The sequence below is a fragment of the Paramisgurnus dabryanus genome, chromosome 4 (assembly GCF_030506205.2).
Source record: "Paramisgurnus dabryanus chromosome 4, PD_genome_1.1, whole genome shotgun sequence".
NCBI classification, from domain to species: Eukaryota; Metazoa; Chordata; class Actinopteri; order Cypriniformes; family Cobitidae; genus Paramisgurnus; species Paramisgurnus dabryanus.
In genome coordinates, this window is record NC_133340.1 from 8397355 (window position 1) to 8685712 (window position 288358).

The window sequence follows — 288358 nt, forward strand, 5'->3', positions numbered from 1 at the left end:
CCGAAGTCATCTTTACTTTCTGCTGTGCCTTTTTGGCTTGACCCCGGTGATTGCTGCTTGCAGCTATATTTAGGGGTCAAGCCCCGAAGGGGCGAAGACCCCTATTGTATCCGTTAGTTTTCTTTTTATTATAATAATTAGGGGTCAAGCCCCGAAGGGGCGAAGACCCCTATTGTATCCGTTAGTTTTCTTTTTATTATTATTAGTTATTCTTCTTCCGCCATTGCGGTCTATGGCAGCCCATAGAACCGTACGTAGGAAAGTTATGAAATTTGGCACACTGATAAAGGACAGTCCAATGTGTCCCCACAGCAAATTTGGAGTCTCTATGTCTAACCCGCTAGCGCCACCAACAGTCCAAAGTTGCACTTATGTTTTTGCTTATAACTTCTGATCCGTAAGTCCTAGAAACAAAATTCTTGTTTCCTCTGATTCCTTGGCTCAAGACGATTCGACTGGACCCTTGACGTCATTTTCCGTCATGAAAATTTTCCCGCCAATTTGAATTATTCAAAAAACCTACTTTTTCGAACTCGTCCTAGAGCTTTTGTCCGATTGCCACGAAAATTGGTATGTATCATCTAGAGACACTCATGGCAAAAAGTTATCAAAAGAATTTTGATACACCAATCAGTTGTCGTATACCGCCTTGACAAATGTTACGTAGAGCGCAAAAAAACAGATTTTAGGCTGTATCTTCGTCAAACTTAGGCCTATTGAAACGACACTTGGTACTTGTGATGCCAGTCAGGAACTGAGGGTGCATGCACAGTTTCGTTGCAGCGCCACCTAGTGGCCAGACAAATGATTTATACACCTATCACTTTGGCTGCGATAAACGTATTTTGACGGGACTTGATTTTTAGGAGTCCTGAGTAGTCGCCGAGTCCAACGATACCAAACATGCCAGATTTTGCCTTACGGTTAGCCCTGAGCAGCAAAACAGCACTTAAAAAAAACGTGTGAATATCTTCGCGAGCGTTATTCTGATCGACTTGAAAACACCATAGGAAGAACATTGCATTACCTTCTGAACAAAAAGTTCTATTGGCGTTATATTAAAATTTTCATCAGAAATGGCCGAAAATTGCAAAAAACGAAAAATTACCTTTGAATTTTGTGTTTTTTACACATAAATGGTTATAACTTCGCAACGAAAAGAGATTTTTTCACCAGATTTGATACGCTGATGTACGAGCAGAGTCTGAGGCCACACGAAAAAATTGGTATGCCTTCACCACTAGTTGGCCTTATAATTGGACAAAAGCTTTCATATCAAGCAAGCCCTATGGTCATACAACTATTTCTTTGCTGAACTAAAGTGTATAGTCAGGAAACTAGCTAAATGTAACGCAGTCATGCCCTGAGGTTGCATGCACACTTTTGTCATAGCGCCACCTAGTGGCTTGGAGATAGAAAATAGCAATTTTTGCCTAAAACTACTGCAACAACACAACTAAAATCATAAGTCATCATGGATTCTTCATTTCATGGCTTGGACTATAATCACTGGTGGATGTGAATCTACTCTCTAGCAACCAATGAGAATACCTAATCAACTGTTTTTGAAAGAGCTTTTTCTCTGCATCAGAACATCGTAGAGACATGGGGATGGTCTCTTTTGACTGATTTAACTTGTTGTAACATGTTGTGACCCATGTTAAGCCACTGCAAACATCACTCACATGTCCTTAAGTGCTCTAATGTTCCATGATTGTCAATAACAGAAGGACGATTGCAGGAGACAAGAACATAGATTATTTTTGTTGATTACTTTTGCGTTTTTTTCTTTTGAAATCATGAGGTTTACCTAGGTTCTTCAGTATTCTTATCCAAACCCAATTTTACACCCTTCTGTGCCCTTTTCGGCTTGACCCCGGCATTGCTGCTTGCAGCTATATTTATTATTATTATTAGTTATTCTTCTTCCGCCATTGCGGTCTATGGCAGCCCATAGAACCGTACGTAGGAAAGTTATGAAATTTGGCACACTGATACAGGACAGTCCAATGTGTCCCCACAGCAAATTTGGAGTCTCTATCTCGAACCCGCTAGCGCCACCAACTGTCCAAAGTTGAACTTATGTTTTTGCTTATAACTTCTGATCCGTAAGTACTAGAAACGAAATTCTTGTTTCCTCTGATTCCTTGGCTCAAGACGATTCGATTGGACCCTATGACGTCATTTTCCGTCATGAAAATTTTTCCGCCATTTTGAATTATTCGTAAAACCTACTTTTGCGAACTCGTCCTAGAGTTTTTACCCGATTGCAGCGAAAATTGGTATGTAGCATCTAGAGACCCTCACGGCAAAAAGTTATCAAAAGAATTTCGATAAACCAATCCGTTGTCGTATAGCGCGTCAACAAATTTTACGTAGAGCACAAAAAAACAGATTTTAGGCTGTATCTTCGTCAAACGTAGGCCTATTGACACGACACTTGGTACTTGTGATGCCAGTCAGGAACTGAGTGTGCATGCACAGTTTCGTCGCAGCGCCTCCTAGTGGCCAGACAGATGTTTTTTACACCTATAACTTTGGCTGTGATCAACGTATTTTGACGGGACTTGATTTTTAGGAGTCCTGAATAGTCACCGAGTCCAACGATACCAAACATGCCAGATTTCGCCTTACGGTTAGCCCTGCGCAGCAAAACAGCACTTAAAAAACATGCCCGAATATCTCCGCGAGCGTTATTCCGATCGACTCGAAAACACCATAGGAAGAACATTGCATTACCTTCTGAACAAAAAGTTCTATTGACGTTATATTAAAATTTTCATCAGAAATGGCCGAAAATTGCAAAAAACGAAAAATTACCTTTTACAATTTGTGTTTTTATACATATATGGTTATAACTTCGCAACGAAAAGAATTTTTTTCACCAGATTTGATACGCTGATGTATGAGCAGAGTCTGAGGCCACACAAAAAAATTGGTATGCCTGAACCACTAGGTGGCCCTATAATTGAACAAAATATTACATATCAATCAAGCCCTATGGTCATACAACTATTTCTTCAATAACCTAAGGTGTATAGTTATAAAACAAGCTAGATGTAACACAGTTATGAACTGAGGTTGCATGCACAACTTTGTCATTGCGCCACCTAGTGGTTTTGAGATAGAAATATGGTATTTTTGCCTAAAACTACTCCAACAGTACATCTAAATGTATTATTCCTTTCATGGCTTGGAGATCATGGGTGCATGCCAATTAACTCCTTAGCAACCAATTAGGATACCTTATCAATCCTTTTTACAAGAGCTATATCTCTGCATCAGAACATCGTAGAGACATGGGGGTGGTCTCTTTTGACTCATTAACACCACTGTAACATTTTGTGAGCTGAGAATTGCCACTGCAAGCACCACTCACATTTTCTTCAGTGTTCTAGTTGTCAATGCTCCTCGAGAAGAGAGGGAGAGATTACACTGAATGAAAACACAGCTTTTTGCTGATAACTGTTATTTTACTTAGTCTGAAATCAAGAGATTTTCTTAGGTTCTTTAAACTGATCATCCGAATTCAACTTTACTTTCTTCTGTGCCCTTTTTGGCTTGACCCCGGCATTGCTGCTTGCAGCTATATTTATTATAATTAGGGGTCAAGCCCCGAAGGGGCGAAGACCCCTATTGTATCCGTTAGTTTTCTTATAATTATTATTATTATTATTATTATTAGTTATTCTTCTTCTTCCGCCATTGCGGTCTATGGCAGCCCATAGAACCGTACGTAGGAAAGTTATGAAATTTGGCACACTGATAAAGGACAGTCCAATGTGTCCCCACAGCAAATTTGGAGTCTCTATCTCCAACCCTCTAGCGCCACCAACAGTCCAAAGATGCACTTACGTTTTTGCTTATAACTTCTGATCCGTAAGTCCTAGAAACAAATTTCTTGTTTCCTCTGATTCCTTGGCTCAAGACGATTCGATTTGACCCTATGACGTCATTTTCCGTCATTGAAATTTTTCCGCCATTTTGAATTATTCGTAAAACCTACTTTTGCGAACTCGTCCTAGAGCTTTTGCCCAATTTTCACGAAAATCGGTATGTAGCATCTAGAGACCCTCACGGCAAAAAGTTATCAAAAGAATTTCGATAAACCAATCCGTTGTCGTATAGCGCGTCAACAAAATTTTCGTTGAGCGCAAAAAAACTGATTTTAGGCTGTATCTTCGTCAAACTTAGGCCTATTGACACGACACTAGGTACTTGTGATGCCAGTCAGGAACTGAGTGTGCATGCACAGTTTCGTCGCAGCGCCACCTAGTGGCCAGACAGATGTTTTTTACACCTATAACTTTGGCTGTGATCAACATATTTTGACGGGACTTGATTTTTAGGAGTCCTGAATAGTCGCCGAGTCCAACGATACCAAACATGCCAGATTTCGCCTCAAGGTTAGCCCTGCGCAGCAAAACAGCACTTAAAAAACACGCGCGAATATCTCCGCGAGCGTAATTCTGATCGACTCGAAAACATCATAGGAAGAATATTGCATTACCTTCTGAACAAAAAGTTCTATTGGCACTATATTAAAATTTTCATCAGAAATGGCCGAAATTTGCAAAAAACGAAAAATTACCTTTAAATTTTGACTTTTTACACATAAATGTTATAACTTCGTAACGCAAAGAGATTTTTTCACCATATTTGATACGCTGATGTACGACCACAGTCTGAGGCTACACAAAAAAAATTGTATGGTTGCACCACTAGTTGGCCTTATAATTGAACAAAACCTTTGAAATCAAGCCACCCTATGGTCATACAACTGTTTCTTCACTAAACTAAAGTGTATAGTCATAAAACTAGCTAAATGTAACACATTTATGACCTGAGGTTGCATGCACGAATTTTGTCATTGCGCCACCTACTGGTTTTGAGATAGAATATGGCATTTTTTGCCTAAAACTACTGCAACAACACATCTAAAACCATGAGTCATCATGGATTATTCCTTTCATGGCTTTGACTATAATCACTAGAGGATGTCCATTTACTCTCTAGCAACCAATGAGAATACGTTATCAACTGTTTTTGCAAGAGCTTTTTCTCTGTATCAGAACATCACAGAGACATGGGGATGGTCTCTTTTGACTCTTTTAACTTGTTGTAACATGTTGTGACCCATGTTTGCCCACTGTAAGCATCACATACATGTCCTTCAGTGCTCTAATGTTCCATGATTGTCAATAACCGAAGGACAGTTGCAGTAGACAAGAATATAGATTATTTTTGTTGATTACCTTTGCATTTTTTCATCTGAAATCATTAGGTTTACCTAGGTTCTTCAGTCTGCTTATCCAAACGCAACTTTACATCCTTCTGTGCCCTTTTCGGCTTGACCCCGGTATTGCTGCTTGCAGCTATATTTAGGGGTCAAGCCCAGAATGGGCGAAGACCCCTATTGTATCCGTTAGTTTTCTTATTATTATTCTTCCCTTTTCTTTTTCTTTTTCTTTTTCTTTTTCTTCCGCCATTGCGTCTATGGCAGCCTATAGCAGCTTACATAGGAAAGTTATGAAATTTTGCACACTGATAGAGGACTGTCCAAAAAGTCTCCACAACAAATTTGGAGTCTTAATCTCTAACCCGCTAGCGCCACCAACAGTCCAAAGTTGCACTTATGTTTTTGCTTATAACTTCTGATCCATAAGTCCTATAAACAAAATTCTTGCTTCCTCTGATTCCTTGGCTCAAGACGATTCGATTGGACCCTATGACGTAATTTTCCGTCATGAAAAATTTTCCGCCATTTTGATTTATTCATTAAACCTACTTTTGCGAACTTGTCCTAGAGCTTTTGCCCAATTTCCACGAAAAACGGTATGTAGCATCTGGAGACACTCAGGGCAAAAAGTTATTAAAAGAATTTTGATAAACCATTCCGTTTTCGTATAGCGCGTCAACAAATTTTACGTAGAGAGCAAAAAAACAGGTTTTAGTGTGTATCTTCGCCAATCTTATGTCTATTGATGCCACACTTGGTAGATGTGATGCCAGTGAGGATCTGAGGGGGCATGCAGAGTTTCGTCACAGCGCCACCTGGTGGTCATACGAATGTTGTACATGCTTATAACTTTGGCTCTGATCTGTGTTTTTTCACGGGACTTGTTTCGCTGAAGTCCAGAATAGTTGCCGAGTCCAACGTTACCAAACATGCCAGATTTTGCTTTACGGTTAGCCCTGCGCAGCAAAACAGCACTTAAAAAACACGTGCGAATATCTCCGCGAGCGTAATTCTGATCGACTTGAAAACATCATAGGAAGAATATTGCATTACCTTCTGAACAAAAAGTTCTATTGGCATTGTATTAAAATTTTCATCAGAAATGGCTGAAAATTGCAAAAAACAAAAAATTACCTTTAAATTTTGTGTTTTTACACATAAATGGTTATAACTTCGTAACGCAAAGAGATTTTTTCACCATAATTGATACGCTGATGTACGACCACAGTCTGAGGCTACACAAAAAAAATTGTATGGTTGCACCACTAGTTGGCCTTATAATTTAACAAAACCTTTGAAATCAAGCCACTCTATGGTCATACAACTGTTTCTTCACTAAACTAAAGTGTATAGTCATAAAACTAGCTAGATGTAACATAGTTATGACCTGAGGTTGCATGCACAATTTTGTCATTGCGCCACCTACTGGTTTTGAGATAGAAATATGGCATTTTTTTGCTTAAAACTACTGCAACAACACATCTAAAACCATGAGTCATCATGGATTATTCCTTTCATGGCTTTGACTATAATCACTAGTGGATGTCCATTTACTCTCTAGCAACCAATGAGAATACGTTATCAACTGTTTTTGCAAGAGCTTTTTCTCTGCATCAGAACATCGCAGAGACATGGGGGTGGGCTCTTTTGACTCATTAACACCACTGTAACATTTTGTGAGCTGAGTATTGCCACTAGAAGCACCACTCATTTTTACGTCAGTGTTCTAGTTATCAATGCTCGTCGAAAGAGAGGGAGAGATTTCACTAAATGAGAACACAGCTTTTTTGCTGATAACTGTTATATTGTTTTGTCTGAAATCAAGAGATTTTCTTAGGTACTTTAAACTGCTCATCCGAAGTCAACTTTACTTTCTGCTGTGCCCTTTTTGGCTTGACCCCGGTGATTGCTGCTTGCAGCTATATTTATTAGTTATTCTTCTTCTTCTTCCGCCATTGCGGTCTATGGCAGCCTATAGAACCGTACGTAGGAAAGTTATGAAATTTGGCACACTGATAAAGGACAGTCCAATGTGTCCCCATAGCAAATTTGGAGTCTCTATGTCTAACCCGCTAGCGCCACCAACAGTCCAAAGTTGAACTTATGTTTTTGCTTATAACTTCTGATCCGTAAGTCCTAGAAACGAAATTCTTGTTTCCTCTGATTCCTTGGCTCAAGACGATTCGATTTGACCCTATGACGTCATTTTCCGTCATGGAAATTTTTCCGCCATTTTGAATTATTTGTAAAACCTACTTTTGCGAACTCGTCCTAGAGCTTTTGCCCAATTTTCACGAAAATCGGTATGTAGCATCTACAGACCCTCACGGCAAAAAGTTATCAAAAGAATTTCGATAAACCAATCCGTTGTCGTATAGCGCGTCAACAAATTTTACGTAGAGCGCAAAAAAACAGATTTTAGGCTGTATCTTCGTCAAACTTAGGCCTATTGACACGACACTTGGTACTTGTGATGCCAGTCAGGAACTGAGTGAGCATGCAAAGTTTCGTCACAGCGCCACCTAGTGGCCAGACAGATGTTTTTTACACCTATAACTTTGGCTGTGATCAACGTATTTTGACGGGACTTGATTTTTAGGAGTCTTGAAAAGTCGCCGAGTCCAACGATACCAAACATGCCAGATTTCGCCTTACGGTTAGCCCTGAGCAGCAAAACAGCACTTAAAAAACATGCGCGAATATCTCCGCGAGCGTTATTCCGATCGACTCGAAAACACCATAGGAAGAACATTGCATTACCTTCTGAACAAAAAGTTCTATTGGCGTTATATTAAAATTTTCATCAGAAATGGCCGAAAATTGCAAAAAACGAAAAATTACCTTTTACAATTTGTGTTTTTATACATAAATGGTTATAACTTCGCAACGAAAATACATTTTTTCACCAGATTTGATACGCTGATGTATGAGCAGAGTCTGAGGCCACACAGAAAAATTGGTATGCCTGAACCACTAGGTGGCCCTATAATTGAACAAAATCTTTCATATCAAGCAAGCCCTATGGTCATACAACTATTTCTTCACTAAACTAAAGTGTATAGTCATAAAACTAGCTAGATGTAACACAGTTATGAACTGAGGTTGCATGCACAACTTTGTCATTGCGCCACCTATTGGTTTTGAGATAGAAATATGGTATTTTTGCCTAAAACTACTCCAACAGTACATCTAAAATCTTGGGTCATCATGTATTATTCCTTTCATGGCTTGGAGAACATTGGTGCATGCCAATTAACTCCTTAGCAACCAATTAGGATACCTTATCATTCCTTTTTACAAGAGCTATATCTCTGCATCAGAACATCGTAGAGACATGGGGGTGGTCTCTTTTGACTCATTAACACCACTGTAACATTTTGTGAGCTGAGAATTGCCACTGCAAGCACCACTCACATTTTCTTCAGTGTTCTAGTTGTCAATGCTCCTCGAGAAGAGAGGGAGAGATGACACTGAATGAAAACACAGCTTTTTTGCTGATAACTGTTATATTATTTAGTCTGAAATCAAGAGATTTTCCCAGGTTCTTTAAACTGCTCATCCGAATTCAACTTTACATCCTTCTGTGCCCTTATTGGCTTGACCCCGGCATTGCTGCTTGCAGCTATATTTAGGGGTCAAGCCCAGAATGGGCGAAGACCCCTATTGTATCCGTTAGTTTTCTTATTATTATAATTATTAGTTATTCTTCTTCTTCTTCCGCCATTGCGGTCTATGGCAGCCCATAGAACCGTACGTAGGAAAGTTATGAAATTTGGCACACTGATAAAGGACAGTCCAAATATTATCCACAGCAAATTTGGCGTCTCTATCTTAAACCCGCTAGCGCCACCAACAGTCCAAAGTTGCACTTATGTTTTTGCTTATAACTTTTGATCCGTAAGTCCTAGAAACGAAATTCTTGTTTCCTCTGATTACTTGGCTCAAGACGATTCGATTGGACCCTATGACGTCATTTTCCGTCATGAAAATTTTTCCGCCATTTTGAATTATTCGTAAAACCTACTTTTGCGAACTCGTCCTAGAGTTTTTACCCGATTGCCGCAAAAATTGGTATGTAGCATCTAGAGACCCTCACGGCAAAAAGTTATTAAAAGAATTTTGATAAATCAATCCGTTGTTGTATAGCGCGTCAACAAATTTTACGTAGAGCGCAAAAAAACAGATTTTAGGCTGTATCTTCGTCAAACTTAGGCCTATTGACACGACACTTGGTACTTGTGATGCCAGTCAGGAACTGAGTGTGCATGCACAGTTTCGTCGCTGCGCCACCTAGTGGCCAGACAGATGTTTTATACACCTATAACTTTGGCTGCGATCAACGTATTTTGACGGGACTTAATTTTTAAGAGTCCTGAATAGTCGCCGAGTCCAACGATACCAAACATGCCAGATTTCGTCTTACGGTTAGCCCTGTGCATTAAAATAGCGCTGAAAAAACACGTGCGAATAACTCCGCCAGCGTTATTCCGATCGACTCGAAAACACCATAGGAAGAACATTGCATTACCTTCTGAACAAAAAGTTCTATTGGCGTTATATTAAAATTTTCATCAGAAATGGCCGAAAATTGCAAAAAACGAAAAATTACCTTTAAAATTTGTGGTTTTTACACATAAATGGTTATAACTTCGCAACGAAAAGAGATTTTTTCACCAGATTTGATACGCTGATGTATGAGCAGAGTCTGAGGCCACACAAAAAAAATGGTATGCCTGAACCACTAGGTGGCCCTATAATTGAACAAAATATTTCATATCAAGCAAGCCCTATGGTCATACAACTATTTCTTTGCCGAACTAAAGTGTATAGTCATGAAACTAGCTAGATGTAACGCAGTCATGACCTGAGGTTGCATTCACGATTCTGTCATAGCGCCACCTAGTGGCTTGGAGATAGAAAATAGCAATTTTTGCCTAAAACTACTGCAACAACACATCTAAAATCATAAGTCATCATGGATTCTTCATTTCATGGCTTGGACTATTATCACTGGTGGATGTGAATTTACTCTCTAGCAACCAATTAGAATACCTAATCAACTGTTTTTGAAAGAGCTTTTTCTCTGCATCAGAACATCGTAGAGACATGGGGATGGTCTCTTTTGACTGATTTAACTTGTTGTAACATGTTGTGACCCATGTTATGCCACTGCATACATCACTCACATGTCCTTCAGTGCTCTAATGTTCCATGATTGTCAATAACAGAAGGACGATTGCAGTAGACAAGAATATAGATTATTTTTGTTGATTACCTTTGCATTTTTTCATCTGAAATCATTAGGTTTACCTAGGTTCTTCAGTCTGCTTATCCAAACTCAACTTTACACCCTTCTGTGCCCTTTTCGGCTTGACCCCGGTATTGCTGCTTGCAGCTATATTTATTATTAGTTATTCTTCTTCCGCCATTGCGGTCTATGGCAGCCCATAGAACCGTACGTAGGAAAGTTATGAAATTTGGCACACTGATAAAGGACAGTCCAATGTGTCCCCACAGCAAATTTGGAGTCTCTATCTCTAACCCTCTAGCGCCACCAACAGTCCAAATTTGCACTTATGTTTTTGCTTATAACTTCTGATCCGTAGGTCCTCGAAACGAAAGTCTTGTTTCCTCTAATTCCTTGGCTCAAGCCGATTCGACTGGACCCTATGACTTCCTTTTCCGTCATGAAAATTTACCGCCATTTTGAATTATTCGTAAAACCTACTTTTTCGAACTCGTCCTAGAGCTTTTGTCCCAGGGGCGTCGCTAGACCCCTTTTACTGGGGCACGTGCCCCAGTGTAAATCTTATGTGCCCCTGTGTAAATCTCAAGTTTACATTTTAGCAATTAACTAGTTTATTCCCTTACAAAGACAATCGCGGCAAAACGGATCCATATGCAATGTAGTTACACAATTCACGTTTGAAAAAGCGACGCAGAAGTCGCACTGACGCGTGCACGCCCCAATTCATGTCCGCGTCCGCGCACGGACATGAATGGGTGCGCGGACGCGGACATGAATTGAGGCGTGCACGCGACTGTTTTGCCGCGCGCAGCCGCATACAAAGTACACGCAATTGAGTTGGTTTATGAAAACATGACGAGACTAAAGTAAGTTTCTAAATAATAATGAAAATCTTATTTTCACCCGATCATTGACGCATGTGATGGACATCAGAAATGTTTTGTGCAAAGCAGGAAAGGGGAAGCAAAAATGAGAGATAATGAATTTAAGGGAGTAAAAACACATAACATCTTACCCTGTCAGGGCTTAAACATTAGAGGGAAAATCTCAGGAAAACCTCTTTCAATAGTCTATAAAATTGCATTGTTCACATACAAAAACTGTGTTATACTGTTCTGTATTTTCAGATATGAAATTAATATTTAGTTCACTAGCTCTAGGTCATTACATAAACAGTTAGCAGTAACTAAGATAGATTTTTTAGTAGCAGTCATAAAATGAAAATTTTCTTAAAAATAAAAAAGAAGTTATTACTCATTGTTATGTAAAATGCAAATGTGCATAAATTTTTTTCTCTCCGGCAAATTATTTCCAAACATTTTATGCCTTTAAACATGTTAATAATGTTGTTTATATGTATATATGAAGATGATACCTAAATATTTTTAAATAAATGTTTGTCTTTCCCAGTACTTGTTGCAATGTTGGAATAGTGGGTTAAGCAAAGGAAATTGTATCTTGCACACCGCAGGCTTTCAAGAAAAAGTAAAAAAAATGGGGGGCCCGTGCCCCAGTAGAGCTTTATGTCTAGCAACGCCCCTGTTTTGTCCGATTGCCACGAAAATTGGTATGTATCATCTAGAGACCCTCCCGGCAAAAAGTTATCAAAAGAATTTCGATAAACCAATCCGTTGTCGTATAGCGCGTCAACAAATTTTACGTAGAGCGCAAAAAACTGATTTTAGGCTGTATCTTCGTCAAACTTAGGCCTATTGACACGACACTTGGTACTTGTGATGCCAGTCAGGAACTGAGTGTGCATGCACAGTTTCGTCGCAGCGCCACCTAGTGGCCAGACAGATGTTTTTTACACCTATAACTTTGGCTGTGATCAATGTATTTTGACGGGACTTGACTTTTAGGAGTCCTGAATAGTCGCCGAGTCCAACGATACCAAACATGCCAGATTTCGCCTTACGGTTAGCCCTGCGCACCAAAACAGCACTTAAAAAACATGCGCGAATATCTCCGCGAGCGTTATTCCGATCGACTCGAAAACACCATAGGAAGAATATTGCATTACCTTCTGAACAAAAAGTTCTATTGGCGTTATATTAAAATTTTCATCAGAAATGGCCGAAAATTGCAAAAAACGAAAAATTACCTTTTACAATTTGTGTTTTTATACATAAATGGTTATAACTTCGCAACGAAAAGAAATTTTTTCACCAGATTTGATACGCTGATGTATGAGCAGAGTCTGAGGCCACACAAAAAAATTGGTATGCCTGAACCACTAGGTGGCCCTATAATTGAACAAAATCTTTCATATCAAGCAAGCCCTATGGTCATACAACTATTTCTTCACTAAACTAAAGTGTATAGTCATAAAACTAGCTAGATGTAACGCAGTTATGAACTGAGGTTGCATGCACAACTTTGTCATTGCGCCACCTAGTGGTTTTGAGATAGAAATATTGTATTTTTGACTAAAACTACTCCAACAGTACATCTAAAATCTTGGGTCATCATGTATTATTCCTTTCATGGCTTGGAGATCATTGGTGCATGCCAATTAATTCCTTAGCAACCAATTAGGATACCTTATCAATCCTTTTTACAAGAGCTATATCTCTGCATCAGAACATCGTAGAGACATGGGGGTGGTCTCTTTTGACTCATTAACACCACTGTAACATTTTGTGAGCTGAGAATTGCCACTTCAAGCACCACTCACATTTTCTTCAGTGTTCTAGTTGTCAATGCTCCTCGAGAAGAGAGGGAGAGATGACACTGAATGAAAACACAGCTTTTTTCTGATAACTGTTATATTATTTAGTCTGAAATCAAGAGATTTTCCCAGGTTCTTTAAACTGCTCATCCGAATTCAACTTTACTTTCTTATGTGCCCTTTTTGGCTTGACCCCGGCATTGCTGCTTGCAGCTATATTTAGGGGTCAAGCCCCGAAGGGGCGAAGACCCCTATTGTATCCGTTAGTTTTCTTTTTATTATTATTAGTTATTCTTCTTCCGCCATTGCGGTCTATGGCAGCCCATAGAACCGTACGTAGGAAAGTTATGAAATTTGGCACACTGATAAAGGACAGTCCAATGTGTCCCCACAGCAAATTTGGAGTCTCTATGTCTAACCCGCTAGCGCCACCAACAGTCCAAAGTTGCACTTATGTTTTTGCTTATAACTTCTGATCCGTAAGTCCTAGAAACAAAATTCTTGTTTCCTCTGATTCCTTGGCTCAAGACGATTCGACTGGACCCTTGACGTCATTTTCCGTCATGAAAATTTTCCCGCCAATTTGAATTATTCAAAAAACCTACTTTTTCGAACTCGTCCTAGAGCTTTTGTCCGATTGCCACGAAAATTGGTATGTATCATCTAGAGACACTCATGGCAAAAAGTTATCAAAAGAATTTTGATACACCAATCAGTTGTCGTATACCGCCTTGACAAATGTTACGTAGAGCGCAAAAAAACAGATTTTAGGCTGTATCTTCGTCAAACTTAGGCCTATTGAAACGACACTTGGTACTTGTGATGCCAGTCAGGAACTGAGGGTGCATGCACAGTTTCGTTGCAGCGCCACCTAGTGGCCAGACAAATTATTTATACACCTATAACTTTGGCTGCGATAAACGTATTTTGACGGGACTTGATTTTTAGGAGTCCTGAGTAGTCGCCGAGTCCAACGATACCAAACATGCCAGATTTTGCCTTACGGTTAGCCCTGAGCAGCAAAACAGCACTTAAAAAACACGTGTGAATATCTTCGCGAGCGTTATTCTGATCGACTTGAAAACACCATAGGAAGAACATTGCATTACCTTCTGAACAAAAAGTTCTATTGGCGTTATATTAAAATTTTCATCAGAAATGGCCGAAAATTGCAAAAAACGAAAAATTACCTTTGAATTTTGTGTTTTTTACACATAAATGGTTATAACTTCGCAACGAAAAGAGATTTTTTCACCAGATTTGATACGCTGATGTACGAGCAGAGTCTGAGGCCACACGAAAAAATTGGTATGCCTTCACCACTAGTTGGCCTTATAATTGGACAAAAGCTTTCATATCAAGCAAGCCCTATGGTCATACAACTATTTCTTTGCTGAACTAAAGTGTATAGTCAGGAAACTAGCTAAATGTAACGCAGTCATGCCCTGAGGTTGCATGCACACTTTTGTCATAGCGCCACCTAGTGGCTTGGAGATAGAAAATAGCAATTTTTGCCTAAAACTACTGCAACAACACAACTAAAATCATAAGTCATCATGGATTCTTCATTTCATGGCTTGGACTATAATCACTGGTGGATGTGAATCTACTCTCTAGCAACCAATGAGAATACCTAATCAACTGTTTTTGAAAGAGCTTTTTCTCTGCATCAGAACATCGTAGAGACATGGGGATGGTCTCTTTTGACTGATTTAACTTGTTGTAACATGTTGTGACCCATGTTAAGCCACTGCAAACATCACTCACATGTCCTTAAGTGCTCTAATGTTCCATGATTGTCAATAACAGAAGGACGATTGCAGGAGACAAGAACATAGATTATTTTTGTTGATTACTTTTGCGTTTTTTTCTTTTGAAATCATGAGGTTTACCTAGGTTCTTCAGTATTCTTATCCAAACCCAATTTTACACCCTTCTGTGCCCTTTTCGGCTTGACCCCGGCATTGCTGCTTGCAGCTATATTTCTTTTTCTTTTTCTTCCGCCATTGCGTCTATGGCAGCCCATAGCAGCTTACATAGGAAAGTTATGAATTTTTGCACACTGATAGAGGACTGTCCAAAAAGTCTCCACAACAAATTTGGAGTCTTAATCTCTAACCCGCTAGCGCCACCAACAGTCCAAAGTTGCACTTATGTTTTTGCTTATAACTTCTGAACCATAAGTCCTATAAACAAAATTCTTGCTTCCTCTTGATTCCTTGGCTCAAGACGATTCGATTGGACCCTATGACGTCATTTTCCGTCATGAAAAATTTTCCGCCATTTTGATTTATTCATTAAACCTACTTTTGCGAACTTGTCCTAGAGCTTTTGCCCAATTTCCACGAAAAACGGTATGTAGCATCTGGAGACACTTAGGGCAAAAAGTTATTAAAAGAATTTTGATAAACCATTCCGTTTTCATATAGCGCGTCAACAAATTTTACGTAGAGGGCAAAAAAACAGGTTTTAGTGTGTATCTTCGCCAATCTTATGTCTATTGATGCCACACTTGGTAGATGTGATGCCAGTGAGGATCTGAGGGGGCATGCAGAGTTTCGTCACAGCGCCACCTAGTGGTCATACGAATGTTGTACATGCTTATAACTTTGGCTCTGATCTGTGTTTTTTCACGGGACTTGTTTCGCTGAAGTCCAGAATAGTTGCCGAGTCCAACGTTACCAAACATGCCAGATTTCGCTTTACGGTTAGCCCTGCGCAGCAAAACAGCACTTAAAAAACACGCACGAATATCTCCGCGAGCGTAATTCTGATCGACTCGAAAACATCATAGGAAGAATATTGCATTACCTTCTGAACAAAAAGTTCTATTGGCATTGTATTAAAATTTTCATCAGAAATGGCTGAAAATTGCAAGAAACGAAAAATTACCTTTAAATTTTGTGTTTTTACACATAAATGGTTATAACTTCGTAACGCAAAGAGATGTTTTCACCATATTTGATACGCTGATGTACGACCACAGTCTGAGGCTACACAAAAAAAAATTGTATGGTTGCACCACTAGTTGGCCTTATAATTTAACAAAACCTTTGAAATCAAGCCACCCTATGGTCATACAACTGTTTCTTCACTAAACTAAAGTGTATAGTCATAAAACTAGCTAGATGTAACACAGTTATGACCTGAGGTTGCATGCACAATTTTGTCATTGCGCCACCTACTGGTTTTGAGATAGAATATGGCATTTTTTTGCCTAAAACTACTGCAACAACACATCTAAAACCATGAGTCATAATGGATTATTCCTTTCATGGCTTTGACTATAATCACTGGTGGTTGCCAATTCACTCCCTAGCAACCAATGAGAATACGTTATCAACTGTTTTTGCAAGAGCTTTTTCTCTGCATCAGAACATCGCAGAGACATGGGGGTGGGCTCTTTTGACTCTTTTAACTTGTTGTAACATGTTGTGACCCATGTTTGCCCACTGTAAGCATCACATACATGTCCTTCAGTGCTCTAATGTTCCATGATTGTCAATAACCGAAGGACAGTTGCAGTAGACAAGAATATAGATTATTTTTGTTGATTACCTTTGCATTTTTTCATCTGAAATCATTAGGTTTACCTAGGTTCTTCAGTCTGCTTATCCAAACGCAACTTTACATCCTTCTGTGCCCTTTTCGGCTTGAACCCGGTATTGCTGCTTGCACCTATATTTAGGGGTCAAGCCCCGAAGGGGCGTAGAACCCTATTGTTATTGTTAGTTTTCTTCTTATTATTATTATTCATCTTCTTGTTCTTCCGCCATTGAAGTCAATGGCAGCCCATAGAACCGTACGTAGGAAAGTTATGAAATTTGGCACACATGTAGAGGACAGTCTCAGAAGTTACTATAGCAACATTGGTGTGTCTGACTCAAACCCTCTAGCGCCACCAACAGTCCAAAAATCCACTTATGTTCATGCTCATAACTTCTGACCCATGAGTCCTAGAAACTAAATTCTTGTTTCCTCTGAATCCTTTGCTCATGATGATTCAATTGCACACTTCGATGTCATTTGTGTCATGCAAATCTTTCCGCCATTTTGAATTTTCTGTAAAACCTACTTTTTCGAACTCCTCCTAGAGCGTTTGTCTGATTTCCATGTCCTTTGGTATGTAGCATCTAGAGACACCCCAGACAAAAAGTAATCAAAAGCTTTTTGATAGACCAATGTGTTCTCGTATAAATTGACAACATATATGGCAGCGAGCACGCCAAACGGACGTGAGGCTGTATCTTCGCAAAACTTTATTGTATCGACATGAAACTTGGTTTATGTCATTACAGTAATGACCTGAGGGTGCCTGCAACGTTTCTTCACAGCGCCACCTAGTGGTCACGAGATTCGAAAAATGCCTATTTTCTCTTATAACTACTTCAAATTTGAGTCTAAAATCATGAAGGTGGTCTTGTTAGATTCCTTGAGGCATGCCGAGTCAAACGATACAGACGGTTTTCGGTCGGCCATTTTGGGTGTCGGCCATTTTGGGTGTCGGCCATTTTGAATTTTCTCATTAATATCAGTATTTCACAAACAGAATGGCGTATCGCTATGAAATTTAGCATGGTTCATCAGTGACATGTTCTGAGCGCACCTATAAATCTTTGGGACAGCGCCACCTAGTGGTCAGGATATGTAAATAAATTGTTTAAAATCTTTATATCATTTAATTAAATTGCCACTATGACATAAGACTTCACTCTATTGATTCCTTGGCTCATGCTGAGTCCGACTGTACCAAATATGTCTGAGTCAAACCTACTTCCTGTTGGCCATTTTGAATTATATTGAACAGCTACTTTTTCGAACTCCTCCTAGAGCGCTCGTGTGATTGGCTTGATTTTTGGTATGCATCATCTAGAGACACTCTAGACAAAAGTTATCAAAAGCTTTTCGGTAGACCTATCCGTTGTCGTATAACGCATCAAAGAATGCGAGGGCGAGCACGCCAAAATGTGTTTGAGCCTGTATCTTCGCAAAACTTTTGCGTATTAATATGAGACTTGGTATATGTCATAACAGTGATGACCTGAGGGTGCATGCACCATTTCGTCACACTGCCCCCTACTGGTCACGAGATATAAAAAATGTCTATTTTTGCTTATAACTACTGCAGATTTGAATGTAAAATTATGAGACTGGCCTTGTTAGATTTCATGAGGCATGCCGAGTCAAACGATACCAAATGGTTTTTGGTCGGCCATTTTGTGTGTCGGCCATTTTGAATTTTTCTTTATGTTCAAGTATTTCAGAAACGCAATTGCGTATTGTTATGAAACTTGGTATGGTTCATCAGCAACATGTTCTGGAAGGACTTGTAAACTTTTTGGCGCCCCCTAGTGGTCAAGAGATTTGAAGCTATATCTCTGCATCTCTTTATCGTATTTACACCAAATTTGGTGGGTGTCATCACAATCAAGACCTGAGTCACAATTTATTTTTTGGTCAGTGCCCCCTAGTGGTCAAGTCATTTAAGGCTATATCTCTGCTTCTCTTTATTGTATTTACACTAAATTTGGTATGTGTCATCACAGTCATGACCTGAGGCACCATCTATTCTTTCGGCACAGTGCCACCTAGTGGTCTCAAGATACGAAACAATTGCTTTTTTCCATAAAACTAATGCAAACTTATATCTTAAATCATGACAGTCATCACGTATGAATCATTTTTTGCCATGTTTGGCTTGACCCCGGTATCGCTGCTTGCAGCTATATTTAGGGGTCAAGCCACGAAGTGGCGTAGACACCTATTGTTATTGTTAGTTTTCTTATTATTAGGGGTTAAGCCCAGAATGGGCGAAGACCCCTATTGTATCCGTTAGTTTTCTTATTATTATTCTTCCCTTTTCTTTTTCTTTTTCTTTTTCTTCCGCCATTGCGTCTATGGCAGCCCATAGCAGCTTACATAGGAAAGTTATGAATTTTGCACACTGATAGAGGACTGTCCAAAAAGTCTCCACAACAAATTTGGAGTCTTAATCTCTAACCCGCTAGCGCCACCAACAGTCCAAAGTTGCACTTATGTTTTTGCTTATAACTTCTGATCCATAAGTCCTATAAACAAAATTCTTGCTTCCTCTGATTCATTGGCTCAAGACGATTCGATTGGACCCTATGACGTCATTTTCCGTCATGAAAAATTTTCCGCCATTTTGATTTATTCATTAAACCTACTTTTGCGAACTTGTCCTAGAGCTTTTCCCCAATTTCCACGAAAAACGGTATGTAAAGAGATAATTGATACGCTGATGTACGACCACAGTCTGAGGCTACACAAAAAAAATTGTATGGTTGCACCACTAGTTGGCCTTATAATTTAACAAAACCTTTGAAATCAAGCCACTCTATGGTCATACAACTGTTTCTTCACTAAAATTATGTGTATAGTCATAAAACTAGCTAGATGTAACACAGTTATGACCTGAGGTTGCATGCACAATTTTGTCATTGCGCCACCTACTGGTTTTGAGATAGAATATGGCATTTTTTTGCCTAAAACTACTGCAACAACACATCTAAAACCATGAGTCATCATGGATTATTCCTTTCATGGCTTTGACTATAATCACTAGTGGATGTCCATTTACTCTCTAGCAACCAATGAGAATACGTTATCAACTGTTTTTGCAAGAGCTTTTTCTCTGCATCAGAACATCGCAGAGACATGGGGGTGGGCTCTTTTGACTCATTAACACCACTGTAACATTTTGTGAGCTGAGTATTGCCACTAGAAGCACCACTCATTTTTACGTCAGTGTTCTAGTTATCAATGCTCGACGAAAGAGAGGGAGAGATTTCACTAAATGAGAACAGCTTTCTTGCTGATAACTGTTATATTGTTTTGTCTGAAATCAAGAGATTTTCCTAGGTACTTTAAACTGCTCATCCGAAGTCAACTTTACTTTCTGCTGTGCCCTTTTTGGCTTGACCCCGGTGATTGCTGCTTGCAGCTATATTTCTTTTTCTTTTTCTTTTTTTTCTTTTTCTTCCTCTGCCATTGCGGTCTATGGCAGCCTATAGAACCGTACGTAGGAAAGTTATGAAATTTGGCACACTGATAGAGAACTGTCCAAAAAGTCTCCACAGCAAATTTGAAGTCTGTATCTCTAACCCGCTAGCGCCCCCAACAGTCCAAATTTGCACTTATGTATTTGCTTATAACTTCTGACCCGTAATTCCTAAACACTAAATTCTTGTTTCCTCTGATTCCATGGCTCAAGACGATTCGATTGGACCCTATGACGTCATTTTCCATCATGAAAAAATTTCCGCCATTTTGATTTATTCATAAAACCTACTTTTGCGAACTTGTCCTAGAGCTTTTGCCCAATTGCCACGAAAAACGGTATGCAGCATCTAGAGACACTCAGGGCAAAAAGTTATTAAAAGAATTTTGATAAACCATTCCGTTTTCGTATAGCGCGTCAACAAATTTTACATAGAGCGCAAAAAAACAGGTATTAGTTTGTATCTTCGCCAATCTTATGTCTATTGACGCCACACTTGGTAGTTGGGATGCCAGTGAGGATCTGAGGGGGCATGCAGAGTTTCGTCACAGCGCCACCTAGTGGTCATATGAATGTTGTACATGCTTATAACTTTGGCTCTGATCTGTGTTTTTTCACGGGACTTGTTTCGCTGAAGTCCAGAATAGTTGCCGAGTCCAACGTTACCAAACATGCCATATTTCGCCTTACGGTTAGCCCTGTGCAGCAAAACAGCACTTTAAAAACACGCGCGAATATCTCCGTAAGTGTAATTCTGATCGACTCGAAAACATAATAGGAAGAATATTGCATTACCTTCTGAACAAAAAGTTCTATTGGCATTATATTAAAATTTTCATCAGAAATGGCCGAAAATTGCAAAAAACGAAAAATTACCTTTACATTTTGTGTTTTTACACATAAATGGTTATAACTTCGTAAAGCAAAGAGATTTTTTCACCATATTTGATACGCTGATGTATGACCACAGTCTGAGGCTACACAAAAAAAATTGTGTGCTTGCACCACTAGTTGGCCTTATAATTGAACAAAACCTTTGAAATCAAGCCACCCTATGGTCATACAACTGTTTCTTCACTAAACTAAAGTGTATAGTCATAAAACTAGCTAGATGTAACACAGTTATGACCTGAGGTTGCATGCACAACTTTGTCATTGCACCACCTAGTGGTTTTGAGATAGAAATATGGTATTTTTGCCTAAAACTACTCCAACAGTACATCTAAAACCTTGAGTCATCATGGATTATTCCTTTCATGGCTTGGAGTTTAATCATTGGTGGTTGCCAATTAACTCCCTAGCAACTAGTGATGCAACAATACACTTAGTTCACGGTTCAATACATATTTCGGTTCTTGTTCACGGTTTACGGTTCGGTTTCGGTTCTGATGCCTTGGCCCATTAAAGTGTTTTTAATTATTCTATGCTTAGGTAACAGGAACATTGAGATGTTAAGAAGAAAAAAATACTGGTTTTAATTGCAGTCCTCTTTATTTTATGTAAATGAAAAAATCATCTTACATCTAGTGTATTGATACAATAATATAAGATATAATTAAATAAAGACATATAAAAATGATATCCTGTTCAAACTGGGGAACATGTGAATTCATTACATTACATAAATTGGCCATTTTATATACCTGACCTTAGTAAATTAAACATTGTAAATGAAGGCTATACCTTACTGCACTACTGTTAAGTCCAACATCATGCTGTCTGTGTAGAAACCAAAAATGCGTTCCTCAAACAACATTACTGGTGGGATTTATTTTAGCATCATGCGCATTCTCTTCTTGAGTTAAACTTTTTCAACTTGCGCAGAAGACGTGTTTGAGGCAAATAACACGCGTTTGCATCAATAACAAGCCCAATTTGCGTCATTCGCATTGCCCCACGCGAATTTGCATCTTTACATTGATGTTGTATGTAATCTACACGCGCAAATAATTAATCCACACCTCAGATTTAAAAGTCAGTCGTTCTGCTGCTTTTTGTTGTCGTATTTCTGTTGGGTGTGTGTGCACGCGAATGAAATCTGACAACAGCATTGCAAGCAGAGTTCAAGCAGAGTTAACGCAGGTAGCGCACAGTGACTGGATATCAACTCGCTGTGGCGTTTATAAGAGTGCAGATCATGCGCATGCGCACATTAACAAAAGTGCAGGGAATATAAAACTGACAGATTTGGATGGATAAACCGAAAAACCGCAATTCACCTGCGCGTATTGGACCGTGGGGGTCGAACCGAACGGTTCAATAATGTATTGAGAATTGTGGCATCCCTACTAGCAACCTATTAGAATACCTAATCAACCGTTTTTGCAAGAACTATATCTCTGCATCAGAACATCGTAGAGACATGGGGGTGGTCTCTTTTGACTCATTAACACCACTGTAACATTTTGTCAGCTGAGAATTGCCACTGCAAGTACCACTCACATTTTCTTCAGGGTTCTAGTTGTCAATGCTCCTCGAAAAGAGAGGAAGAGATTACACTGAATGAAAACACAGCTTCTTTGCTTATAACTGTTATATTATTTAGTCTGAAATCAAGAGATTTTCCTAGGTTCTTTAAACTGCTCATCCGAATTCAACTTTACTTTCTTCTGTGCCCTTTTTGGCTTGACCCCGGCATTGCTGCTTGCAGCTATATTTAGGGTTCAAGCCCAGAATGGGCGAAGACCCCTATTGTATCTGTTAGTTTTCTTTTTCTTTTTTTTCTTTTTCTTTTTCTTCCTCCGCCATTGCGGTCTATGGCAGCCTATAGCAGCGTACATAGGAAAGTTATGAAATTTGGCACACTGATAGCAGCCTGGTAGAACCATCCTCTGCTATTTTGCTTCGCTTCATAGACAGAGTCTGGCTGGGCATAATTGACAATCGTTTTCCTTCTCGTGGGAGGGGCTTGTCTGAAGTTTAAAATCATTGGTCTAAACGTAAGCCAATCACATAACGTTTGGATATGATGTGCGTTATGCGCCAGCTCAGCCGCATCAAATTTCTGCTGTAAAACACACGCATGATGTGAAAACAAACCCATCGAGCGAAATACTGAAGTTAACATGGCTATGAACGACTTCTGCAGATTATGTAAAGTAAATCGGGCCAGAGCTAGTTGAACACTATCCTTACGGTGTCTTTCCACTCACGTCTAAGTGGAGGAACGCCCCTCTCTCCTCTCAAACTCTTCCACCAGACGGCCATAACCATATGTAAATTAAATCTTCCTACCTTTTTTTTCTGGTTAATCAGGAACGTCACCAAAGAATGTTTGCCCACGCGTCCTCCACCATTAACTGTGAACAATGAAATTTCCTTCCATGATATCTCGATTGTTGTGCACGTCAAGCTGTGCTGCACACAGTTTCTTGCTGACGATCGATAATAGTTGATAAATTAAACTTTTCCCAAAACCTGTCGGGAGTAGGGCAACAACATAATCTCCATTCAAAATGTTTAACAAACACTTTTCTTGTTCGGGATTAAGTTGGCAAGTGCCGGTTCTCCACAACAGAGCAAATAGCTTTCTGTGCCTCCATGTCCACTACAAACTACAACCGTACATTCGGCGCTTAGCGTCTACGTCACGGCTCTCAGCCCGCCCTCTGTTCATTGATTCGCCGGTTGTTTTGAGACCTGAGGAAAACGGTTTGAATGGGAGGTATCTCAGACTGAGTACAGAAGCGTAATGAAATTTAGCGGAAGTACAAAGTCTGACGTAGTCAGGCTACACTGATAGAGGACTGTCCAAAAAGTCTCCACAGCAAATTTGAAGTCTGTATCTCTAACCCGCTAGCGCCACCAACAGTCCAAATTTGGGCAAAAAGTTATTAAAAGAATTTTGATAAACCATTCCGTTTTCGTATAACACGTCAACAAATTTTACGTAGAGCCCAAAAAACAGGTTTTAGTGTGTATCTTCGCCAATCTTATGTCTATTGACGCCAAACTTGGTAGTTGTGATGCCAGTGAGGATCTGAGGGGGCATGCAGACTTTCGTCACAGCACCACCTAGTGGTCATACGAATGTTGTACATGCTTATAACTTTGGCTCTGATCTGTGTTTTTTCACGGGACTTGTTTCGCTGAAGTCCAGAAAAGTTGCCGAGTCCAACGTTACCAAACATGCCAGATTTCGCCTTACGGTTAGCCCTGCGCAGCAAAACAGCACTTAAAAAACACGCGCGAATATCTCCGCGAGCGTAATTCTGATCGACTCGAAAACACCATAGGAAGAATATTGCATTACCTTCTGAACAAAAAGTTCTATTGGCGTTATATTAAAATTTTCATCAGAAATGGCCGAAAAATGCAATAAACGAAAAATTACCTTTAAATTTTCAGTTTTTACACATAAATGGTTATAACTTCGTAACGCAAAGAGATTTTTTCACCATATTTGATACGCTGATGTACGACCACAGTCTGAGGCTACACAAAAAAAATTGTATGCTTGCACCACTAGTTGGCCTTATAATTGAACAAAACCTTTGAAATCAAGCCACCCTATGGTCATACAACTGTTTCTTCACTAAACTAAAGTGTATAGTCATAAAACTAGCTAGATGTAACACAGTTATGAACTGAGGTTGCATGCACAACTTTGTCATTGCGCCACCTAGTGGTTTTGAGATAGAAATATGGTATTTTTGCCTAAAACTACTCCAACAGTACATCTAAAATCTTAGGTCATCATGAATTATTCCTTTCATGGCTTGGAGATCATTGGTGCATGCCAATTAATTCCTTAGCAACCAATAAGGATACCTTATCAATCCTTTTTAAAAGAGCTATATCTCTGCATCAGAACATCGTAGAGACATGGGGGTGGTCTCTTTTGACTCATTAACACCACTGTAACATTTTGTGAGCTGAGAATTGCCACTGCAAGCACCACTCACATTTTCTTCAGTGTTCTAGTTGTCAATGCTCCTCGAGAAGAGAGGGAGAGATTACACTGAATGAAAACAAAGCTTTTTGCTGATAATTGTTATATTACTTAGTCTGAAATCAAGAGATTTTCTTAGGTTCTTTAAACTGATCATCCGAATTCATCCGAAATTTTGCACACTGATAGAGGACTGTCCAAAAAGTCTCCACAGCAAATTTGGAGTCTTAATCTCTAACCCGCTAGCGCCACCAACAGTCCAAAGTTGCACTTATGTTTTTGGTTATAACTTCTGATCTATAAGTCATATAAACAAAATTCGTGTTTCCTCTGATTCCTTGGCTCAAGACGATTCGATTGGACCCTATGACATCATTTTCCGTCATGAAAAATTTTCCGCCATTTTGATTTATTCATAAAACCTACTTTTGCGAACTTGTCCTAGAGCTTTTGCCCAATTGCCACGAAAAACGGTATGCAGCATCTAGAGACACTCAGGGCAAAAAGTTATTAAAAGAATTTTGATAAACCATTCCGTTTTCGTATAGCGCGTCAATAAATTTTACGTAGAGCGCAAAAAAACAGGTTTTAGTGTGTATCTTCGCCAATCTTATGTCTATTGACGCCACACTTGGAAGTTGTGATGCCAGTGAGGATCTGAGGGGGCATGCAGAGTTTCGTCACAGCGCCACCTAGTGGTCATACGAATGTTGTACATGCTTATAACTTTGGCTCTGATCTGTGTTTTTTCACGGGACTTGTTTCGCTGAAGTCCAGAATAGTTGCCGAGTCCAACATTACCAAACATGCCAGATTTCGCCTTACGGTTAGCCCTGCATAGCAAAACAGAACTTAAAAAACACACGCGAATATCTCCGCGAGCGTTATTCCGATCGACTCGAAAACACCATAGGAAGAACATTGCATTACCTTCTGAACAAAAAGTTCTATTGGCGTTATATTAAAATTTTCATCAGAAATGGCAGAAAATTGCAAACAACGAAAAATTACCTTTACATTTTGTGTTTTTTACACATAAATGGTTATAACTTCGTATTATAACTCACATTTTCTTCAGTGTTCTAGTTGTCAATGCTCCTCGAGAAGAGAGGGAGAGATTACACTGAATGAAAACACAGCTTTTTTGCTGAAAACTGTTATATTATTTAGTCTGAAATCAAGAGATTTTCCTAGGTTCTTTAAACTGCTCATACAAATTCAACTTTACTTTCTTCGGTGCCCTTTTTGGCTTGACCCCGGCATTGCTGCTTGCAGCTATATTTAGGGGTCAAGCCCAGAATGGGCGAAGACCCCTATTGTATCTGTTAGTTTTCTTCTTTTTCTTTTTCTTCCTCCGCCATTGCGGTCTATGGCAGCCTATAGAACCGTACGTAGGAAAGTTATGAAATTTGGCACACTGATAGAGGACTGTCCAAAAAGTCTCAACAGCAAATTTGAAGTCTGTATCTCTAACCCGCTAGCGCCACCAACAGTCCAAATTTGCACTTATGTATTTGCTTATTCAATTCAATTTTATTTATATAGCGCTTTTCACAAAAGTCAATTGTTTCAAAGCAGCTTTACATAAATAGAAGCAGTGAAAAGCACAGAAAAACGACAGATAGCACAACAAAATACATGATAGCATGAGCAGTTAAATTTGCTGCGGCTATGACTCAATATTATAAGTGCACGTATTACTAAAGCAACGTATAGAAGAGGAAGCTAGGTAAAGCCCAAAAAGGCTGCCTCCCCGGGGTGAAAAACCCCCTAGGAGAAAAAAAACCCGGGCTTTTATCCGAGGAAAAATAAGTCCTAGGAGGGAAAAACCCTTGGGAGAACGGATAAGGAGATTTAGCGGAGATTAAGCGGTTCTGCCGGTGATCGTTGGTCAGGCATCAGCTGGGCATCACGTTGAAGGACGGCCAGTAGATCAGAGGTGTGCCGACTTTCACATCTACCGGGACTGGGTCTGTTTGTCTCGTTGTCCTCGGGTCGAGGACGAGACAGGGAGAGAAAAACAAAATCGTATTAGCGTAGCGGCCGTTCATATGTATTGAAGTGTCACACAGTGATGTGGTTTAACTCAGCTTAGTTCCAGACAGACTAACTATTGCGGCATAATTATATTATCCACAGTTGAGGATTTAGCAAATTGGGGGCCCAATGCGAGGGTATATATGGTAAATAAGGGTCACCTTCCGATCTTTAAGAGAAGATGAAACCTGACGACCCGTTTGACTAAGGCCTAAAGCCCCACTGTCGTCGTTAATGCAGGTTCAGTGGCAAACGGGTCTATATTGTATACCATTTACAGGACCAGGAGAAAACGCCAAAAACATCGCAACCCGACCATACATACCAACCCGTTTGACTAAGGCTGGAGGCCCCACTGTCGTCGTTAATGCAGGTTCAGTGGCAAACGGGTCTGTATGGCATACTATTCACAAGACACACGAAAGCGCAAAAAACGCAACCCGACCATACATACCAACCCGTTTGACTAAGGCTGGAGGCCCCACTGTCGTCGTTAATGCAGGTTCAGTGGCAAACGGGTCTGTATGGCATACTATTCACAAGACACACGAAAGCGCGAAAAACGCAACCCGACCATACATACCAACCCGTTTGACTAAGGCTGGAGGCCCCACTGTCGTCGTTAATGCAGGTTCAGTGGCAAACGGGTCGGTATGGCATACTATTCACAAGACACACGAAAGCACCAAAATCGCAACCCAACCATACGTACCAAACCGTTTGACTAAGGCCGGAAGCCCCACTGTCGTCGTTAATGCAGGTTCAGTGGCAAACGGTGGCGAACTATTTAATGCAATTCATTTTAAGTGTTCATGCAGACAAGGTTTTATTTATTTATTTGGTTGGTCTGTGTTATGACCGTGAGTGCTTTGTTCCGTTAAAATAACTATTGCGAGTTAAGAACCTTTACTAGACAAATTACGCGAATGCTTTGTTGAAGAAAAAAGTTTTAAGTCTAGATTTAAAATGATCGACTGTGTCTGATTCTCGTACATCGGTTGGTAAATCATTCCAGAGCTTAGGGGCTAAGTAGGAAAAGGATCTTCCACTTTTAGAAACTTTTGATAGTCTAGGGATAATCAATAGACCAAAATTTTGCGACCGTAGTGTGCGTGATGGATTGTATTCTGATAGTAATTCTCTAAGATATGAGGGTGCTAAGCCATTTAAAGCTTTGTAGGTGATTAGTGATATTTTAAATTGGATGCGATATTTAACTGGTAGCCAGTGTAAAGAAGCCAGAGTTGGGCTTATGTGGTCATACTTTTTAGATCGAGTAAGTACCCTTGCAGAAGCGTTTTGAACTAGCTGAAGCTTGTTGACCTGATTTGAATGGCATCCCCCGAGTAGCGAGTTACAATAGTCTATTCTAGAGGTCATAAAAGCATGAATAAGCTTCTCTGCGTCAGATGTAGACAGTATATGGCGTATTTTTGAGATATTTCTAAGATGGAAGAATGCTGTGCAGCAGACGTTGGCGATATGACTATCAAAGGATAAGTTGCTGTCGAACATCACACCTAAGTTCCTAACCGTGGAAGATGGCACCACAGTACAGCCATCTATGTGCAATTTGTAATCTGACATATTATGTTTGTAGCGATTTGGTTCAATAATAAGTATCTCTGTCTTATTGGAGTTGAGCTTAAAGGTGCCCTTCCACACAAAACCGTTTTTACTTGTATTTTTTGATATGTGTTAGGTCTATATGTGTCTGTGTTGTGTCGGGAATGTGAAAATGAACTTCTACCTCCTATGTCAGCTTTAGCCACTGAAAAGAAATAAGGGGAGAAATTAGGTCAGTTGAAAAAGCTGATCAGTGTGACGTGGAACTGATCGAGCTCATTATTATTCATGAGCTCTCCCACTTGAGACCGCGCCCACAGATTTCGTTCAGCTCTGTGAGTTTTCTATACCGCAAGGATGGCTGAACGTCAACGTGCTTGTGCCCTATGCAGGAATAGAGGTTCAACTATGCACATGTTGCCCAAGAACCCAGAATTAAGAATGAAATGGCTTCAGTTCATTTTTGGAACAATGCCAAACCATGATCATTCCAATGTATTTATATGTTCATCACATTTTGAAGAGAGTGACTTCATAAACTTCGGGGAGTACAGCAAAGGCTTCACGACACGGTTGCGGTTGAAGCCTGGAGCAGTACCATCGCGGCAGTCTACGGCCAGTGTCCAGCCTGTAAGTAAAACAATTATCTCAAGGAAATGCTATATTATACAGGTTTAATGCACTCGCTTGCCTAGCAGGTTTTATGTTGATTTGGACTATTCTAGCACTCGCTAGCCAAGCTAAGTTCATCCGATAAAGCTAAAAATGAGTTGATAACAGCTGTTGCCAAGCTGTAATGTTATTGATGACGCAAAGCATATTTTTGCGAATGATATTATGAATTAAAAAAAGTTCAGCGCAATAATAAATCCTCAGTTGGCTAAGCACTGACGTGATTTACGAGACGCTGTTGCAAGTCATGATTACCTCAATGTAAAAACATAGCTATTCAGCGATTTTGTCGTTATTACCAAACACAATTAAGTTGGTTAATCAAGAGTAAACCCTAATTTGAATAAGGATCTCATGCATGGTTAGACTTTGTTTTTATTGCATTTAGAGTTACATCCATGTAATTTTTTTGTCAGATTGTTTTCCAACACTTTTAGTTTTCAGGACACGATTTGATTTGCTTTATTAGTTGTTCTCTGCTAACATCGTCGTGTCGTTTCTTATGCCACAGAGCACATCGGGGACATCTTTCAGCCATGCATTTTCACAAACAGACTCACCTAATCTGTCATCTCGGGGGACTCAGCTATCAATGGGTACTCTACGACATCATGTCAAAAGCAGAGGTTAGTGATTTTTTTTGTATTTTTAAATTGTTCATGTGTGTAATAACTGCAGTTATGCAGTGTTGTAGTTGTGGCTGAAAAGATAATGGTTACTTGGTTCATAAATCTGTCAGACTTCAGAAATAGTGTTTGTTAATTATAGTTAAATAGTTAATTTGTATGATACTACATGCAGTCATCCTCCTGATCACTCATGTTTCACAGACCACCCATAGTTTACACTCCTGAGGCAGTACCTTATGTAACCTGTCTGTTATTGTTATTTAAAGTGTGTTACAAACCAGTAATATACAGCAATGTGCTTTAGGAACACAAACTACTGGCTGTTCTGAAAGTGTGAACATTGGCACAACTACAGCAGATGCACCTTGGGGACCTCTGACCTCCACGCCAATCAAGGTAGCACATCCAAGGCCAGCTAAAAGAATACGGTTAGGATAAGAGGAGGAATATGACACCAGTCATTCTACAATCATCCCAGAACCACATGACTCAACATATGACCCAGCTAACTCTATGACAGATGTCACTGATGTGACAGACATGACAGATTCATCACAGCTATTGTAAGTGTAATTGGCTTATTTTCTTCTTAAAAAGACAGACACTGTCAATGTCATATGAATGATTAAACTAACATAATGTTTTCATTGTTTATGTTACTCACAGTGACACAACTAGATCTGGCTACAAGGACTCCAAGTTCATTGTTTTTGAGAAGTGCCTGCTGGAGCTTTTTGAAACCTGTCCCATATGTAAACGGGTATCTGATGTGAGGCCACGCAGACGCGGCACCTTCTTGGCAGTTGACCAGATTTGTCATAACTGCAATTTTTTTTGACAGTGGAAAAGCCAACCTGTGATTGGGAGCTGCCCCACTGGAAACCTTCAACTGTCGGCAGCCATATATTTCACTGGCACTTCATTTTTCCAGTTACAAAAGGTATTGTTGTAGTACACTTTCAGCTGCATACCCTACAACACACACATCACGTGGACCCATTCGATTTTCTATATGTCTTCAGCTCTTAACTTGTTACATCCGTTAATACTTCGAACTTGGAAGTTTTTAAAAAGCTTGATGCCACGCCACACCAATCAGAGTTTGTGTTGTACAATGCCCTTTATCTCTGGACAAACAAAAGATGTGTTTTACTGATAATACCAGTACTTTTGTAGGTATTCAAAGCCATGCATCTGAAAAGCATTGGACACTCCACATTCAGACGGCATGCTAGAAGTTACTTGGAGCCTGCCGTGATTCACAAATGGCATGCGTTCCAGGAATCTGAATTTGAGCACCTGAGGCAGAGACCAGTCAAAATTGGTGGTGACATGAGGGCAGACTCACCAGGTAAAGTTCTGTATGAGATTTGATTACATGTCATATGTCACCCTGGCATGTTTAAAAACATTGCAAACAAATAGTGCTCATAACATCATGTTGATATTTGTAGGCCACTCAGAAAAAAATACGGTAGCTACAGTCTGATGAACCTGGAAAACAACAACATCATTGACATTCAACTTGTGCAGGTTAGTGGTGTTGTCATAGATGTTTTATAAATGGGTATTTATGTCACAACACACATCAGTCTTGTAAATCAGTTTTTGTGGCACTCTCTTTAAAGGTGCAGTGTGTACATTTTTGCAATTTTCTAGTGGTAAAATTGCGCATTGCAACTCAACGGCTCAGTCCACTGCTTATCCCTCGCTTTTAAAAATCATAGAGAAGCTACGTTAGCTACCACTAGACAAACATGTCATCGTCGGAGACAACTAAGTAAAAAAGTTTGTCCTATAAGGGTTTCTGTAAAAATATGGCGCCACAAAATGCCGACTTCCATGTAAGAGGACCCTCTGTGTATGTAGATAAAAACATCATATTCTAAGGCAGTGGTTTTCAATTCCAGTCCTCGGGCCCCCCCTCCCCGAATGTTTTAGATGTCTCCTTATATGAAACACCTGATTTCACTCATCTGCTCATTAATTAACACACTAACGAGCTGATGATCGGAATCAGGTGTTTTTATATATGGAGACATCTAAAATGTTCTGTGAGGGGGGGCCCGAGGACTGGAATTGAAAACCACTGTTCTAAGGTAATAAAAATCTAACGGTTCATTATGAAAGGTTTTTATACACCCCTGATAATATAGTTTTGTATAATATGTTGCATTTCTGTCAAGAGATCCTTCTAAAAAATTACACACTGCACCTTTAACTTTCTCTCTCAAACAGACACACACACACACACACACACAGACACACACGCACGCACGCACGCACGCACGCACACACACACACACACACACACACACACACACACTCACTCACACCTCCACTACAAACCACCTACAATAACACATTCCGTCCAAAACTTTCCCTTGCCTGGGCTAAAACACACAGGCAAAGAAAAACAAGCATGGCATCCTTTTGTACAGACACTGATTCGTTGAAACATTATCTTTTATTAGCCCCATTTGTGTACTATATGTCTCTCTTCGTGTTTTGTGTCAAAGTACTGCAGCAAAGATGTTTATGGCATATACTTTTTGTCTTTCTTTGTAACAAGAGCAATGAGGTTGGCGGGAGTCACAATATGGAAAAAGAGGGGCTAAAAAGAAGTCTCGAGCTTCTTGAATCCAAAGGTGTGGCTATTGAGTACATCGTCACAGATCGGCATCCTCAAATACAAAAATTTCTTAGAGAGCGCAGCACACAGCACTTCTATGACGTCTGGCACTTTGAAAAGGGTAAACCTTGTCTGTGTTATTTTCTATTCAAAATATAATGTGATTATCAACTGTATAATTAAAAAACATTGTCAAAACTCCAATAGGTTTAGATTATAGTGTTTAGAAGTAAACAAATTATTTTGTTTATCAGATTAATTTTGATACCATCTATGTTGTTCATCAGGTCTGTCTAAGAAACTGGACAAAATTTCCAAAGACAAGGACTGTGCAGTTGTGAAGAAGTGGCAGCGTGGCATCAGAAACCATGTTTATTGGTGTGCAACCTCATCATCCACAGGGACAGAGAAGGTTGCAAAATGGACATCGGTTGTGAACCACATCCAAAACAAACACACCCACGACAATCCTGCTTTTCCAAAGTGTCTGCATCCAGTTCGCCAGACAACAGATCATAAGAAATGGTTTCAACCAGGTGTGTACTCCTCCATTGTACATATTGTTGTATAATTATTTTTGTTGTTATTCAGTTATTAATTGACGATATGTATTTAGGTTCCAAAGCCCTCTTCAAAGTTGAGAAGCTGTTGTCAAATAAGAGGGTCCTTACTGATGTGGAGAAGTTGAGCTCCAAGTACCAGACCTCAACATTGGAGGCCTTCCACAATATTGTTATACGCTTCACTCCAAAAATTTTTTATATTTCCATACATTGGCATGTTGTGCAGGTATGTTTTGTCGTATTAACACTCTATTACTATTATTGTAAAAGGGAAAAATATAGTAAACACGTGAATGGATATTAGAGCTTTCATTACCTATGTAACAATTTGAAAATTGACATAAAGGACCTGATTAAACCTTTGCTATGTCATGCCTGAGTTATGTACACAACGACACCCTATACTTTCAGGTTGTACCTGGCAGCCATGCATTTTAACGAAAATGCAGGGCGTACCCAGGCCAGAACAACATCAGGGAAACTAAGATACAAGGTGCTATTTCCTAAGGCCAAAAAGGGAGCACACACCGTGAAGGCAATGAAAACACAGGCCACATACTGTAGGTTGTTCAACTAATAATAATTATTACAAATGGTCTGTACACAGTTATTTACATCATGTACATTTATTTTTCTAGGTTACATCTTCAACATGATGGCATTGCTTTTCGAGGACATAGTGCCCAACAACCAGCCATATGTGGAGGAGTTGCAGAAAGTTCCAGTCCCTGATACTCTGGCATCACAATATGAGCATCCTCCACTTGAAGAAGCCATTGCTGCCTACGTATCTCGGTTCAGACAAGGGGAGGTCTAAATCCAACATACTGGCCTGCAGCATCTGGGAACTCCCTACGGATACGCTGGACCACACAGGACGGAATGACCACACAAACCTTTCTCCCCAAATAGCCCCAGCACCAGCTGACAAAAGTTCGGTATGCTAGGTGCCTGCAACGCCTGCCAAAAAGCAGAGGACAGTGTCTTTGTAAATATGTTCATTGGAGAGAATCACTCACTGACCATGGTTTTGAACTGTCTTATTTGTTTTTGTATAAAATAATAAATATATCTTTGTTCTAAATGTTGTGCAGCTTTGTATGTGTAATATTACCATGGTCTACATTATATTATATATATATATATATATATATATATATATATATATATATATATATATATATATATATATATATATTGCACTTACTTTTCATAACCCCTGACTCGCAAAGGGCCATAGTCTGCTCTGTATACGTTCATGGCATTTTGGAGAGAATAAATGTTTAGACAAACAGGTTCCAGCACTGGGTGGAGAGTCATACATTGTATGGGGGTAATAGTTTGTCCAAGTCGTCTTGCTACCTGTAGAGTCAGATGTTGGAGTAATGACAATCGACTTGAAATATATATAAAAAGTAGCCTTATCACCTAAAGCAGCACTTTTGTCTATATTACCGGTGGTGTTTCCCTGCAGCACACATTTTCTACTTCTGTGGGCATTCTGACACAATTCCCGCACGTGCACCTGATAAAGCAAAAGGTAGGTCAGATTTTTTGCGAGCCAGAACTTATTAGGCTAATACATTTGTATAAATTCGGCTGCTTACGTAAGGGATCATTTTAAATTTGATATGAGTCTTTTCCGACGGTGCGAGTTAACGTCTGGGCTGACTTTCACCTTCAGTGGAATTCCATCGCGATAATTGATCTCTCGCAAAATAATATGAATTAAAAGTAAAAAATCCGTTGCCATTAGCAGCGGTTATATATAGATTTAACAGACCCATACATGTGAATGGAACTTAATGCAGCATTATGAAGAAAATGCATGCATCGTATTTTTTTTTTCATCTAAACACATTTGGCCACTAACCAATGGTGTAATGGGTTAAAATTGAAAGTCAGAAGACAATTGCCACGAATACATTTTATTACGTTTCAAAGTGCTTGATGGTTTACTATTACCATTCAGATACATCCATGGCCAAACGAGCTGGTTGTGGTTCTTCTGGTGCTTCTGTCTCCTCTTCAGATTCAGGGTCATAAATATATGGCAATATACCTGAAGAAGCCATTCTGCCGCAATTCCAGACAACTGTAAAAAAAGTTCCTCTAGCCTAGACTACCTATTACGCTGGGTGAATGAATAACCATGCTCTCGAATCCTTGCGGTTAGCCAATCGGAGTCAAGCAGCTTAGCTCATTGAATATTAATGAGAACTGGCTCAAATCGAGCTGAGTCTTCCTGCAGGACTTCTATACCACGCTAGAATGGCTTGAAACAAGGTAAACGAGGCATTTTTTTCACAAAAACGGTTACAGCGTCCATGGTACACTTCAGACTTTACTACAATAGCAATAAAATACGTGTGGCAGGGCATCTTTAAGAAAGTTATGTGCCATCCAGTCACTAACATCGCTAATGCAGTCTTTTAGCTTAGAAAACGTGTGTGTTTCGCTGGGATGCGAGGAGATGTAAAGCTGGGTATCATCCGCATAGCAGTGAAAACTTATGTTATGTTTCCTGATAATGTCTCCTAGGGGTAACATGTATAACGAGAACAGGATAGGACCTAAAACTGATCCCTGCGGTACACCGTATTTAACCAGGGAGTGATATGACTCTTCCTCATTTACATAAACAAAGTGATAGCGATTGGTTAGATATGACCTAAACCAGGCTAGCGCCTGACCACTGATACCAACATAGTTTTCTAGTCTATTGAGTAAGATTGTGTGATCTATTGTGTCAAAGGCTGCACTAAGGTCTAGTAATATAAGAATTGAGATTTCACCACGATCGGATGTTAATAGGAGGTCATTTGTAACTCTAAGCAGCGCTGTCTCTGTGCTATGGTGGGGCCTGAATCCTGATTGGAACTTTTCATATGTACTATTATTTGTCAAGAATGTGCGTAACTGGCTTGCCACTACCTTTTCTAATATTTTCGAAAGAAAAGGGAGATTTGAGATTGGTCTAAAGTTATTAAGTTCTCCTTGGTCAAGCTGTGGTTTTTAAATCAGCGGTTTAATAACTGCTAGTTTGAAAGCTGTTGGAACGTATCCTATTTCTAGCGATGAGTTAAAGATATTTAGAACCGGGGTTGACACTACAGGGAATACCTCTTTAAGTAGTTTTGTGGGAACAGGGTCTAATATACAGGACGATGATTTGGATGATGTGACTAGTTTAGAGAGCTCATCTATTGTAGTAGGTTTAAATGAATCAAGATGTTCGTATGGTAGTCTAGTGTTAAGTGAACTAATGGGTAGAGTGGTGGCTGCCTGGGTAGCTACGATGTTTTCCCTAATAGCCGAAATTTTGTTAGAAAAGAAGTTCATGAAGTCGTTACTATTGTGTTGAAGTTTACTATTGGTTTCTGTTTGTTCTTTGTTTTTAGTCAGTTTCGCAACTGTGCTAAAGAGGAAACGAGGGTTATTATGATTCTCATGTATAAGCTTGCTAAGATATGTAGATCTGGCGGTTTTAATAGCCTGTCTGTAGTGTTTAACACTTTGTTTCCATGCTGCACACCATACTTCTAACTTTGTGCTTCTATAATTTCTTTCCATTTTTCTAGCTGCCTTTTTAAGGGCTGCGGTGTGATGGTCATACCATGGAGCTGGCGGTTTTTCTTTGAATCTCTTTTTTCGAATGGGAGCAACGGCATCCAATGTGTTAGAACAGACATTGTTTAGGTTTTCTATTACAATATCTAGATCGTCACAGTTATCTGCTACATGTTTCATCTGGGACAGGTCTGGAAGAGTGCTAATAAAGCTATCTTTAGTGGTGGAAATTATTGTTCTGGCTAGTCGGTAGCATGTTGTGGATTGAGTGATCCTATCTAGAAGTACAGTGTATGACACAAGGTAATGGTCAGAAACTGCATCACTCTGAGGTAATATTTCGACGTCATTAATATTGAGTCCGAGTGACAGAATTAAGTCTAATGTGTGCTTACGAGTATGCGTAGGCCCTGTCACGTTTTGTCTAATATTGAGAGAATTTAGAACATCTATAAACGCACGTCCTAATGCGTCTTTTGGGTTATCCACATGGACATTAAAATCACCAACAATAAGAGCTTTATCTACAGTGACTACAAGCTCAGACAGGAAATCTGCTATTTCTTTAAGGAAATCTGCATGGTGGCCCGGTGGTCTATAGATTGTCGCTAAGGCAAAAGAAAGCTGTTTGTGGTTACGATCAGTTATTTCCATATTTAACAACATTAGTTCAAATGATTTAAATTTTAGCTCAGATTTTTGGTTTGCTTTAAAAATTTTGTTGTATATTGTAGCTACACCACCCCCTCTCCCCTTTAATCGAGGTTTGTGTTTATAGTAATAGTCTTGTGGGGTGGATTCATTTAAACTAATGTAGTCGTCTGCTTTAAGCCAGGTTTCTGTTAAACAGAGTGCATCTAAGTTTTGGTCTGTAATTATTTCATTGACAATAGGTTCTTTATTGGTAAGCGATCTAATGTTAAGAAGGCCGAATTTTAACATTCGAGATTCATCTGTTAATGTATTGTTTTCTAATTTTATATTAATCAGATTTGTACCTGATGTAACAAGCGGTGCCCTGTATTTATTTGTTCGGGGAACAGATACAGTTGAAATGTGCTGATATTTCGGTAAGATTGACTCGAAGTGCTGGGATATAAGTGGTCTTGACATATCACGGCAGCTAACAGATGGACGGTTAAGCCGATCCGTCTGTTTCCTGACCTGGGCCCTGGATAGTCAGACTATATCAGAATTAAGACTATTGATCAGATTTCTAGTGAGTATAGCACTCACTTCTGATAACTTCTGATCCGTAAGTCCTAAACACTAAATTCTTGTTTCCTCTGATTCCTTGGCTCAAGACGATTCGATTGGACCCTATGACGTCATTTTCCGTCATGAAAAATGTTCCGCCATTTTGATTTATTCATAAAACCTGCTTTTGTGAACTTGTTCTAGAGCTCTTGCCAGATTGCCACGAAAAACAGTATGTAGCATCTTGAGACACTCATGGCAAAAAGTTATTAAAAGAATTTTGATACACGAATTCATTGTGCAAAAAACAGGTTTTAGTGTGTATCTTCGCCAATCTTATGTCTATTGATGCAACACTTGGTAGTTGTGATGCCAGTCAGGATCTGAGGGGACATGCAGAGTTTCGTCACAGCGCCACCTAGTGGTCATACGAATGTTGTACATGCTTATAACTTTGGCTGTGATCAACATATTTTCACAGGACTTGATTTTTTGGAGTCCTGAATAGTTGCCAAGTCCAACGATACCAAACATGCCAGAATTCGCCTAATGGTTAACCCTGCACAGCAAAAAAAGTACTTAACAAACACGCGCGAATATCTCCGCGAGCGTTATTCTGATCGACTCAAAAACACCATAGGAAGAACATTACATTACCTTCTGAACAAAAAACTCTATTGCCGTTATATTAAAATTTTCATCTGAAATGGACAAAAATTGCAAAAAAAACAAAAAATTACCTTTAAATTTTGTGTTTATTACACATAAATGGTTATAACTTCGTAACGAAAAGAGATTTTTACACCAGATTTAATACGCTGATGTATGAACTGATATGAAAAAATATGATATCCCTGCACCACTAGTTGGCCTTATAATTGAACAAAACCTTTCATATCAAGCAATCTCTATGTTCATACAACTGTTTCTTCACTAAACTAAAGTGTATAGTCATAAAACTAGCTAGATGTAACACAGTAATGACCCAAGGTTGAATGCATGATTTTGTTATTGCGCCACCTAGTGGTTTTGAGATAGGAAAACGTATTTTTTTGCCTAAAACTACTACAATAGTATGTCTAAAACCATGAGTCATTATGCATTAATCCTTTCATGGATTGGAGTATAATTAATGGTGGATGCCAATTCACTCCCTAGCAACCAATGAGAATACCTTATCGACCGTAGAGACATCGGGGTGGGCTCTTTTGACTCTTTTGACATTTTTGGGCGTGAGTTTTGCCACTGCAAGCACCACTCACATATTTACTTAAAGGGGCAATAAGTAGGATTTTAAGTGTTTTATTAATCAAAATCAATGTCTTTATTCATAAATATGTCCTCGTTAGTGTCAAATGACCTCTGCCAGTGATCTGACTTTTTTTTGTAAGCTTAGAATTTCTTCTCTTTACTTACATTGAACGGGTAAGTCCAAGGAGGCATCCATATCATTCCGCCGTATTGATAAACTATAATAGCAGAGAGAGACAAAAAGCACTTGCACACCAACGCGTTTCCACAAGGCGTTTTCATTCAGAACACGTGAACCAGCTGCAACGGACAAGGAGATCAGCGATTACATAACGGCTACCGTAGTTGCAACACGCATTTGGAAAGGGGAGGAGCTAGTAAGCACTGTTCGTTTGAATGCAAAATACAATTCCACCACTAGATAGGGGTAGATCCTACTGATTGCCCCTTTAACTTTACTTCATTCTGTGCCCTTATTGCCTTGACCCCGGTGATTGCTGCTTGCAGCTATATTTACCAATGTACTTCTAGTACACTTCATATAGTTACATTAAAAATATTCTTAAGTTTAGCATATTTCTTTAAAATGTAATAAAGCATATATTTATTACCAATGTACTTCTAGTACACTTAATATAAATACATTAAAAATATTCTTAAGTTTAGCATATTTCTTTAAAATGTAATAAAGCATATATTTATTACCAATGTACTTCTAGTACACTTAATATAAATACATCAAAAATATTCTTAAGTTAGCATATTTCTTAAAAATGTAATTAAGTATATATTTATTAACAGTGTACTTCTAGTATACTTTTAAAAATTTAAATGCAATTTAACATATTTTTAATACACTTCAAATAAGTATGTTGGAAATAAAAGTGTATTATAAACATACTATTTGTATTTTAAGTATATTTTTAATACATTAAATACTACGTCTTTTTGACCTGGGCTAAGACAGATAGGGTGGCTGGAGCCCCCCTAAAAAGGGTCTAGAACCGCCTATGGGTATTGTAGAACTGGAAGTGCACATTAAATAGCGCAAGCTTAGTCAGATAGTGTCTACTTCAAAATGCAAAATATACGTTAGCAGCCAATGTTAATCGTTAATGATTTGTGACAAATATGATGTTATTTAATGTTAAACTATGTAAGTGGCGCGACAGGGTTTTGAGCAACTTCCTGAGTCGTAGCTGGGCGCCGCGGACAGGCACCACCCGTTGGCGCCAGTGTGCGTACACTCATAGAAAACAATGTGTTAATTTTTTTTAATGCTGCAGCGCTGAGCTGCACATCCGGTGTGCGACCCCCTTTGGTTGTTTCCTCCTTTGAAATGTAAACCATTCTATTTTGCTGTTTTGTGCCTGTGAATTTCATCTACGGGTCAACTTGTATGATCTAAATATATTACTCGCTGCTCAGATCCATGCAAAAAGTGTAGATTCCCGAGAGAGATGCGCATTTCACTGGTACAGCAAGACTCGACATTTCTGGAGCAGTACAAGCGACACAGTAGCCTATCTGTACAGATGTGAAGCTAAGATTCATCCAAACAGTTGTTAGGTTTGTCTAAATGGGTCTAAAAGTCACTTAATGTAGCAATAAAGTCCCAAAGTTCTCCATTTTGAGTAAGTAAATCACACTCACTGATTAACATAGAATTTGCATACAAGTTGAAAATGAAAACCAATAAATAAATAAAAGAGAACATAAAAAAAAACATAAAATAAAACTGAACTTTAAATTTTAATTTTGTCACTATTATTGCTTGGGCATGAATAAAAAGCCTTTTTTTTTTAATGTATTTACAGATTCGTTTTCAAGTTTGCCTTTTAATTTTAATATTGGCAGTCTTGCACCGAGATTGTTTTGAAAATGAAATGTCAAATCATCAACTGCATTTAATTTTTCAATTTGGCAGGAAAGATGCATTATCATCTTGAAAAATAAATAATTAAATGTTTAAATTTTATTTTAGCATTTAATTTTCAAATTTGCGACATATTTTGCCGGGCCGGTAGGTGTTAAGAAGTTAAATGAAATGCATACGGAACGCATATAAAAATTGGTGTGGGTACTCACATATCTTGCCATATGGTTCTGATCATTTCTGACAATTCCCAAAAACTTCAACGTACATTGCAACGTAAGGGTCCACTCTTCAAAAAGCATCCCACGTTTTAATCTAAAACAACGAAAAATAGTGATAAATCTAGCAATATCCTCCTTTGTTTACATCCGCGCGTCCGCTAAGTATGCTCGATCATGTTTATTTTCTATCAAATATCGAGTTTTATCAGTGAAAATCCATCTCTTCCTGCTTCGTTAGACTCTTCCGATAAATATCCCGCCCTACTTTTCTGTTTTGTTCAATCAGATAAGGTTTGACAACTCAAAATGTGACGCGAACACCGATTTGCCCAGAGATATGTCCTTCATCTCACCATAGGCTTTTGACTGGATTACGCCAAAACAAAGCCAGCCAATGCTAAGCCAGCAAAGTTTTGATGGGCAGGGGTAGTAACCAATCATGAAACGATTACAAGGATTCAACTTACGTCAGTAAAGTGTACTTCTGCGCAAATCTACAGAAGCGCACGGAGAGAAATGCCCACGCCCCCTCCGTGCGCCTTTGTTTGTTTGGGTAGCATAGCAGCCGGCTAGGCTCTCCGGAGCCGCTGAGAAACCTCTCAAAGGTTAGATATTACATCTCCATTGTGGATTGTCGACTGCAGAGGACTTGTTTGTGTTGAGAGTGTTTTGAAGAAGTTGATAAAGAGCATGATCGCGGAGCAAAAATACAAAACTGGATATAAACAAACCGCGTCGTCGACGAAAGATGGACCGGACTATGAGCTCAGCTGCGCTCGCTTGGATAAAGTAAGTGGATTCTTTTGTTCATTAGTTATTTTACGTTACATTTCTTGTTTCTTGTTAGCTGTTTTGATTATAAAGTAACATTGGAGATGACTAAAATACGAGTTTTACATGGTTTCATTTTCTATGACATGTTATATAAATGAATCATTTTTATAGCTATATGAATCAAATGCACAGAATATACAAACTAAAAACTAGAAAATAAGATATGTGGTGGAAAATATGAGTATAACCAGCTGAGAAATATAGGTTATTTGGCAAACATAAGACATTTGTAATTATAAATATATTCATGTAATGTGTGTATGTGTGTATGTATTATGTTCATGTATATTACATCATAGTTTCTCATACAAATAGTTGTATGTCTCTAACTTTTGACTCAAACTAAAATCCTCTCTTGCTTTGTGTGTGTCTGTGTTGTGTTGTGTTGTGTTGTGATGTGATGTGATGTGATGTAACAGGTCTTCAGCTGACATCCAGAGGAGGACTGGAATCTGGAGTGCATTCATGAGCGACCACATTCAAAATAGCAAGTATTTTGTTATAATGTGCAAATGTTTTTTTCTGAAATAGTTTTTTCTATGTGCTTTGGTGGGCAGAGAAGTTCTGAATTGATATACATCATGTAATATGTAGTCCTGACTCATTTTCTTTTGATAATCATGTCATTTTGTTATCATGTGTATATTTGGAGTTTCCAAGTGCACTTTTTCTGAAAGGACGCCTGGACTTTTTTGAAATAAAAGCTCACAGAAACAACATTTTTTTGGAGTATCATTCTCAAATTTGAATCACAGCATGGTCAGACATTCAGTTTACCTATATGGTGTCCCCAGGTGTCTCAGATGACCATTTCATACCTTTTTTGCTAAGTGAATGTTATTTAAAGAAAAACGGAAGTCATTTAATGTATATTTTACCTTGTTTTACTCTGTTTCTTTACTACTCTGAGTTGTTATGACTATTAGGCAACAATATGTCAAGTGTCTAGTTTCAAACAAGACCAGAATTATGAATATAGACCATAGGGTTTAAGAGCTGCAGACGTTTTAGTTTGGAGTTGTCGTTTTTCAGAAAATGCTCAAAAATAGAAGTGCTGGCTAACAGGTTAATTAATACATTTTAAATAGGCTAAAACATCCTTCCATGAGCATTGGGCAGCATTTGTCAAATCAATGCCACTTCAAGGTAATTGTATCCATGCATGAGAGTAGAAGTTCTCTAAACCTCTTTGAATTGCAAGTCCATCTGTCCCACCATTTCGTACAATAAATTCAGTTGTGGATTTGAAGTAATATTGACCTATAACATTTGAGAAACGCGCCTTTTCCCTTGATGTCTGCCATTTTGAGGTGCCTGTTATTTCGGCACAGAGTGTCTCATTCAGAATAGGGCAGGATGCAGTTCTACTGTTGTGTTACAGTAGACATATGAAAGTCTAATCAGTCTTGACATTTCTAGTTCTTTATCTCTCCTGATTCCCTTCTATCTTTCTTTGGGTGGCATAGAGGTAAATGAGTCCTCGTTAAATCAGTTGTGTGTGTGGTGTGTGTGTGTGTGTGTGTGTGTGTGTGTGTGTGTGTGTGTGTGTGTGTGTGTGTGTGTGTGTGTGTGTGTGTGTACCTGGTAATTATCACGTTAAGATAGGAATACCAGTGTTTTTGTGACCTTGTGGGGACATTTTGATGTCCCCATGAGGAAACAAGCTTATAAATCAAACAAGATGATGTTTATTGAAAATCTAAGGTACAAGAAAGGTTTTTGTGATGGTTGGGGTTAGGGAATGGGGCAGGTAAGGGGAATAGAATATACAGTTTGTACAGTATAAAATGCATTACGTCTATGGAATGTCCCCATAAAACATGGAAACCAGAATGTGTGTGTGTGTGTGTGTGTGTGTGTGTGTGTGTGTGTGTGTGTGTGTGTGTGTGTGTGTGTGTGTGTCTGCGTGTGTGTGTGTGTGTGTGTGTGTGTGTGTGTGTGTGTGTGTGTGTGTGTGTGTGTGTGTGTGTGTTTGTTGGTTGACCAAAGTTATTTGTTTTGAAGCTTTGTTAGTAATATTCTCAGTTTTTCTAAGCATTAGGCTAAATGTGGTCTACATTTTATATTTTGGTGCCTATATGCGACACAATGCCATTTAGTGCATTGTTGTTTGTTGAGATCACAACGTATTTTAATTGTTCAGAACATTGTTTGATATATATCTTCATAAATAATTAATCAGTACATTTTGATCTCAAACACTAGCACTCAATATTAAAAAAAATGTCTACATCATAAAAAAAAACTGTTTCAGTAATACAAACTTCCAACCTGCAAAATATCCGAATTTCAAACAAAATGCATTTACTGTACTAAAACCAAAGCATTCTTAACTAAATAATTGAATTATAATTTAATTAAATTATAATTTAAACTTGAAAATAAGAAAACTGTATCTTGAATTATAATGAAACCATACAGTAGTTCACATACAGACTTTATACTTCTGTGCTCCAGTATAGCATTGTGCTAGAGCATTGTGTTAGCAATGCAAAATGTCATTGGTTTGAAGCCAGGAAACTCATAGGCTACTGATAAAAAAATGTGTACCTTTCAATGCAATGCAAGTCACTTTGGACAAAATTAGTTGTGACAAATTGTAAATGACATAAAATGTATTCTCTTTAATTATTTCTATGGGACTATTGGTTGTTTTCTTGCAGTACATGATAGGTGGTATTTCCATACCTTCACTTAACTTTCTTTCACTGTGAGGTTTAGTCACACAACATTAGCTTCCAACATTCTCCTGAGCGTCTTGGCATTTAAGAGCCTGTAAAAAAAGACATGAAATGGTGATTAAAACATCAACACAGAAACCCGCAGAATAACTTTACATTTCCTTCAATGCCAAACCTTGCCCTGAATAACTGATTATGTAAGAGTTTAAATTAGGCCTTTTGATAGGCAATATAGTTGCACAGTTTCAGGCTTAATCTATAAACAACTCTTAACATTTTCAAGCCTTCCCAGTTAGACTGGTGACCATGCATGTTGAAAGTAAATTAAACTTGTTTTACTGAGCTATATTTGAAATATTCTGTTTTGACTGAAGGACTTTTGCTCTTTCTGGATAATTTACAGTAAATATAAAGGCAGCTTTAAAAGTATTTTTATCTAATTGGCCACACTACTATTTATCTACATACACACATAATCGTTTCAGTTTTTCCATGTAATCTTTAAATCTGTTTAACTTTTAACATGTTTGAACCTTCTTCTCTCTTCGCTTCATCCATCTTTTCCCATGCCCACTAATTGTCTTTCGACGAGTCTTAATGGTTAGGCTGTTCACCTTCTCTCAGGGTTACATCTGTACTGTTTCTCTTTTCAATCTGTGCTAATGGATCTGCTGGCTTGTGCACAGCTCAGTAAAAACCTCTACACACATACACACACACCAAGATCTTTGCTCTGTCCTGGGAACGTGGCGTGGATGCCAATATAGTGAAATAGCCTTTAGGATATTTTGTCTTAAATGATGTACCTTGATGCATTGTTTCCAATGCTCTTTCATATAGGCTTGAAGATTTTTAATGTTGAATTTGGATTTATAGTAGCATTTTTTATATCAGGATTACCTCTGTGACAAACATATAAGTTGATTTGGATAAATGTGTGTGCCAAATGCATGCATGAAAATATTCCTAAGCAGTACTTAATGTTGGTGTGCATACATAGGCTTTATGAGCTACGTTCATGAGGAAGATTTAACTGTTATCAAGCTTCATTAGAGTAGTTAACCACCTTAAGTTGCTATGCTGGTCCAAACCAGCATAGAGTATCATTGTTATACAGTATAGACTCCTATCTGGATTATTAAAAATATCAAATCACTGGTAGGAGCTGTTGGTGAGACTTGAACCTTTAACACAGAATGTTCTGTAGTGGTTGGAATTTGTATACAGACAGCATAAAAAGCATGCTGGTTACATAATTTGCTCTTTTGACTGATATGCTACATTGTGTTGAATAGCATCACATGGTCACTGCTTGTTGCCTTTAGGGGCTTTCTTTTGTGATCTGTCAAGTGGAAGGTAAGAGTGTACTACTGAATTAAGATATGTATGTGTGTGTGTGTGTGTGTGTGTGTGTGTGTGTGTGTGTGTGAGTAAGAGATAGTAAAAACCTTGCAGGACTCACTGTGAAAGATCATTTCGATCCTACACCTTTAACTCCTTTTAAAGTTAGCAGATAGGAAAACCATAACAGACAAATGTTTTGTAGTGTGATCCAAAGAAAATGATGCTGTGGCAGAAAAGAATTAATCTAATGCAGCAATATTTTCAACAATCCAAAGATTACATAACCGACTATTAAAGTACATAGCTTATCCAGTTTAGTTATGTAATGGGCATATGTATAGTGATTGGCTGGTGTCTAATTGAACATGCCACTTTAGTCTCTATATAGAGTTTAACAGGTATTAAGTGATAGTTCAGTAAAACATAAAAATTACCCTAAGGGTGTTTTCACGTATGTTGGTTTGCACCGTGGTGCGGCCTAGGAGTGCACCAAAATACATTGTATCATTTTTCAGTTAGTGCGGTTCGTGTTCACATATTTTTTTTAACTGTACTCGAAATGCCACACTGTACACCATGTGACAACGGTCAGCGCTGTCATTGGTCTCTTACCGTCTCATGACCACCCCCACGTTTCCACGACAACCAGCCTGACAGGGAGAACGCAGCTACCAAGATGTGGAGATAAATGATGGCCGTCTTTGCTTTAACAAATGGGCGAAGTTTCTTTGCTTTAACGCGAAATTGCGTAGCTGTTCTATTAAAGCCTTTCTCGCGGAGCCGTTTGCTAAAAAGCCCATAATGTCACTGTTTGTCTGTGGAGGACAGCTATGCATTTATAAAATCATCAGCTCAAAGGAGACAGCGAATCTCTGCAACAGACCAGGATTGGCTTGTTTGTTGGTAACCCACAATATAACATCCGGCTCACGTCACAACGGAAGCCCAGTTGCTTAAACATGTGGAGAACTTCTTGTATTTGGTTCGGCCCGAGGTCCAGCAGTGTTCACACCACAGGTGGGTCGCCCCAGAGTTTGGCGACAGCCGCTCCGAGACCACCTGTTTAGAGCGGTCTCGGAGCGGCCGTTTAGTGCGCACCCGAGTGCGGCTGTTGTGTTCACACTGACCCAAACGAACCGTACTCGGAGCGTCACGTCATTTGGGCCGACCTAAACAGTGTATATGTGAAAGCACTCTAATATTTACTTTCCCTTCAGCCTTCCAAGATACATTTGTCCATTATCTTTCAGGCGAAAACAATTTCCGTTATTTTAGTACATATACCTGTACTAGCTCTTCCAAGCTTAATGGTTGAAAACGGGGTCTACGACTTTCAAGCCCAGCAAAAGTGCATCCATCATTCACAAAAATAATCCACACTGCTACATAGTGGCAAATAAATGCCTTCTGGAGGTAATTGATGCGATTTTGTAAGAAAAATATCCATAATTAAAACTTTAAAAACTATAATAACTAGCCTCTTTTAAAAACTATGATAACTAGCTTCCATTAGAGGCCAATACGCATTATGTGTACCATACAATGCTGAAGATCCATTTACAACAGACTCTAGTGAGAACCATGCATTCTGAGTGTTTTAGCTACAGAAAGGGATAACTCAATATCATCTTGTCTTATATCGAAGTTCAAGATGGCATTGTTATCAGTATTTCCCGTGCTAGTTTTTTTGTTTGTAAAGTTTTAAATATGGATATTTTTTTCTTACAAAATCAATTGATTACCCCCAGAAGGCCTTTATTAACCCCCTGGAGCCTTGTGGATTACTGTGGTGGATGGATTAACTTTTTAGCCGGTGCTCAGTGTTTCACCGGTTTGAGGAGAAAACACAAAAGGAAACCGGCTCAACACGAACACTATAGAATCTAGTTAACGTGTTAGGTGTCTCCCAGCCAGCAGCTCTGCAGATATCTGTCAGCGAGGAACCACAAGCTAATGCCCAAGACAATGCAACACTTCTCGTAGAGTAAGCTCTCAACTTAAATGGGCATGGGATGCTCTGCATTTGGTAAGCAAGGGTGATGGTGTCTACTATCCAGTGAGACATCCTCTGCTTGGTCACAGCTTTCCCTTTCTGCTGACCACCGTAACAGACAAAGAGCTGGTCTGAGGTCCTGAAGCTTTGAATTCTGTCAACGTACAACCACAGTGCGCATACAGGACATAGCAAAGCTAGGGCTGGGTCTGCCTCCTTCAGGGGCAGCGCTTTCAGGCTCACCACCTAATCTCTGAAAGGAGTGGTGGGAACCTTGGGCACATTGCCGGGCCTGGGTCTTAGTGACAGCAGGCACAAACTGAAGGCACAAATTGTTAACCAAAAATCAATGGAGGACCTCTTCCCTCTTAACGGAGGGCAAAAGGCTTGAAGGGAGCGTCCTAAAGGGCTTTCAGCACCATGGACAGGTCCCAAGGAGGAATAGAGGGAGGGCGAGAGGGATTCCACTCCTAATGACCAGGTTGTGTTGTACCACTGACCTTCATTTATCAGGGAATGGTGATCGCTAGGTGTCTACTTTAATAGCGGATGGCTACAACCTCCTCACCAACTGCTGCTGAAGGAAAGAAAGCACAAAAGTGACTGGGCGTTCTAAGGGGTTCTCTCACTGAGAGGAACACCACTCGATGAACAGGTTCCATTTTAGCATGTAAACATGTCTCGTAGATGACGCTTGGGCTAAAGCAACAGTGTTAGATACCGCTTGAGGTCAATCACTTAGAACCTCCACGTCACGTTCAGAGAGGTTCCACAGGTCAGGATGCGGGTGCCATATTGTGCCCCCTCCCTGGAAAGAAGGTCCTTCCTCAGGGGAATCCGCAAGGGTTTTTATTTTTTTGCAAGGAGCATGAGTTCTGGGAACCATGTCCTGGTGGGCCAGTAAGGAGCCACCAGTAAAATGTGTTCCTCGTCCTCCCTGACTTTGCACAGTGTCTGTGCGAGTAGGCTCAGCTGTGTGGCAGTGTATCCCCACCGAGTGGTCCCTCAGTTAATGAATAGAACAGGAGACAATGGGTCATCTCTGGAAAGGCAAAGATCAATCTGCACGTCTCCTGAACCGACTGGGGGTGGAGTCACCATTCGCTGTGGCGTGCTGCTAATGAGAGCACGTCAGCCGCTACATTGAGCGACCCCGGGATGTGAACAGCACGAAAGGACCACAGATGCTTCTGACTCCATAGGAGGAGGTGACGGGTGATGCAATAGGTGATGAGAGCATAACCCTCCTTGGCAGTTGATATACCCAACAGTTGCAATGTTATCAGTGCAGACTAATACATTCTTTCCTCAAAGCTTGTTGACAAGGTGAACAAGTGCAACATATACAGCCCACAACTCGAGGCAGTTGATGTGCCAGTGCAGCTGGGGTGCCGTGCAGACAGACTGCACGCCTGTTGTATGTGGTCTCCTTCCTGTGGTGGAGGCATCTGTGCATACTGTGGCATGCCTGGAGACCCGTTTCAGGGGTACACCAGCCCGTAAAACTGGTTGGTCTGACAAAGGAAGTGAAAATGCGACGGCACATTAGTGTAATGGTTACACAGTGCAGGCCGCTGTGCCATGCCCTCCTTGGGACTCAGTTGTGAAGCCAACACTTAAGCAGTCTCATATGAAGTGGCCTGAGCGGTGTCACAGCCGGCACTGGACCCTCTGAGATAGTTTTTCAGAGACAACAAACTTTTTATTAAGTCGCGAGGAGAGCGAGAGACAGCCCAAACGGTAAGACTTTGTACTGATATGCCCGCCCCTCCTGGCAAAGTGGAAAAGCGGCCTGTGTTGAGGAGAAATCTAGACATGAAAGTACTCGTCCTTCAGGTCTATGGCTGCAAACCAATCTGGGACTGATGGGTGGGTGAGCAGGTGAGACTCCGTTGTCGAGTACCCAAGCTGCTCGACACATCTGCTGGCTATAGAGAAAGGGGAGGACGGGCGGTTTGTGACATTTGTAGCTCCCGAGTTCCTCGGGGGACCTGGAGAAGGAAAGGGAATTCTCTATTTTTGTGGATTTGTGGTTGAAAAGATTCTCCACCCAGCCCTCCTCTGTGGGTGGGAGTTTTGCCATCACCATCTCTCGAAGAGCAATCCGCTCCATCTTCAGGTCACCTGTCTCAGGGCCGCTTGCTCTTACATCATGAGTAGCGGGCTGAGCGGGCAGGACAGCCACTGCAGGATGCCCTCGGCAAGCAGCAGACTGATGCACTGACATAGATGGACTAGAACTGGCAGCTTTCTTCCAACGCGGCATGATATGAACAATGGCCTCAGTCTGCTTTACGGCAGCCGAGAATTTTTGGGCAAAGTTCCTGACCGAATCGCTAAAGAGGCCGGTCTGGGAGAACGAAGCATTCAGGAGTCTGTTCTTATTGACGTCCTTCATGTCCGCCAGGCACAGCCAGAGATGGCATTCCTGGACAACAAGAGTGGACATTGCACGACCAACAGCCTGTGCAGTGACCTTGGTTGCGCGGAGCACCAGGTCAGTAGCCGCACGAGATCTTAAAAGACAGCTAAGACTTGTCCTCCCTCGTCCAGATCCTTCAGAGCCTTAGCCTGATGGACCTGCAAAAACACCATGGTGTGTAGTGCAGAGACCGCCTTCTTGCAGGACCAATACGCAGACACAATTAGTTGGGACAACTGCTTACAAGCAAATGAGGGAAGGGTTGGCTTGTCCCTTCAAGAGGCAGTGGTGGCTGGATACCATTGTATCGCAACCTTCCATTTAACTGTCGGGACTTCAGTGTAACCCTAAGAGTTATCAAGAGAGGTGAGGGGTAACGGCTGAAAGGTTGATTACGGGAAGAGAACAGGGTTCTCAAGGGCCTTGTCAGCTCGTCATGCACCTTGTGGAAAAACGGTACTGGAGGTGAGTGTTGAGATGCACAAGCAGCTCCAAAATACAAGCATCAAGGTGGGAGATTGGTTTGGTGGGGGAGGTTGAGTTCACTCCAAGCTGACTGCCGCCACCCAAAAGAGCATAGCCATCATCTCAAAAATACCTTGGCATTGTGTTAGATTCTACACTGTCTTCATCTGGAGGACCAATCAGAGGCGTCGTAGAACACAAGCCAGCCGTCTCCATCAGAACCTCTACTTTGGGTGCTGAGAGCTGGAGGGGAACCAGCCAGTCGATTCAGCACAGTGATGCGTAAATCATCCTTACGGAGCTTTGCAGCCACGGTCTTAGTGGTGCAGGGCAACGGAAGGGGGTTGACGCTCCTGGAGGAATGAAACTCGTCTCTGCAGATCCGTGAGGATCATGTTCTCGCAGTGAGAACATGAAGCCTCCACAAATGCTGCCTTAGCGTGCTGAATGCCCAAGCATGAGAGACAATGATCATGACCATCCTTAGGACCCATATATTTACAACATCCAGAAAGCTCAATCTAGAAAGCTCAAGTTCAAACTCAAAAGAAAGAGGTGGAAATCCACAAGCATCTGCTGTGGTCAGGGACGTGCACAGGAATTTTTAGGGGCAGTTGCTCTGACCTAAATAAAGGGCACCCCCCCACCCCTAAATTTTTTTTTTAACTCACAGCCTATATGAAGGACTGAGAATAACAGGGTCTTTATTAAAGTCAGCAAACATGTTTGCCTAATGCCTACCAAAAAAAGTGTAGCCTAGGCTGCTTGTCTGCAAGCTATGATAGCTAGCTGCTATCTGTCTGATTATTTAGGCTTAAACGTGGCAAACTCAGCCTAGATTCATGAAGATTTTAACAGAGGTGGAAAGAGTAGCCAAAAACTTTACTCAAGTAAAAGTACAAGTAACTAAATAAATAATTACTCAAGTAGAAGTAAAAAGTAGTATGCAATGAAAATAATACTCAAGTAGCGGGTTTCTAGTTACTCATGAAAAAATAAATCTAGATATACATGCGCAAACACACACACACACACACAAACACACACGCACGCACGCACGCACGCACGCACGCACACACACACACACACACACACACACACACACACACACACACACACACAATACAGTGCCCTCCATAAGTGTCAGAACTGTAAAGACAAGATTTTTCTGTTTGCTGTGGAGACCAGAAATTGGTAAGATAAATATCAGTATGTCAGAAGTTTAGAATGTCACATTTTATTAACCTTTGTTTATGTTTCAACACATACATGCTTTAACAACCAAGAACAACAGCATTAAATGCTGACGTATGTGTGTTGTACACAAATGCACATAAGTGAATCAAACTGATCCTACACATTTTATGCTTTTCATGTGTAAACAATCAGGACACAGCTCAGTGACCATTAAAAAAAATAATGTGACAGATTCTGTACTTTTGTCTCATGTTCATCTTTTTATGTTTATACATTTTTTGACTCCACAACAAACAGAAGAATACTTATGAAGGGCACTTCTACAGTATGTGTAAAACTGCAACATACACAAACAGTACAGAAAAAAGAATACAAACACAGAATAAACAAGCATCTCAAATTAACAAATTAACTCTAGTCTCAATGTTGATGTAGCTTATAGCTGAAATATCAGACAAGTAAACTGACAACAGTTTTGCATATACAAAGCTAGAAATCTCCTAAGATGGTCTGAGGACATTGACAGTTTACACTTACTTAAAAATGATTTTAGACAAAACTCATGTTTTCTTACGTTGTCATGTCACGTGTGTTTTGTGAGAATCACTTACATCATACAGTACAGTATACAGCGAATCAGACGTCAATCATCGATGGATTTTCTTCAATCTGTGCTACAATGCTTCTGGAGGTTGCACGCGTTTAACTGTGTTTGACGACGAACAGGTCGCGTGTATGTAATGGCGGGTACATGTGTGAAGTTTTGCTTTTAGTTAAAAGATTGGTAAATTCATTTCCAAGTCACCCAACAACACTGGTAATATTCTGCGTTTTCTACATAGGTTACGAGTAAAACAGCTTCGGACGATTCCGTTTTTGCAGCGATCTGAACAATTCATTCAAACTGATTCGCGAACCAATTTAAATCGTTTGGCCCTTTCGCTTTGTAAAGAATCGACTCAAAAGACTCATTTATTTGCAACACTTTGTAAGGAATCGACTCAAACGAGTCCTAAATTCGCGAATGCGCCAGAAACACAAGATAGCGATTTAAAAATAAAATACAAATTTCGTAATTAATTAAAATACAGTAACGAAGGAACGCTGCATAATGTAAACGAAGTAAAAGTACAATTTATTTTTTTCCACCTCGGAAGGGCAACTTGAGTCGAGAAGGGCATATGGGCAGTTGCCCGGGCAACCTGAGCAACCCCCCTGTGCACGTCCCTGGCTGTGGTACTCTCCCTCCAACCAACTTCAGCAAGCGGGATACTTCCGAGTAGATAGAGAGATTCTCAATGCCAGTTGCCTGTGTAACCATTACACTAACGTGCCGTCGCACTTTCACTTCATAGTCAGATCAAGCGTTTCTCCGGGCTGGTGTACCCCTGAAACTGGGCTTTTTTCGAAGCAAAAAAGCTGATTTGTTATCAGACCTCTCGATTTACACTCACACTGCGCCAGAAGGGCAGGTTTTTCAGCTATGTGTTGTGGAATTGTTCCTGTCTCATTCATCTACCATGCTCTACTGGGGCTCTGTTGTGCTGTGTCTCATACACCACAATTATTGGCTTTGCTACTGAGTCAGAGAGTCAGTGGAGCTGTGAGTGTTTGTCTTTTTTGTCTCTTTAACTTTCTCTTTCTATTTTTCTGTAATAGTCTCTCATATTTCTTTCTTTCTTTATTTTTATTTCCCCCCTTTATCTTCTCCTTACATTTATTAATCCCTATTTGTTTAACCTCCCCCCACACGCTTCTTGTTCTTTGGCTGCCTCCATTTATCAATTAGATGTGCAGCAATTACATTATAGAGGCCATCACTTAAGGAACACATAAATAGTCGTGAGTCGCCCTGCTGGCTGAGAGTAAAATTAAGAGATGAGATAATACTTTTACGTTAGAGAGAGAGAGAGAGAGAGAAAGAGAGTGGGAGGGATGGAGAGAGTCTGCTATATCTTAAAAATAAGTGTCATTGACATTCTGTGCACAATAGATGAATTAAATTACTTTAGAGTATGCACAGTTGTGTATTTAAATAGATACCGTATTAAGATTATACAGGGGTCTAGCCTCTGACTGTGGTCCAGAACACAGACTCCCTATAATTTTTATTTACCACTTTGGTTTTAAACACTTTATGTATTTTTATTTGTTAGTCATTTTGGTTAAAAGTAACTGCCAAATGAATGAATCCTTTAAACTGCAGCTGACAGTGTACATAAAGTGTTTTTAAAGAACATTTAAAAAACAATAAAGAACATTTCTTCAAGTTTTTTTTTAAAGATAGTCTGTGTCTTTAATTCTTGTTTTTTTATATAACAATGTTTTATTTAACAGTCCTGTATAACAATCCCATGTGGTCTTGAGCTGGGAGAACTGCAGAGAACAGCTCAGGACTGATAGAGGAAGTGTAAGTCAATAAAGTGATCCCTAAGGGGTAATAGACATAAATGTCTGTATTCCTCCTCTGGGTACTTTAAATTCATAGCCATTCTTTCAGATATTGATCCTTTGAAACAATAACACAAATGCTTCTGCCATGTGGACATCAACCTGTTTGCAACCTGCAATGTTTTAACCATGATGTACAGTATATGGCAGATAGGACACAGAACAGATGCCTCTCTTCTGCTGACAGACAGCCATGTCGGATACTGATATGCCTTTGGGGTAGGTTGCCAGTCACCACAGTGTTAAAAACAGAGTTTCCCATCACCAAAGATGACTGTGCTATCGGAAATGAGAACAAGAGTTACGGCATTTGGTCTGAAATAGTATGCACTTAATAGGCTAAAAGTACATTTACTCTAAAATATATAAAGCATTTCTTCAAGCTTGCCTAAAATTAAAAACTGTCATAATTTACTCCCTCTAATGTTTTTCCGAACCCATATGTGACACTGTCTGTAAAAACCAGGTTAAAGTCTCAAAATCAAATTCTGAGATAGGGAGCATCAAAGTTTGATTTCAACCATTAATTTCACTTTGATTTCAATCTTTAACATGACCTTATTCAGTGAATATTAAATATATCAATGTTATTTTTTTATAAAATGTTTTTTTACATTGTGTAGAAACTATACATCTTTACAAACCATTTTATGTAGAAAACGAACAATCTCAAAAAATGACTTTAGCTGGGTTTTCACAGACAGGGTCACATATTGCCTCTGTGGACAAAGACAGAGTTTTATATCTAGTTAGTTTCTTGTGTTCAGTGGAAGAAAAAAAGTAATATGGTTTGGTATGGTAAGTAAATTAAGTTATCCATTTACAGTACATACAAAATCCCACATTTTCTTTTAGTTTTTTTTTTGTTTTGCAATTGGCTAATATTCCACCACATCTGTAGTTTCTTATCTTTTTCATTGCATTAAACCTGCGTTCTTCTGGTCAGACCTTAAACTATATTTCCCAGCATGGCCGATTCTCCACCCAGGTTTAATGAGAGACAATGTAATTACACCTGCCTCCTCCTATTGAGAGACAATTTCTTGACGGATACATGAAGACTCTGCTATAAGAAAGAGGTACAGCTAAGGCTGCAGAGATAGCATGACGAAAGATCATCTTCTACAGCACACTGGGGACTATACTTTATATGGCCACTTAACTAAAAAGACAAATGAAACAAAATTCTCTAGGAATGGAAAATTTCATTATTATGGAAGATGTGTGTAAATTCTATTCATTCTATTACATGCAATTGCCAATTATCAAGTAGAATAACAATAATGAAAGACCTTAGGTGACATTTGTATCTTTGGGTGACTTACAATAAAGGAGGAAATAATGATAAGTGTGGAAACAAACGTTTGACTCATACAATAAACTGTTGTTGTGAGAGATTTGATCAATTGATTCATGAGAAGACAAATGTCCCTCACTTGGGCTGATTCAGTTAGATGAAACAATATTTCAGCTGAGATTCCTGAACCTCAAGCATTTCTTTACTGATTTGTGAGTGGAGATGTGATCTCCAAGCAAACCCAGAGACCACCCACATATGAAGTCAGCTCGATTATAAAACATGTTTAAAATGTATAAAATTATATATATATATATATATATATATATATATATATATATATATATATATATATATATATATATATATATAAACTCAGCTTAATTATAAAAATTAGTATTATTGACATAATAGCGATAGTCTATGAAACGCTTGTAAATTTAGGTATCCATATACCTGCATTACCTAATTATATAATTACAATGCAACATTGTTCTAATTCTATCTTTGGGGAGTAAGTTGTCTTTGAGTTGTGTCCAGACACTACCATTGATTGCCTGCAAACACCTTTTTGTTTGGAAGAATATAAATGTATGACTTTTGGCAAGCACTAGAGTCCCACCCCCTTCTGCAGTGATTATTAATCACTACAAGTGCTCTTTGCTGTTCTTTTGTGAATGGGATCATTGGCATTACCAGCCTCAGAGATGTAATGGGATTAAATTTTGGACAGCAAGGACAAGATGGAGGACAAGCTTGGGACATAACTGGGTGGGACGCACACAGGACACTGACGCAGTGGACAAAAAACGCTTTAAAGATCCAGCCAAACCCTCCCACCACACTTCCCTCCTCTTTATTCACCTAACTTACTACTGCCATGCCCCACCCAGTAAGACTAGCATAGCACTTAGCCTAATGTAAATGACTTACTGGCTATTTTTAGCATACTGTCTTTTAACATTGACATCGGAGGTTGAAAAAGAGTTAACGTCATAAGTTGTCACGTTTTTAAACTCGTGTAATTTTTCATAACTGCAGACCCAACAGACGTTCGTAGACCTGAGTGAATCTGCTTTGCGCTATGATATAGGGGAGAGAACGTTTCAAGAAAATTGTTGCAAAGAAAGGTTTTAAACCATGTTAAACCATGGTACACTAGCTTAGTATAGTAGATTTTGCTTGTTGATCATATCTTATAGCAAAAATACACAACTATGAAACTTTTAAACCATAAAATTTATTATCTTCGAATAGTTCTATGTGTAATGTGTTTTAAGTCACAATGAATAAAATAAATACTTTTGTTGCTGGTTCCAACCAAGCCAAATAAATGTATATATACATACAAATGTGACACTTCACATTTAATTGGAATACGGGACAGTTATATCCATTAGAACATAAATACACACATTACACAAAATCCAGTTTCACTAAAGCTAACAAAATAACACAGCATCTGGTTCATCCTGGAACCAGGTACAATGACGTCTGTACACACATGTATGAGTTTGCAAATCACAAAAAAGCACAGCACACACCCCGGATGTTCAAACGTTGTAAATCGGTTGCAGCAACATTCAATTTCAAGTACAACAAAGTGAAAAACTTTGTTTGCATAATTATGTCTGGTCACTCAATGTAGCTAGTTAAGGCGATTACAAGATTAAATATTTTCTCCACTATTTCCTGCTCATGATAATATTGCACTACAAATATGAAAAATACATTTTCCAGGTATGTCACAGTTAAAGGTATTTTGTAGATGGGAAGCACATCACTTGTTATATTGACATATTTATGGAACAGCTTATAACTGTTGAGCTTCATTAGATCTTTACGACAGCACTAGGATTATCTGCACTAATACCTATAATTGGATTTTGACACATGTAATGGCCTGACACATAAACCTACAACTATGGTTTGTTCAATATCTATATCGGCTCAATATCGGATATACTGTAATCATTTAGTTACATTTTTTTAAATCTGGACCAGACTGTATCCAGGTTCAGAGAAATTAATAATAATAGTTCTCTGGCTCTTATCACAGTATATGGACATTTTAAGAATGGAGAATAACACAGGTTTTGTACATACCAACAGGAGTTGAAGAGCTTCTCAGGTCACACCAACAAGATTTTGGAACATAAGCATCTGCTAAATGCCTAAATGTAAATGTTATCCTATTTTTACCCAAACCACCAGAATCACTGCTGTTGTCGTCTCTGTTCCAACTTAATTTTCCTCCCCCCTGAAAGCATGAAATAAATAGATAATGTTGTGTCTGTTAAGTCATTAAAACATAAGATTTCTTATTGGGTAAAACACTGTCCTTCACATTATGGAAGAGAGATGACCTCCACGGATTGTTTTCAGAATTGGCCTTTATTCATTTTCGTGACTGGGCGACTCTGGGCTGGAGTCTTCGTCTTCTTCGGTCAAGGTTTCTTTCCTGGTGAAGGTAGCAGCTAAAGTGACACTTAGCCTTGGTTTGACAGGGGCCATTTCATGTAGCCCAAAGATGTTCCTGTTCACCAGTGTGGTCTTGTCCATTATCTCGGCACTGTGCTTGGCCACCACTGCATCCAAGAAATCATATTTAGCTGATAAAGTGCCACTCTCAAACAGGTACTTAAAGAGGTATGAGAAGGCCACGTTGCTCAGGAATGAGGCCAGCATTGAAATAGTCTTAAAGGGAAACCTCTGCATCACTAGGTATTCCACTTCATGGGTCACATGGTGGACCTTCTCCTCAATGGTCCATCCAGGGTAGTAGATGAATGGAGGCAGTTTTAGATAAGGCTCTCCTCCACCAACACGCAGGATCAATCCAAAAATATATCCAGCAACTGAGCCGTATGTGTTCGTCCCACGTATAAATAGAACACTGAGAAGTTGAGGGAAGATGATGACATAGACCAGGTCAGAGCTCAGGTACCATAAACCATAAACGCTACCAGTCAGGAGAGCCATGGCTGTCGCAAGAGCTCCAAACACAAAAATAGTGATCCGCATGACCCACACAATCTCACGGTCAGAAGCCTGAAGTGAATCAAAAGGAGATTTTGTGAAAAAACTAAATGTGAGAAAATAACTGGAACTTGGAAAATTTGGAGTCTGCTTTTATTGTAAATTTGGGTTTATAGTTGATTCTTATGCAGTTTCTTTCATTGACTGTTTTACACAATTTTTGGTCTTATTAAACTGGACTGGCTCTTACCGTCTGGCGAAAAGCAAGCTGGTAGATGTTTCTGGCAAACATGGAGCTGGCCGACAGGATGGATGAGTCAGCAGATGACATCACTGCAGCAGAAACTGCCCCCAGACCAAAAAAGGAGATGTAGGTGGGGCACAGGTGCTGTAACACAATTGGTAAGATCATGTCAGCCTGGTCCTTTTCCATGGGAGGCTTAGGTCCATAGGATGTCTGGTTCCAGTCTGTGGAGTTAAACACACTTTCTTTACACTGTAGAATTTAAAACACTATAAGATTTTGTATTCTGTCATAAATGAAAACACAGAAGAAACACATAATTTTGAATAGCATTCAATTTCAAATTCTTTTTACTTGCAATCTAAAAGCAACAAGTCAGTGCTTGATTGGAGAGATATTCCCAATATATTAGGTAATAAGTCACTGACTATGTCTTTGATGCTGAGAATCGGTTGATTAAATCTAGTTGCTGTGTGCCTCCCTCAGATGTAATATTTACAAGGTTCACATCGTTAAATAGATAATCTGTGAATAATGTATGAGGGAGACCAGCTGTTATTATTTACTCGTTTCTTTAGTGATGTGAAAATATGATTTTCACCAGGGCTGATACAGCAGGCGGAACAAAACAAAACAGTTGCTCCAATTAAAAGAAAGGGTAACTTGATCATTAAAATTACTGTTAGTATTCAAATGCTCTATGGGAATGTTGGTTTTAGGGTTTAGGACAGATCAAGAGTTCTCATCATAAGTGCATATTTATGATTTGGTTGAGGAGTTAATCATTTTTGTACCGAGTGTTCAGTATGGTAAATGTTAAAATGCATGCTACATGTACACTATTGGCAACTTAAAGGTTAAACGTGAACCCGATGAACCAGTGATGTCCAGCTTTATTTAAAGTTAAACTGAGAAATGATTATTAATTTTACTTTAATTTAAATTAAGGATTCAAAATTACGGAAGAAAAATTAATAGAATACATTCATTCAACTAATACATTTACATACACAACTTTTGATATATTTATAGAAAAAAAGTATTTATTCAAAAATCATTGATTAAAGGCTATCTAAATGTAATTTCTATTATGTATCTATATTTCATACTGGACCAGGGCAGAAGATCACTTAATTTCCCTGTATGTTGTTAGATGTGTTAACTGAACATGAATTGTGATCTACAGTACTGTACCTGAATAAAAATCAGGTTTCTGTACTGCTTGAGGCTTTTCACTGTACCTGTGGATGCCCCGATGGCTCCGATCAGAACAGAGGGAACAGCCATAATGATGCAGCCAAAGGCAGCCAGGAAGGATAGGACTTGAGCATAGGTAGCTGAAGAGGCAGAAAGAACCCGTTGAAAATAAACCTGCCAGGGAATCCCCCCCAACATCTAGAAACAGAAATGCCAATGTGAATACAGACACCAGGCAGAATAATATTGACAGATAACATCAAGAATGCATTAAATTAAATCAAGAAAAAAATCACTAATGCAAACATCATAAGTCTAGGTGACATGATTGTACATCCAGTTTCTTTCTTATTTAGCTTTAACGCCTATATGATTGCATTGTTAGGTGAAAGACAATCTTCTTTTCCCCAACTCTTCATCCTGTCCACTCACCAGAAGACAAAAGTTGTCAGCCCACATCCATTTGTCTGCGCTCTCTATCTTCCCAAGCCACCCAGTCTGATTAGCATAGAGTTGCTTCACTGCTGTCACTCCGATGTCAGACACCGCAGGGTTTGAGAGAGCAAAAGGGACGCTCAGCCACTGAAGAGAGAACAAATTTTCATAGTAGGCAATCTATAACATTTTCAAACTCTGCTATTTAATTATTATGTGATGAGTGTAAAGCAGTCTTTTTTGTGAACTATGTTTTTTGATCTAGACAAAGTAAATATTTTACTTAATATTTAATATAAATGTTTAATATTTTTATTAAAACAAAAATAGCAGTAAACTTCTTAATTACTTATAAAAACCTAATACAGTATAAAAGGGGATTTGTTTAATTTATTTTCTATTGTTATTGCATTGTATCTGTAAAGGGCATCTGATAAGCTTTCAAAACTTTAAAGAACACAGCCACGATTTCATCAAAGGCTTTTACAGTGTGTGCTGCTAAAGAAATGCAAGTATGAATGTATTATGTGGGAAATCACGTCACTGCATCAATGACTTCATCATGTGGCTCTGTGAAACCTTACCAGTCCTAAAAAGATGCAGAAGAGCTGCACAACATCAGTGTAGGCCACTGAGTAGAGACCTCCCACCAGCGTGTAGAAAATGGCAATAAGAGCCGAAATGATCACAGACATATTGATGTCAATGTCAATGATTACACTCAGCGTAGCCCCTGTTATACAGAGAAACTATACTTTATTATACTTCTTATTTTATTGCAGTATTCAAAAGTGTTACTTTATAAATGTAATTTTACAGTAAATTTAACATAGCCTATATGTCACAGTCTACACACTATCTATCTGTTTTGCTCTTCTTACCAAGGGCAGATAAGATGGCGGCTGACCAGAATATTTCCCCCATTAGTGCAGGGATGAACAACAGTCCTCCCATTCTTTTGCCATACAGTTGCTGAAAGGGGTCAATCATGGTGACGTAACCCCGGGAGCGCATGGGTTTGGCAAAGAAAAGGCCACCTTGATAAATAAATTGTTAAATGGAATCTTCTATGTTACTAGTCTTTTTTATTTTATTTTTGTAAGCCACTTTTTAAAGTTAAATACATAAACAACATACCCAAAACCAGGCTGAGTGCATATCCAAAAGGAGCCTGAGCCCATGCCAAGCCGTACCCGGGTAGATAGACATATTCTGCTGTGCCGTTGATATAACCCCCTCCGACCCAAGTTGCTAGAATTACAGAAAATAGCAACTGAAGAACTTTAGAAGGAGTTTGGATTTTGATAATGGCCGTCATGAAAATGATTGATTTATATTACAAAAAGCATAATACACTGTAAAATCAGTTGTTGTTTCAACCCATGGATGGGTAAAATATGAACAAACACAACCGCTGGGCAAATGAACCTTCAAAATCTCCATATTTGACCCAACCATTACAACAAAAAATAAGAAATAGCTTAGTGTAATTATAAGGTATGTGGAAAAATGTGGAGCTAGTCAGACAAATTCTGAAAGTGAATTTATGGCATTAAATTAAGCATTTTAAATAATACACTCAAAAAAAAAATGCTGTGTTATTTTCAGCTCAGCCGTTAAGTTAAATTAACCCCAAAAAATGTATACCCAACAATGGGTTTAAGCCACCCAACAATGGGTTTAAGCCACCCAATTATTTAAGTTGAAAGAACCCAGCATTACAACCCAATGCGTTCGTCCCTTTTTGATCCAAATGTTTTAGTGTATTATTTAAAATGCTTAATTTATTGACACAAATTCACCTTTAGAATTTGTCTAGACAAACTCCACATCTTTCCACGTAAGGCTAAATTTAGAAGATTATTGTTTAATTTTTAAGGTCTAGTTGTCTCACAATTATTTACTTTGTAGCCTATGTCCATGTAGCCTCATATTCTCAATAACACCTCGCAATGTCTAAACTTTAAAATGCAGACATTATATTTTGTTTTAAGCTGAATCCAATAGTTTCACAAAACGAAAACAACGATGTTGTATCATACGTACAAAAAAACACACATTTCCTATTCAGTTCCTTATAGTTTAACTCACCGGTCATGGTAAATGCGCCAACAAATAATCCAATATCCCTTCCGCCGACCATAATGGTCTCGCTTCGATCGGTTCCCTCGACCACGCCGGAATTCTTGTTTTTCCATGCTGCCCAAATTCCCACAAAAAGGATCAGCAGGTAGAAAATGACAATTGCCACCAACCCTTCCACATGAATATTCATCTTTTTCTGCTAAAGTTGTTGTATCTCTAAAGAAACATAAAATAGGCGTATATGAAAATAAATTTAGGATTAGCTGTCAAATAGCGACAGTTCAAATAATTTCTAAGCTTATAAAAACACAATGATGCTGAATTTACACTGAACTCAATGTATCCCTGAGTCGGTGGGCTATTTTTTCCAAGCATTTTTTAAAACCATGCTCAGGTCAGAGAGTTCGGTTTTAATTACTTAGGTTGTCTAATGAAATAAACAATTTATAATTTTACATAATTAGAAAAGTGAATTACCTTCGTGAATCAACCGGACGCAGAACTGCCACTAATGGAACACAGAGCCTCAGGAGAGAAACGGCAGAGCATTTCAGGGTGAGCCAAAGTTACTGTGAATCTTATAACAGCAGGTTTCGTCAGAGGGTTGATGAACGTCAGAGAAATGTGAATGGGGGACTATTTATGAATAAAGATGTCAGGTCGTGCAATGAGCCACGCGGCACTATCAAGTCAACTGAAAATAGCGAGACGGGGGAATACAGCTATCAATCAAGAGCAGTCAAATATGCCGTTTTACGCGAGTGCCATTTTATGACTGTCACAGTCAATTGGAGCACAAGCAAAATCACTAAATCAGTTTATGTCTCGGGCTTCAGGAGCAGAGAAACAGATTGAAGGCGCTGTCCATGGTGCTGAGGACCAATCCAGCACTTAGTCAAAAAGTGTTTTCCTAGACCCCACCCAAACGGACTATTTAATTTAAGTAGCCTATACTATGAGAGCACACAATAAAGCGATTACTAGTGAAGGTCAACAGTAATAAGAAACCTAAATTTAGTGCAAGAAACACTGTTGTAATAAAAATAGTACGTTAAAAAACGTGTTGTGAACTACATTCTTTAGGGAATCTTATTTAAAAATCAAAAGAGTAGGAATGTGTCTGCGTTTGGGGTGCACTGCGATTGGATGACCATCTGCTGGGTGTACACTTCCTGGGGCCCAAGATGCTGAGATAGACCGCATCCATCCGAGACCCTATGGACGAGGGGAGTTGCAGAGAACGGATCCAATTTTTGCGGTGCGAAATACATTTGGAGAGCATTGAGAGCTTCATTATAGGGACTAACCCAGATTTTACATACATATTTCAGAACGTTTTGTACGGTAATTAAACTTCTGCAAGTTTGACACTTGAGTAAATGTGGTGATGTCAGATGTAAAAAGCACAAATATTATGTATTTCTTTAGTTAATAAAAGCCAGGTGCATTGTTTTAAAGATAGAATGCAACTCCTAAAATATTTATGGAAAATAAGACCAATCTCGTATTCATATGCTTCACCAAGACTAATTTAACTGGTAACATTTTGCCAAGTGAGTCCCAATTACAAGCAGATTGAACAGTGCATATGTACAGATATGCAAGAAATGTACAAGCATATGTACAAGAAATTCTATGTAGTTTAGAAAAAAACATCTTACCCAATGTTTTTAAATAGCAAAGCCCTTTTCTCACACATGGTACTGAAAGAAATTGCTCAATATTTAGTGACTACACATTTAAGGTACCTTTATAGATTTTTTTTTAAAGTATATTATTGTTTTTTTTTTTTTTTTTTTTTAAACCTTAGTGATTGGTACATGGTAACAGTCATGGTGTGAGGTTTTGCTCAGCTAATGAGCTTCCACATCTGTTTCGTGTTCTTTAAAGTGTGTCACCACGTGAGATCCAGTTTTTCAGATAAACCGAGAGCACATTTTACATGGCAAATAGTAACAATTAAATGGATGTAATCAAACAAAATATATAGGTCTATGGATAACAAACATCAAGTATATATCCAATACATGCAACAATTGTATGCAACACGATTTGTTTGTAGAGGAAACACAGAATAAACTTGTGTCTAACTATTTTTATTTAGTCAAGTAAGCAAATAAATATTGTTTAACCTCTCTTATCATTATTTCATATGGGTACTGTTCAACTGTTTAAACCTGTGGCTTTCAAATGCGGATTGAAAAGTACAGAGTAGACTGCTGCTTCCATCTAGTGGTAGAAGGTGGAAATGAAACTGTTGCTATCCTTCGGTACACAGCAGCTTCGGAGATATATATGTTATGATGAAAATATACTTCTAGGCAGGAAGAAAAAAAATTCACTTTTATTTACAGTGAAATAGGCCTATGACAATTGGTAAACAACATTACTTAAGCTACACAGGGTCACGTCTGTTACGCATGGCTACGCAGCAACCTTCAGACTCTCCGCTGTCACCTTATCTCAGGAATCTGGCCACAGAGGAGATTCTGTTTCTTAGCAGTGGGGGGCCGCGACCTTAGTGAGGATGTGAAGAGAGCATTGTGATGTCTTTTTTGTAAATCGGCAACAGTTAAGAATTTACATATTTTACTATACCATACAGTTCCAAACATACAGTTTTGCTTGATCTTCAGTCAAAAAAATAAAACAATAACACAATTGTAGTAGTGGTGACTGTTGACCAAAACAGCTATAAACTAAAGGTATTAAAGTTATCTGTGTGACATAATTTACTGTAGAAATACTAACAATTTGTATGAAAACAAACTGTTATTTTATTATACATTATATGTAATTACATTAGGCTATTTACTTTCTAACACAGCATGCATTCGAACACCCAATTCATAAACTAACATCAATCTGCACTGAATTTAAATATGGCTGACTAAAAGGGCCTAGAACTGCCCCTGCTGGTCAGTTTCACATTTGTGTCGTTAAGGTCACATTTGTCTGTTGTACACTGTCAGAAATAAAGGTACAAAACTGTACCTTTTCTGTCACTGGGGCTGTACCCTAAGTTTCTGTTTGGTACCTTTACATGAATACAAAACAGAATACATTTTTGGGTAGATTACCAGACCTTAAGGACCTACGTTGTTAGAAAAAAGTCAAAATATGTAACCTAGCTGTCAGTGGGGCAGCACACTTTAAGAAGGTAATTGTATGGACCATTAGGTACAGATGTGTAAACATTTAGTACCAATATGTACCTTTGAGATACTTATATGTGTTTTTGAGGTACTAATAAGCTCTCTTTGGTCCCATAATGTACTTCCGGGCAGTGGTGTAGTGGTGTCTGGAGAAGTGGGTATACCCTTAATTTATGCCCCAGTAGAAGTGGGTATACCCCCTGCCATCAAATAAAGAGGTGGGTATACTTCGTATACCTGCGTATACCCTGCACTACACCACTGCCCACATGGAAAAAATATATATAAACATATATGTTTCAATATAGGTTTTGATATAAGTTTTACATATATGTGACATATATAAAATTGGCCGTTTTCCTATATTATATGTACATATATGTACATATATGCACATATATGTTAACCTATATATTGGAAAAATTATTAAAATCTGTAGCTGCTAATAAATTAAACATAAATAAAGGTCCAACCAATGACAGTCTGCACCTGCAGGAGCAAGGTTCAAACCTCCAACCTTCCGATTACAAAAAAAATGCAATCCCACACGCCACTGCTGGGATTCGAACACCCAACCTTCCGATCATTAGACAACTCGCTTTCCCATCTGCGCTACTGTCTCTGTTAAATATCAATGAACAGTAGCTGTTAAATTAAACCATTTTGTTATACATGTCGTAGACAGATCTTGTAAATGTTTTAAATGTGCAGACATCATAACTTTATTTAATAATTCACATAATTTATGGCCTGTATATGCACATATATGCACCTCAATTTTGCATATATGCAGCATATATATTATCATATATGGGCATATATGCTGTATATGTGCAGCATATATGGGCATATATGCTGTATATGTGCAGCATACATGGGCGTCGGAACCATTATACGTGGGTGGGACAGGACCCACCCACTTTTTAAGACCAATGATAATGGACCCACCCACTTTTTTTCTAATTTAGCGCATTTGTCTGTTCACTTATCAAAGCGCTGTTAGTCCAAATCCATTCCACTAGAGCAGGGATCCCTAACCTTTGCTTTTTTTACACCGCGGACCCGTTTCAGCTTTTAAACATAATTCGCGGGGGTAAGTGGACGCTGAGTTGCTGTTCGAACATAGTGCTGAAAACCTCATTTTCCAAATGTATAACGTTTTAAACAGAAGTAAATGTCAAACAACCATGCATTAGGAAAATTAATAACTGCTTTATTTATAGTATATTTTCTATAGACGTGTAAAACCATATTAAAGCGGATTATTTTACTTTCATTGTTTCACGAGTTTGCCTGCCCATTTAGTCTTAATAATTAACGGTAAAGGAACTTAGCTTGGTGTTCTTAAAGGCAGCTCGAACCTTAGGTCGGACTCGAGCCCCAAGTTCAAGACACAGAAGAAAAAAAGAGGAGATGATGAGGAGAGATGCCAGAAGATTTGCGTCTGTCGCGGAGGCACAGAGACTCCCGTTTTGCTTTTAATGATAATTAACACAGCACTAAATGGGGTTCCTTTCAAACGTTAAAAGTGTAGGCTACTCGTTAAAATATTTTTACTGCTGTAAAATAGTTTATTTTGATTATGGCACGATCGCTGGATAATTTTCAAGTTTTTTTACAGAAGCCAATTACTTTTCATTTGCGATATGAACGTCTTCACATATTTTTATTATTTGCGAGGTGCAGATAATTCATAAAGTCATACCTCTGTTTAATCGATTGTGTTTTAGAAGTACACATGCTCAAACTCTTATGACAGCATTGTTTCCCGACGGATACCATAAAATAAAGTGATCTCATTTCCAGAATCTCACATTTATATTTCTCTAAGAGAGAGAAAGAGAGATTGTGTATAACAAATAAAAAAGGTAAGTTGTATCAGTTTACCTTCATTCGTTTTTCCTTTTATTTCCTCAAAATAAAAAATAAACATTGTAGCCTACTGTCAGCAGAGTAGAGAAAAAAATGACACAGAGAAAGATAAATGAAACATGACATCTGTCATTATTTGCAAAATATTTAAAGGGCTATTACCAGAATTTCGACCGCAATAGGCTACTGTCTTTAATTTAATAAACGCAAATTTTCAGGCTAATTAAAAGGAAACATGAAAATGTCAAATATTGCAGTAAATGTATTTTTCGGGGGTGGGGGGGATATGTGGGGACCCACCCACTTTTCATTTGCTTCCGACGCCCATGGCAGCATATATGTGCATAGTAGCTGCATATAGGTTTCATATATGTGCATATATATTATTATATATGTGCATATATGCTGTATATGTGCTGCATATATGTGCATATTAGCTGCATATATGTTTCATATATGCGCATATATGCTGTATATATGCAGCATATATGTGCATATAAGCTGCATATAGGTTTCATATATGCACATATATCCACATATAGGTTCTTTCCATGTGGGTGCTTCCGGGGTACTAATGATATCCTTAGGTGCAAAGCTGTACTTTTTGACGGTACAGCCCCAGTGACAGAAAAGGTACAGTTTTGTACCTTTATTTCTGAGAGTGTATAAACAACTAAATTTACTTATACTATTAAACAAAATAATTACAAATCATCATTACATGCATAATTAAACCTATAATTAGTGTTGGAAGCATCAAATTTATTAAATACCTTAAATAAATCAATGTGCAAGCTGGATGTAATCCATCAAAAATAGAGGTCTGTGATTAGAAGAGGCAATGCCATACTTCAACCTTCACAACAGTAGCTTATATAAATGACTGTGCTGATGTTCAGATCTTAATAAAAAAGGACATTTCATTTTCCACGTCATCACAGCCATAGTTAAGCCTCTCCACAGCAGCTGTCCTTGACACTGAAAGAGCTCTGACCAGACTAGCTACTTTATATATTTATATAAAAATAAACTTTTAAGTGCACCACACAATTTAGGTCAACAATCTATAATAGTGCAGTAGTATAATAATACAGTGATCTGTTTTCTATTAATGTGATTCTATTCATTGCATGGTTCTATTGTAATACAGGTGTAAATGAGAAACAAAGCACTCCTTCATACAGAGAATAAACAATTATTTTCCGTTTATTCTGTAAACATTCTACTACAATATCCCTTAACAATCAATAAAAATAAGAAAAAACATTTGCAAAATACTTTTTAAAAGTAAATAAAAAGGAATAATTTCCTTCTAAATGACTTAGGTGTCTTTTTCTGCAGCAAGAAACACTTTGACTATAAACATTAGTAATATGGCTACTGATAATATGCTTTGACTAGATTTACATTTTTAGAGCAATAAAAACATTCTATCTGTAGTTATATATTAAATAGTCACTGTGCCTTTTCTACTGGAAATCTTTCATATTATAAAGTGTCCGATGAAGTTAAAAATATGAACTGTGAAAGATGCCAAGGAAAATTAGTGTTTTAGAATAAAAAAAAACACTTTTATGTACCTGTAGGTCCCATTGAGACCTAGTATAACAGCTCAGGTGATTACAAATTATCAGCACAAAATACAGGTGTAATTGGAGTACAAAACAATAGTTTTGCCTTAATCCTGTTTTGTCGGGCTCCTCCAATGCAGCTGGTAACCATTTTCTGTTTTTAGGAGGGTCTTAAGTTTTCATTGCTCTGATTTGATCTGTTAAATGGGATAATCAAAGGGTTGTTTATGAGAAGATAAACATAAAAACATGAAATAAAGGTTTAACTATGAAAATAAATAAATAAAATTTGAGATAAAGGTTAAGGTTTAGGTAGAGGAGAATAGATGTTTGTGAACTCTAATGCATTCTTAGAAAGGATGTGTTAATTTTTTACATATCTTTTTGTGTTAAGATTTTAACACATTATGGGTGGGTGGCACCAATAAGGATTAGGCCTAAATCTGGCTTAAATCAAAGCTTATTTATTAATTCTGTTGCACCAAACTTTAAACCTGTAAAAAAAATCATGGTTACATTTAAACTTTAATTTTGACACACGCCAGCGCTTCATGACAAATGTGTCGACACATCTTTTATATTATATAAAAATATCTAAGCTTCGCAATATTTCCTGCCACATTGTCCGTTAATCAATACAATACAATACACTGTTTTAATAGATTGTCAAATTATTATTTTTTTAATCACCCCTTTAGATTACCAATGTATGTAGGTAGTGATTTATAATACAAAAATTACATTACCTTTACCTGCATAACTTGTTTATTCACTTTTTGAATGACGACGTCAGCATTGTTGCTGTTTAATTACACCGGCAAATTCATCATGGGGGACAAAATGAACCACAGATTTTAGGGATAGTTCACTTAAAAATTAAAATTCTGTCATACTTTACTCATCCTCATTCTTCTTTTGTGTTCATCAGAAAAAAGAAATTCATACAGGTTTAGAAGAACAACATGAGGACGAGTAAATTATGACAGAATTTTAAAGTGAACTATCCTTTAATGGTTTAAATACAGGTTAAAGTTTTAATCTAAGATTTGTTAATCTGTGTTTAAATTTAAGTGGTACAACACAACTCGAATGAAAATTAAACTGAGATCAACAAACCCTAGATTAGCTCTAAACTTTGCTTAATTAAATCCTTGTTGGTGCAACCCAGTGAATGTGTAATTTTTTTTACACATTATATGTCATTCTGTGTTGATTTTGTGTTAAAGAAATACAAGTTGTGTTAAAAGTAACACAAATGTGTTGCTTCTATAATAACACAGAGATGGGTGGATTCTGGGACAACACACTAAATGCGTGTTTTTAACACATCCGTTCTAAGAGTGTGGGCGTTTTACACGGTACACAGTACTTGCTAGTTCTTTTTTAATAGGAGATGTGTACAACGTGGGCGATTACAAACAGTCGGTCCACACGCCTTGCTCATGCACCCAAAATTCTACCCCTTCTACACGGCTTTTTAAGACAGGCGCTGTTGAAAATAAACGTATTTGCACTAAATGCTGCACAAAACGATTCAACTACACGAAAAAAGGCTGTAACCGTATGCTTATTCCAGCACTTGCCGAGTACCATGTTAAACGCCCATAATTGTTAGACTTTACAGTATTTCAAACACATTACAATAAACAGGAAGGAGAATAGGGCTGGAGCAACAGTTAACGTTTGACATAACCTTACAATAACTAAGATTCAAAACACATCTGGGAATTCAATACTTACAGTGAAATTTGTTCTATGGATAAAATAAAACACAAGAGATAACATGGCTTTCAAAGTTTTAAACTACATACTTATTTTGATCTCCCACTTAATTCTTTCCCAGTCATTGAGGAGTTATCTCGTCAATTAAATGCGAAAACGCTTCCCTGCCAATGCAGAGTTTTTACGGCAATCCATATTTCTGCTATTATCCGCTAGGTGGTGCTTTTACTCAACTTATAAAACACGAAAGCATCAACTAAGGCCAGAAACGGTTAAAACTCAGTGTATGTTTTTACTACAGCTTTGAATCTGATCTCTAACAAAAGTCCTTTGCAAAAATGCAATTATCTCAGCTTTTTGCTTGAAATGTTTCTATTTTTTAAAGAAACTTACCACATTTGAGAGATGATAAAGAGAGAACAAATGAAGATAGGATGATGCTTTTTTGGTATATTGTATGTTTACATATTTAAAGAAGAACATTTTCTGGAAGGCATTAAACTTTCGTGAAAATCATAAAAATGCTGGCGCTGGCGACAATGATTTAGAAATAGAAAAAAAAGAGAGAAAACAATACATAAAATGACACGAAAAAGAAAAACTATTCATAGAAATTTGTGTGGGTGACATGACAAAGACATTCGTGCTCAAGGCACGGAAAAAGCTGAACTTTGTGCCATGGACACGAATAAATGTATCAAATTTTTCGGGACTATAACAAGATTTTCAGTGAGATCATGTTGGAGAAATCACACAAGGATTCCTTTCAAATAGCTCTTGCTGTACTTTAATGTCATCCGCCTGTAGGTTCTTGCGGTGTCGCGTGTAGTCGAACACACCTAGTTGGTAGGTGTGTCCAAATGGAACTACGCTGCCACTTTAAAATAAATAAATGTACAAAGAAATATATAAAACAAATTATAATAAATATAAAAACAAATATGCAGAGAAATATGAAAGACAAAAATAAATAAGTATTGCTACTTTAATTTCTTTATTTGTGTATTATATTTTTTCCACACATTTATGTATGTATTAATTTTCAATTTTTTTTATTTCCACATTTATTTATTTTTTACATTAATTTATTTCCACATGTATATAATTATACCTTTTTGTGTCTGATATGTTAAATGAGGAGGGGGCGTGTTTTTATTCAGGTTGATGGATCCTACCTTAGATCCTCACATGCAGAATGTTTTTATTTTTGTGTTTTTTAGTTTATTTTTTAATCATTTATTCACATAATCATTTTATAATCATTAGTTATCCATATAATTGTTTATTTGATTATTCAATATTATTTGTATTATTATCAATTTATTATTATAACTGTTTATCATTATATTATTGTTTATTAATTTATAATATATATTAATTTATTCATTCATTCATTTATTATATTTTTAAAACATTTGCTGTAATTATGCAGCTGGTTGCCAGTAACTTACTGTAGAAAATAAAGACTGAAAATGTTTTATGTTCATTTAACTTTGAACAAACTGTTGCCAGTAAATAACATAAATGTAAATCTACAGTAAGTTACTGGCAGCTAGTTGCCAGTAATACCCAGTAATACTGTAATTTCTACAGAAATCTTTTACAGTGTATGTCTCTATAATTTCATGGTTGTTCAGTCTCAAATTTGTAAAGTCTCATGAGCTGTCTGTCCATGTAAACGGAGAAAGATAGAGAGAATATTTATGGAAGCGCTGTTGAATTCATGCTGGTTAGACGAAGTTTGAACATTGAGACATATTATCCATCAATAAAAACTTTTTCTTTTTGTTTTTTATTTTATCATCATAAACTTTGTCTTGTGTTCTGCTTGTGTTCTTCTCTAGCTATGATCGATCAACCTATAACCTGACAGAAGCCTGTTAAACAAGTGAATTTATATTTTCTGACGTGATCTGGCATCTGGGGCTGGATCGTAAATATTTTGTCTGGTGTGGAGACCTGATATAACAAGGTATAAAAATGGAACACAGAGTGACAGTGGTAGTGTAGACACATGTTCTGAGGCCACAACAGTCACATCTTGTGCTCTTACAAAATGGCATGCAAGGAAATGAGAAGTTATCACAGCAATCCATATTTCTAGTATTATCCACTAGGTGGCGTTTTTTACCCAACATATTAAACACTAAGGGCTAAACAGGGCAAATTCCAAAAAATAGTAAATGGGAGTGGTAATATCTGCCGGTTATTTACTAAAAATGCACAAATTAAATAACAAAAGCGCAACAGCTGATTTCCATATTGACAAACGCAATCTACTTAGAGCTGCGCAGAATGCTTCTGCAGGTGCGGGTAATCAACTAACGTCTAATGCGCTTGAGTTTAGCACCATGGACATTGCCGCTAAACATTTGGGGTGTAAAATCTAAACTAACGAAGCATTATTACACTAAAAAGAACTGGAGGGCAATTTTTTTTAAACAAGTTTATAAGAAGTTTTGAAACACTTGGTATTGTGTAACTTCTAGTGACTACTCTTTAAAGGGACACTTCACCCATTGGCATTAAGTTTGTATAGTTAGAACCCCAGTCATGTTTTTGAATGGTCATGCATAATTTCCTCAGTTGCAGCTGAGACAGGAGAAATACAGATTTCAGTGTTGCACTTCCTTCTTTCAATGATGTAAAAATCATCATTTTGCATCATTGAAAGAAGGAAATCCAATATCTTTGTTGAGGAAGTGAGACCACAAACACCCCTTTTCGCAGTCAAATAGGCACCAAATTTGAAATGTATGTTACATTTCGACTACAAATCTGACACACTTTCAATGAAGATTAATGTTTCTAAGGGTGAAATGCCCCTTTAATTCCTCTGGCATTCCAAATAAACGGTTACGTGTTAAAAAATCTTTTGCCTTGTAGCGCACACACACTCTTATCTCTGCAATGCCTCCTCTTATCAGCAACGAAAGCAGACATTTCAAGCACAAAATGATTTAAGACATGCTTTTTTGGGGTTGATGTAACTACCAGTAATATAACACATGCAAACATTAGTAAATGGTAGAGCCCGACCGATATATCGGCAGGCCAATATTATCGGCCGATATTAGGCATTTTCCAAACTATCGGTATCGGCATTAATAAGGGCCGATAAATGAATATTTAAAAAAAACAGAGCCTTCAACCATGTCATGAGTGTTGTCGTTGTATAGTTTGTCCACCAGAAGGCACTCTACAACCTCCCTGTTGGCAACACTCGTTTATAACGCGTCACACATCCTGCAACCTGCTGATCCAGCCAGAGTCGGGTAGAGAGAACGATTAAGTGAGTTCATGTTGAGTTGGTCACGAGACATACATTGCTTGAATAACAATTAAAAGAACATCCCAATCAGTTCCCTTTACTCAAATATGCATGACAAAATTTGTGACTCATGTCCAGCTTTGCTGCTGTTAAATAAGCCAAGAGTGAAGCGGAATAACCTAGTAAATATCATATTATTTTAGCTAAAACTCATAAATAACTACAAATAACTAATGTTAGGGAAATCTGTTAATGTTTTGTTGTGCGTTTCTGAAATAAATAAAGAAAAATCGGCCAATCTATTGGAATATCGGAAATCCTTTATCGGTCAGGGCTCTAAAATCGTGATGCATGAACCATCTCGCGTCCCCCAGTTCAGTTTGAAAACCACTGGTTTATAGCACTGGCGCAAGTATTAGTAAATCTGGCCTTCGGATCCAAAAGCAGTAAATGCTGTGTGTTTTTATCGCTCTGAATCTGATCTTTAATAAATGCCCTTTACAAAAATGCAATTACCTCAGCTTTTTGTTCAATTTTCATATATTCATTATAGAAACCTATCTTTGAAAGGTGATAAAAAGAGAAACAAATAATTTTTGTTCTTTCAATTGATATTTTGTATGTTTATATATTTAAAGAAGACCATTTAACTTTGTGAAATTTATAAAAAAAATGCTGGCAACCTTTTTAAAAAATGCTGGCAGGGAAAGAGTTAATATCACTGTTTCTGTATGTATAAATAGTATGATCATGCATATTCTTTATCCCAGACATGGCGTAATAAACATCCATTATGGATCTTGTACACCATACAGAAACCGCATCTTTGTCAGGTCTGATAACAGACAATGTGACATGAAAGGATGTGTACATGAAATATACTATCTAATACACTGATTATATTTAAAGAGGACATTCCACAAGACTTTTTTAAGATGTAAAATAAATATTTTGTGTCCCCAGAGTACCCAAGTTTTAGCTCAAAATACCATATAGATAATTTATTGTAGCATGTCAAAATAGGCACTTTATGGGTGTGAACAAAAATACAGTTTTTTGTGTAAATCCAAATGAGCTGGTGCTTGCAGCTCAGGTGGGGAGAGACTCAAGAGCCCCAGTGCTGCAGACAGTTTCACAGACACCCGCAACAAAGCAGGAGATTCTCACAAAACAAGTAATTAGCGGTGTTGTTCAGCTTTATATACAGTAAGAAAAATAAGTATTTGGACACTCTTCTATTTTGCAAGTTTTCCCACTTAGAAATCATGGAGGGGTCTGAAATTGTCATCGTAGGTGCATGTCCACTGTGAGAGACATAATCTAAAAAAATCCAGAAATCACAATGTATGATTTTTTAACTATTAATTTGTATGATACAGCTGGAAATAAGTATTTAAACACGTGTCTATAAGCTAGAATTCTTACCCTCAAAGACCTGTTAGTCTGCCTGGAAAATGTCCACCTCCACTCCATGTATTATCTTTTATTTATTTATTTATTTTATTTTGGACATGTAAATGCAATTACAAAATAGAAAGAAAAAAAGAGAAAACAAAACACATGGTAACAAAAATAAAAACTTATAGATATAAAACAACTCAATTCACATGTACAAAAGGGAGTAGGAAGAAGTAAAACTTATGTACTCCTACCGCTTTAAATCCCTACTTTTGTTGTATAATCTGTAAATCTTCATGTTCACATACAAATATTTCACATACACAATATTATTTATACACATATAAGTTATTACAAATACACTCAAATTATTATTAACACCCTATGTCTTTATACCTCTGAAATATAATTTCTTTACACATCTTTTTAAAATGTATTATGTTTGTACATAGTTTTAATTCATTATTTAATTTATTCCACAATTTGACCACTGACAGATAAACAAAAACTTTTCGTTGTAGTTCGGAAACTGGGAGTCTTAAAATGTGGCATTCCCCTTAACCCATAACCCCCCTCTTTTTCAAAAAACCTTATCTGTATATTGCCCAGCAATAACTTTTTTCTAGCCTTGAACATAAATACAGCTGTTTGAAATTCAACCAGATCAATTAGTTTTAATGCTTTAGACTGTAAAAATAATGAGTTGGTATGCTCCAAATATCCTGTGTTATGAATTATTCTTATTGCTCTTTTTTGTAGTATAAATATTTATGCAATGAATTTTGATATGTGTTTCCCCAAACCTCTACACAATACATTAAATACGATAACACCAGTGAACAATACAAAATGAGGCGTGATCTGTAATTTAGAATGTACTTAGCTTTAGCCAAGATTGAAATACTTCAAGACAGTTTAGTTTGGATATATTTATGTGAGATTTCCAGCAGACCTTGTCATCAATAATCACTCCATGAAATTTTTTTCATGGACCCTTTCGATGTTCACATTATCGATCTTTAGCTGACATTGCTTGAATGAATTACTATTTCCAAATATCATAAATTTAGTTTTAACTATCTAACTATCTCAAGTTTAGTGATAACTTATTTATATCAAACCACTGTTTTATCTTAAATTAGATGCACCTGTTTGAGGTCATTAGCTGCATAAAGACACCTGTCCACCCCATACAATCAGTAAGAATCCAACTACTAACAAGGCCAAGACCAAAGAGCTGTCCAAAGTCCAAATTATACACCTCCACAAGGCTGGAAAGGGCTACAGGGACAATTTCAGACCCCTCCATGATGTCTAAGTGGGAGAACTTGCAAAATAGCAGGGTGTTCAAATACTTATTTCCCTCACTGTATTTGAACCAGTTAAAAAAGATCATTGAAAGAGCTTGATTTCGACGAGGCTTGTGAACGATGGAGACAAACCCTACACACTTTAACTGATGCCCATGAGCATATTTAAAGCTGTAGTCTACGATGTTGAAAATCAGTCGAGAAAGCCTGAGACGGTTAGTAAGTTTTAAAAAACTCATCCCGCCCCTCTGTGCTACCTGATCCCTCCCACTGGTAAACGACCTGAACAACGTCATTCATTCAAGCTGTGATCACTGGTAGTAAACATCAGAACAGAGATTTACCGAGCAGTAAACACATAAAGCCTTGAAGGAATGAACAATTACAATTAAGATTGTAATTGACGTTATTTACTTTCACAACAACGTTTGGCATACGTTTCCCCTCCTGAGCTTCAAGAAATGACTTTATAAATATAATTACTTTGACCCGTGATACGCAATGCTAAACAGCTAACATTCCGATGCCGACCGGCAGCATGAGCATGTTGTCAGATTGATAATACTATATTTATGTAACACCTCACACAATCTTTGTAAATATAATTACTTTGACCCGTGATACGCGATGCTAAACGGCTAACATTCCAATGCCGACCGGCAGCATGAGCATGTTGTCAGATTGATAACACTATATTTATGTAACACCTCACACAATCTTTGTAAATATAATTATTTTGACCCGTGATACGCGATGCTGAACGGCTAACATTCCAATGCCAACCGGCAGCATGAGCATGTTGTCAGATTGATAATACTATATTTATGTAACACCTCACACAATCTTTGTAAATATAATTACTTTGACCCGTGATACGCGATGCTAAACGGCTAACATTCCAATGCCGACCGGCAGCATGAGCATGTTGTCAGATTGATAATACTATATTTATGTAACACCTCACACAATCTTTGTAAATATAATTACTTTGACCCGTGATACGCGATGCTAAACGGCTAACATTCCGATGCCGACCGGCAGCATGTTGTCAGACTCATAAAAAGATATTTATGTAACACCTCATACAATAAAAGTATAAATAAATGCGTACCTGTTCAACAAAAAGTCTACCGTGTCGGCGTCGGTTTTCAGCCCCAAATCTTCCTGAAGCTTCCTCCAACGGTCAGTGGCGGACCCTATATTGATTCTACTAAGAGTCTGGCGTTTTTCAAATTTTTTTAACCTCTGCTCTTTCTTCAGCAGACTTCCTTTTTCTTCCAACCTTTACTGTAGGGACAAGCAGGGGCTGCTTGCTGCTGTCGTTTAGTTTTTTTTCCATTAGTGAGATGTTGCTGCTTCGCTAGCTACCACACACTGACACAAATTTCATGTCGCAGGCAGGAGAGGGGCGGGGTGGTGTGCGATGGGGTGGAGACGCGAGCACGAGGTGGATTTTCAAATGTAGCAGGGATTGGATGAGAGCAGTTAACCAATGTAAGCTGTCCGGCCGGACAGTTTACATTGGTCAACTTATCTGCTACCATACACCCAATAGACTGAATGGATTTTTTAAATTCTTTTTTCTCTTCATATTGTTAGGATTTTACTGTAGAACCATAACCAGCATCTAAACGAGGTTATTAATAATGAACAATCTTTGAAATCGTAGACCATAGCTTTAATATTGCATTTAAAACACGACTGAAAATCACATTTCCTAATTTTGTATGAACAACATGTGATGTGATAATTCATATGCCTGAAATACTCTGACGTCATGGGCTTTAGTCTCTTCTTCCCCTTTCTTCCAACAAGTCCAGCTCTTGACCCTCTCAAACACCAGTGTACACCTCATCCTTCGCAAAAAAGCCATTAATTTGACCCATAGACTTTTGGATTATCGCAAAAAATAAGCTGTGTGTTTATAAAAACGTTTATGACACTTGCGCATTTTGTCCAACAAGTTAGTCTTTACAGATGAACACAATTGTGGTGCCATCAGATCTGGAACAAAAAACTGCAAAAATAAGTTGAACGTAAATTTTTTGTCAAAATTGGGCATTCATTAAATTACATCTTGACTATCTCTGAAAATATCTAGGCCAAATTCACTTGTTAAGTGCAGAAAAATAGCGATTTATACACTGCGTTACAAATTATGATATTCTTTTTTATATTATTATATAAACCAAATTATTATATTATATTCTTATTATATTCCTTTTTTATATTCCAATACTAAGAAAAATAGTCAGTGATGCTTTTTGCAGCATGGGGTGGTGTATTATTCTCCATGAAAGTAAATTTATTTCAGAAGATTTCACTCTTCAAATGTTCTAGATGCCCTTTTAATTTCATTTGAATAGAATAACATCCACACTGTCATATAAGTGTTGAGGGTAAAATAAAATTTCTAAACTTACTGACTGTATTGGAAAAATAAACGGCATAAAAATTGGAACGCGATGTAGTGACGAGCTGAAAAGACGGTGTCTAAGAACACACCTGGCGCAGCACAGTCAACTATAGCTTTTCCTCTCTTAAAACTAAAAAGACAGTATACCCATCAAAATAAACCACATAACATGTGGATTGAAGGTGTTTCAAAGCACACCTCCAACCAGTCCTGTGTAGACTATGGTACACAACGTTACTTTTAAATACAAATTTATCATACGATTGCAAAGCATATGAGAAAAAGTTTAAATAAGTAGCTGCTCACTTTACTAATAAACATGATCACCTCAATCTGATCAATCCTGGTAATGTCAGTGCCCTTAATTATGTTATAATGGACTATTTCACATCCAGAGATGAAGAATTAAATGATAGAGATGTTACTGAAGAGGATGAGTCCCGGTAAAGGCTAAGGTTTGGCGTGCTAAGGGGAGGGCTCCGAGCTCGGAATATTAGCCCAAACCCAGAGTATTCCCACCTCTTCATTCAGAATAAATGTACAAGCAGTCAGAGAGTGGGATGAATGAGGAATCATGCAATAAACAAGAATGAATAAATTTATATGAATTAAAAACTCTAATTCAAGATGCATGATCTAAAAGCACATTTATGTTTGAATATCGCAGCAGCATTTACATCACGTCAGATATACTGAATGTTCATTCAGATGCAGTAACATTGAGAGGGGGATCGCAAACAGCAAGTCCACAGCACGTTAAATGTATTAAACATATACTTAAAATTCAAGTAATATGTTTTTAATAAATTTTTATTCCCAACGTGCTTATTAAAAGTGCATTAAAATATGTTAAGTGGCATTTTAATGTATTTCTAAAAAGTGTAGAGGTACGCTGGTAATAAATATATGCTTAATTACACTTTTAAAAAATACACTAAACACAAGCGTACTTTTAGTGATGTTTTTTAGAAATTTAGAGAAAACATATTTTTTCAAAACATGTACATTGTTACAATTACAAAAGTTTATTTTGAAAAAAAAATTGACAAGGAACCGACGCAGACCTGTCAATTATTTAAAAGCTGGACCCGAACCTGTCCAGGCGGACACAGACTCGACTGGACCCGAGCTGCAAATTTTCTTCAGCTAAATGCTATTAATAAGTCAATAAACAAGTAGCGAAAATTAAAGGGACATTTCATCGATTTGCTTTGTATCGTTAGAAACCCAGTCATGTTTTTGAATGGTCGTGCATCAATACCTCAGTTTCCCCTGAGATGGGAGAAATACAGATTTCAGTGTTGCACTTCCTTCTTTCAATGATGTAAAAATTGACATTTTGCGTCATTGAAAGAAGGAAGTGCTATATCTTTGTCGAGGGTGTAAGACTACAAACACTCATTCCTCATTTTTCACGCTACAGACCTATTACAGATCAGTGGGTGGGACTTACAAAAATACACCAACATACCCGAAAATAAACGATTGCCGCCATCTTTATGCCAAGCTAAGCTAACAGACGATGTGGAGGGAGTCAGACTTCATGTTACAATAAAGCAGAAGGTAATTAATATGATATGGAAGAGGGTGATTTCGCAAGCGTGATGCTCTAATCTGCTGTTCGGCCTAGTCATCCTGGCATCCACCAATTGATTGATTCTTTATTTGTCAGTTTCATGTTGTCAGTGTTGGGCAAGCTACTTGGAAAATGTAATGAGCTAAGCTACCAGTTACTTCACATTAAATGAAGCTTCACTACACTGAAGCTACCCCCCTGGGAAATGTAGCAAGCTAAGCGACATCAATAGCTACTTTTTTATTTTTAACCAGTTTTATTATGTAATTATTTATTTTGTTTCAATTTAGCATTTTGGTAATTATAGGCAATACAAGCATAATGTAGGACTAGGTACTTTACATTATGGGGCGGTTTGCTGGACAGGTCTTATCCTACTCCCAGAATAAAATGCATGTTCACAGGAGTCTCCAAACGTGGTGCCCGCGGGCAGCAGGTAGCCTGCACAGTCTGTGAGGTGCCCGCCAAAGCACATTCTATTAATAGTTTCAATTGTAATATTTATTAAACGTTTTTATATTAGCTTGGCTTGATGACATAACCCAGTCAGAGGTAGAGCACGAGTCTTCACAGAATGCGAGTGGTAATGTTTTGTATGAATGAAGGAAGGCTGCAACTCGAAAATACAGGACAAACAACGTCCTGTGTCGATTCAAAATGACGCGCTTATTCTTAAATTCAGGACGACTTCAGAAATGTTTGGAAAATTGTAGCTTGTGTGGAAGCTACCTCACTACTTAGTCAAAAAAAGAGCTTAGCTACTGAAAAGCTATTGGATTTAGAAAGCAGCTAAGCTACCGCCAAGCTACTGAAAAATGTAGTTAAACTACTAGCTTACTTGTGGTGAAGCTACTGCCCAACACTGCATGTTTTACATAAAAACGAAATTGTGTTTCACACATCCACTGTTCAGTAATAATTTAGTGCATTATTAACTAATAAAAAAAGAGCACACTTTAAATATAAATATCCTAAAATACACTAAAAGAAGACTAAAATAAATAAATAAATAATCAATTTCCAGTTCAAATCACATTCTCTGGTTAAGCAGTCTAATGGCTGTGGGAAAAAGTAGCCTGCTGGTTGTTGCTCTGATACTGCTGTAACTTTTACCAGACTGAAGGGTGTATGAACATGTCATGTGAGAAGTGGGTGAAGTCTTTAAAGGGGACATTCCATGAAAATCAGACTTTTTCCATGTTTAAGTGCTATAATCGGGTCCCCAGTGCTTCTACCAACCCAGAAAACATGAAAAATAGCAACCCTGTTACTTTGTTTTGGTAAGGCTCTCTCTGCAAGCATGTGAATAAATAGGTCATGCGGATTTCGCTCCCCCCATGACGTAGGTAAGGGATCTGATTATAATGATACCGCCCCTTTAACTGCGCTATCCAACCATGAACGGCCTCACGAGTGCGATAGACAGAGAGAAAGAATGACTGACAGCACGACGCATTTGTATTCCCTCAAACACAAACAGGAGCCTACAATCTTATAACTTGTAGTTTTAATAATCTTTCTAAAGACTGAGTTAACGTTCTAAAGGATTAACCTTACCTTAGTGCAAGAGGTATATAATATACAGTTCGCTTTCAAGTATATTGTTTAATATGTTTCTCTGAAGTTTATATGAATGAACACGAGGATTAATGCACTGCACGAGACAGAGTGAGAGAACAACGCGTATTCACTATCATACACAATAAGTAAATATGTTGTTTCATGTTTCTCTGAAGTTTCAAATGAATACGAGGAGTTACAAGATAGATGAGAGACTGACAGAAACGTGAATGTGTTCAATATGTGTACACAAACTTAAACATGTCATTTGATCTGTTTCTCTAAAGTTTAAGCATTAAAAGTGTTGTTTTATTACAGATCATTTAAATGTGCTCATGTGGTTTGGTCAAAAAGTAATTCTGAGTGTTTGTGGAAGTGTATTTTATTTGTAACATGCTGAAAATCATTGTGCCTGTTTAAAACACTGGCAGCAGCATGAGAGCTAAAAGTCTTCATTTTTATTCCACAATGTTCTGCATCTGCTGATAAACATGTATTTAGTATGCATAAAACAGATGATTGACTTTTAAAAATTGTTCAAATATATAATGCTGAACATCGCTCACTAACTTCTTTCGTGAGAGAATCTTCCTCGATGCTCTGTCATGTCTACAGCGCGAGCGCTTGAGACTCCGCCCACCTGAGCAGCTCGTTTGGAATTAAAGGGATACACACAAAAACGGTGCATTTTTGCTCAGACCCATAAAGTGCCTATTTTAACATGTCACAATAAATTACCTACATGGTATTTTGAACTAAAACTTCACATATGTACTCTGGGGACATCAAAGATTTATTTAATATCTTAAAAACATCTTGTGGAATGTCCCCTTTAATAATGCTATTTGCTCTCATTGTACAGCGTTCTGTGTAGATACCTTGGATACGTGGCAGTGAAGCACCAATTATTTTTTCAGCAGTTCTCACAATCCTGTTCAGTTTATGTCTTTCTTCTGCCGTACTGTTTCCGAACCAGCAAGAGATGCAATATGTGAGAATGCTCTCTATAGTGCCTCTATAGAACATGGTCAAGGCTGGAATAGGGAGATCCACCTTCTTCAGTCTACGAAGAGAATGAAGACGCTGTTGTGCCCTCTTGACTATAGCTGTTGTATTTTCACTGGAGGTTAACTCATCAGTCAGATGGAAGCCCAGGAACTTGACACTGTGTACTATGTCCACCTCAGAACCACTGATGGTCAGTGGGAGATGGTGCCGATGACTAGTCCTCCTAAAGTCAACAACCATCTCCTTTGTTTTTTTAGTATTCAGGATGAGGTTGTGTGTTTTACACCATACTGTCAACTGCTCCACCTCCTCTCTGTAAGCCGACTCATCATTGTCAGTGATGAGGCCAACAACTGTGGTGTCGTCAGCGATTTTTAAAATGTGATTGGTGTTAAAACTAGCAGAACAGTCATGTGTCAACAACCTAAACAGTAAAGGGCTAAGTACACACCCTTGTGGTGATTCTGTGCTCACTGTGGTTGTCTTAGATATTTTCTTACCTATTCTGACTGTCTGCCGTCTCTCCGTCAAAAAGTCCAAAATCCATCTGCACATGCCAAGATCCACTCCCAGCAATAGCAACTTTTCAATAAGTTGTTGTGGCAAAATTGTATTAAAAGCAGAGCTAAAATCAATAAATAAAATTCTTGCATAAGTGTTCCTGTTTTCCAGATGTCTCAGACTGAGGTGAAGCAGTGTAGATAGAGCATCCTCCGTTGATTGGTTTGCTCTATATGTGAACTGCAATGGGTCAAAACTGGTTAGGAGACATGATTTGATGTGGTTCATAACAAGCTGCTCAAAGCATTTCATAGCTATTGGGGACAGGGCTACAGGACGGTAATCATTCATGGTGGCTGGCGTTGGCGTTTTGGGCAAAGGTATTATAGTTGAGCTTTTAAAATAGATGGGCACTCTGGCTTGGCTGAGGGAGATGTTAAATATATCTGTGAAGACATCCTTCAGCTGTTCTGCACATTTCTTCAGCACACAACCTGGGATGAGATCTGGACCAGCCGCCTTTCTAGGGTTAATTTTTGAGAAGACCCTCTTTACGCTGTCTGATGTCAGCTGGAGTGCCTGGTTGATGGGAGGCAGCATTTGCCTTTGTGCTAATTTGTCATTTGTGATCTCAAACCAGGAAAAAAAGGACAAGTTCGGTATTTTACACTTAACACTCTGGGGTCGGCTGCGGCGCGGGCGCCGCAAACTCTTTATTTTTCAATCCCTCCACAAAGAGACTTAGATAGCTCTGCTGATTTTGGACATACAGATATGATTTATACATCATTTAAAACGTTAAAGTGTCTAGTTTTTTTTCTGTCCACTCCCAATAAAAACAGCATGTTGTGCTTTTCGCAAAATTAAGAAAATAAACATGATGCGCGTTTTGTTCTCTCTCCCTCAGTGAAGTCCTTTCAGAAACACGTCAGAAAAATGAACTGTAACTTAACGAATATTTGTCATATAAACAAAAGATAAATGTCTACATAATGCTTGGAATGTCTGCTTTTGGAAGATGTAAGTGAAATCGAAAACAAATATTGTAATTCGTTGTTAACTGTATTAGAAGAGAGAGATGTACCGTCTTTCTTCTGTTGCTTCATTATCTATAATGTGCCACGCCCCGCTCCATTGAAGAAAAGAGCACAGATCATCCATATTCATTAGTCAACCCCACAGTCAATGGACATTCCATTCCGTCTCTGCAGCCATTCACTGCTGTTTTGAGTTTTAATCCGAGTGCTGGAAACATGACATCTACTTGTTTACTCGTGACTGTAACTAAAGTTATCTCCAGACGCGAGTGTGACTCGATCGACGTCAAACGCACACACAAACACACAATGTCTCATATTTGAAGCGCTTTGTGGTATCATTATAAAAGATGCGATTGCACACATCACATAACTGTTTACTCGCGCCTAAATCTCCAGACAGACGCGAGTGTGTGTGCTTCGTCAGTGTGATGGGATCGATGTCCAAACTCACACACAAACACACGATGCCTCATATTTGACGCGCTTTGTGGTATTCTTATAAAAGATGCAAGTGTGTGTGTGCTTCGTCTGTGTGACGCGATGTCCAAATGCACACACAAACACACGATGCCTCATATTTGACGCGCTTTGTGGTGTTCTTATAAAAGATGCAAGTGTGTGTGCTTCGTCTGTGTGACGCGATGTCCAAATGCACACACAAAGACACGATGCCACATTTGAAGCGCTTTTTGGTATTCGTATAAAAGACGATTGCAAACATCACATCTACTTGGTTACTATCGCCTACAGTAGTAAATAAAAGTTATCTCCATGCGCTTATGTTTTCTTTGTGCTTCCGTCAGACGCGATCAACGGCCAAACGCATACACAAACACACAATGCCTCATATTTGACGCACTTTGTATTAAGACGCATCTAAACACATCTAAAACCCAGTTTATTCGCGTATATCTCTGCACAGTACGTTTATTTAACGCAGGATCATGCATGTGAAGGCATTTCTTTTGTGTTGCTTTCACAAACAAACACTTAACAATAATGGCATCTTCACATTCCTGCCTAAAGGCTCATCATGCAGCTCATTATGCAAGTGTATTGTTCTTCAGCCATCAATCACAGATTATTCAAGAACTTCCAGCCTCCTTGCATATTGCCTTCCTAACCAAAAAGTGACTTTGAAATTGTAAATCAATATATTGTGTTATGTGAAGGAGTAAGCAGAATGATTTTCACATCATTTTAAAGAAAAAACTCTAGACTACTAGATCCTGTTTTGAAAAGTTTTAGGAAAACATGTTTAGAATGAGTTTTGTGGACTTATATCAGTCACTTAAATTTTTTTCTTTTTCAAAAACCACACATAAACATTTTTCTCTCAAAAATACAAACATGTACATACATGTTAATCATATAATATAGTAGCCCAGTTTGTGCTGAATGCAGTGTTATAAGACTTTTGCCATTATTATGTTTTTAAGCAACTGAAAAAAGCACAAATGTCAGTGCAGGTCAAAACTTCTCCAGGGCCCTAAAAACCCCTTAGACCCCAGAGGGTTAAAGCCCTGTTTTCAGATTGTTTATGATGAAATAGAACGGTTTTGACTGAAATTTGGACATATGCGGCTGCCCCGAGAATTTTGTGGTGTTTGTGTTTCACCTCCCACCTTTACAATGGGTTTAATGGTGCACTGGAACAATCCTTCCTAAAATGCATTAAACTTTCGTTTACAAAGACGTGAAACTCACCGAGTGGTCAGGGGTGTTCACTGATATGCTCACACAAAAATCGCTGCAAAATACGCATTCCAACAGGTTTTATCGTAGTTTTTGCCAACTCCATTGACTAGTATTAGATGTCCTGTGAGGGACGGTATTACTCCGCGCCGGGAACTTTGTTTCTATTCTTGCAATTGGCAAAGGGCGGATTAGCGCCACCACCTGGGCTGGAGTGTCTATTATTCAAGCTCTAAGCGGAAGAATATACGTGTGTGAGTCGTTTGGAAAAATAGGTCCACAAGTTAACAACGAATGCTAAAACAGCTGTTGGAAAGCATCTTTTGCAGCGATTTTTGTGTGAGCATTTCAGTGAACACCCCTAACCACTCGGTGAGTTTCACGTCTTTGTAAACAAAAGTTTAATGCATTTTAAGAAGGATTGTTCCAGTGCCCATTGTAGAGGTGTGAGGTGAAACACAAAACACAAACACGTGAAAATTCTCAGGGCAGCCGCATATGTCGACATTTCAGTCAAAACCATTCTATTTCACCATAAACAATCTGAAAACAGGGCTTTAAGTGTAAAATACCGAACTTGTCCTTTAAGATTGTCTGGTAGAGAGGGATCATTTTCTGTTATCCGGACAGTAGGCTTGTAGCCTATAGCTGTCTGAAATCCCTGCCATAACCCAACACAGTCTCACACCCATGGCGTCAATATTTGACGACACTTGACCATGCGTCAATATGTTGACGCGGAGGGTATACCCTCCGCGTCACTTTTTGACGAACTGGGGACTTCAATACTATTAGGTACGCGAAATTAAACAGTTGTCGCCTGACATTGGGGTTAGGGATAGGTTTGGGTAGGGATGTCATTATGTAAATCTAACCCTAAACCGACGCGAAAATGGTAGAAAATGGTAAGAAAATAGGAAAGAGAATTTCGCGTACCTGATAGCATTGAAGTCCCCAGTTCGTCAAAAAGTGACGCGGAGGGTATACCCTCCGCGTCAACATATTGACGCATGGTCAAGTGTCGTCAAATATTGACGCCATGGGGTGAGACTGGGTTGCATAACCGCCTTGTATCCCTGGTGTTGTTAAAATCACTTGACAGCTTTAGATCATTTCTTGCTAAATTGTACGCTTCAGTGTCACCAGATCTAAATGCAGCATCCCGAATCCTTAGCAATGATCGAACCTTTGATGTAAACCAAGACTTGAATGCTACACGGGAGAAAAAAGAGCTTTTATATGGCAATTCAAAAATTATGATCTTCCGTGACATGTCAACGGCCCTCTACAAGAAGAAACAGGAATTTACTCCTCTCAGAAGACGGCTCCGGGACCATAATATTTCATACAGTATGCAATGCTCGGCCACTTTGAGAGTGGTTCTACCAGAGGGTGCACGATCTTTCAGCTCAAAAGACGCTGCTGAGGCTTATTTGAAAAGTCATCACCCAACACTTCTGTCGTCTGTGAGCTCGTGAGACTGTAGGTACATTGAAAACAGTTACTGGATCTGTGGACATGTGAGCTGCGTATAGCTGCAGAAATGGACAATAAGGAGTCCATCTAACTGTTACATGTTGTTCTCTGTAATTGTTCCGGGCTGTTTGTCTTATAACCCTTGACTGCCTAGCAGATGGTGTAGTCAGCATTATTTACTCTTTGTGGGAAGCTTTAGCTTGAAGTTGTACATGTTCAATATGCAACGTTACGCGTGTTTTCTTTTTCTGGGGGTGGGGGGATGGGTGTGCCACTTTTCCTTTTTTTCTCTCTCTCGATCTTTTGTGGTGTTTTTATTTTATTTTGATCTATAATTGAAAGAGATAAGTATAACTAGTTGTCCTGGAATGTTAATGGGATAAATAACAATTTAAAGAGAAAGACAATACTGTTATTTTTAAAGAAAAATAAGATAGACATTGCTCTCTTACAAGACACCCATATGACTGAGGATGATCATTGTGAGTTGTCACGTCAGTGGCCTGGACATTTTTTTTTGCTTCATATAGTTCTCATTCAAGAGGGGTTGCTATTTTGATAAACCGCAGAGTGCCTTTTGTTTTGGAAAATGTGGTCAAAGATATATTGTTCTTAAAGGATATATTGCATCTGAAAGTATCACAATAACAAATGTCTATGCCCCTAATCAAGATGAACCTCAATTTTTCCATAATTTACATTTAAAACTTTTTTTGCCTTGTACAATCATTGGAGGTGACTTTAACTTGGTCCTAGATCCAACAGATAGATCGCCTGTTAAATGTTCTACCTTGACATCATCAGCAAGAGCTGTAAAACACATGATGGCTGAATTAGGGCTGGTAGATATTTGGAAGGTTTTACATAAGACCCAACAAGATTTTTCCTTTTACTCTCGGCCTCATAAAAGTTTTTACAGAATTGACTTTATTCTTTTGCACAAAACACAGGAATACTTAGTTGACTCATGTGAATACATTCCACGAACCCTATCTGACCACTCCCCATTAGTTCTTACAGTCAATGCTCCTACTACCAGAACACATCTTAGAAGATGGCGGTTCAGTAATTATCTCCTCAATGACCTTAATTTTATAGCTTTTTTGAATGACAATATAGAAAGTTTTTTTAACTTTAATGTGGGCTCTGCTTCTCCAGGGGTGGTTTGGGAGTCATTAACTCTTTCACCGCCAGCGTTTTTAAAAAAAGTTGCCAGCCAGCGCCAGCGTTTTTCATGATTTTCACCAAAGTTTAATGCCTTCCAGAAAATGTTCTTCTTTAAATATATAAACATACAATATACCAAATGAAAGAACAGACCCTCTGCTTTCAAACAAAAAAAAACGTTTCATCCTAGCTTTAGTGGTTCTTTTGCAATCAGCTTTTGAATATGGGTAGTTTTTTGCAAAAACACCATATTTTGAGCAAAAAGCAGAGATAATTCCATTTTTGTGACGGACTTTTCATACAGATCATATTCAGAGCGATCTTTAAAACAGACACGGACATGCAGCAGCTTGCCATAGGGCAATACTTCTGGGTTTAAAAAGTTGCGGAAGGGCGCCACCTGGTGGATAATAGCGGTATTGCGGAAAGACGGAAAATCTCGTCATTGGCGGGGAAGCGTTTTCTCTTAATTGACGAGATATCTCGTCAATGGCGGGGAAAGAGTTAAAGGCCTATTTAAAGGGAATAATTATTTCATACTCATCTAGTAAAAAGAAAAAACATCAGTGTCAACTGAATTTACTTTCTAAAGACATAAAAAACTGGAACATGACTGTTCTGTCTATGGAGATGAAAATATGTTTCAGAAACTAAAAACATTGCGGCTCGAATATGATATGCTGTCCACTAAAGAAGCAGAGTGTACCCTCCTTAGATCCAAACAGCGATATTATGAGCAAGGGGATAAAATTGGCAAACTGTTGGCATGGCAAATACGGAGAGAAGATGCAGTGAGGTCTATTAATGCAATACGTCAAGTTGATAATGCTGTTATCAGAGATCCTATTCTTTATGCAATTCTATAAGTTGCTATATACCTCCCAAGGTACGGATACCGTAACAATACACCCTTTCCTGGATAATTTAGATATACCATGTCTTACTGAAGTTTCCAGGGACTGTTTAGAGGGGGAAATCACGGAGGTCGAAATACAAGAAGCCATATCATGCCTAACTGCTGGCAAGTCGCTTGGTATGGATGGTTTCTCTATAGATTTTTTTAAAGCATTTATACCCAAATTAATTAGGCCACTGAAGGAAATGTTTATGCAGGCTATAGAGTCTCAACGTCTACCAGATTCTCTCGAACAAGCTATGATAACTCTTCTGCTTAAACCTGGTAAAGACCCCTATTTGTGTGGCTCATATAGGCCAATTTCACTACTCAACTCAGACTACAAGGTATTTGCCAAAATCATTGCCTTAAGACTGGAAAAAGTAATTTCACAGTTAGTACATATGGATCAGACAGGATTTATTCAGAATCAATGCCTATTTGACAACGTTCGCAGGCTTCTAAATGTCATCTTCTCCGCCTCTCAGGTGGCCTATCCTGTTATTGCCGTCTCTTTAGACGCCAAAAAGGCCTTTGACCGAGTTGAGTGGCTATATCTGCTTTCAGTCCTCCAAAAAATGAATTTTGGTCCTAAATGTATTAATATGGTTAAGATGCTTTATAACCACCCAACAGCAGTCATTCAATTCAATTCAATTCAATTTTATTTATATAGCGCTTTTCACAAAAGTCAATTGTTTCAAAGCAGCTTTACATAAATAGAAGCAGTGAAAAGCACAGAAAAACGACAGATAGCACAACAAATTACATGGTAGCATGAGCAGTTAAATTTGCTGCGGCTATGACTCAATATTATAATTGCATGTATTACTAAAGCAACGTATAGAAGAGGAAGCTAGGTAAAGCCCAAAAAGGCTGCCTCCCCGGGGTGAAAAACCCCCTAAGAGAAAAAAACCCCCGGGCTTTTATCCGAGGAAAAATAAGTCCTAGGAGGGAAAAACCCTTGGGAGAACGGAAATGGAGATTTAGCGGAGATTAAGCGGTTCTGCCGGTGATCGTTGGTCAGGCATCAGCTGGGCATAACGTTGAAGGACAGCCAGTAGATCAGAGGTGTGCCGACTTTCACATCTACCGGGACTGGGTCTGTTTGTCTCGTTGTCCTCGGGTCGAGGACGAGACAGGGAGAGAAAAACAAAATCGTATTAGCGTAGCGGCCGTTCATATGTATTGAAGTGTCACACAGTGATGTGGTTTAACTCAGCTTAGTTCCAGACAGACTAAATATTGCGGCATAATTATGTTATCCACAGTTGAGGATTTAGCAAATTGGGGGCCCAATGCGAGGGTATATATGGTAAATAAGGGTCACCTTCCGATCTTTAAGAGAAAATGAAACCTGACGACCCGTTTGACTAAGGCCTAAAGCCCCACTGTCGTCGTTAATGCAGGTTCAGTGGCAAACTGGTCTATATTGTATACCGTTTACAAGACCAGGAGAAAACGCCAAAAACATCGCAACCCGACCATACGTGTTAACCCGTTTGACTAAGGCCGGAAGCCCCACTGTCGTCGTTAATGCAGGTTCAGTGGCAAACGGGTCTGTATGGCATACTGTTCACAAGACACACGAAAGCGCGAGAAACGCAACCCGACCATACATACCAACCCGTTTGACTAAGGCTGGAGGCCCCACTGTCGTCGTTAATGCAGGTTCAGTGGCAAACGGGTCTGTATGGCATACTATTCATAAGACTTACGATAGCGCCAAAATCGCAACCCGACCATACGTGCCAACCCGTTTGACTAAGGCTGGAGGCCCCACTGTCGTCGTTAATGCAGGTTCAGTGGCAAACGGGTCTGTATGGCATACTATTCATAAGACTTACGATAGCGCCAAAATCGCAACCCGACCATACGTGCCAACCCGTTTGACTAAGGCTGGAGGCCCCACTGTCATCGTTAATGCAGGTTCAGTGGCAAACGGGTATGTATGGCATACTATTCACAAGACACACGAAAGCGCGACAAACGCAACCCGACCATACGTGCCAAACCGTTTGACTAAGGCCGGAAGCCCCACTGTCGTCGTTAATGCAGGTTCAGTGGCAAACGGTGGCAAACTATTTAATGCAATTCATTTTAAGTGTTCATGCAGAAAAGGTTTTTATTTATTTATTTGGTTGGTCTGTGTTATGACCGTGAGTGCTTTGTTCCGTGAAAATAACTATTGCGAGTTAAGAACCTTTACTAGACAAATTATGCGAATGCTTTGTTGAAGAGAAAAGTTTTAAGTCTAGATTTAAAATGATCGACTGTGTCTGATTCTCGGACATCGGTTGGTAAATCATTCCAGAGCTTAGGGGCTAAGTAGGAAAAGGATCTTCCACTTTTAGACACTTTTGATAGGGATAATCAATAGGCCAGAATTTTGCGACCGTAGTGTGCGTGATGGATTGTATTCTGATAGTAATTCTCTAAGATATGAGGGTGCTAAGCCATTTAAAGCTTTGTAGGTGATTAGTGATATTTTAAATTGGATGCGATATTTAACTGGTAGCCAGTGTAAAGATGCCAGAATTGGGCTTATGTGGTCATACTTCTTAGATCGAGTAAGTACCCTTGCAGAAGCGTTTTGAACTAGCTGAAGCTTGTTGACCTGATTTGAATGGCATCCCCCGAGTAGCGAGTTACAATAGTCTATTCTAGAGGTCATAAAAGCATGAATAAGCTTCTCTGCGTCAGATGTAGACAGTATATGGCGTATTTTTGAGATATTTCTAAGATGGAAGAATGCTGTGCGGCAGACGTTGGCGATATCACTATCAAAGGATAAATTGCTGTCGAACATCACACCTAAGTTCCTAACCGTGGAAGATGGCACCACAGTACAGCCATCTATGTGCAATTTGTAATCTGACATATTATGTTTGTAGCGATTTGGTTCAATAATAAGTACCTCTGTCTTATTGGAGTTGAGCTTAAGAAAGTTATGTGCCATCCAGTCACTAACATCGCTAATGCAGTCTTTTAGCTTAGAAAACGTGTGTGTTTCGCTGGGATGCGAGGAGATGTAAAGCTGGGTATCATCCGCATAGCAGTGAAAACTTATGTTATGTTTCCTGATAATGTCTCCTAGGGGTAACATGTATAACGAGAACAGGATAGGACCTAAAACTGATCCCTGCGGTACACCGTATTTAACCAGGGAGTGATATTCAGACCAATAGTGAGATCTCGACCCTATTTTCCTTGGAGCGGGGCACGAGACAGGGTTGCCCACTGTCTCTCCTTTTATTTGCCCTAGCAATAGAGCCTTTAGCTATTGCAGTCCGCTCGCATAAAGTCATTAGGGGTTTTACAACCCTTCAATCTCGGCATGTAATTTCTTTATACGCAGACGATATCATGTTATATTTGATCAATGTAAACTCCTCTATACCAGCTGTTAACGTTTATAATATATGTGCCCTCATAGTGTTCATGTCACGTGTATATAACCTGTCTTCCATATAAGGGAATATGCAAATAAATGTGGTTCCGGTTCTAGCAGAGAGGAACATGCGTATGTTTTCCTCCGTATTGTTAAATAAATTACTGTTTATCAATTATGCAAAATGGCTGCATCAACAGGTTATGGGCCCAGGAAAGATGCAGGTAACCGATGGAGTAGATTAGTTTTTGACGGAGATGAAAAGAGCTATGAACTTTGGGAGACGAAATTTCTAGGCCACCTGCGTTTGCAAGGCCTAAAGGACACAATTTTATCCGAGCCTCCCGCACGTGGTGATGAAGATGAAGAGGTGATTGATAAGAACGAGGAAGCATATGCTTAACTAATTCAGTATTGGATGATAAGAGTTTGTCTCTTGTAATGAGAGATGCAGCGGACGACGGTAGGAAAGCTCTACAAATTTTGAGAAGTTATTATGCTGGTAAAAGTAAACCACGAATAATCAGCCTGTATACGGAGTTAACGTCGCTGCAGAAAGAGGCAAATGAGAGCGTCACGGATTATATTATACGGGCAGAAAATGCAATCACGGCACTGAGAAATGCAGAAGAGAGCCTCAGTGATGGACTGTTAATTGCGATGGTTTTAAAAGGTTTGCCGGACTCATTTAAACCGTTCGCCGTTCATGTCACACAAAGTGATCAGCGGAGTGGCGTTAAAGAGAGGTGACGTGGAAGTGTGTCTGATCAACAGCGAGGGACGACAGGTGAATGGGACACTGAAAAGCGCGTTGTACATTCCATCGTACCCCCAGGACATCTTTTCTGTTAAAGCAGCAACGACAAATGGAACTTCGATCAACTTTCAACAAGGACACGACGAACTCATTCACAGCAACGGTACGAAGATTCACATACAAGAGTACAATAGACTGTACTATTTGAACACTGTTAACACGGACAATGACAGTTGTAACGGTTGTTATGACATACAAACTTGGCATGAAATCCTTGGACACTGCAACTATGATGATGTCTCTAAATTGCAGGATGTTGTTGAGGGAATGAAAATTAAGGGAAAGATTGATAAATCTAAGCTAAACTGTGAAATCTGCACACAGGGTAAATTTGTACAGTTTAGAAATAGGAAGCCTGATACACGGGCCAAAGCTGCTCTTGAACTTGTGCACACAGATCTTGCTGGTCCTATTGACCCAGAAGCTAAAGATGGTTTCAAATACGCTCTAGCATTTACTGATGATTACTCGGGTGCAGTATTTGTGTATTTTTTAAAGGCTAAGAGTGATACTGTGAAAGCTACTGAGAAGTTCTTAACCGATGTAGCCCCTTATGGGACTATAAAGTGTGTGAGATCAGATGGCACAGAGTTCATGGCAAAAGAGTTTCCATCACTATTGAGCAAGAACTGCATCCGACATGAGACCTCGCCACCTATTCACCCCATCAAAATGGGACCCCTGAGAGGAATTGGAGAACGCTGTTTGAGATGGCAAGATGTTTACTTCTCGAGAGCAAACTACCCAAGATGTTGTGGACCTATGCTGTAATGACTGCTGCAGTAATTCGCAACAGGGGCTTTAATGATTGGATACAGCAAACCCCATACCATGCTCTAACAGGAAGAAAACCTGATCTTTCAAAAATGAAGGTGTTTGGTTCAGCATGTTATGCGTACAAGCAAGACAAAAAGAAACTGGATGAACGATGTGAAAAGGAGTCTTTGTAGGGTATGATAAAAACAGCCCTGCATACCTCGTCTATTATCCAGAAACTGGAAAAGTCCTCAAACACAGGCTTGTGAAATTTGTGACAAAGAGTGTTACTGAACACCAAACGCAGACTGGTATCTCAATATCAGATGAGGATTTCCATAGGGAAAGATATGTATCCTCCCAGCCAAAGGAGAAGGTGACTGAGTACACCCCAAAAGAGACTGAACCTCAAGTTGATACCAAAGATCAAGCCAGATATGTAGCTAAAGGCTACAGTCAAGTGATGGGTGTAGATTACAAGGAGACTTTTTCCCCAACTGCAAATATCACTTCGGTACGAGCTTTGATGCAAATGGCAGCGCAATACGATCTAGATCTCCACCAGATGGATGTAAAGACTGCATATTTGCATGCGCCAATTGATTTTGAGATCTATTTGGAACAGCCAGAAGGGTTTGAAATTGAGTCAGACATAGGTGAAAAACTAGTCTGTAAATTGAACAAGTCATTGTATGGTTTAAAACAGTCCGGAAGGAACTGGAACAAAATGCTACATGACTGTCTGATTGAGAATGACTTTGTGCAGAATTCAGCTGATCACTGCGTGTACAGTAAACAAAATGATAAAGAGAGAGTGATTGTAATAATCTGGGTTGATGATCTGATTATTGCTGCAAGTAACAATGATTTACTGAATTGGGTGAAAAAGATGCTGACAGCAAAATTTAAAATGAAAGATCTGGGAAAACTCAAACATTTCCTAGGAATTGATTTTCATCAAAATGAAGGAGTCATAAAAGTGAATCAGAAGAAGTACATTTTAAAGATACTAGAGAGATTCAATATGTCAGATTGCAAACCCAGATTAACACCATGTGAGCAAAAGCTTGACTACAACAATGATGGTGATCCTGATGATTCTAAAAGGTACCATGAGGCAGTTGGTAGTTTGATCTATCTAATGACATGTACAAGACCTGATTTAAGCTGGATTGTTAGCAAACTGTCTCAGTATCTGTCTGATCCAAAGGAACAACACTGGTCTTCTGTTAAGCATGTGATGAGGTACTTAAAAAGTACAATTGATCATGAACTATGTTACAGGAAAAGTGAAGAAAAACTTAAACTTGTAGCATATAGTGATGCTGATTGGGCATCAGATCTAAATAACAGGAGGAGTACCACAGGATACTGTTTTAGTCTTACTCCAAATGGTCCTTTGATTTCCTGGAAGTCAAAGAAACATTCAACAGTCGCTTTATCGACATTTGAAGCAGAGTATATGGCTCTGGCTGCAACCACACAGGAAAGCATGTATCTTGTACTGTTGTTGAATGGCTTGGAAAATGACTGTATGTATGAGCCAGTACACATTTTTGAAGATAACCAAGATGCAATTGCTCTGTCAAAGAACCCTGTATGTCGTCAAAGATGTAAACATGTTGATATAAGATATCATTTCATCCGATCAGCACTCAGTGACGGCAAAGTGACAATTGAGTATTCCCCCACAGGAGAAATGGTGGCTGATGTTTTGACTAAACCAGTGACAAAATTTAAATTAGAAAAGTTCAAGAGTTTCATGTTTGGCATGTAAATGCAATGAAAGAGAAACACAAGATTGTTCATGTGTTACCGATATATTGTTGTTGTGATATACAGTATTGTACATTATGAGAGCAAGTGGGGGTGTTAACGTTTATAATATATGTGCCCTCATAGTGTTCATGTCACGTGTATATAACCTGTCTTCCATATAAGGTAATATGCAAATAAATGTGGTTCCGGTTCTAGCAGAGAGCAGAGTGGTACATGCGTATGTTTTCCTCCATATTGTTTAATAAATTACCGGTTATCAATTACGCAAAATGGCTGCATCAACACCAGCACTGACGACTCTGCTACAAGATTATGGAATTATATCTGGTTATAAAATTCATGTAAATAAGAGTGTCTCCATGCCCCTTAATATAGCTGCTACTCAATTACCTCTTAGAAATTTTCCCTTCCCCTGGAATATGGATAAATTCACATATCTAGGACTACAAATATCCAGAGATCTCTCTCAGTTATATAACTTAAACTATGTTCCTTTGCTCGAAAGAGTAGAAGGGGATTTAGATAGGTGGAAGTCTCTCCCTATTTCATTAATTGGCCGGGTAAATTCTATCAAAATGACTATACTACCAAAGTTTTTATATTTGTTTCAGGCACTTCCCCCTGTTTTGCCAAAGTTTTTTTAAAGGAGTCAAATTGCCAGATTGCATGTTTTCCTTTGTTTTAAGAGTGTTTAATGATGTCTGTGCACATAAAAGATCTGTAAAGTTGCAAAAATTAAAGTTTCAAATCCAAATAGATATTCTTTTTAAACGTGAAGCCTCATCCACGCCCACCTAAAACGGCTTGTTTAACACGCCCATGCAGTTTGACGTCATACACCTCAAATAATGACTTTTTTACTTAGTATTTTTTGTCTTGTTTTCAAGTAGAAATTAGGGATGCACCGAATCCAGATTTTTTAGGTTCGGCCGAATCCCGAATCCACCGTTTAAGATTCGGCCGAATCCGAAACCGAATACCGAATCCTCGTCCTAAAACACATTAATGAATTGTACAACGTCCACAGCATGTATTTTTCATTTTATTTAATTTTAACTGTACATTATGCCAGGATGACAAGTTGGAAAACTATTTTGACAATTACCATAAGCCTATGCATAATGAAAGCAATGCGTTGCGACACGCTCGTTTTTCCAATAAGCAAGCAGCTCCGCGCTGAAAACAATATTTAACTTTGAGTGAGAAGCTCCGCTCGTCAATGTCAGTTTTCACACGGCCGTCCAATTACAATGGAGGAGGGGCGGGACATTACCACAGCAACCAACCGGCTCACAGCTGAAGCATCACAGCTACCAAGCGCTCGGCTGAAAAACAGCTGGCATTTGGTGTCCTCAAGGCGTTTTCAGCCGTGTTTAAAAGTTTTGGTGTGTCCAGCCCCTAAAGCTCACCGAAAGAAAAAGCTCATCTCCACGTCAGCACCCGATGTGTGTAATCAACAGCCGCGTGACGTCGAGCAGCGTAGCGCAAGCCTAGGATTCGGTTCGGTGGAAAAAAATTCTAGGATTCGGCCGAACCCGAACCCCGTCAAAAAGCCCAGTATTCGGCCGAATCCGAATCCTGGATTCGGTGCATCCCTAGTAGAAATATCTAAAAATTCTTAAATTAAGATGCTTTTTCTTGATGAGCAAAATGACCCAAGTAAATAAGTCTAGTTTTAAGACAAATAATATACTATTTAAATGAAATTGTTATTAAAACAAGTAAAATTATCTGCCAATGGGGTGAGAAAAAAAATTGTGAAATAAGATTTCTATTTTCTAACACTTAACTCAAGTAAAATTTTCTCACCCCATTGGCAGATATTTTTACTTGTTTTAAGCACAAATTCACTTAAATTGTATATTTTTGTCTAAAAAGTAGTATTATTTTCTTAGGTCATTTTGCTCATCAAGAAAATACATCTTGATTTAAGAATTTTTAGTATTTTTGTCTTGTTTTCAGTAGAAATATCTAAGTAAGAAAGTCATTTTTTGCAGTGTACTGGTTTTTGCATTGTACACCTATGTTTTAATGCATTTCCTAATGATGATCCAAACGCGAGATTTGAGAAGTGCAGATTAGTGCTTGTTTGTTGTTTCTACATTCACAAATGCAAACATGGTTTGTGTTTTAGTATCCTTACCTTACCATCTGTTACGTTCTGCTCACATCGCGCTGGTAAAGTTGATTGATTAGCTTAGCCATCCGTGTTTTCTGGGTCAGATTCAGGCTCATGTTGATAAGGTAGTAGTAAATATGATAGTATCTCGTGGCTTTTATTATTGTTTTGGGAGCTCATCTTCCAAAACTTGGCAAGGAGCGTCATATATCCGATTACGTTACTGAGGTATTCAGCCAATCACAACGCACTGGATAGCTGGCCAATTAGTTCACACTCGTTGACACCGCGCTTTCTTACAACGATGAGCTTTGTACCAAACGACCTGTTTCAGATGGGCGGGACTTAGAGGTGCTAAAAAAATTTATGGTATGTGGAAAATAATGATTTTTTTAACCATAAACCACACAAACACATTGTATTACACCAAATACACAAAGTAATGTGCTTTTTAGCCCTATAATATGACTCCTTTAAGGACCTTAATAGAATTATCTTGAGGTTCCTATGGAAAGGAAAAGTCCCACGTGTCAAGCTAAATTCATTATTTATGACATTTCGGAGTGGAGGACTAAAGTTGCCGAATTTTTATTTGTATTACTGTGCAGCTCAGCTGCGCTCAGTTTGGATTTGGAGATCAGAATGCGCCTCTCCTCCGGCTTGGCGACAATTAGAGGAAGCACAAGTACAGGGTATAACTTGGCATAGAGGGGTTTACATGCACTAAGTGTATTGAAGTAGTAAGGTTGACTGAGAAGGTTGCTGAACTAGAATCGCGCATCCGAACCAGGGCTTGCAAAATTTCAAAATCCCTGGCAGCCCTTCGGGCAGGCACTCTTCAGTTTTTGGTAGCCCGAAATGCATGCAAGTAGCCCGAATAAAAAAACTACATTACTTTTAATGTAGAATATTGAGATTTCCATGTAAACCAACTGTTCCTGCTCATCCCCACACCAGATATACTCACCATTTAAAAGTGGTTCAGTGGGTCACAAAACTCACAGTTTGGATCATCCAGTTACAGATTGGATCATTTTTTTGATTAGAAAAACTGGGGCTACTGTCACTCTCACTGCCCGTACAATCTACATCACTTTAAAGCTTGCTGCGAGAGATTTAATTTTTTAAGTGAGGATAGTAATGACTGACAGGACGAAGTTGGAGGATTTGAACAAACAAATCCATGACAAATCAGTATGGAATGCTTCCTGTACTGCGGCTCCGTGCGAAAGTGAAAGTAAAACTCGAGCGCGCGCAATTTAAATACCCAATGCCTGAATTTCATACACCATTTTTTACCCATCCATATCTGTGAGAGAATGCATAAGCATTTAAATATATTTTTCCTCCCTATAAGTCAAGATAACCCGACGGGCAGGGCGGGGATGCATTTTGATAGCCCGACTGCAAAGCACAATAGCCCCGGAACGTCGGGCTAGCGATTTTGCGAGCCCTGCGAATGCTAGTTGAGGATAGCAAAAACGCTAATGTTACTGTTGTAAATACTGTATCGAGCTAAAAGACTAATGGCTCGGTTCCGACATCAGATGCTAATGTAAATATTACAAATACTGTATCGAGCGCGCATAGTGTTTATCAAAATACACATGGCTCGATTCCGACATCAGAGTCAAGTCGACGGACTAACTGGGTGACTGTCAGGTGGCATAGTCATATTCGGCATACCCATACGGTAATTACTAACAGATTTGATCCCCTAAGCAGTACACCAGCTGAAACACCTGTTAAAAGTGCCCTGGTTATTGGAGATTCTATACTCAGGAACACTAACATTGAGGCACCAAACACCATAATCGACTGTATACCGGGAGCCATAACGTCTGACATTAGATCCAAACTTAAAGTGCTGGCTAATGCTAAGCGGAAGTTTTCTAAGATTGTTATTCATGCTGGCACGAATGACACCAGGCTCCGCCAGTCGAAAATCACCAAAGATACTATTAAGGAGATGTGTGAAATTGCAAAAACAATGTCAGACAATGTAATATGCTCTGGTCCCCTCCCCGCCTACTGGGGAGATGAAACACATAGTAGATTAGTGTCTCTCAATGGCTGGATGTCAAAGTGGTGCCCTCAGCATAATGGAGGGTTTATAGACAATTGGAAGCATTTCTGGGGGAGACCATTCCTCCTAACCCGAGATGGCCTTCATCCGTCATTGGAAGGAAGTGCTATACTCACTAGAAATCTTATTAATAGTCTTAATTCTGATATAATCTGACTATCCAGGGCCCAGGTCAGGAAACAAACGGATCGGCTTAACCGTCCGTCTGTTAGCTGCTGTGATATGTCAAGATCACTCATATCCCAGCACTTCGAGTCGATCTTACCAGAATATCAACACATTTCAACTGTATCTGTTCCCTGAACAAACAAATACAGAGCACCGCTTGCCACATCTCGTACAAATCTGATTAACATAAAATTAGAAAACAATACATTAACAGATGAACCTCGAATGTTAAAATTCGGCATTCTTAACATTAGATCGCTTACCAATAAAGAACCTATTGTTAATAAAATAATTAATGACCAAAACTTAGATGCACTCTGTTTAACAGAAACCTGGCTTCAAGCAGACAACTACATTAGTTTAAATGAATCCACCCCACAAGACTATTATTATAAACACGAACCTCGATTAAAGGGGAGAGGGGGTGGTGTAGCTACAATATACAACAAAATTTTTAAAGTAAACCAAAAATCTGAACTAAAATTTAAATCATTTGAACTAATGTTAAATATGGAAATAACTGATCGTAACAACAAACAGCTTTCTTTTGTCTTAGCTACAATCTATAGACCTCCGGGCCACCACGCATATTTCCTTAAAGAAATAGCAGATTTCCTGTCGGAGCTTGTAGTCAATGTAGATAAAGCTCTTATCGTTGGTGATGTTAATATCCATGTGGATAACCCAAAAGATGCATTAGGACATGCGTTTATGGATGTTCTGAATTCTCTCAATATTAGACAAAACGTGACAGGGCCAACGCATACTCATAAACACACATTAGACTTAATTCTGTCACTCGGACTCAATGTTAATGACATCTAAATATCACCTCATGCTACCGACTAGCCAGAACAATAATTTCCACCACTAAAGATAGCTTTATTAGCACTCTTCCAGACCTGTCCCAAATGAAACATGTAGCAGATAACTGTAACAATCTAGATATTGTAATAGAAAACCTGAACAATGTCTGTTCTAACACATTGGATGCCGTTGCTCCCATTCGAAAAAAGAGAATCAAAGAAAAACCGCCAGCTCCATGGTATGACCATCACACCGCAGCCCTTAAAAAGGCAGCTAGAAAAATGGAAAGAAATTATAGAAGCACAAAGTTAGAGGTATGGCGTGCAGCATGGAAAGAGAGTGTTAAACACTACAGACAGGCTATTAAAACTGCCAGATCTACCCATCTCAGTACGCTTATTAAAGAAAATCATAACAACCCTCGTTTCCTCTTTAGCACAGTTGCGAAACTGACCAGAAACAAAGAACAAACAGAAACCAATAGTAAACTTCAACACAATAGTAACGATTTCATGAACTTCTTTTCTAACAAAATTACGGCTATTAGGAAAAACATCGTAGCTACCCAAGCAGCCACCACTCTACCCATTAGTTCACTAAACACTAGATTACCATACGAACATCTTGATTCATTTAAACCTACTACAATAGATGAGCTCTCTAAACTAGTCACATCATCCAAATCATCGTCCTGTATATTAGACCCCGTTCCCACAAAACTACTTAAAGAGGTATTCCCTGTAGTGTCAACCCCGGTACTACATATCTTTAACTCATTGCTAGAAATAGGATATGTTCCAACAGCTTTCAAACTAGCTGTTATTAAACCGCTGATTAAAAAAACTGCTCGATCAGGGAGAGCTTAATAACTTTAGACCAATCTCAAATCTCCATTTTCTTTCGAATATTATAAAAGGTAGTGGCAAGCCAGTTATGCACATTCTTGACAAATAATAGTACGTATGAAAAGTTCCAATCAGGATTCAGGCCCCACCATAGCACAGAGACAGCGCTGCTTAGAGTTACAAATGACCTCCTATTAACATCCGATCGTGGGGAAATCTCAATCCTTATATTACTAGACCTTAGTGCAGCCTTTGACACAATAGATCACACAATCTTACTCAATAGACTAGAAAAATATGTTGGTATCAGTGGTCAGGCACTAGCCTGGTTTAGGTCGTATCTAACCAATCGCTATCACTTTGTTTATGTAATTGAGGAAGAGTCATATCACTCCCTGGTTAAATACGGTGTACCGACCGGAGGGATCAGTTTTAGGTCCTATCCTGTTCTCGTTATATATGTTACCCCTAGGAGACATTATCAGGAAACATAACATAAGTTTTCACTGCTATGCGGATGATACCCAGCTTTACATCTCCTCACATCCCAGCGAAACACACATGTTTTCTAAGCTAACAGACTGCATTAGCGATGTTAGTGACTAGATGGTAGTGGTGGGCGATACTGCAAATATTGGTATTGATCCGATACCAAATACATTTAGGGTCAGTATTGCCGATTCCGATACCAATCCGATACTTTTTACTTAAAAAAATACTTCTGTGTAGGGGAGAGCAGTATGTCATTATTTCTGAGGTGAATGAATTATCCATTCTTTAGGCTTTTTATTATTAAAGTATTGAAGTCCACAAAATTATTAGTTATTAGGAACTGTAGAATTAATTTGTTACAACCTTTTTAAGGAAAAAATAAAGAATAACAAAAATCTCTCAATTTTTTCTGGTTTTAAAAGCAAATGAAATAAAGTGCACACAATTATTACTTTTAACACGTATCAAGTTACAGTATTATTATTTAGAGCCGTTAAATATGTCCACACAACGCTTCTCTTCTCTCACTCAGTTCGCTGCTCCTCGGCGCGTTGTGTCAGTGAGTCACGTGACGACACAACAACGAATCACAGCAGAGCAGCAGGAGGGGGAGGAGTAGCAAAGTGGGCCAGGACGTGAAAGCAGCATTTCCTCAGGATTGTAGAGGAAGAAGACACAAGCAAAGTATAATGAACGTAGAGGAGAGATATTTAAATTGAAGTATCGATTAAATTACAATTGTATCGATCTGATACCAATACCAGTGTTGGCATCGATACTATCGATATTTAGATCGATCCGCTCACCCCTACTGGCATAAAACTTTCTTAAGCTCAACTCCAATAAGACAGAGATACTTATTATTGAACCGAATCGCTACAAACATAATATGTCAGATTTCAAGTTGCACATAGATGGCTGCACTGTGGTGCCATCTTCCTCTGTTAGGAACTTAGGTGTGATGTTCGACAGCAACTTATCCTTCGATAGTCATATCGGCAACGTCTGCCGCACAGCATTCTTCCATCTTAGAAATATCTAAAAAATACGCCATTTACTGTCTACATCTGATGCAGAGAAGCTTATCCATGCTTTTATGACCTATAGAATAGACTGTTTTATTACACGGCTCTCTGGAATGCTTGACTCTGATTGGTCAGTTGAGACATTTGCAGGTTCGTTCTTTTCAAATAATAACCGCTCCAAAGTAATAACACATAGCTGGACTACTTGTACGAGTAAAATCGCTCCGCGCCAATAAAGATCAATAAAGATTACTGTTTGGCGCCATCTTGTGACAAACACTGGACAACCACGACAAGACACAGACAGCTTACTGAGACTGAACTTGACAAAATAGAGCATGACAGCTACGAAGCCAACACACAAAAAAATACAGAATGGGCATTAAAACTTCTCAAAGACTGGCTAAAAGAGAAAAAAATGGAGACAGACAAGTATGAAGCAGAGGATCTTAAGGTATTACGATCATTTTATGCATCTGTGCAAAGTTTCGCGGAAGGATAAAAATGTTAATTTAAAACAAATATGCCAATAAAATGTTTCAAATTCATATTCATGTCTGTTTTTTTTCTTATGTGACAAGTAGCCTTGTAATAAGCGGGATAATGTAGAGGCAGCCGGTAGTTATCGGGAAATAAGCCCCGACAGTGTGATCAGGACCCGACGCGAAGCAGAGGGTCTTGTATCACACTGAAGGGGCTTATTTCCTGATTTAACTCGCAGGGCTTATTTCCTGATTTAACTCACTTATTTCCTTACGTAACTCGCTACTAGGGTGATGCCATGCAAATCAGGTAAACAAGCTTCAGCTAGTTCAAAACGCTTCTGCAAGAGTGCTTACTCGATCTAAGAAGTATGACCACATAAGTCCGATTCAGGCATCTTTACACTGGCTACCAGTTAAATATCGCACACAATTAAGAAAAAACACTAATCACCTACAAAGCCTTAAATGGCCTAGCACCCTCATATCTTAGAGAATTACTATCAGAATACAATCCATCACGTGCACTGGGTTCTTAAAATTCTGGTCTCTTAATTCCGCTACGTCAGCAGTAGCAATCATAAATATTTTAAGAACAAGCGGGTGCCCGATGTCCCTTTAGTTTTCCCCATCTCTGTCCTGACATGTGATAGAAAGACGAAGGCCCTCTCCAACCGCAAAGCAATTCTATCTAATCTACTTCCTATTTTACGTCATTCTGGGATTGATACAGTGCCAAAACCAGTTACTGTTAAGTTAGCACTTCTGAACATCCGTTCACTAAAGAACAAATCCTTTTTAGTTAATGATCTTATCACCACTAACAACCTGGACTTTATGTTTCTAAATGAAACCTGGTTAGATGACAGCTGCAGTGCTACAGTCCTCAATGAATCAGCCCCACCCAACTTTACTTTTATAAGTGTCTGTAGAGCTGTTAGAAGAGGTGGAGGAATAGCTGCTTTATTCAAAGATGCCTTTCAATGCAAGCAAGCAAGGGCGTAGGTTTGATTCTGGCATTGGTGGGGACATAAATAAAATGGTTGCATTGCAAAAACTGTTTATCACCGTTTACTTGACACAAACAACAGACAACTCAGTATGCACTTTACTCAGTAACATCTGACTCGCCACCCCCGGCCATCCCAAATTTATAATAAACAATTCGTTATGTCCTAGAGCCTAATAAACAGTAACTGTTTAAGTCTTTGTCAAAAAAAAAGAAAATCACATTGTAAGATATAACCATATTTGCTTTATAACAATGAAGAATATGCAATTAATATTTAAATCTTATTTTAATTTTGCCAAAAAAATCCCAGTGTTGAAGTAGGTATGTATATCATGCTGTTTCCTGAACAACGTTTATTAACGTTTCTGTAGTTCACATTAAATCTTCTTTTCATTAACAGACAGTTAATCAGTGTGAAAAAAATAATTTTAAGTTTAAAATGCAACCTTACATCATGTCTACATCTGTGCAAGTAATGACCACAGTGCAGTAATGTAAAATATTCAGCAATCATGACATGAATTCATGTTTTTACCATGTTGGGGTAATTTTCTTTCATGGATTAGGGACCCCCTAAATAACCTTGCTACCCCATTTATAAAAGGTTGACACAAGTTTGCAACTCCTCAGGTTAACATGGGATTGTCGTGTATTGGTTAAAACACTGTCCTTGAATCATTATGTGACACAACTTGTTCCGTATTTTGTGCATGAAACAGTTACAGTGGGTGTAATAATACTTTCTTCCTTGCTTACCTGTAGCCCGAATAATCACGCGCGTCTTGTTGAGTGAACTTTGGCGCGTTGTACAAAGTGAAACCATCCTATCACACGTAGCGAGTAAGCCCATCATAAAGTGATGTGAAATAGAGAGGCGGGACTCAAGAAATGCTAATCCAATCATATTAGCAATAATATTAGAGAGGCGGGACTAAAGAAATGCAAAGCCAATCATATTAGCGATGTGAGTTACGGAGGCGGGCATTGCAGAGAACGAAAGCTGTTAACCGTTTGTGTACCACATAGAGCGTCATTTTTACAGAACAGGATTGCAAAAGATTTCTAGTCTCATTTAAATGATTCCTGAAAAAAATATATAATAAGTAAAAAATAGAAAACACAAGAATAAGAAGGACATTAGTGGTTATATATAAATACAGATTAATTGTTTGGTCGAAATTATTGCTAGGGACAATTCAGTCTTCCCTGAATATTGCTAGGGACATGTCCCTAGCGTCCCACCCTAAATCTACGCCCATGCAAGCAAGTGTTACTTGGTGATTACCAGTCTTTTGAATATTTGTGTATTGTTCTAAAAGGTACACCACGCATTCTATTTACAATTATTTCTAGACCTCCCAAATACACCTCAGCATTTGTTGATGAATTCACAGAACTTTTATCAACAATCTCCTCTGAATTTGATTATTTTGTTATTGCTGGAGATTTTAATATTCATATAGACAATGCAGAAAACAATACTGCAATTGAACTGTTAAATGTTTTAAACACTTTTGATCTGACCCAGCACGTGCAAGGTCCTACACACAATCGGGGACACACTCTTGATCTGCTCATTAGCAAGGGTCTAAACATTTCATCCACTGTAATCAAGGATGAAGCGCTATCTGACCATTTCTGTGTTTACTTTGATTTATTGATCTGTCCTGCCACTGATGCTAGATCTGTCCATGTCAAAAAAAGGCTCATTAATGAGAACACCAGTGAGGTATTTATGAATGCTATATCAAAGTTGCCAAACATATCAGCAGACTCTGTTGATGTTCTCCTTGAAAACTTTAACATAAAAGTTAAAGATGCCATTGATGATATAGCTCCAGTAAAGGTCAGGGTGATCACTGGCAGACGTAAAGCACCCTGGAGAAACACAACAGCAGTACAGCACATGAAAAGACCATGCAGAAAAGCTGAACGTATGTGGCGGAAAACAAAACTTGAAGTACATTATAGCATCTATAAGGACAGTCTTTGTGCTTTCAATGTAGAACTAGGCACAGCTAGACAGACCTTCTTTTCAATCATTATAAACATCAACATCAACAACACTTGCACTCTCTTTGCTACTGTAGAGAGACTAACAAACCCCCCAAATCAAGTTCCTAGTGAAATGCTCTCTGACAACAAATGCAATGAGTTTGCTAAGTTTTTCTCTGAGAAGATCAGTAATATCAGAATGGCGATCAATACGGCCTCAAATTGTACTGTGGTCAGTCAGATATCATTGCAACAACCTCAGAAATTAGTCATTCTCTCAGAATTTGACATAATTGATATAAAAACCTTGAAAGAAACAGTACAACTTCTTAAAGCGTCAACTTGCAGCCTTGACACGCTCCCCACATCTTTTCTCAAAAAGGTACTTAACTGTTTAGAAACTGACCTCTTAAAAATAGTAAATACCTCTTTGATCACAGGCACTTTTCCAGAGTCATTAAAAACAGCAGTTGTTAACCCTCTCCTAAAAAAGAGTAACCTAGACAAAACCATACTTAGCAACTACAGACCAATCTCAAATCTTCCGTTTATAAGCAAGATCATTGAAAAGGTTGTTTTCAACCAGCTGAACAAATTCTTAAACTCAAATGGCTATCTGGACAATTTTCCATCTGGTTTCCGTCAGCATCACAGCACAGAGACAGTGCTCATAAAGATAATAAATGATATTCGCTTAAACTCTGATTCAGGGAAAATATCAGTGCTGGTGCTACTAGATCTTAGTGCTGCCTTTGACACAGTAGATCAAACCATACTCATACATAGACTGGAAAACTGGGTAGGGCTCTCTGGGATGGTCCTCAAAATCATACCTAAAAGGGAGAGGTTACTATGTGAACATGGGTAACCATAAATCTGAGTGGACATCCATGACATGTGGAGTCCCACAGGGTTCAATTCTTGCACCGCTTCTGTTTAATTTGTATATGCTCCCACTTGGTCATATAATGAAAAAGAACCAAATTGTTTACCACAGCTATGCAGATGACACCCAGATATACTTAGCCCTGTCACCCAATGACTACAGCCCCATTGACTCTCTATGTAAATGCATTGATGAAATTAACTGTTGGATGCGTCAAAACTTCCTCCAGTTAAACAAAGACAAAACTGAAGTCATTGTATTAGGAAATAAAGATGAAACTCTCAAGGTTAATACTAACCTTGACTCTAGGGGTCTAAAGACACAAAATAAAGTCAGAAATCTTGGTGTAATTTTAGAGTCTGACCTCAATTTCAGTAGTCACGTGAAAGCGATAAGCAAATCAGCTTACTATCATCTCAGAAATATTGCCAGAATTAGTTGTTTTGTCTCAAGACAGGACTCAGAGAAACTTGTTCATGCTTTCATCACAAGCAGGGTGGATTACTGCAATGGACTCCTTACTGGGATCCCCAAAAAGAGCATTAGACAGCTGCAGCTCATACAGAACGCTGCTGCCAGAATTCTGACTAGAACCAAAAAATCTAAGCACATCACTCCAGTCCTCAGGTCCTTACACTGACTTCCTGTCACATTTAGAATAGATTTTAAAGTATTGTTACTCGTTTATAAATCACTTCATGGTTTAGGACCCAAATACATGACAGATATGCTAACTGAATATAAACCTAAAAGATTACTCAGATCATTAGGATCCAGTCAGTTAGAAATACCAAGGGTTCACTCAAAACAAGGTGCGTCAGCATTTAGTTATTATGCCACCTCTAGCTGGAATCAGCTTCCAGAAGAGATCAGATGTGCTTCAACAGTAAACACTTTTAAATCTAGATTAAAAACACATCTGTTTAACTCTGCATTTACTGAATGAGCACTGTGCTGCTTCACACTGACTGCACTTTGGAATGGGGGCTCTGTCATCGTTTTCTCATCCTCGTGTTGTTCTGGACCTGTGTGGGTTTCTTTTTTTTCTGGTGGGCATGGGGGAGGATATTTTGGGAGGTGGTGTTGGGCGCGCAGTGGTGGGTGGCCGTGGGCTTCCATGGTAGGAATAAAAAAATATGGTATTCTTACCATCATTTAACAAAATGTTTTCTTAGTCATTTATCCAAATACTTAGAAAATATTTTTTTTCCTACTATGGAGGTCTATGATTGCTTGCTGCTGTGTGTTTGCCATCATTTATCGGGGTATCTTTGTGTTCGTCGGAGGGGGGATGTGTGCGGGTTTGGAGCAGCGGGGGGATGGGTGGATGGTGGCAGGGTTTTTCATTTTGAAGTGAATTATCTTAACTCAAGTCACTTTTACTCCTGTTTTATTCTTTTTAACATTTTAAACTGTTTTTATTAAAATCACATTTATCTTCTTTAATTGTTATTTTAAATTCTCATATATCTTTGTTTTTATTGTGATTAAAATCATTATCTCTTATTTTTACATTTTCTTTTTTATATATTGTTTTCTCATTTCTGTGTAAAGCACTTTGAATGACCTCTGTGTATGAAATGTGCTATACAAATAAACTTGCCTTGCCTTGCCTTAATTATCCCTAAAATATCAAAAGTGTCTAAAGGTGGAAGATCCTTTTCCTACTTAGCCCCTAAGCTTTGGAATGATTTACCAACCTTTGTCCGAGAATCAGACACAGTAGATACCTTTAAATCTAGACTTCAAACTTTTCTCTTTAACAAGGCATTCACATAATTTGTTTTAGTAATGGTACTCATCTCACAATAGATAGTTTGTACAACCTAATAAATAAATAAACGAAATCCTCATTTTCGTCAACACTTCAAAGCATGGTAAATGTTATTAATATTCTTAAGAAATATGTTTAATCTCTCCTCACTCGTTTACATATGTGCAGCAAACCATGAGTCGGGCATAAACTTTCAAAAACAAATGTCACATATAAAATAGAAAAGGCTACATATAAGGAAAAGAAGGAAAAGAAATGCTACTCTGTGCACATACAAACCACAATTCAAAGGCAAAACTTCAAAACTAGACCAATAAAACCCCAAATCAGGCCATTAATTGCCAAGCGCAGAGAAGTGATTGAAAGCTATGTATGGCATAATGTTATCACTTGCTCTGCCCTCCTCCTGAGGTTTCTGAGAAGGAGGGAGTCGAGTAAGGGAGTACTGTGAAGCCCAGACAGGCATCAGGGAGATGGCTGGCGCAGTCTCGTCCCCGTCTCCCCTTTACTCCCTTGCTCGACCGGATTTCAATGAAGTTCGGTGGGTATAAATTTGTGGTGTTAAGCCCACTGGTCGGGGGCAGGACTTTAGTCCTTAAAAGGGTGTCAGTGCAACGATCTCCAAAAACATTCCCCGGCCCGTGCATTTTCCTCGTTCTCCCTAAACCAAACTGTGCAGAGTCTGTCACGGTAGTGACGTTGTCTCTTCAATACCTATATATATGTGTGTGTGTATATGTACATGTGTATACATATGAATGGCCCCTACGCTAATAGGATTTTGTTTTCTTTCTTCATGTCTCGTTTTATCTATGGCAAGCTATCCCATTTGATGGCTGGTGATCTTTGCAATGTTAAATCTAAATGGGAAAAAGACTTGGAGTGCTCATTCAATGATAATGAATGGGAAATCATATGTGAGAAAGCTCAGACTTTATCTATCAATAGCCGGCATAAACTCATTCAATTTAATGTAATACACAGAGTCTATTATACCCCAGTAAGACTACACACCTTTAAAAGCACCTTATTCGGAGCTATGTCCCAGATGCAAAGTGCAGAGAGGGACACTTTTACACATGTTGTGGTCTTGCCCTGCCTAGAGGTATACTGGGAAGGAGTCTTAGAGATCATTGGCACAGTTGTCGGCACTAATATGCCCAGGGAGCCCAGGCTTACCCTATTGGGGGACACTTCATTACTGGATGAGCACAAGGGGTTAAATCTGAGGTTTGTTAGATTAGCTCTTTTAGCAGCAATAAAATGCATAACATTGAGGTGGAAGGACTCTAAACCACCTACTACTTTTATGTGGACTACAGAAGTATCATCATATGTACCTCTTGAAAAAATAAAATTTTGTTTGAAGAAACATCCAGAACTGTTTGTAAAATACTGGGGCAGTTTTCTTTCATATATGGGTATAACAATAGCAGGACAAAATACTTAAACCTCACGTTACTTTAAATTCCTTTTTCATGTTTAATTTGTTTATGGTTTCTCAGTGGCACTGTGGGAGGGAGGTCTGGGGTGTTATATTGGGTTGTGATATGGAAAGAATTATTCATTTTGTACTTTGTATTATTTTATTTTTTTGAGGAAAAACCCAATAAATACAATGTTCAAAAAAAAGAAGACACGGAACCTTGGCTTACTGCAGAAGGCCGGTCACCAGGGCCTGAAGTTAACTTTTTTGACCACCAGCCACTGTGGCAGGTGGATTTAGAAATCCTTTTTACCAGCCAGTTTTTTGCCTGAATAGTGAATGATAACACGGTCTTAATTGTATGAATTAAATATATATATTTTTTCAGAGCTACAAACGTGAATTTCTCTTTGTCTTAGGTTGTTTGATTAACATTAATGACACAGACTTAAGTAGGTTAATTGAGGTTCCTGTCTCTTTAAGACCAGCACAGACTGGTTTTTGACTTTCTATACATACACTTAAGACATAAAAAATGTTTTATAAGAAAATGAATACTGTTGAGATCATTTTGTTTATATATGCCCTGTCAAGAGCAGAAAGATTTTATGTACGCATGCTTTTAGGAACGCGTCTCTCCGATCTGCCCTATTGAGTCCCCTTAAACCCACGCAGGCACACGGATACAGAGGGGGCACAAACTGCGCACATAAACGCCGCACATACGTTGTTTTTCATTACTATATTCGCAAAATGTATGTTAATGTACTACAGTATAAGGCAGAGTAGCGCAACTCTCTCTAAAGTTTACACATCAAGAGTTCTGATCCGTCACAGGAGCACTACACATCTGTGCAACTGTGATTATACTGTAGTCTATGTCAGCATTGCATTCTCATCCTATCTCACCAACAGTTTAATACTTACTCGCACATCCAAACGTAGTCAGAGAAGTGCCTCATCTTCTTTCCAATCGCATGAACATTGCGAAACAGCAGTCGCATCCTCTCAATGAATCACTCAATTTGCATCAGTGATATGCGCAGGTTAATAAGAAATGAGCGGGTGCCGGTTACGAGTCATCCAAAAATATTTTAATGATATTCAGGCCACGGTCAGTCGGTCGAGTTTAAAAACTACTTTGAACAATTGCAGGCGGGTTCGTTGAAAATGTCGGTCGGGAGTGGGTTGTTTCTACAATGACCCGCACATCACTGATTCGCATTGGTTACCCGCCAATGTGGCTGGTAGATTGACAGTGTTACCTGCCAATTGCAAAATCCACCCGCATTTGGCGCGTGGTCGGGTGATAATTTCATGCCCTGCCGGTCACTAATTGTTCCTTAACCCACAGTAGTGATCTAGGCAAACCGGGAAGCGAACCCTGTCTAATGCTGCGTTTAAACCAACCGCGTTTCAGGCGTCAAAATCGCGCCTACCATGCCTAGTTTGCCGCTTGAACAGTTTGAATGCATCCGCACGTGTAGAGCGAAGTAGACGCGCGTCAGAGGCAAACTCCACTTCTTGTGGGAGGGGCAAGTGCAATGCGGTGGTCTGTTTGCAAGATGACTGATGTTGATTGTGCATTTATCGAGAGAGTTACCAGTTTGTATTTGGTAACCTTACTATAGGGGGAAAATAAACGCTGTGGGTCGATAAACATCACGTGACACAGTGAAAAGTGTATTACAACTTACCAGGTTGCCCAAGGTCCTCACTGACACTCTTCCAAGCGAGGTCTTTTTATTCATGTCTTCTCTATAGAAATAAGGAATTGTGTCGTATAGCTCCTGGTGACTGCTTACGGACAATGTCAAGAGTTGGTTGAATGAGTGACCCCGTACAGGGCTGCCACCACAGCAGCAAGCAGGCTCCTGATTGGTTAACGCGGTGCAAAATTCCATCAAAGTTCAAATTTTTCAACTCGGGTGTCAGCCGCAAATTCGCTTGAACCGCAAAATGCACATAAAGCACCATTCGCGTGTACCGCGCTTAATTCACAACTTTCGCGTGAACTAGACGTGCGTCTTCACATTGACTTAACATTGAAATCACTCGCGCTTCACGCCTCTACCGCGGTTGGTCTAAACGCAGCATAAAAGCGCTGTGAAAACCACCCCCTAAGAAGGTTAAATGGATAGTATATATAATATGGGGCCGAGGTTCCCCATATCAAACACTGTGAGTAGTCAACATGAACTGGACAGAGACGGGGTCTGCTAAGGGAAAATGTGGGCTAGTACGATTACCCCCACGGAAAATACTTACAACAGAACCAACTATTTTTGGGCAGTGTGTACTGTGTAATATCACTACGCCTGCTGCATCCATGTTACATCAGCAAACTCACTGATTATTACGCCAGAATGAGAGTATAGTTCCTAGCCATATCTGCCTAGAAAATCGCAACTTTTAATTTTCTGTCGGTCTTAGTACACGATGTAACTACAGATGAGTCAAGTTTTAAATAGGAAAAATATCAAAACTCTTTGGTTATCTTTTAGCAGAATGCTAATGGTCTAATCAGATTCAATGGATTGTGTTAAACTATGCTAAAAGTGCTAACGCCAGACCCGGAGATCAGCTGAATGGATTCCAAAATGGTAAATATTAAATGTTTAAACTCTAGGGGAGCTGGAAAATGAGCAATTTTCAAAAAAGTGAAGTGTCCCTTTAAGAGGTTTTCGGATATAAGCAAAGAAAACACACTTTTCGAAACACAATAAAATAGCATTGTGCCTTATGTAATGTTATGAAAGACACTGTAGAATGTACAACATGTGAGCCCATTACCTTAATAATGTGTGTTGCTGTTTCCCTTTCCTGTAATACGTAAATAACAGGGTGAATATAATGGCCCTTTTCGATTGCATAGTACCCCACGGGTTGGGTTAGCTTACATTTGGGAGCTACTCCACTGGGTACAGATACTAGATACTTTTTTGGTACCACCTTGGTTGGGGTTCCAAACGAGCTGAGCTGATACTAAAATGTGACGTGAAAACACTGTAGATCACTGATTGGTCTTAGAGAATCTTCACTACCAGTGTCATTGCTAACGCAAGATTAGCTTTACCTTTGTGTTTGTTGTTTTTGTTTGATGTCACAGCAGTAGGCAAATATAAAGACACGCCTATAATCCCTCCCTCTCTGAAGTGTTACTTAACTCAATGGACAAGCTAACCAAGTCTGTGACAGCCGCACAGCGAGTGGTGGTCGCACGAGAGCAGTAATGTGGATGCATTAACACATACATACATACATACATACATACAAACATACATACATACTTGCATACATTAACACAAAACATATTTACTTAAGTATAATCTTTATTTAAAGTTATTTTGTTATTCACATGCAGAATTGATGCTTATTGAATAATATTACTAAGCGAAACTTCTATTTATTACTAGACACCCAGTGTTAGTGTATAGCCTGTTAGCATCACCAAACGGTGCCAAGTAAAGTTAGCATTTGCTTACAGTCTGTTTACTGTGCATCTGCCTTCCCTGTCGATCTTATGGCGGATTTATCCAATGTATGCTTTTCAGACCTGTCCTCACCAGAGAGGGATACTGTGGATGAGTTGCTGCCCAGCTTTCGTAGATCCAACGCGAGGTACAGCACCCACTTTACCTTGGCTCCAGATGCCCGCAAGCAAACGAGGCATGCAGCGAGCAAGTCCCCCAAGCGATGCAGCTTCACGGACTGCGTTCGGGTGAACGAAGACGCCATCGCCCAGCATGAAAGCGGTAAGACTCCACTTTTTATTGTAACCTGCATTTCATGCCAAAAAGAGGGTTTTACGTGCACTAAGTGTAAAGAAGTAGTAAGGTTGACGGAGAAGGTTGCAGAACTAGACGCGCGCATTCGAACGCTAGTTGAAGATAGTAAGTCTGTTACTTTTAATGTTATTTTCAATTAGCCTAGTGCTAATGGTAATACACATGGCTCGGCTCCGACACCAGAGTCAAGGCAGCTGACTAACTGGGTGACTGTCAGGCGGCATAGTCATATTCGGCACCCAAAAAAACGCTCCTGTGATTCTATCGAACAGATTCTCCCCCCTCAGCAGCATACCAGCTGAGACATCTGTTAAAAGTGCCCTGGTTATTGGTGATTCTATTCTCAGGAACGTGAACATTGAGGCACCAGCCACCATAGTCGAATGTATACCGGGAGCCAGAGCGTCTGACATTAGATCCAAACTTAAAGTGCTGGCTAATGCTAAGCGGAAGTTTTCTAAGATTGTTATTCACGCCGGCACGAATGAAACCAGACTCCCCAGTTGGAGACCACCAAAGATTAGCGATGTTCATATCAGTTAATTTTCCCGACCGACAACCGCAGCTTATGAACCGAACATTAACCGTTAACTTATAAGATTTTTATATTAAGTTGTCATTGAGTAAAAACACAGTTGACAGTTGTCTGTGACCTAGTTAAAACAAAACATTTCATTTGAACGTGCAAACAGCAGCGACAGATCAACAACAGAACCAGGATTCATACATTATCATACATTTCACGCAACATTTACCTTATCAAAAAGCACGCGATCAGTCAAGATGATTTACCTCGAGGAGAGAGAGACGAGGAGAGGAGTCGCAAACCAGAAGCTCCGTTGAGCTTATCAGCTAAATCCTATTTTTTCACTATCTTATTCCTATCTATATAATATAACTTATTAGTTTATCTTAGGAATACTTTACCTTGACGATTACTGAATTGTATTACTAAGCGAAACGATTTTATCACTAGTAACACCCAGTGTTAGCATATAGCCCGCTAGCATCACCAGTCGGTGCCGGCTAAAGCTAGCATTTCTTACCATCTGTTTACTTAAACCTGCCTTCGTTGGTGATCTAATGGCGGATTCATCCGATGTATGCTTTTCTGACTTGTCCTCACCAGATCGGGAAGCTGTGGAGGAGGTGCTGCCTTGCCTTCGCAGAGTCAGCGTGCCTCACATCACCCTGACCACAGACGCTCATAGGCGGCCGAGGCGTGCTGCGAGCGAGCACCCGTCTCGATGCAGCTTCACGGACCGCATTCGGGCGAACGGAGACGCCATCGCCCAGCATGAAAACGGTAAGACCCCGCTTGTCATTGTAACCTGCACTACTTGCCACATGTACAGTTTAGCTTCTTCCGTCAGCATAGAGGGGTTTACATGTGCTAAGTGTATTGAAGTAGTAAGGCTGACGGAGAAGGTTGCAGAACTAGAAGCGCGCATCCGAATGCTAGTTGAGGACAGTAAGACCGCTAATGTTAATGTTACAAACACTGTTTCGGGTGCGCCTAGTGTTAAGCGTAATACACATGGCTTGGTTCCGACTTCAGAGTCAATGCGGCTGACTAACTGGGTGACTGTCAGGCAGCATAGTCACATTCGGCACCCAAATCACGCTCCTGTTTTAATATCAAACAGATTTTCTCCACTCAACAATACACTCGCTGAGACGTCTGTTAAAAGTGCCCTGGTTATTGGAGATTCTATACTCAGGAACGTTGACATTGAGGCACCAGCCACCATAGTCGATTGTATACCGGGAGCCAGAGCGTCTGACATTAGATCAAAACTTAAAGTGCTGGCTTATGCTAAACGTAAGTTTTCTAAGATTGTTATTCACGCCGGCACGAATGACACCAGACTCCGCCAGTCGGAGATACTATTAAAGAGGTGTGTGAAATTGCAAAAACGATGTCAGACAATGTAATTTGCTCTGGTCCCCTCCCCGCCTACCGGGGGGATGAAACTTACAGTAGATACGGCCCCTACGCTAATAGAATTCTGTTTTTGTCTCCCTGTCTCGTCGAGGACAATGAGACAAACAGACCCAGTTCCTGTAGCTGTGAAGGTCATCCCACCACTGATCTACTGGCTGTCCTTCAACGTGATGCGAAGCCAATGCGCGACCAACGACCACCGGCTGAACCAGTGTAATCCGCATACCCGCTTCCTATCCCTACCGTCTATATATATATATATATATATATATATATATATATATATATATATATATATATATATATATATATATATATATATATATATATATATATATATATTAATTTCTCCCTAGGGTTTTTGTTCTTCTAGGAGTTTTTCCCACTGGGTTTTCTAATAAGGGGGTTTTTAGTCCCAGGGAGAGTCAGCCAACTTTGACTTAACTTAGGACTATACTGTATACGTTACATTATTAATACGCTCGCTTGTACGGTTTATCCTTAGCCGCTATATTCTACTTCTTATACTATCTATTGATTTTCAGTGTTCTCCTCTACATCTACTCATGTAAAGCTGCTTTGCAACAATTAACAATTGTGAAAAGCGCTATATAAATAAAATTGAATTGAATTGAACCTCTTAAGCGTCGTCCTATACTTTAGAGTGGGGGGGGTGAAAAATTGAAGTGCATCTTCAAATGAATATAACTCTGGCATTTTTTGGTCTAGAAGCCTAATCTTTATCTTGTTTTAAAGAAGACAATTCAAGGCTTTTTTTAAGGTGAAAATATTTAACAGAAAAAAATGTTATAGCAGTTTAAATTTATTTTAATAAATAAAAATAATCCAATAAAATATTACTTTTATTAAAAAAATTATAAAAAGGTAAATTTCTCAAAAAAAGTAATAATGTAAACATGAAGCCATATGTCTCAAGCAGTTGTGATTCAAATTTCAAGTTAAAATCACAAAAAATTAGGTTTGTGTCACAGTTTTAGTGGTTTTATCAACAACGGCCAGTAGGTGTCAACGGTTTGCTGCATACTCTTGTCATAAATGAATCAATTACTGTCACTGCATTATTATTACTGCTAAAACATTTTGAAATATGAAAACAACATTCTAATGCTGAGTTTACATCAAACGCGTTTTGGGCGTCAAAATCGCGTCTACCGCGCGTGGTTTGCCGCTTGAACAATTTGGATGCATTCACGCGTGTAGAGCGGAGTAGACGCGCGGAAAAAGCAAGCATTTGACGCGCGTCAGAGGCAAACTCCGCTTCTTGTGGGAGGGGCAAGTGCTATGCGGTTGTCTGTTTGTAGGATGACTTATGTTGACTGTGCATTTATTGAGAGAGTTACCAGTTTGTATTTGGTAACCTTACTATAGGGGGAAAATAAACGGCGCGGGTCGATAAACGTCACGTGACTCAAAAGTGAAGTGTGTATTACAACTTAACAGGTTGCCCAAAGTCCTTACTGACACTCTTCCAAGCGAGGTCCTTTTTATTCCTGTCTCCTCTATAGAAATAAGAACTTGTCGTATAGCTCTGGGTGACCGCGCATGGACAATATCAAGCCTTGGTTGAGTGAGCCACCACGGCAGCACGCAGGCTCCTGATTGGTTAACGCAGCGCGAAATTCCGCCAAAGTTCAAATTTTTCAACTCGGGCGTCAGCTGCAAATTCGCGTGAACCGCAAAATGCACAAAAGCACAATTCGCGCGTACCGCGCACAACGCTCAATTCGCGCGAGGAAACGCGTCTTCCGTGCCGAACGCCTCTTCCGCGCCGTGGGACCTCCTGACGCGCGTCAACGCGTCTTCACATTGACTTAACATTGAAATCACTCGCGCTTCACGCCTCTACCGCGTTTGGTGTAAATGCAGCATAAGAGCTTTCCAATGATATATAGTTTGTCAACATTTTTGAGGATTTGTACTAGGATATAGTGTTATGAATAAAGAAAATTAATATGCATTCCTATGGGGGGGTGGCATGTAACAAACAACTGTCACTAAATTACTTCTATCATCAGATGACTTTGACATATGAAAACTACATTCTGAGAGCTTTCCAGTGATATATAGTTTATCAAGATTTTTGGGGTTTAGGGTGGGGGTTTAGTGTTAGAAAAACGTAAAAACATATTGGGCCTACATGTGGGCCGGTGACCTTTTTGAAACTGACTCTCACTACCTCATTTTTTTCTCAAAATGGTAAAGAAATATGACAACTACACTCTTAGAGCTTTCCAATGATATATAGTTTGTCAAAATTGTTTAGGTTTGGAATAGGGTATTAGTGCTATACATATGTAAAAACAAACTGGGTTCACCTGTGGCCCGGTGACATTTTAGAAACTGACTCCCACTCTCTCATAATTTCTCCAAAATGGTGATAAAATATGAAAACTACACTCTCAGAGCTTTCCAATGATATATAGTTTGTCAAGATATTTTAGGTTAAGATATATATTGGTAACACGAATACCCTAATAACAACATGGGCCCACCTGTGGACCTGTGGCATTTTAGAAAATGGCTCTCACTATGTCATTTCTTTCCCAAAATTCTGATGATAAACTACACCCTTAGAGCTTTCAAATGATATATAGTTTGTCAGGATTGGATAAGAATTCACATGGAAAACACTGAAGTAAACGTAGGCGCCCCGCTGGCGAGACAGTGACATTTAGCAGGATATAAATGTTTTGAGGCGCACTCTCTTCATAAATGAATCAATTACTCTCCCCACATAATTTATTTTATAAAACACTGTTATGATGTCTATTCTAGAGGCTTAGACCTATACGGGACGGTGACGCTATCCAAAGAGGGCAGATTGTCTATTTTTCATCTACCACAGTGGTCATTTCGAAAGCAGGACGCTTTTCAAAAAGTTTTGCTTTTGTGTTGTCTTTCTCCGTTTGTGCAAAAAGAGAGATGTTCATGGTCAGGGTCAGAGGCCATCAGCGAACGTCTGTCCGGATGTGCACGAGACGGAGACGGACCGCGTCATCTTGCGCGGACACACGCGCGTCTCTGATCAGCTTCCAAACACGCACACAAATGATTTCTCATAGAAATGATTACTTTATCAGACTGTCAGGGCAGCAATAATTTGTGTCATTTACAGGACATTCACAAATTAAAGTGGCGAAATGTCTATCGGCTCATGAGGACACGCACCGTGCGTTCTTTTAACTGATAATGTTAATCGGTCATAAATTCTTACCTTCGGTTAATGGTTAAACATCAATGTGAACATCCCTACCAAAGATACTATTAAAGAGGTGTGTAAAATTGCAATAACAATATCAGACAATGTAACATGCTCTGGTCCCCTCCCCGCCTACCGGGGGGATGAAACTTACAGTAGATTAGTGTTATTTCATGGCTGGATGTCAAAGTGGAGCTCACAACATAACATAGGGTTTGTAGACAATTTTCCGGGGGAGACCTAAAAAGAGATGGCCTCCATCCGTCCCCGGAAGGAAGTGCTATACTCTCTAGAAATCTGACCAATAGTCTTACTTGTGATATTGTCTGACTATCCAGGGCCCAGGTCAGGAAACAGATAGATCGGCTTACCCGTCCATCTGTTAGCTGCTTTGACATGTCAAGATCACATATATCCCAGCACATAGAGTTTATTTTATCAGAGTATCAACACATTTCGACTGTGTCTGTTCCAAACAAATACAGAGCACCGTTTACCTCCTCTCGTACAAATCTTATTAATACAACATTAGAAAACAATACATTAACAGATGAAACTCAAATGTTAAAAATTCGGCCTTCTTAATTAGGGCTGTCACTTTTTATTCGATATTCGAATATGCATTCGAACATGACGTGAAATATCCGTATTCGAACTATAAATAAACCATCCGGTTTTTAAAATGCCATGTGTGGCGCATTTTTTACAGTAACACCTCGTAATATGAAGGAGGCTGAGAGTGAGACCGACGACGGCAACTGTGCGCACGAGAGGGAATCAAATGGGACCAGAATGAACCTCATGTGCATGTCAAGATAGAATTATAGTTTGTATATAAAATGGCATATTGTTTATAGTGTTAAATATTATAGCAGAATAAAAATACGTGTTAATACGTTCGCATTATGAAATTAGCATGTATGAAGATAATTTCATCATTTTAACAATGCAATGTAAACTTTATATTAAACAACAACAGCATTCGTCTTGTAAACGGATTTGAAATGATGATGTGTTGACTGTCGCGCGTCACATAGACGACAAGTGAGATCGGCTTAACTCAGAGGTAAGTTTAATTTCATCTCAAGTATCAAAGGGTTTGTGCTCTCTATCATTAAAAACGGTCAAGCAAACAGCACGCGCAGAGATAATGCACTTGTCAATGACGGCTCACAAACGCGCGGGTTATAGGCTGTATGTGTGCTTGTTGTCAATGAGATCACTTCTCACAAACACGCTCAAGCGCGGGATATGTGTGCTTGTCAATGACGGGCATTGCCGAAATCTGCGGGCGCGAATTCCGTTTGGGTCTGCCTATATACTCCTGCTGCTATTTAAGTTGTCACGTTATTGTTTGTAACTGTTCTGAATCGTTTTTTCTATATATATATAAGTTTGTTATTCATAAGTTGATAACCTGCTGTTTCAAACATTAAGTAAAAAGTAATCCAGACAACCCAATAATTTTGTGATTGAATCTCCATTACGGTGGGTTTTTTTATGCGCACGGGGGGGGGGGGGGGTGCTAGATATTCGAATATATTCGGATACATTGCATGATATTCGAAATCCGTTCGAATTTGATTTTTCTCAAAAGTGACAGCCCTATTCTTAATATTAGATCGTTTACCAAAAATTAAAACTGTTATCAATGAAATAATTACATACCAAAACTTGGATGTGCTCTGCTTAACATAAACCTGGCTTAAAGCAGCTGATTACATTTGTTTAAATGAATCCACCCCACAAGACTATTATTTTAAGCACGAACCTCGCTTAAAGGGGAGAGAGGGTGGTGTAGCTACAATCTACAATAAATTATTCAAAGTAAACCATAAATCTGAACTAAAATTTTATTAATTTGAAATAATGTTGTTAAATATGGAAATAACCGATCGCATAACAAACAGCTTTCATTCTTCTTAGCCGCTATCTACAGACCTCCAGGTCACCACACAGACTTTCTTAAAGAAATTGCGGATTTCCTGTCTGAGTTCGTAGTCACTGTAGATAAAGCTCTTATCGTTGGGGACTTTAATATCCACGTTGATAACCCAAAAGATGCATTAGGACTAGCTTTATAGATGTTCTAAATTCTCTCAGTATTAAACAAAATGTGTCAGAGCCCACGCATTCCCGTAAACATACATTAAACTTAATTCTGTCACTTGGGCTCAATATTGATGACATCAAAATATCACCTCAGAGCGATGCTGTTTCAGACCACAGCCTTGTCTCAGACCACAGCCTTGTCTCGTACACCATACTCTTAAATAAGATCACACAGTCCACAACATGCTACCGATTAGCCAGAACAATAATTTCCACCACTAAAAATAGCTTTATTAGCACTCTTCCGGACCTGTAACAGATTAAACATGTATCAGATAACCGTGAAGATCTGGATATTGTAATAGAAAACCTGAACAACATTTGTTCTAGCACACTGGAAGCCGTTGCTCCCATTCAGAAAAAGAGAATTAAAGAAAAACGCCAGCTCCATGGTATGACCATTGTAGCATGTAGTGTGCAACGTGACTGATGCGTTACACCTAGTAATAATATTCAGTATGGGCCAATGTATATCAGAAGTAAGCAACGTCTACTGGAGAGTGGAGGCAGAACAGCAGGTGAGTAAGTGTCTGACAAAGTTTTGTTCTGATTCAGTGAATTGTATTATTATAGAAAATGTTTCTTTTGTTATTTGTCTTAATGAATAAATCACAGATTTAAAATCAGTTGTTAACAGTGAAGATCAACAATTAACAAAAATCTTCTTTCATTTCTCATAGGACCCAGAATTCAACAGTTTGACAGATTCAATTCAATTTGAAGTTTCACACTCTTCACAAAATGTAAAAGTAAATAAAACTCTCAAAATAAAACAGTAGTGTGTGTTTCTTTCACTTCAGGCAAAGTATTTTACAAATAATATAACCTTCAACAAAATATTACATTCAATAACCCCCAAAAAAGTATTGTTGGACATTCAATTTAACTCAGAACACTGAATGTGATTCAAATTACTCAGAACAGATCACTTTCCTTTTCAAACTCAACAGAATACTCAACAATATTACTTGAAAATGCACAAATCCATCAAATTGATACAATTCAGTTCGAATAAAGATCAAACGACTCGATTGAACACAGTTCGTGAATCAAATGATTCAATTCAGTAACAAGAGTTATTAAACTCTTTCAATAAGCTCAAGTTCAAAAGACAATCTCTTCTTTTTGGTAGCAAAAATATCAAGAGTTCCAGGAACGAAAGTCTTTTGTGTCCAAAAGCAAGAAAAATTTGGATTTTTCCTATCAGCTGGTGAATTTTAGCACAGTTCAAAGTGGAAACAGGTCCGTTGGTGGCTCGCCATTGTGCATATTTAATCATGTCAGATACACAGATTCCTCTCCAAAAGGATTAAATATGGCACAAAACAGGAATCTCTCGCAGGAAATCACGTAGAATAAAACAGACAAAAAACAGCCTTGAAGAAATACAAGGCAGAAAGACAATCAATATCCAATTCAACTTTTTAACAGGAAAAATATTAACAGCAAAAATCATGTATACACTTCGATTAAGATATTAAACCATGTTTCAACACTTATTGAACTTATTAACATTTAAATTTCACAATCACATTTCATCAGCATCTTTGCACGTGAAGTTAGCTTTAGCCCTCGTGCTGATACTACAGCTCACGTTGGACTCACGTGGCCCATGTAAATACTTCTCATATCGATAGCTTATTTATTTAGTGACTCTTTTCTCAAATAATGTATTACATAAAATGTGACTCACCAAGGCAATAACTTCACATATTCAAATAAGCTCATTTGCATCCAATTCTCTGTTGGATTTCATCCACTTCATTCACTCTCTCGCTCCGTCTCTCAAACTGACAGTCTAGCAGCGCCGCTGCAGGTTGTCGGCGGGGCTTATGAAAGTGCTGCTAACATTGGCTCTTTGGAGAGTCAGTCACTGAAATAAGGGCTGTGATTGGACAAAACAGTTTTCCTTCTAGAACTTTTCTCCTTTCTTACTTTTCTTAACTTTTTTCACTTAATTATTTAAATAATTCTTAATCTTAACTAGTAACTTGATTACCCGGGTTACACTTTCCCCGTCTGGAAGATATGCAGGTCCCGCTGCATCCTTTAGACTGCGAAACAATCGCATAGGGAATTCTGCCATACGTTTCCACAGACGTACCCTTAAGGGAATCAGGCTCTTCCAATGACACAGTGAAGGCTGTACTGAGCCCTTGCAGTAATGACTGTACGACTAATGAAAGGGGATTACCCACCTTAGGGTACTGCAGCCTCCTTGGTGGCTCACAGTGTCTCTGAGAGCGCCAGGGGACATCAGCTACCCTCTGGCCAGTGTCCATTAGGCTGTCTTGAGTAATCAAATTCACAGATTCATCCTGTATCAGGCCATCACCCCTTTCATCCTCCTCATTGAGGGTCCCAGATGGGGGCTCAACAGACTCCTGTTCCTGTAGTTTATTCTGCACAGGTAAGTTATTTAAGACATCAGTTCCTACAGGGTCTTTCAACTGCAATGTCTCCCTTTCAGGTTCATCATGCAATGTTCTGTCTTCTTCATCAGGTAAGTTCCTTTGTGATTCCACTGAGAAAGGATGCATGATTTCTGTATTAGTTGTAGTTCTCATTTCAGGAGAAACTTCTGTTGTCACTCCAGGTTTTGACTGTTTCTCAGGCCTATGTTTGGAGACGATTCTGCTCTCAATGGTTGGTAAGTATTCAGGCATGTAACTTGTAAAGTCATCTTCGGTCTCAGAACTCTGGATTTCACTCTCAGACTCTCTTGAAACAGGATTTGCTCGAGTCCTAGGCCTGCAGGGTTTGTGTGGGCCTACTGTTTCATCAGGTTCATCTTTCTTTTGCAGAAGCCCACAGGGTAATAGCAGGTCACGGTGCAATGTGCAGAGGGGCCCATATTTGCCTTCAAGTTGAACAGTATAAACTGGCAAGTCGCCAGCTTTCGTGACCACGACAAAAACTTCCTTCTCCCACTTATCAGCCAATTTATTCTTTCCTCTTAGTCTAACATTCCTCACCACGACACAAACACCAACCTCAAGGAACGATGGGACCACTCGCTCATCAAACCTCCGCTTATTGCGTACCGCTACTTTTGCAGCGTTCTCTTTCGCTATCTTGTAGCTCTCTTCCAGTCGATCCTTCAGATTCCTCACGTAACTCAAGTGAGACTGGGATGACTCATCAGCGGGCAAACCAAAAGCCAGATCGATTGGTAGTCGGGGCTGTCTCCCGAACATTAACTCGTTTGGTGAGAATCCAGTCGAATCATTACGAGTACAATTGTACGCGTGGACTAATGGCTTCACAAAACTCTTCCAGCAGGTCTTTTCTTTATTCTCCAAGGTCCCCAACATCTGAAGCAACGTCCTGTTGAAGTGCTCCACGGGGTTGCCACGAGGATGATAAGGCGTCGTTCTCGTCTAATGAATTCCTGCTATTGTGCAGAGCTCTTTAATCAGTCTTGACTTGAAGTCGGGCCCCTAATCACTGTGGAGTTTCTCCAGGAATCTGTAGTGAACTAGAAAGTTATCCCACAGGCATTTGGCCACGGTCTCAGCCTTCTGATTTCTGGTGGGTATCGCTACAGCATACCTGGTGAAATGATCAGTGATCACTAAAATATCTTTTGTGTTACTCCGGTAGGGTTTGAGCGACAGAAAGTCCATACAGACTAGCTCGAGAGGTCTGTTTGTAACTATATTCACTAGGGGTGCAGTTCGCTCGGGGGGGGCCTTTCGTCTCACACAGCGCTCGCAGGTCTTTATTTTGTCCTCCACAGCCGTCGCCATCTTTGGCCAGTAGAAACGGGACCTAATGAGGTCCAGCATCCTCTCAATCCCTAGATGGCCCATGTCATTGTTCAGGCTCGTTAATGCTGTCTCCCGAAGGTCCACAAGTAATGCCAACTGATTCAACACACCTCCTAGATCTTGTTTCTTTCTGAACAATATCCCATTTTTGAACTCAAATCTGTCCCACTCTCTCAGCCATTAGAATACTTCTACAGGCTCGACTTTCCCAACTGGTTTCTTACCAGACTCCAAGCATTTAATAACAACTTTAAGTTCTGGATCCGCTCTCTGACGTTTCTTTAGCTCTTCTTCAGACATTCGAGGAAGTACTGGAAGGCCATGGGCATCCTCTCGCTGGAACTCTTGGGGTATCGCACCAACTCCTAGGGACGAAGTAGGTTGGAAGTATGAGATGCTAGGGTCATCATAGCTTTGATACACTTGATGTCTCTCACAGAGCGCTTTCACCGCTGCTGGCAGAATTGTTGGTTGATCTGATTCTCTCAAATGGTGAAGGGTGAATTGTCTGATTCTTTCACACTCTTTTTGAAAAACAAAGTCATCCAGAGGTCTGTCATGCGGACGTCTTGAGAGTGCATCTGCGTCCAGGTTCCGCTTACCTGCACGATATTGGATCTTGAAATTAAATGTTGACAGGCTGGACAACCACCGATAACTGGTTGCATCGAGCTTTGCAGATGTCAGAATGTAAGTGAGTGGGTTGCTGTCTGTAATTACAGTGAACTCTCCTCCATACAAATATTCACTGAATTTGGTCGTAACTGCCCACTTGAGCGCGAGGAACTCTAGTTTGTGCGCTTGATACCTCATTTCGCTTTTGGTTAAGCCTCTGCTGGCAAAGGCAATTGCTCTCATTCGGCCCTCTTGTTCTTGGTAAAGCGCAGCTCCAAGTCCAATGGTGCTGGCATCTGCAGTTAGCACATAGGGAAGGCTTGGATCTGCGAATCCAAGAACTGGGGCTGAAGTCAGCTTCTTAATCAAAGTGTTGAAAAAGTTTTGGCAATCCTGAGTCCATTGGTCCCCAAATTGCTCTTTAGGATCTCTGTATTGCGTACTTGTCTTAGGGTCTTGTCTCTGGTTTTTCTGCAGAGGGGGTAACCAACAGTAAGGTCATTGAGAGGTCTTGTTATCTTAGAAAAATCTTGTACGAACCTCCTGTAGTATCCAGCGAATCCAAGTAAAGACTTAGACTCTTTAAGGTTTCTGGGCCTCAGCCAGGTCTTGAGGGCTTCAACTTTGGATGGATCTGTTTCGACAGCGTTTTCAGACACGATATGGCCCAGATATCGGACTGACGTTTGAAAGAATTTACACTTTTTAGGGGAAAGCTTCAGTCCGTAGTGTCTTAACCGCTTCAGGACTTGCAAAGGTCTGGCTTCATGTTCCTCTAAGGTCTTAGAGAAGACAATGAGATCGTCAATGAATACTAGTACTTCTCTCCTGTTAAGGTCGCCCATGCACTGCTCCATGAGTCTTTGAAATGTACTTGGGGCATCAGTAATCCTTTGTACACAAATGCCGTCTTTTGTTTATCTGCCTATTCCATCTCAATTTGATAGAAACCGGGTTTTAAATCCAGGACAGAAAGCCACTTGGAGCCAGTTAGGACTGAGAAGGCCTCCTCCAAATTTGACAGCGCGTATGCGTCCTTTATGGTTTGGGAATTTAGCTTTCTAAAATCAACACAAGCACACAAGCGTACATCATTGTTCTTTTTCCTCACGACTACAATTGGAGAGGCAAAGGGATCGAAGGAGCTCTTTGAGGTGCCTTCTTACTGCATCCTTGTTCTGCGGATGGATAGGCCTAGCACGTTGTTTGAAGGGTGTGTTGTCATTAAGATTGATATGGTGTTTCACCTTATCCATGTGGCCGTAATCTAGCTCATGCAGTGCAAAAACATCTGGCATGGAGTTTACTAGTTCCGTTATCTTCTCCTTCCATTCACTTGACAAGGAAGAGTCACCAAAATCAGGAACGACTTTAACTTGTGAAGGATTGTGACAGTTTTGCATTATTAAATCAGTCTGCGTCTCATTCCTCAATACAACTGGTATTTGGACATTGCGTTTTGAAGGTAAGGAGTGCAGACTACTAGCCCCTAGCAGTCCGCCAGGCAAGGAAGACGATGTTGATGGTTCTACAGTCACACAGGTTTCTGTCAGTGGCCCAATGATGTTGACACAGCCATCAAAACTACAGTACTTCCAGCCATGACAACTTCACGTAAGCTTCCTTTCCAGTGTTGTGTGTAACGCGTTACAAAGTAAAATTTGGTAACATAACGTAGTTCATTTTCCAATTCAGCGCAACGTTACTTTTGATTAGATTTGACAGCGACACTGCCATCTGTGCGCTTGCGCAATAGTCACAAGGTCCACACACGACAGAGGCTCGTATCAGTCTGCAAAGAAATCATGGCAAGCAAGAAGCAGCTGACGCTAACTTTTGAGGGATGGAGGCATCTTAATTTTAATCAATGTTTTATTAACCAATTGCCTGATTTTAATAAATAAGAAATAAATTAAAGAAAACGATTCGGCTTCATATTTATGTTTAAATGAAATAATTTTTTTAAACATAAATATAAAACTAAATCGTTTTCTTTTATTTATTTCTTATTTATTAAATTCAAGCAATTGGTTGATAAAACATTGATTGAAATTAAGATACAATTAATACAAAACGAAATTCACTTTAGAGAAAGGTTTCTATGAAAACAAACTTAATAAAGTGGTCAAAATCATGTCTACCCACTCCGTTTGAAGTGAATTTAGTTTGGTATTAATTGTATCTTAGCATAGTATCTCGGAAGATCGTGCTTGTTAAATAGCTCTGTGGCTATACTGCACTGAAGCGGCAGTTTAAAATATAAACCCAGAATTCAGCGAACGTCAATAACAAGAAAACGGAAACAACAATCAGACAGAGACGCGGTATTTACATAATGTTACACAGACCATGTTTAAATTTCAATGTTTCTGCACAGAAATACGAACTTGTTCACTTTGTTTGGTATTAATAAGCTGCGCATTGGAGTGCTGGCCGCGGTGCTGAAGACGCGCTCGGACGGAGTACTGGTGGCAGCACAGATATTTACGTGCAACCTATTGGAAACTATTATTCGTTATTATATAATTATTCGTTATTTTACTTTATTACTTCCACTTAAGAAGAGTTCTGCACTTTTTATTTCAATATTTCTCTTTATATAAATACTATTTTGTACTTAAATCTATAATTTCATTATTTTACTAACCCAACTAACTCATCTGGGCTTTTTGATAGGTTGCACGTAAGGGGAAAAGTATAGCTTTCTTCCCCTTGAGAAGAGTTCTGCACTTTTTATTTCAATATTTCTCTTTATATAAATACTATTTTGTACTTAAATCTATAATTTCATTATTTTACTTACCCAACTAACTCATCTGGGCTTTCCGATAGGTTGCACATAAGGGGAAAAATATAGCTTTCTTCCCCTTGAGAAGAGTTCTGCACTTTTAAACGTAAAAAATATATCTCTTTACAAAAAAAACTTTTTTTCTTCCATTTAAAAGCTGTAATTTCGTTATTTTACTAACCCAACTAATGACTCCTCCACTTTCCAATAGATTGCACGTAGATATCTGTGTATATGTGCCATCACGCGTCTTCAGCACCGCGGGGAGCAGCCAGCACTCCAATGTGCAGCTTATTAATACCAGACAAAATTGGTATTTCTGTCCAGAAACATTGAAATTTATACATGGTCCGTGTAACGTAATTTAAATCCCGCATCTTGGCCTTATTGTTTTTTTCTTGTTCTTGACGTTCGCTGAATTCTGGGTTTATATTTTAAACTGCCACTCCAGTGCAGTATAGCCACAAAGCTATTTAACAATGAGCACAATCTCCCGAGACACTACAACATGCTACTAATAATTCATTAATAAGAGCTGTTTTCTTGTACACAATTAAATATTTTAAGTTAAATGTACAGTGTTAAAACATGTAAAAAAGACAAGATTTTAACAATGTCAAGATCAAATGCCTGAGTAACAGGGTATTGTGTGTACGTGTTCGTGTGTTTGTGTGTGTTTCCAAAATATTTTCAAAATAAAGAAAAACAAGACAAAGCTGTGCAGTTTGTTTCTGTGTAAGTTATGAACAAAATGATTGGAACACAATTGTGATTCTGTTATTCTAAAGGGCACCAGGTGAAATCTTGCCTAGGGCAGCAAATTGGCCAGGGCCGGCCCTGCACCATCCAGTGCACTAGTGGAAAGGCTGTTCAGCCTGGTAGGTCTTGTGCTTACCCCCAGAAGAAACAGACTTTCAGATAAATATATTTTGAGACATATGACTCATTTTGAGGTTACCATGTTGTTCCTAAGGAACTTATTGATACTTTTTTATAATAAAGATAATAAAGAGCACAAAAGAAATACCTGTTATGTCCTCCATAGTATAACTTTATTTAGGCCTACACATTTAGAAACAGATATTGCGTTCTGCCCAATGTCAGGCAACATAAAAGTAACGTAAAAGTAACAAGTAACGTAAAAAGTTACTTTACAAAGGTGGTAACTAAGTAAAGTAATGGATTACTTTTTTAAAAAGTAACGAGAAACGAGCAAACACTACTTTTTTAAAGTAACTTCCCCAACACTGTTCCTTTCACTCTAACTTTGCCCAATATACTCTCACCAGCTCGTCAATGTCTTGCCTCAAGCACTCTTATTACAGCTTGATACCCATGGTGATACGACATAACTTTTGGCATGATTGCTTGCGCATGATTGGCATACAGGACATCCAAAGTGTTGGTGCCAATAAGGATTTGGGGTGTATATGTCAGATCTGTAACCACAGACCTGCCAACCTTGGAAAAATTTTTTGAGTACAGTAGCATCGGCCGAAAGGACAGAACACGGGTTTTTAACATATAATTTAACACATGCACGTGCACACGCACACACACACACACCTCTTGGTAACTTTCAAGGTAACATGCTGCACATTGCACTCACTTTTTTCCCATCCTGCCATAATCTGCTTTAAAAATAATTATAAATGTTGGATGTCAGGTGGATTCCCTTCACTGAGAGTGAACTTTCCGTTTTTATTGACTCAAACTGGATGATCTCCTCCATGGTAAAATCATGGTACTTATTCGTAATGGCTCAATTATAAATGATGCTAATGTACAAATCAGAAGTAATGTTAGCGCATCTTGCAGTCAAGTGCACATTATAAAACGGATCCCGCGAGACCATCGACTTCATAAGATTAAGCTAAATCATTATTTCAACTTTGCACATCCACCCTAACCAGTTTACCTTAGGGGGTCAGACGTCTCGACTCTCAGTTGAAAAAGATTGTCAGAAACTGTGGGTGGGAAACTGCGGGTGGATGAAGGAGATCACGCAGGCTTTTGTGATTCCGTCGATAGCAGAATCTTGTTACTGATTGGCCATATGACTTGTCAATCATCCCGACTTTCTATTTTGTGGATGAGCCCAGTGCTATGATTGGACATATTTTTATTTTTTCTGTTGCTTGTTTTGAGTACTTCGCGCGGCATAGGCGTCACCAGGTTTTTGCATGGTTTATAGTGACAAAGCGTACCACCGTACTTTGAGGTCAAAATGAATACCTGCTACGCAAAATGCGTACAGGTTGGCAGGTCTGGAACCACTAAGGCCAACGTCGGAACTTCAGCTTCAATCCCGAGGAATTCCTGAGGAAACTTCAGAATTCATTTGACGTATCCCAGATAGGGAACAGCTTGCCCATTCGCTCCTTCAGCTTCCAAAATATGGTTTAACGGCTGCATGATATGATGTGACAAATGGGTGTTGTAGAAAGACAAGGGAATTGTTGTTACCTGAGATCCTGTGTCCAACAAGCAGTTCACTCTCTTCCCTTCAACTTTAATTTGTGCAGTGCATTTCATTCCTACTAGACCGGCTGGTAACTTCAAGGAGTTCCTGGTGTTAAACACTTGTCGATGCTTAGGGCATTGTTTGTTTTTCTCAGTCCCCGTCAGCCCTGCGACAGAGACCGTCTTTAATTAAAAGGCTCTGTGGCGAATCCATGCTGGAGATCCCACTCAGCCTGTCTTTCTCTCAGCTTCCTTCGCTTTTCTTCAACTCTAGATGGATTTGGCGGATTTTCACAGTTAATGTCTAGGTGGCCGTCTTCTCCACAGTGGAAACAATACCATGGCCGGGGCCGATTGGTTCTAATCTCTGTGTGTTTTGGTCTCTCATTTTTGTCTCTGCCAATTTCACTGGCTCCAGGTCTACTCAAATTATCTCTTTGACTGAAGGTTCTCTCAGAACAATATCTGTGCACTCCAGAAGAAACAACTTGGACTTAAAGTTCTATTATCTTTTCTCTTAGTTCCTGAAGATCATTTGTCATTCCTTGCTCTCTCACCTTTGAGAATCATTGTTCTTTTTCCTCACTACAATTGGAGAGGCAAATTGTAATCTGTAATCTTCTTTACAGTTAGTAGCTGTTTTAATGGCCGCAATTTATTTGGCTTTGGAGAGCTACAATTTCTATCTTCAGAATGCTTATTTCAGACATCTCAGGGTGTTGAGTTGCTTTCTGCTTAGGAGTGTCAGGGGCTAGAGAGTTGTTAAAATCCTCCTCTGTTGCGTCACAACAATAAGCAGATTGTTGGTGGGCTGCAGTTCGCAGTTTGAGGGGAGCTGGTTGGTGTTTACTCACACCAAGATGCTTTCTCATCCTCTCCTCCTTTGATGTTTGCTTTTCTTTAGCCGTTCGGATAAGTATAGCTAACTCGGCAAGACATCGGTCTCGTTAATTTTCTGCAACTCCACCCCGTCTGATGGTAGCACTCAAGACGACGTGTAGTCTGTGAAGGTAGACGGATGACTTCTCGCCAGGATTCTGAAGAGTGCTTATGAATTTGGCAAACAGTTCGTCTCCGTCTTCCACTGAACCGTCTCAAGCAGCTTAAGGCACTCTGTCGAAGGGGCAAGTGGGCTCACATGTTTGATAATGTCAGAAGCTGGTGGTAACAGACTATCTATAATCCTGCGTGGTTTGTGTGACTCTGGAAGGGATGGGTCGTTTAGCAGGTAATCAACACTTGCCCGCCAGGTATCGAAGTCAGGCTCATTGCTTGGGTGGGGGCTCCGTCCAGAGAAAGCTTTAAGGCGGAATGAGGTGTTGTGCGGGGACACAGGATCACTCGTCTTTACAATATGCTCCATTACTACTCTCTGGACACCTGGGGGGTGTAAAGCAGACGTGGGAAATTTTACTGATATGGTCTCAACAGAGTCAGCATCAGTCTCATTCAAACAGTGGGGCAACGTTGCGCCTTTGGTTGCTTTGGCTGGGTTTTCGGGTTCCAATCTCAAGCCAGAGGGTGACTTGAATCCTTCCAACCACGAGGGGGTGCTAGTAGTGCTTGTCAAGGGGTTTGTCTCTGGTGGCACATCAACTGTAGTTTTCGCCCCACCAACCTTCATCAACTCTCGTTGGAGGACATCTTGTAAAGATTCTCCGTTGGCGCTTGCTATTTCTTGTAGTTTCTCCAAGCACTCAACAGTGGCAGTACTAATGGTGGGGGCGTGAAACGTACCCAGGGCGCGCACACGGAACACAATGTCTGTATCAGTGGGGCTCACTAAGGTTAGAGGCAGCTGGGGCTCGAGATTGCTCATGGCTGACCTGTGTGTGAACTCTACTATTGCATTGCGATGAAACTCTGACTGCGGATCATCAATTAGCAGATTGCATCGTACAGAGCCAAATCTTGAAAGATATGTTTCTAGAACTTGGTCCACTTCAGTCAGTATTACTCCACTAACAATGACTGCATTTTGACATTGACATTATCTCTTCCTACAACATCCATTTTTGTCTGTTTGTCTGATTCACTGTACGTCTATCTCAGTGGTTATTCACCTCAATTTCTGCTGCGTCCTCTCTCCTGGTTGGCTCGCCAAAGTTGTAGCATGTAGCGTGCAACGTGACTGATGCGCTACACCTAGTATTAATATTCAGTATGGGCCAATGTATATCAGAAGCAAGGAACGTCTACTGGAGAGTGGAGGCAGTACAGCAGTTAAGTAAGTGACTGACAAAGTTTTGTTCTGATTCAGTGAATTGTATTATTATACAGATGTGGCCTTTAAACTCATCTGGGTTTACACAACATTCGCCAAATCGTCTCGCGGAGTCACACAGAATTTTGCAAGTGTTTTCGGGGGGGCTACTTTTTCTTTTCCCTTAATGTGTTTCGCTTCACAAAAAATCCAGCAGGTGGCGCATAAAAAACTCAATTTTTATATGCGTTGTCATTGCGGTTGTTTCCAGAAGTTAATAAGGGCATTGCTGAATATTTAACATTTCTATTAAAACAGCAAAGTGACGTCAACCCCTTCTTGCCAGCATAACAGCGCATACATATTTTAAGTTGACTGTACGTGCAATGGGCATTTATACTAAGAGCAACAAAGAATTTAGTGTGAGCCTAATACACTTAACTCTATTTACAATGAATATCTTAATTATTTGTGTTGTCGAATTTTGACACCGTTTCATTGTTTGTTCATAATATTAATAATTATGTCAGTTTTTCTAAAAGTATTAATATTTTAAAGAGATTCATGTGGTATAAAAATACATGTTTTAAAGTTATAAATGTTGTAAAAATATATTAGTATTATTGTTCTTAATATATTAAGAACAATAATATGACATGTATATTGCGCTAAATTGCTTTACATATGGAAAGAGGAATTCTTCTCAACCACCACCAATAAAGTTTAAAAAATATTCTTTAGAAAAACGGCGTTTAAACCCACCCAGAGCGAACAAGAAAACATGGGCCTATGCTTACATACTGTACAGTGGGCATATGATATCTTTATTTAGTTTTACATATTTAAAACTTTAATTATACCTTTCTTGCGCATATAGGCAGTCAGGGGTATGATTTTTTTAAATCCTTTCAGCCGTTATTCATAACAGTAAAAATATTCAGTGGCTTTGTAAATATATTACTAAAATAATGGATTAAAGTAACTTTATAAAATCTCTTAATGTCACTTATGTATTTTTTAGTTGGTCAAAACAAAATAAATGGCTAGAAATAGAACAGACATTTTAATTTAAAATGTACATATATTATAGGCGTATATTATAGGTCCTTCCAGATATCTTATCTCAGACATTCGCAGTCAACACTTTTAAAACTTATTTATATAAAATCTAATTTATAAATTAAAAAACAAAGTTTTAAGTTAAGACAATAATAATTTTTTTTTTTATTGAAAGAAAAACGTAGAAAATGTTATTATGGGTATAGTTGATGCAAATAAAGTGTGCAGTATACAAAAAATGCAAACAAATTATTTCTAAAAGTGGCAAGATTTTAAAAAGATAAAGGTGGTATAAAGAAAGACATGAGAAAAGTAGAGGTATGCAAAAGAGCACAGTTTAGTTATTGTTAATTAAAGCGGTTTATACACCTTTGTTTGAATTGACAAGCATTTTATTCGCCACTTTCAACACATTTTGTGGTTGATTTATTACAGAAAATTGTTGTCAGAAGCAAAGCTATTATACAAAGCATCTTTATATGTATGTTTTAAAGTTAAAAATGTTGTTAAAAATATATTAGTATTCTTTTATATTAAGAATAACAATATGATACATTTATATTGCGCTAAAATGCAATATACATTATTCTGCAATATAAATTATTCTCAACCACCACCAATAAAGTTTAAACATTATTCTTTAGAAAAAAAACGGCGTTTAAACCCGTGTTGCGTGGAGCGAACAAGAAAACATATGCTTACATGCTCATTCGGCATATGATATCTTTTTTATTTAGTTTTACAGTTTTAAAAGTGGCAAAAAAGTTCTTAAAATCTAATGAATACTGGTTTTGTAAAATGTATATAACTGCAGATGCGTGCGTGGGATCCGGGCAGGTATTCTTTTCCTCCAGACCTTGACGCATGGTCGCAGGAAGGCGAGAAATATATTTTTTTTAAGTAAAAATATTTTGCACAATTTATATATTACTCATGAATATTTTAGGAAATTTTTTTGACACACGTAGGTTATTACGTGTATTTTGGATTTTAATTTCATTACTGTCTGTGCCTATCTGTGGCCTTATCCGAGTGCACTTTCTTTGCCTTGCGTCTTTTGAAGACATTGGTACGCAGCACCATGACCAAGAAAAGACTCACACACCTTTTCCTGATGCATGCCCACACAGAAATACTGAACTCCCTGGACATTCGTCCCCTAGCTCATGAGAGACTTTGGAATCACTATTATACAACCGGCGCAATGCGCCACGCGAGTTTTTTCTGCTCGAGTAAAGAGCGCGTTGATAATATGCGTATTAACGGAATGACAACGCGGGTTTGTTTATTACATACATGGATGCGCAGCAGCACAAAAACGGTTTTTAATATGAAAAATTAAAGGATTAAAATGTAACAGATTATTATTGAGTCTCTTGGACATAAATGATGACCAATTATGAGACTTTAGAAGGCTTAAAGAGCTGCTTCATCTGTAGCTAAGTAAATAAATGCTTTGCTTTAAACAAATGCATCTACTTTTAAATGTTTTTTTTTTAAATGCTACCCAACGGATTTATTGTATATAATGACTCTGCACCTGTAGATATGGTGAGATGAGAAAACATTTTAAGTAATGCTTTTAAAAAAAAACATTTCGCTGTCCAAGTGCTGAAATGGCTCTCCACACGTTTGTAAATTCTTTATCTTTTGTTTGTAACAAATAAAGTATTTTTACAGTACAAACCTTATATAAAGCCTATTCTAAAAATGTAATTATACACCATGTATTTCTTTATAAAAGTATACAATATCAGAACTAAACCCATCATTATTTTTGTTCAAATTATGAATTATTTATAAGTTTAAAAAAGACAGTAATAGTACTATTTAGTAAAAAAAAAAAGATCTATATAAAAATATACTAGGTATGTTAATGTGAGAATATTTTACATCTGTTAATCGACGTGTGATCCTAACTTAAAAACGAAAGTAAAATATGTTCGTCCGCATGGACATTGAAAATTGTGAAGTTTAATTAATATTATATGTTGTTATAATATTATATGTTGTATGTAAATTGTAACGAAAGTAATTCCCCCTGGGATAAGTATTTTTGCTTCTGATTAATAGCGCATATTCATCTGAGAACTGATGATGTCTGTGTGTTTCAGACCCTCGCTGTGTGCCCTGAAGTGTATATGACAATAAAGTAGTAAATCTCAATGTATTTATTTTTAAAATGTATTTTAAATAGGCCTATAGGCTAGGTTTTTTGGTTAAAAAAAATTCACAGCACCCCCTGTTCAAAATGACTTCCAGCAGCCCTGCCTTGACGCTTTGTGTGTTCGACTTTAAATGGTGCGGCGCTGACTGGCCGGCGTATGACATCAGAGTACCGCGAGAGCAAAGGTAAAGTCGGACCATTTGTAACATTTCGACTTGCTCTCGCGGTACTTTGATGCCTTCGTTGCCGAACTGTCTGCGCAGCGCCACATAGAAACGCCCTTTGACTCTTTAAGGCAAAGTACCAGCAACATGAGAAGTGGTGGCACGCAAAAGAAAGTGAAGGTACACAGTACGCTAAAATATAAAGTGTCTGTACTGCGAGCACTGGTATAGTTATTTACATCGTGTGTTGCTCTTTCACCATTGTGCACCCGCGCACTCGCTCTGTAGTTTGTAGCTCGCGCTCCGGCTTCGATAAACAATGCCCGTTTCAATACCAAGTAGGGGAGAGTGGGGCAAAGTGAGCCAGTGGGTAAGTTGACCCACCCCCTAGGCAACCATACAGATTTGTAGCCGTGTGACCACAAATACAGGTAGCAACCATAATTTATATTTGGCTATGTTAAAGAGAAGAACAAATAAAAAGAGTTATGATTAAAGTATGATTTTTTTTTAACAAAAAAACAGTTTTTATCCTATCAAAGTAAAATTTATACATACCAGGTATAAAGGCTGTTATGTTAAAGTAGATTTATCCAGGTCTAAATATTCATACCATAAATATTGGTGATAGGCTAATGTATAAAACCATGTGAATGATTTAGCTAAAGATTAGCCTGAATTACTAAGCTAGGCAGTTTCCCAGAACGGTGTCTGTGTTGGGCAAAGTGAACCAGATGGGGTAAACTGAACCAGGGTTCAACCCCACCATGAGGCACTGTAACCATTGAATATGTTTCATAAAAAAAAAATTCTGTGTAGTTTTGCACAACTGATTTGTTCATTTTTAAACATTTTAGAAAACATATCATGCTAAGACATTACAATATAATTAATTTTATGCATTTGGCGTTTTGCAGGTCCACACTGAAAAAACAAACATACCACTCAGAAACGTCCATTGACAATCTCCAAACAATAAGTTGTTCCTCAAAATCTGTATTTTCATCTGATACAGACTCAAACATGAGTGGATGACATCAGAGTACCGCGAAAGCGATTTAAAACCAACCTCTTCCGCTTTATTTCTCGCGGTACTCTGATGTCATCTGCTTGTCGGTTCTTGTGGCGCTGCGTAAAGTTGACCACACCTAAAAAATGTACTGCTAAACTCGACAGAAATGCTCTGTATACCAGCACCTCCTTTATTAATTGTATAGCAGGAAAAGTTCTATTTTACTTCTCAGCGTGATAAATAGCTTACAAGGTTTGGTGTGTGAGCGTGTGAACTGACAGAAATGCATGTGTCTCATGGTGGGACTTGAGAGCCTAGGTTATATCAACATATGTCAAATTAAGTTACCTGATATCCACTTAATTTTATAAGTTATAAACATTCATTTAAAATAACATGCAGCGTATGTATTAGGCCTATTTGCTTAAATTGCATTTTAACAAAGAAACTGCAAGGGTTGGAATTAAAACCCAACACGCTGGTGAAAACTGGATTAACCGGTTTTCTTTTGATTCCCTGATGATGAGGTGATCGATTAGCATTGGGGGTTGGCAAAGAATTGGCAGACCAAGGGGTGGGTGGTTTTTAATTTCTTGACTCTGTGTCACTGGTAGCTGCTAAAACAAGCAGCTAAACCATGTACAATTAATTACATTTTGGAATTAACTTCCTTCATGTCTTTTTATTTATACACTGTAAAAAATATTTTCTGAATTTTTAAGTAAAGTTAGCATTAAATATGTTTTACAAACAATTGGTTTACAAACTCTGGGATGTTTGTGATTATCATCATTCAGAAAAGTGGTGCTTGTGTTTAGACTTGTGTTTTACGTGATTAAATCAGGAAGATTACATTAGTTTCTTTTCAGTGTAGAACAGTTTGTAATCAAAATGCAAAAATATAGTATATTATAAACATCGCTGAAACAAAGAGTGAATTAAAATAAAAAAAGTAATAAAGTTAAAGCTGCTGATAATTTTGTTTATATTTACTAGCATTTTCTGAGTGAAATTTTTTTAGATTTTGTTAAGTAGCCTAAATCCTACTCCAATTTATTTCAGTGTAGGTTTCTCATTTTTATCAGCTTTCTTTTGCTTTTCAAAGGGCCGTCTACCTTTGCTACCGCCAGTGCTTTAATGTGGGCCGGTAGGCGCCAGTTCTCAGTACCGCCACTTCCAAATATAGCTCTTGAGCGTACCACCACCTCTCCCTGCGCCCAGAACGTACTTCTAGCGTACCAGAACGCTCATTTGCACATCTGTTTAAATCAGAGGCTTAATTTAATCCTTTGGCTGCGCTGCCGCTGTTCAAAGCGCCCTTCACAATGCAAGCTACCTAATTCGTCCCACCGAGAGCAGAGACTACATTACCCATACACTTTTGAGTTTTACAAGTTAAAAGCGCATGCGTAGCTTTTGCTGCTGTCAATAGGCTAGTTCGACTTCATGCGGCGCCCCGAGAATCGACAGCCGGAAGACGTCACAGTATCGCGAGAGCGAGGCGAAATATGATTTCTTGAATTATTCTCGCGGTACTCTGACGTCATCCGGCTGTCGGTTCTTGCGGCGCCGCATGAAGTCGAACAAGCATAGTGTTAACAACGTGGTTTGGAGAGGTGTGTGAAACGCGCAATCATAGCTGCTCTGTTAAAATGAAAATACAATTAATACTTAATATGCCCTCCTGGTTTTAGACTCTGAGGAGTAAAAGAACAAGGTCAGAATCAGAGGACTCTCGCTGGCTGACATCCCACCAAGCCAGAATGATATCGCTGCAGGTCAGATGCAAGCTTTTGCCCTTTTGTAGGTACGTGACAATCTCTGCTGTCGCGGCTGTCAGCTTGGTTCCCCTCGAAGTAACATCAGATTTCCTCAGATGATGTGCAGTGTAAAAACATTATTGAAATTGTATTATACATACTTGCTAAACTACAAGTGAACGAAATTTCAATGAATTTGAACGACGCGCACAGGAGTTTTATCACCCACAAAATGGAAAACAATGGGACAAAATAAAGTGATGACTTTCGAGTTTCAAATGGCCAATATTTTGTTATTCTTGAACCCATAGACATGGTCTTGGTGTCCAGAGAGTATCTTTGCCCGACAGCGACAATATGTTATTAAAAAATAAATTACGTCATTATGGATGAATGAGTGCTTGCAGAATATATATATTTGAGAATGCTTATCAGTACTTTTTTGTTTCTTAAACATTAAAGATGAATATTCTCCTTTAGAGATGGGCAATTTTCAGCAATAGCACATTATATTCAAAATTTTGAGCTCATAAAAAAGATTTTTCGCTTATTTAAATGACTTTTTTATGTTTTTATGCACGTTTAGTTTTGGTGCAATTTCATCAAAAGCTTGTAATTAGGAAATACACACAACATGCTTAACGTATATTTTCTATGTGTTAAAAATGTTGTAAAAATTGCGTATTCTTATATAATAAGAATAACAATATGATATATTTATATTGCGCTCAAAATTATTTAGAAATGGAAAAAGGACTTCTTCTCAACTACCACCAATAAAGTTTTTAAATTCTTCTTTAGAAAAACGGCATTTAAACCCACGTGCACCGAACAAGAAAACGTATGCTTACATACAGTCCATGTATGATATCTTTTTTATTTAGTTTTACATATTTTTATTTATATGCATTTAATAATAGTCTACCGTAAGGTCATAATGTACACACTGTTAAAAATGATTCAGTGGCTTTGTAAATATCTCTAAAATAAATGATTAAAGTAACTTAATAAAATCTCTTAATGCAGTTATGCGATATTTTCAGTTGGAAAATAAATTACTAAAAATAAAACAGATATTTTGTGTAAAATGTACATATATTATTTGATGTATACGCCTTAATAATATAAGTATTACATTTACAGATTATTTTAGTCAATATATTTAAAAAGGTCAGAGTAATATATTTAAGTTTTTAAAACTGTAATAATTGCATATTTCAAATTATTATTATTTCTATTTGACATCAAAAATGTGTAAGTTTTACCCCTAACTTGAAGTATGATTTACTTATATTTTCACATAGATATTATTTGAGTAAATGTAGGCAAAAAATAAATTAATAATAAGTAGAAAAAATGTCAATTTTAAACAATCACATAGCCAACGGTTTTTAATCAGCAACAAAGAAACTGCGCATTTTGCCGATGACAAACACCTCAGAAACTCCTCGAATTTATGAATATTTACACTCACAATATGATTTTATTTCCTAAGTACAAAAGTATAACATATTATACAAACTCTCAGTGAAATGTATTAAACACCATTGCATACTTTTTATCGTGTTTCATACCATGTAAAGGGAAACATGATAATATAAAAAGTAGCCTACTGTTCAGTAATGCAGAAAAGCGCAACACAACCATGTTAAAGCTATTAAAACGTTCAGATGCAAAAATGAACTAAATGTAAAATTAGCAGTGATGGGAATAACGCCGTTAGTAATTGGCGTTAGTAACTGCGTTGTTTTTTCAGTAACGAGTAATCAAATAAATTACTGTTTCCCCCGTTATAACGCCGTTATCGTTACTGACATTAAAATGCTGCGCGTTACTAAAATTGATCTTACTGTAGTGATTTTCAGCCGCGTATGCTCACTCTCTCAGCTAAACACTGTTTTTCTCTTGTGTGTGTTGTGAGAAACATAACGGATGATGATTGGCTTAATTTCCATCGGTAGCCAACCAGAGGCAGAGTTCACAAAAAGGCCCGCCCACACGCGCAGTCCAAGTCCGAGGAGCGAGCAGCAGTGTTAAAAAGTCTGAGCAACTTGGTCGCTTTGTTGCTAGATTTAGCAACTTTCTATCACTTTAGCGACTTTATAGGACAAATCTAGCTATCTTTTCTGGCGTGGTTGGAGACTTTTGTAGACTGACATGAAAATACGCGTCGTTTTCTCTTCTCAATGAGCAGCGGTGCTGCTGCTGACTGTGCCCCATCTCAAAGCACTGACATGCAGCCCGGTCATCGTCATCAATCACTCCGAAAACACCGGCGACAGGGCGATGGCAAGTACAACAAGCTCAAAGGTAGCGGTCGCAAACACGTGTGCTTTTAACAAGTATAAAGCACTACTTTTCCATTGTTGAGGTGAAAGGCAAGAATGTTTGTGTAATGTGCAACTTATGCCCATTAAGAAAAGGTCTCTTCACGTCTGTGGCAAGTAATTCTGATCTAATAAAGCACATCACATCGTCACATGCTGCCACAAAATTAGTGATTTCTCTTTAGTATCCATTTTAGTCATTTAACATATTTAATTTTGTAAGGGGCATTCCATTAATTTGAAATATAATTTTTTTTTTTTAAGTAACGCAGTAATTACTTTTCCTGGTAATTAATTACTTTTATAATAATGTAACGCAGTTACTAACTCAGTTACTATTTGTGATAAGTAATTAGTAACTATAACTAATTACTATTTTAAAGTAATGTTCCCAACACTGAAAATTAGATAAACTAGTTAATGATATTGCGTAAATGCGCTGGGTCTCTTAAAAGGTCTTCGCGAATTATTTTGTTATAAGACTCGATTATCATACATCACGTCTCTTCTACTGTAAGTACACGGAAAAAATAAGACAAATGATGCGCGTTTGAGTCGGATTTTTATGAAGAATATGTGACTGTTTATGTAACTGGCAAAAGAAAACTTCGCCAACAAAATGTTTGCCAAAAAGCATGCATTTGTATGACATCAAAGTCTATCGCCTAAACATCGATAATCCGTGTCATGTTACTTCAATATCATACAGTATACCCTCAGCATGAAGTCGAGCACACACATTGTCGTCAGTATGGCCTACATGAAACACGCCTGCCCTTTACAGGTTTTTATATTTCCTGCGTCCCCCACCGAACCCCCCTTCTGCGGGATCTCGCAGAATTTCGGAAGTCTCCGCGGCATTCTGCTCTCAGAGACGCGCATTTTTAACTCATTCCCCGCCATTGACAAGTTATCTCGTCAATTATGAGTTAATATTTAACTAATAAATATGCTTTTCTGGACGAATTTCAAAGTGAAAGTGTAATACCACTTTTATCCACTGGATGGCGCCAAAACCGAATTTATCAAAAACGGAAGTTAAAAAGAAGTAATGGTTTATAAACTGCCTTTATGTTTGATTGTCATTCTGAGTCTGATATCTAACATAAATTCTTTTACAAAAACGCAATTTTTTAAGCTTTTTCCTCAAAATGTTGTATTTTTGAAGAGAAATATCCATATTTCAGTGGTTAAATTAAGTGGAAAAAGTAAATATATAATGAAACGTTTTTTCCCCATTTTGTTTGTTTGTTTGTTTATTTATTGTTTGTTTGAAAGCAAAGGGTGTGTTCTTTAATTTGATATAATTTGTATGTTTATATATTTATAGAAGATAATTTTTCCTGCAAGGAATTTTGTGAAACTTTTGTTAAAATCACAAAAATGCAGGTGGGCAACTTTTCTCAAAAAGGCTGGCGGTGAATGAGTTAAAGGCCACATCTGTAGAAAATGTATCTTTTTTATTTGTCTTAATGAATAAATCACAGATATAAAATCAGTTGTTAACACTGATCTATATAAATGACTGGATTGCGCATGACGTCATACTTGTGAAGCCACCGCGCCGCCGTGTTGGTATACCCAAACGTTCTATTAAATCAATGGACATTATCAGATTTTAATGATAAAACATCACTTTACTCGTCTTCGTTTTTATATGTGAAGTTACCCTGTACATTATTACAACATAAACATCCAAAGCATGTAAATAGTTATTTACTGAAAGTTGTACATTTTGCGTTTTAATCAGTTATTATACATTCATCTTTATTACAGTATCAGATCAGCAGACAGACCGCAGCATATTAAGTATTAATGACAATAAACGTGCTCATTCTGAAATCTAAATAAATGATAATGCTTTGTACCGTATGTGCATGCAATAATTTGCTACAGACACACTCACCTTAACGGTTTTTTATAAATCCATTATCCTGCCCGATTAAAACATTAACATTGCAAATAACACCAGAATTAACAAATAATTAACCTACACATATCCTAAAAATTAACCTTGTGTAACTGATACGCTGTAAAGGGGGTAAATTTTGATCATGATTTTGAATGGAAGTCAATGACGCTCTCTGCCGGTTGGGTATACCAAGATGGCGGCTCGAACTCTGCGCTGGCTTCACCTCACGCAGTTACGTCAAGCGTTCTATGCGCAATCCAGTCATTTATATAGATCAGTGGTTATTAACAGTGAAGATCAACAATTAACAAAAATCTTTTCATTTCTCATAGGAGCCAGAATTTAACCGTTTGACAGATTCAATTCAATTTGGAGTTTCACACTCTTCACAAAATGAAAAACTAAATAAAACTCTCAAAATAAAACAGTAGTGTGTGTGTTTCTTTCACTTCAAGCAAAGTATTTTACAAATAATATAACCTTCAACAAAATATTACATTCAATAACCCCAAAAAAGTATTGTTGGACATTCAATTTAACTCAAAACACTGAATGTGATTCAAATTTCTCAGAACAGATCGCTTTCCTTTTAAAACTCAACAGAATACTCAACAATATGAGTTGAAAATGCACAAATCCATAAAATTGATTCAATTCAGTTCAAATAAAAATCATACGGCGCAGTTGAACACAGTTCGTGAATCAAATGATTCAGTTCAGTAACAAGAGTTATTAAACTCTTTCAATAAGCTCAAGTTCAAAAGACAATCTCTCCTTTTTGGTAGCAAAAATATCAAGAGTTCCACGAACGAAAGTCTTTTGTGTTCAAAAGCAAGAAAAAAATTGGAATTTTCCTACCAGGTGAATTTTAGCACAGTTCAAAGTGGAAACGGGTCTGTTGGTGGCTCGCCATTGTGCATATTTAATCACGTCAGATACACAGATTCCTCTCCAAAAGGATTAAATATGGCACAAAACAGGAATCTCTTGCAGGAAATCATGTAGAATATAACAAACAAACAAAAACCAGCCTTGAAGAAATACAAGGCAGATAGACAATCAATATCCAATTCAACTTTTTAACAGCAAAAATCTTAACAGCAAAAATCATGTATACACTTCGATTAAAATATTAAATCATGTTTCAACACTTATTGAACTTATTAACATTTAAATTTCACAATCACATTTCATCAGCATCTTTGCACGTGAAGTTAGCTTTAGCCCTCGTGCTAACGCCGCATTCAGACAGCCAGCGATGTCGCTGTGTGTTGCTCGTCTCTTTCAATGAGGCGTTTCTAAATCTGCTTGTCATAAACAAATGAGTACGATCCACTCCAGTAACTGACGAGAGAAGGATGACGTGAACTTCACTGCTTCGTTCTCATTGGTAGTTGCTCCCGAAAGTCGCTCAACATTTGCATAAAGTTAAACTTTTCTTAACTTTCTCGCGTCGCTGGACACGCCCATACGGTCGCCAACGGTCACTTAAGCTCGTGTCGCCGGAAGTCGCCAGGTTTGCATTGAAATGAATGAGATTGCGTCGCTCTGCTACTGCTTGTCGTTGGCTGTCTGAATGGGGCGTAATACTACAGCTCACGCTGCACTCACGTGGCCCATGTAAACACTTCTCATATCGATAGCTTATTTAGTTAGTGACGCTTTTCTCAAAAAAATTTATTACGTAAAATGTGACTCACCAAGGCAATAACTTCACATATATTCAAATAAGCTCAGTTGCAACACTCCAATTCTCCGTTGGATTTCATCCACTTTCGGTTCATAAATCTTCACTTTGTTGTCCTCTCACTCTGATGACAACTTCACATACTCGAATCCGTTCAGAAATATGACAATTTACTGCATTCAAATTATTTGCGATCTATTTAAAAATTATTACAGAGGATCTCTGAATATCGCTCTGTGTAGCTGCTCCGTTTCATTCTCTCGCTCTGTCTCTAACGCCTGTTTCACACATACTCCGTATGCAGTGCGTTTGCGGTGCGTAATTTTTTACGTAGCCATGTTAACAGGTTAGAGCTTTCACACAGCATATGTATGCGGTCCGTCCGGTCCGTTGCAGATGCGGTGCGGTGCAGCAGTGCTGCCATCGTTTCGGCAGCAAGTCTATTTTTGCTGTACAGCACGCAGCTGCACGCGCTGATTTAAAGTGTTAGCGCATGTTTTGTGGTCAGAATGAACACCGATTTAGACAAAAATGCAGTAATTTCACTCTAAATGGATGTAAATAAAGTTTTTCAGTAGTTTTTTCTGTAATCTTATTTGTTTAATCCCAGTATGAAGCAATTAAAGCAAAACACCACGAGTTGAAAAATTATATATATATAACATCTTGTTAAATATTCTACCGTGTTTATATACATGCATATACATAAAGTATGCTATTAATTTTACTATTGTTTAATTATACTAGTCTTTTAGTTTTTATTTGTAGTAAAACAACAGTAACCAAATTTATATTGTCTCATCACAATATCCATAACCATGGAATTTTTTGTTAAACTAAGGTAATACAAATCATAATCAATCTGACAAAAAACGTTTTGTCAACCTTTAAATTTATGGTTAATTTTTCTAAGGAAAACTATACAAAATGATCTGTTTGAAAGTCGGGGAAGCGCACCTGTCAATCAGCGCTATTATAACAGAGCGAGGCGAGAGACGAATGTGCTCAGTAATGAAAGTAATATGGAATAATGTGTGGATCTTGAATGATTGTAAGAATACATTTGCTTTAAATATGTGACCCGCTCTGGCGAAATGAGTCGGAAGTCGCAACGTTCTATTTTAAGATATGAGCCAATAATGTGGAAAAACAAGGAAATTATCAAAAAAAATATTTTTAGCTAATTTCAAAGAACAGACATTAAAAAATAATCTCCCAAAGTTTCGTAGTCCAAATAATTGAGTAAAGGTGTTTAAATGACTATTAAAGTTGAAGCAGCTTTACTAAATTTGCTGGAAATTGCTTTTCTCAAATCCTCGTCACCTCCGAGCATTCCGGGTATCCCCTGAAACGTCACTATCTCTCCAAATATGGTGTTACACGTTGTTTTAGAGCCAATCAGAAATCTGCATAAACGCTGATCATTTGTCAATGGGAATCCCCGGGGCACGTGATTGGTCCAGCCATCCTCCTGTCAGTCTCGCAGCACTTTCCTCTCCTATTTAACTCTTTTTTGAATTGTTTACACTGTTATTGTCAACTAGCCTACACAAAGATATGATTGCATAGGCAAGCATTATTTGTTTTCGTTTTGCTTTCTGTCTCTCTCAATTTCTCTCACACGCGCACGCGCGCATACACGCGAACACGCACTAGCGCGATCACACACACACACACACACACACACACGCACAAACACACACGCACAAACACACACACGCACACACACACGCACACGCACACGCGCACGCACACGCGCACGCACACGCGCACGCACACGCGCACGCACACGCGCACGCACACGCGCACGCACACGCACACACACACACAAACACACATTCTGGTTTCCATGTTCTATTCCCTTCCCCTAACTCAAACCCCAGCCATCACAGAAACCTTTCTGTTACTTCACATTTTCAATAAACATCATTCTGTTTGATTTATAAGCTTGTTTCTTGGTTTACTGTAATAGCATTTATATTAATGTCTTTGGTCAAATTAAGCTGTAAAATAAATTGTTTATCCCTTTAAAAATGCAATGGATTTTGAAAGATATCTACAAAAAACGGGCAAAAAACTTTAAAGGCGTTTTTCTCAGGTTTTCAGTTGGAAAAAGAGGACAGACAACCTTAATTCAAATGTCTATATCTTTAAAACCATTCAAGGTATGACTTTGACTAGGATATCATTTGAAAGCTTAGGATCTCCTCTTTCCATTGATACCAAAATCTCAATTTTGAAATTTGGGTCACTGTGACTCATTTTGCTGGATCAGGTCACATATAATGTTTGTCATATAACGTTTTGGGAGATAATAATGTTTTTTTTCCAATTGTTATTGAGCTAGACTTGTTGCAGTTATAACAGCGTGTTTGGCGTATTTACCTCAGAGTTTATTTCAGTAATATTGCTGTTTTTCCGGTAATAATAATACAATTTGCATGTCACTATTGCTTCCTTGTCTGTTTATTCATGTCATTATGCTGTTATTTTAATTATGTGAGAATATTTCTTGCCATATGAGACGTTCATTGCCGTTATATAAATACTCTCGTCTATGCAAATATATAAATAGTATGTAGCCTATAATGTAACCATGCCTGTCACCCAGTGTTCGAATTGAAGGGGGTCTGGGGGGTCCCTGACCTCCTATAAGCCTTAAGGGACCCCCCATAAAGCACAAAAATATAAATTAGGGGGGTCCCCTGGTTTTTATTAAAATTAAAATACCACATGAATTTAAAATTCTCATGTTGCGTGTCACAAAGCGAAACTGTCTTTATTTGTCCCAATTTCGCAATAAACTAATTCAAATGACTTCTGTCTGAAATAAATAAACTCGCAAGTGCGCCTCATGCTGTTTTCTGGAGGAATTGACAGACAAACAGTGGCAAATCTATCCTCTCAGTCTGATGGCTGGTCCACCCAGTCACACAAAATATTTTATTGGGGAAGCAGAAGAAATCACGCTTAAATGATAATAAATGATAGTCCCTTTAATACTTAACACCAGGGCACATAAATTCCACTTGAGCGTGTTTGGGACCAACCCTCATTGACGACAAGCACACATACGCGCGTTTGTGAGCGGCATTGACCAGTACATAAACCCTGTGCGTGTTTGCTGTGATTGTTTTTAATGATAGAGAACACGAACCATTTGTTATTTCAGATGAAATAAAACTTATCACTAAGTTAAGCAGATCTTACTTGTAATTGTCATCTATGTGACGCGACAGTCGGCACTCAGCAGCACATCATCATTTCAAATCCGTTTACAAGATGAATTCTCTTGTTATGTTAAATATGAAGTTTACATTGCGTTGTAAAAATGATGAAATTATCTTCATACGTGCTTAATTCATAATGAGAACGTATTAATACAAGCTTTTTATGCTGCTATATTATATAACAAAATAAACAATACATGTCATTTTATATACAAACTATAATTCTATCTTGACAAGCACATTATCTGCTTCATGTTGGTCCGGTTTAATTCAGAGGACTCATTGCTTTGGTGTATTCATTTTCATTTTAAGCCTTTAAAAAGTAATTATTTTAGATGCAATTTTGTAATATTTATAGCTTAAATTATCTAATAAAATTTTTAAAACATTTAAAATCATTTTGCAGAATTCCGCAGATTTTTCCAAAACATTTCCAGAGATAAAGCAAAAAAAGTCAGCATATTTCGTCTGGCCCTGTTTATCGCTCAAATACGCATCATTCAGAAATAAATAACTATATTTATAGAAAGTATCTTTTGCATGTGTTTTTTTTTAACCTTGCAAATGTTAACATGCAAGCGATTTTAAACAATTTGAGCGGAAGATGTTAAAGTGGGCTGTTTTATGTGCGCAAAGACAAGGACGCGTCGCGCACACATAATTAAATGGACGCAACACTCAGAAGCGGACGCACGGAGACGCGCGATTCCTAAAGCACGCAAACACAAAATTATTTGGAAATACCACAGTCTTGGCACCTATTCTCATAAAAACATTCAGTTATGTTTTAAAGTAAGTGCAATCAGTTCAGAAAGAAATCAGATGTTTGTGTTGGTCTGAACGTAGCAGTTCTTATCTGCTTGTGTTTCTGTCATTTATATTAATTAAACAACAGAAAACAAAGGAAAATCACTTCTGTATCTAAAAACTGATTAATTATTCGATGAAGAAGACAGTGTTATTATTCATTTGATTCTATTTATGTACTTAAATATATCTTAGTTTATTTGTAACTTTGTTCTTTTCTATTTTTTATGCTCATAATTTCTTAATTTGTTCTTATGTTATTTTCCCACCCCCAGTTTTGCTGATCTGAAAAGTATTCGATCTATGACTCAAAAAATGCAATGTAATCCATTTAACCACTACTATACTGTATAGTAAAATTATGTAATTTAAAAATGAGGTCCACCCTATTTCACCCCTATTCTGTGTAAAATTTCTGCCCTTGCCAGTGTTTCACACTAATTTGAGGTGTAAAAAATGTTTTAGAGTTTGAGTTAAAGGGATAGTTCGGCCAAAAACGATATTAAACCCATGATTTACTCACCCCCAAGCTGTCCGAGTTGCATATGTCCATCGTTTTTCAGACAAACACATTTTCGGATATTTTAGAAAATATTTTAGATCTTTCTGTTGATTAAATGTAATGTTACGGGGTCCAGCAATAGTCCACGACCTTCAAGTCCAAAAAAAGTGCGTCCATCCTTCACAAATTAAATCCAAACGGCTCCAGGATGATAAACAAAGGTCTTCTAAGGGTAATCCGTGCGGTGTTGTTGTAGAAATATCCATATTTAAAATGTTATTAACGTTATTAACTACCTTCCGGTAGCGCCGCCATCTTAGACTCAGGAGAGAGTATTAGCGTAGTGTACGCACTTTTCTGAGTGACGTATGACAAATTCGGAGGGCGGGGGACAGAGCAGCAACAGAGAAACCGCTGTATGCTGCGTAAGCGCTCATCCTGAATGCGGATGACTAAGATGGCGGCGCTACCGGAAGGTAGTTAATAACGTTAATAACATTTTAAATATGGATATTTCTACAACAACACCGCACGGATTACCCTCAGAAGACCTTTGTTTATCATCCTGGAGCCGTTTGGATTTAATTTGTGAAGGATGGACGCACTTTTTTTGGACTTGAAGGTCGTGGACTATTGCTGGACCCCGTAACATTACATTTAATCAACAGAAAGATCCAAAATATTTTCTAAAATATCCGAAAATGTGTTTGTCTGAAAAACGATGGACATATGCAACTCGGACAGCTTGGGGGTGAGTAAATCATGGGTTTAATATCGTTTTTGGCCGAACTATCCCTTTAAGGGTAATTTGGGGTTTCTTTGATTAAAACCAGGATCAGATGATTACTGATCAAGGACAATCACATCTTACTTTGTGAAATCACAACGACCCTATGAAAAGGGGGTGGGGCTTGGCAAGGGGGTGGCGCTTAGCTAGGGGACCCCCCATAAGCTTTGACATAATTCGAACACTGCTGTCACCTATATTTTCTCTTCAAAAGTTATAATGCTAATTTATATTTTTGATATATGTGGAGATAAATAGACCTTTGATCCATTAATGTGTCCTGACCACTACACTAGAGATTTTATGCGTATGCAACGCAAACGCACAGCATACGGAGTATGTGTGAAACAGGCGTCAAACTGACAGTCTAGCAGCATCGCTGCAGGTTGTGGGCAGGGCTTATGAAAGTGCTGCTAACATTGGCTCTTTGGAGAGTCAGTCACTGAAATAAGGGCTGTGATTGGACAAAACAGTTTTCCTTCTAGAACTTTTCTCCTTTCTTACTTTTCTTAACATTTTTCACTTAATTATTTAAATAATTCTTAATCTTAACTAGTAACTTTATTACCGGGTTACACCATCATACTGCAGCCCTTAAAAAAGTAGCTAGAAAAATGGAACGGAATTATAGAAGCACAAAGTTAGGGGTATGGCGTTACAGCATGGAAAGAGTGTTAACACTACAGACAGGCTATAAAAACCGTCAGATCTACCCATCTCAGCAAGCTCATTCAAGAAAATCATGATAACCCATGTTTCCTCTTTAGTACAGTTGCGAAGAAACAAAAGACTAGAAACAAAGAACAAACAGAAACCAATACTACATTTCAACCCAGTAGTAACAACTTCATGAACTTCTTGCAGGGCTCCCAAAATTTTTAAATCCCTGGTAGCCCTTTGGGCAGGCACTCTTTCATTTTTGGTAGCCCGAAATGAATACAAGTAGCCCGAATAAAAAATACACTGTTTAATGTAGAATATTGATAAATCCTGGATTTCCATGTAAGCCAATATTTCTGCCTATCCCCAGCTAACAATTTGGTTCCGAAAACGTTCTCCTAACATTAGTTTTTGGTTTCTAGAATGTTATTTTCAAGGTTTTTGGTTAATAGCAAGGAATGTTTTCTTAAAGAAAATAAACATTCCCCTAATGTTATTTTTAGGTTATTTTAACGTTCCCCTAAGGTTATTTTTAATTAATATAATAAAATACCTCAACACATCACACATTGTATTTAGATAACATGGTATTTTATCAAATATATAAACAACCAGTGACTTTAACACAATATAGAAGACTTAAAACAGATATTTATTAAAAAGGAATAAACATTCTATTCGCTTTAGGTTAACAGATCTTACCATAGCAGTTTATTTTTGCTAGAATAATGTTAGACTCTGATGTATAACGAAATGACAAATAAACATTCTATTCGCTTTAGGTTAACAGATCTTACCATAGCTGTTTATTTTGCTAGAATAATGTTAGACTCTGATGTATAACGAAATGACAAATAAACATTATATTCGCTTTAGGTTAACAGATCTTACCATAGCCGTTTATTTTCGCTAGAATAATGTTAGACACTGAGGTAAAACGAAACTAAACATTCTATTCGCTTTAGGTAAAATATTTTACCACTGCTGTTTAGTCACCTATCAACAGCTTCTAACATCATATTCTCTTAATAGCGTAGACGTGTCAAGTCGATCGGAAATCACTCAAATATATTTTCCTTCTCACATATTTAAGTTACTTGAGTTCGCGCTGAGCACAAGATCAAGCAGGTGCTTGTGAAGAGCGAAGCCGCGAAAAGCGCGTGCAGAGGGTCGCGCGCATTTCAGACGTGCACATTAAAGGATGGGTTTATTTATGCTTTCACTTCATTTCCTGACAGTTTCACTTGTTACGTGAGGATAATGACTGACAAGAGGACGCCGAAATACATACAATATAATTACCTAACTTAATCTGAGACAAAGCAAAAACATTAAAATATTATTTCCTCCCCAAGATAGCCCGACGGGCAGGGCGGAGATACATTTTGGTAGCCCGACAGGAATTCACAATAGCCCCGGGACGTCGGGCTAGCGATTTTGCGAGCCCTGTCTTGACTAACAAAATTACAGTTATTAGGGAAAACATCATAGCTACGCAAGCAGCCACCACTTTAACCAGTAGTACATTTAATCCTAGATTACCATACAAACATCTTGTGTCATTTAAGGCTACTACAATAGAAGAGCTCTCTAAATTAGTAGCATCATCCAAATCATCGTCCTTTATATAAGACCCTGTTCCCATAAAATTACTTAAAGAGGTATTTCCTGTAGTGTCAGACCCAGTATTAAATATCTTTAACTCATCGCTAAAACTAGGGTATGTTCCAACAGCCTTCAAACTAGCAGTTATTAGACTGCTCATTAAAAAAAAACATACCATGACCAGGGAGATCTTAATAATTTCAGACCAATCTCAAATTTCCCTTTTCTTTCTAAATATTAGAAAAGGTAGTTGCAAGTCATTCTTACTGAATAATAGCATGTATGAAAAGTTCCAATCAGGATTCAGGCCCCACCAAAGCACAGAGACAGCACTGCTTAAAGTTACAAATGACCTCCTTTTAACATCCGATCGTGGTGAAATCTCAAATCTTATATTACTAGACCTTAGTGCAGCCTTTGACACAATAGATCACACAATCTTACTCAATAGACTAGAAAAATATGTTGGCATCAGTGGTCAGGCGCTAGCATGGTTTAGATCGTATATAACCAATCGCTATCATTTTGTTTATGTAAATGAGGAAGAGTTATATCATGCCCCGGTTAAATACGGCGTACTGCAGGGATCAGTTTTAGGTCCTATCCTGTTCTCTTTATATGTAAATCTCTAGGAGACATCATCAGGAAACATAAATTTTCACTGCTATGCAGATGATACCTAGCCTGGCTCCGCCCACCTACGTGCTTCCGCTTAATTTTCATTTCGCTTCAGCAGTACGTCTGGGACTGCTCTGTAGAGTTTCGTTTTCTCCTGCAAAAATCTGCAGGACCAATCAGCGAACAGATGGGGGTGGCTAAGAACAATGACGTTGAGGTCGTGCGTCAGTTTGAGCTGTAGTTCAGTAATGGCAGCGGAGAAAGACGTGAGAAAAGCTATTCGGTCCTTTAACCCTCTAGGCGCCACGGTCGACTTTTGTCGACAAGATGCGTCACTGAATGTAACTGCCGATTTTGTCACATAGGGTGTCAAATTTCATTCATCCCCCCCTCCACTAGATGACAGACATGTCATACTTTATACCGGACTCAGAAAAACATCATGCTTCTATACAAACTCTTAGAGCAAGTGCGCATTGAAGTGCGCAACAGCATATCTAGTGTGCAAAGTGAGTCATTTTATCAGAGCGAAAACCTCAGCGAGTTTTTTCAATACATGATCATATAATGGCATCAAAAAAGCTTACCTGCAATGAAGTGTTGGGTCTTATATTCGCTGACAATGATTCTGAAGGGGAATATCTGCCTTCAGAAGATGCTGGTGATTCATTTAGTGACCACGATTCAGACGCGCCCCTGCTTTGCAATCATCCAGCTGGCAAAGTGAAAGTGTAGCTATACACCAAGCACATGATGAATCCTTTGCCCGATGTCAGTGGTGGGAATGTTACACGGGGTCGGAGAATTCATCGGGTTAGCAAGCGTGTTACAGGTGTGGGGAATGAGGCTGGAGGTAATATGCGCGTCCAGTCTTTTTACCGTGCAAGCAATGTAGAGCGAGCTGCGTCTTCCCGAGCGGGCCCTGGGAGTCTGTCGGGCGAGCGGCCGACTTCCAGTGCTCCGTCCCGTGCACCTCATCACAATCACGGCGACAGTAAAGGCAATAGTCCCAGCTGTGCAAATTCTCTCCACTCGGGGCGCATGCGAGGCAGATCTGGCCATGCGGCTCATAGCAGGAGCAGAGGCGGTGTTACACGGGGCAGAGGAGCCATTATGCATAATGTTAGTCTATCGACGCGCAGATCAGTTTGTTTACTACTTACTATTTACCTGAGCATTCAGTATTGTGCAATATAGCATACAGAAGGTTAGGGACATTTTGGGGGGAAAGAAGTGCTGCATTTTATCATTCAAACATGTGACTTTTCATGAAAATTCAAGATGGCTGCCACATATGACGTCATAATATGCAAATTTAATGGGACATTTTATTCCCCTCCATAAAGTGTGTCATCCTTAATATTTCTCTAATTTACATAAAGTCTCTATCTCTTATCACGTTTAAGATATAGCCTTTTGAAAGTAACATGTCAAAATTAAACGTTTTAGGAAAAAACCTCTGGCGCCTAAAGGGTTAACTGCCGAATATACAGAAGTTAAAGCCGGAGCAAGAACCAGGTTTGCTAAGTTTTGTTTGTCTGATTATTCTGACTTGTTGTTTCCGGACGGTTTCGGTGCATGATATACGTCACGACCACACGTCAGCGATTGGCAGATCCTTATTGACTCTGGGCAGATCCAATAGTTTTAAACTTCAACAATGGAGCTTCATTAACGGAAGTAACGCTTTGCAATAGAGCGTGGCCAGACTCTGTACAAATGAAATGAATGTATGAGAGTCTGGTTGGACCAGGCTAGATGATACCCAGCTTTATATCTCCTCTCATCCTAGCGAAACACACCAGCTCTGTAAACTAACAGACTGTATTAGCAATATAAGTGACTGGATGGCACATAACTTCCTTATGCTAAACTCCAATAAGACAGAGATACTTATTATTGAACGGAATCGCTCAAAACAAAAGTCAGATTAAAAGTTGCCCATAGACAGCTGCACTGCGGTGCCATCTTCCATGGTTAAGAACTTAGGTGTGGTGTTCAACAGCAATTTATCCTTCAATAGTCATATCTCTAACGTCTGCCGCACAGCATTCTTCCATTTTAGAAATATCTAATAAATACCCCATATGCTGTCTGCATCAGATGCAGAGAAGCTTATAAACGCTTTTATGACCTCTAGAATAGACTATTGTAACTCGTTACACGGGGGATGCCATGCAAATCAGGTAAACAGGTATCAGCTAGTTCAAAACGCTGCCGCAAGAGTGCTTATTTGTTCTAAGAAGTATGACCACATAAGTCCAATTTTGGCATCTTTACACTGGCTCATAGTCAAATATTGCATACTAGTTAAATCTCCTTATTCGTTTACATCCCATATAAATATAAATAAATAAATAAATATGAAGAGTTTGGTTCCAAAATGCAATAAATGCCATTTTTGAAAAAAATGAGTTACTGCCAAAATCAGTATTATATCAGGTCAGTATTTAAAAGTAAATTCTTAATTTTACGCAAAATCCAATATCCGCTGTGTTATTCTGTCATCTTTTCTCCCTTTTTTCCCAAAACGCAATAAACGCCACTCCTCCTTTTCCACAGAATGCAATAAATCCGCTCCACATATTACAGCGCACCATTCCACGCAATGTAAACAAACAATGGCGGCGCGTTGAGTACACGGAGTCCTAGTTTTCCTCATCTACTTTGTACTTCGTGATCAACATTGAGCATTGATAAACTTGTGGTGACTGGAAAGAAATGTAAGCCATCAACATCTAATAATTTACGCAAGAGGCACTCGGGAGACAATCGCTTTTTTTTCAACCCCGGGGAGTCAGCCGACATTGGCTTAATTTAGCACCCTCTTGTATTCGAGACATTACTAATATGCTCACTTGTAAAGTTTATTCATAGCTGTTGTATTTTGCTACTTATATTGTCTGTCGATTTTTCTGTGTTTCCCCTGCTTCTTTTAATGTAAAGCTGCTTTGAAACAATTACCAATTGTGAAAAGAGCTATATAAATAAAATTGAATTGTTTCAGTTTATTGATGGATCATAAATCACACTAAACAAACAATATTAACTACTTTTACTAAGTAGTTTTCATTACTTTTAATAAGTTTTAATGTTTACATTTACAGCACATTTCTCATTTTTTATATGCATTGTTGCTGATTTGAGGTGCACACAAATTAGTTACATTGTATATGGTACTTATATTTGTTCTATTTTGAGTTTAAGTTTACTGTGAGGAACTTCAGGCATGGTCCACTGCAGTCGCATCCTGGCACGACAAGAATTAGGGTCCAGGCAGGAACAAAACTTAAGTAGTCGTGTGCCTCCCAAAATTAGCTTTAGGAGGGCCCCCACTCTTCGAGACAAACTAGTATCTAGTCTTCTCACCGTGAGCAAAAAGACTACTTGGCTCCACAGACAGATTTTGGGTATGTACAAATGTGGATTTTGCAACCATTGTTCAAACATCAAAGAATGTAAATAGTTTAATGATTTTAAATCCAACAAGACATATAACATACAATCATTCATTAATTGCAATACCACTTTTGTAGTTTACCGTTTATCTTGTACATGTAGTTGCTTTTATATAGGCCGAACTAAGAGGCGTCTCAAAGACAGAATTTCAGAACATAAGAATGCTATTAAAAAGGCAAATTTTGACTATCCAATGGCCAAACACTTTTACAGTGCACATAATAGCAACCCAGATGGTTTAATGGTTGAAGGTCTAGACACAATTAAAAAGACATTAGGGGTGGTGATAGATTAAGATTATTACTACAAAGAGAAACTTTTTATATATACAATTTGCAGGCCATGACATACCTAGGACTAAATGATGAAATTGACTTTAGTCCCTTTCTGTAATTGTTCTTTTGTTGTTTTTTTTTTCATTTTTTTATAGTTCTATTTATTGGTGTCCTAAAACTAGTGAAATTGCCATCTAGTGGTCTTTTCTTGTATTGTTTACATATGGGAATTCATTACCTTTGTTGATGTCATGAGGACATGATTTTCATAATTGCATTCACTGCAACCCTCATTTTAAAAAACTCATCAGATCTAGACGAATCACAAGAATTACAATTTTTTCACCCAAATCTGCGTATTTGGCTGAAAGGTGATAAGTTTACACACCTGAAAATCACAGCGACCTGTCAAATTCAGGTAACCATAAATTTTATTTTATGAAAGAAACAAAGACAGATTTGTAAAGGGCTGGTATCATATGGTATCAAAATGTGAATTTTTATAAATAAATGTGAAAATAAATACATTTTTACATAAATAAATACATAAATGAGGAAATTAATGAAAGTAGAAATGTATAAATAAATAATGCATAAATAAATAAATAAATAAATGTGTGAAAAAATAATAATACAAAAAGAAATAAAAGTATCTACACTCATTTTTAGTTTTCTTTTATATTTCTTTTCTCTTATTTTTTCTTTATACATTTACTTTTGTATTAATTTATAATTTTTGCAGCCTTGGTTCTCCATACACTTAAACATACCTCTGACAAGAAAAAACATTTACAAAAAAATAAACCAAATACACAAAATGATGGAATGTGCATTTACCTTGTAGCCAGTCTACGCCCTCCTGCAAGCCATCCCCCTTTACTGCATCACTGCCACTAAAAGATAAATAACACAGAGCATTTGTATTAAATAATATAACAGTTTTCATATAAGCATACATTATTTTGCACATTCAAAGTTTTACCTTTTGGTTAAAAACATAAAATTACAGATAGATTACACAAATCATTTCAATAACAAAATATAGCTGCAAGCAGCGATACCAGGGTCAAGCCAAAAAGGGCACAGAATGAAGTAACGTGATCGTCATGATTTTAGATCTAATTTTTCAGTAAATTAAGGCAAAAATAGCTATTTGTCTAATTTTGAGACCACTAGGTGACACTGTACCAAAACAATGGATTTTGCCTAAGGTCATGCTGGTGATGACACCCACCAAATCTGGTGTAAATACAATAAAGCGAACCGGAGATATAGCCTCAAATCTCTTAACCACTATGGGGCGCCCAGAAAAGTTTGAAAAGTTTACAAGTGCTTTCAGAACATGACGCTGATGAACCATACCAAGTTTTGTAACAATACGCCATTGCGTTTGTGAAATACTGAACTTAATGAGAAAATAAAAAATGGCTGAAACCCAAGATGGCCGACCAAAAACGTTTGGTACTGTTTGCCTCGGCATGCCTCAAGGAATCTAACAAGACAACCTTCATGACTTTAGACTCCAATTTGCAGTAGTAAAAAAAAAAAAAAAAAAAAAAAATGTGTGTGGTGATGAAACGGTCTACGGACCCTCAGGTCAAGACCGCCATCAAAACTACCAGGTGTCCTGTCAATGCACTTAACTTTGGCAAAGATACCGCCTCAAATTCATCTTTCGTGCTCTACGTAATATTCGTTGACGCGATATACGAAAACAGGTTCCATAACGTTCCAACACGAATTCCATAACTTTTTGCATAACAAAATCTTAAGGACGAGTTTAAAAAAGTATGTTGTACAAACAATTCAAAATAGCAGAAATATTTACATGACTGAAAATGACATCATAGGGTGCATTCGAATAGTCTTGACCAAAGAAATTTGAAGAAACAAGTATTTCGTATCTAGGACTTACAGTCAGAAGTTATAAGCAAAACCGTAAGTGCAACTTTGGACTGTTGGTGGCGCTAGAGGGTTTTAGAGAGAGACTCCTAATTTGCTGTAGGCAAAACTATTTGTACTGTTCTTTATCAGTGTGCCAAATTTCATAACTTTCATACGTAAGTTTTTATGGGCTGCCATAGACGCAATGGTGGAAGGAAAAGGAATAGTAAGAAGAATATAGCTGCAAGCAGCAATACTGGGGTCAAGCAAAAAAAGGGCACGGAATCTAACAAGACCACTCTCATGATTTTACACTAAGGGTTTCCAGTAGTTATGAGCAAAAATATCTATTTTCATATCGCGAGACCACTAGATGGCGTTGTAACAAAACGATGCATGCACCCTCAGGTCATGACTGTAATGACATATACCAAGTCTCATGTCAATACGCAAAAGTTTTGCGAAGATACAGTCTCAAATCCATTTTGGCGTGCTCGGCATCGTATTCGTTGATGCATTATACAATAACGGATTGGTGTATCTAAAAGCTTTTGATAACTTTTTGCCTGGAATGTCTGTAGATGATGCATACAAAAATTCAAGCCAGTAAAAACAAGCGCTATAGGAGGAGTTAGAAAAAGTAGGTATGCAATATAATTCAAAATGGCAGACAGTAAGTAGGTTTGACTATGATTTTTGGTACCATCGTACTCAGCATGAGCCAAAGAATCAATAGTGTGAAATCTTATGACAGTACTACAATTAAATAAAATGCTATAAACGTTTTAAAATTTTTTACTCTCTTTTTTTATCTCTTGACCACTTTGCAAGTGCTCTCAGAACATGTTGCTGATGAACCATAACAAGTTTCTTAGCAATACGCAATTGTGTTTATATAATACTGCAAATTAAAATGGGTGACACCCAAAATAGCCGACCGGAAACCTTTTGGTATCTTTTGTCTTGGCATGCCTCAAGGAATCTAACAATAGCACTTAATAGCACCTCAAATCCGTTTTTTGAGCGCTGTATAAAATTCGTTGACGTGGTATACTGAAACGGATTGGCGAATTGTTACGAATTCCATAAATTTTTGCCCTGAGTTTCCCTAGATGGTACATATAAATTTTAGGGCAAATCTGACAAAAGCTCTAGGAGGATTTCGAACAAGTTGGTTTTACAAATAATTCAAAACGGCAGAAGAATTTTCATGATGGTAAATTATGTCATAGGGTCCAATCAAATTGTCTTGAGCCAAGGAATCAGAGGAAACAAGATTTTTTTTAAGACTCCAAATTAGCTGTGGTGATTTTTGGACTATCCTCTATCACTGTGCTAAATTTCATAACTTTCCTATGTACGCTTCTATGGGCTGCCATAGACTGCAATGATGGAAGAATAAAAATACAAATAAAATAATAATAAGAAAACTAACGGATACAATAGAGGTCTTCACCCATTCTGGGCTTGACCCCTAATAAAAATAATAAGAAGAAAACTAATGACTTTGATAGGAATCTTCGCCCATTCTGGGCTTGACTCCTAAAAACATACACCTAAAATCAGGGTTAAAATGTATATGTATAAAACAAGTAAATGTTGCATATCGTTGTTGTCTGAGCATTGAGCAAAACCTCATATCTACAAAACCTATACCGTTCTACAGTTGTTTTTTAAAATAATTAATCACTGGTAAAAGTTGATATTGTGGTTTTATATATGGCCAGAAACTAGCACATTGCCCATTTCTCATGCAAAAAAAATAAGTTCTACACACAAGCTATAAAACACTATTGTCTATATGACTTGATGATCCATGCAAATATACTTGGCTCCTCAAATACATGAAGCATTAGATTTTAGGGTTTGTTGAGTAAAGATGCCATACATTTTCATAGAATTAGTTCAATATTTGTGCGGCACTCCATTCACCACAGAGTAAGGGAGGAGTTTCAAGGTTTTACCAACAGTATCGGGAACCAAGAGTATTGAGGTTTCGTTACAGGTTAATTTCAATACGTTTCAATTGTTAAATATTTGCAAAACCTACATGCTAAAATAAAGGGGGATTAACAAAAATGACGATGAAATGACCAAAAATGACCAAAAATCGGAAATACAAAGCTACTGAAATCTGTATGCATAGGAAGTAGAAACCTGTCATTTAAAAAAAATTAATCTCATATCACACTGCTGGACACTGCTGTTGCTGTTTGATGCAGCCATCCAGTTTCTGTTTTCTTACCAGATATGCCAGGGTTTGTCCCTAATATTTTCCAGACACAACAGTTGGGAAACCTTTACAGCAGATAATGCATCTCTGAGGTCCATCTTGTTGGCGAAGAAGAGTATGGGTAGCCTCCTGTGCTTAATGTCTCAATACAAAAATAGAAAGAGGGGTGCTCATTAGGAATGCTCCGGTCAGGATTTTAGCAGCCGGTACCAATTACCCATTTGTCTTCGTGATTGGCCAATACCGATTCTTCAAGCTGATATGTAAGCTCTTTAATGACTGTTATGCTGCGTTTACACCAACCGCATTTCAGGCGTCAAAATCACGTCTACCACGCCTAGTTTGCCGCTTGAACAGTTTGAATGCATTCGCACGTGTAGAGCGAAGTAGACACGCTGAAAAAGCAACCATTTGACCAGTGCTGGGCAGTAGCTGCACTAGCGAAGCTAGTAGTTTAACTACATTTTTCAGTAGCTTGGTGGTAGCTTAGCTGCTTTCTAAATCAAATAGCTTTTCAGTAGCTAAGCTCTTTTTTTGACCAAGTAGTGAGGTAGCTTCCACACAAGCTACAATTTTCCAAACATTTCTGAAGTCGTCCTGAATTTGAGAATAAGCGCGTCATTTTGAATCGACACAGGACGTCGTTTGTCCCGTATGTTCGAGTTGTGCAGCCTTCATTCATACAAAACATTACCACTCGCATTCTGTGAAGACTCGTGCTCTACCTCTGACTGGGTTATGTCATCAAGCCAAGCTAATATAAAAAATTTTAATAAATGTTACAATTGAAACTATTAATATAGTGTGCTTTGGCGGGCACCTCACAGACTCTGTGCAGGCTACCTACTGCCCGCGGGCCCACGTTGGAGACCCTTGTGTTAAGATATGTCAGGGCCAGGGGTTTTTAAATTAAGGCAGCTCAAACATGCATTTTATTCTGGGAGTAGGATAAGACCTGTCCAGCAAACCACCTCATAATGTGAAGTACCTAGGCCTACATTATGCTTGTATAGCCTATAATTACCAAAATGCTTAATGGAAACTGAATAAATAATTACATAGTAAAAAGGGGTTAAAAATAAAAAAGTAGCTTGGATGTAGCAAGCTACTATTGATGTAGCTTAGCTTGCTACATTTCCCAGGGGGGTAGCTTCAGTGTAGTGAAGCTTCATTTAATGTGAAGTAACTGGTAGCTTAGCTCACTACATTTTCCAAGTAGCTTGCCCAGCACTGCATTTGACGCACGTCAGAGGCAAACTCCACTTCTTGTGGGAGGGGCAAGTGCTATGCAGTTGTCTGTTTGCAAGATGACTGATGTTGATTGTGCATTTATCGAGAGAGTTACCAGTTTGTATTTGGTAACCTTACTATAGGGGGAAAATAAACAGCGCGGGTCGATAAACGTCACGTGACTCAAAAGTGAAATGTGTATTACAACTTACCAGGTTGCCCAATGTCCTCACTGACACTCTTCCAAGCAAGGTCCTTTTTATTCCTGTCTCCTCTATAGAAATAGGAACTTGTGTCGTATAGCTCCGGGTGACTGCTTAAGGCAAATTTTTCAACTCGGGCGTCAGCCGCAAATTCGCGTGAACCACAAAAAGCACCATTCGCGCGTACCGCGCTCAGCGCTCAATTCGCGCCTTTCGCGTGAACTAGACATGCGAATGAGGCGGAAACGCGTCTTCCGCGCCACGCCAAATGCCTCATCCGTAAAACCTCCAGACTCGCGTCAAGGCTTCTTCACATTGACTTAACACTGAAATCACTCGCGCTTCACGCCTTTACCGCGGTTGGTGTAAACGCAGCATAACAGTTAACAATTTTTCTAGATAAAGTAATACCACAGATGTTGCCTTTGTTATATTACTTGCAGTAATTAGGTATATTATTAGTTTATTAGAGAATCAAAGAAATTAGCACAACAAATATTTCTTCTGCAAAGAGAAATTTGATATACCCTTAAAAAGGCTTATGTCGATTAAAAGTAATGAAAATAAAACACTTCAGTCCTTACTGTATGAATTAAATATACAGGCATTCGTATGAAGTACAACAGTTCTTCAGTGAAGAGCAGAGAATGATTTTATTGAGAGATGAATTAGGTTACTGTAGCTTTAAGACATGAGAAAGATCGCTTGGTACACGTGCACTGATAACAGGCTGCTGTGTGTGCGCACGAGTTGGGTGTATGCAGATAAGAGCAGCTGTGAGGAAAATGTAAGTTTTAACTGTTAAAAAAATCTGTCAAAACTTTTTTTTCTCTTTACCCATTTTCAGTTTTCCGCGAGTGATTCGCTGTGACGGGCGTCCAAGATGGCGACGGCAGGCAATGCCTACTTTAAGCTTCAAAAACGATCTTCGCAAACCAATGGGTGACGTCACGGACACTACGACCATATTTTTTTTACTGTCTGTGGTCTTGCTGTTAGGACCGGAGCACGTCCTCATAGAAAATATACCCATCACTGTAAAGGCAGAGAGAGAAATACAAATCTGTACGTCGCACATGAGCAACTAGTTATAAAAATGCTCGCACTCCGTAAAAATAACCTCTAATTGCAGCCGCATTCAGGAGCCCTATGATGACAAACATAAACAGAAAGTTTGGTTCATGAGATCCGCAAATTTAGCGAGTACCGATCAAGTCATTTCATGCCATTATCGGCCAATACCTATCTGCGGCCAATCAAACGAAGCATCCCTAGTGCTTATAAGATCATTTTTTCTTTTTTATAAAATGATATATTTGATTAGAGATCAAATCCTGTTGTTTTTTTTTGGATGAAATAGACAGCAAAAAAAAAAAAAATGGAAAGAAATACCAGGATGATTCAAAAGCGTATCCAATTCCTCCTTTGCCACCACCATTCTCAGTTTATCTCCGCTGTCAATTACAAATATAATGGCATGACCATCCCTATAAAAATACAACACAGGTTTCAGAATATAAACCATAAAGAATAATCTCAAGATGAGTGGTGGCACTTTTTCTCAATACAATCAATCAGACTGTACTGTTTTGGAAGAACAAATAAAAGAAACTCACTTGTAATAGTGTTCCCACAAATTTCTGTACCTCCCCTGCCCCGACATGTCAAAGACTGTGAAAGAAAGACTATAGAAAGAGAAAGACAGTTATTGTATTATACAGAAGTGACAAAATAGAGACAAACTGCTTTTAGATTCTAAATCTGATAACTTTACACTTAACCATATAAAGCTCATTCTAAGGTTCACCTTGAGGTCTTAAACTTTTCTATGCTGAATCCAATGGTTGGAACAATGTCTTGAGCCTGAGCCTGCAAGGAGGTAAAACAATATTGAAAGATCACCGTTTTAAAACAGAGCTTCAAATTATTTCATATATGGTACACAGTAGTATGGCATACAGTAGTGGGTTTTAGTTGGTTGATTATGGTAGTTTTCCCACTGTTGTCCAGACCCAAACACAGTACATTTACTTCTTTCTTTTTCAGACCCAGCAAACCCGTAAGCTTGTCAAAAAGACCCATTTGTTCTGCAAGTTAACAAGTTTCTGAAGAGAGATAACATCAAAGACAAGCTTCATTAGATTACTATTCATTACAGAAAAAACAAAGGCTGAAAACACTTGGCACAACGCACAAATAAGAGACGGCACAGCTTGGTTGTAATAAATTGTCAATGTTGGGGATAAGAAAAATTATTTGTTATTCTCATGTGTATATATTTTAAACAGTAATCCGATTTAAGTGAGTTACTTTTGAGTAGATAGGCAGCGAGCTACTGGCGTGGGATAAACACAGATCCCTCGTGCGCATACAGACGTTTTACTTGTTGCGTTAAAAATAAACAGGGTTATGAGGTTTATTTTGGTGGTATGTACACATAATGTACGAGAATGTACAGGCTTTAATCCTTTGAGCTGTTTAGCACGCGGGCTAGCGATGCACATACGAACAAAGCTAACCAAATCTTTCTTTTGGCGTTTGTTTATCTAACACACCCAACAACGCCAACAAAAACACAGTACGCGAAATCTAAAGACTCAAAGTTATGCTTTTGGAGATTAAGGCAGTAACGTTAGTTAGCTAGCGGGCTAACGTTAACCCGCTTAATCGGTCAGTTTTACAAGCCAAGATCTTCTTTTTACTCCTCTTCTATATTGTATGTGCATTGTAGTGATGTTACCAGTGACACCGAAGCTCCGAAGCGTGTGTCCAAAAAACGAACCGATTTTCATTGAAGCTTTGTATCGAAGCTTGATTCGTTCTGGCAAAATCACGTGACCAATGACGTCCGAAGCTTCGTTTCACACACACCCACGTGACTGCTTCGTTATCTGATTCAAAACAGACTGTAAAAAAAAGATGGACGACGCGACGTCGCCTCCCACCATTGTAATGAATTGAAGCCAAAAATGTCCGTCCACGGTCGCCGCCACGTTACATAAAAACGTCAGTTTGGAGCCAGGGCATGCGCAGAATGAATCGTCCGTGGAGCCAGAGGCGGAGCCGCCATAGATATCATATAGAAGACTAGATGCCCTATTGGCTGCTGGGGACTGAGAAATACGGCCGCCATCTTAAACCGGTCGTACTTAGTTTCGTTGAATGGCAGAAGATGCCAGAGAGAAGTTTGGTAATTGCTTCTGACTCAGCTTCAGCTTTGATAAGTATTCAGAACATTAATTCACAAAGTAGGCAAGACATTGTTATAGAAATTGTCCAAATGGCAAGTAAATTAATTAAAGAAGGAGTCAAAGTTGGATGTGTATGGATCCCTGCACATAAAGGAGTAGTAGGGAACGAGTTGGCTGATAAGAATGCCAAAGAAGCAACTGAAATGGAGAATATAAATTTAAGTATTAAATACAGTAAAGCTGAAGTTAAATCAATCATTAAAGTGCGTCTTGCAGGTTAACCACCACTGTCGATTAATGGGTACATAAATCACTCAAGATATGTGTATAATTTTTAAAATGTCTCAAAAATGGTCTTAAAGACCACTTTTTTTACGTTTTTGGTATTAACGGTTTTTTACGCAATTCTGCGATGACGTCACGTTGGGGAGAAGTGAAGGAAGCCTCAGCCAGAGCCATAGAGATAGATGAGACATTTATTGCTGTTTAATACTTACGTATACAATTTGGAAATCATATATACATCGTAGTAAATATATAATGTGTTATACTGCAAAGTTACCATGATAATTATTATTTATGATATCTGTGGAAATAAATAAAACTTCGCAAATCTGCTGATTTGATCCATTCATGTCCTGACCACCAGGCTAGAGATTTTTAAACATCCTTAGTTAATCCACACTTACTAGTCTATCAAATAATATCTCAAATATATTGTTTTGTGAAATAAAAGGATGCTTTATATTGTTTATGCGATTATAACGAATCACACGATCATTTTATACGCAGCAGTCAGCAGCTGCAGCACACTCGGATCCGACCGCATACATACTGTAATTGTTACAGGTCAAAGAAGGAAGCAGGTGTCTTCTTGATGCAACACATTTATTGAAAGGTGGTTTGCATGTATCTGCAAAGAATATTGAACAGGATTGATTAATTTCTCACGGAGCATCTCAAGTCACTGTTATCTGCTGTGTGCATTCACTCATGTATATAAAGCACTATTTCCCAAACACTCTAATATAACCTACTTCACTGTTCATCAATATAGTATAAACATATTCATTTACTAACAGAAATAACAGTCATATGAACACATTTACTCAATTACCCCAAAAGTAACATAACATTTCTTCAGACTCACTATATTCAATGTATTTCACATACAGGTTATTATTTATCTCTCAAACATTCCCTTAGAAATCATAAATTCTCTATGTAAGCCCTTATTACATGCTCTAAAGCAGCTTCACATCATATGAGGCCATATCTCTTTACTCTTGCTTCATAGCAATCATATTATCCCATTTACGTTTCTATTGGTCACACGATTACCATGGCGACCTCCGCTTTACACAAAATGGCGGACACTCGCGACTACATGTGCATCACTAAACTCACGTTACACTCAAACAGTTGTTTCACTCTCAAAATACAAGTAACAACGTGATGGCTTTTCATCTCTGTGTATAATAGTAATATTTGATTTTAAAAGAACTTTCAATACACTTACATCAGTTACACCGTTTTGCTCATGAGTACTCAAAGTGAGGATTTGTAATTCAAACTCACTCAAAACATTAACCACTAGTGATAATCGTTCAAAAACACATTTAACTGGATATATATACTTAAATTAACCTTACCTGCAAAGAATATTGAACAGGATTGATTAATTTCTCACGGAGCATCTCAAGTCACTAGGTGCGTTCCATTCGACCGTAAGTGGACTGCGAAGTGGACTTCACAGGGTATTCCGCCATCTTAAGTGAGATTCCAATCCGAAGGGAGCGAACATGTTCAGTTCGAAGGGCACTGCGCACGGCATAGGGAATCAGGGAACATCGATACATCACTTCACAGGAAGTGGAGAGCGATAATCACCCAACTGTCATTGCGCGCATCACGTGATCACCCGTCGGAACGGTCAGACCGCTATGCAATTATATGACAAGCGTTTAAAAACACATATATACACATAGTTAACCAAATAAAAGTTTACTTTCATATTTGCATGACAGTTACAGCAGGGCTTCAATTCTGTTAATAGTCAAGTAATAGCAGCAATAGTCAATTAAAGTGTATAATAAACATACGTTTTTCATTACGTAGTACTCAATGTTTTTTTTATTGTATAGTGTACATATTTGAAATTTGATAGTAAATAAAAATTAAAATATGAATGTAGTCCTATATATATTTATGTTATATCAATCTGCGCGACCCCGTCGTTGACTTTCTTTGATGACGTTTGCAGGCCGTTCCAAATGAGCGGTTATTGTCCGTGAAGTCCACTTCAACTGATATACCGTGCTCAGGGAGTAGGGAGCAGTGAACACTCCGCAGGGACCCTGTCGAATGGAACGCACCTACTGTTATCTGCTGTGTGCATTCACTCATGTATATAAAGCACTAGGCAGACCTTCGCGAGAGCTCCCCCTAGCTGTCTGTATGATGCAGACCGCCTTTTTAAACACAAACACACTGCTCTGTAGACCTCTTTTATAATGATAAGGTGTCCCTGAATAAGAATTTTTATGTAAACACTCAAGAGTAAACACTCAAAATTTAATTGGGGGGGTCTTCTGTTTCCTTGTCTTTCATTTAACTAGTACCACATAATAAACAGGCGTTCGGTGGCTTTTTACATCACGACAGACTATGCCATTTGAGGAGGAACCGCTCATTGATCACCATATTTTTATAAATCCTGTACATGTTTGGACCTGCCGAACAGGTTGAGGACTTTCATATACTTTGTTTAGCAGAGAGGTTGAGCAGTTTGACCAGCGGGCTGCGGGAACCGGACGCATATCACGCCGCCAGACTGTTTTAACTCGAAATGTATAACTATTATCAGATCGACCCACCGAGAAAGTCCCGACTCTCTCGATTGCCATTCCGCTACTGGTTGTAAGAAAGTGAGTGCGTTTGGGTCGCTGGTCCCCGCGAACAGATGTGACGTGCCTCACTCAGCTTCCAGGATTAGAGACATGCTGCCAAAACCGTTTGTGCTGAAGATCGCATAAAGTTACACCCATTTCAGGCAGGATCATCCCCCTCAAGCCAGCATGCACGAGTATGTTAATTGTTTGTTTACTTTCTACACGAAGATATGCTAACGTTATGCTATCTGGCTGTCTGCCTATCTCTCTATACTAGCCTATCTATCTGTCTGTCTGTCTTTCTGTCTGTCTGTCTGTCTGTCTATCTATCTATCTATCTATCTATCTATCTATCTATCTATCTATCTATCTATCTATCTATCTATCTATCTATCTATAATCTGCGCTATCAGAACTGTACTTTACTCGTCTTTCTATAGTCATTCTCAATGCTCTCAATGCGGCTTTGGGAAATTCTCTCCCCAGCGTGACGTCATACAGTGCGTTGTGGGGGAAAGGAGAATCATTGCAAACCGCTGTACTTTTTCATACTTTTTCGGGTTTTGTGATACCCAACAACATAAAATACAATGGATAACAGTTTAAATGTTTATTATCAACAAGCAAATTGCACAAATTCGTTGAAAAATTTTACCTGCAAATCGCCCTTTAAAGGAAAGGTAAAGGAGAAGTGGCAAGTCCTGTGGGATAATGGTCAGTCTGGTAGGAAATTATATAATATCCAAAAAAGAGTGGGGGTGAGTAGAAGTACTTGCAGAAATATAAATGAAGAAAATATCATTTCAAGAATGAGATTTGGGCACACAGGATTAAATAGTACATTAGTTTTAATGGAAAAACATGATAATGGGAGGTGTAGTGTATGTAACACACAGGATACCATAGAACATGCTATTGAGGTATGTTCTAAATATAGTAATGAGAGGCAGCATTTAATCCATCAACTAGAAGATGAAGAGATACCGTTGATAATAAATGAAATATTGCAAAGGAAATCTAGTGATTTATGTTTTAAGTTTTTATTTTTATTTTTTAGGAAAACTGGTTTAATAAGGATAATTTAAGTGTAGAAACAATAGTATTCAGATCCACACTCCATTTCAGAAGGTGGCAGTAATGCAACCAGACGTTGTTTGCCAACTGCCATAAAATAAGAAGAAGAAGAAGAAGATGCCAGAGCACCGTGGAGCATTTTCCTGTTCTAATCGGCAGACCATCGCAAATAGAGCCCGGAGGATTATTTTCACAAGTACTTTTTAACATTGCGGTACTACTGGTTGTATTTTGTGAATAGAATATTAACAGAAAATTGAGAAAGAGCAAAGATTATTGATTTTACTGTACTGAAATCGTAAATGTTTACTGCACCAGCCGTTGTTCACCCTGCAAGCCCTCACGAAAATTAACCATGGTTTTACTACAGTTAAAACCAAAAAACCATGGTTACTGTAGTAAAACCATGGTAACCACAAAATAACCATGGTGTTGACAACCATGATTTTCAAAAACCATAGTTAAACCATGGTTAGTGTAGTAAAACCATGGTTTTGCTGATAGTAATCAATGCACCAAAAAACCATGGTTACTACACTTTTACCACAATAAAACCATGGTTAATTTTCGTAAAGGGAGGAGAGGTGGGGTAAAGTAAAGTAATAATTACAAGAGTTTCTCTGTTGTTGTGAGTATTGTGTAAGGCGCTATATACATGTGTATTATTATTATAAGGTGCTGTGAGCTGCGTGATCCGCCGAGCTTTAAAAAGCTAAGATGTCAACAGACATGCACGTTGTGCGGGAGGATCTGGAACAGATAATGTTTTCCTTCGTAGGGAGGACATTGAGGAGACTCGGTTTGGAAGGCTATGTTTACATTAATGCGTTTATGCTTTAAAACGCGTTACTTTTGCTACGTTTACGCCTTTCATCTACACTACATCACCGTTTTCGACCCTCATAAACGGATTCGTTCGCAAACGCTGAAGACCCCCCAGATAGCATGCACTACCGGGCCTCATCTGGGCCAACTATGTCACATATGGCTCAGTTCCGGTGGCGTCAAAGGCCATATGGGCCATATCTGGCCCACACACATCAAGCCGTTTTTAGTGTGAGTTGTGGCTTGTTGTGTGTGGGCCAGATACGGCCCATGTGCGACAAGCCGGTTTTAATTTGAGTTGCGGCTTGTTATGTCTGGGCCAGCTACGGCCTGTGTGCAACAAGCCGGGTTTTAATTTGAGTTGCGGCTTGTTATGTGTGGGCCAGATACGGCCCGTGTGCGACAAGCCAATTGTAGTTTGAGTTGTGGATTGTTGTGTGTGGGCCAGATACGGCTGAGTGCGACAACCCGGTTTTAGCGTGAGTTGTGGCTTGTTGTGTTTGGGCCAGTCCTGGCCCTTGTGTGACAAATCGGTTTAGGATGAGTGATGGCTTTTTGTTGTGTGTGGGCCAGATATTACTGGTTTATGGTTATGTTGACATCAGACTGTTTTTATGTGTGTTTCGGCTTATTTATGGGCCAGATATGTAATATGCTGCATGGTTAGCTTATTGGTTTTAAAATGTAAAGGAAGGCAGCTGAATTTTTTCCATTGTAATTTTTCTTCTAGATCTGACAGGGCTAGGCTTCTTCATATTCGGCTCAAATAATTCAACCATATTTATCATAATCAGACAGCTTTGTCTATCAGATCTTCTTGGACTCTGGCACAGAACTCAAAGAATTCTAGGCGACAATTTTTTGATAATCCATTAACACAGGGCTCAACATAAAGGACTGTCCTGTGGCCCGGGGCAAGTGTGAGAGATGTTCGGGCAAGTAAAAAGTATTGTCACTTGCCCGATCGGGCCAGTGCTTCACCCTCAGTCACTAAAATATATTTTCATCAATGTATTTAGCATCTTTGAAGCAGACATTTACTTGGGTAAAACACGATGAAAGAAACTATGCAATATTTAGCACAATTTGCTGTCAGTTTACAGGTAAAGCAGAAAAGTTGGGAGCCTTTTTTTCATTGGAACATATCTGTTTTATATGTATACAATATTTGACTTTTAAATTATTATTTTTAAATATGTGACACTGACATTTTTTATTGGGGCCAGTGAAAATTTTGGCAGGGCAAGTGAAAAATTTGAACCACTGGCCCGACCGGGCCAGTATAAAAAATTATTTGCGTTGAGCCCTGTAACAGAACAGCTTGTTTTAGGCAGCTAAAAATTTTACATTTATGTGCAACATCTGGTGAAAATTTAATGTCAATAACACCTTTAGAAATATATGGTAACTGAGGAAAAATGGTGACGAGTTAAATTTTACCCGCTGCATATTTAATGTAAATTAACTGCTTGCCCTGCATTAAAGACTTGTAAATGCACAACGCTGAGGCAAAGAACCCCAAACCCCATTTAAAATCCTTTAATGCACAGCAAGTCATTCATTATCCCACTTATTCCATGGTCATTTGCCAAGTTATAGACAAGTTAAAACTAGTTTTGCTCTTTGTAGCTTAAAATTTGATAGAATGGGTAAAAATAACAGTTATTTCCAGGAGCTCCTCTTTTTTGTAAACAACTGATCTGTCTTTTATAAATCTGATATAAAAGACTCTTCTGAGATTTGAAGGATGCACACTACTATTCGTTAGGTAGGCTACTCAAGTTTAACCAAACTGTTCGTGGACCCCGTTTACTTCCATAGTATTACTTTTCCAATTCCTGCTATAGAAGTGAATGGGATCCAAAGACATTTATGCAGGTTTGTAACAACATGAGGGTGAGTAAATGATGACAGAGTTTTCATTTTTGGGTGAACTATTTAACCTTTTACAGCTTAGCAGAAAAATGTTATGTGACCTTTAAGAATAGGATAAAGTACATCTTTAACAAAAGCAAAGATTAAAAAACAAATTGTAGAATAAATAGAAAGTGCTACACAAGTGTAAAACAATACAAAATCGTCCCACTATCATATGCAGATGTGTCACTTTGCAATGGGGCAATGATGAATAGTACACAAAACAACCAAATAAGTTTTTACGATTTATAAACAATTTAAAGATATTTTAAAGTGTTATGTACTTTTCTAATTCCAGAGATGTTTATTTATGTAAATGGTGTGAGGCTTTACCATGTATATAATAGGCCAATGGCTATGCTGTGCACGCGAAACATGTCCTGCCCCTTTAAAGGGAGTTACCATGGAAACTGAAGGAGCACGAGGACAGCTAGCTCCGTCTCCCGCGGTTTCTTCGCTGTTTTCAAGTAAGTTTAGTCCATCAAATCACACAAATAATACTAAAACCTGTTGTTGACACGCTTTTGTTATATATTTACCTCATATAAATGGTTTGTATCTTTGAGAAAAGTTCGTTACCATCCCAACATGTTTCCGCACATGCGGTCGGAACTGTGCTTCCGGTTTCTGTTGGTTTACTTGCTAAACTGATCTCTTGAAAAAATAACTCGTCGAAAATATTTTTTTTGTTTCCAATGTAATATACGTGTTGTTAATTTGCTTGTTATAAGCTAGGACTTTGTTGTTATTTTTGCTTAGCAGAGTTTAACGGAAGTTACGTGTTTTCCACAAAAGCCTCTTTACTGTATGTATGTTACTGCTGAAACCGTCTATAAGCGTCAGCTTTTGCTCTTGTTTATGAACGTTTGGGCTTTTGAAAACATAGATGAGAGGTTTCAAAGTCTTTGTTAACGTTGTCAGTGCATGACTGGAAGTAGGCAAATTTATTTAGTCTAAATATGTGATGTACTGTAACGTCTAAACCTTGTTAAATTGCACGGAGTGCTGAAGCTACTAACGTTAGTACGTATGTTTTATCGTATACAAATACAGACATGTTGTTCTCTGATTTCAGGAGTGACAAAAACCCTCTATAATAGAAGAGAAGCTCAAGATTTCAACATTTTCTGAAGGGAGTTGCAGACAGGTGTAGAAAACTGCTTTTCAAATTTTCCACATTTATCACAGTTATTTTAAGATGTTGACATCTAAACGTGAGTAGCATTGTGTGAGCAATATTAAATAAGTAAATCTTACACTGCATATTTTACATATGACTAGTAAGTAAAACCTCAAACTTATACACTGCTATTCAAAAGTTTAAGCTTGTGATTATTTATTTGACCAAAAATACAGTAAAAACAGAAATGTTGTGAAACATTATCACAAAGTAAATAAGCTGTTTATAATGTGAATATATTGTAAACTGTAATTTATTCTTGTGATTAATGTTGAAATTTTAGCATCATTACTCCAGTCTTCAGTGTCACAATATTCTTCAGAGATCATTCTAATACGCTGATTTGCTGCTCAATTAACATTTCTGATTATCAACAGTTGTGTTGCTTCATGTTTTAGTGTTTTTCAGGATTTTTGGATGAATAGAAAATTAACCCTGAAGAACCCTTCTCTTAACATTGATTAACATTGGCCAAATTTGACCCGTGGATTCTCCAGGGTTAAAATAATAGTCTATTATAATAGAATAATAGTTCACAGAATAATGAAAATTTCTGCATGATTTAATCCATGTTAATACATATGATCATCTTCTTTCAGACGAGCACAAAGTTATATTAGGGTGCACTTACTTATCATACTTAAACAGACCGAACCGTACCAGAGTACGATTGTCCCCACTCCCCCACTCATCTGCACATATCAGAGTGTTTTACAGTGACAGCTAAAGTTTTACATTTCATACAGGGTTCATATAATGTAGGTACACCCTTAGAAAATGTGTAAAAAAAATCTATGCTATTTATATATCATTAAATAATATAGTGAATGTGTGGAAAGCCCTGAGCACGCAAAAGTGAAACTGAGATTACAGAATTAGCGCTGTCTGCCTCTAAATGCAGTTACTTTACTTTCCCACTCTGAAAGTGAAGTATACCTAAACTTTGAGAGCAAATGACTAGTATGACGGGCCGGTAACTTTAGTAATTTTACATTAATTTAGCTAGTTAGCTATTATTATAATCACAAATACTTTTATAATATATTACTGAATTAAGCCAGTTACACTTAACTATCATTATATGAGTATGAAATTCCTCATCATTACTAAATAAATCTTGGAAGTAAACCATCAAATTTGCTGAAAAAAGTATACATTTCTGAATACACAATACATGTCACATTTGAAACAATCAACTTTACTTATAAAACATCTTACATTTTGAGATTTAAAACAACTGTGAGGTTATCTTACCTTTAAAGTGCCCGTATTATGAAAAACTCACCTTTTCTGGGTTTTGGGGTGTTCATTTGTGTCTCTGATGCTCCCACACGCATACAAACTCGGAAAAAAATCCATCCATGCTGTTTTGAGTGAGATACAGGTTTCTGAATGTCCTCTGCCTTGAGTCTCAGATTGCGGGAGTTCAAACTCAGCTCCGTTGTGACGTAACAAAAAGTTTCGTCACATTCAGTTTGAATTTTCCCGCCCACCACCCCACTCGCAGGTCTCCACCCACCAGGTAGCTAGAGAGCATAGAGCAGTCACTTGAATGAGACCCTCTGTGCTGTTATCATCTCTCACGGAAATAACAGCGCTATTTGGATATTATGGATTATACTCCCACCTACTTTTAAAAACAAAGTTTTAACGCGTGGTTATTGGAACCCGGAGTAATCTTATATATAGTGTGTTACGACGCAAACAGTCCTCAGATTGTAGGCGATAAGACCTTCATGCGAAATCTGATGTAAACAACAGACTATGTATCTATATTTCACGGATTATAAGCATTTGTGGAAAAATTCGATTCGCGATCGCGTTTTTTCATCACAAAGGTAAAAAGTCACGTTATATTTTGCATGTTGTCATCTTCTGTCACAAAATACTACATTTATGATGCTAGAGCTAAAAGCTTTTTGCCAAACTAACCGAGACCGTACGCCCCGGCTTTTCTGACGAGGCGAGCCTCTTAATAACTTTACGGTGTGCATAGATATATACACGGTCCGGACCTCCCGCTAGCTTCTAGCAATTAGCAGGCGGTCCACAAGCAGTATACATCCCCCGCCGGGTCTTAATTTCTGTAATTTGCGAAAATAATACGTTTGAAATTGTTTATAACGGGAATATGTTAGTATGGTCCAGGGAAAACGAGTGTATTGTTCAGACTGCTACATCACAATTTACGCTGGAATTTTGTGTGTCATGATGAGTTTGACACACCGAGACCGGGCCTTACCGCCCCGGCTTTTCTGATGAGGCTAACCCCCGAACGGTCCGGACCTCCCGCTAGCTTCTAGCAATTAGCACGCGGTCCACAAGCAGTATACATCCCCCGCCGTGTCTTAATTTCTTTAATTTGCGAAAATAATGCGCTTGAAAATGTTTTATAATGGGAATATGTTAGCATTGTCCAGGGAAAACGAGTTTATTGTTGTGACTGCTAACGTAACATCACAATTTACTCTGGAATCATTGTGTGTCATGAGTTTCTTCTCCTGTAGTGTACTTATTAGTGATACTTTTCTGCATGATTTGTCTGTTGGCAACATAAACCGTCAATAATAATAATATATAAAATAATAACACCGTATGGTCTGTACTGCTCACGATACCACTGAGCATGCGCACGGGCACATGACGTTAGTAGTGGGGCGTGATCAAAGGAGCAGCAGCTCATAAATATGTAAGACTAGCTCAAAACGGCACAATCTGAACTGCCCTGAAACAGAGGCTACTAGAGATGGGTAACAATCTTTTCCTACAAGCTATTTCGAGCAAACAACTTTTGAAACATGCTTGATGGAACTCATACACCTATATAACTTGTGGAAAAGCAGTCATAAGATGGGCACTTTAAGACAGTGGTCTCAAACTCCCGGCCCGCGGGCCATTTGCGGCCCGCCCTCCCCCTATTTGCGGCCCGCGGCACCTTTCAACATTATAAAATAATCTGGCCCGCAGAAAGATTTTTATTCACTTTGTTAAATATTCGTCTGATTTTTAATTTAAACGTTTAATGGTTCGTTCACATGTCGCGTCTAACAATGTGTGTTAAGGCGTTTCTTACTTTCTAAAGTGCTCTGACGTTGCGCTCCGTAGGGGGTGGCGTCACCCGTTGCTACGCAGCCATGAGCCGCGCGCGCCCTCCGTGATTGCGAGGAGAATGGAATGCGTGATCGGATTTTAATTCCTCATCTGAACCTCGCGTCAATCATATCATTGTCACAATGCGATCAGTTAATCTGGTCGGGACTTTGTAGTGTTTGTCCAGAGAAGATTTGTTATTTCCGGGTGGATTTTCAGCTCAGAGAAGAGCTGCGGTGGAGTTCACATCAACAAGTCACTTTTTATGGAGACACCGCATGGCAGAGCCATAGATGTAATGCAGTATTAAAGTACAGATAAGAAAAAGAACCATCAAAGTGCCCAGGTTAAGAAAAGAGGAAAGATGAGGAGAAACGTAGCCTACAGAAGATAAAAGTATGTATACTGCTAATGAAGTATAATATATTATAGCTTGCTATGCAATTACACATAGAGCAGTATTATATTTGTTTTCTGTTTAACTAGCTTATGTAACATTGACTACTCATTCAAAAGTTTTAGGATCACTTTCACTTTTTAATATTTTTCCACATATAATAACAAATTCATTAAAACTGTGGAATAACAAAGATGGAACTACTGAAGTCAATACTTTGACTGAAAACAATCCAAAATAAATCAAAACACTGATGGTAAGATTTTTATAATAGTTTATAAATGTATACAGAAATTTAATTTGTTAGATAAGTGCAAGGTTTTAATAGGCCTTAGTTATTAAAGATAAGGTTAAGAAATGATTTACTTTTTTAAAATAATGTATATTTAAAAGATAAAAACCCCTGCTTATATATTTTCAAGTATTATTATTATTATACATTAAATAATAGAATTTAAACAGTACATTTACCAAAAAATTGTACTTTTTTGAACATTAAAATAAGTCTGCGGCCCTCCGATGAAATGTCAATCTCAGAAATGGCCCCAACCCAGTTTGAGTTTGAGACCCCTGCTTTAAGATGTAATTAATATATAGGATATATGTATGTATGTATGTTTTGAATTATTGAGAAAAACAAAAAGCATTAGGCTTTGCCCTGCGCTCCCCTTTAATTTTAAAACAGAACTGTGTCACAAAAGCTCTGTGCAAGTAGTCCAAGTATTTCAAAGGAACTATATCAGTTTTACCCCCACAGTTTGTCTATATTCCTCTCAAAAATGAGATTTGACTCGTTTCTTCATTTTTCATTAAATTTTACAGATTTCAAAACAATTTATTCTTGAGAGGAGGCACCACAGTTAAAGACAGTGTTTTGAAGAATTTTGAACTTCCTGCTCACAAACTACATACTTCTCCAGTTAGTCTGACAGGCTATCAATGAGAATGCGGCATTACAGGACACCACTGAAAACTATACCACTAAAAACTGATTATTGGTAAGTCTTTTTGACAATAACTAATGTTATTTATTCATGTTTGGTGTCAGCTAATATGTGTATACCCTATAAATGTTAGATTTTTTTATACTTATTCTCTACCTCACTGTTTACATTTGTCATCGTAGCTGCAGTCAGAAGAAACAGATTAACAGCAACTATCTGCTTGAGACCAAGAGATTGAGCACTGGGTTAAGACATGGTTGCAGCTTGCCACAGACAGAGATGAAGGTCGTTGGGCAAAAGAGAAGATTTAAAGGCATAGCTCACCCAAAAATGGAAACTCATTTACTTACCATCAAGATGTTTCAAACTCTATCAAATGTATTTGTTCAGTTACTGACTGTTATAAATTATACAGGTTTGGAACAACCTTTGGGTGAGCAAAATTACAGTTTTAATTTTAATTAGTGAACTATCCCTATTGTGAGTTTTATAAGTTTATTAAGAAATGTTGAGTATTATATCAGAGTTTTGTATGTAAGGAGATGGTAGTTGTACGTTTGTGTGTTAATATAGATGGTTTCAGTGGCAACAACATAAATCACTTTCATGGCCCAAACTTAACTTCGGGTAGACCTCCACATAGATTCAATAACAACCGAGTATCTCTGGAGCAGTTTTTTTTCTGATAACAAACAAAATAAATAACCAGTAAATAGCCTTAGATCAAATCATAGCTAAAGCATTTCAACCATTACATTGATCTAATGTTACTGGGTAAAATTAAGCTTTACAATTTTAGCTACAGATCTTTGAAAATGTTTGTACGGTATACTGTCCATTTCCAGAAAGGTAATAAAAACAGCGTGCACAGTGACGCTGCTGACGTGTTATCCTCAGACATGTTTGTGAAGATTGTTTTGTTTATAGCGTGCGTCTCCCTCAGACTGTAAAAAAAGCTTGGGAACAAGAAAAGCTTGGGCAAACAAGATTACATGTCAGCAGCGTCACTCCAGTGTTGTGCACGAGGTTCACAACAGACCTGGAAGAGAAGACGATGCTGAATAAAGTCATAATTTCTGTTATTTTTGGACCAAAATTTATTTTTGATGCTTCAACACATTCTAACTGACCCACTGATATCACATGGACTACTTTGATGATGTACAGTATATATTTGATCGTGTATACACATATCTAAAACATCTTAAACTGTTTCCGAAGATGAACGGAGGTGTTACGGGTTTGGAATGACATGAGGGTCATTAATTACATAATTTTCATTTTGGATGAAATAACCCTTTAAGTTTGGCCAGGTGTGTAACTGTGGCAACGCACATGCATCTATGGGTTCCAGTATATCTTACTATATAACATATTAATTTAACTAACATGTTTGACAAATATAATTATGTTTATTTATAAATTATTATCTGTATTGGATTTTTTAAATGTTTAATAAAGAAATTTTGACTATATGAGTTTTAGTTTTTTCTTAACTATAGGTTAATTAGCATATAGTAAGAGTAGATGTGTGCCACAGCTTAGAAGACGCTACTGCATGGAATGACAGCAATGACTCAACCTGAGTGCGGTTGCCAGAAGTCAGCCATAACTGGGACGGATATGGGCCACATTTCAGAAATGGCATGGGTCACATCTGGCCCAGATGGCAGTGGAGTGACTGACATCTGGGCCTGATGTGGCCCATGCCATTTCTGAAATGTGGCCCATATCTGGCACGGTTATGGCTGACTTCTGGCAGCGCACTCAGGTTGAGTCATCGCCGTCATTCCACGCGGTATGTGAGCCAGATGAATGTGGGAGATGTGGGCCACATCTGGGCCAGATGTCAATTGCTATCTGGGGCCTGTTTTAGTTTGAGAACTGTAAATGAACGTAGACGGAGTCTTATGTAAACGAACAGCTGACGTTAATGTGACAGCGCATCATTTTCAAAGTAAAAATTATTTTATTCATGTAAATTTTGGTTTGCAACGGAGGTTTTGCCAAAAATAGTAAACATCTACCAACCAGCTATTATAAACGCTATATCGGATTGTTTTAACATGTATCCTTATAGATAATCCCTTACGAAAATTAACCATGGTTTTACTACAGTTAAAACCAAAAAACCATGGTTACTGTAGTAAAACCATAGTAACTACAAAATAACCATGGTTTTGACAATCATGGTTTTCAAAAACCATAGTTAAACCATAGTTAGTGTAGTAAAACCATGGTTTTGCTGATAGTAATCAATACACCAAAAAACCATGGTTACTACACTTTTACCACAATATAACCATGGTTAATTTTCGTAAGGGATGTCTGTTTTATATTAATGTTTGAGTATTGTTGGGTTTAATGTGTTTATGTTTTGTTTAAATTTAGTTAGCTTACGTAAAATAGACTGTAATTTTAAACGCCATATAGGCGTTGCAAAGGCCAATATGAAGGGAGAATTGTAATGGGTCAGACATTATTTTCTAGTTTAATGTAAGTTTTGTTTGCTACTTTAAAATGAATTTCGTTTCGGATAATTTGTCTCTTAATTTTAATCGATGTTTTGTTGATAAGTTTTGTGAATATAAATTAATAAAAACAATAAACTCAACGTCATTAATATAATGCTCGTTTAGGCGCTTGGCTTTTAGCTATTTGTGTGTTGCTAGCGGAGGACGTGCACGGACCTCGCACACTTTTAAAAATTAATGCAATAAGCATTTCTGGTAGGCTAAAGCAATACTTCACTTGTTTGATTGAAGTTTGCATTTGCTGAAATTTATTTTTGCTTCAAGTTCGCTACTGTTTAGTACTGTTCACTTGAATGCTTTCTTTTTAAATCATAAAGACCTTTCTGTTTAGTTATAAAATCAAAATTAACCTATTAATCATATTAATATGTTGTAGGGGGGAGCTAGAACAGTATAAGACTTTCCCAAACACATTTTTATAGGTTCAAAAATAGTGTCTGTTATAGTTGCCAGCAAAGGACCCATGTATGACTTTTTGTCAATATCGCACACCCCTAGGCTGCATAAACGTGCAAAGGTAAGCTATTATTAGAGTATTAAGTTATTTTACACTTTTATGCGCATGCCCAGTTACGTGATTGGTCATGTTTCATGCGTTTATGGTGGTGTATAGTGTGGATGAAGATTCTTTTTAAAATGCCAGTATAAACGAGGATCGTTTTCATTTTAAAATGCCGTTTTAAAACGCAAATGCTCTAATGTAAACATGGCCTCGTTGTCATTGGTTGTGTCTGTGTTTTTAAAGATAAGGCTCCACCATGTTGCCAAACTCACCTCTCTTGAACTACAGAAAGGGAGCACGGGAAAGAAGCTCTGCAAAACAGTCCTCTTTCAGGGGTGTGTGTGAATGTGCGTGTGTGTGGGGGGAGAGGTAGTGGGGGGAGGGAGGGGGGTTACAAATCATTTTAAATTGTTTCTTCACCTTATTAAAAAGTCTTATTGTACTGCAACTAACTGTTTCTGCATCTTTGTCATATTTATAGTGTGTGATTTATAAAATATCTTATATCCTACATCACATATTTTGACGTCTGCTCACTTTATATCTTATATCAGAATATTTTATTACTGTTTAGTGAATATTCATTAATTCCTACTATGAACATTAAGTGGCGCTGTCCACATTAGTGTTTGTAACACTAATATTCTAAACCTAAATCTTGACAAACTATATATTGTTGGAAAGCTCAAAGAGTATAATTTTCATATTTTATTACAATTTGGGGAAAATTATGACATAGTGAGAGTCAGTTTCCAAAATGTTACGGGCCCACAGGTAGGCCAAATTTGTTTTTGCATATAACACTAAAACCCTACTCTAAACCTAAAAAATCATGACAAGCTATATATCATCTGAAAGCTCTCAGAATGTAGTTTTAATATTTCAAAACCTTTTTGCATGAATAATAATGCGGTGACAGTTATTTATTAGTTTGTACAAGAGTATGTGGCAAAATCTAGTGGCAGTTGTTGGTAAAACCATTAAAATTGTGACACAAACATAATTTTTTGTGATTTTAACTTGAAATTTGGATCACAACTACTTGAGACATATTGCTTATAATGTTAACATTATTTATTGTGTGAAACATTAACTTTTATGTAATTTTATTTATAAATTAATATGTTACTGCATTATTTTATATATTAAAATAAAGGTAAACGGGTATACAAATATTTATATTTGATATTTTTTACATTCTAACTCATTTGTGAAAAACCCTAAATTGTCTTCTTTAAAACAAGACCAAGATTAGGTTTCTAGCCCAAAGAATCCCAGAGAAATATTCATTTAAAGATTTACATCACATTGTCACCCTCCACTCAAACGGGATTTGCGGCACATAAGGGGTTAAAATACGCCGAACCATGTGTATCATAGCTCCATGAATGACCTTTGCAGCAAAAAACCCGCGTGAAAATCAGTTCGGTATTCACTGAGATATGATTAATTAAATGCGTTGATAGCTCATTCCACCAGTCATACAGATTACACTGAGTGGAGCGGGTGACCGATCTAAGATGGCGGACCCATGTCTCGCCGCGCCAGTAGGCAGTAGCGGTCGATAGGGCGAGTATAGGTTTATACTCGACGCGTCAACGCGGAGTGGGCGGTCGCGCGCGTTGGGTGCGCGAGACCCCATTTCGCGTGGCGCTGTGCACGGCATTTTTTGTAACTTTCCGCGCGGCTCCGCATCCGAAAATGACCGAACTCGAGGCGATTCTGTCCGAGCAGGCAAGCCTGTGACGTATCTCTTTGATCAATCCAAGCAAAACAATGTATATATTTATCCAGTAGGGGTTCAGATAAAAATCGGCAGCCGGCAGCAGGAAGTGGCTGCCATTGACAGCCTGAAGGTAGGAGGGACCTGACAGTCGTTAACAGCCAATCAATATCGACCAACGTGAACTCAACCAATCACATATAACTACAACAGCAGCCATTGCATGCTTTAGTAATGGCAGCGATTAATCGAGCACCGGTAAGTTTTAAACGGAGTAATGAATGTAAGTTTGATTTTAACTGTTATCTTAGTAAACGATAGTGTAACTGCCTATTTTAGTTTAAACGTTAAATTTATTCCAATTCGTGTTAGAAACGTAGTTTGTGTACCATGTTACATCATAATTGTTGCTGTATGTTAGGGGGCTAATAACGTACTTCAAATATAACGTTTACGATTAAACATTAACGTTTGTTAACGTGTTAACAAGAGTCTACTTAATAATATAAAATGAATGTTGTTTGACTGGATGTATAGAAGAGTATGTGTGATATCCATCAACTTATTGATTTTTTTCTTTTACTATAACAATTGACAAAACGGTTATTTTAACAACTACTCTTCTATTTCTGCCTTCACCTTTTGTGTATCTGACTATCAGTTATGACAGGTAAGAAGCCATTACATTTCCAAAATCTTACTTACTTAAGTGAATTAATTTTTGTTTTGTTTGTTTGTTTTTATTTTTAGGAAGAAGCAGTGCACATCAACCATGTTGGAAGCATTCAAGGATGAGACAAAATGGCAGGAGAAAGAAGTGCAGAACATCAGAGTACATCTTGATGGTAGTAGCACATTCAATAATACGCAAACACTGAAAGTCTTTACCCTCACTAACTATTATAGTAGCTTTATAGCAAATGCCTTATACATAACCTGCTCCCATATGATGGACTTCTGTTTTTAGGGAGCTTAAGCTGTGATGTTTGGAAATTGCAGTAATTTTTGGGTTTGTTTATAATACCCAATAGTTGCCAGATGCTGTCCTGTCAGAAGTTCTTCTTCACGTGGTCCTGGAGGAGGGTGATGCTGCTGCATTGTTAAATCTCTCTTTGGTTTGTTCCAAATTCAGAAGTCTGGTGGACAGGCACACTTCTGCTGGCTTGATGGTATTCATTTTCTTTTACATATTTGATTTAAAGATGTTTAAAATGGTGCCATATCATTAAATTTCTCTGACATGTCTGAATGTTTATATTTGTAATGGTCATTTATTATTTTTATAATTTCAATATACAGGTGTAACTAAATGGAGTACAAAGTCTGAGCCATCCCAGGACCTTTAGAAAATGTTTACACTTCAGCCAACACTGCAATGAAGTGTACAATAACTGCTTACCAGGTGTGCAAATTAAGCATGAAATTGTGATCACTGCTAGGTTCATGGCAAAATGCAATGGGAATATGTCTGTGCATGCTTGTCTACTGTTAAGGTTATTTATGTATTAATGTCTCCATTTTCTTATGAATCCTCTAGGTTATGTTGGAAGAGGAAAACGAGGAGAGATGCAAGGCTTTTACTCCGAAAACACCCATCCAGGGGTTTGCAGTGAGTGGTGCATGATGCTACAGGAGGAATAACTCTGTATAACACATCAGTTCTGTTCTGAAAGTCTTGTAAATACCTCCAGGATTGTTGTTCGTGATTCTGATTTCTGACATCTACTAGGGAGTGCCCCTAATATTATGTGTATATGTTTATGAAGAAGTTTCTTTGTCTCAAATCATGCAATCATGCTCTTCTGCAAATCATGCACCAAAGGGTACTGTATTTCTTATGTTTTATATCTTAAGGACCACAATGGAAATAAGCCTATGGGCTTTTTGTATTTTTATCCTTTTGAACACTTCATGTTGATTGTTGTTCAATAAAGTATTTAATCAATTCAATTCAATACATGTATCCAAAGCTTTCTACTCTAATTAACTTTTTAATACAAAACTGTATATTTGTCTTTTATTAAACAATATAATATATATTCTCAACTCTTAATACTTTACATTAAAGCAACACTTGGAGTATAAAATAACAACACCGGTTTCTAATGTTCTGAAGGATTGCATATTAAATTGGTTATAATACTTAGCTTATAAAGTTTGGATAATTTGCATATTACACAACGTGTTAATGTGCCTGTTTCTTGAGTTACTAATGTAAAAAAACAAGCAAAATAAAAATATTTAAAATAAAGGTCATTGGTGAGACCTGTCTCTCTTTGTCATTTAGGCGTGTGTGTTTGGCCTGTAAAATAAATATACAACATACAGTACATCTAGTGGGAAGTGCCTCATATAAATATGAATTCATTTATCTAGGTGTTGTGCATCTCTTTCATTACTTCACACAAACATTGATTTAGACGCATATGCATACATAAATATTCAGCTGGAATTTAACGTCTGGCCAAATTCTCTCTTTCTTTGTTTAAATTCAATAAACCTTTTTAATCAGAAAATACTGACATTTATACTTATTTAAATAAGTATTAGAAATTATAATTATTTGTCTTGGTGCCGCTGACAGCCTCCTCTTTATTCCGGTTTTAGTGTTTGTGCATATCTTTCATTATTTCACACAAACATTGATTTACACGCATTCATAAATATTCAGCTGCAATTTAACGTTTGGCCAAATTATCTTTTTCTTTGTTTAAATTCCATAAATCTTTTTAATCAGATAATACTGACATTTATACTTATTTAAATACGTATTAGAAATGTTTATAATTATTTATTTGTCTTGCTGCCGCTTACAGCCTCCTCTGGTTTCCGGTTTTAGTGTCAGGTACTGTCTGCTGCCAGTGGCAGCAACTTCCTGCTGACAGCTGACGATTTTTCGCTGAACCCCCTCTCTATTTATCTGACACTCTGGAAGTAAAGTATGGAAACTTTGCAGTTTAAAATACGAATTCTTTTACATGATTCAGAATGTTTGGCTTATATTTGTATTGAAAGAACTACTGGACGAGGAATAAAATACAAACCTTAAGATGTCTGTACTGTTTGTTTAGTAAAAACGTTAATGAAATGATAATGTTTAATAAAGACATATTTAAAATATTGTTGTTTTATTCATGTTCTCATATTTATATATATCAAACTCTAATGTTAAAAGCACCAGGGTTGATCCAGCGGACGACTTCTTCTATCCTCTTCTTTGTGTTTGTTTTTGACTTTATTGCTCGCGTCGCCCCATACAAAAATGTAATATATGACCATATATGTACATATATTTTACATAGTATGACATATATTTATACATATATTTGACTTATCTGAGAACATATATGCCTGCAACATATAATGTACATTTATATGTCCAAACATGTGAAAAAAATATTTGGTTTCATCAATATATGATACCATATATCTGCATATATTACACTATAGTATTGGTTTTTCGCATATATGGACAACATTAATTATAAATATGTGACATGCATATTTGTTTTCCACATATCTATACATATATTTGACTTATCTGAGAACACAATATATGCCTGCAACATATATGAACATTTATATGTCCAAACATGTGAAAAAAATATTTGGTGTCATCAATATATGATACCATATATCTGCATATATTACACTATAGTATTGGTTTTTCGCATATATGGACAACATTAATTATAAATATGTGACATACATATTTGTTTTCCACATATGTATACATATATTTGACTTATCTGAGAACACAATATATGCCTGCAACATATATGAACATTTATATGTCCAAACATGTGAAAAAAATATTTGGTGTCATCAATATATGATACCATATATTACAGTATAGTATTGGTTTCTCGCATATATGGACAACATTAATTATAAATATGTGACATACATATTTGTTTTCCACATATTTAATAAATGTATGTAAACATACATGCATGTGATACTGATGCATTTTTAAAGCTGTGGCATATGGTTATGGTACTTTGTGGATGTATTTGTCAAAAATGACAAAGAAAACACTGCATTATTGTATTAAAAATACTATATTATGAAGTTCTGTTCGTTTTGTGACCTAAAGACCCCCCCCCCAGGATCACCATCAGACAGGTTTTTGCTTTTATACAGCAAGTAAAAATTATCTGGTCAGATCATCTTTAAATATGTTAGTGAGTGTTCAAGAAGATTTGAAATGTATGATCATTATGGGGAATCAACAGCTATTTTAATTACTTTTAACAAAAATGACTTCTTTAGTCAGAAAACTGCCAACTAAGTCTGTGTATATTAACAAACATTGATAAGTTGATATGATTATTATTAATAATCACAAATCAATTACATTATTATTTTATTTTATTATTTCATTTTATTTTAGTTTTTTATTTTATTTGTGCGGGGATTGGTAAAGTTAATTAATAAATAAATAAATAACCTAATGTTATTTATTTGGTTGCTTTTATATCTTTTAGTATATGGGGTTCCGGATGTGTCAAATATGGGGTTCCGGATGTGTCAAAATAATGTCGTCTGCTTTATACAATACATTTGTATATGTCCATTGAAATTGTCTGTATATGTCGTCTGTTTACGGACGTCGTCCTCCCTGTCGTCTGAATATGTCGTCTGAATATGTCGTCCTCCGTGTCGTCTGTATATGTCGTTCTCCCTGTCGTCTGTATATGTCGTTCTCCCTGTCGTCTGTATATGTCGTTCTCCCTGTCGTCTGTATATGTCGTTCTCTCTGTCGTCTGTATATGTCGTTCTCCCACCTGTCCAATGCTCGTGTTAATGTTGCCCTGTTCAGCTTTGCCTTTAATGAAGTGTCTATTCAAGATAGCATCCGTTATTGGAAAACACGATTTACACAACTCCGCTCATTATTATTTTTTATTTATGAGTAAAAAAATGTAAATTTCAAATGCCATAATAAGTCTTACACTGTAAAAAATAAATCAGGAGCAGGGCGCACAAATATTGGGCAAATGTTATAATAATTAAAGGGTAACAAGCAGGGCTCATTCCTATGAGGTTTCATACAGTTTAAAGATGGAAAATACCTACCAAGAAAATTGTTATTAAACACAGACAAATAAAGGTTTTGTTTTGTTGTATTTACATTTGTGAAAAAAGATTTCAGCTCTATTATTATTGTTTAGTTAAAGACACGCGGGCATATTAACGGCACGTGCAGTACAGCCTTGTATGGTCCCCTGGAAGTGGCTTTTGCCGTGCTCGCTTTCTCACTTGCCCTCTTAAATATCACATCGAAAAGGAAAATATTTTCAATAAAACAAGTGGAAATAGTGTGCCTTTCGAGTGTTTAATAACAATGAAAATTAGCTATACTGGGTAGTGTAACGGAGGGCTTTTGCACTTCCAGAATGCAGCATCAATTTAATAACTTTAATAAACATATTCATTTAAACTCATTTTTATTATTGCATCCTATTAATGTAAAAAAGCTGAGGTGAAAATAGTAGGCTAGCTGCCAGTACAAAGTGTAGCATCTAATTACGCTTTTTGCAAATAACTACTTTTGCTGAACACTATAAAGTATAAAGCGCTATTATCACCTGAAAATAGTGTATTGCTAAGAAAATTATGTTATTGTCACTTAAGTGTTAATATAATACATCTGTAAATAGAATATACATAGAATAGATTATCTGTCCGAACGCGGTAACACTTTATTTTACGACCCACAAAGTACCGCGTAATTAAACCGAATTTACAGCGTACCTATTTGTAACAACAGAGTACCTCTACAGTACGTACTTGTAGTTATAAGGGAACAATATTGTAAGTTTGGGGTAATAATAAGGGGGTAAGAATATATGGAAAATTATTCTCTAAGTATTTCATAACTACAGGGTACCTATTGTAATATTACGTGGTATGTATGACTTACGTCTATGGGTAATATGGTCTATGTGTAATATTTTTTTTTTTTCATATTTGCTACTTACCTGATGAAGTGTTTTGTATAGCCTACAGTTGATGTCTACAAGCCACGTCGGCAAATAAAATATAACACACAATAAAAATAATAGCAACTTGTACCTCTTTGATCTGTATATGTATACATGAGTTACCAGGTAACTCTTATATTTGCGGGCTGTAAATTGAAGTGGGGCTTATTCCCCGCTTGTTCTGTGTATGTACCAGGTAACTCACATATTTGCGGGCTGTAAACTAAAGTGGTGCTTTGTTCACCTCTTGTTATAATTGTTATAGGGTAAATACCATAAACATACAGAATATTGTTATCTTTATTTTAAAACAACATATTTCAAAACATCTTTAAAGCACTATAATTAAGCCAACACTTAATGTTTATTATCACATAACTTTTATTTAAAATAAAAAGTCATGACAATTTTTCATTGTTTTTGCTGCTTGGCTTCCTCAGTTGGTGTTCTTGTCCACTCGGATGATGAGTTGATGTCGTCTCACAAATGCTGTTCTGCATTACATATAAAAAACATAAATGAAAGCCTTCAGTAAATGTTTCTTCACTGTGCCTTGACAGAAACAGAGTTTTCTGAGCCAGGTACGTTAATAACTTTAGGCTAACCTATGTGCTAGCTAACCTGCTACCGTTAGCTAGCAACTTTCTTGAAAAACATTGTTTGAAATGCGTGAGTCATGTATTAACAAAACCAGTCACCTTATCCAACCTGCTAACATCACTCGCAGCTGTACTCCACAGTGTAGAACGTTTTTAAAACCTCTTAAAGAAATTTCACCTCAGGATCGCGTTCCAGCAAACCTCCTGAAGACGGCCGCGCGTTCTACACCTGCGCAGTAGCCTACGCATGTAGTCGTCTTTTGCTTTAGCGGGAGCTGATATCTGCTGTTGTTTCATTCTGGTTTGCCATTGCATAAATTATATTTGGCTAAAATACTTGTGTTTACAGTAAATAAATTGCAAAGCACCACTTCAAATATGTCCGCAAATGTAGGAGTTTCCTGGTAAATAGGGAATAAGTTGCTATTTTTATTGTACTTACCTTAAAAAAAAGATAACCACATTAAATCAGCTGGACTTTTGTTATTAAAAGCAAGTAATATAAGCTACTAAAATAAAAGTGATGTGCTGTTATATTTATTTGCCGATGTGGCTCGTAGACATTGACTGTATACAACATTCAGTAGTCAATATGAAAAATTCACAATAAAAAATAAATAAAACATAATTTCCCCATAGACTTGACTAAGTCATACATACCACGTAATATTACAATAGGTACCCTGTTGTTATAAAATACTTAGAGTATAAATAATTTATAATTCTTCATATTCTTACCCCCTTATTACCCAAAACTTAAAATATTATTCCCTTATACCTACAGGTTACCTACCCTGTTGTTACAAATAGGTATGCTGTAAATTCGGTTTAATTACGCGGTACTTTGCGGGTCGTAAAATAAAGTGTTACCCGTTTTTCTCATGTGTATTGTTTTTTAGAATGTATATGTAACTTGCTACCCAGTGAATTGAAAGGTTGTGTAAAAAATTACACAATACGACTTTATCACTTACTAACTTTATCATTTGTCCGTTGTTAATGTAATACGTTAAGCTTTTGTTTTAATAAAAATGTCATAAATAAATTCAACGTGTGAGTAATGTGTTTGTATTAAATATAACAAAGAATTCTGCTATAATGTCATCAATTTAGTAAAGAGAAAATTGTGCTTAATCAAGGCAAATTGTGATCAGAAAAATATTTTATTAATCGAAAAAAGATGCTGAATTGCTGTAAAAATAAATAATCAGCTGACTTTATTTAAATACAGACATACACCATGTGTATAAAAACGTAATTTTGCTTTTGACTATTATGCCAAATGCAAGGAGTTAAAGCTAGATGCATGTTAAAGGATTTATTGGAAAACATTGCTGGCGGAGCGTTCGGACAGATAATCTTTTCTATGTATATTCTATTTACAGATGTATTATTTTAACACTTAAGTGACAATAACAGAATTTTCTTAGCAATACACTATTTTCAGGTGATAATAGCGCTTTATAGTGTTCAGCAAAAGTAGTTATTTGCAAAAAGCGTAATTAGATGCTACACTTTGTACTGGCAACTAGCCTACTATTTTCACCTCAGCTTTTTTACATTAATAGGATGCAATAATAAAAATGAGTTTAAATGAATATGTTTATTAAAGTTATTAAATTGATGCTGCATTCTGGAAGTGCAAAAGCCCTCCGTTACACTACCCAGTATAGCTAAGCATTTTCATTGTTATTAAACACTCGAAAGGCACACTATTTCCACTTGTTTTATTGAAAATATTTTCCTTTTCGATGTGATATTTAAGAGGGCAAGTGAGAAAGCGAGCACGGCAAAAGCCACTTCCAGGGGACCATACAAGGCTGTACTGCACGTGCCGTTAATATGCCCGCGTGTCTTTAACTAAACAATAATAATAGAGCTGAAATCTTTTTTCACAAATGTAAATACATCAAAACAAAACCTTTATTTGTCTGTGTTTAATAACAATTTTCTTGGTAGGTATTTTCCATCTTTAAACTGTATGAAACCTCATAGGAATGAGCCCTGCTTGTTACCCTTTAATTATTATAACATTTGCCCAATATTTGTGCGCCCTGCTCCTGATTTATTTTTTACAGTGTAAGACTTATTATGGCATTTGAAATTTACATTTTTTTACTCATAAATAAAAAATAATAATGGGCGGAGTTGTGTAAATCGTGTTTTCCAATAACGGATGCTATCTTGAATAGACACTTCATTAAAGGCAAAGCTGAACAGGGCAACATTAACACGAGCATTGGACAGGTGGGAGAACGACATATACAGACGACAGAGAGAACGACATATACAGACGACAGGGAGAACGACATATACAGACGACAGGGAGAACGACATATACAGACGACAGGGAGAACGACATATACAGACGACAGGGAGAACGACATATACAGACGACATGAAGAACGACATATTCAGACGACATATACAGACGACACGGAGGACGACATATTCAGACGACAGGGAGGACGACGTCCGTAAACAGACGACATATACAGACAATTTCAATGGACATATACAAATGTATTGTATAAAGCAGACGACATTATTTTGACACATCCGGAACCCCATACGGAACCCCATAGCAAAATGCTAATGTCGTCTGCTTTATACAATACATTTGTATATGTCCATTGAAATTGTCTGTATATGTCGTCTGTTTACGGACGTCGTCCTCCCTGTCGTCTGAATATGTCGTCTGAATATGTCGTCGTCTGTATATGTCGTCGTCTGTATATGTCGTCTGTATATGTCGTTCTCCCTGTCGTCTGTATATGTCGTTCTCCCTGTCGTCTGTATATGTCGTTCTCCCTGTCGTCTGTATATGTCGTTCTCCCTGTCGTCTGTATATGTCGTTCTCCCTGTCGTCTGTATAAGTCGTTCTCCCTGTCGTCTGTATATGTCGTTCTCCCACCTGTCCAATGCTCGTGTTAATGTCGCCCTGTTCAGCTTTGCCTTTAATGAAGTGTCTATTCAAGATACCATCCATTATTGGCAAACACGATTTACACAACTCCGCCCATTATTATTTTTTATTTATGAGTAAAAAAATGTAAATTTCAAATGCCTTAATAAGTCTTACACTGTAAAAAAATAAATCAGGAGCAGGGCGCACAAATATTGGGCAAATGTTATAATAATTAAAGGGTAACAAGCAGGGGTCATTCCTATGAGGTTTCATACACTATAACACTATAAAGCGCTATTATCACCTGAAAATAGTGTATTGCTAAGAAAATTCTGTTATTGTCACTTAAGTGTTAATATAATACATCTGTAAATAGAATATACATAGAATAGATTATCTGTCCGAACGCTCCGCCAGCAATGTTTTCCAATAAATCCTTTAACATGCATCTAGCTTTAACTCCTTGCATTTGGCATAATAGTCAAAAGCAAAATTACGTTTTTATACACATGGTGTATGTCTGTATTTAAATAAAGTCAGCTGATTATTTATTTTTACAGCGATTCAGCATCTTTTTTCGATTAATAAAATATTTTTCTGATCACAATTTGCCTTGATTAAGCACAATTTTCTCTTTACTAAATTGATGACATTATAGCAGAATTCTTTGTTATATTTAATACAAACACATTACTCACACGTTGAATTTATTTATGACATTTTTATTAAAACAAAAGCTGAACGTATTACATTAACAACGAACAAATGATAAAGTTAGAAAGTGATAAAGCCGTATTGTGTAATTTTTTACACAACCTTTCAATTCACTGGGTAGCAAGTTACATATACATTCTAAAAACAATGTTACACCTGAGAAAAACGCATGCAGAAAAGGGTCATCACTTACGTTACGGGCTTATTCATACTGTACAAGTTTGATAAGAAAACAATACGTGTATAGGTTCATAGAGCAAGATACGTCCGGTGTGGTTTAGGCAGAAGTTGAAAAGGCTGTATAGGTTGCCCATATGTTTACAACGGCACTGGTTTGTCCTCGCGATAGAGCATTCCTGAAAGACATTACATTTAATTCAAACTTCAAGAAAAATGATACGGAACGTCATACTGGAATTTTAATGAACAATCTCGGTTCAGACTCTTCGGTGCCCTAATTGGAGAAATAATAAAAAAAGTCCTGTCACTGGTTTAAACATTGAATTTAAACATCCTTTGTCTGTTTGAAGAAGTACACATATCTGTCGAAATTATAGAACCGATTGCCTTGCATTTGTCACTTCCTGCAAAGTTTTTTCAAGCGCTCAACCAAAACCAGTTCGCAAGGAACAGTGGCGGCCCCGAAAAACATAAAAATTAGCCCAGCAGACTCCACGTGACCCAACACGCAGTTCTTTATGAAGTCCGGGATTTATTAACTGTGGGAGATCTATCTATCTATCTATCTATCTATCTATCTATCTATCTATCTATCTATCTATCTAGCTATCTATCTAGCTATATAAAGAGTTTGGTTCCACAACAAGATTTTTTGCTACCCGTTTTTATTTATTTATTTATTTTTGATTATTTTGATTATGCATTCCAATTACTATCATTCAAATTGCATTTGGTTTGTTTTGACTTAAGCCTTCATATCTAAAAAATACAGCCAAGTAGCAAAATGAAACACAATACGACTAAACATTTTTTTTTGACAACAGTTGTCTCGTTTTGGAAACGAACTCTTCGTATATAAAATACAAACTTATTTTTATAATTAATAAGTCACAGTACATATTCGTCCGTTTTCCCGAACAGGCCATACTAAAATGCTTTAATTTTAAAACACCTTGCTTTGACATATTTTAACATATGTACATAACATCAGTACCATTGTTATCATACCACATATAGGCCTACAGTTTTTTTTTCATTCCAGTACAGAATAAAAAAAATCGGGGCATTGCATTAATACAATGCTTTTTAAAGATCAAGTTTACTATGCACCCAGAATACTACATATACAGTTTTTAATTCCTGCCCAGAATAAAAAATTAATAAATCGGCATATTGTCACGACGCTAATTGTATTACAATCCTATTGATATCAAATTCACTATACCTTAATCAGTCAGAGTTTTATTAATTCCTGCACAGAATTTCATAAAAACCATAATGTATTAATTACATTTTAAAATGAAAACAATCCGTTTTTATACTAGCATTTTAGTAAAGATCTAGATCCATGACAGTAAACACATGAGACCATTCACCCAAAGCTGGGCGTGTGTGTAGCTTACCTCTTGCACATATGCATGCCAGAGTTATCAATGTTTTAATCCTTGCAGTCGTTTGGATTGTCAGCCATAACCAGTGTCGGCGCCACGAGGGGGCCCTAGGGGGCATGGCCCGGCCACTTGAGTCACTGTGCCCCCTTACTTCTCAAAATAACAATGAACTTAATAATTAAAAAATGTGATGCAAATACATTTGGTTATACAATGAATACTGATTAAAATTCGGAGTATAATTAATAAAAAATAATAATTAAAATACTAACCCACAATGCAATGCTAACATAGTCAGCCAGTTACATACACGCAGCCACTGTCACGTTCGGGGGCTCAATCGCCATGCGTGAGAACTCATTTTCTGTCTAAATAATGTATACTTGTAAGTCTTGGCATTTGAGCAAGACGAAGAAATTTCGCGACAAATAAAAGGACCTTCTTAAAAAGTTGAAAAAAGTCCTCTCGTCGCCTGCAGCTCTTCTGAAGGTAAAACGCATTTCATTCTGGTGTCAGTAACATTGTTTTCTTTTGCTGTTATTTGGTTATGTACTGGTCTTTATGATTTGCGTGAGTTATCCAGTCTTGCACTTTAACGTCTTTATAAGTTATGGTTTTACTATAGTGAGGGATTTATTTAACAACTTGGCTGGCTGTAACAATCCCGCTAATTTCACGGCTAGTTGCTATATGATTAAATATATACATAACATTTTGATTTGATGTCTTTTATTAGCTTATTTTAAAGAAATACAAACCTTCTGGGAAAACGTTTCCAGACGCGTTAAAACAAGTAAAAAGTCAAAAGACGAACATTCGGTTTAATCATTGTAAATACAATCTCATATACGTGATTAATTATGCATATTTATTCTGTATTAATTCGTAACTGTCTCTGTTAACGTGACTCGCTCGCAGTACCCGGGTTAGGCTGTGTTTCAGGCGGTTGTTCAAGGAATAAAATACCTTTAAATGTTGCGACTGGCCAATCAGTACCAAGCATTTTACAGTGACATGTAGTAATAATAATAATAAAATAATAAGATGAACCAGGTGCCCCCACAGTAAAACAGGAGGCCCGCTCATTCTGTATTCTCTGGCGCCGACACTGGCCATAACTAGCCCCTGGTTTGAGTTTATACTGCATGTTTTGGCATTTTCCTCAATGCTGCGAAGCATTGGCTGTGGGTTGTATTACACGGTGTTCCTTTTGATGTTCTTATTTATTTATATTCAGAAAACTAATCAACAAAACATTGATAAAAATTAAGAAAAGGGTTACACGAAATGAAATTCGTTAAAAAAAAAAGCAAACATCAAACAAAAAATCTGAAACACTCAATTTCTACGGTATATCGGCCTTCAATCTATTACACGCCCTATATTTCACGTTTAACATTTGTCTTTTGTAATAAGCCAATTAAATTGTAAACAAACAAGATTACAACAATATTCAAACATAACAATACCGTCTCTGACATGAATACAAAACTGTCTTTTTCTTAAATTTTCACAACAGATGGGGCTACTCATTTGATAAATTAATAGCAATGTATTATGCATAGGCTGCAATGTTTTTTTTTTCTTTTTCAATTCTTGGGGGATTAGGTGTATATATGCAGTATATTCTTCAATAATAAGGTGTACATTGAATTGGATCCTTTAATAGCACTGTATTAATACGCTATAGCGTCACGATAATGACCCAATGTTTTCTAACAATAATTTATAAAACTGTATACGTAGTTTGATGCATTAATAATGTGTATATAATGAATTTGAACCTTTAATAGCATTGTATTGATGCGTTAAACGTCACCTTAATGCGAATGTCCCAATGTTTTATGAATTCTGGGCAGGAATTAACAAGTAGTCATCGCCATTAACAGGTGCATAGTGAATTTGATATTTTAACTGTATTGATGTGTTAAGCTACATTGAGCGTCACGTTAATGTCCCGGTGGTTTTAATGACATTTTGGCCACTATCAAGACGTCCCCACAATTTAGCTTAAACGAGGAACGAATTAAGTGCCACGATAAGTTTATGGTTTCTCACCCTAACACACAATATACAGTCACGTTTTTTAACTTTTCTTGGCCATACAACGTTGACAAAAAATTCCCCACCTTATCCTCAGCAATAGCCGCTTCTCTGCGGTTGCCAAAACAGCATTTCGCTCTGTACCGCCACCACCTGAACTGGAGTATCAACAGTCTCGATATCACTCTTTCTTTTATTCAAATTGGACACCACTCATTTTCATAACATTACAACACATTTTTTACTTTCACTTATTACACGGCTCTCTGGAATGCTTGATTCTGATTGGTCAGTTGAGACATTTGCAGGTTCGTTCTTTTCAAATAATAACCGCTCCAAAGTACCTTCTGGAAGTAATAACGCATAGCCGGTACTACTTGTACGATTTAAATCGCTCCGCGCCAATAAAGATTACTGTTTGGCGCCATCTTGTGACAAACACTGATCAACCACAACATTTTGACATTAATTTTAACATGTACGGAAAAAACAAAACGTGGATAGAAGAACGAACAACGACAAGACACAGAGAGCTTACTGAGACTGAACTTGACAAAATAGAGCATGACAGCTACGAAGCCAACACACAAAAAATACATAATGGGCATAGAGACAGAGCGCAGCGCGTCACAACCTGAAAACCACGCCCACCGGGGGGGAAAGCAATCCAACAGTCTCCATTGACTTTGTATTGCAAAAGGCCGCCTCCTTGTCATTTCTGGCTTATAACAAAAAACGGAATAATGCCTAAAAGCTGCTTTGGGACAATATGTACAGCTAACAAGCCAAAGAACACAGAAATAAGTTTTTATAAGCTGTCGAGCCGTAAAACCCAGTCTTTAAGGAGAATAAAGTGGATCGCCGATTACATTTCCCCCTATTGGACGCAGTTTTACTAATAGGAGTACTATGAAAAGTTGCCTGTTTCCATTTCTGTGTCTAAACGCTCGTTTTTTGAAGTCGACAGCTTATAAAAAAAATATTTATTTATTTTTTTGGCGTGTTAGATGTACACCTTGTCACACAGCAGCTTTTAGGTATTGTTCTGTTTTTAAGTTTAATCTGTAAATAAGTTTTTATAAGCTGTCGACCCCAAAAAACGAGCGTTTAAAGACACAAAAATGGATACAGGCAACTTTTCATAGTACTTCTATTAGTAGAACTGCGTCCACTAGGGGGAAACGTAGTCGGCGATCCACTTTATTCTCCTTAAAGACTGGGTTTTACGGCTCGACAGCTTATAAAAACTTATTTCTGGGTTCTTTGGCTTGTTAGCTGTACATATTGTCACACAGCAGCTTTTAGGCATTATTCAGTTTTTTATTATAAGCCAAAAATGACAAGGAGGCGGCTTCTCGCAATACAAAGTCAATGGAGACGGTTGGATTGAATTCCCCCCCGGTGGGCGTGGTTTTCAAATTTGCATAACTGCGCTCTGTCTCTATTAAAACTTCTCAAAGACTGGCTAAAACAGAAAAAATGGAGACAGACAAGTATGAAGCAGAGGATCGTAAAGCGTAACTAAACCCCTGGTCAGAGCCTGACTCCACCCACTGGCAATATTTAAAAAATGCAAGAAAAGTAGGCAGATCCCAACGGAGATAGAGGGGACGAACTAAGCTCCTACCAAGCATGTGGTGAGATCGTAACAAGGGCGTGGTGAGCTTGAACCTGCTTACGTCACGAGTTACTTTTTGGACCCAACATCCAATAGGAAAATTCAACTGCAGTAGCCACCGTTCAACCTGAAGAGGGCAGCACTCAGACGTTTTTACACCATATATTGTAGTATTGAAACACTTTATATCCAAATGTCAAAAAACTTACTAAAATCAATGAACAGCACTAATAAAGCATCATTCTTACAGATCATTAACTAAAAAAAGTTGGTTAAGGGTTTAGTTACTCTTTAATAAGGTATTACGATCATTTTATGCATCTGTGCAAAGTTTCGCGGAAGGATAAAAATGTTAATTTAAAACAAATATGTCAATAAAATGTTTCAAATTCATATTCATGTCCAGTTTTTTTTCTTATGTGGCAAGTAGCCGTGTAATAGGCGGGATAATGTAGAGGCAGCCGGTAGTTATCGGGAAATAAGCCCCTTCAGTGTGATTCCAAACCCTCCCCTCGCGTCGGGTCCTGATCACACTGTCGGGCCGGCTTATTTCCCGATAACTACCGGCTGCCTCTACATTATCCCGAGAGCCGGTTAAATCTTTGCGTGGCAGGGGCAGCTGCCTCGCTACCCGCCACACCTGCCTCGCTACCTGTCACACTTTTACGTGCCTGCCAGTCGACCCGTCACACCTGCCTCGCTACCCGTCACACTTTTACGTCCCTGCCAGTGTACCCATCACACTAGTTCGCGCCTGCCTTGCTACCCGTCACATAGCCTACTTTTAAAACAGCCAGCATAGGCGGAGCTGCAAAATTAAGCTAAACACGTCTGAAAAAAGCCGGAGACATTAAAGAGAAGAAAATAATGTTTCTTTATTCCAACTTCAGTAGGCTACTAACGAAAATTAACCATGGTTTTATTGTGGTAAAAGTGTAGTAACTATGTTTTTTTGGTGAATTGGTTACTATGAGCAAAACCATGGTTGTACTACACTAACCATGTTTTTTTTTTTTTTACTGTAAAACCATGGTTAATTTTCTCATGACATATGGCCGAACTTTTTTTTTTAAATCGTGGCCACGAATTAGCAACTGGTTCCCACGATTTATTAAAATGTGGCCACGTTTTTGTTGAAAAATGTACCCTGCAACACGCCCTTTAAGTCAGTAAGGTCGTCCCAATTCGAAGGATCAAATTAAAGATCAGGGCCCGGTTCCCCGATAACGTTCACTCTTAGCGTGCTAAGAAGACTCAAAAAGATATATCTTACCAAAGTTGTTGATGTTCCTAAGTGTGTTCCCCGAAGTGTCTCTTAAGAAGCTTCTTAACACGCTGCCTCTAAGAACGACGTACAATGGCGCTGTCCCAAGTGAAGGTGCTGAATTATTTGCGATCGATCACTCAGGGATCGATTTTCCACTTCACGCGAAGGTGCATTACGACGTTAAGAAAGACAACATGTTATATACAAATGGAACATTACTCAAATTATTCCAGTCACATTTATTTTAACATAGTTTAAGTTATCCGTAAAATAAAGACTATTAATTAAATGATCAAATTGTCAGTAATACGGGTAGACGAACCGGGTATCCCTCGCTCTTTATCAACCCTCCTTATCCCGTTGTGCCACTTGTGCCGCTTCTTGACATAGGTTTTGACTTTAAAAAAATATGTAATACACTTTTATACGACTGTTAAGGTACTTAACAATCAGAATTGATTGCAGTATTTCTGTTTAATGCGGTAGGCTATTGCTTACCATTAATGTTTTCAATAAAAAGCAACCTAGGTAGAGAATATGGTCTGAGAAGATCTAGCAGCTCCATAATGAGTTGTCTTGGAATAGCGATTTTTTTATTTAGCCTCGCCAGGCAAAATGTCAAAAGGTTTAAGGGTTGACGAATAAATAAATTGGCATGGACTTAACAGTTACGCGGCCGGTGTTGTGTGGAAGTCTGTTTCCCCTATGTTTCCCTTTAGTGTAGTGTTTTTATAGCATTTTTATCACATTATACGTTTATTATTTATATACATTGAAAGTTTTAATGGCTACTGAGATGTATATGTGTGCATTTATGTAATGTATCTTGACTGTTCTTGATTTTAAGTCATTTATTTTTACAGTATGAATCATATTATATGTATAATATATATTTATTATGTTTGGAAACATAACAGTTTTAAAACAAACATTAGAGAAAAAAGAAAAGAAAAAGACAGGCTATGTTAAAAGACATAAAACTGTCACATATGAAATATTTAATAAATTGTATAATAGAATACATGATATTATTGCTTTTTAGTATAACCAATTGAAATCTTTAATCTTTCTAAATAAATTATAAATGTAACGTGATGAAAACGCTATAAACAAAGAGGGAACAGACTTCAATGAGGAACAAACACCGGCGCCGTCTTTGATTCATTAGTTCTGATACCAAATAAAGTCAACTGCATAAATAGTCCTGTATCCATTGTAAACATATTTTATTACAAGTCTTAAAAATGTCCATAACATAAAATCATTGTCAGCACACCATAGTTTGACTTGCACTGCGCTGCGCTGATTTCTAAAGACTGCGACGATAGCGGTTTGCGCTCAAACAACGCTAAGAGAGAGCTTACGAACTTTCGTAAGGTTGGTCTGGACCATTCGTAAGCTCTCTCTCTTAGCGTTGTTTGAAGGCAAAACGCTATTGCCGCAGTCTTTAGAAATCAGCGCAGCGCAGTACAAGTCAAACTATGGTATGGTGACAATGATTTTATGATATGGACATTTTTAAGACTTATAATAAAATATGTTTGCAATGGATACAGGACTATTTATGCAGTTGACTTTATTTGGTATCAGAACTAATGAATCAAAGACGGCGCCGGTGTTTGTTCCTCATTGAAGTCTGTTCCTGTTAGGAACGACAAATACAAGGATCCCAGCGCAGAGGTGTTTATTCAAGATGTATAAGAGATGACACAAAAGTGAAAGTCAATATGTATAACAGGAGACACTCAGTGAAGGTCAATATGTATATGAGAAGACACTCTGTGTTCGTGGAGATGAATGCGAGCAGGAGACAACACAGGCGAGACAGGCTCAACGGAATCCCTTCGGGAAAGGCTCAGAGTGGGAAACACAGCACGGCCGTAGAACGTCCACTCGCACATCCGAAATCCTCAGAGAAGAAATCCTGGCGGGGCACAGAGAGAGAGAGAGGCAGTCAGAGTCTTCAGCAGAGTCTGTGCTGGACAGCGCACAGCGGCAGTCCGAGCCTTACGCAGAATTACGCGCCCGAAAGCGCACTGCTGCTGGACAGCGCAAGAGGTAGACTGGCGCTCGGAGAATCCACAGACAGAGAGAACACTGAGGTTTGACGGTGACACACCACTCGGGAGAGACTGACAGCAGGGCTCGGAGTCTAACGGGGTAAAGGCAGCAGAGAGCACGGTGAGTAATCCAAAATGAGAACAAGAGACAGAAACTAAGACACGACAGGACTAGAACTAGACAAGCTAGCGGGCAGGAACATACTAAGACGAACTTGCAAGGAACAGAGGAAACGAGGGGAATTTAAATCAAACCGGATGGGCAAATAATAAGGATCAGGTGTGGGACGCCGGTGAGAAGAGTCGGAGATAATGAGGTCACCAGGTGGAAGGCGCGCACGTGTGGAGCTGTCAAAACATAAACACAACACAACACATGGTGAAACAAAGACAAAGCGGCCAATAAGACAGAAATCATGACAGGACTCCCCCCCCCACGACCGCCACCGGGCGGTCCATGAGGGGGCTCACCCCGTCGCCGGCGGAGATCCTCTATCAGCCCAGGGTCCAGGATGTCCCGGGCCGGTACCCAACACCTCTCCTCCGGACCATATCCTTCCCAGTCAACGAGATATTGAAATCCCCTACCCCCGCATATCCAGTAACGACTTAACCGAATAAACAGGGGCACCATCTATAAGCTGAGGGGTGGGAGGGGTGGGGACAGAGGGAACAGGGTTAAGGTAGGAAAAATACACAGGCTTCAGTTTAGACACATGAAAAACTGGATGAACCCGACCGAGTGCTGGGGGCAATCTGAGCCTGACCGTCACGGGATTAATGACCTTAACAATGCTGTATGGCCCAAGGAATCGTGGAGCCAGCTTGCGAGAAGGCTCACGGAGAGGTAAATCCTTGGACGAAAGCCATACTTTCTGCCCCCAGATAAAACGGGGCGCAGTTCTACGATGACGGTCGGCCGCGGCTTTGGTTCGTCTGGAAACCTGACGTAATGTAAATCTAGCCTTTCTCCAGGTGCGTTTGCAACGACGGACAAAAGCCAGCGCAGACGGAACCACCGCATCGGGTTCCTGTGATGGGAATAAAGGGGGCTGAAACCCCATGGACGCCTCAAAAGGGGACATGTTAAGGGAAGAAACAGGGAGAGAATTATGGGCGTATTCAACCCAGGGTAACTGTTGGCACCAGGAGCTCGGATATTGCGATGTCAGACAGCGGAGAGCTCTACCTAAATCTTGGTTAGCCCGTTCACATTGCCCGTTGGTCTGAGGATGATACCCTGAAGACAAGCTAGCTGTGGAGCCTATTTGTCTACAAAATTCCTGCCAGAAACGAGAAATAAACTGAGGACCCCTATCTGAAACAACGTCTGTGGGCAGACCATGTAAGCGAAAGACGTGTTCGATCATAACCTGGGCAGTTTCCTTGGCAGAAGGCAACTTGGGCAAAGGGACAAAGTGAGCCGCCTTGGAGAAGCGGTCGACAATGGTCAAAACTACAGTGTTTCCCTTAGAACTAGGCAAATTGGTTACAAAATCGATGGCGATATGTGACCAAGGACGAGAGGGAATGGGTAGTGGTTTAAGCAGACCAATAGGGGCTTGGTGAGAGGCCTTATTACGGGCACAAACCTGACAGGCTAACACAAACTGTCTGACATCGGGGCCCATAGAGGGCCACCAAAAACGCTGACGTACGGTAGCCAACGTTCTCCGAACCCCCGGATGGCAAACAAACTTGGACTCGTGACCCCACCGGATGACCTCGGAGCGAAGCGCATTCGGAACCCACAATCGACCCGCTGGGCACCCTTCTGGCACTTCCCCCTCCCGGCCGGCCCGTCTCACCCGTTGTTCTATTCCCCAGCGCAGGGCACCCACCACCCGCCCCTCCGGGAGGATGGTTTCGTCCCCAGCGGAACCGGGGCTTTCGAACAAACGAGAGAGAGCATCGGGCTTTGTATTCTTGGAACCGGGCCGGTACGAAAGGGTGAAGTTAAATCTGTCAAAGAAGAGCGCCCAACGAGCCTGACGAGAAGATAACCTCCTGGCTGAATGGATGTATTCCAGGTTCTTATGATCCGTCCAGACCAGGAAGGGCTCCGAGGTCCCCTCTAACCAGTGACGCCACTCACCCAAAGCCAGTCTGACCGCCAGCAGCTCCCGATTGCCTATGTCATAATTTCGCTCTGCTGGGTTTAACCGATGGGAGAAGAAGGCACAGGGATGCACCTTGCCATCCTTAGCAGACCGCTGAGACAAAACGGCGCCTACCCCGACATCCGAAGCATCCACCTCCACAATAAATTGAGCAGCCGGATCTGGAATAGAGAGAACAGGAGCAGAGATAAACCGGGACTTTAAAATATCAAAGGCCTCCTGAGCACTGGAATTCCATACAAACCTCTCCTTAGTGGAAGTGAGAGCAGTAAGAGGTTGAGCAATCTGACCATAATTTCTGATAAATCGCCGGTAAAAATTGGCGAAACCCAGAAATCTTAATAAATCCTTACGGGAGTCGGGGACTGGCCATTCGGCCACCGCTTTGATCTTGGCAGGGTCAGGACGGATCTCACCGGGGGCAACAACAAAACCCAGGAACGAAACTGACTTACGATGGAATTCGCACTTCTCCGCCTTGACATACAGCTTATTTTCTAACAGCCGGCGTAAGACTCGGCGAACATGCTGAGTGTGTTCCTGCATAGAGGGAGAAAAGATGAGAATATCATCTATGTACACAAAGACAAACTTGTTAACCATGTCTCTCAGCACATCATTAACCAGAGTTTGGAAGACAGAGGGGGCGTTACAAAGGCCGAACGGCAGAACGCAGTACTCAAAGTGTCCGGTAGGGGTGTTAAAGGCTGTCTTCCATTCATCTCCCTCTCTTATTCGCACCAGATGATAGGCGTTGCGTAAATCTAGCTTAGTAAAGAACTGCGCCCCCTGCAGGAGCTCAAACGCAGTAGACATTAAGCGAAGGGGGTACCTATTCTTAACAGTAATGTCATTTAAGCCCCTATAATCAATACAAGGGCGCAGGGAGCCGTCTTTCTTGCCAACAAAGAAAAACCCCGCCCCTGCGGGCGAGGTGGAGGGACGGATGAGACCGGCACGCAGGGCATCCTTAATATACTGGTCCATAGCCTCTCTCTCAGGACCCGATAACGAATAAAGTCTACCCTTAGGCGGAGAAGTGCCGGGGAGGAGATCAATAGCGCAATCATATGGCCGGTGAGGAGGCAGGGAGGTGGCCCGGGCTTTACTAAACACCTGAGCGATATCCGCATACTCCGCCGGGACCCCGGTCAAATCGACCGCCGGAACCTGAGGAAGAGAAAGAACAGAACCAGAAACAGCAGAACCAAGACATGACACATGACAAGACTGGGACCAAGACAAGATAATACTATGCTGCCAATCAACGTGAGGATTGTGTTGCGCTAACCATCCATGCCCTAAAATAATAGGAGATAGAGACGCATGAAGGACGTGCAACACAATCTCCTCACGATGATTACCAGACACAGAGAGACTCACAGGAGAAGTGCAATGTGTAATCCGCGCCATCTGCTGCCCCTTGAGGGACCAGACATCCAAAGGGGATTGGAGAGGAACAACCGGGACACCCCAGGCGCGCACCAGCGCTTCATCAATGAAGTTGCCCTCTGCGCCAGAGTCGAGAAGGGCAGTGGATGGATGGTCACGCCCGGCGAAGGACAACATGACGGGAAGCTGGGTACTAGAAGCAGGGGAGAGCTTTGAAGAAGTGGCGCCCACCAGGACTCCCGTATTCACAGATGGGCAGCGGCCTTTTAACGGGCAGGTCTTAGCAAAATGTCCGGATCTCCCGCAATACAAACACAGAGCCTTCTGCAAGCGTCTCTCTCTCTCTCTCTGTGACAGGCGCATGCGCCCCAGCTGCATGGGCTCAGACACGGCAGAGGGTGAAGATGATGAAGAGGGGGAAGTGGTGGTCTTGTCCGAAAACGCTCGCTGGCGAAAGGAGCGTCGCTGATCGCGAAGCAATCTCCGGGCTTCGATCCGAAGAGCGAGGTCAATGATGGCATCCAATGAGGGAGGAAGATCATGGACAGCGATCTCGTCCTGGAGATCATCAGACAACCCCTCGACAAACTGCGCTCGGAGAGCCGCTTCATTCCAGTGGCAGGCAGCCGCTAGGGTCTTAAACTCGATGGCGTACTCGGTGACTGTGTGTCCTCCCTGAACCAGATGTGCCAACCGAGCCGCAGCGGCGTCCCCACGCACTGAACGGTCGAAAAGCTTCTCCATCTCCTCGCGAAACTCATGAAACGACCGACAGCAAGGATCGCGGGCATCCCACACGGCCGTAGCCCACTCGCGCGCCTTGCCAATCAGAAGGGTGATCACAAACGCAACCCGGGTGATCTCCAAGAAATAGCGGCGGGGCTGGAGGGCAAAAACCAAAGAGCATTGAGTCAGAAAAGCCCGACAGGAGGTAGGATTACCGTCGTATGGAGGTGGGGCAGTAACATGAGGCTCCGTCTGCGATGGCAGGCTGAGTTGGGTGGCATCGGCACTGAGCTGGTCCAAACGTGAGGAAAGGTCCGACATACGGGCAGAGTCCTCAACCTCCGCGGGATCCATTCTGGCAAGTTCGTCCTGTTAGGAACGACAAATACAAGGATCCCAGCGCAGAGGTGTTTATTCAAGATGTATAAGAGATGACACAAAAGTGAAAGTCAATATGTATAACAGGAGACACTCAGTGAAAGTCAATATGTATATGAGAAGACACTCTGTGTTCGTGGAGATGTATGCGAGGAGGAGACAACACAGGCGAGACAGGCTCAACGGAATCCCTTCGGGAAAGGCTCAGAGTGGGAAACACAGCACGGCCGTAGAACGTCCACTCGCACATCCGAAATCCTCAGAGAAGAAATCCTGGCGGGGCACAGAGAGAGAGAGAGGCAGTCAGAGTCTTCAGCAGAGTCTGTGCTGGACAGCGCACAGCGGCAGTCCGAGCCTTACGCAGAATTACGCGCCCGAAAGCGCACTGCTGCTGGACAGCGCAAGAGGTAGACTGGCGCTCGGAGAATCCACAGACAGAGAGAACACTGAGGTTTGACGGTGACACACCACTCGGGAGAGACTGACAGCAGGGCTCGGAGTCTAACGGGGTAAAGGCAGCAGAGAGCACGGTGAGTAATCCAAAATGAGAACAAGAGACAGAAACTAAGACACGACAGGACTAGAACTAGACAAGCTAGCGGGCAGGAACATACTAAGACGAACTTGCAAGGAACAGAGGAAACGAGGGGAATTTAAATCAAACCGGATGGGCAAATAATAAGGATCAGGTGTGGGACGCCGGTGAGAAGAGTCGGAGATAATGAGGTCACCAGGTGGAAGGCGCGCACGTGTGGAGCTGTCAAAACATAAACACAACACAACACATGGTGAAACAAAGACAAAGCGGCCAATAAGACCGAAATCATGACAGTTCCCTCTATGTTTATAGCGTTTTCATCACGTTACATTTATAATTTATTTAGAAAGATTAAAGATTTCAATTGGTTATACTAAAAAGCAATAATATCATATATTCTATTATGCAATTTATTAAATATTACATATTTGACAGTTTTATGTCTTTTAACATATAGCCTGTCTTTTTCCGTTTTTCTCTCTTCACTGTTTGTTTTAAAACTGTTATGTTTCCATACATTATAAATATATATTATACATATAATATGATTCATACTGTAAAAATAATCTCAGTAGCCATTAAAACTTTCAATGTATATAAAGAATAAATGTATAATGTGATAAAAACGCTATAAAAACACTGCACTAAAGGTAAAAAAGGGGGACAAACTTCCCCGTAACACCGGTAACCCCGTAACCGTTTAGTCCATGGCATTTTTTTTTATTAGGCAACACTTAAAACCTTTTGACAATTTGCCTGACGTGGCTAAATAAAAAAAATTGCCTCCCAAGACAACCCATTATGGAGCTGGTGGATCTTCTCAGACCATATTCTCTATCTAACTTTCTCTGTTTATTGTAGATAGGTTGTTTTTTATTGAAAACATTAGTGGCAAGCAATAACGCATTAAACAGAGGTACTACAGCTGCTTGCCAAGTAATTCTGATTGTAAAGTACCTTACCTTTAGTATAAAAGTGTATTATATAATTTTTTTAAGTCGTTAAACCCACATCAATAAGCGGCACAAGTGGCACAACGGAATAAGCAGGGTGGATGATTAGCGAGGGATACCCGGTTCGTCTACCCGTATTACTGACAATTTGATAATTTAATTAATAGTCTATATTTTACAGATAACTAAACTATGTTAAAATACATGTTACTGGAATAATTTGAGTAATGTTCCATTTGTATAGAACGTGTTGTCGTTCTTAACGCTGTAATGCACCTTCACGTGAAGTGGAAAATCGATCCCTGAGAGATCGATTGCAAATAATTCAGCACCTTCACTTGGGACAGCGTCATTGTTATGTCGTTCTTAGAGGCAGCGTGTTAAGAAGCTTCCTAAGAGACACTTCGGGGAACACACTTAGGAACACAAACAACTTTGGTAAGATATATCTTTTTGAGTCTTCTTAGCGCGCTAAGAGTGAACGTTATCGGGGAACCGGGCCCAAGTTATTATCGACACATACTACATGCAGTTTTAATTCCTGCCCAAAATTGTATTAAAATCATCGGAATAGTGACGCTCATCGCAGCTTAATGCATACAGTGCTATTAAGGATTTGTAATGACACGAACTGAGCGGAAGCAATTGCAGGTGAAAACACAATGTTTATTTATAAACACAGAGAGAGAAATGACACAAGCAGGAAATGTCCGGTGTTGTTGGCAATGGTGACGAGGACTACGGTGGTAGATGGTTATTGAGTGCGGCGTTGGTGGAGTGGTGAGCAGTGGTGAATCCAGACTGTACACGGAACATCCACACGGAGACGACGACGACAATAAACAATCCACAATGCAACTCGTAATCCAAGACTGAGACGTAGAACCACACAACACGAGGACCAAACAGAAAGTGATCATCTGGCAGGGAACAGAGAGTCATGTGAGTATTTATGGAGGAGATGTAATGATGAGCAGCTGGAGCGAGGCAATCAACACACAGGTGAGCGGCATCAGCCTAACGAGCACATGGCAGAGCAGTGAGTAACAAACACACACACAAACATGACACGGAGGAAACAGAGGATTTCCTACCGTGACAGTACCCCCTCCCCTAGGAACGCCCCTTGACGTTCCCAGCCTGCTTTACCTGTTGATTGTAAACATCGATAAGGCGGTGATCCAGTATGTCCCGAGCAGGAACCCACCTTCTCTCCTCCGGACCGTAACCTTCCCAATCCACCAAGTACTGAAATCCGCGTCCCCTCCGTCTGGAGTCCAGAATACGATTAACCGAATAAGTCGGTTCCCCATTAACGAGACGAGGCGGGGGGGAACCGGGGCAGGCGGATTAAGACGGGAAAAAATCACCGGTTTAACTTTGGAGACGTGGAACACAGGGTGAACCCTCCTGTACGCCGGAGGAAGGCTCAGACGCACTGTTACCGGATTAATGATCTTGGTAACAGAAAACGGGCCAATAAATTTGGGAGCAAGTTTATTCGAGACGGAACGCATCGGAATGTTCTGGGTAGAAAGCCACACTCTTTGACCGACGACGTAACGGGGAGGCTTCGACCGGTGGCGATCGGCCTTAGCCTTGGTGCGCGACCTCACCTGGAGCAGAGCTCTACGAGCTCTGGTCCAGGTGCGGTGACACCTCTGGACTAATGCGTGTGCGGAGGGGACCGAAACCTCGGATTCCAGACTAAAAAAATTTGGTGGTTGGTAACCTAGACTACACTTAAAAGGAGACATGCCCGTGGATGACACTGGCAGAGAGTTGTGTGCGTACTCCACAACTGAGAGTTGTTGACTCCAGGACGAAGGATTCTTGGAAACCAAACATCGTAACACCCTCTCGACATCCTGATTGGCTCGCTCGGTTTGGCCATTGCTCTGGGGATGGAACCCTGAAGAAAGACTAACAGTCGCTCCTAGCAATTTGCAAAACTCACGCCAAAATTTGGATACGAATTGGGGACCTCTGTCAGAGACCACGCCTGTCGGGAGGCCATGTAAACGGAAGACGTGGTCAATGACAGTTACCGCTGTTTCCTTGGCTGAAGGTAATTTGGGCAAGGGAATAAAGTGAGTCGCCTTCGAGAACCGGTCCACTACGGTTAAAATCACCGTATTACCCTGGGAGGGTGGGAGGGCGGTAATAAAGTCTAGCGAGATGTGGGACCAGGGTCTCGAAGGGACTGACAGCGGTAAAAGTAACCCATCTGGAGGACGATTGGAAGTCTTACCAGTGGCACAAACCGAGCAAGCCAAGACGAAATCGTGAGTGTCACGAGCCATACCTGGCCACCAGAATCGTTGCTTAACTAGGAATCTAGTCCTACTAACCCCTGGATGACAGGCAACACTGGAACCATGACCCCACTGAAGGACGTCTGACCGTAACTCCTCCGGCACAAATAAGCGGTTCGGTGGGCAACGGGCCGGGGGCGTTACCCCTTCTAAGGCTGTCAACACCTTCGATTCGACCTCCCATCTGAGCGCGGAGATAATGATGGTCTCCGGTAAAATCCGCTCGGGAGTGGCAGTACGATCGGAACGCTCAAAAAGGCGGGATAAAGCATCGGGTTTGATGTTCTTGGAACCCGGTCGGTAAGAAAGAGTAAAATCGAAACGACCGAAAAACAAAGCCCACCGAGCCTGCCTGGAGTTAAGTCTTTTGGCGGTTCTAATGTATTCGAGATTCTTATGGTCCGTCCATACAATAAAGGGTACCCCTGACCCTTCAAGCCAGTGACGCCATTCTTCCAGTGCTAACTTGACTGCCAACAACTCTCGATTGCCAATGTCATAATTAACTTCCGCAGGAGATAAGCGATGAGAAAAATACGCGCAAGGATGAACCTTTCCGTCTGAGGATGCGCGCTGGGAAAGCACTGCTCCTACCCCCACCTCTGACGCATCGACCTCCACTATGAATTGACGTGTGCGATCAGGTGAGACGAGAATGGGAGCTGAAACAAAGCAGCTTTTCAGTTTGGCAAACGCAGCCTCGGCTGCGTCTGACCACCTGAACGTCAAACTAGGGGAGGTCAAGGCGGTCAGAGGTGCGGCTAGTTGGCTGAAATTGCGAATGAAACGCCGGTAAAAATTGGCGAACCCCAGAAATCTCTGCAGGGCCTTGCGAGACTCTGGGGATGGCCAATCAACCACAGCCTTAACCTTCTCAGGATCCATACGAACACCCTCAGTCGAAATGATGTGTCCTAGAAAAGAAACAGACTGTGCATGAAAAACGCATTTTTCCGCCTTGACAAAAAGCCCATTCTCTAGCAACCGCAGAAGCACTCGTCGTACATGTTGCAAATGTTCCTGGAGAGACGAAGAAAAAATCAGTATGTCATCCAGGTAAACATAAATAAACTGATCTACCATGTCTCGCAACACGTCATTAACGAGTGCTTGGAAGACTGCTGGCGAGTTCGTGAGACCGAAAGGCATCACGCAGTACTCAAAATGGCCACGAGGGGTGTTAAAAGCAGTCTTCCATTCATCCCCCTTCCTGATGCGAACCAAATGATATGCGTTACGTAAGTCCAATTTAGTGAAGAGAGACGCTCCCTGCAACCTCTCGAAGGCTGAAGACATCAACGGCAAAGGATAAGTATTCTTTACCGTTATGTTATTCAGCCCTCGGTAATCAATACAAGGTCGCAAGGATCCATCCTTCTTCCCCACAAAAAAGAACCCCGCCCCCGCTGGAGAAGAGGAAGGGCGAATGAACCCCGTTGCCAGAGAATCAGAAATGTATTTCTCCATGGCCTCCATCTCAGGAACGGATAGAGAGTATAACTTGCCTTTAGGCGGAAACGTACCTGGCAATAAGTCTATGGCACAGTCATAGGGACGATGAGGAGGGAGAGAATCAGCCCGAGACTTACTGAACACCTCCTTCAGGTCGTGGTACTCCGCGGGCACGTTAGCCAAATCCACTGCTTCCCCCTGAAACACAGACTCAGAAACAGTAAGACACGCAGAGACAAGACAAGACTTATGACACTCCTCGCTCCAGCTGGTGACTGAGCCCAGTCTCCAGTCGACCTTAGGGTTATGGGTATGGAGCCAGGGATGACCAAGGACGATGGGAGAGAGTGAGATGTCTGTAACAAAAAAGGAGATCTTCTCGGTATGGTTGCCTGAGGTGATAAGAGTGATGGGGGCAGTGGTGTGACTGATGGTGGGTAATTCATGTCCATTGAGAGCGAAGGGTGCAATCTGGTGAGTGAGTGGGATGACGGGGATTTGTAGTTTACGTGCGAGTGAAGAGTCAATGAAGTTCCCCTCTGCCCCGGAGTCCAGAAGTGCGTGGTTGGTGTGTGAATTGGTGGACCACCGTAGTTTCACCGGAAGGAGAGTAGATGTCGTCGAGGTCTTGCGAGCAGAGATCCCGCCCGATAGTAGCCTCCGTCTTACTATCGGGCTTGGTCTTTTACCGGACATCTCTGGCAGTTATGACCCGTCTCGCCACAGTACAAACAAAGACCAAGGGATCTCCGCCGGTTCCTCTCCTCCCGGGAAAGCCGAGCTCTGCCCACCTGCATGGGCTCAGGATCGGGGAGAATGTTGCTGGGTGTCTCTCTGGGAGGGCTGGACGACTCAGGTCGGCGCTGTGTGCTGGTAGGTCTCCTTCTACGGTCCGCTACGGTCAGCCTAGCGTCGACACGGATAGCCAGATCCACCAGCCCGTTGAGAGATGTGGGTAGTTCCGAGGTGACGATCTCCCGCTGGATACGTTCCGAAAGCCCATGCAGGAAATGATCCCACTGCGCCTCCTCGTTCCACTTACACTCCGCCGCCAGGGTCCGGAACTCGATAGCGTAGTCAGATACCGTTCGGTTCTCCTGTCTGAGCTCGGTAAGGAGGCGAGCAGCTTCTCTCCCGGCGACGGAGCGATCGAACACCCTCTTCATTTCTTCGGATAAGAGGGTGAACGAAGAACAGCAGGCGTCGTTGTTCTCCCACACCGCCGTCCCCCAGAGGGCAGCCTTGCCCTTCAGTAGGGAGAGAGTAAACGCCACCTTGGTTTCCTCAAGGAAAAACGATCGGGGCTGTTGAGCGAAGTGCAGAGAACAGTGAGACAGAAATGTACGGCAATAATTTGGCTCACCGGAGTATTTCTCAGGGATCGGTAATCGGGGCTCCGAATGAAAACCACCCCCTGGAGGAGAAGATGGTGCGGGCGGTGTGGGTGGCGCAGTGGGAGGCGAAGGATGAGAGGAACGCTGAGAGAGCTCGGACACCTTCGTCACCATTGCATGGACGGCCTTTCGCATTTCGTTGATCGACTGGTCCTGAAGATCCATACGAGCCAGAGTTCGCTGGAGAAATTCCTCCAGCGTGGCCGTGGGTTGGTCTCCTGCTGCTTCCATGTATGGCCAGATGATTCTGTAATGACACGAACTGAGCGGAAGCAATTGCAGGTGAAAACACAATGTTTATTTATAAACACAGAGAGAGAAATGACACAAGCAGGAAATGTCCGGTGTTGTTGGCAATGGTGACGAGGACTACGGTGGTAGATGGTTATTGAGTGCGGCGTTGGTGGAGTGGTGAGCAGTGGTGAATCCAGACTGTACACGGAACATCCACACGGAGACGACGACGACAATAAACAATCCACAATGCAACTCGTAATCCAAGACTGAGACGTAGAACCACACAACACGAGGACCAAACAGAAAGTGATCATCTGGCAGGGAACAGAGAGTCATGTGAGTATTTATGGAGGAGATGTAATGATGAGCAGCTGGAGCGAGGCAATCAACACACAGGTGAGCGGCATCAGCCTAACGAGCACATGGCAGAGCAGTGAGTAACAAACACACACACACACAAACATGACACGGAGGAAACAGAGGATTTCCTACCGTGACAGGATTAAATTCATACACCTTATGGGTCATATAGCCTCAGTTTTATTAACTCCTGCTCAGAATTTCATAAAAACATTGGGACACAGAGCTAACACATACAGTGCTATATAAGGATCAAATTCATAGGGCCTTAAACCAATTTATTAATTCCTAAACTGTTATTATAATAAACATCGGGACATTAATGTAAAGCTTAAGGCATTAATACAGTACTATTTAAAGATCAAGTTTACTATATTCCTTATTAAAGTGTCATACTACATACAGTTTTATTAATTCCTGCGCAGTATTTAAAAAAACCTCGGGACATTAACATGACACTTAATGCATGCTAATGCATTAAATACAGTGTTATTAAAAGATCAAAATCACTATATACCTTATTAATGAGTCATATACATATTCAGCTTTATTAATAAGGTATATAGTATTGGGACATTAATGTGACACAGTAATCACTGTAAAAATATTCGGCTTTAAATCATTAAAATACCTTAATACAACCTCTTTATGTCACTTGGGTGTTTTTTTTAGTTAGACAAACCAAAATAAATGACACAAAAATAAACATACATTTTGTGTAAAATGTACAGATATTATTTAGGTGTATACTTCAAATAAAATAAGTATTTAACTAATAGATTCTTTCTAATAAATATCCTTAATATTTTTTGTAAATTTGAATCAATATATTTGAAAATGTCACAAATATATATTTTAGTTTTTAAAACTGTAATACTTGATTATTTCAAGTTAATATGTATTGAACATCAACTAAAAATTGAATAAGTTTCACACCTAACTTTATAATTTACTCAATATTTTTGGTAAAACATTTCTCGTCTTCTATAGGACAACTCACTGTATTAATGCGTTAAGCTTCACTTTAATGTCCCAATATTTTTTTTTAAATTCTAGGCAGGAATTTATAAAACTATTTATATAAGTCGTTAATAAGGTATAGTGATTGTGATATTTTATTAGCACTGTATTTAATGTATTAGCATGCGTTAAGCGTCATGTTAATGTCCCAAGGATTATTTTTTAAATTCTGCGCAGGAATTAATAAAACTAGGTTATATATATGACTCATTAATAAGGAATATAGCACTGTATAAATGCCTTAAGCATCACGTTAATGTCCAGCTGGGCTGCGTTTCCCGATAACGTTCTCTCTTAGCGCGCTACGAAGACTCTTAACCCTTGTGTGGTGTTCATATTTGTGTTACTTAGACAATGTTTGTGGGTCTACTGGACCCAGAGCATTATTAGTATCTTAAATCAATGCAGTCATACAAATGTATGTAATAATTGTTTACAGATGTTTACTTTAGCCTTATTGCAAGTAACATAGACAGAATTCATGGTTAATATTTGTCATTTACCACTGGTAGAGGACTATTTATAAACTAAAGTGCCATTCGTTTTTGTGGTAATATGAAACAAAAGAAGAACATTCTAATCTGATCCAGATATTGGGGGGAAAACATGTTTGTCTTAAATAAGTAGGGTGACCAGATTTCTCAGAGTGGAATACGGGACAGACAAAGGACCCACAGACCAACAACCCCCAATGAACACAAACAAGTAGTTACAATTGATAATATTGTTAACTATGCACAAAAATATAGACTTACATAAAATTGCAGATCAGTGGGAACAAGATGGTGCAACAGCATCATTCACTGTTGCCATTTTGTATTTTTCACTAGAACCAATTTTTGCCAGCGTGCGCTTGTCTTTCAAGAGTTTATCATAAAATGCGGAGCAGTCCAGTCCGAAATTAATTCGTACAAAAAGCATCGCCTTCATTGTTGTTACACTTAGTCGAGATTTTTCATCCGTCCATGATGCATTCATTAACGAGAACACACGCTCCACAGGTGCAGATGTACCAGGTAGGCATAAAACAAACTCCACAGCCAAAGATAAGACTCCAAAGTTCAGTGACTTGTTCCCCATCTCATTAAACACGTCTGTCCATCTATCAGACACAGCCACCTTGTTTTTGTTCCACTCAGTGATGTGACAAGTGACAATGTTTTTAGCACAGGCCCACTCATCAAAGAGCATGGTTTCATCAATCGATGTGAGAGCAGGTATTCTTGAGTAGAAGTTGCTGAGGCTGCTCTGAATGTCTCTCCATTCTGGAACACTTCTCAGTAGGACCCACTCCAGTTCTTTTGTATTCTCCAGTGAGCAGCTCCAATTATCAAGGTAATCCACTGATGCTGAGTAAAAGCTTCTCACTGCACAATAAAAATCATCAGCTTTTATGTCACCAGCTTCAACAAGGGTGTCTAAATGTGTTTTGATGTCAGAGGGAATAAATGATTCATCCAGCCTAGCCTGCAAGACATTTCTCAGATCATAAATGTGCAAAGCCACTTCTGTGGCGGATATATTGTCTTGCTCTACTGTCTCCAGTGCACGATGGAAAGCTGCAGTTTGCTTAAGTGCAAATCCAAGCCAAAGTTTTGTGCAAGGGTTTCTGAATGCGTCTTTTAGAAACTTTGGGCACTTTTCTTGAGAAAGAAAGTATGCACGCAGACCATCAAAAAGGTGCAGAATTCGTTCAGGAGCTGGACCAAGAGAGAGGAAACGTGTGTTACCATGCTGCAGTAATTTCTGATAGTCCAGCTGTACAAACTCACAAAACTCCTTGAGCTCCTTTACACGCACTGTATAGATATGAAAGTATTTGTATACCTTCACAGCAAAACATTCCAAGTCAATCGGTAAGCAATCCACTGCTGTTTGTAGGGTATTGTGGATTATGTGTGCATTACAGCCAATGCCAAGAATATCCCTTCCTAGCTGCATTTGCAGCTTTCTCCAGATATTGCCTTTACCAGCTCTTTTAACACCGCCAAAGTTTGTGTTAGTGTTATCAGCACAAAGTGCAACTATTTTCTGTGCAAGGCCATGTTTTTCAATGACATGGGAAATGTAGTCAGTTTGCAAATCTGATGTCTCACCTGGCAGAGATGAAAATTCAATTAGCTTGACCTTTACACCCTCTAGTGGCTTGAAGTATCGCGCAAGCACAGGAAACAATTTAATGTCTTTGTGGTTGGATGCATCCAGAGATAATGTGACAAAGGAGCACTTGTCCAAATCATGCTGAACTTCTTCTTCTGACAAAGGACCAAGAACGTTGCATATTATAGCCTCAGATTTAGTGCGAGCAGAAGAAAATTTGGGATCATACAATTTCTTAATTAATTTTGCAGTGCAGTCAGCTGACTGAAAACTGTGCCCATGAATAACAGAATGATATGCAAAAAGTCCTTCACTTGCATGCACTTTATCAGATTCGCCACTTTGCTTCACAAAAAATTCACTGACACTTGGAGTAGCACACTTACTTTTAGCAGCGTCCATGTGTTTTTTTGTGTGCATATGCTGCGTAATGTCGGCGCGGCCTCCGTGAGCAATGGAAAAGCGAGCACCACAAATGTCGCATCTTAATTTGCTTGCATCTGATAGTGACTCTCTTTTGAGAAATTTAAACTCTTTTTGAAGATCCTCGTTAAATGAACACGCACGCTTCTTTGACATCTTTGCACCCGAGTCAAGCTCCTCTGTGCTCTCTACTACACTTAACTGCAGGTGACGTCGGATTCCGCTCACCAACATCAAGTTGATTTAGGGAATTGTGATTGGATGGTATATTGTTCTCTAAAATATACTATAAGGCGATTTGCTTTTACTTTTTATTTTTATTGGGCTATTTTCATATGAGAGGAGACTTCTAGTACTCACGCTATCACTCAGCAAAAAAAAAAAATATATAATAATAATAATAATAATGAAATACGGGACAAAATATGATTTTTTCATAATAAGTCGGGACACTAAAATTAGAGTTGAAATACGGGACTGTCCCGGGAAAAACGGGACGTCTGGTCACCCTATAAATAAGTATAAATGAAACAAAGTTTTTCATCACTGTTGATGTTTAATTCTGTGAACTTTTTGAAATTGTACACATTTGTGTCAGTCTACACAGCACAGTATAATATATTCTACCCAGTCTCACGAAATTTCGTTATATAGTCACGTATTTTTTTTTATTCTTTTTTCGTGCTATTATCACGAAATTTCGTGTTTTTTCGTGATCGTATAACGAATTCCTGTTTTCGTGTGATTATCACGTATTGGTTACTCAACTGTTTTGTCCTATTTTCTTACCATTGTCGCTTCGGTTTAGGGTTAGATTTACATAAAATGACATCCCTAACCAAACCCAACTCTAACCCCAACGCCAGGCGACATATAAAAAAATAAATCAGAAAAAATAGTATAAACCAATATATAAAGTGACTTTCTAATGCAAGCACCAAATCTAACCCTAAACCGAAGCGACAATGGTTTAAAAATAGGAAAAAGCAGTTGAGTAACCAATACGTGATAATCACACGAAAACAGGAATTCGTTATACGATCACGAAAAAACACGAAATTTCGTGATAATAGCACGAAAAAAGAATCAAAAAAATACGTGACTATATCACTGAGCACATGACCTGTTCATGCCAGCCAACACAACACATAAGAAGCAGATTTTTAATGTGTAGCTGTGTTGTGTATGCATTTCTTGCATTTTATACACATATACTGTGTCCATCTATGGTTCACACACATTGCAGTACAATGTGTTGCTATTGGCCACAATATATGGATAATATTTTACTTTCTCTATTATTTACTCTCTCTCACACACTCATGCACACAGCTGACATTTGGTCCCCACAATGTGATAAATACCAGGTACACACACACACACACACACCATAGGTTTTGTGGTAAACTTATGGTTTTACAAATGGTAACCAATATACCAAATAACCATAATTTTACTACAATAAAATTATGGATTTTTTTGTAAGGGAGATAATGGTAAAATGTAGAATGGTTTCTGTTAGACAAAAGGTAAAGTGTTTGGGACAGTGGGTACAGACAAGTGTTCATGCATGATATATAACATGTTGTATGCTTGCGGCATTACAGCAAGAGCAGAAGGACAAAACTCTGACATGCATCCATCACATATGTACAGACATATATACAAACACACTCATGAACTCACAAGAGTCCCAGATAGGAGAAAAACAGAGTAAAGTTACATAGCACATTCAATTTTTACACTCTTATTAACCCTGGGTCCAGTGGACCCGAACACCACATATGTAATATAAATGTGTAGTGGGGGTACACAGTGTACAATAATTATAAAGTTGTTTATTTTATGTTCTTCATAGAAAATGAGCAAAGGCCATTAGGCCAATGAATCTGAGGTTGAAACAACAATTAATTGCATAATTTTTATTTCAGTAAACATTAAAAACGGGTCCCACAGACCCGAACACCACACAAGGGTTAAGTTAAACCTTAACTACAGGTTTACCTTTTCTAGGCGTGTTTCCCGAACCGTACCTTAGCGGGTTTCTTAAGGTATACTTTCTTACGTACGACGTTACCAGGTGCTGTCCATGGCGTTGGTGCTGAATAGGTTGATATCGATTGCTCGACAATCAATTGTTCACTAATAGGTACTTCGCTGCGTTATGAGAGAGCGGTGTTATTTATTAAAGAAACATTTCAGAAATAGTTAGGGGTCAAGCCCAGAATGGGCGAAGACCCCTATTGTATCCGTTAGTTTTCTTATTAGGGGTCAAGCCCAGAATGGGCGAAGACCCCTATTGTTTCTGTTAGTTTTCTTTTTCTTTTTCTTTTTCTTTTTCTTTTTCTTCCTCCGCCATTGCGGTCTATGGCAGCCTATAGAACCGTACGTAGGAAAGTTATGAAATTTGGCACACTGATAGAGGACTGTCCAAAAAGTCTCCACAGCAAATTTGAAGTCTGTATCTCTAACCCGCTAGCGCCACCAACAGTCCAAATTTGCACTTATGTATTTGCCTATAACTTCTGACCCGTAAGTCCTAGACACTAAATTCTTGTATCCTCTGATTCCTTGGCTCAAGACGATTCGATTGGACCCTATGACGTCATTTTCCGTCATGAAAAATTTTCCGCCATTTTGATTTATTCATAAAACCTACTTTTGCGAACTTGTCCTAGAGCTTTTGCCCAATTGCCACGAAAAATGGTATGTAGCATCTGGAGACACTCAGGGCAAAAAGTTATTAAAAGAATTTTGATAAACCATTCCGTTTTCGTATAGCGCGTCAACAAATTTTACGTAGAGCCCAAAAAAACAGGTTTTAGTGTGTATCTTCGGCAATCTTATGTCTATTGACGCCACACTTGGTAGTTGTGATGCCAGTGAGGATCTGAGGGGGCATGCAGAGTTTCGTAACAGCACCACCTAGTGGTCATACGAATGTTGTACATGCTTATAACTTTGGCTCTGATCTGTGTTTTTTCACGGGACTTGTTTCGCTGACGTCCAGAATAGCTGCCGAGTCCAACGTTACCAAACATGCCAGATTTCGCCTTACGGTTAGCCCTGCGCAGCAAAACAGCACTTAAAAAACACTCGCGAATATCTCCGCGAGCGTAATTCTGATCGACTCGAAAACATCATAGGAAGAATATTGCATTGCCTTCTGAACAAAAAGTTCTATTGGCGTTGTATTAAAATTTTCATCAGAAATGGCCGAAAATTGCAAAAAACAAAAAATTACCTTTAAATTTTCTGTTTTTACACATAACTGGTTATAACTTCGTAACGCAAAGAGATTTTTTCACCATATTTGATACGCTGATGTACGACCACAGTCTGAGGCTACACAAAAAAAATTGTATGCTTGCACCACTAGTTGGCCTTTTAATTGAATAAAACCTTTGAAATCAAGCCACCCTATGGTCATACAACTGTTTCTTCACTAAACTAAAGTGTATAGTCATAAAACTAGCTAGATGTAACACAGTTATGACCTGAGGTTGCATGCACGAATTTTGTCATTGCGCCACCTATTGGTTTTGAGATAGAATATGGCATTTTTTTGGCCTAAAACTACTGCAACAACACATCTAAAACCATGAGTCATCATGGATTATTCCTTTCATGGCTTTGACTATAATCACTAGTGGATGTCCATTTACTCTCTAGCAACCAATGAGAACACCTTATCAACTGTTTTTGCAAGAGCTTTTTCTCTGCATCAGAACATCGCAGAGACATGGGGATGGTCTCTTTTGACTCTTTTAACTTGTTGTAACATGTTGTGACCCATGTTTGCCCACTGTAAGCATCACATACATGTCCTTCAGTGCTCTAATGTTCCATGATTGTCAATAACCGAAGGACAGTTGCAGTAGACAAGAACATAGATTATTTTTGTTGATTACTTTGCATTTTTTCATCTGAAATCATTAGGTTTACCTAAGTTCTTCAGTCTGCTTATCCAAACGCAACTTTACATCTTTCTGTGCCCTTTTCGGCTTGACCCCGGTGATTGCTGCTTGCAGCTATATTTATTATTCTTCCCTTTTCTTTTTCTTTTTCTTTTTCTTCCGCCATTGCGTCTATGGCAGCCCATAGCAGCTTACATAGGAAAGTTATGAAATTTTGCACACTGATAGAGGACTGTCCAAAAAGTCTCCACAACAAATTTGGAGTCTTAATCTCTAACCCACTAGCGCCACCAACAGTCCAAAGTTGCACTTATGTTTTTGCTTATAACTTCTGATCCATAAGTCCTATAAACAAAATTCTTGCTTCCTATGATTCCTTGGCTCAAGACGATTCGATTGGACACTATGACGTCATTTTCCGTCATGAAAAATTTTCCGCCATTTTGATTTATTCATTAAACCTACTTTTGCGAACTTGTCCTAGAGCTTTTGCCCAATTTCCACGAAAAACGGTATGTAGCATCTGGAGACAATCAGGGCAAAAAGTTATTAAAAGAATTTTGATAAACCATTCCGTTTTCATATAGCGCGTCAACAAATTTTACGTAGAGAGCAAAAAACAGGTTTTAGTGTGTATCTTCGCCAATCTTATGTCTATTGATGCCACACTTGGTAGATGTGATGCCAGTGAGGATCTGAGGGGGCATGCAGAGTTTCGTCACAGCGCCAACTAGTGGTCATACGAATGTTGTACATGCTTATAACTTTGGCTCTGATCTGTGTTTTTTCACGGGACTTGTTTCGCTGAAGTCCAGAATAGTTGCCAAGTCCAACGTTACAAAACATGCCAGATTTCGCTTTACGGTTAGCCCTGCGCAGCAAAACAGCACTTAAAAAACACGTGCGAATATCTCCGCGAGCGTAATTCTGATCGACTCGAAAACATCATAGGAAGAATATTGCATTACCTTCTGAACAAAAAGTTCTATTGGCATTGTATTAAAATTTTCATCAGAAATGGCTGAAAATTGCAAAAAAACGAAAAATTACCTTTAAATATTGTGTTTTTACACATAAATGGTTATAACTTCGTAACGCAAAGAGATTTTTTCACCATATTTGATACGCTGATGTACGACCACAGTCTGAGGCTACACAAAAAAATTGTATGGTTGCACCACTAGTTGGCCTTATAATTTAACAAAACCTTTGAAATCAAGCCACCCTATGGTCATACAACTGTTTCTTCACTAAACTAAAGTGTATAGTCATAAAACTAGCTAGATGTAACACAGTTATGACCTGAGGTTGCATGCACAATTTTGTCATTGCGCCACCTACTGGTTTTGAGATAGAATATGGCATTTTTTTGCCTAAAACTACTGCAACAACACATCTAAAACCATGAGTCATCATGGATTATTCCTTTCATGGCTTTGACTATATTCACTAGTGGATGTCCATTTACTCTCTAGCAACCAATGAGAATACATTATCAACTGTTTTTGCAAGAGCTTTTTCTCTGCATCAGAACATCGTAGAGACATGGGGGTGGTCTCTTTTGACTCATTAACACCAATGTAACATTTTGTGAGCTGAGAATTGCCACTGCAAGCACCACTCACGTTTTCTTCAGTGTTCTGGTTGTCAATGCTCCTCGAGAAGAGAGGGAGAGATTACACTGAATGAAAACACAGCTTTTTTGCTGATAACTGTTATATTATTTAGTCTGAAATCAAGAGATTTTCCTAGGTTCTTTAAACTGCTCATCCGAATTCAACTTTACTTTCTTCTGTGCCCTTTTTGGCTTGACCCCGGCATTGCTGCTTGCAGCTATATTTCAAGTTACATTTATTAGGAATATCTGGTAAAAATATTTCAAATTGCAAACAACTAAATATAAACCTTGTATATTTTATTTTATATCAAACCCATGCAAAACTCGCAACCTAATGTCCAAAGGTATAATGCATAAACTGCTCCAATGCATCCATTATTCCTTCGCTTTAAAGGATAATTAGGGGTTTCCAATAAATGCGCTGCACAGAGGAATAAGGTGGGTCGTGCAAGTCACCTGGCTTGGCATTACACTTAAAATATATAAAAACAAATTGTTGTTCATTAGTTCACGCGTTTATGTGCTTGGACACTGCGCAAGCAGCGCGTTTACAATGCGGATAACGCTTAATGGACGCATTTCTGGAGCCGCGTCTGTCTGTTTACCTTAAATGTAACATAAACATATATATTATAGGATATATAAATATATATTATGATTGTTTTAGGTTTTAGCTTTGATTAGTTTTAATGTGGAAAATGTGTTGACCTTATACAAGCAATAATCAAGTGGAGCATTTTCTTTTGAGTGTTTATAAAGAATATGACATGCAGCTGCCTCAAAATTAGAAAACATTAAAAAAACTTCGATGCAAAGTCGACTTAACATCAATAATAATATTTAGGAAAATCAACAATTATGATTTCGTGATGAATGTGCTCCCGTGGTCTGCGATTTTACTTGATTTGTTTTATTGCAGCTAAAATAGCCGGTAAACTAAACATTTAACGGATTTGAAATGCACAAATGAACTAGTAAGATTCGCTGTGTAGCTGCCTGCCATAGCACCAACTCCTCCACCCAAAATCTTTTTTTAATAGTTTCTTAAGCCTTTAATAATAGTTCGAAGCTGATGTTCCTTTGGAAAAAAAATATAAAAAATCTAACAACCATCAGTGTAATAATGTCTAATTATGTGAATATTTTATTCTTTAAATAAAAAAATGCCTTATATAACACGGAGTGTACTTCAACTTTTTTTTTTTTTACAGATATTTAGTTATATAGACTGCAATCTACACAAGCTTTTATCACAGTGATGGCCCCTAGCGGAGTCAAGTGAGATAAGGTATAGCTAAGAGTGCTCCAGACCAACCTTCCGAACGAACAACTTACAGAAGTGATACGTAACTAAGAACGTTTCGGGAAACACGTATTAACGATAAGGTACAGCTTAAGGTACAACTTAAGAACGACGTAGAGCTAAGAAGGTTTCGGGGAACGCAGCCCAGATGTTTTTTTTTTATTCTGGGCACCAATTAATAAAACTGTGTCTGTCCGCATAGGCATTCTGAATGAATAAAACTATTGAATAACGTTTTTTATTAATAACCATTATTAACATTAGCTTTTCACCATTAAAAGCATTATAATATTCCTTTTTGTTTTGTGTTTTTAAGCATTATTTCAATAGGATTTCATGCTTGAATTCCACAAGCCTGAAAAACAACCATTAATGTTTATAATAGCTTAGAACTTGATTTTTTTACCGTTTTCACGTTAACTGTTAAATGCATCGTATTTGTGGCACTGTGCCATTATGTAAGAAAATACAAAGTACAACATCTTGCTGAGCTCATTATTATCTGGGCTCCACTAGCGTTAGCGCAAACGTAGCAAAATTATTTTAAAACTTTAACCTTCATCTAAGAATATTCGTTATTGGTCAGATATTCGTTTTAAAATTCCAATAACAGTGCTCTGTTATTAAAAAACAAAACATTTTTGACAAACAGGTCAAAAGAAGCCAAATAAATGTAATGAAAACGTAATAAGAAACATTTTTAATTCAAATATTTTAATTGTTATGTACTATTTTTATGTTAATCCCAATTCGTGTCTTTAGTCCTATTAAGACTAATTGTTTTTCACGGAACGCAAGTTATTTTCAACATTTACAGGGGGGTTTGGGAATCGAGAATCTGTGTTTTTCTCCGACCACGGCCGAATGACATAACCTGTTTTTTTGAGTCGTGTGGTCATTTAATAGCCGTCCGAATCCACGTCTCTGACTTTTTTAGTGCAAAAGTTATTATGCACATCATTTTAGATAGCTGCAACTCATTGCATCAGTCTTTCTTTGTATGCATTTTAAATATTGAGTGCATTTTAAACATCTTAACTGAAATGATAAGAAGTATATAGAAACAAAGTTTCATCATCGACCACTACAATGCCAGCTGATATAAATAAAGAAAATCACGAAAACGTTTAAATGTCTATCGAGTTTATAAATCGAAACACCTAAACACCGATAACTCGAAAAAAACTATTATATATGAAGAGTTTCATTGCAAAACGAGATAAATCCATTTTTAACATTTTTGTCAAAACATGTTTATTATTATGTTATCATGTTATTATTTTGTATTATGGTGCTACTTAGCTGTATTTTTTAAGTTATGAAGGTTTAAATCAAAACAAACCAACTGCAGTTCAATTGAAATTAATTGGAATGCACACCCAAAAAACGAGATTTCTGAACAATTAAAAAAACGGTGGTTATCTCGTTTTGCAACGAAACTATTCATATATATTAGCAATATACAACCAAAAACATCCAAAAAGGGCTATAGCCTATTTGTTACATGCTTTTAAAATTTGTATTCACATAACATGCCATCATAACATTATTTCTTTTTTATTTAACTTACAACTGCTGAATATGAAAGTGACGGATATAAAAGTGTGACGGCAGGCACGTAAAAGTGTGGCAGGTAGCGAGGCAGGCACGTAAAAATGTGGAAGATAGCGAGGCAGGCACGTAAAAGTGTTGAAGATAGCGAGGCAGGCACGTAAAAGTGTGGAAGATAGCGAGGCAGGCACGTAAAAGTGTGGAAGATAGCGAGGCAGGCACGTAAAAGTGTGGCAGGTAGCGAGGCAGGCACATACAAGTGTGAAAGGTAGCGAGGCAGGCACGTAAAATGGTGAGAGTTAGCAAGGCAGGCAGATAAAAGTGTGAGGGGTACACCGGCAGGCGCGTAAAAGTGTGGCAGGTAGCGAGGCAGGCACGGAAAATGGTGACGGGTAGTAAGGCAGGTGACGGGTACACCATCAGGCACGTAAAAGTGTGACAGGTAGCGAGGCTGGTGTGATGGGTCGACTGGCAGGCGCATAAGAGTGTGGCGGGTAGCGAGGCAGGTGTGACGGGTAGCGAGGCAGGTATGTCGGGTCGACTGGCAGGCACATAAGAGTGTTACGGGTAGCGAGGCAGGTGTGGTGGGTAGTGAGGCAGCTGCCCCTGCCACGCAAAGATTTTACCCCTTGTGGGAGAGATCCCTTACATAACACATTACTGTAGTCAAGGACGGATTGCAGTTATTTAAAATTCACACACACACACACACACACACACACACACACACACACACACACACACACACACACACACACACACACACACACACACACACACACACACGTTTCCATATTATATTCTGTTGCTTACCCCAGTCCCTAACTCAAATGTAAAAAAAACCTGTTGGCAGTCTTCAATCTATGACAAACTACCATTACCAGTATGTTTTTTTAGCTTTTCCGTTTATGGGACTCTCCCACGGTGACAGCATAATAAACAAGTCATATTACACTATTCTAGTCCCCGTAAACCACCCCCGTAAACCAGATAGACCAACCCAACACACACACACCCCTTTTATTTTATACGTTTCACTGATATGAAGGTAACTCGTTTTATTAAAACACTTGTAACCGAACAGTTGAACTATATTGAACACAACATTATTACACTGCAACTTCTAATCTCTCTGAAGGAAAGTTAACTCAATATTATTAAACTGCTACTTAAATAAAACCCCAAACTGAAATTAAGTTACAAAAATTCAAATAAAAGTTAAATATGAGGCTAATGAAGGAAAGTCTTGTTATCCTCAAAATAATGTAACTGGTTTTCTAAAAAGAAGTCTTGTTATCCTCAAACTATATGTCTAAAAAACAAAAAGGTCTTGTTATACTCAAACTAATGTAACTGGTTTAAAAAAAAAAAAAATTAGGCGAATCCAAATGTAGGTGACTGTAGAATGCCGAACTCCATCTTCTCCCTGAAGACATTGAATGAAGTGTGTAATGGCAGACGCAAAGTCACATCACAGGTATTAGCCTCTGGGAAAATTCTCACACCATGGTCTCCTTGGTGTAAAAACTGAATTGTGGGTTTTTCCGGGAACCCTAACAAAGGTATTTTGTTGGACCCTGAAGCAAAAATTAGTATTTGCTCCAATGTCACTTCCCTTGTGTTCTCTAAAAGACAAAAATTGGTTATTAATAATAATTTGATTGCATCACTGTCAAAAAACTGAAGTCAGCTAAAATAATAATTCAATAGAATGTACATGTCTATACAGTACTGTTGTTATCATTTTCTTATAGAAACTTTTAAAGTATTAGGAACATGGAAAATATCATAATTACTGTCGGCAAAGCTATCCGTTTAGCTTAATGTGTAAATTCACTTCTATATACAGGTAGCAGTTGTAACAGATAAACCGATAACCTGCAATTCATTCTGGGAGTCATGGATGAGTTTAATATTATGCTGATACCCATCATGGAGCTTTCTTTTGATGATTGTCACCATTGTTTTACGCACTTATTCTTGTTGTCAGAGATTGATTCAGTAGTTGAATTTTTCAATGCCACAAGATATGCACACATTATTGACACAACACAAACAAGAGCTATTATTTAGGTAAATCCACAATGATAAAATCATCTGATCTTATTAGAATTATGGGGGTGGTTTCCCGGACAGGGATTAGCTTAAACCAAGACAGGCCTTAGTTTAATTAGGAAATATAACTAGTTTTAACAAACATGCCTTACTAAAAACATTACTTGTGTGCATTTTGAAGCAAAACAAAGGGCAATGATGTATTTAAAGTTATTTTCAGTTTGGACAGCTTACTGTACATTTATTTTAGTCAGGGACTAGTCTAATCCCTGTACAAGAAACCGCCTCATGTAGTTTAAATTGCTTTAATAACAACAAAAGTGATCTTTAATGCAATGCATTGACAAATACATTTTTTAACAGTAGCTGGGACAGGTGTAAGTGGCAATTTTTTAAAATGCAATTTTGAGTGCACACATCGATACGAAAAGTGCCTGCCTGAAATTAAATATGAGGCACTAATCGTACAGTATTACAAATAGTAATGTATTATATAAAATATTTGTATATATACCTCCAACTTCAACCAGCCAGTCCCTCCAAAATATTATGGTTTGGTTCTCCATCCTTCTCTTGTTACTTCCAGAAGGGCTGTAAATTACTTTGAAAAGGTTGAGAACATCTTCTGCTTTAAGAGGCTTTGACCCACCAACGAAAATGTCTTTCATGACATCAGGGTTTTGCTCAATGGCCTCTGCTACACCAAGACTTTTCAAGCCTTCTACTAATCTAAAATAACAGAAAGGTAAAAAGTTTGTCTCTGCATGATTATGTTTTTTAACAGAGGTAAAGTTCGGCAATGACAGGTCTATGATCATGTTAACAACTGTTTTAAGATAATAATATATGAAGACAACGCCTAATAATAATATAGTTTTTGACTCTTGAAAGTTTAAATGGAGAACAGCAGTGCAATTATGCAGAGTTAGCTTTAAAAAGAAAAGTATCTTGTTCATACATGATTCAACATATGATCCGGGAGCCAAGCAATCATTTGGAAACTCTGCATAAAAGTCAGGAGTTTTAGCTTGTTAAATAAATAATTTAATTAATTTAACTATTGAAGATTGGTTACAAGATGTTAATGAAGTGGTGTTGTTCAGGATTTGTCCAATGTATGTTTTTTTTTTTTTTTTTGCTTATTTACATGATTTCCCTGAAATCATTTATTGCACCTCTACATAAAATGTTTTGTAAGCGATACAAAAGTGAACTGATATGACAGGTAATTAAACATATTATAACACTTACTGTTCCACTGGTTCTCTGACACGGCCCTCCACATATGCTTTTGCAGCCTCTTCAACAAGAACACGTTGATCTTCTAATGTCCTCAAGTATCCTGAGCATCCAAGTAAAGACAAAATTTCAGCTGCTTCGGTTACAGCATCCTGAGCATCATGTAGTGTTGTTGCATCTTTGATCTAAAAAATAAAAGATGAAAGTCAAACACACATTTTAAAATAACAATTTTTTAAAATTTGGCATTGCCAATATCAATTAAAAGAACAGTATGTAAGAAATGTATATTAATTAATAATAAAATGACCCTGATATGTCACTAGACATTAAGAAATAATTTTCATTTTAAATACTTATATCACATTACAACAGTGGTATGGCCAGGATATTGTCATTTCAAAAGTGGAGTTGCAGCCCTCAACTGATGTTTATGTTGTCATGTTGTGTGTTGGCCACCAGTTGTGTGATTGCAGTACCAGCTTTAGCCACAAGTTTTGTTATTGCAATACCAGTTTTGGCCAAAATCTGTTTCTTTAAATAACACTTTTTTATTAAACTTAAATCTGCAGTATCACCTTTATCAGGTTCATTATCATTTTTCTTGATCATTTTGATTTGATTATTATATTACACAACCTACATATTCCTGCCAAATACAATTATCCAACAAACGGTACAAACTTGTTAACCAAGTAACGTTGATAGTGCATTTCACATTAATGGGACTTTGACATACCCAACCTATTCTCATTGTATGAATTTGAACAGTACTGGCATATGAATTACAGTTCAGACAAACATGTAAGTGTAAAATATTATAATGCTTTGTCTGAAACTTACTTTTTGCAGCTTTTGCCGCAGATCCACATCCTCTACTTCAGTGACATCAACTGGAGGTCTGGGTTGATGTGAAATGAGGGCATATAATCGTTCAGAAAAGAACCCTGGGGAGATGCCAGCATGGATAATGGCTACCGCCAACATTTGGCCAATTATTTTATATTCACCTGCCTGCACAGCTGAAAAATAAATAAACAAAACGTGACTTTTTACAATATTTTTAAAAAAAGTGCAGCACATGTTTGTTTTTTTCAAAAGATGTTCCATACCACGGGACACCAAAGCCAAATGTTTAATGTTCTCTTCACCACAGAAATAGTGGCTATTTTTAATATCCAAGATGAGAAGGCGTAGAAACTCCCTAGTTGGCCCGCCTTCATCTACTGCACCTTCTCCAGTGTTGTCTGCATCGACAAAGACAACAGAATGCTCTCATAGCACTTGGAAGTATGCAATCACGCATAACATTAATATTGTTCGATAATGGAGCTGGTCCAGTGTCCAGTCGCCTGCCAATGTTCTCTAAAATAATCTCCAAATTTGACCTGAGAAAAAATAGACAATATTTTACGTAATAAAATACAATCATATATATAATATATAACCCAAATATATAATGTTAAACCAGTAATGAAGGCTTACATCAATGGCCCAACACCCAAACACAATTTACAGTACTGCATAATCAAATTTTATTGCAGACTTTAAGTGGTTCTTGTATAAGACCTTTTGCGTGTTTGCAAACAGAGATGACTTTTTTGTGGGTGGAGCCCAACTAGTGGCAGAAAGTGACAGCTCCACAATAGGGGTGTGAAGTGTTTTAGCGTTAAAATGTGATTTTTATGGATCTGGTGTTCTGTAGAAGTCTGTTTCCCCTATATTTCTCTTAAGTGTAATGTTTCTTATAACGTTTTCACCAAGTTACGTTTATTTTTTAAATAAATTAAAAGTTTAAATGGCTTGGCTACTAATATGTGTACATGTATGTAATGTATATGTATTGTTCTTTATTGGTAAATCAATTATTTTTACAGTATGAATCACTGAAGTACTTATCAGAGCAATACTATCATGTATTATGTATAATATCATTTATTAAATATTTCATAATTTTCCTGTTTTCAATTTCTTCCTTATATTTATAGCCTACGTGTTTGATCTAAAACTATTATGTTTACATACAAATTAATTTGTATAGGCCTGTTTATATATTTATAAGTAAACACCATAATTAAGAACAAACTGGAAGAAGACATAGGCTAAGATATTAGGTAAAAAGATGTAATAGAAAACAAAAAATATGAAAACTTTAATAAATGGTAATATTACTGATATTATGAACTTTCTTTAATTCAAATCTTTAATCTTTCTAAATAAATTAACGTGATAAAACGCTATAAGAGACACATAGAGGGAACAGACTTCAACAGAACACCGGATATCTTTTCTAATTATTTTCTATTAAATCTATTAAAAGATTTTCAGATTATTTCATCACTCCAGTCTGTCCGGTTGAGGGCTTTTATTGCAAACATAAACACCTACGTATCTTCAAATGGTGTCTTCGACGACGGTATACTATTAAAATACAGGTCATCTATTTTGGCATTTCTATTCTGACACTCAACAGCACAACAAAACATTTTCTAGTGAGTTAAATTGTTCGTTTCACTCGTGTCTCATTCATTTCCACTGTTTTTCTGCCACCACATTGTGCGCGTGACGTAACTGTGTCATGAATTCGGTCTTATTGGCCGCTTTGTCTTTGTTTCACCATGTGTTGTGTTGTGTTTATGTTTTGACAGCTCCACACGTGCGCGCCTTCCACCTGGTGACCTCATTATCTCCGACTCTTCTCACCGGCGTCCCACACCTGATCCATATTAATTGCCCATCCGGTTTGATTTAAATTCCCCTCGTTTCCTCTGTTCCTTGCAAGTTCGTCTTTGTATGTTCGTGCCCGCTAGCCTGGCTAGTTCTAGTCCTGTCGTGTCGATTAACTGTGTGTAGTTTTGTCTGGATTATTTACCGTGCTCTCTGCTGCCTTATCCCTTCAGATTCCTCGCCCCGCTGTCAGTCTCTCTCGAGTGGTGTGTTCCCCGCCTAGCCTCATTTACACTCTGTCTGCGGATTCTCTCAGCGCCGACTACATCTAGCGCTGTCCAGCTGCAGTGCGCTCTGCGCATAATCCTGCATAAGACTCGGACGCCTGCTGTGCGCTGTCCAGCACTTTTCTCTGCTGAAGACTCAGTCCGCCTCTCTCTCTCTCTCCTGCTGTGCTCCGCCTGGTACTCTCTCTGCCCTGTGTCGGGTTGTTTCGTGTGTGGACGGAAGGTGGATGTCCTACAGCCCTGCTGGGTTTCCCACCGCGAGTGCTTGCCTGTTCCTGACGTCACAGAGTGTTTACCTTTCACATTTACATTTTACATGAAGACATAGAGTGTTATCTCCTATACATATCTGACATTGTGTTTCTCATTAAAACCTCTGCATTGGGATTCCTGACTTTTGCGGTTCCTGACAGGACGAACTTGCCAAGATGGATCCCGCGGAGGTTGATGCTCTCCGGTCAGCACTCGCCCAGCAGGGTTCATGGTTAGGACAACACTCGGCTCGCCTCACCACCACTTCTCAAGAGGTTGAGGGTTTATCAACCCGTCTGAATGACCTTTCCTCTCGGCTTGACCAGGTCAGTCATGATGCCACCCAGCCCAGTCAGCCGTTGCAGACGGAACCTCACGTCACAGCTCCCCCTCCATATAACGGCGATCCCGCCTCCTGCCGGGCTTTCCTCTCACAATGCTCTCTGGTTTTTGCCCTCCAGCCCCGCCGCTATGCCTCTGAACGCACCCGGGTTGCGTATGTAATCACCCTTCTGGTTGGCAAGGCGCGCGAGTGGGCTACGGCCGTGTGGGATGCCAGCGACCCTTGCTGTCGGTCTTTTGATGAGTTTAGGGAAGAGATGGAGAAGCTCTTCGACCGATCGGTGAGCGGGGACGCCGCTGCAGCTCGCTTGGCACATCTTGTCCAGGGCAGACTCACAGTTACTGATTATGCAATTGAGTTTAAGACCTTAGCGGCTGCCTGCCACTGGAATGAAGCGGCTCTCCGAGCCCAGTTTGTAGAGGGGTTGTCCGACGATCTTCAGGACGAGATCGCTCTTCATGACCTTCCTCCGTCACTTGATGCCATCATTGATCTCGCTCTCCGGATCGAGGCTCGGAGACTGCTTCGTAATCAGCGACGCTCCATTCATCAGCGAGTGTTTACGGAGGAGACCACCACTTCCCCTTCTTCACCTTTGCCATCAGCCGAGCCTGAACCCATGCAGCTGGGGCGTTTGCGCCTGTCACAGAGAGAGAGAGAGAGGCGTATACAGAAGGCCCTGTGCTTGTATTGCGGGAAGCCCGGGCATTTTGCAAGGGTCTGCCCGTTAAAAGCCGCTGCCCATCAGTGAGTACGGGAGTCCTGGTGGGCACTTCTTCAAAACTCTCCCCTGTTTCCAGTACCCAACTCCCCGTCATTTTGTCCTTCGCTGGGCGTGATCATCCGTCCACTGCCCTTCTCGATTCTGGTGCGGAGGGCAACTTCATTGATGAAGCGCTGGCGCGCGCCTGGGGTGTTCCGGTTGTTCCTCTCCAATCTCCTTTGGATGTCTGGTCCCTCAAGGGGCAGCAGATGGCGCGGATTACACATTGCACTTCTCCTGTGAGTCTCTCTGTGTCTGGTAATCATCGTGAGGAGATTGTGTTGCACGTCCTTCATGCGTCTCTATCCCCTATTATTTTAGGGCATGGATGGTTAGCGCAACACAATCCTCACGTTGATTGGCAGCATAGTATTATCTTGTCTTGGTCCCAGTCTTGTCATGTGTCATGTCTTGGTTCTGCTGTTTCTGGTTCTTTCTCTTCCTCAGGTTCCGGCGGTCGATTTGACCGGGGTCCCGGCGGAGTATGCGGATATCGCTCAGGTGTTTAGTAAAGCCCGGGCCACCTCCCTGCCTCCTCACCGGCCATATGATTGCGCTATTGATCTCCTCCCCGGCACTTCTCCGCCTAAGGGTAGACTTTATTCGTTATCGGGTCCTGAGAGAGAGGCTATGGACCAGTATATTAATGATGCCCTGCGTGCCGGTCTCATTCGTCCCTCCACCTCGCCCGCAGGGGCGGGGTTTTTCTTTGTTGGCAAGAAGGACGGCTCCCTGCACCCTTGTATTGATTATAGGGGCTTAAATGACATTACGGTTAAGAATAGGTACCCCCTTCCCTTAATGTCTACTGCGTTTGAGCTCCTGCAGGGGGCGCGTTTCTTTACTAAGCTAGATTTACGCAACGCCTATCATCTGGTGCGAATAAGAGAGGGAGATGAATGGAAGACAGCCTTTAACACCCCTACCGGACACTTTGAGTACTGCGTTCTGCCGTTCGGCCTTTGTAACGCCCCCTCTGTCTTCCAGACTCTGGTCAATGATGTGCTGAGAGACATGGTTAACAAGTTTGTCTTTGTGTACATAGATGATATTCTCATCTTTTCTCCCTCTATGCAGGAACACACTCAGCATGTTCGCCGAGTCTTACGCCGGCTGTTAGAAAGTAAGTTGTATGTCAAGGCGGAGAAGTGCGAATTCCATCGTAAGTCAGTTTCGTTCCTGGGTTTTGTTGTTGCCCCCGGTGAGATCCGTCCCGACCCTGCCAAGATCAAAGCGGTGGCCGAATGGCCAGTCCCCGACTCCCGTAAGGATTTATTAAGATTTCTGGGTTTCGCCAATTTTTACCGGCGATTTATCAGAAATTATGGTCAGATTGCTCAACCTCTTACTGCTCTCACTTCCACTAAGGAGAGGTTTGTCTGGAATTCCAGTGCTCAGGAGGCCTTTGATATTTTAAAGTCCCGGTTTATCTCTGCTCCTGTTCTCTCTATTCCAGATCCGGCTGCTCAATTTATTGTGGAGGTGGATGCTTCGGATGTCGGGGTAGGCGCCGTTTTGTCTCAGCGGTCTGCTAAGGATGGCAAGGTGCACCCCTGTGCCTTTTTCTCCCATCGGTTAAACCCAGCAGAGCGAAATTATGACATAGGCAATCGGGAGCTGCTGGCGGTCAAACTGGCTTTGGGTGAGTGGCGTCACTGGTTAGAGGGGACCTCGGAGCCCTTCCTGGTCTGGACGGATCATAAGAACCTCGAATACATCCGTTCAGCCAGGAGGTTATCTTCTCGTCAGGCTCGTTGGGCGCTCTTCTTTGACAGATTTAACTTCACCCTCTCGTACCGGCCCGGTTCCAAGAATACTAAGCCCGATGCTCTCTCTCGTTTGTTCGAAAGCCCCGGTTCCGCTGGGGACGAAACCATCCTCCCGGAGGGGCGGGTGGTGGGTTCCTTGCGCTGGGGAATAGAACAACGGGTGAGACGGGCCGGCCGGGAGGGGGAAGTGCCAGAAGGGTGCCCAGCGGGTCGATTGTGGGTTCCGAATGCGCTTCGCTCCGAGGTCATCCGGTGGGGTCACGAGTCCAGGTTTGTTTGCCATCCGGGGGTTCGGAGAACGTTGGCTACCGTGCGTCAGCGTTTTTGGTGGCCCTCTATGGGCCCCGATGTCAGACAGTTTGTGTTAGCCTGTCAGGTTTGTGCCCGTAATAAGGCCTCTCATCAAGCCCCTATTGGTCTGCTTAAACCACTACCCATTCCCTCTCGTCCTTGGTCACATATCGCCATCGATTTTGTAACCAATTTGCCTAGTTCTAAGGGAAACACTGTAGTTTTGACCATTGTCGACCGCTTCTCCAAGGCGGCTCACTTTGTCCCTTTGCCCAAATTGCCCACTGCCAAGGAAACTGCCCAGGTTATGATCGAACACGTCTTTCGCTTACATGGTCTGCCCACAGACGTTGTTTCAGATAGGGGTCCTCAGTTTATTTCTCGTTTCTGGCAAGAATTTTGTAGACAAATAGGCTCCACAGCTAGCTTGTCTTCAGGGTATCATCCTCAGACCAACGGGCAATGTGAACGGGCTAACCAAGATTTAGGTAGAGCTCTCCGCTGTCTGACATCGCAATATCCGAGCTCCTGGTGCCAACAGTTACCCTGGGTTGAATACGCCCATAATTCTCTCCCTGTTTCTTCCCTTAACATGTCCCCTTTTGAGGCGTCCATGGGGTTTCAGCCCCCTTTATTCCCAGCACAGGAACCCGATGCGGTGGTTCCGTCTGCGCTGGCTTTTGTCCGTCGTTGCAAACGCACCTGGAGGAAAGCTAGATTTACATTACGTCAGATTTCCAGACGAACCAAAGCCGCGGCCGACTGTCACCGTAGAACTGCGCCCCGTTTTATCTGTGGGCAGAAAGTATGGCTTTCGTCCAAGGATTTACCTCTCCGTGAGCCTTCTCGCAAGTTGGCTCCACGATTCCTTGGGCCATACAGCATTGTTAAGGTCATTAATCCCGTGACGGTCAGGCTCAGATTGCCCCCAGCTCTCGGTCGGGTTCATCCAGTTTTTCATGTGTCTAAGCTGAAGCCTGTGTATTTTTCCCACCTTAACCCTGTTCCCTCTGCCCCCACCCCTCCCACCCCTCAGCTTATAGATGGTGCCCCTGTGTATTCGGTTAGGTCGTTACTGGATATGCGTCGCCGGGGTAGGGGATTTCAATATCTCGTTGACTGGGAAGGATATGGTCCGGAGGAGAGGTGTTGGGTACCTGCCCGGGACATCCTGGACCCTGGGCTGATAGAGGATCTCCGCCGGCGACGGGGTGAGCCTCCTCATGGACCGCCCAGTGGCGGTCGTGGGGGGGGAGTCCTGTCATGAATTCGGTCTTATTGGCCGCTTTGTCTTTGTTTCACCATGTGTTGTGTTGTGTTTATGTTTTGACAGCTCCACACGTGCGCGCCTTCCACCTGGTGACCTCATTATCTCTGACTCTTCTCACCGGCGTCCCACACCTGATCCATATTAATTGCCCATCCGGTTTGATTTAAATTCCCCTCGTTTCCTCTGTTCCTTGCAAGTTCGTCTTTGTATGTTCGTGCCCGCTAGCCTGGCTAGTTCTAGTCCTGTCGTGTCGATTAACTGTGTGTAGTTTTGTCTGGATTATTTACCGTGCTCTCTGCTGCCTTATCCCTTCAGATTCCTCGCCCCGCTGTCAGTCTCTCTCGAGTGGTGTGTTCCCCGCCTAGCCTCATTTACACTCTGTCTGCGGATTCTCTCAGCGCCGACTACATCTAGCGCTGTCCAGCTGCAGTGCGCTCTGCGCATAATCCTGCATAAGACTCGGACGCCTGCTGTGCGCTGTCCAGCACTTTTCTCTGCTGAAGACTCAGTCCGCCTCTCTCTCTCTCTCCTGCTGTGCCCCGCCTGGTACTCTCTCTGCCCTGTGTCGGGTTGTTTCGTGTGTGGACGGAAGGTGGATGTCCTACAGCCCTGCTGGGTTTCCCACCGCGAGTGCTTGCCTGTTCCTGACGTCACAGAGTGTTTACCTTTCACATTTACATTTTACATGAAGACATAGAGTGTTATCTCCTATACATATCTGACATTGTGTTTCTCATTAAAACCTCTGCATTGGGATTCCTGACTTTTGTGGTTCCTGACAAACTGTGCCATCGACTCGCAAAAGGTCTATAGTAGATACCTAAAAAAAATTTGAACTAGTTGTCAAAATATTTTTTTTTTCGAAAATGTCTCCTAAATTGAACAATTTCCTAACCCTTGTGCCTTCTAACGTCTCATAATTAGTCCTCATTTATGTCCAAGAGACTCAATAATAATCTTTTACATTAAATCCTTTAATCTTTCATATTTAAAAGCATTTTGTGCTGCTGCACATTCATGTACTTTGTGATAAGCAAACCCGCGTTGTCCTCCCGTTTATAGGCGCCTGTGCGCTCTTTAAATAACATAAAACACATTTCGCCATTGACTTTAGACTTTAGACCAGGTTTTTGTTGGTTAATGGCGTAGTCTACTTTTGTTGCCTCAAAATACCAAAGCGCCAACAATGCGCCTGAACACACCTCATTTTCAGACCAGAACGCCCATGGGCGCAAAAGGGGGTGCAAATGCATTTGCTATTTAAACAACGCGGCGCTAAACGTGAAAATTAGGGTGGAAACTAGCGAAAGACACTTGCATCGAGCTCAATTGCGCCGGGTGTAAGATAGAGCCCTAAATGAAACAGTCAACATCTAAACCTAAGTAAAGAAAATAATTCTACAAGTTAGATGTAAATGCAATTTTAGGTTTCAAACACAGATGGTGATAGAGAGGCTAAAGTTACAGATTGCCGCTTTTAACTCTACTTCAAATTACTTTTTAACTCTCTGTAAGATTGGGACAATATTTCTCTCTAAATTAAGTATGACTGGCAAGAATTAGGTAATATGAGTTAATTTAATGGTTTAATAATGTTAGACCGTTTCCCTGGAGTAACACATACAAAAATAAGTTATCAATGAAATAAACAAATTCAGCAAATGCATTTAATAAGCTGATAATATTGTCATGATTTCGGTCTTATTGGCTGCTTTGTCTTTGTTTCTCTGTGTTGTGTTTTTGTTTTGACAGCTCCACACGTGCGCGTCCTCCACCTGGTGATCTCATTACCTCTGACTTCTCTCACCGGCGTCCCGCACCTGATTCTTATTATTGTCCAATCCGGTTTGATTTAAATTCCCCTCGTTTCCTTTGTTCTTTGCAAGTTCGTCTTTGTATGTACCTGCCGCTGGCTTGTCTAGTTCCAGTCCTGTCGTGTCTCAGTTTCCTGTGATATTTTATTATTCTCCGTGCTCTCTGCTGCCTTTGCCCCGTCAGGTTTCCCTGCCCTGCTGTCTGTCTCTCCCGATTGGTGTGACTTCTGTCAGGTCTTTACGAACTCTCAGTCAGTGGATTCTCCAAGCAACATTTCACACCTTGCGCTGTCCAGCCGCAGTGCGCACTAGCGCGTAATTCTGCTGAAGACGCTGACAGCCGCAGTGCGCTCTAGCGCGTAATTCTGCTCTTCGCTCTGACTGCCGCAGGGCGCTGTCCAGCGCGCTTACTGCTGAAGACACTGACCGTTTCTCTCTCTCTCTGTGCCCCGCCAGGAATCTCTCTGTTTGCCCGCCAGGATTACATCTCTGTGTGTACTGCTCAGTGGAAGTCCTACAGCCCGGCTGGGTTTCCCACATTGTGACCATCCAGAGGAGATCGCTGTGGTCTGCATCGCTAGTGTTATCTCTTCATCTATCCATTACATACACGGACACTGAGAGTTATCTATTTATATTTTACTGATTCACCAAGTGTTTTCCCTTTTATATTCCTACCTGATGACATTGAGTGTGCTCTTTTATACATTTTGAATTAAAGACCCTCTGCGCTGGGATTCCTGTATTGTGTGTGATTCCTAGCAGGACGAACTTGCCAGTATGAATCCCGCGGAGGTTGAGGACTTTTCTGTCCGTATGTCGGACCTTTCCTCAAGTTTGGACCTGCTCAGTCTGGAAGCCACCCAACCCAGTCAGTCGTCGCAGACAGAGCTGCAGTCCTCGCCGACGGAGCCTCATGCTACAGCCCCACCTCCATATGATGGTAATCCCACCTCTTGCCGGGCATTTTTGTCACAATGTTCCTTGGTTTTTGCCCTCCAGCCCCGCCGCTATTCCTCTGAGCGCACCCGGGTGGCGTTTGTGATTGCCCTTCTGGTTGGCAAGGCGCGTGAGTGGGCTACGGCCGTGTGGGATGCTCGCGATCCTTGCTGTCGGTCGTTTGGTGATTTTCGCAAGGAGATGGAGAGGCTCTTTGACCGTTCAGTGCGCGGGGACGCCGCTGCGGCTCGGCTGGCTCTTCTGGTTCAGGGAGGCCTTACAGTCACCGATTACGCTATTAAGTTTAAGACCTTAGCGGCTGCCTGCCACTGGAATGAAGCGGCTCTTCGAGCGCAGTTTGCGAAGGGGTTGTCTGATGATCTCCATGATGAAGTCGCTGTTCACGATCTTCCCCCCACGCTGGATGCCATTATTGATCTGGCTCTCCGGATTGAAGCCCGGAGAATGCTCCGCAACCAGCGACGATCTCTTCGCCAGCGAACTCCTATAGACGAGGCCACCACTTCCCCTTCTTCTTCACTCCCTGTCAGGTCGGAGCCCATGCAGCTGGGGCGCATGCGCCTGTCACAGAGAGAGAGAGATAGACGCCTACAGAATTCTCTGTGTTTGTATTGCGGGAGGCCCGGACATCTTGCGAAGACTTGCCCGTTAAAGAACCGTCGCCCTTCTATGAGCCCAGGAGTTCTGGTGGGCGCCACCACTTCTAAACTCTCCCCTGTCTCCAGTACCCAACTCCCCGTCATGTTGTCCTTTGCTGGGCGTGATCATCCGTCCACTGCCCTTCTCGACTCTGGAGCGGAGGGCAACTTTATAGATGAAGCTCTGGTTCGCGCCTGGGGTGTTCCGGTTGTCCCTCTCCAATCCCCTTTGGATGTCTGGTCCCTTAAGGGGCAGCAGATGGCACGCATTACACATTGCACCTCTCCTGTGAGTCTCTCTGTGTCTGGCAATCATCGTGAAGAGATTGTGTTGCATATTCTTCATGCTTCTCTGTCTCCCATTATTTTAGGGCATGGTTGGTTATCGCAACACAATCCTCACGTTGATTGGCAGCATAGTGTTATTTTGTCTTGGTCCCAGTCTTGTCATGTGTCTTGTCTTGGTTCTGCTGTTTCTGGTTCTGTTCTTTCTCTTCCTCAGGTTCCGGCGGTCGATTTGACCGGAGTCCCGGCGGAGTATGCGGATATCGCTCAGGTGTTTAGTAAAGCCCGGGCCACCTCCCTGCCTTCTCACCGGCCATATTATTGGGCTATTGATCTCCTCCCCGGCACTTCTCCGCCTAAGGGTAGACTTTATTCCTTATCGGGTCCTGAGAGAGAGGCTATGGACCAGTATATTAATGATGCCCTGCGTGCCGGTCTCATCCGTCCCTCCACCTCGCCTGCAGGGGCGGGGTTTTTCTTTGTTGGCAAGAAAGACGGCTCCCTGCGCCCTTGTATCGATTATAGGGGTTTGAATGACATTACTGTTAAGAATAGGTACCCCCTTCCTTTAATGTCTACTGCGTTTGAGCTCCTGCAGGGGGCGCAGTTCTTTACCAAGCTAGATTTACGCAACGCCTATCATCTGGTCCGTATAAGAGAGGGAGATGAATGGAAGACAGCCTTTAACACCCCTACCGGACACTTTGAGTACTGCGTTCTGCCGTTTGGCCTTTGTAACGCCCCCTCTGTCTTCCAAACTCTGGTCAATGATGTGCTGAGAGACATGATTAACAAATTTGTCTTTGTGTACATAGATGATATCCTCATCTTTTCCCCCTCCATGCAGGAACACACTCAGCATGTCCGCCGAGTTTTACGCCGGTTGTTAGAAAATAAGCTGTATGTCAAGGCGGAGAAGTGCGAATTCCATCGTAAGTCGGTTTCGTTCCTGGGTTTTGTTGTTGCCCCCGGTGAGATCCGTCCTGACCCAGCCAAGATTAAAGCGGTGGCCGAGTGGCCAGTCCCCGACTCCCGTAAGGAATTATTAAGATTTCTGGGTTTCGCCAATTTTTACCGGCGATTTATCAGAAATTATGGTCAGATTGCTCAACCTCTTACTGCTCTCACTTCCACTAAGGAGAGGTTTGTTTGGAATTCCAGCGCTCAGGAGGCCTTTGATAATTTAAAGTCCCGGTTTATCTCTGCTCCTGTTCTCTCTATTCCAGATCCGGCTGCTCAATTTATTGTGGAGGTGGATGCATCGGATGTCGGGGTAGGCGCCGTTTTGTCTCAGCGGTCTGCTAAGGATGGCAAGGTGCATCCCTGTGCCTTTTTCTCCCATCGGTTAAACCCAGCAGAGCGAAATTATGACATAGGCAATCGGGAGCTGCTGGCGGTCAGACTGGCTTTGGGTGAGTGGCGTCACTGGTTAGAGGGGACCTCGGAGCCCTTCCTGGTCTGGACGGATCATAAGAATCTCGAATACATCCGTTCAGCCAGGAGGTTATCTTCTCGTCAGGCTCGTTGGGCGCTCTTCTTTGACAGATTTAACTTCACCCTCTCGTACCGGCCCGGTTCCAAGAATACTAAGCCCGATGCTCTCTCTCGTTTGTTCGAAAGCCCCGGTTCCGCTGGGGACGAAACCATCCTCCCGGAGGGGCGGGTGGTGGGTGCCCTGCGCTGGGGAATAGAACAACGGGTGAGACGGGCCGGCCGGGAGGAGGAAGTGCCAGAAGGGTGCCCAGCGGGTCGATTGTGGGTTCCGAATGCGCTTCGCTCCGAGGTCATCCGGTGGGGTCACGAGTCCAAGTTTGTTTGCCATCCGGGGGTTCGGAGAACGTTGGCTACTGTACGTCAGCGTTTTTGGTGGCCCTCTATGGGTCCCGATGTCAGACAGTTTGTGTTAGCCTGTCAGGTTTGTGCCCGTAATAAGGCCTCTCATCAAGCCCCTATTGGTCTGCTCAAACCATTACCCATTCCCTCTCGTCCTTGGTCACATATCGCTATCGATTTTGTAACCAATTTGCCTAGTTCTAAGGGAAACACTGTAGTTTTGACCATTGTCGACCGCTTCTCCAAGGCGGCTCACTTTGTCCCTTTGCCCAAATTGCCCACTGCCAAGGAAACTGCCCAGGTTATGATCGAGCACGTCTTTCGCTTACATGGTCTGCCCACAGACGTTGTTTCAGATAGGGGTCCTCAGTTTATTTCTCGTTTCTGGCAGGAATTTTGTAGACAAATAGGCTCCACAGCTAGCTTGTCTTCAGGGTATCATCCTCAGACCAACGGGCAATGTGAACGGGCTAACCAAGATTTAGGTAGAGCTCTCCGCTGTCTGACATCGCAATATCCGAGCTCCTGGTGCCAACAGTTACCCTGGGTTGAATACGCCCATAATTCTCTTCCTGTTTCTTCCCTTAACATGTCCCCTTTGAAGCGTCCATGGGGTTTCAGCCCCCTTTATTCCCATCACAGGAACCTGATGCGGTGGTTCCGTCTGCGCTAGCTTTTGTCCGTCGTTGCAAACGCACCTGGAGAAAGGCTAGATTTACATTACGCCAGGTTTCCAGACGAACCAAAGCCGCGGCCGACCGTCACCGTAGAACCGCGCCCCGTTTTATCTGTGGGCAGAAAGTATGGCTTTCGTCCAAGGATTTACCTCTCCGTGAGCCTTCTCGCAAGCTGGCTCCACGATTCCTTGGGCCATACAGCATTGTCAAGGTTATTAATCCCGTGACGGTCAGGCTCAGATTGCCCCCAGCACTCGGTCGGGTTCATCCAGTTTTTCATGTGTCTAAGCTGAAGCCTGTGTATTTTTCCCACCTTAATCCTGTTCCCTCTGCCCCCACCCCTCCCACCCCTCAGCTTATAGATGGTGCCCCTGTGTATTCAGTCAAGTCTTTACTGGATGAGCGTCGCCGGGGTAGGGGATTTCAATACCTCGTTGACTGGGAGGGATATGGTCCGGAGGAGAGGTGTTGGGTACCGGCCCGGGACATCCTGGACCCTGGGCTGATAGAGGATCTCCGCCGGCGACGGGGTGAGTCCCCTCATGGACCGCCTGGTGGCGGTCGTGGGGGGGGAGTCCTGTCATGATTTCGGTCTTATTGGCTGCTTTGTCTTTGTTTCTCTGTGTTGTGTTTTTGTTTTGACAGCTCCACACGTGCGCGTCCTCCACCTGGTGATCTCATTACCTCTGACTTCTCTCACCGGCGTCCCGCACCTGATTATTATTATTGTCCAATCCGGTTTGATTTAAATTCCCCTCGTTTCCTTTGTTCTTTGCAAGTTCGTCTTTGTATGTACCTGCCGCTGGCTTGTCTAGTTCCAGTCCTGTCGTGTCTCAGTTTCCTGTGATATTTTATTATTCTCCGTGCTCTCTGCTGCCTTTGCCCCGTCAGGTTTCCCTGCCCTGCTGTCTGTCTCTCTCGATTGGTGTGACTTCTGTCAGGTCTTTACGAACTCTCAGTCAGTGGATTCTCCAAGCAACATTTCACACCTTGCGCTGTCCAGCCGCAGTGCGCACTAGCGCGTAATTCTGCTGAAGACGCTGACAGCCGCAGTGCGCTCTAGTGCGTAATTCTGCTCTTCGCTCTGACTGCCGCAGGGCGCTGTCCAGCGCGCTTACTGCTGAAGACACTGACCGTTTCTCTCTCTCTCTGTGCCCCGCCAGGAATCTCTCTGTTTGCCCGCCAGGATTACATCTCTGTGTGTACTGCTCAGTGGAAGTCCTACAGCCCGGCTGTGTTTCCCACATTGTGACCATCCAGAGGAGATCGCTGTGGTCTGCATCGCTAGTGTTATCTCTTCATCTATCCATTACATACACGGACACTGAGAGTTATCTATTTATATTTTACTGATTCACCAAGTGTTTTCTCTTTTATATTCCTACCTGATGACATTGAGTGTGCTCTTTTATACATTTTGAATTAAAGACCCTCTGCGCTGGGATTCCTGTATTGTGTGTGATTCCTAGCAAATATTGGACAGCCACACATTTACAGCAATTAAAAGCCTGCTATTTTTACTTCAATGACTAAAAGAAAACAGCTTTTAAAGGTTTTAATAAAAAATAAATATAGTCCATCATCTAAATAGGTATTAGACATAACGCCAGTGCAACTGGCTTTTAAAGGGGATGAGAACTGAGAATCTCATTGGTTTATTGCATGTTACGCCCAAAACACTCCCATTACTTATTAAAAGAATAGGAACAACCCTTTTCGACCTTGCACTCGGGGCGCAAACCATTTTTCCCGTCGTTAAATTTGCAAAAGTGTATTCGGACAAGCCCATTTAGACCGTGCGCTTTAGACCATGCGCTTAGATCGTTAAAATAGGGCCCATAGTTTCCAGACAAACATCAGTGTTTCACCTCTTGGGTTCTACACTTTTTGACTTAGGCTGGGTTCCCCGAAACCTTCTTAGCTCTCTATCCCACTTGACACGGGCCATGACTGTGATAAAAGCATGTCTAGATTGCAGTCTATATAACTAAATATCTGTAAAAAAAAAGTTGAAGTACACTCCCTATTCAATTAGGCATTTTTTTATTTAAAAAATAAAACATTCACATAATTAGACCCCATTACACTGATGACTGTTAGATTTTTAATTGTGTTTTCTGGAACATCAGCTGCAAACTTTTATTACAGGCTTAAGAAACTATTTGTAAAAAAATATTTTGGGTGCAGAGTTGGTGAAACTGGCAGCTATACAGCTAATCTCACTATTTCATTTGTGCATTTCATATCTGTTAAATCTTTAGTTTGCAGGCTATTTTAGCTGCAAATAAACAAATCAAGTAAAAATCGCATGCCATGGGAGCACATTCATCACAATTAATTCATAATTTTTGATTTTCCCAATTATTATTATTGATGTTAATTCGACTTTGCATCAAAGTTTTTTTTGCATGAAAATGAAGACGATTTAATTGACTGGAGATGTTGCACATGTCTATAACTTCTTAACGCTCAGCAAGGAGAATCATTTTAGTTACCAAAGATTCTCAAGGATCACAGATGGAGAACTTCAGAAATCAGTTGAATTTTTTGGGGTCAGAAAGCTTAAAAAAAATAAGGGAAAGTCGCCCACCCGTTATTTGGGAGACAGTTTAAGAAACAAATTCTCTGCTCTTGTTTAAAAACTAACTCCAGCATATTCATTGCTGTACTGGAACTTTAAGCTTTAAACAAAAATAGTTTATTGGAAGCAGGAACCCAAGTTGGCTTTAGTGTTCACAGGGATAAAAAAACCTGTGTTAAATATATCGACAGATATTAATTTATATATAAATATATCGACAGATTTTAATTTTTGAAAACCTACTTTTATATCAGAGGTCCTGGACATCTTATTTAGATAAATATGGCATCATGGATTACATTAAAAACCAACAAATAAAAAGTTCAAAACCAGAGTTTGAATGGCTAGAAATCTTAAAATGGGTTGTGGTTAAATCTTTCATCAAGACGTTAGTTCAAAACAAACATCAAAATCAACAAAAGCACAAGGTTCAGCCAACCCAGTTCCATGACCTGAACCATAGAGAAATTACTTAAAAGGAGAGAGTAACATCTGAAAGGTCAGGATAAATGTGTGTGTGTGTTGATTCATATTTACTTGACTGTCGCACTCCCATCATGGTTGGTGTTTGCTGGAGCATTTGAAGATGTGTCAACATCTAATATCATGTTCTGGGATGAAAACAATAAACACATTTTAGTAATTAAAACTTAAAATAGTTTTAGCATGGTAATGGATATGCCACATTATTTGGTCTTCGCAGATTATTAGATATCGGTTCCTGAGTAATTGCATGGATAAAACAAGTTATTTGAGTGACATTTGTGTGTGTGCTTTCACATTAATAACTGTGAATCCCTAAATCTTGAATCTTAAAATGGAGTCCAGTAAGACAAAGAAAGATAATAAAATTTGCTCTAAGGCAAAGGCAAGTCTGTCAATACTTAATTTTTAATTCTTCATTTAATAACTACCTTGGTATTTTAATACCATAAAAATCATTCTTCTAAATGTATAGGAATCCACAGCCCAGTCTCCTGAAGATACGTATAAATAGCAGGAAGTGTAAAACTTGTGCAATACATACGCCAAATTCCACTTTGGCATGCATATGATACACCAGTCCTTCCCATTCACTTAAACAGTGCATCTTTTTTTGTCGTTTTATTTATTGGTTTCTCAATTTTTTTTATATTTTTTTTTACCATTTTCGCTTGGGTTTAGAACAACTTTTGTTATGTAAAAATGACATCCTAACCCAAACCTCAACTCTAACCCCAACTCCAAGCAACCATGGCTTAAATATGGACAAAAACATGGAGAAACCTGTATATTAAATAACCTCATTAAGCAAATCTAAATATAACCCTAAATCAAGCGAAAATGGTTTAAAAAACAGAAAAAATTTGAGAAACCAATAAATAAAAAGACAAAGAAAGATGCACCATTTAAGTGAATATGAAGGACTGGCGTATCATATGCACGCCAAAGTGGAATTTGGCGTATGTATTGCACGAGTTTTACACTTCGTGCTATTTATACGCTGTCATGACCTGATCTCTCTATTTCTTGTCTTATCCGAGTTTGAGAGATTAGGTTGTGACAGTACGTGTCTGCTCTGAGAGATTGTGTGACATGCCCTTCCGCGGTCCACGTTTCTCTCAGTGTTCGTGAATTGTTTCCCGTTCCCTTATGTCTGATTAAGCTCCAGGTGTCTGTTGTTAGAACTCCCTATTTAATACCCTTCTGTCCTGTCCTCCGGGCGTTGGTATTCTTCTGTGTTCCCTGCAAGTTTCCCTGAATGTTTCCTGTTCCTGATATCCTGTGTAAGTTTATGTAGTTTAGCGTTCTCAGTGTTTATGTAGTTAGTTAGTTCTTGTGTCTGTTTATGGTATGTTTTACCCCCTCGTGGGTGTTTTTGGTTCTGTGTGTTTGTACATATTAAAGTATTCTTTATTTTAGTCTGCGTTTGGGTTTTCCTTGTCTCCTTTGTTTCCCAGTCGTGACATACACATCCTCAGGAGACTGGGTAGGAATCCACGTTGATCTTATAAAACAAACTGACAACATAATAAGATTAAAAACTTACCGTATTTAATGATGTGGATTCATCGTCACTGGACAAGACAATCACAGATCTAAATAACAAGTATGAAGAATGCATTTATACAACAGCAATGGCCATGGCAGATTGTTGTGACATTTACAATACATTACATTACTAGTAACATCAGAAAAATACAGAAAAGTACACTTACTGAGCAGTCTCTCTATATGTTTGATTTGCAGCCATTGTTTGATCTTGTGTTTGGGGCAACTGTAAAGCTTCTGTAGGCTGATGAACTGCATCAGCTGCAACTGGATGGACACTGACTGAAACAGATGAATCTGCTGTACACAGTCCTGTATCCTGTAAATATACAACAAGATTATGACATTTGTAAAGCTGCTTTTAGAAGTAATTTACCAAGCATACTTACCTGAAAAGACAGTTCAATTGCCAAACGCAGATCTTCATCGTCACTTGAACTGGAAGACACATTCTCTTCCGCCTCACTTTTTTCTTCATCTTCTATATTTTTGCTGTATGTATAAAGCAAACAGAGCAATACCTTAATTAGCAAATATTAAACTTTAAACATATCAATAACTGACAGTCACAATACCTCTTGCATGTCCTAACATGTTCAGCCAATGTGGAAAGCATTAACATCTGGTTGCAGGTGAGACACTTCTCTGTAACTGCTGACACCTGAAATCAAAGTAGTAGTGAAATACACATTCTTAACCATTACAATATTATTGTCTCTTTTCAGGTACTTACATGCTCTAGAGGTTGCTGCAGTGGAAGGTCTCGCTGTAACAGAATTATGTATATAGGAGCACGTTTGATGTCACAGTGGTGTCGCAAATAATCCACTGAGTAGCCTTCAGGTGGTATGGGGATCTTTAATAATTCTTTTTTACGATTGCTCCTGGCAAGAAAAAAGCCACCTGCATCATGAAGGTGTGGATATGCTGCATAAAGACTTTCTGATACATGGGAATGGTTTCCCATGTTATCAGGAAATGTAAGGATTTTGCGGCCCAAGCTACATTTGTCAAGAAGTCTTAGATGCTCCATGTTTGGGACAGTGGTTGTGTCTGTTTTAGAACAGCAAATAAAATCATGACTCCAGGGTACCTCTCTTTTTCTTTTGAGGGGTCTCCCCTTATTACCTCCAGGTACCCATTTAGAATCATATGGCCTGAACAACCTTGCAAGTTTGACCTGGACATCATCTTCTTTTGAATAATGAATATTCGAAGAAGATGCTGAGGATGTTGATGGAAGGGAATGCAAATGATGGGGTGTTGAGGCTGAAGAAGGTAAAAAGTTTCCAGCGGGGGAGGGTGAGGAAGAGGCAGACGATGTCCCTGGTAAACCGGGATTCGAGGCTGATAGCCGTGCAGCCAATAAACTTGTAGTCTGTTGCATCTGTCGAAGCAACTCGCGCATTTCTTCATCTGAACTGTTGAGAAACACGTAGAATTTTTTTATTTAGATAATTTTCAAATTCTTATTGCTATTAAAATACAAATTATATTAGCCATTATACATACATTTAATTCAAATATCTGTTTATACAAAAAAGCTTAATCTATCAATTTATTCACTTATTCATGTTAAAGCTAGATATTGCCATCGTGACAAGGTCTTAAAGGAACACACCCACATTTTGGAAATTTAGCTTATTCACTGTATCCCCCACAGTTCGATAAGTCCATACATACGGAGATGAGAAAGGTATGTAGGGACTTATCCAACTCTGGGGGATACAGTGAATAAGCTAAATTCCCAAAATGTGGGCGTGTTCCTTTAAATTTAATTAATGTACAATATCAAAAAATAATAATGTAACAATATAAATAAACAATGTGATTTTTACTCACCCCTCAGTAGACCTGTTGTCTTTGTTATCCATGATCTAGTTGCCGTTTTGCTTTGGTTTAAAATGTATTGGATAAACAGATCTGATATTAAAAAACAAGTTAACAAACAACAAGTTAACAAGCAATAAACAACCACACAAAACGAGTTTATGTCCAACTAGTTAGGTCACTATGCACTTAAAGAAAAATTACAAATCGCTTTCATATCTCAAGATATCGATGCTAATTGTAAGCTAGCTTTGAATAGGTATGTAAATTATTTATTATATTACAATTGACAATATTGAACCCCATATGTAACGTTAATCAATACGACACTTAAAATAACAGTTATTAGATCAGCTAAAAAGTTACAATTACTTGAAAAAAATTGATATTAAGAACCAAGACTTTGATTAGGGTTGTTATTTTAATCGATTTAATTAAAATAAATTTGAATCAAGTAATATGTTATCACAAATATGTTAAGTTTATTGAAAAATGATAACCTAACTAAAATACTATAGATAATTAAGGCAAACTGTATAATATTATACATAATAAGAACGTTGTTACTTACCGGATTCATCTGTATCAGAGAGTATCGTATACCAACGAAAAGCCACAACAGAACTGCCGCGAATTTTTTCCCGATTGACTGTAACAGTATTTCATGCTACGCACTTGTATTAGGGTGTGTTGTCAATACTATTCACATTCCCTTCCCTACTTACTTCGATAACTGCGCCAGCTGGTTGAGATTTGATGACTGTCAGTCTTGGCCTTAGAAAATATAATCTATGACTTATTTCAGGACGTGTTTATAGGTAATTATGCATAACATACCTCAATTATCACTACTGAATTAGTTTTAAAGTGCCCTATGAAGGTATCACATGTGAGGTTGAGACGCAGTTTGACCCATGACGCATCAATGCCCGCCAATTTTTTTCATTAATTCAAATAAACATATAGTAAGAATAGAAACCACCACGAAAGAGTTAAACCATAACTACTGATACCAATTATATTATTATTATTTCATTATATTTAGAAAATATTTAGGTCTTTGTAAAAAAACTAATTTGTTGACACTCTCGCGAGACTTAGGCTGGCTTGACCTCATTTTGCGCACATGTTGAGCTTTTGCTTTTGCGCATGTGCGACAGCATTTTCTATAGCGCCACTCTCTCATATTTTCTGGATTGTCGATGAAACTTCAAGTGTTAAAATATAGCTGTAGACAGCGATACGGGGCCAAGCAACAATGGTCCTGCAACACGCAACGAAGCTGAAAGGACATGCAATTGAAGAATGCAATGTAGCAGATATGTATGGGAACTATCAGCACACAGGACTCAGAGATGAGAATGAACATCATGAAAAAATAAAAATTTTGAAGTATAATATTTATGTGCATGTTGAAAGAAGGACCGATTAGTCCAATGCTGACCTAGAAAACAATTGAACCACTAAAGCATCATACATGTTACACATGAGACTTAAACCAAAAGAGCACAAACGAAATAATACCTGTTAAAATAATAAAGTAAAATACAAATAATGAATTGAAGCTTTTGACTCTAAAGTAAGAGACTTCAATTGCTGCCCTAGCCAGGATTTGAACCCATGATCTCCAGGTGTCATGCCTGTCACTCATCTGGTTGAGCTACAGGGGAGACATACATACAGACAGCTGCTTAAGTTAGATTGCTGAAGTGACAATGTGTATGTTCAAGTTTGGAGAGATTTTTCTCAAGAAGAGAATATTTTTTAAAACCCCTGTAGGTAGTCAAACCTGTTCGAACATTTGACTCTACATGACACAAATTTGTCAACCATTTTGATTGCCGCCGTATGGTGGATTTGAACCCGCAACCTCTGGATTTCATGCCCATCACGCATTTGGTTGAGCTACTGGGAAGGCATAGATTACCCCATCAAATATTCTCATTCAAATATAAAAAAATAGAAGTTTAGTTGATTAAATGGTTTAAAAGTTATTCCTGTTGACAAATGTATTACTTTTGAACAAAGATAAATATCAAAATGATGTTTGGTCATTTCTATGTGGCTCGGTCCAAAGATAATCTGAGCCAAATTGTGTAACAATTCAACAAACACTGCAAAAGTAGTAGCAAAAAAACTGAATACTGTACTTTTCAAAATGGCCGCTACTGCATATTTGAACTGGTGATAATGCTTGGCCACCAAATTACTGCAAGCCGTGCAGAACATGGAAAACAGACTGGTTGAGAATAATAGGTGAGAATAAACTCAAAACAAATATTAATAGAAAAACATAACACATGCATCAGACGGGATTCGAACCCTCAACCTCTGAGTTTTGATGCATGCGTTTAGTAGACTGCGCTACACAGGCAGTGTAGCTATCCAGGGTTTTCAGAGCTGCAAACATTCAAATGGCCCAATCAAGGAAGGTGCAGACATGACATTGCAGAGCAGAAATAACAAAATTACAATTTATATGAGAATCAGATAGTTTAAGTGAGAACAGTTAAAGTTTAAGTCAAGAAAAACATGTTGTATAGGAATGCACAACATGTTATAATACAGTCATAATAATTTTAATGAGACAATGTCACAGGGACAGTCAACTTTGGACAGGTATTTCTCGGGAATGGCAGAGAATATCAAAAATGTGTTTGGTCATTTCTGTGCGGATTGCTCCAAAGTTTATGTGAGCAGAGCCTGGCATAAAAAAGACTTAATTTGCAAAAGTAGTAGCGAAAAAACTACTTCACATATGCTATGAAATAAGACATGAACAGAATGTTGAAAACTGACAAATGAGATATCGTTGCAATCGACATAAACCAGTGAATAAAAATTCACAAAGAAAATGAATATCAGACAAAGTTTTCAGAAGTTATGGGCTGTTTTATATAGTTTATGAACCCTAGGTGGCGCTGTCTTCAGATTTCCCAGGTACCTTTAGGACATCATACCAATGCTTCCTACCGATTTTTGTGCCGATACATTATATAGAATAATAGTTATCCCAATTTAAAACAAAATTCAAAATATTGTACAGGCGGTTTGGTAATTTTTGGCATAATATATATCGACAGATTTGTCATGAGCCAAGGAATCCATAGACACCAAGATCATAATTTTCTATCAAACATTTCAATAGTTATGGGCAAAAATAGCCATTTTTCATATATCATGACCCATAGGTGGCGCTGTCCTCAAATTTGGCATGGTACCCCAGTTCATGGTCCTTATGAAGGGTACCAAGTTTCATTTCAATTGATCAAAGAATGACCGAGATAATGACTCAGAACGAATTTTGGGTCGACATCGATAAATGTACGCATTTATAACTTTTGAACAAAGATAAAAATCAAAATTCTGTTCGGTCATTTCTCTGCGGCTCCGTCCAAAGAAAATTTGAGCCAAATTGTGTAACAATTCAAGAAACACTGCAAAAGTAGTAGCAAAAAAACTGAATACTGTACTTTTCAAAATGGCTGCTACTGCATTTTTGAAATGGTGGTGGCGATTGGCAACCAAATTATGACAAGCAGTGCAGAACATGGAAAACAGACTGGTTAAGAATAATAGGTGAGAATTAACTCAAAACAAAATCTTATTAGTAAAACATAACACATGCATCAGGTGGGATTCGAACCCTCAACCTCTGAGTTTTGATGCATGCGTTTAGTAGACTGCGCTACACAGGCAGTGTAGTTAGCCAAGGTTTTCAGAGCTGCAAACATTCAAATGGCACAATCAAGGAAGATGCAGACATGACATTGCAGAGCAGAAATAACAAAATTACAATTTATATGATAATCAGATAGTTTAAGTGAGAACAGTTAAAGTTTAAGTCAAGAAAAACATGTTGTATAGGAATGCACAACATGTTATAATACAGTCATAATAATTTTAATGAGACAATGTCACAGGGACAGTCAACTTTGGACAGGTATTTCTCGGGAATGGCAGAGAATATCAAAAATGTGTTTGGTCATTTCTGTGCGGATTGCTCCAAAGTTTATGTGAGCAGAGCCTGGCATAAAAAAGACTTAATTTGCAAAAGTAGTAGCGAAAAAACTACTTCACATATGCTATGAAATAAGACATGAACAGAATGTTGAAAACTGACAAATGAGATATCGTTGCAATCGACATAAACCAGTGAATAAAAATTCACAAAGAAAATGAATATCAGACAAAGTTTTCAGAAGTTATGGGCTGTTTTATATAGTTTATGAACCCTAGGTGGCGCTGTCTTCAGATTTCCCAGGTACCTTTAGGACATCATACCAATGCTTCCTACCGATGTTTGTGCCGATACATTATATAGAATAATAGTTATCCCAATTTAAAACAAAATTCAAAATAGTGTACAGGCGGTTTGGTAATTTTTGGCATAATATATATCGACAGATTTGTCATGAGCCAAGGAATCCATAGACACCAAGATCATAATTTTCTATCAAACATTTCAATAGTTATGGGCAAAAATAGCCATTTTTCATATATCATGACCCATAGGTGGCGCTGTCCTCAAATTTGGCATGGTACCCCAGTTCATGGTCCTTATGAAGGGTACCAAGTTTCATTTCAATTGATCAAAGAATGACCGAGATAATGACTCAGAACGAATTTTGGGTCGACATCGATAAATGTACGCATTTATAACTTTTGAACAAAGATAAAAATCAAAATTCTGTTCGGTCATTTCTCTGCGGCTCCGTCCAAAGAAAATTTGAGCCAAATTGTGTAACAATTCAAGAAACACTGCAAAAGTAGTAGCAAAAAAACTGAATACTGTACTTTTCAAAATGGCTGCTACTGCATTTTTGAAATGGTGGTGGCGATTGGCAACCAAATTATTACAAGCAGTGCAGAACATGGAAAACAGACTGGTTAAGAATAATAGGTGAGAATTAACTCAAAACAAAATCTTATTAGTAAAACATAACACATGCATCAGGTGGGATTCGAACCCTCAACCTCTGAGTTTTGATGCATGCGTTTAGTAGACTGCGCTACACAGGCAGTGTAGTTAGCCAAGGTTTTCAGAGCTGCAAACATTCAAATGGCACAATCAAGGAAGATGCAGACATGACATTGCAGAGCAGAAATAACAAAATTACAATTTATATGATAATCAGATAGTTTAAGTGAGAACAGTTAAAGTTTAAGTCAAGAAAAACATGTTGTATAGGAATGTACAACATGTTATAATACACTCATAATAATTTAATATGACAAAGAGACAATGTCACAGGGACAGTCAACTTTGGAGAGGTATTTCTCGGGAATGGCAGAGAATATAAAAAATGTGTTTGGTCATTTCTATGCGGATTGCTCTAAAGTTTATGTGAGCAGAGCCCGGCATAAAATAGACTTAATTTGCAAAATTAGTAGCGAAAAAACTACTTCACATATGCTATGTAATAAAATATTAACAGAATGTTGGAAACTGACAAATGAGATATCGTTGCAATCGACAGAAACCAGTGAATAAAAATTCACAAAGAAAATGAATATCGGACAAAGTTTTTAGAAGTTATAGGCTGTTTTATATAGTTTATAAACCCTAGGTGGCGCTGTTTTCAGATTTCCCAGGTACCTTCAGGACATCATACCGATGCTCCCTACCGAGTTTTGTGCCGATACATTATATCGAATAATAGTTATCACAATATATGACAAAATTCAAAATGGTGGACAGGGGGTTTGGTAATTTCTGGCATAATATATATCGACAGATTTGTCATGAGCCAAGGAATCCATAGACACCAAGAGCATAATTTTCTATCAAACATTTCAAAAGTTATGGGCAAAAATAGCCATTTTTCATATCTCATGACCCATAGGTGGCGCTGTCCTCAAATTTGACATGGTACCCCAGTTCATGGTCCTTATGAAGGGTACCAAGTTTTATTTCAATTGATCAAAGAATGACCGAGATAATGACTCAGAACGAATTTTGGGTCGACATCGATAAATGTACGCATTTATAACTTTTGAACAAAGATAAAAATCAAAATTCTGTTCGGTCATTTCTATGCACCTCGGTCCAAAGATTATCTGTGCCAAATTGCGTAACAATGCAATGAACGCTGCAAAAGTAGTAGCGAAAAAACAAAATACTGTACTTTTCAAAATGGCCGCTACTGTAATGGGTGGAGTCTTAATGTAAGGTGTTCATTGTAATGAGCGTGAGGAGAGCAATCAGATGTACTAAGTAGAATTTTTGTTGATCAAATTATTCTAGAGTTATAACCATTTGAATATTGAATTTTTGAAGTGTTGGTGGCGCTATAGAGTTAATGCTAGAGACCCCATATTTGGTCACATAACTATTTAGGACCACCACTACAAGTGTGGCAAATTTTTTTCATTTTCCTATGTACGGTTCATAGGGCTGCCATTGACTCCCATTGGGGAAGAAGAAATATAATAATAATAATAAATATAGCTGCAAGCAGCAACACGGGGTCAAGCACCTTCGGCGCAATGCACACACAGCACAGCAAGCACACAAAGCACAGCAAATTCACAATGCACAGCAAGTACACAAAGCACAGCAATTACACAAATCACAGCAGGCACACAAAGCACAGCAAGCTCACAAAGCACAGTAAGCACACAAAGCACAGCAAGCACACAAAGCACAGCAAGCACACAAAGCACAGCAAGCACACAAAGCACAGCAAGCTCACAATGCACAGCAAGCACACAAAGCACAGCAAGCTCACAATGCACAGCAAGCACACAAAGCACAGCAATTACACAAAGCACATCAAACTCGCAAAGCACAGCAAGCACACAAAGCACAGCAAGCACGCAAAGCACAGCAAGCACACAAAGCACAGTAATCTCACAAAGCATAGCAAACTCACAAAGCACAGCAAGCACACAAAGCACAGCAAGCTCACAAAGCACAGCAAGCTCACAAAGCACAGCAAACTCACAAAGCACAGCAAGCACACAAAGCACAGCAAGCTCACAAAGCACAGCAAGCTCACAAAGCACAGCAAACTCACAAAGCACAGCAAGCTCACAAAGCACAGCAAGCACACAAAGCACAGTAAGCACACAAAGCACAGCAAGCACACAAAGCATAGCAACAAAAAAAGCACTGCAAGCACACAAAGCACAGCAAGCTCACAAAGCACAGCAAGCTCACAAAGCACAACCAGCACACAAAGCACAGCAAACTCCCAAAGTACAGCATGCACACAAAGCACACAAAGCACAGAAAGCACAGCAAGAACCACCACAATGCAGAGCAACAACAGCAAACATGGAAAAATAGAACACATTTGAACTACAGACAGGTTGAGAAGAACTGATGAGGAAGAACAAAATACCTGACTCAGGTGGGATTCAAACCCAGGAACTCAGAATCTCAATACATATGATTAACTTGATGCGCCACTCAGATGACACAGCTCATGAGGCAGCAGAAAAGAGATTAGAAAGCTACAAGGATTAACATATGTCAAATTAGTTTATAAACCCTAGGTGGCGCTGTATTCTGACTTCTCAGGTACCTTCAGGATATCATGTCAAAGCTCCTTATCAATTTTTGCGCAGATATGTCCAATAGTTCAAAAAATATAACAATTTATGTCAAATTTCAAAATGGCGGACAGGCGGTTTGGTCAAACCCGGCATAATACACATCGACAGATGCGGCATGAGGTAAGCAATCCATAGACATCAAGATCATAATTTTCTGACAAACAGTTCAGAAGTTATGGGCAAAAATAGCCTATTTTCCTATCTCATTACCCATAGGTGGCGCTGTCACCAAATTTGGCATGGACCCCAAGTTCATGGTCGACATGAAGTGTACCAAATTTCATTTCAATTGATCAAAGAATGACCGAGCTACAGCTTCAGAACCATTTTTGCGTCAACCTCGTTAAGTTTGCGCATTTATTACTTTTGAACAAAGATAAATATCAAAATTCTGTTCAGTCATTTCTATGCGGCTCACTCCAAAGATCACCTGTGCCAAATCTCATAAGAATTGAACCACATTTGAAGGAGGAGTAGCGAAAAAACAAAATACTGTACATTTCAAAATGGCCGTTACTGTAATGGGTGGAGTCTTACTGTAAAGTATCAAATTCAATAAGCGGGATGAGAGCAATCACGTGTACTAAGTAGAATTTTCATAGATCAAATGGTTCACTATTTATAACAGTTTGAACATTGATTTTTTGCACTGCTGGTGGCGCTATAGAGTTATTGCTAGAGACCCCATTTTTGGTCACATGACTATTTATGACCACCTCTACAACTGTGCCAAATTTCATCATTTTCCTATGTACTGTTCATAGGGCTGCCATAGACTCCCATGGGACGATAATAATAATAAATATAGCTGCAAGCAGCAATTGCGGGGTCAAGCACCTTCAGCGCAATGAGCACCCAAAGCACAGCAAAAACCACACGACGCAGCAAATGCGCAAAGCGCAGAAAGCGCGCAATACAGAGCCCGAACCCGAAGCAAAGCAAATGCAGAGCAGAACCACTGCAGTGCGGAGCAACAACAGTAAAGATGGCAAAAATATAACACGTGTGGAAAACCAGACAGGTCGAGAAGAACGTGTTAAAGGGAACACAAAAGGAAATCTCAATAAGTGAAAGTAAGAGCTGGGATTCGAACCCATGACCTCAGGTTCCCAAAGCAACGCACTAACCGCATGCGCCACTGAGTAAACGATTAAACCACTGAGTTGGTGTGTCCAAGCTATAGAATAGAGATTTAGAGCTGTAAACATTGATATCCAGCAATTACCAAACGTGCAGAAATAACAACAGAGAGCACAAATAACTGAAATACAATGTATTGTATGAAAATCACAAAACTTAAGTGAGAAAAAAGTTAAGACAAAATATCACTGCACATGGGGTTTGAACCCATGACCTCAGAATCTCATGGCATGTGGTTAACCAGATGCGCAACTCAGCTAACACAGCTCAAAGGGCAGCAAAAAACAGCTTAGGTGCTTCAAGGATTGACGTGTGCCAATCAACACAGATGCAGAACTGACAGTGCAGAGCAGAACTATCAGAAATACAATGTATATGGGAATCAAAAAGCTCAAATGAGATTGAAGACAAGAACATCATTCTGTATAGTAATGCTATACAATGTAATATACAGTCACATTAATTTACTATGACAAATAGACAACGTCACAGGCACGGTCAACTTTGGAGTGGTATTTCTAAGAAAGAGAACAGAATATCAAAAATCTGTTCGGTCATTTCTGTGCGGATTGCTCCAAACATTATACGAGCAGTACCTGGCATAAAATAAACAACATTTGTAAAAGGAGTAGCGAAAAAATAATCTACCATATGCTTTACAATAACACATGAACAGAATGTTGGAAAATGACAAACGAGGCATCGTTGCAATCGGCATAAACCAGTGAATACAATTTCACAAAGAAATTAATATCAGACAAAGTATTCAGAAGTTATAAGCAGTTCCATGAGAACTGTTATAGTTTATAACCCCTAGGTGGCGCTGTACTCTGACTTCCCAGGTACCTTCAGGACATCATGTCGAAGCTCCTTACTAATTTTTGCGCGGATATGTCCAATAGTTCAAAAAATATAACAAATTATGTGAAATTTCAAAATGGCGGACAGGCGGTTCGGTCAAACCCGGCATAATACACATCGACAGATGCGGCATGAGGTAAGCAATCCATAGACATCAAGATCATAATTTTCTGACAAACAGTTCAGAAGTTATGGGCAAAAATAGCCTATTTTATTATCTCATGACCCATAGGTGGCGCTGTCACCAAATTTGGCATGGACCCCAAGTTCATGGTCCACATGAAGTGTACCAAATTTCATTTCAATTGATCAAAGAATGACTGAGCTACAGCTTCAGAACCATTTTTGCGTCAACCTCGTTAAGTTTGCGCATTTATTACTTTTGAACAAAGATAAATATCAAAATTCTGTTCAGTCATTTCTATGCGGCTTACTCCAAAGATCATCTGTGCCAAATCTCATAAGAATTGAACAACATTTGAAGGAGGAGTAGCGAAAAAATGGAATACTGTACATTTCAAAATGGCCGCTACTGTAATGGGTGGAGTTTTACTGTAAGGTATTAAAATCAACAAGCATGAGGAGAGCAATCACGTGTACTAAGTAGAATTTTCATAGATCAAGCGGATCAGAAGTTATAACCCTTTGAACATTGAATTTTTGAACTGCTGGTGGCGCTATAGAGTTAGTACTAGAGACCCCATTTTTGGTCACATGACTTTTTAAGACCACCACTACAACTGTGCCAAATTTCATCATTTTCCTATGTACGGTTCATAGGGCTGCCATAGACGCCTATGGCTAAGAAGAAGAAGAAGAAGCAGAATAATAATAATAATAATAATAATACTAACAATTACAATAGGTGTCTCAGCACCTTCGGTGCTTGACCCCTAATAATACTAACAATTCCAATAGGTGTCTCAGCACCTTCGGTGCTTGACCCCTAATAATAATAATAATAATAATAATAATAATAATAATAAGAAAACCATCAATTGCAATAGTGGCCTGCCGCCCTGTGGGCTTGGCCCCTAAAGAGGACATTGTTCTGTTATTTTCAGACTTTAATGGCAAGGTAATGTAAAATGGAAAGACAAAATCTTGACCCTAAACAAGTACGAATGTTTGTGTGTGTTCGTTATTTTTGCACGGAAGTGAAATACTTACCTGCCACCAAGGCTGTAGAAATAACTACCTTGAAATCTAGACAACTTTTTATACCAAAAATTCAGCATTTTGATTTTATGTTAGTGATTCCTATGAAAAAATATTTCTTGTTGCCTTTTAAGTGCAATTCGCGCCACTTGCGTGAGGTGGTGTGCAAATATCATGTGTTTTATAAGTTATATATTAAAAAAACTGAAAACTTTTCATTGTTAAAGTATTAAGTGAGTAACAGCATAGTACATGTCCAGTAATTTCTTTAATACTTTTTTCTTTTTAGCTTTCAGGGTCAACGACATGCATGTGAACTACTGGAGTACATTTATTCTTACTCACAGCAGATTTGCCAGCGATTTCAAGCCCACCAAGTGGATCTTGACTTTATCTACACACGTTATGAGAACCTTTATTCAATCATAATGAGATGTGAAGAAAATGGTGTTTACAGTGACATGGGGGACGTACTCCAGAGCATTCAAAAAGTTTTATATCTCTTGGAATCCAGACATCAGCCAACACATGGTTTTAGGCCTGCCAGGTTAAGGTCTGGAGATAGAGGACGTCCCTCCTGGGACATTTCTTGTGAACAGTTACAATACTTATTGGAGTTCAATTTTACTGTCAGTGAAATAGCAAGATTATTCGGGGTCAGTTACAGAACAATAATAAGAAGAATGACAGATTATGGATTGTCTGTACAAATGCATTACAGTGGGATAACAGATGAAGAACTCAGACAAGTGGTGTCCAACTTTATTGCACAATTTCCTGAATCAGGAATAAAACGAGTAGCTGGATACCTTAACAGTGTTGGGATTAGGTGAGTTGTTAACTACTGTACATGAGTCTATAGAAATATATTGTAATCATGTTCTAAAAACCATCTTCTATTTAACAATCTGCGTTATAAGTTTAGCTACATGTTTATGGGCATACTCATACTAAAAGTATTGCATGCATGTTGTTACACAAATATAAGTGAAATACATGTAGGTACAATTAATCACAACAAAAAATAGTACAGCAATAATACTGGTTTAACAGCTAAAGCTAATTTGATTGCATTTGTGGAATAATTTCGATCACCACAAAACAAAATGAATTTAATAAAAATTGAGGTTAAATTCTGGCACTTTAAGAGCTTTTAATTTGTACATGCAGTGCTTGGCGAGCAACTAATACATATGAATATCAAGGAACTGTCTTGTTTCTAAGGGAGATGTTCAGAATTAAACTAGATTTTTATGGTTTGTTATAGTTAATATAGATTTGTATTATAAAAATTGCCTCTGTAAAAGTATGCACATACTTAAGTAAAATCAGAGTAAAATTCTCTAAATGTATTTTTATTTTATTTTTTTCAGGGTACAGGTCTCGAGTGATGGACACTCTAAGGACGGTAGATCCTGTGGGCACAATATGTCGGGGGCTTGGAATCAATATTATTCAAAGAAGAATATACTCTGTTCCAGCACCCATGTTTTTATGGCATATTGACGGAAACCTTAAGTTAATTCGGTCAGTTCAACATTTTTTTCCTTTTAAGTTTAAAGAAGAGATTCATAAAAAAAATTGAAAGAAGTTCAATTTAAATGAGAATCAGTGAGATGTTCAAGTTATTTATCACCTGTCAAATGTTTAGAAACTCCTTATCATGCTTTGTTTTTCCTACATTTTAAATTCATTAAAACCATGGAATAACAAAACGTAAAAAAAGTAATATTGGTATAAAAGCATCCACAGTAAATAAACAGTGTTATATTTTTAGCAGGGTTAAACATTAAGGCTTGTCTGCTTGTCCCCAGTCTCCTGAAAATGCGTATAAATAGCACGAAGTGTAAAACTCGTGCAATACATACGCCAAATTCCACTTTGGCGTGCATATGATACGCAAGTCCTTCCCATTCACTTAAACGGGGCATCTTTTTTTGTCGTTTTATTTATTGGTTTCTCTATTTTTTTGCTATTTTTTTACCATTTTCGCTTGGGTTTAGGGTTAGAACAATTTTTTGTTATTTAAAAATGACATCCTAACCCCAACTCCAAGCGACCATGGCTTAAATATGGACAAAAACATAGAGAAACCTGTATATTAAATAACCTTATTAAGGAAATCTGAAATCTAACCCTAAACCCAAGCGAAAATGGTTTAAAAACAGAAAAAAATTGAGAAACCAATAAATAAAACGACAAAAAAGATGCCCCGTTTAAGTGAATGGGAAGGACTTGCGTATCATATGCACGCCAAAGTGGAATTTGGCGTATGTATTGCACGAGTTTTACACTTCGTGCTATTTATACGCAACCTCAGGAGACTGGGTCGCAGCAAGTTGTTTTTTTAGGGCAAGTGTAGGAGAAAATTAGTTGTCCGACTGGACAAGTTAAATTTCAAACAATGTTACTTCACGTTATGTGCAGTTAACGGCAGAGCAGAACGCGCAGCGCTAACACCCAGCGGAATATTATGGCAAGCGAAAAGGGTATTAACGCAATAAATGAATCGCGTTTACATCCAAACGCCGTATTTAACGGCGTTTAAAACAGAATTTGCGCCGCTAAATACGTCGTCGGGATTCCAAACGCCGTAAAAACCGCGCGAAAATCGGCAACAACGCCGTTATTTACGGCGTTTTATAATCCAATCAATGACGCCGTTTTGAGACGCCGTTTGTCTTGCCATTTACGCCGTAAATAACGGCGTTATCTTCTGTCAAAGACGGCGTAAAAAGCGGCGTTTGCTAGTGGTATAATGAGCCCCTCCCATCAATTTCCACAGCCAGTAGGTTTGAACCGTTCTTACCCAATCAATGATGAACTGAGTCAGGCCAGAGCAATTCATACTGATCATCCATGATGAAATAAGTGTTTAAAGATTACATGCATGCGCAGCATATCATAAATGGGCAGCAAATTATAGTTTTTTCTCTAACGTTACTAAGATTAAATATATTACTATAGTAGCTTAAGGAAAATACTGCATCTCTGTATCATGTTAAAATAGGAGCGGTAATAGCACACCAACCTCATTTAAGGTGTCCCAATTATTAAGTAAATACATTTACCCAAGACATTAAGTAAGGGGTTGAAATATTTCACAGCTTTGAATAAACATGAAATCCCACCTGGTCTAACAGATCAACTAACAGATCAAAAAACAAGATGGCTGCAACAGCTTCTCTCTGCTTCTCTCTGCTTAAGGCCTTAAAGGCCTGATGAAAATCCATTAAAATCATCAAATTGCACTGACATCCAACAAAATTCAAGATTGATTGGAGTATAATGGCCACTACGGCAAAAATAGCAGCTGAAATGGTGGAAATTAAAAGTTCCCTGAATTTTATGTCAAGGGAAATAAGTGAAGTGGTGGAACAACAAAGAAAACTGACAGGCCTCATGGAGGAGATTAGGCAATTAAAAATTATTATCCAACAGAAGAATGAACGTATTGAGCTCCTGGAACAAAGGGTGGATGATTTGGAACAGCATTCCAGAGCTGATGACCTGGTAATCACCGGTCTGGAAACTAGGCATCAAAGTTACGCCCGGGCTACAGGCCTATCTGGTGACCAACAAGGTGAGGATGCACCATCTGAGGAGCTTGAAACCCTGGAGCAACAAGTGGTGCGCTTCATGAAGAGTAAAACCATTCTTCTGGACAGTCAGCAAATTTCAGCATGTTATATTCTTCCAAATAAGGACAAAAAAACTAAACCTAAAATTATTGTCAAGTTTGCAAGTAGAAGGCATAAGGTGGAAATCCTGAAGGAAGCTAAGAAACTTAAAGGCACCGGAGTGTATCTAAATGAGCACTTGACAAAGAAAAATGCAGAAATTGCTTGGACCAGCCGTATCCTAAAAAAGGAAAACAAAATTCAATCAACCTGGACCAGGAATGGAAAAGTTTTCATCAGGACGAATGGATCTCCGGAACAAGTCAAGGTGATTATGGTGAGAAAAATGAAGGACCTGGATTTGTACAAATGACAATAACTGAAGCCTTTGTAACTGCACGAAGATCTCTTATAAGGAACTCAGGACTTTTTCATTTAAGATTGAAGCCTTTGTAACTGTAAGTGGATCTTTTATAAGGAACTCATGAACTTTTCATTTAAGACTGAAGCGTCTGCAAGTGTTGATTATATAGAACATGATACATATGATTTTGAAAATAATGTAGATCCAGAAGTTAATTTGTTTAATTGTATTAGGAATTCTTGCCAGTATTACACTGAGGAACAATTTAATGAGGTACAAATTGAACAGGCATTTTCTTTTATTCATTTCAATTGCAGAAGTTTATCAAAACATTTTTCCGAAATTAAATATTTTTTGGAGACACTTAAAGGAAGATTTAAGTTAATTGCTTTATCTGAAACATGGATAAAGAAAGGCAAGGAGGTTGATTTGAAATTAAAAGGCTATGATTTATATGTCACAAACAGAGTTAATAGAACTGGAGGGGGAGTGGCCCTCTATATTGACAATGAATTGAAATGTCGACCAGTTAAATGCATGACAACAGCCATTGACGATTTAATGGAATGTGTAGCTGTAGAAATAGAATTGGAGCAATATAGGAATATGGTTGTTGCATGTGTATATAGAAAACCAGGATCAAAAGTGGAAACCTTCATAGATAAATTGGATGAAATGATTCATGGTTTAAATAACAAACGAAATATCGTAATTTGTGGAGATTATAATATTGATCTTCTAAAGGTAGATTCACATATACAAAACTCAAATTTTTTAGAGATATTATATAAAAACGGGTTGTATCCATTAATAACGAAGCCTAGTAGGATAACCACAAATAGTGCAACTTTAATAGATAATATCTTTACAAATGTCTTGGAGAAACATATTACTAGTGGGTTGTTGATAAATGATATAAGCGACCATCTGCCTATATTTGCCATATTTGACTATAAGTTGCCTCAAAAACAAAAAATAGTATACCATCAAATATATAAAAGAAAAAGGAGTGCTGATCATATTAATATGTTTAGGAATGATTTAATTAAACAAGAGTGGAAAGAGGTGTATACAGAAGATGTAAATAACGCTTATAATTCTTTTCTTAAATGTTATCTTACTCTATATAACAAGCATTGTCCAGAGATCCTTTGTAAATCGAAACAAAGGCAAAATAGTAAACCTTGGATAACAAACGGATTAAAAAATGCCTCTAAGAAGAAAAATAGACTTTATAAGGAGTTTATTAAATCAAGGACAGAGAATGCAGAAAAACGCTATAGGAAATACAAAAATAAGTTGACTGGCATATTGAGACAAGCAAAAAAGGACTATTATAATAGAATATTGCACGAAAATAAAAATAATATAAAGGCTACATGGAATATTCTGAACAATGTAATTGGGAATAAGACGGGACGAACAGAATTACCTAAATATTTTAAAAAGGACAATAAGGTGATTGAAAATAAAGAAGAAATGGTCCATGAATTAAATCAATTCTTTGTAAATGTAGGACCTAGCTTAGCAAAAGAAATACCAATATCTAGTAATCAGCTAGGGGGAGTCCGGAAAAGGGAAAAAAGTATTATGCAGTCAATGTATCTAGGTGAGGTGACTGAAAATGAAATATTATCTGTGGTTTATAAGTTAAAAAATAAGACTTCAACGGATAGTGATGGTATTGACATGAAAATAATAAAAAACACAATTGACTGCATTATTAAACCATTACATTATATAATTAATTGTTCTTTTGCAGAAGGAGTTTTTCCAGATAGTATGAAAATAGCTAAGGTAATAGCTTTTTTTAAAACTGGAGATAAACATATTTTCAATAACTATAGACCAGTATCTCTCCTACCTCAATTTTCCAAAGTGTTTGAAAAACTCTTTGTTAATAAATTAGACAACTTTATTGAAAAACATGAGTTATTAAACGAAAATCAATATGGATTTAGGTCAAATAGGTCTACAAGCTTGGCTATTATGAAAATTATTGAAGATATTACAACTGCAATAGACAGAAATAAATATACAATAGGGGTGTTCATTGATTTAAAGAAGGCATTTGACACTATAGATCATCAAATTCTTATTTCTAAATTATATACTTATGGAATTAGAGGAGTTGTATTGAACTGGTTAACTAGCTATTTACAACAACGACAACAATATGTTGAGTTTGATGGTTATAGGTCAGAATGTCTGAATATTGAATGTGGACTTCCACAAGGTTCAATATTAGGACCCAAACTTTTTATTTTGTATATAAATGAGATTTGTGAGGTTTCAAAAAAATTACACTATGTATTATTTGCAGATGACACAAATTTATATAGTTCAGGAAATGATTTGAAAACTTTAGCTAATAATATTGAAGATGAAATGGTAAAACTAAAATTGTGGTTTGATGTAAATAAATTATCTTTAAATTTGAATAAGACAAAGTTTATGATATTTAGCAATAAAAGAAAGGAGGAAGTCAGCTTATCTATAAACAATGTAAATATTGAGAAGGTGTCTGAAATTAGATTTTTAGGAGTTACCTTAGATGAGAAATTGACGTGGAAAAGTCATATAATGCATGTAAAAAATAAGATGGCAAAAAGCCTATTTATTTTGAATAAGGTTAAATACAGTTTAACGTATAATACAATGAAAATGTTATATTGTTCAATGATTTTGCCTTATTTAAACTATTGTGTAGAAATATGGGGAAATACATATTATAGTAACACTATGCCTTTATTTATTTTACAGAAAAGAGCTATTCGTATTATTTTCCAAGCAGGATATAGAGATCATACAAATCCACTCTTTATTAGATCAGGATTATTAAAATTCAAAGACATTGTAGAATTACACATTTTATTAGTGATGTTTAAAGCTAGAAGCAAAGCTCTTCCATATGATTTACAAAAGTTATTTGTTCTCACTTCTGAAGATGGAAATCATAGACGGCCGAATGACTTTAAACATCTAACAGCACGAACAACCCTGAAACAAATGTGTTGGTCTGTTGCTGGAGTAAAAGCGTGGAATTTTCTAAGGAAAGATTTAAAAAGTTGTAAAAATATTTTAGAATTTAAAAGGAGCTACAGAAAGAAACAACTTGAATTATATCAAATTGAAATTTGAATAGGACTATATGTGATTATTGAAAATGTTTAAATAAATATTAGATATGTTGCAGTTTGGGTGATGGTGGAGGGAATAAAGCTGTGACATCTACTATTTAAGTTAATATATTTCTGGTGATATTTATGTCATCTACTATTTATGTTAATAAATTATGGGTGATGGTGGAGGGAACAATGTTAAAGCCATCTACTATTTATGTTTATAAAGGGGGCAGAAAAATATAAGAATATTATTCTTCCAGCTGCTCCTTTCTGATCATGGAAATGTAAAGGAAAATTCAAATGAATTGTATGTGCTTTGTATAAATAATGCATTTTCATGAAAAGAATAAAAGAGAAATGAAAAAAAATGAAAAAAACTGTATTAGTCGATTAGTTATGAACCGTCTCAGTTAGCCTGGTGGTTAGAGCATTCGGTTCTAATGTCGATGCTGCTGCGGTTCAAGTCCAGTTTGGAGCGGATTTAAATTCTTTTAATTTTGTTTTGTTTATCTACATCGCTTATTTTTTTAATGGCTGTCAATAAAAAGGAACGCATAGAATAAGAGATTTTTAATGTTCATGCAATTTAGCAAATTTCGTAAATAGTCTATAAGTGATATTTCAAAAATATTTTATGCAAAAGTGACAACAGTGCAAAGTGTATAAAAAACAGACTAGAGAGGAGACGTTTCAATCCATGCTTTCTTCAGTGCTCATCATGAAGTATGCGGACAATTACTGGACTTAACTAACTTTTTGTTCTTCCTTAGTCATTTTTGTTCATTTTGAGTGCATTGTACTTGAAAAGTAATTTAGGCAAATTCAATAGGCAAATTTATGTGTTTATATTTATGTTTATATTTATGCATATTTAAAACCACCGAACTTACGGGAATGCCCACACCTCCGCTGACTTTCTTGGACGAACGGCCAGCGGGTGTGCATGTTTCTAATAATTTGATCGACTGCTGTTCCGTTTAGGCTATATTATCCACCGCCATATGCTGGTTCAAGACAATTGTAAGATTTTTGGAATGAAATGCTTTTGTTGGTATTGCTTTTTTATGTATCTCAAACGCCATAGTAAGCCATGTGGAGAGCGAGAGAGAGAGAAAGAAAGATGGAGAGAGCGCAAGAGAGCTGTGTTTACATGTATAATATAATGAGACAGAACAAATATTGGTAGGCTATATTCGTATATGAATTATCTGCAATAATATATAAAGAACCCATTTGAACTATATATCAACATGTATTTATTTATTTGCTGGATTGTATCAGCACTAATCAGCATTCAGCACTAAGCGAAAATTGATGGAAATATAAACATGCGGTCCAGCAAAACTAAATATATTCAGTTTACGTGTAGGCCTAAATGTATGCTAATATTTTGACTATTATGTGCACTTGTAACCCCTTGTCTCAAATTAGTGTAATTAATAACTAATTTAAGTATTAGGAAATGAGATCTGGGCTAGTATCAGAAGCTCTAGGGAGCCTGAAATAGTAAAAGGTTAGCAGAAAACAGACAACACAAAACAGGTAAATTTGAAAATTTATTATAAAGTGTATTATAAAAAATAAATTAATTATTTACATTCCCTGCCTACCTAAGTCGGCTTCCTGAGTGCACAGTGCACAATACACTCAAAATAAATAACTCAAATGAAGAATGAGTCCATGGAAGTTCTCAGTGTTTCTTGAAGTATATGTTCTCTTCACTATCTGTTTTTAAAATGAAGGCAAAGGATGATGATGATAGGTCCAAAGATGCCACGGCTGGCCACACCAGGCTCTTGGTCCATTCACTTCTGCGGTTGGCTCACCACTGACCGCCAGGGTAAGATTCAGATCTATCCCTTTCTAAAAAACCAATCGGAGGTATCTTGAAAAACTCAACATCCTGCAGCTTAACTTTCTCTCTCACAGCTTTCAAACAGTTCTTGATACTTTCAAGCAACGTCTTCAACCGGAGGAAAGTGTGTTTGTTTACTAGTAGGTTGCCTGGCAACCTGCAGGCAGAGTGATTTCCCTGCGCTAGCTGCAGGCGATAAAGAGATTTGCACTCCAGTAACCTTGTGTGTTGTGTGGGTTACACATTCGTTAAAACGATGCATTTTATCTGACACTCAGCACTTTTGTAATACGCAGAAAAAAAGTCTTATAATTTTGTCATGACAAAGTATTGGCACGCTCCTTAATGAACAGGTTTGACTATACTTTAATAATTTCCGTGAGTACAAATTAATGCTACAAAATATTTCACACACATGTGCTTCTTATTTTATAACAACAATGTATGGCCTTTTTCTACTCCAACATGGAAGGTTATATTACAACCAAGGTCTAAAAAAAGTATTGCTTGAGTCTGTGAAGAACTGGTCTGCATAAAACTCAGACCTGAGCTAAAGTTTTCGATCAGCGCTGCAGATTATTACTAAAAGTGATCACAGTTTTAAGAATTTTTAAACAATAGCCATTTGTGTAATACACTTTAAAAACTTTTCATTTATACACTTAAAAATATGGAGTAAATTTGAAATCTGTTCATTTAGTATATTTCAATAATTAAATGTATTTTCTATCACAAAAAATTGAGTATATGTAATCAAAAATCCTAAAGAAATGTTAAATAGATGTAGACATTTTTGTGAGTATTATTTAACTAAAAAAATTTGATTTACTTAATGTGAAGCTTATTAATTTCATACTGAACCATCAATTATCAATGATAAACAAAGCGACAGGTTATTTTATTGAACATTTATTTGTCAAATTTGACAAGTTAAACACATGCACCTGCACACATTGAAAAGGTAACGTTATTTAAATGAACATGTTTTAAATGCAGTCAGTGGAGAGTCATGAAGAGACGGGTGAGATCAAAGCTTGTCGCAAAGCAGGAGTGAAACGCGTCTGAAGGGCACACCAGACGAAAAGCGCAATGTAATTTAAATACAAACACATTATTTTCTATATATACACACACTGGGGGCAACTGACGGCGGCTGTCTGTTGTGATTCTGGACGTTGCTCAAATCCCTGTAGCGCCACAGAGCGCCACTCTCACAGTTTAACATTAAATAACATATTTGTCCAAAATCCTTAAGCTGCATACAGCCACATTGTGCAGTAATAAAACGATCAGAAATTGATTATTTGACACACATTTTAAGTAGCACAGCTGTATTAACAATTTGGTGACCTGAATATATACGTAAAATAAAACGATTATTCTAGCAGTATGTGCAAAAAAGCTGCTTGTTACTGTACAGGTAATATTACAGAATCCGAAAGTATTTAGATAAATGCACCTTATGTTGTATACGCAAGGAAACAGACAATATTTCATTAACAAAATAGACTACATATTGTAAGGGTAAAATTACTTTCCTGCGGTGTTTGTTGTCCAGCAAGAGGCGCAGTTTGCTGCTGATTAAAAACCTTTGGCCCTGATGTGATTTTTAAATTAACATATGATCTACTTTTTTGCTTCCTTCATTTACTCAAATAATAAAATGTTAACATGTTTAACCAAAAATATTTAATAAAAATCATAGTTAAAGTTTTTTTAAGTTGATGTTAAATACAAATAATATTGATTTTAAATAAGCAATTATTACAGTTTTTAAAACTTAAATAGGCTAAGTGTGACATTCTCAAATATATTGATTAAAATACAAGAAATGTACTTTACAAGTAATCGAGTAAGCTGCCCGGAAAGACCAAAGATATGTGGACCAAAAGTATTACTTTATTGTACAATAATAACCCATGGATTTTAACAGTATTTAAACAGGTGGACTCCATAAATTATCCATATTGTGAGCAGTCTGCTGTGTTTTTTTTAAATAGTTCAATGAAGTTTGGATTTTATTTAGGGGAGAGCAGTGACGAAAGTACAATTTTTCAGAAAAACGTGATGTTAAAAGAAAATGTTTTAGACAGAGAATATTTTTGCTGTTGTCAATAACTCACAAGAGTGTAAATAAATATACATGACTATGACATTGTTAATATGTAACTGCAAACATATTTTGTTATATTCTAATGCTCTCCGAGTACCGGTAATACACGAGTAATATTTTCACATTTCCATCCAATTGCTAGATAATACAAAATGCTCTATGCAATGATATTTAAAACTATTACACAAATGGCTATTCTTTGGAAAATCTCAAAACTTTGCAGTAATAATCCGCAGCGCTGATTGATTAAACTTCAGCCCAGGGCTGGGTTTTATGAATGTCAGTTCTTCACAGACTCAATCAATCACATTTTTTATCTTTTTAAAGAGCCAGTCAGATGACAATTTTAAGCATCCTATCACTATTTATAAGTCCCGGACAACAGGTTTAAATGCATGCAAGGTCAAAAAACACTGTAATTTTCTCAAAATATAAATTTAAAATTACCCCATTTCTCAGAGATCCCCAAACGATTCGTGTGAAGCCGTTCAACGACTCAAGTCTGCCTAAACCCCACCTTTCAGTAGCCTACTCTGCTCTGATTGGTCAACTGACAGAGTGTCTTTGCACAGATCACAGATCAGTCTCACAGACCACATATCGGTGGCACAGACCAACAACAGTGCAACATGTATTGACCTCGTGCTAACATGATTTACTGAGAAGACATTATCAACATCAATACACATCATTCATTATTAATCCAAGCAATAACAACGACGATTGAAACTAACATTTTACACTCATTTAAGCATTTATGTAAACTAACCGGGTCATAACAAAACCGTAAATGAGCATGCGTTAGCCGTTTGCTAACGTGACTCTCTGACAGTAAATTAGAAGTTTAAACACACAACATCATTCATCATTAATCCAAACAATACAAACGACGATTGAAACTAACAATTTTACACTCATTTAAGCATTTATGTAAACTAACCGGGTCATAGCAAAACCGCTTGCTATCGTGACTCTGACAGTATATAAGTTAGAGTTTAAACAACGATATCATTCATCATTAATCCAAGCAATAAAAACGAATATAGACATTTAACACTCTTTTAAGCAAGTATGTAGCTATAATCATACTTACAGTTTGTGGTTAGGAGACGCATGTTCTTCCAAATAAAGTGGGTACTGAACCATCTTTCATTGCCAAACGTCTAAATCCCTCCGATAAAAATTAATTTAAACCACTGATTCTTCACAGCCAGACACGTTTAGTATATTCCTCCTTGAAAAAGTCTCCTTTGGTAGTGAAAACAACACAAGCTGAAAACACAGCGTGAGCTGATGTTTACACTCACACACAAACTAGCTGTGGGCGGGTCATAGTTTTCGTTTCTCCCGGGCAAGGCTGTAGGCGGAGATTAGTATCTCATGTGACGTGGATAAGTTCGTGTGACGTGGATAATATCAGGAAGAAGACTCAGGCGGGCCAAGATGGCGGCGTGAATAGATGCACATGTTATAGCGCTTACAAACAATATAGGGTATATCTTACAAAAGTTTATGTAAGAAGAAAGTCACATTTGTTACGGCTTAGTGATAAATAATTGCAGGTAATTAATACAAATTCCGCGGTTTCTTACTTGAATAGAAGAGGAATTATCATGGATTCGTCAGCCCATGAGATGGATACCGAACTTCAGAGATCAACAGAGAAAAGACTCATTAGCCAAACTCACTCTTACACTTGTCAACAGGAAAAGGAAGATGAGTGGGATTCGACTCCAAATACGCCAACCAAAGCACCTCCGTCGAAAAAGCATGCAAAACGTGCTGCCTCGGATGATCTAACCTTAAGTCAGGTGCAGCAAAGTATCATACAAATAATCAGACAGTCATCCGAGGAAATAAAAGACATGGTGAAAGAAAATTCGAACAGCATCAATCTCTTGAAAGAAGCTTTAGAAGTGGTGCATTCTGAAATTTTCGACATTCGAAAGGAGAATGATAATCTTAAAAACAAAACCGAAGAAAACACGAAGCGCATCTCTGAGTTGGAGGACAGATTAAATGATCAGGATCGTTACTGTCGAAGGTGGAATCTTCGATTAGAGGGGCTGACCGAACAGGCAGAGGATAGTGTCAAAACTCGTGTAATGGAAATCTGCAAAGCGGTGGTTGTCGAAGAAGATCGTAACTTCGTGGCAAACAACGTGGACATTGCTCATCGAGTTGGAAGACCCAGTCCAAATAGTGGCAAGGAAAAGAAACCAAGGCCGGTAATAATAAGATTCACTTCCAGAACAGCGAGGGACCTCACATGGAAAGGTGCAAAGGGAAATGACTTTCTTAAAAGGAACAAGATGTACTTCAAAGAGGATCTCACGTTTAAAGACAGGGCTACGCGGAATCTCCTTTGGCCTTCGATCGACAGAGCACGGAAAGAGGGTAAAAAGGCCTTCTTTGTGGGAGTCAAGGCAATCGTAGATGGTAAAGAAATTAAAATGTAAACCTGCACTACTATCTTTACTTTGTGATCTGAATCTTAAATGACTATGAAATGGAAAATGGGTTGGCTTTAGGCTTTTATTCTTTAAAGACTAAAACTAACTGTGCGTTTATTTATATTGCTTCTATTCATTAGTAATGTGAAATTACAATTTCACAAGGTTTCTTTCTTTTCATTTTATTCAAATTGAAGCAAGCAGGATTTCAAAAATGACTACGAATGTGACTGATTTTCGAAAAGGTGAGAGTAAGATTATACCCTTTATTATACACTCTCAACACTTTCAACCTTAATTTGGTTATTGTTCACCTAATTGTTCTATTAAGGTGTTCTTTCATTCTTGTTCGAATTCATGTCAATAACAATATTTTCAGTTAATGCCAGGGGAATACGAGATATGTTAAAAAGAAAAGCTCTGTTCTTGTTTTGTAAGGGTAAAGAAGCAGATTTTTGTTTTATTCAAGAAACTCATGCCTGCAAAGATGACGTTCTTTTTTGGAAGAATCAATGGGGTTCTGACATTTGGTTTTCTTTTGGTGCCTCAAATAGAACAGCAGGTGTCGCTATTTTAAAAGACAAATTTTCAGGGAAGGTTCTAAGTCACAAAACAGATGATCAAGGTCACTGGGTTGCTTTACTTATTGATATTAACCAAGTTAAAGTTATTATTATAAATATATATGCCACCAATAATAAAAAAATAAACGAGTTGATTTTTCAGGATATTGAAGGCCATATTAATAATTTACACTCGAAGTTCCCCTCTGCTGAGATCATTTGGGGTGGTGACTTTAACACAGTGTTTAATGGACAACTAGATCGATGGCCACCCAGAGTTGACAATATGGCAAATGAATTAAGCAATGTTTGTTTACGGCTGAACATGATCGACATATGGAGATATAGAAATCCACAATCACTTATGTATACATGGAGTAATAGGGACAGATCTCAACAGTCACGTATTGATTTTTGGCTAATTTCAGAACATATAAAAGAGAGAGTTGAATTTGTTACTATTGAACCATCAGTTTTAACAGATCACAAAGGCTTATCAATTAAAATAAATGTGTTAGTATGTCAGTCAAGCAGAATTAAGCGAGGATATTGGAAGTTAAATAATAGTTTACTGGATTACAATGATTTTTGTGACCAAATTAAGAAGTTAATAGTTAAATATTGGCAACAGGCTTCTTTGATTCAAACTTATGGGGAATTATGGGAACAAACTAAATTTGAAATAAGGAGATTTGCAATATCATATGGAAAATCAATTAAGAAAAAGAAAAAAGAAAATGAAAATAAAATAATTAATGAAATAATATCCATCACTTGTAAAAATAACCAAAATATGACAAGCACTGAATTATTAAAACTTGCTACATTGCAGAATGATCTGGATAAGATTTATGAAGAGAAAGCGAAGGGTGCTTTTGTTAGGTCTAGAAGAAAATGGATGGAAGCAGGAGAAAAAAACACAAAATACTTTTTTGGTTTAGAAAAAAGAAATGGAGAAAAAACATCTGTAAATAAATTAATAATTAATGGATTTACTAATGATAATCCCAGGGATATTTCTTGTTTTGTTCATCAATTTTATAGTAAATTGTATAGTTCAAATAATCAACTAAATGATGCAGATTTTTTTCTTGATAATGTGTCCAACAGCATTAATAAAATTTCATCAGATTACAAACGGTTATGTGATAAAGAATTAAATATTGAGGAAATTACTAATTGTATAACTAATCTTAAAGACAACAAGGCACCTGGGAATGATGGATTGACAGGGGAATTTTTTAAAAAGTTTTGTGATGACCTTGCACCTTTTTTACTTGCTGTTTTTAAAGAAGCAATTGATTTGGGAGAAATGCCTGCATCATTAAAACAAGGGGTAATTACACTTATACCAAAGCCTAACAAAGATCAACTTTTCTTAGACAATTGGAGACCAATTAGTTTGTTAAACAATGATACAAAAATTTTTTCTTTAATCTTTGCAAAACGTCTCAAAAAATATCTGAATACAATAATTGACGAAGAGCAGTCGGGTTTTCTGAAAGGACGTTTTATTGGAAATAATATTAGATTAATTTTAGATTTAATTGATTATAGATTCCTTATTCCAGATGATTCCTTTATATTATTCATTGATTTCTATAAAGCGTTCGATACTATTGAACATTCGTTTATGTTCAAAGTTATCGACTTTTTTGGTTTTGGATTTTTTTTTCAAAAAGCAATTCATACACTTTATAATGGATGTAATAGTTCAGTCCAGCTGTCCCACGGTACTTGTCAGAGATTTGATATGGGCCGTGGGATAAGACAAGGATGTCCTATATCACCTTTTCTCTTTATTTTGGTTACTCAGGTCATGGCTGCATATATCAAAAAAGCAAGTTTTCAAGGAATATCAGTGTTTGGGAAAGAGATTAAACTTAGTCAATTAGCAGATGATACCACAATTTTTATCAAAAACAGTGATGATGTGGGCGAAGTTATTAATTGTATTGAAACATTTTCTGGTATATCTGGATTAGTGATGAATAAGAATAAGTCCATTTTATTTTCTCTTAAAGAATGTGTCTTGAAGGAAATTTGTGGAATACCAATTAAAGATAATCTCAAATACCTTGGGATAATGGTATGTAAAGATTTGAATCAAAGAAGCAAGTTAAACTTTGAGCCTATTATAGAGAAAATTAAGAATCGATTTAATGTGTGGCTTATGCGAGATCTGTCCCTAAATGGTCGTGTTCTGCTTTCAAAAGCAGAAGGGATTTCAAGGTCTGTTTATATATCAATGTCAGCAGATGTACCAAACATTGTTGTCAAAGAACTGGATAAGATTCTTTATGATTTTATTTGGAGGAAGAAAATACACTATTTACGGAAAGATATTCTAAATAATAATAGAGCTTTTGGTGGCCTTGAAGTCTTAAGTTTTACAGATCTTAATAACGTGTTCAAGATAAAATGGATAATTGAATTTATTAAAAATAAAGACAGTATTTGGAATATTTTTCCTAATTACATATTTAATTCTTTGGGTGGCATTAATTTTCTTTTAAAATGTAACTTTTCGGTTGACAAAATCCCTATTAAATTGGCAAACTTTCATAAGCAGGCATTGCTGGCTTGGCAATTAATTTATAAACATAACTTTTCTCCGCATCGATACTTTATATGGAATAACAAAGATATCCTGTACAAAAAAAAATCTATATTTAATCAGACTTGGTACGACAATGGAATTCTTACTGTTAATCAATTGCTTAATGAACAAGGTTTCCTCTTAACATATTCTGAATTTCTCGACAAATTTATGATTCCTGTGAGACCAAAAGAATATGCTATTATCTTTGATGCAATCTCTGATAAAATTGTACTACTATTACGAAGTCCTGGATTCTACCCTGTAAATGTTGATCTTCAAACCAGTTTTTGTAGTGATACAATGTTTATTGGGGATGTTGATATACTGAAAGATAAATGTAATAATAAATATATAAGAAATATTTTAAAAACAAATTATTTACCATCTTCAACAGTGTTTTGGTCCACAAAATTTAAAGATATTAATTGGAAAAAAGTATGGTCAATAACAAATACATTTTTTATTAGTAATAAAATTAAAGAAGTTTCTTATAAAATTTTACATAGAATTTATCCTGTCAAAGAGGTGATTGAACGTTTCCATTTGAATATTGAAAACTTGTGTGAATTTTGTGGTGTTGCCAAAGAATCTATCACTCATCTTTTTTTTGATTGTGTATACTCAAAAATGTTTTGGGTAGATGTATCTAACTTCATTTCTAGGATGTGTGAAATATGTATACAAATTGATCTATATGATGTAGTTTTTTTCTTTGTGCAGGACATTGTTGACTCCAAAAGTAAGATGTTTTTCCTTATTCAACTTTTTATTTTACTTGGAAAATACCATATTCATGTAAAAAGATGGACAAAAGCTAAGCCAAACTTTGAACAATATTTAAAAGAAATTAAACAATATGGTATTACACTGGACAAAATCAAAAACAAAAAGGCAAGAAAAACCCATGAAATTCTTTGTTATTTTAAACTGTTGTAACTTACCACTGGCATTTTTTTTTTTTTTTTTTTTTTTTTTTCTCTTTCCTTTGCTTATTATTTATTTTTTAACTACTCTATAATCTATGTTTACTTGATATTCTATTGTTGCGAGTTGTATTTTTTTGTATAACTCCTTGTATATTCTTTGAATTTCTGAAATAAATTTAAAAAAAAAAAAAAAAAAAAAAAAAAAAAAAAAAAAAATATCAGGAAGAAGACTCACTCCCTATAACGACTCGTTTCAGCGATTCAGAGTCGATTCCCTACTTTAGAAGCCAATAACTTTATTAATCGTGCACTTTTTGGTTTAACTACTTTACACGTTGTTTAGATTGATGGACAGCTACATGACACACTGCAATAAATGTAAGTTTCGATTTTGGATCTGTGTGGCTCTTTAAAAATTTAAATCTTGTATAATAGAACCTTCCGTGTCAGAATAGAAAAGGGCCATATATTGTTGTTATAAAATAAGAAGCACATACGATGTGTGAAATATCATGTTGTAGCAATAATTTGTACTTACGGAAATGATTAAAGTAACCAAGATGCGTCCCATCACAAATGCTGATTGTCAAATAATGCATTTATTTAACAAATACACTTAATAATTAAAATATTAGCCTACATGATCTAAAAATATTTAGTTTTTTTGCTGGACCGCATATTTCCATCAAGTTTAACTGACATGACAGAAATACTGCGAGTCCGCCCGTTCCATTTAAATGGCAAACTTTAAAATCAATAAAAACATGCAGATTCATTTGATAAAATAAAGCATTTCCAAAACAAATATAGAAATAAATACAGTGAATTAATAAAATTGTTTAATAGAAAAAGAGACCGAATTAACCACTGATAGCTGGGGCACACTAGTTCATTTACTTATTGCAGTTCAGTGTTAGTAATTTTTCGCTTAGTGCTGATACCATCCAGCAAATGAATAAATACATGTTGATATATTTCAAATGGATTATTTATTGCCGCAGATAAATATTATAAATATTCTCATTATACAAAGTTTGTAGCCTCTTACAAACACATGTAAACACAGCTTGCTCTCTCTCCATCTTTCTTTCTCTCTTTCACACGGCTTACGGCTTTATGTATGGAGATTAAGATCCATAAGAAATAAGCAATACCAACAAAAGTATTTCATTCCAAAAATCGTACAATTGTCTTCAAACAGCATATGTCGGTGGACAGTAGCCTTAACTTTTCGTATGATAAATAACATATTTTTGAAATATCAATTATATATACAAACTATATTATACTTATTCTATGCGTTCCTTTCTTATTGACAGTCTCATTAAAAAATAAGCGATGTTGATAAACAAAACAAAATTATAAGAATTTCAATCCGCTCCATACTGGACTTGAACCGCAGCAGCTTCGACATTTGAACCGAATGCTCTAACCACCAGGCTAACTGAGACGGTTCATAACTAATCGACTTATACAGTTGATCTGGGCTCTGTTACACCAGGTGGGATTTCATGTTTACTCAAAGCTGTGAAATATTTCAACCCCTTACTTAATGTCGAGGTATTTACTTAATAATTGGGACACCTTAAATGAGGTTGGTGTGCTATTACCGCTCCTATTTTAACATGATACAGAGATGCAGTATTTTCCTTAAGCTACTATAGTAATATATTTAATCTTAGTAACGTTAGAGAAAAAACTATAATTTGCTGCCCATTTATGATATGCTGCGCATGCATGTAATCTTTAAACACTTATTTCATCATGGATGATCAGTATGAATTGCTCTGGCCTGACTCAGTTCATCATTGATTGGGTAAGAACGGTTCAAACCTACTGGCTGTGGAAATTGATGGGAGGGGCTCATTATACCACTAGCAAACGCCGCTTTTTACGCCGTCTTTGACAGAAGATAACGCCGTTATTTACGGCGTAAATGGCAAGACAAACGGCGTCTCAAAACGGCGTCATTGATTGGATTATAAAACGCCGTAAATAACGGCGTTGTTGCCGATTTTCGCGCGGTTTTTACGGCGTTTGGAATCCCGACGGCGTATTTAGCGGCGCAAATTCTGTTTTAAACGCCGTTAAATACGGCGTTTGGATGTAAACGCGATTCATTTATTGCGTTAATATGACCCTTTTCGCTTGCCATAGTATATTGAACAGAGAGCGCGGCACACACACACACAGTCGCGGGACGGCGTGGAGTGGAGAGTGATGTTTCTTTAGGTTCTTGGCGTGAATATAAATAACAGACACTTCAACCGCGTTTTCATCATTCTGTGTCAAAAAAGCCGATTTACGTCCGTATTCTTTCTCTTCTAAAGTTCGCTAAAACTGTGTGCGTGCGCCGCGCGCAGCCGATATGAATCTGACAGAGATCGTCACTGTACATTAAAAAATCCCACACAAACATTACAGTGTAAATGCTAGGATTAAGATTGATTTTATATATAACAGATAATCTAGATACATTTATCCTAATAATTTTTTTTAAAACGTGTTAATGTTTTAATGTTTTTAGTGTTTTAATGTCAGACAATTATTGAAATGTGGGACAAATAAAGAGAAAGGCAGCAGATATAGCATCCTTCTTCAGAAAGAATAGCAAGAAGCAGCCAAATGAATCTTAGTAAAATACATTTCAGTGGCCTGCAAAATTCACATAATTTTCTGGTCTCTATAGTTTTTCAGCAATTTGTAGTTTCATGAAAATGTGCGTTTTTCAAAATGTAAGTTTGTATAAACTAAATTTACACCTGCTCCCCCTAAATTATGACAACAACATTAAAACGTTTGATATTCTTTTAGACAAATTAATTGGACATTTTGATGAACTATGTATAATAATATCATGTCACAAGTTATTTTGTGCTGCTTTCTTTATTCACCTTTTACTCTTTGACCTGGGAAAACCACAAAGCTCCTTTGTTAAACAGCCATCCAATCACAGTAAAGGAGGGGCGGGACAAACACTTCATTGATAAACCATCATACTTGTACAACTTAACAATGGAGAAGTTGTTATTACTTGGTACTGCATTTTTATATTCAGTAATATTGTTCAAAATAAGATACTGTGTTCCAAATATTCCAAATCACAGCAAAACTATTTGGAAATAGCATGTTTTGCTATCCAGGAACAGGTAAACCATCTCACTTTTGTCCTGGTTTTCAAAGCAAAACTGGATTGGATCATCCTGATCCCTATTTTTCAGATTACCAATTCCAGAGTGTTCTAAATGGGGTCACATGTCAATGTTGACTATTAGCTATATAAAACATCATATGGTTAGGGCAGTATGGGGTCACTAAGTTTTTTTTTTTACTTGAAGAGACAATAAAATAACAACTTTTCCTTTTTATTTCAACATCTTAGTCTGTTCTTCTGGCCCACAAAAAAATCAATAAAAGAAAAATAAAGAAATATACACAAACACATGCATTTTAAGTCATAAATATTATAAATATTACATGATAGAAATGTTGTATTGTACACTAACTGTAGGTTTAGAAGTTATATTACATTTTTGTTCCTAAAATCCACTCTTCTGTTGGGATCAGAATAATCCTACTTTTTGGGATACAACAAATCCCAATCATCTAAAAAGTTTTGAACAACACAAAGTGACGATTTGATCCTGATCAAAACCTAGATGGGATTTTGTGAATCAATCCAAATTCAGAACCAATTTAGTAATTTTTATTTAATCAGATAGCCAAAATCCATATGAATTATAGGCAGGTATTATGCACCCTTTTTACGAACGATTGGAATTCCTTAACATACACAGCAGAGTTTTCTAAAAGTTATGTTTACTTGCAAATCACTCACATATTTACTTACGAATGTTTCATGAATGAGACCCAATGAATGCAATGTATGAAGTGTAGCGTTATTCTCAATTGCTTGTTACATGTTCACAACTATAATTATACTGTCCCTTTTTTTGTTTCTAGTTGGAGAATTGTGATCCATGGGGGGATTGATGGGTACAGCAGAAAAATCATGTACCTGCATGCAGGGAACAACAATAGAGCCTCAACTGTTCTCTCATTATTTATTAGTGCTGTTCAGCTTTATGGGGTACCTAGAAGGGTTTGTAGTGATAAAGGTGGGGAGAACATTGAGGTTGCACGTTTCATGCTTGAGCATCCAGACAGAGGTACTTTGTCATAATAGAAAATTTAGAGCTGATTTTAAACATGCTTTACCCAATTTCTTATTCAGAAACGCATTGAAAGTTTACTCTTTGTTTTGTCTTTTTTAGAAAGAAGTTTTATCACTGGACGCAGTGTTCATAACCAAAGAATTGAGAGACTATGGAGAGATGATTGGTGTGCAGTTACAACCAACTTTTACTCTGCATTTCAACATCTTTTTAACACTGGTGCCCTTAATCCTGATAATGAATTGGACATCATTTGTCTTCTTTATGTAATGCTCCCAAGGCTCAATATTCACCTTCAGCTCTTCAGGCAAACATGGGATCGACATCCTGTTTCCACAGAACATGGGAGGTCCCCACAACAGCTGTGGATTGAAGGGCAGTTAAGAGGAAGCAGTCAGATTTGTGACCCACTGCTTGATCAGGTATGTTTATGTTTGTTTATGTTCCAAATAAATATTTACTAATGTTTTTATGTGTACATTTATTAGCTGATGCCATTGTCCTGTGATTACACCTACCTGTTTTATACACTACACCAGTGTTTCTCAACTTCAGACCTTGGCTCCCTCTCAGAATGTTTTAAATGCCCCCCTGCTCTGTATATATGTTCATAATGTCCTTAAGAATGCTTTACGCAACGACTTAATGCAATGTAAGCTAAGTAACTTCAGCCCCTAAACTGAAGTACCATTCACACTGCAAGTCTTAACACGACGTTGATTGTTTCCATGTATTTTTACACAGTGGACACTAAACAACTCTCTAAGCTTAATTATCCAGACACTCAAGAGAAGTAATACATTGCTAATTCTACATCCTCCTACACTGAAAAAAACGATACTTTGGATCAACTTAAAAAAAATAAATGTATTAGTTAAAAAAGCTACATTTATTTGTTTTTCCCAAACTATATTTTTGATTTGGTTGAAACTTAACATTTTTTAATTTAATATCAATCAAAATAGTTCTTCAGCCCAAGATAAAAAAATTAAATTGAAACAAAGTAAAAAAATATTGTGTTTACATGGAGAGACCAGGGCCGGGTTTCCCGATAACGATTGAACTTCGCTCTTAAGAGCGCTTTCTACGAGTTACTTAACGAACACTCGTTGTTAATTTACGTGCGTTTCCCAAAGATGCTCGTTAAACGATCGCTTGCAGCTGGGTTTTAAGTACTACTTACGAGTCGCTATCCATTTGTCAAGTGCTGAAATGTCACCAATAGAATGACTCGAATTTGTAGCAGAAGCTTGTTTAGGCTAGTGATCTTCAGCCAATGTGCACTAATATTTTTAATAATATGTTTTCATTATTGTTCAATTAATTTTTAAATGTTTTAATAATTTATTAAATATTATTTTCCGTATTTATTTAGGACTCGTCCCACTGCGAAATGCCTTCTCCGTTTCTATTATAGTTTATATTATTATTATTATTTGTTGTTTATTATCTATGTTTATTTATTATTATGGATTATTGCATTGTACCGTAAATATTTATTTGGTTTCTTTAATTAGATGCCATTTCCCTTCAAAACAATGTTTAGATGAATTATAGGAGCAATCGGTATGAACCATTTATCAATTTGCTATACCAACTTTTACCAAAATACAAAAAACTTTTACCAACTTGTACAAAATACGTTTTCCTTGTTTATTAATTTATGTTTAGTCATTTAAATTTGATTTCTCATTTGAATCTTAAATATATTATATTATATATTTAATATAAAATAAACAAAGAAGAACCCAATAAATAAACATTTAAAACAATACATTATCGTCATTGCAGGAGTGCAATTTGCTGGTTGTCCTGCAGGTGACCTTGTAACTCTGTTGTCTTACGATGCACTTATGAATGAACGATTACTCCAGAGCACTCGTAGATCTACGATGATTTTCAAGTGCAACTTAAGTTACGAAGCTTTTGGGAAACAGCCCGTAATTCTAAGATGATTCGTACGATCGTTTTTACGATCTACTTAGCCTTACGATGCTTTTGAATTATTACGATGCTTATTTTGCATTTCTGCATAGAGATCCTTCTAAAAATTACACACTGCACCTTTAAGTTATGAAGCTTTTTGGAAACGGCCCGTAATTTAAAGATAATTCGTACTATCGTTTTTACGATGCATATGGTGCATTTGGGAAACGATTACTCCAGAGCACTCGTAGATCTACGATGATTTTCAAGTGCAACTTAAGTTACGAAGCTTTTGAGGAAACAGCCTGTAATTCTAAGATGATTCGTACGATCGTTTTTACAATCTACCTAGACTTACGATGCTTTTGAATTATTACGATGCTTATTTTGCATTTCTGCCTAGAGATCCTTCTAAAAATTACACCCTGGGCCGGGTTTCGCAAATGCATCGTAAAAACGATAGTACGAATCATCTTAAAATTACGGGCCGTTTCCCAAAAGCTTCGTAACTTAAAGGTGCAGTGTGTAATTTTTAGAAGGATCTCTAAGCAGAAATGCAAAATAATATACAAAACTATATTATCAGGGGTGTACAAAGACCTTTTTGTAATGAACCATTGTGTTTTTATTACCTTAGAACGAGACGTTTTTATCTATATACACAGAGGGTCCCCTTATGTGGATGTCGCCATTTTGTGCCGCCATGTTTCTACAGAAGCCCTAAATGGACAAACTTTTTTTACTAAGTTGTCTCCCACGATAACATGTTTTTCTGTGGCAGCTACCGTAGCTCTCTATGCGTTTCAAATGCGAGGGGTGAACAGTGGACTGAGACGTTGGTTGCAATTCGCAACCTTACCACTAGATGCTACTAAAATTTACACACTGCTCTTTAAGCAGCACTTGAAAATCATCGTAGATCTACGAGTGGTTTGGAGTAATTGTTCATTCATAAGTGCATCATCGTAAGACAACAGAGTTACAAGGTCACCTGCAGGACAACCAGCAAATTGCACTCCTGCAATGACGATAATGTCATGTTTTTAATGTATATTTATTTATTTTGTGGTTCTTTGTTTATTTGTTTAAATTAAAATTAAAATGAGAAATTTAAATTACTAAACATAAATTCATGAAGAAGGAAAACATATTTGGTACAATTTTGGTAAAAGTTGGTACTAGCAAATTGATAATTGTTCCTACCAATTTCTGCTATAATTCATCTGGCTACAGTAAAAAAAAACATTTTTTTGAAAGGTTGGCATCTGATTAAAGAAACCAAATAAATATTTACGGTACAATGCAATACTCCATAATAATGAATAAACATAGATAATAAACAACAAATAATAATATTAATCTAAACTATAATATAAAATGCAGAAAGCATTTTGCAGTGGGACAAGTCCTAACTAAATACGGAAAAGAATATTTCATATGAACAATTTTAAAACATTTGAAAAGTCATTGAACAATAATAAAAAATATTATAAAAAATATTATTGCACATCGGCTAAAGATCATTAGCCTAAACAAGCTTCTGCTACAAATTCGAGTCATTCCATAGGTGACATTTCAGCACTTGACAAACGGATAGCGACTCGTAAGTAGCACTAAAACCCAGCTGCAAACGATCGTTTCACGTGCATCTTTGGGAAACGCACGTAAATTAACAACGAATGTTCGTTAAGTAGCTCATAGAAAGCACTCTTAAGAGCTTAGTTCAATTGTTATTGGGAAACGCAGCCCAGATCATTATTTTTACTTTGGTAAAAAATTCCCGTCTCAAAAGACTGGCTCTATTTCTGGAAAAAGTAATAATAAAATGATGAAAAAAGTCACAATATTAAATGCAATAGATAAATGAACACTTCCGTGTGTATATATGACTCCATCTTACAGTTTTAAAAAGAGTTAAAAGCTGCAATCTTTCACTTTTGCCTATCTATCATCATCATGTTTGAAAACTAAAATTTCATCTTGCTTGCAGAGTTAAAGGGATGATAAGTTTAACTTCTAAAGAACGGCTGTAAATCTGGTTAATAAAGTAAGTCACCACTGTGTCGATTAGTGTTTCCTTTAGTTGGGCACTTGGGTCTTGAAGTTTAGCATTATCTTCTGTTAATTATGACATTGTGTTTTTAAAGCACATCTGTTATAGCAGAAGATAATGTAATAGATGTAGTCTGAAACTGTTGATATATAGTTATTAATTATTTTGATTCAAATGTAATCTGTGGTGTCCTTCTGACACACCGAGACATCAACAATCAGCCTATGAAACGCAATAATGGTGACAATCAACAACAAAGCATCATCCCGCAATGCATGCTGGGCACCAGGATTGTAGAAAACTCATTTATAACTCCCATAATGCATTGTGCCATGATACAATTGTTCAACTTTCTTACCATTTACTGTCACCATTGTTGAGATTTGTATCAGAAGTGTTGATGTTTTTCTGATGCAAAAAAAAACCTAAAGCAAAAGAAAAACTAAAGCATTGCAACAGTCTTTTTCAAAACTGTGTCATTACCATGGAGCATGATTTTTTTATACTTTATCTCTTTAATGTTCTTTTACCATTTCACATTTTATTTTAAGCAGCCTTATA

At 38.6% G+C, this 288358-nt stretch overlaps 4 protein-coding genes and 4 long non-coding RNA genes across 13 annotated transcripts; 5 read left to right on the plus strand and 3 right to left on the minus strand.

Annotated features, from left to right (window-relative positions):
- Positions 1-28901: 28901 nt before the first annotated feature.
- On the plus strand, positions 28902-30378 carry LOC135786237 (uncharacterized). Its single transcript, XR_010546926.2, has 3 exons — positions 28902-29303; positions 29857-29971; positions 30279-30378. It is a non-coding gene; the product is annotated as an uncharacterized lncRNA (long non-coding RNA).
- A 784-nt stretch (positions 30379-31162) lies between these two features.
- Positions 31163-33986, plus strand: LOC135786104 (uncharacterized). Its single transcript, XM_065295806.1, has 7 exons — positions 31163-31335; positions 31429-31507; positions 32547-32727; positions 32894-33142; positions 33223-33382; positions 33581-33729; positions 33808-33986. Exons 1-7 carry the CDS (start codon positions 31163-31165, stop codon positions 33984-33986), a joined length of 1170 nt encoding a protein of 389 aa, XP_065151878.1.
- Positions 33987-41915: 7929 nt separating this feature from the next.
- Positions 41916-42837, plus strand: LOC141282070 (uncharacterized). Its single transcript, XR_012336631.1, has 2 exons — positions 41916-42073; positions 42538-42837. It is a non-coding gene; the product is annotated as an uncharacterized lncRNA (long non-coding RNA).
- Positions 42838-57188: 14351 nt separating this feature from the next.
- slc5a7a (solute carrier family 5 member 7a) lies at positions 57189-63788 on the minus strand. The gene is made up of 9 exons (XM_065295787.2): positions 63386-63788; positions 62915-63124; positions 61961-62074; positions 61705-61860; positions 61408-61556; positions 60821-60970; positions 60433-60586; positions 59198-59415; positions 57189-59019 (listed from the first exon to the last, which is right to left on the minus strand). The coding sequence occupies exons 2-9, from the start codon at positions 63096-63098 to the stop codon at positions 58363-58365; spliced, it is 1782 nt and encodes a 593-aa protein (XP_065151859.1). The 5' UTR covers positions 63099-63124; positions 63386-63788; the 3' UTR covers positions 57189-58362.
- A 1446-nt stretch (positions 63789-65234) lies between these two features.
- arl6 (ARF like GTPase 6) lies at positions 65235-167929 on the minus strand. The gene is made up of 8 exons (XM_065295789.2): positions 167627-167929; positions 166846-166991; positions 166694-166755; positions 166503-166571; positions 166279-166373; positions 163466-163595; positions 160174-160229; positions 65235-65425 (listed from the first exon to the last, which is right to left on the minus strand). Exons 2-8 carry the CDS (start codon positions 166966-166968, stop codon positions 65367-65369), a joined length of 594 nt encoding a protein of 197 aa, XP_065151861.1. The 5' UTR covers positions 166969-166991; positions 167627-167929; the 3' UTR covers positions 65235-65366.
- Positions 167930-172220: 4291 nt separating this feature from the next.
- LOC135786068 (uncharacterized) lies at positions 172221-187104 on the plus strand. Of its 4 annotated transcripts, none has more exons than XR_010546815.1 (5): positions 172221-172238; positions 185905-185999; positions 186186-186323; positions 186454-186556; positions 186692-187104. It is a non-coding gene; the product is annotated as an uncharacterized lncRNA (long non-coding RNA). The 4 variants fall into 4 exon arrangements; XR_010546814.2 differs by lacking the exon at positions 172221-172238 and adding an exon at positions 172239-172256; XR_010546813.2 differs by lacking the exon at positions 172221-172238 and adding an exon at positions 184882-185412.
- LOC135786069 (uncharacterized) lies at positions 172308-181870 on the plus strand. Of its 3 annotated transcripts, none has more exons than XR_010546817.2 (4): positions 172308-175251; positions 175860-175931; positions 180274-180449; positions 180578-181870. It is a non-coding gene; the product is annotated as an uncharacterized lncRNA (long non-coding RNA). The 3 variants fall into 3 exon arrangements; XR_010546818.2 differs by lacking the exon at positions 172308-175251 and adding an exon at positions 175276-175589; XR_010546819.1 differs by lacking the exons at positions 172308-175251; positions 175860-175931 and adding an exon at positions 176055-176064.
- A 41835-nt stretch (positions 187105-228939) lies between the features above and the next one.
- On the minus strand, positions 228940-252197 carry LOC135786238 (uncharacterized). The gene is made up of 11 exons (XM_065295891.2): positions 251316-252197; positions 250207-250894; positions 250049-250134; positions 249863-249965; positions 249641-249792; positions 249472-249520; positions 247980-248053; positions 232125-232400; positions 231856-232034; positions 231025-231197; positions 228940-229343 (listed from the first exon to the last, which is right to left on the minus strand). The coding sequence occupies exons 1-8, from the start codon at positions 251345-251347 to the stop codon at positions 232232-232234; spliced, it is 1353 nt and encodes a 450-aa protein (XP_065151963.1). The 5' UTR covers positions 251348-252197; the 3' UTR covers positions 228940-229343; positions 231025-231197; positions 231856-232034; positions 232125-232231.
- Between the last annotated feature and the right edge of the window lie 36161 nt (positions 252198-288358).

Excerpts from the sequence above, each read along its gene's own strand:
- LOC135786104 (XM_065295806.1), top strand. The coding sequence starts at position 31,163 with ATGCATCTGAAAAGCATTGGACACTCCACATTCAGACGGCATGCTAGA. Across the intron at positions 31,508-32,546 it reads TTGACATTCAACTTGTGCAG|AGCAATGAGGTTGGCGGGAG; the intron begins GTTAGTGGTGTT and ends CTTTGTAACAAG. Across the intron at positions 33,143-33,222 it reads TAAGAAATGGTTTCAACCAG|GTTCCAAAGCCCTCTTCAAA; the intron begins GTGTGTACTCCT and ends ATATGTATTTAG.
- slc5a7a (XM_065295787.2), bottom strand. The coding sequence starts at position 63,098 with ATGAATATTCATGTGGAAGGGTTGGTGGCAATTGTCATTTTCTACCTG. Across the intron at positions 61,861-61,960 it reads TGCACTCAGCCTGGTTTTGG|GTGGCCTTTTCTTTGCCAAA; the intron begins GTATGTTGTTTA and ends TTATTTATCAAG. Across the intron at positions 60,971-61,407 it reads TCTGCATCTTTTTAGGACTG|TGGCTGAGCGTCCCTTTTGC; the intron begins GTAAGGTTTCAC and ends TTCTCTCTTCAG.
- arl6 (XM_065295789.2), bottom strand. The coding sequence starts at position 166,968 with ATGGGTCTTTTTGACAAGCTTACGGGTTTGCTGGGTCTGAAAAAGAAA. Across the intron at positions 166,756-166,845 it reads ACCAACTAAAACCCACTACT|GCTCAGGCTCAAGACATTGT; the intron begins GTATGCCATACT and ends ACCTCCTTGCAG. Across the intron at positions 160,230-163,465 it reads GACAAACCCTGGCATATCTG|TGGCAGTGATGCAGTAAAGG; the intron begins GTAAGAAAACAG and ends TTTATCTTTTAG.
- LOC135786238 (XM_065295891.2), bottom strand. The coding sequence starts at position 251,347 with ATGGATAACAAAGACAACAGGTCTACTGAGGG. Across the intron at positions 249,521-249,640 it reads ACATATAGAGAGACTGCTCA|ATCTGTGATTGTCTTGTCCA; the intron begins GTAAGTGTACTT and ends CTTGTTATTTAG. Across the intron at positions 232,401-247,979 it reads GATGGGAGTGCGACAGTCAA|GTCAAATTTGGAGATTATTT; the intron begins GTAAATATGAAT and ends ATTTTTTCTCAG.